Source organism: Chelonia mydas, chromosome 1 (assembly GCF_015237465.2).
Source record: "Chelonia mydas isolate rCheMyd1 chromosome 1, rCheMyd1.pri.v2, whole genome shotgun sequence".
Lineage (NCBI taxonomy): Eukaryota > Metazoa > Chordata > Testudines > Cheloniidae > Chelonia > Chelonia mydas.
This window is the reverse complement of record NC_057849.1, coordinates 116,972,921-117,261,278: the sequence shown is the minus strand read 5'-3', so window position 1 is coordinate 117,261,278 and position 288,358 is coordinate 116,972,921. Positions and strand designations below refer to the sequence as shown.

Sequence of the window (288,358 nt, the reverse complement as noted above, 5' to 3'; positions counted from 1 at the left end):
TGGTGAATCCATGCTGACTGTTCCTGATCACTTTCCTCTCCTCTAAGTGCTTCAGAATTGATTCCTTGAGGACATGCTCCATGATTTTTCCAGGGACTGAGGTGAGGCTGACTGGCCTGTAGTTCCCAGGATCTTCCTTCTTCCCTTTTTTAAAGATGGGCACTACATTAGCCTTTTTCCAGTCATCTGGGACCTCCCCCGATCACCATGAGTTTTCAAAGATAATGGCCAATGGCTCTGCAATCACATCCGCCAACTCCTTTAGCACTCTCGGATGCAGCGCATCCGGCCCCATGGACTTGTGTTCGTCCAGCTTTTCTAAATAGTCCCAAACCACTTCTTTCTCCACAGAGGGCTGGTCACTTCCTCCCCATGCTGTGCTGCCTAGTGCAGTAGTCTGGGAGCTGACCTTGTTTGTGAAGACAGAGGCAAAAAAAGCATTGAGTACATTAGCTTTTTCCACATCCTCTGTCACTAGGTTGCCTCCCTCATTCAGTAAGGGGCCCACACTTTCCTTGACTTTCTTCTTGTTGCTAACATACCTGAAGAAACCCTTCTTGTTACTCTTAACATCTCTTGCTAGCTGCAACTCCAGGTGTGATTTGGCCTTCCTGATTTCACTCCTGCATCCCTGAGCAATATTTTTATACTCTTCCCTGGTCATCTGTCCAATCTTCCACTTCTTGTAAGCTTCTTTTTTGTGTTTAAGATCAGCAAGGATTTCACTGTTAAGCCAAGCTGGTCACCTGCCATATTTACTATGCTTTCTACACATCGGGATGGTTTGTCCCTGTAACCTCAATAAAGATTCTTTAAAATACAGCCAGCTTTCCTGGACTCCTTTCCCCCTCATGTTATTCTCCCAGGAGATCCTGCCCATCAGTTCCCTGAGGGAATCAAAGTCTGTTTTTCTGAAGTCCAGGGTCCGTATTCTGCTGCTCTCCTTTCTTCCCTGTGTCAGGATCCTGAACTCGACCATCTCATGGTCATTGCCTCCCAGGTTCCCATCCATTTTAGCTTCCCCTACTAATTCTTTCCGGTTTGTGAGCAGCAGGTCAAGAAGAGCTCCACCCCTAGTTGGTTCCTCCAGCACTTGCACCAGGAAATTATCCCCTACCCTTTCCAAAAACTTCTTGAATTGTCTGTGCACCGCTGTATTGCTCTCCCAGCAGATATCAGGGTGATTGAAGTCTCCCATGAGAACCAGGGCCTGCGATCTAGTAACTTCCGTGAGTTGCCGGAAGAAAGCCTCGTCCACTTCATCCCCCTGGTCCGGTGGTCTATAGCAGACTCCCACCACGACATCACCCTTGTTGCTCACGCTTCTAAACTTAATCTAGAGACACTCAGCTTTTTCTGCAGTTTCATACTTGAGCTCTGAGCAGCCATACTGCTCCCTTACATACAGTGCAACTCCCCCACCTTTTCTGCCCTGCCTGTCCTTCCTGAACAGTTTATATCCATCCATGACAGTACTCCAGTCATGTGAGTTATCCCACCAAGTCTCTCTTATTCCAATCACATCATAATTCCTTGACTGTGCCAGGACTTTCAGTTCTCCCTGCTTCTTTCCCAGGCTTCTTGCATTTGTGTATAGCACTTGAGATAACACCCTGATTGTCCCTCTTTCTCAGTATGAGGCAAGAGCCCTGCCCTCTCGCGTGCTCCTGCTTCCTCCCGGTATCCCACTTCCCCACTTACCTCAGGGCTTTGGTCTCCTTCCCCCGGTGAACCTAGTTTAAAGCCCTCCTCACTAGGTTAGCCAGCCTGCTTGCGAAGATGCTCTTCCCTCTCTTTGTTAAGTGGAGCCTGTCTCTGCCTAGCACTCCTCCTTCTTGGAACACCATCCCATGGTCAAAGAATCCAAAGCCTTCTCTCCGACACCACCTGCGTAGCCATTCATTGACTTCCATGATTCGACGGTCTCTACCCAGGCCTTTTCCTTCCATGGGGAGGATGGATGAGAACACCACTTGCGCGTCAAACTCCTTTATCCTTCTTCCCAGAGCCACGTAGTCCGCAGTGATCCGCTCAAGGTCATTCTTGGCAGTATCATTGGTGCCCACGTGGAGAAGCAGGAAGAGTGTCCACACAGGGTTGTCCCACCATTTAACTAAATCAACTAAAAATACACTGTTAGTTAAAATGATGCAATTTTTAATATAGGCAAGATATAAGGTGGGTATTCCACATACCTCAGTTGTGAGTTCCGACTTGCTGTACATCTGTACCCCTGTGTTTGTAAGAAAACAAGTGAATCCATATTTCCAACATCATAACATTAATATCAGTTAAGAATCAGATTTCTTTACTAGGTTTTAATTTGTGTTAAATGAGTCACTCCTCTTATTCTATTTTTTTCCTAATATTTTATCTTTTTCTAATATTTTTTCTAATTTTTTGCATAGGATTGTTACAACAATTAAGCTGAAGAAAAGCATCCTAACTGACCCAATTCTTTGAGCTTCAAGAGACTTCCTTGCATGTTTGTATGATTTGCATTGTAATTGCACAATGGGCTTCTGCTTCAGTAAATCCAATACTCCAGTATTCGTCTTACAGAATGAACCAAAAGTGGGGAATGCTGCAGAGGATTATTTGCGACAAATCACTGAAGAAATCCAGTTAGGAGACAGGACTCACTTATTTCAAAATACAGAAAAAATTAAGTTTGAAGACACAGAAAATAGTATTAGAAATAGTGCAGAAACTCACACGGATTCCTATTCTGATAATGCATTACACTGTGTGACTTATGTTAAAGAAACTGATGGTTTAGAAATGACAGATGTGGAATGAGATTTGATGATATAATTCAGGACTTGATCCAGCCTGAACAAATGAATATGGCATAAAAATATTCTAATTAGTCTACCAAATAACAAATAAAAACAAAATAATGTTCAATAGCTGAGTCAAATAACCATAATCGAATACACTTTCGATTTCAAGATCTATTATTTGGCAATCTTTGGAGTAATTTTTATCATTGTTAAAAGTTCTCTCTTCCCATCCACAACAAATCAAGTGTCTTAAAGCATGTTCTTATTTTGGGGAGTATGATGGGATGCACAATCCCCACATTAGGCCTGAAGGTGTTCAACGACAATACTGGGCCCAAATAGCTCTGCCCTTCCAGCCTTCAGAGCATGCTCCAACTGAAGAGGAAACTTAAAAGGGAGCAACTCAGTTCAGAAGAGGGAGGCTAGGGAGGAAGACGAGGCTCCTGGACAAGTGTACCAAAGAAGCCTCCCTGTGAAGACTAAGGCCTTGTCTATACAACATAGTTTTGTCAGCAAAAGGCGGCTTTTGCTGACAAAACACTGCAAGTTTACATGCTACAAAGCTACATTTGGCAGCAAAATGTTGCTGTTTCGCTGACAAAGTAAAATCACCTTGAGGAGACGCAAAAAGCTTTTTGCGGAAAAGTTAAAGTGACAAAGCATCAGTGTTCATTATGTCAAGATAACTGGCCCCCCAGTATCCCATAATGCCTGCCGTGACCGCTCTGCTCACTGTTTTGAACTCGGCTGCCCTGCAGGCAGTGTTCCCTTTAATTTTTCCCACCCATGTGTGGAAATGGATATCACACATCACCTCAATATGGAGGTGATGTGTGATACATCACCTTCATATTGGTGCACATAACAATATTCATGTGGTGGGGGTGGGGCCAAGGGGTTCGGAGTCTTGGAGGTGGCTCAGGGCAGGGGCAGAGGGTTGGGGTGCAGAGGTTTGAGGGCTCTGGCTGGGGGTGCAGACTCTGGGATGGGGCCGGAGATGAGGGGCTCAGGACTGGGGCAGAGAGTTGGTGCAGGGGGTGAGGGCTCCGGCTGGGGGTACGGGCTCTGGGGTGGGGCCAGGGATGAGGGGTTTGGGTTGTAGGAGGGTGCTCCAGGGCTATGGCGGGGAGAGAGGACTACCCTCCAGTTCTCTCTCACCACAGCAGCACCTGGGCTGGGGGGGGGGAGAGGCGCCTCTCCCCACTGTGGCAGCTCCAGGACTGGGACCGCAGGATAGGTGCCCCTCCCCTGGCAGGTCCGGGCCGGGGCTGGGTTCGCGCCGGGGGATGGGCACTGCACGTCTGTCTGCCTTGAACAAGTGGCGGAGGGAAGTCTAGTCTCTGGCTTAGGCTGGACTCCCCTGGCTACTGGGTTCACTAGCAGCCTCTCCTCTTGGGCCACCTTCAACTTTTTAAGCTCCCCTTCTCCAAGCAGGGCATGCTCTGCACGTGTGCCTAATTTGCACTGCCTGAGTGCAGGGATGCTCATAAGGCTAACTGTCAGTGGGATGGGGGCATGTCCCATCGCATTCTACCCTCCCTCTGCCCCTCCACCTCCAGTCCCTCTCAAGACCAGAAAAGTTTCTTGTTCAAGCATCAACCCAGTCCCAATGTTTCAGGGGAAAAAAAAAATCTGCATTTGCATGCTCCTTCCTGTCTCAGTGCTGCATCTGGAAGCTAGCTATAAAGCTGGAGTGCTAGATACCAGCACATAATCCTGGGGCTAGAGTCCTTTAAAGAGTGTAGCCACTGTAAGGGCACTGTCTGTAACTAGGGAGTAAGGACTACCAAGCAGCTAATACATGGGGGTGTCCACAGTCCACTTTATTGCCAGAGCTTCTTTCTCAATAACAGAATATGCTTTCTCCCTGGGGAACAACTGAAGGCAAAGAGCAGAAAAAGTCCTGGAAGAGCACTGCTGTCAGGCCAGTGTCAGATATGTCCGTATTCATCACATTGTCTCAACAGGCTTTTTGGTGTCTTTGCCCTGTAGCAAATCAGTCCGGGGTGCTGTGATGGATGCAAAGCTGGGGATGAACCAATGATAATATCCCACCAACCTCAGGAGGTAGCATATGTGTCTTCTGGTCCAGGATGGAGGGCAGGAGGTAAACACATGGACTTTCTCTATCATTGATTTCACAAGACTTCCTTCTTCCTGATACACTAAATAAGTCACTTCTTACACTTGGCAGGTGAGGAGGTAGAGCTTGAGGGAAGTACGCCTGTGAACCCTCTCTTTGCCATACAACCCTCTGTGTAGTTGCACTCCATCAATGAGCACTCTTTCCTCATGTGCCTGTGTTGCCCACAGGCAGGGGTGTGCGCAGGAATAAAAATGTGACTGCTTTTGGAGAGACACGTTCTGTGCCCCTGCCACGGTCCCAGACCCAGAGGAGCTGTCAGCTGTTGCCCCAGGGCCAGAGGAACTCCGTGCTCCTGCCAATTATTGGGGGGACATGTGCCCCTGCTTGCCCCCCCCCTTGTGCATGCCCCTGCCCACAGGAATAGCAGGTTACCAAGCTTATGTCTGCAGGCTCCTTTTTGACAGGGGACTTATTTAGACTATGAGGGAGACCTTTGTCTGAGCTCAAGGACTCCAGCCCAGTTGTTTGTGTCACTGGGCAGTTATCTGGGTAATACTTCATCTGAGCTCAGCCATGTGTCTTGCCACGGTCTCTCTCTCTCCATGCGGGTAGGTCTTCTGGGGTGCCATGTCTGCTGGGGGAATCTGCTGTTGGTAGACCTAGTTGGCAAGTGGACGGAGGCTACGTGTTTCCCATCTCCAGGGACCTTTTGACTACGAGAAAATTATCTATCAGTTGCTTTGTGTCTGACAACAACTCAGGGCAATGCCAGAGAACCCACTCCCAGCCCCTCTCTGAAAGTATGGGCATGAGATGCTCTATGAGGACCAACTCTGCAACTTGAGTCCTGGAACGCTCCTCGAGGTGAAGCCATTGCCAGCAATGCTCTTTTAAACCTTGCACCTCCAAGCATGCCCCCTTGTGGTAGGTCTCTATCCTAAAGTTCTACCAATGCGTCTCTTTGGTAATATCCAGATACTCCAAAATAGCAATTTTCACCCAATTGCAGTCTCTAGCCTGTTCCGAGCCCAGGTTACAGCAGGCCAACTGTGCCTGTCTCATTAGGTAGGGAGCTAAAACTAACACCTGATGCTCCAGAGGTCACTGAGATGCCAATGCTGCCCTCCCAAAGGCGATGAAGAATGCGTCCAAAGCGCTGTTGGGGCCCATCTTAGTTAACTTCTGGCACAAGTGAGAGTTCCTCCTGGTGTATTGGGCCCTACCAGGCCTCCCTGTGCAGAGGCTGGGGTTTTTAACTGTGGCAAAAAGTCTCTCTGGAGTTCTTGCTGGTAGGTCACAATCTCTTTCAGCAACTGCTGCTGTGCTGACTGGGCCTGCTGCTGGGCCATCCAAGGCTGCAATATCTGCTGCTGGCATTGCTGTTGTTGGATGGCCTGCTGCTGTTGCCATTCCTCCATCTAGTGCTCAGGATCCATCTCAACCGATGCCCCCTCTCCAAGGACTAGCACAAAACCTGTCTCTCTCTCTCAAGGCAGTGTACTGTATCAGGCACAGAGCATCATGCCTGGATCCTTCACCACCCGTAGTCAGCTGGCTCTCAGCCCGGGCTCAGCTGTCACCTCTTTACATCTCATAGAATATCAGAGTTGGAAGGGACCTCACGAGGTCATCTCGTCCAACCCCCTGCTCAAAGCAGGACCAATCCCCAATTTTGCCCCATATCCCTAAATGGCCCCCTCAAGGTTTGAACTCACAACCCTAGGTTTAGCAGGCCAAAGCTCAAACCACTGAGCTATCCCTCCTCCCTCCTCGGAGCCCTCAGTCCTGGGCAAGCTCACTGTCCCCTGCGGCAGTTGAACTCACTCCTGGGTTCCTTTCTGAGTCTAATTACTCCAGTCCCTGGCACTGTTGCTTAGGTCCAGGCAGCCACAGGGCACAGATGGAGAGCAGATGGCCAGAGCCCCTCTCAGGGCTGCATGTCCCCCTACCCTAAACAAGGGGAAGGAAAGGCTCGTCACTGCCTTGGGGTGTGTTCCTGATGTCAGGTATGACACAACCGCTTTGTGAGAAGCATTCACCCACGGTGGATACGGTGTTTCTGTCTTTTTTTCAGACAAACCACAAAGGCTTGTCTCTGACCCCAGCAGACGTCGGTGCCGCAGAACAGACGCTATCAGCCCAACCCTGCCTCGCTCACAGAAGGACACACACAGAGCAAAATCCCTTCCTGGCCCTGCCGTGCGCAGCCTGGTCTGGCTCAGCCCCCGGCCCCAGCGCGACAGAGCTCCCCTCACGCTGCGCCAGTGGAACCAAGCGCAGCGCAGTTCAGCCTTGCCTTCTCCCGCCAAAGCCCCCGCCCGCTCACGTGACCTACCAGGTCGCCTGGCAAGCCCCGCCCCCCGTGCGTGGGAGGGACGCGGTGTCTCCTCTTCTCCCTTCCCCCGCGCCACCGAGCGACTCGCTGGGGGAACGTCAGGTCCCAGCTGCGGCGCGGGGCCGGAAGGCTTTGGGATGCGCACCGAGGACAGGCCGTCGCTATAACGGGCCGCGTGGGAACTGGAGGCGGCTGGAGTCTTCCGCCGTGAGTAGTGACCTGACCCCTCTACAGGCACCGGCGCTCGGGCTTTCTTGCTCTCCTGGCACAGCCGGGCCCGGCCCCACCCTGCCGCCCGCCCCTGGTCTGCGTCCCAGCGCTCTGCGGTCGGAGGGTGCGTAACAGGAGGGCACGTTCCCCCCCCACCCCGGCGCTGCCGAGCTTCCCTGCCCCGCCCCCCTCCAGCCGGTGGAACGTCACACTCAGCGCGTTCCGTCACCGCGGAGCTAAAATAGCCTCGGGCGGGGCCCCTCTGTCGCGCCCCCGCCCTGCCCGCGGCTCCTGGTAACTCTGGTGCCAAGGAGCGACTGGGCACGGAACTGACCTATGCCCGCTCCTCTCTAGTGCGGTCCCTGAAGCGGGGCGGGGGGAAGAGTGATCTTGACAAGACGACGCGTTTTAGTGTCCAGGGCCGTTTAAATCCTGCACGTATTAGCTGGACCACTTTACTGACTCCTTAAAAAGTTAACCTGCATATTTGTGGCAGACTAGATTGTTAAATACTTCTACTGCTCCTGAGGGAATTCCGTGCCAACAAAATAAAAATGTTGCACACGTTTTGAAATGTTGCACCATTCTGCAAATTTTATTTGTCAATACATAAATGTGGAGGCTTGGGCATGGGAGTGGGGAGCACAGGCCATTGGCTACACAGCAGTGGAGATCACCCTGTAGCTGCCCCTCAGATACAGAGGTGAGGCTGCACCTGACAGTGCCAGTGGTTGGCCTTGCCCCTCTATGCCAGGCACACCAGATGTGGGCAGGCAGGCTCCTAGTGTGGGAGCAGATCGAAGTGCTGGGTGAGAGGGTTCTGTGTGGGGCAATCTGGCTGCTAGCAGCTTGGATACAGCTGGGGGGGGGGGATCTTGATGAACAGGGGCTGGTTGGAAGGTTCTGGGTGCAGGAGCAATGGCACTCTGCAGTAGCGTCCAGGGGAAGGTGGTTGTGGCTCAGCGGGAGGTCCAGGTGCTGGGGAGTGGGGCTTGGTGGGGTGGGGGTCTGGGTATAGCTGGTTGGGGCTCAGTGTGGTGGGGCATGTGACCACTCTTGTGGCTTCCCTTTGCTTCCCCAGCAGTAAGTCACTTTTCTGCAGAGAAGCAAAGAAATCTGGAGAGGAGGGGACCATGAATTCTGCGCATGTGCAGTGGCACAGAATTCCCCCAGGATCAATGTTAATGACAGTATTGTAAAATTACATTGTAGGGGGGAAAACAAATACAATCAGATACTATGCTTTCCTCCCCTTCCTCACTTCTAGTAATATGCAGCAAGAGGAAACAGCCTTTTATAGCCCCATCTTAGATATTGACCATGCACCGGTGGTGGAATACCATCATCATATCTGGAAGAAGGAAATCTACCTTGAAAACACATTCATTGTGGTAGCATCACTGTTTGGTATCCTGGGAAGAAAGTGAGTACAGCATGATTGCCTTTAGCAATGTGTTTGTACTGGAGGAGTGCGGATTATGAACATCTTATACTGAACTTTGACAGACCTGCCTCTCCTTTCACAAGTTATCTGATAATTTTATTAAAACCATGGTAATCCCATCGTCCCTGAAGAACTGTTTTCAGTTATTTTATGTCCTCAAGATTTCAGCAGCTGGCTTCAAGCGTACAGCAAACAGAGGACTCATTCTACAGTCTGTTTCTAGTGATGTTTACCAGAATTTGGCTGTGGAAGATTGGATTCATGACAACATGAATTTAGAGAACAGACAGGTTCTTTTCCTTTGGAGAAATTCTCCCACTGTGGTGATTGGGAGACACCAGAATCCCTGGCAGGAATGTAACCTCAAGATAATGAGGGAGAAGAACATAAAACTAGCTCGAAGGAGAAGTGGGGGAGGGACGGTTTACCATGATCTGGGCAATATCAATTTTACTTTCTTCACATCCAAGAAAAAATATGAGAGAATGGAAAACTTAAAATTGGTTGTTAGGGCTCTAAAAGGATTGCAACCCCAGTTAGATGTGTGTGCCACTGACAGATTTGATCTCTTGCTAGATGGGAATTTTAAAATCTCAGGTACTGCTGCAAAGCTAGGAAAGACGGTTGCTTATCATCACTGCACTTTGCTATGCAATGCAGATAGGCTTCTTTTATCTCCTGTACTGAAGAGTCCTTACAAGGGGATAAAAAGCAATGCCACTCCTAGCATGCCTGCTTTAGTGAAAAATCTCTTTGAAGAGGATCCTACGTTAACATGTGAGATGGTCATGGATGCTGTTGCTGCAGAATATGCAAGATGCCATCAAATTGACCATCATATTACTCTAATAAACCCAGCCGATGAGACAGTGTTTCCTGGAATTAATAATAAAACCAAAGAACTACAAACCTGGGAATGGATATATGGCAAGACACCAAAATTTAGTATTAGCAGTTGCTTTAACATAGTGTATGAACATATTCTCCTTGAAGTTAAAGTGGATATTCATGTAAAGCATGGGAGAATTGAAGTTTGTAACATAGATTTGCCAGAGCAGTGGCTGCCACCAGCAATGTGCAATGAACTAGAGAAAAACCTAATTGGCAGTAAGTTTTGCCCCAGTGAAACCACAGCATTAGCAAGTGCTCTGCTGAGAATATGTCCACAAAACTATGAATTGCACAGGAAGTGGAGTCTCTTATGTGAGAATGTGATGACACTAATGTGATTTTCATAGTGAAAGTGTAAGTCAAATCTCTGATACTGACTAGTGCATGATTTACTAAAAACGTAAAATAAAATGTTTATTTTCAGTATGTTGTGCAAGTTGATTTTATAGGAGTAAGTTACCACTGAAATAAATTTCTCTTGATTTATCCACTAAAGTTCTTGGAGTTTAGTGCTTTAGTTCATGACTGATTGTGTAACTACTAATTAGACTGATTATAAAACTAAATTTCATGTCACCACTGTCAACATGAAACTATTTCTCAATTACTGAAGACTGAACATGTACTTAGTCACCCAAATACATGAAGATACTTCAGACTAGATCTATATGCTAAGAGTTCACATCTCAGAGGCAGTGACTTGCTGGAAAGCTATATTGGATTTGGACAGAATGATAGTTCGTTTTAAAAAGACTGAAGCCACTAGACTAATATGAGGTGGTATTTTGATACGTTTGTTAACTTCTAAGAGTTTAAAGTTAAATGTATACATGGAGTATCCACATGATCTACATTTTAGGCTCTAAATTAAATTTTATTCTAGACTTCCATCTTATGATCTACATTAAAAATGGTAAAGTTTCCACGTTAACATCATGAAAAAAATCAGTATCAGTAAATAATGGGCCATGCACCTGCGACCAGCTCAGACATCATGCAGGAGAACTGCATTTTGATTCTTGTGTCTTGCTCTCTGGGATGGTTCTAGTCCTCAACTGGAAGGATAATGGCGACAAAGCAGGACCACACATTTAGACAGTCTGATCAAGTATGACACGTTGTGTTCAGTTATCTTCCATTTATCGGTATGTGGGCCCCTCAGTACATGCACTACCATTAGTATTCAAATAAGTTAATCACTGAAATGGAGACTTTTGAAGGGTGTTAAATTGTGGTGTGATTGCCAACTGGTATTTCACAGAGGACTCTGCACAAATATTCACTGATTTTACAGCTCTCCACCTTGTTTTAGAAGGAAACAATTGGCCTTAATTATCTAGTTAACTAAGCTACAGTTTAACATGGTTTCAGAGTAACAGCCATGTTAGTCTGTATTCACAAAAAGAAAAGGAGTACTTGTGGCACCTTAGAGACTAACCAATTTATTTGAGCATAAGCTTTCGTGAGCTACAGCTCACTTCATCGGATGCATACTGTGGAAAGTACAGAAGATCTTTTTATACACACAAACCATGAAAAAATGGGTGTTTACCACTACAAAAGGTTTTCTCTCCCCCCACCCCACTCTCCTGCTGGTAATAGCTTATCTAAAGTGATCACTCTCCTTACAATGTGTATGATAATCAAGGTGGGCCATTTCCAGCACAAATCCAGGGTTTAACAAGAACGTCTGAGGAAGGGGGGGGGGGAGAACAAGGGGAAATAGGTTACCTTGCATAATGACTTAGCCACTCCCAGTCTCTATTCAAGCCTAAGTTAATTGTTTCCAATTTGTAAATGAATTCCAATTCAACAGTCTCTCGCTGGAGTCTGGTTTTGAAGTTTTTCTGTTGTAATATCGCAACTTTCAGGTCTTTAATCGCGTGACCAGAGATTGAAGTGTTCTCCGACTGGTTTATGAATGTTATAATTCTTGACATCTGATTTGTGTCCATTTATTCTTTTACGTAGAGACTGTCCAGTTTGACTAATGTACATGGTGTTTTCCTTCAATCCTATTGGTTTTTTCTTTAAAGTATAATACTAAAGACAGTTTCCTAACTTCTATATATTTGGATTTTCTGTGTTGGATCAAAAACATCTAAGTTTGTGAAGTATGTATAATTTACAGAAACGTAACTAGTTTCCTAAGCACTTGTGAACTTTTAGCACTGCTAATTCATCATATTTGATACAGTAGAACCTCAGAGTTTACGAACACCTTGGGAATGGAGGTTGTTTGTAACTCCGAAATGTTTGTAATTCTGGACAACATATTATGGTTTTTCTTTCAAAAGTTTAGAACTGTACCTTGGCTTAATATAGCTTTGAAACTTTACTATGCAGAAGAAAAATGCTGCTTTTAACTATTTTAATTTAAATGAAACTAGCACAGAAACAGTGTCCTTACCTTGCAATTTTTTTAACTTTCCCTTTTAATTTTTTTAGTAGTTTACATTTAACACAGTACTGTACTGTATTTGCTTTTTTGTTTTGTCTCTGCTGCTGCTCGATTGTGTACTTCTGGTTCCAAATGAGGTGTGTGGTTGACCAGTCAGTTTGGAACTCTGGTGTTCATAACTCTGAGGTTCTGCTGTACCTTGCTTTAAAGTGTTACCCCATTTAATTTAGAAATTCTATTAATTCACACTGCAAGTAATCAAAAATATAAAAAAATATAGTTTATTCCATAAAAAATGTACACTACATGTAATTGAGAGACATTAAAAGCAGGCATTTAAAGGTTGTAAGAGCAGTAATTAAATAACAGAAATATTTGGTCATGTTTTCTTTGTATGTTTAGTATGAAAGACATCCACTGTTGTTTCATGACATGGTCTCAAATCAAAGTCACAGTATCCAAGGCAAAAACGACCCTGCAAAAAGGAACACAATTTTAGAATAAGCCACGTTGTAATTCAAATTCATTCAAAAGAAAATACACACCTACCTGTGGTTTCTTAAAATAATCAAGCCCTCTTCCAATCTTAATCATCCATCCATTGTTGAATCTATTTAAAAAATTCCCAATATTATTCCATCTTCACAAGTTTACAAACTGTAGGTACATTTAACATAATTAGGAAAAAAACCGTAATCATATCTACAAGTTATGCAAATTCCTCCCACCATTTCAATCAAAATTTTTAGCTAGAGTAGATGTCAACTGTATAATACAGCAATGTCTTGTTTTAAAAACTAGATCGCAGCGGTCCCAAAGTTGAACACAGTACAAAACTATGAAGAACCTACTTTACTGGATAAAGTAACTGCCTTCTGCTTTGAATGACATTTGTAACCATGGTTATAGATAATTTATCAAGATTAAATAATTTGGAATTTATTGGTTTTCTGCATCACCAACCTTATTTCTCGATCATGAATTGAAGATGAAAATGAGACATTCAGTGTTACTCCATAGTTCTTTAGTGATTGCTTTATTTCTTCTAGGCTACTTGTCTGTTGACTCTTTCCACTACCCTGTTAAGAGTAAAAGTTGTTTTTTCATCTTGCATGTTCCAATTGTGTCCATTTATCTTCAATTCACTAACACCACTTTGTTCTTACACTTATCTAAGTCTCAAAATGCTTTATGAAGGCAGATAAATTATACTCATTTTTGCAGATGGGATGACTGAGGTACAGTGACTGCTGTGGCCAAAATCACATAGCAAGCCAATGACTGATTATGCACAAGGACTCAATTCTCCCTCAGGGTCCCATGCGCTAACCATTAGATATGCTGCCTCCCCAGTACACTGGATTATCTGTTCAGATTAAGATTTGGGCTATAATGAGTATAATGACAATGAGAGGGTTTATACTTGTCATAACCCCAAAATATCAAAATGTATCCAGGCCTTCCTTATTATAACGAGTCTCCCAGCAGAATTTATTTAATGGTGTTTCTTACAATAGACAGTCAACTAGGACAATATAAACATCTTTCTTCCAGGGTCACTTCCACTTAGGATGCCACATAAGTAGAATTTATTAGTTAGCAAAATATTTGGAATTACACTATTCAGTGTTTGTTAAATCCTCTTGACCTGATTGCATCTCCTGTTGAAGGAGAGAGGGCCTCAGTCTACCAAATATTGGTAAATATGAATAATAGATATTATACATGAAGTCTAGATACTTACTTCATCATAGGAAGTTAGGAGGTGGATAGTTTTCACTCTGCAGGGCCCCTTAACAAGCATCTCACAGAATCTTAAGAAGTTGTAGAACTGTAAGAGTTAGTTTGATTATTTAATAACTGAAAAAAATTGTTCTAGTTTTATAGATAAACTACATTCAAGATCCACTTGCCTGGTGAACATGTCTGATGTATGGGTCCTCTACCCAAACTTCTGTAACGGTCTCATTAAGGTAGTCTTGGAAAACCTTCTCATAGCTGAAACCAGTTGAATTTTCTTCAATTTTAATTTGCTGGTGGTATTTACCATCTAAAAAAGAAGTATCCTTCACTAAACAAGACAGTGCAATCATACACTTGTATTCTATAAATCCTAGGTAACTGTATTGTAACTTCAGATGTACAAGTGCATCATTTCATGAACATTTAAAAAAATTTACAGTACAACTTCATACCTTCTTTTTCTTTTTCAGTATGTTTTTTAATAGCTTCAGCTCTCTTCATGTATTCAAGTATTTTTTGTCTGTAATGAGCTTTTTTTGTTTCATCTTTTGTAGCTGTGAATCAAAAATATTCAGATTATCTCAAAAAAGGAGGACAACTATGTCTGGTAATTATTCCCCAGGATATAAAGTCCTCTAATTTTTTTTTCATTCAACAGTCTATAGGAGAGGAGAGATCCTCTACTGGACCTACATCCATGCCCAAAAGCCAGTCCCTTTACTATTTGATTCTCAATATTTTTCATTGTGTGTACCTAGGCTTGGCAGAATTTGATATTTTTTAAAAATAATTTTGACTGGTAATATCAATGTTTATTTTAATCACTTTTAAAATTTTCACAGTTCCAGAAAATTATGGGTGGGTGGTGAGACAACAATTATTTAATGAAAGTAGGTGTTGAGATTCAACAAGTTAAAGCTTTTTAATGGTTAAAACACAAATGATCAACATCACATGTCAAAATATACAAATTAAATATCCTTAAATGAAACTCTAATATGTTCTCAAGCAGTTCTTCTTTCCATTCATTCTGTAAATTTTGTTTATTATTCATGGAAATACTTTGTTAGTACACATATTTTGTGTATTTATCAATACAAATCTAAACCTTCCAAGCCTGCATATGCCCCAGGATAAGTTTCTTGAACGTGTGTGTGTGTGTGGAACCACTGTGTGTGTGTGGGGGGCTTAGCTACACTTGCGTGTTACAGCACAATAAAGGACCCTGGGTGTACCAGCTCACTGGCAAGACACAGAGTGCTCTAACTCCACGGCTTCAGCGCTGCTGGTACTCCACCTCTGCGAGTGGAATAACATTTGCTGTGGTGCCAGTGTGAACGAGGTGTTGTTTTACTGCGCTCTGATCAGCCTCCGGAAATGTCCCATAATCCCCTTAAGTAAAGTGGCCGCTCTTATTGTTTGGAATTGGCTGTAGGAATGCGGAAATGCCCCTTAAAAGCTCCGTTTCTGACAGCGGCTGCTGGCTGCTTATCTCCTTCCAGACAAAGCAACCATTACTGTGGAATGCTGTGTGAGTGAGAGAGAGAGAGGGGGCAGGGGAGGGTCTGTTGCTGTCTGAACTTACAAGACAACATGCTGACATGCTCTCAGCCCCCCAAAAACCCACTCTCTCCCCACCACATACACACAACACACTCTGTCACACTCCACCCCCCCCCTCATTTGAAAAGCATAGTTGCAGCCACTTTGCATGCTGGGATAGCTGCCCATAATGCACAGCTCCCAATGCCATTGCAAGTGCTGCAAACGTGGCCATGCCAGTGTGCTTGAAGCTGTCAGTGTGGACAGACTGCAGCGCTTTCCCTACTGCGCTCTGTGAAGGCGGGTTTAACTCAAAGCACTCTACGTCTGCAAGTGTAGCCAGTAATGTTCTTAGCACTTGTCTACATTTAAAATGCTACAGTGGTGCTGCTGTAGCACTTCAGTGAGGATGCTGTCTACACTGACAGGACAGGTTCTCCCCAGTGTAGGTAATCTCTGATGGACCTTGTTCTATCTACAGCCAGGGTTAGGTTGGTTTAGCTGCATTGTCCAGGGGTGTGGATTTTTTACACCCCCTGAGAGATTTAGTTACTGATCTAATTTCCTAGTGTAGACCAGGCCTTAGTCATTTATGAAGAGAGGCCCAACACAGGCACATATAACCGTAACATGCACATCACCACCTCTCTAAGCATGTAGCACGTACATTAATGTTATTAGGGCTCATCTACACTTAAAACACTTCAGTAGCACAGCCGTGTGGCTTCAGCCTAGACACTTCCTAAGCCAAGGGGAGGGGTTTCTCCACCTCCCCAAGAGGCAGTAGCTAGGTTGTGAGAAGAATTCTTCTGGCACCATCTACACAGGGATTTGGGTCGGTTTAACTACACCACCTAGGGGTGTGGATTTTTCACACCTCTGACCAACATAGTTAAGACAACGTAATTTTCTAGTATAGACCAGGCCTTAAAGAGGCAGCACCTGCAGGTCAGCCAGAGCTGGGCTCCCTCCCGCCCCGCGCTCTCTGCAACCCCGGAGAAAATGACAGCCCCCAGCCCCAAACGTTTGCAAGCTCAGGAAGGAGCAGCGTTAACTCTGCCGGGGGGTTGCATTGGCGCTGCGGCTCCCGACCTTTCCCGGCGAAGCGGGGCGGGCAGGAAGCCAGCCCCGGCTCTGGGCGGGATGAGCTACAGCGCTGGAGGGGAGGTAGGGGCCACGCCGCAGAGCCCGGGTGTGGGGATCCAGCCCGTCGGTACCTTTCAGCACCTGCAGCAGCAGGTCAATCCCCTCCTGGTAACACACCAGCGACTCCTGGAAGCGGGACGCCGAGTCCAGCTCCACCGCCCGCTTCAGCGTCGCCACCGCCGGGGGCTCCAGCGCGGCCACCGCGCCCGGACCGGCCTGGGACATGGGGGCGGGCGGTAAGCGGCACCCGGCGGGCATCGAACCCCCAAGCTGGACTAAGCCTGCGCGCGCCACCAGCCACCACTTCCGTGGGGGAGGCGGTCACGTGATTTTCAGGACCCAGAAAAACTCGAAGCGGCCGTCGGTGTCGCGCTTTATTCCCTCCCCGCCCTCGCGCCGGAAGTAGTCGGAACCAAAGTGCAGCGGCTTCTAGGTGCCGATCTTAGTGGCTGCCGGAATCCGGAAATCACATTCGGGGCCAAGATGGCGGCGGCAGCGCTGGGCTGCGTCGCTAAGAGACCCCCGGCCGCCTGGAGAGTGAGTGGGGCGCAGAGCTGGGGGGTTTCCCTGTGCTGGTCGCCGTGGGAGTGGGGGGCAGTTCCTCCAAGGGGAGGAAGGGCGGCGTGAGAGTGGGACCGGGCCTGCAGCCCCTGGCCTCCCATTGCGCCGGCTGCTGCGCTCCGTGCTCCGCTTCCCTGGCCCCTTGAGCCCCTGGTGAAAGGGTCGCAGGACTGGGGCTCTTGCCCCTCCGAGCTATCCTGGGCCACACTAGGGCGGGCTGCAGCCTGATTCCCCTGGGACCGTCCCTCCAGACCGGGTCAGCCCCAGTGAGTTGCGCTGCCTGATCGCGCTCAGAGTGCGCGTCCCGGCTCACCGAGGTTTTCCTCGTTTGCAGGGCCAGAAGCACGCCTGCCGTTCTGCAGCCTCCGTTCTAGTGAAACCAGGGGTTGTGTCCTCATTTCACTAGACACCAGGAGCAGAAACACAGGCTTTAAAAGGTTTCAAAAGTATTTGATTTCATTAAGCAAGACTATGCTAAACGTCTCGGTGTCAGAGCACACGCTGATATAATAAGGGCACAGTATTGTATCGGTTATTCTGGTTGCACAATGGGACCCTGATCCTAATTTAGTCATTTCACGGTTTTATGTACAATACAAATGTTAATAATTTTCGCCTTGAATAAATTTAACAAATCATGCCTTAACTTTTTTAGACTCTGGCAAAAAGCAGCATGGAATCACTGACTTGGACAGGATGGATTCGCCATAAATTTACGAAGTCAAGAATTCCAGCTTCAGTAAGCACAATATTTAAAGATTTGAAAGCATGTTTTGGGTTTGTTTATACCTTTAATTTTTTTAGTAAGACTAATTTGTAACAGTACTGAGCAATACCATTGTTAAACCAGAGAGATATGCACTCAGATTCTTGTATGAAAAACCAGTGTCTGATTGTAGTTGATTTTATTTCTGAAACAGGGCATTCTTGAGTAATAAGCCTGTCACAATCATCTTACAAATTTGGGTCCCAGTCCTACAACTAGACCTCTGCTCTTATGTGTTCATATATATATATGGTTGAAGAATCATGCCCCCAAAGACTAGGCTATATATGAATGGAGGATCATGACCCCAAACTTATTGTATCTTTACGCAAACTGTCATGAGGAAACACTTGAAATAATTGTAGGTTATTTGGAGATTAGCTTTTTTAATACTATGGTCATATGTTGCTGCTTTGCCTTTCTGGAAGGGAAGATTATTAGAAATTTAGGGGGGGTTGCCACATTTTCTTTCTAGTGAAAGACTAAAATATATTTTAGGGGAATATTTTTACAGCAAGATATTGTTGGATTCAGTAACTGTTGAAAGGTTTAAAAATAAAAAAACAAAAACATGCCTTTTGTGAACTACTTATTTGTAGGTATTTCAGCCACGGCCTTCAGATCATGAAAAATACGGAGGTGATCCTCAGCAGCCTCACAAACTGCATCTTGTCACTAGAATCAAAAGTGGAATAGGTCGTCCATACTGGGAAAAGAAGATAATACATGATCTTGGACTGGATAAAGTATACTTTCTAATTTACTTTATTTCATGTTTATCATGCACATCTGTAAAGTAATTAGCCTAAAAATTTAGGGCAAAATTCTTTTCTCAGATCTTCAAATCCTATTGAAATCAAAAGGATTACTCACAATAATAAAGTTGAGCAAATAGGTAGGTATTTGCATGATTGGAGCCTAGATGTATGGATCTCCCATGGATATTAATAGGAAATAAGCATTTGTATTAATGAAGATGTTAGTGAATCCCAAAAGTTTAATGAATTTTAGCACACTTATTTTCAAGAAGTGTGAATTTCCCAAAGTAGTTTAATTTTGTGTACTATGTTCTTCTTTTATTGATATGTGAATTCTTCAGTTGAATACATCAGTTCCTAGAGACATAAATTGCTTTTTCGAAGTGAGTTTGTAACATTCTGCATTGTTTATAGGCAAATCAGCCCAGAGTGCACAAAAATATCCCATCTGTGAATGAAAAACTGAAAGTCATAAAGCATCTAATAAGGTTTGTTAACTTTTCCTTTAACCAGCAACAATTAAAATAACTTGTTACCATAGTCCATGTTTTAAACAAATTCTCTTGTCTGTAGAATTCAGCCCCTGAAACTGCCTCATGGAATTCCCACAGAAGAGGAAATGTCAGATACCTTACTTAAGAGCACAGGAGAATTAGTAATTCGGCGGCATCTGAAACACGTGGAACAAAAAGCAATTAAATCGTAGTATGCACTGACTATTCTCACTTCTATAAAATAAATTATTTAACCAATAAATTGGGAGTGGTGTCTACAGTAACTCCTCACTTAAAGTTTCGTTGTTACATTGCTGATCAATTGGAGAACATGCTCATTTAAAGTTGTGCAATGCTCCCTTGTAACGTTGTTTGGCAGCCGCCTGCTTTGTCCACTGCTTGCAGGAAGAGCAGCCAGTTGGAGCTAGCTGGTGGGGGCTTGGAATCAGGGTGGACCGACAGCCCCTCATCAGCTCGCCGCACCGCTAAGTTCCCTGTGCGGCAGCCGCCCAGCAGGCCATCAGTTGCTGGTAGCTCAGTTGTCATGTTCTGCTTCTGCCCTGGAGCTGCTCCCAGGAGCCTCCTGCTTGCTGTGCGCAGGGATGGGGAGGGAGAGGAGGAGAGAGGGGGGCTAATGTCAGGGTGTTCCCCTCTCCTGTGTCTCTGTCTGCCATGCTGTCTCCCCTCCCTCCATTCGTGCTGCCTTGTAGAGTGTGAGGCTACATTAACAACAATGGGTTAACCCTTGAGGGCTCAGCCAAAAGCTAGTTCATCATTTAGCAGTAAGCCATTCCCTGGGAAATATCCCACCCTCTTCCACCCTCTAGCTTCACTACCTCAACCAAGCTTCACAATCATCATCACTGTGTACAGTATTAAATTGTTTGTTTAAAATTTATACTGTGTGTGTGTGTGTGTGTGTGTGTGTGTGTGTGTGTGTGTGTGTATAATATATAGTTTTTTTTTGTCTGGTGAAAAAATTTTCCCTGGAACCCAAACCCCTCCCCCCTCCCCCCCCCCCCATTAATTCTTATGGGGAAATTGGATTCTCTTAACATCGTTATGCTTAAAGTCGCATTTTTCAGGAACATAACTACAATGTTAAGCGAGGAGTTACTGTATTAAATTATTAAAATGGAACCCAGCCTGTCCATGAGTAGCACAGTTTACTGTCTCACTATAAAAGTTTTGAGTTAAGACCTTGAAACAACTACTTCCTCCAACACATTGTGAACATTGCCCAAAAGGCATTTTGCCAGAAGGCAGCAAATGGCACACTGGGTTGCCTACCCACCATGTATAGCACTTTGTATCAAAACAAGAAGTCCTGGAAAATACGTGCAGCGCAGACACAAGCAGCCAAATATGCAAGCGCATGAGTGATATACAAACTTCAGCAGCTGAATGCTAACATAACTTGTGTAGACATGGCCTGAGTGTGGGATACAGGGAGGCATCTATCTGTGCTTGCAATCTACAGCTGGGAATGCCTTTCCTGGAGTCAGGCACCTTTGATGCCTAAGCTGTTGCTTGAGAGAACAGAAGTTAGGCACCTGCCTGACTCCCACAACAATGTGTGTGTGTGTGTGTGTGTGTGTGGAGGGTGTTAGAGGAGGAGATGGCAGGTGCCGTCCTTTGTCCCAGTGTCAGAGCGCTCACCTAGAATGTGGGAAACTGGTTCAGTTCCCTCTCCGCCTGACAAGCAGAAGGGATTTGAACAGGATTCCAACCGCAGGTGAGTGTTCTAACCATTGGACGATAGTCTCATTCTCTCTCTGGGCCCATTAATATTTAATACAACATAGAATGACTACAACAAGAGACCCACATCTGAATATGCCCTGGGGGTTAGGGTGCTCATTTGAAAGGTGGGAAACTCCTGTTCAAATCCCCTCTGCCTAATGAAGAAAAGGGAAAATCAAATGGGCTTCCCTCAGCCCACCTGAGCACCCTAACCACGGGATCAAGGCTATAAGGGAGTTGTCCTCCTCTGTTTTGTGTGGAGTAAGTCATGCTTAGAAAATGCCTATCTGATCAGGCCATGATGGTGTTCCCCCATCTATCGTCTGATTTGAGGATTGCACTGGGGCTTAGGTATGAGTTAGGCATCAGTATGCAGGCCCAGAGGCAAAAATGAGGTTCCTAGGGAACTTTTCAAGTGAAAATTTATTCCATGAGTGAGTTTAGGCACCTACAGGGTTAGTTAGCAGCTCAGTGGGGGTTTTCTGGATTGCAGTGGTACCCACATTTGGGATTTAGGCACCTAAATTCCTTTGGAGCTGAGCCACCATCCTTTCTCAAGATGAATTACTGGGCTGAAGTCATTTCACCATGTGTGTCCATTGTGGATTTTTTGGGGTGCAGCTGGTAGCCACACCCTACCATAAAAGCTGAGTTAAAGAGCAATAAGCCAATTTAGATAAAGCCCTGTTTAAACAAAAATTGGGTTTATCAAGGTACCTGAAAAATGACTGACTATATAAGGGAACACAAACTTTTATTTACCTTTAAGAAGAAATGAAAGTCCTGAAAGTTCCATTTCTGTGCTCCTGTTTGGGTACACTTACTACTCCCAGATTGTCTGGAAGTTAGATCCCAAGGTGTTCGCAGCCTTTGATAAAGTTCTATTAAACTATGTGGATTCTTTAACTTAACACAGAACAGGTAAAGAATAATAATGTTGACTACACAAGAGGTGCTTTAGTGCAAAGCTCTCAGAGAGGTATTCTGAACATTTTTCAACCTGAACCCCCAAACCATACACTATTGCCTTTGACTCCACCCCCAAGCCACCAACTTTTCTCTACAATGACTCCACTACATAACCCAAAGTCTCTTGGGCTGTTTCAGCCAAAACATCCCAAAAAGCATACATAATCTGGTAATTGGTTTTTTTTTTAAAGTTTATTGTGCCTGCTTTAAACCAAGGGGACACTTATATTCAATGTTTATAAATTTGATGTCATTTAAAAAATACTATACTATCTATATGTTCTTACTAAAAATGATGTATTGATCATTCTATGAGTGTGTGTGTATATGTGTATGTGTATGTATGTCCGTAAACACTTACTGCACCAGTTTTGCATTTGGTTATTAGAGTTAAGACTTCCAATTTTAATAACCTAATGTAATCTAACCTAATCTAGTATAATTAATATATGTAATTTTTCATTTTTAGAAATTATTTCTAACCTAAACGCCTCTTGGAGCTCCTAACTTATTTTTCTATTTCCAAGATTTATATCGGAAAAGTAGTATTTTTTAAATCACTCTGACTACACTACTTTTAGAAATTGTTCTCTATACGAGTGCTAGTTTCCAAATCCATTTCTCTCCAAAAACTGGACTCTTGCAGTAACATCATTGCCGTAGTCATTATTTGTTGTGCCAGTATCCATTCTGTCATAGCTCTGGACATTTTTAGGTCCTGCATTATATGCAGAAATTGCACCTGAAAGGAAAAAAATAGATATACTTACGAGAAACTTGTTTCTTTTTTAAGCAATAAAACTAAACACAAATGCACCTCAGAAGCTTGTTCCTTCAGTGTGCAGTTCCCTTTTGTTCTATAAACACCTTTGGCAAAATGTGACCCTAACGCACTCCAAGTGAGATGGCAAAGGGCTCCCAGCTATGCAACAGTAAATATTAACTGGCCTGACAAGCTCAGCACACTTCACACTGTTGTCATGATATTCATTTAAAAGGTGTCTTGTAATATATCACTTGTAAACTAATAACGTGCTGGTCATTAATATAGCTGTGAAATGTATGTAACAAAGCTGAATGACAGTATGGATAATCTCTGATACTATCTTTTGGAGTCTGTAAACAGACAAAGGAGGCAAAACAGGTTTATTTTTGTCAGTCTGTCTAAAAAGGTATCATGTGAAGCGTAGGCACCGACTCCATGGGTTGGCTAGAACACCCATGGAAAAAAATAGTGGGGGCTCAGCACCCACCAGCCACAGCTGTTTGGCCAGTCCTGCTGATCAGCTGTTTGGCAGAAGGTGGGGGAAGGTGGGGTTGACTGGGGGGGAGGGGGCAGAGCGGGGGTGAGAAGAGACAGAGTGTGGGCAGTGCCTTAGGGGAAGGGCGGGGACAGGAAGAGGTGGAGTGAGGGTGGGGCCTTGGGGAAGAGTGGAGGTGGAGCACCCACCCAGAAAAATGAAAGTCAGCCCCTGTGATGTGAAGTATCATATGCAAACTGGTAAGATGCTGGTCCTGAAACTCATTGCGTGGTGTACTACTGGGTGTGTACAAATAGTTATAAATGTGTGCTGGAAATATGTTCTTAAAATGTGTTTAGCAGGCAATGCATAAAGCCCAGCCTCCCCTAGACAAAATAATGTGTATTTAGATGTCTGACCGGCTTGATCACCAAGAACAATGAAAAGTATATTTACATAAGGGTAAACAAAGCTAGCAAGTGGGGGTGAATGATCTTGATGGGGAATGGAGTCCGCGCCCCCAGGAAGCCTTCCTGGCTCTTGAAACAGACAAAAAACATTGGGGAAATACAAAGGGGGTAAAGAGACATTTGATTCACCCATCATCTGGGAAAACAAAGAAGCTGTCGCTTTATAGTGATGAAAGACGGGTCTTCCTGCAAAACTAGTTGGAGAATGTTGACAACTTGGTGTAAGTAAGAAACCATGCTAGGCAAGCTGTATCTTGCTAGAATTAAGTTTTAGACATTAGAATGCAGGTTAGTTTTGTTTTTAACCCTTTTGTATCTCTCTCGCTTGAAATCACTTAAATCTATTTTCTTTGTTAACCTTATTCTTAGTTTTACTACAAACCCTCTCAGTTCTGTGTATGAAGGTGGGAGGGTATAACCCCAGCTGAGCTAACAAGCTGTTATGTGTACTGGCTCTGTTGCCGGCACCCAGTGCCGAGAGGCTAAACAACAGCTGGAGTTGGTTCGCTACCCGGTGTGCTACACCCAATAATCACAACGGGGTGGAGAAGCAGAAAAGTTTATTTGCAGCTGCAAAAAGGTACAGGGAGAATAGAATCTCAAATCCTGCACCCAGAGCAGGAAGTTACACAGGCTTTTATACATCCTTTTTCCCGGCATACTTATCCAATAGCAAGCTGCCCTAAGTATCCATATAGCCAGCCAATCCAGTTCCCAGCTAGTGCCCTTGTTCTCTGTATCATTTGTTAAACCATACATAAAGCTGCTTTATTCAGCATTGTTCTTCCATATCTGCCCTGTTTGGCATTGCTTAGTTTCAGGCAGTCTGGCTCTGCAACATATTGTTGCAGATCCTCAGCATAACTGCTGTGAGTGCCTCCAGGCAGGGGGGGGAGGGGGGGAGCCAAGGACACTTGGGCCTAGTACGCAGAGCTGCTGCGAGTGCCTCCAGGCGGGAGGGGGGGCCAAGGACACTTGGGCCTAGTGCGAGGGGGCTTCATCGACACTCGTGGTCTTCCATCCCCTCGAGTTACCTAGTGGCCATGCCCCAGTGTCCCCAACAGCTCTCTGAAGACAGCAAATGTGGGGTTACCTCTGTGAGTGTCCAGGAAGAGGGACTGGACACTTGCAGGAGAGATTTGACATTGGAAGGTTTGTTGCGGTGACCTCACAACATGTGACTGGGGTGAAGGAAGGTCAGAATGAGACCTTTGTGCTGTCAGCATGCTGCTGGGGCCAGGGCTCTGAGCCAATGCTGCACAGCCTAAAGACACTCAGGGTTCCAGGGCTGGTGGTGGAATCTAAACCACTATGTTTCTGGGGATACCCCCAACTGATCAAGCATGATGGCTTTCACTGCATCATAATCTCTAGTTTTTTCCTCATCTAGAGCATGGCAGGCCACCTGGACTTCCTTGGAAAGAAAAGGGCCCAAGCGGGTGGCCCAGGTTTCTCTACTCCAGACTGTGGTTGTGGCCACATGCTCAAATGTAACCAGGAAGGCCTCCGGTTTGTCATGGGGCCCCATCTTGGCCAGAGGTATCCCTGGACTGGGGTTCAACAAATTTTGGAGGGGCTAAGCTAGTTAGCCACTATAACTGTGACTCCTGGAACTGCTGTTCCTGTTTCTGCTGCTAGAGCAGCTGAAGCACCTCTAGGAGCACAGCTGGATATTGCTGGGCAGCCTGCTGGGCCTCTTGTTGACTTTCAGCTCTTCGCCGCTGATTTTCAGCAGAGCTGTCCTGCTGCTGGGATAGAAGTCTCATCAATTCTTCAATTTTTAAAGTTTTCCCCTGCCCTTGTTTCAGTGGCCAACCCTCAAAAATCCACTTTGAGTACTAAGTTGTAATGGGGCCCTCACCTCTGGAGAGCCTCTGAGCAGTGGGGTGCCTTATCAGTCCTTTTCTCACCCTAGGTGCCCCCTGCAGGCTGCTGGCTGACCTTGCTGGGTCTTTGGTGGCTCTCTGGCCCTCCAGTCCAGTCATAAAGTCCAACTGGACCCCCGCCAGGGTATTAAAGAGGCCAATAAATAAATGGTCTATCCGCCTTCACTAGGGTCTTCAGCCCAAGCCCTGAGCCCTTTAAATTCAGCCCTTTGTTCAGGCTGCTAAAGAAGTTCAATTCTCTTCTTGGGATTTATGCCACCTTACCTGTGGCCAAGAGGAGCACCCAGGGCTGCCCACTATAAACAGCAGCCACATATTTCTCAATTTGGTTAGTTGCTGCTTCTTCCTGGACTTCTTCCTACCTGGCCCTTTCAGCTTCACCCTTATCTCAGGGTTAAAGTTCTTAGGTCCTCTCTCTCCCTGCAAACCCAGCTATGCAAAATGCAGCCAGAAAACAAACTCTGTCTATCTCTCCAGTTCCTTTTGCCAGAGAGGAGCACCCTTCTGTTTATAGTACAACAGTCTTTCCATTGACTCAATGGACATTGGTTCAGGCTCTTAAAGGTCCTAAATGAATTGACAAGCTTTTCAAAAATGCTCCTTTATCCTGTAGCTCCCATCTACATTGGGAACAAATGGATTCTGAACGCACTCCAGAAAAAGTGCTCAACTGCTGATCTCAAAGTCAAAAGAGTGTAAGACCTGCTGTTCTGGATAGGACTAATGTTTTCTCAAGTAGGTTATCACTCCTTTTCATTTAATGAGGTGGTAAGGCCTTTGGAAGCAGCAAAAAACCCCATAATCTCGGGTAGCACAAATTTCTTTCATTCGATTCCCTTTTAAGTTTGTTTATCTGCTTTAAATGTATTGTTGTCCTTATCAAACATTGGTTAATACAACTGAAAAGATGAGCACTGGAGCCTTGCTTCATTTGCTAAATAACAATTTTAATTCAATTTTCATTTGCTTATTTCTGTTCAATTAAAAGCATCCATCCCAGGCTCTAGGCATTTCCATGCCAAAGTAAAAGATGTGTCAATAAAATCCCCACATACAATAAGTTTACAGATCTCTGTCCAGCTGCAATGAAAAATAACTTGTCAGACTAAATCATAAAAAGATTGAAAATCCATGTTTCCTTCCCCAAAGAGATTACTTTTCCCTTTTTATTTCTTAAGACAACAGCAGATATTGAAATATGATTAAAAATGGGAAGGTAGAAGACTAACAGGAGATAGAGCAGCTTTAATAACTCAGAGAAATAATCAGAATAGGATGGGATATTATCAATACTCTGGTTAATGTTTCCTTTGGTTAGATAGAGGCCAACTGTTTTGAAGTTACCATATAACCAATGTTTTACTGATTGCAGAATTTAAAAATCTGGTGCCTGAGACCCCACCCCCCCTACTGAAGCAATTCTTCCCACTGCACTCAGGGGGCCTATATGCATCAATACGGATTTTCAGGATACAGCTTTTAATCTTCCTCCAAACATACGTAATGAACGTCAGACTGATAATCAGATGCACCACAATGTATCTGAAAGAAGAGAACTCCCAGATTCAGTATCCATTTCTCTTATAAAACTTGGCTCGTGCAACGACATCATTGGCATAATCATCGCCAGGCGTGCCAATATCCATATTTACATAACTTCGGACATTTCCCAGTCCTCCGTTGTAGGCAGAAATCCCACCTGCAATGAAACACCAAAGTAGCTAACACAGTCAATATAAACTAGATTTGGGGGGGGGGGTAATAAATATTCCCCATGAAGTGTTAGAAATCTATCACACAACACTGTGCTAAAGAATGGGACACCACTCAAACTCAGGAAGTAGACAAACAGCATCAGTGGTGAAAAATTATGCGAGATTCTTTTAAATGCTTATTATTCTAGAGTGTCAGTAACACAAACTTTCAAACATGATTTTTGCCAGAGATTTTCCCTTAATTCCTATACAAATCTACACTGTACCTTTCATCTGTTGTTCCTTTGTCCATCTGGGGAATTTTTTCTGGATTCCCTTAATCATACCAACAAGGATACGTGTAGCATCAAGGAGATGATCTTCACCATTCCACCGTCCAACAATACTATGGCTGTTTTTATCAACCTAGAGGAGCCAGGGGGGAAAAGAGGATGTGTTTATGCAGTTTATTTCCCTCTCAATATACTCTACGTGATTTTAATTGTCAAATTTTGTTTGATAAATCAGTTTTTGGTCATTAATGTCCATGGATCTTCAGTGCACTTCCTGTTGTGCCCTGAGGACAGACACCGAGGGATAGTACATTGGACTGTGCTAATGAAAAAAGACTTATCTTAAAATGCTGCTTCTTTTCCATTTCAAGTTGTAGTTATGTATTTGGCTACCACTGCTGCAGTGTCTGGTGCTGCAGTATGGGGGCCACACTTCCTGACCCACAGAGGAAAGTAAGGGCTTTATCCAGAAAATCTTTACTTCTCATCCTTAAAGATTTCCCTTCTGAGTAGTCTCACTGACTTCATTACAAACATATAATGCCACAGATGACAAGGGCCTGGCTAAATTCAAAGAAATGCAAAAGTTCAAAGTGAACCATAAGATTACACTCTGTTCTTTTGTTGTTGGATTATCACTGACAGTCTTATTTTATGGTGTTAGCCAGGTGCATATTTTAAACTCTGTTGTTATCATGAAGGACTCAGTGGCATGAGATTGTGGCTAAAGCCTGCCCTGTCATTCTGAGCCTGCCAGTTTTCACTTCGTCTTTTTGTCTGATGCTTTCCCCCTAACTTGCTGCTGCCACTAAGTCCTTCACTTTTCTTGTGTAGAAGGGTAAAATGTGCAGCCTCTTCAGGGACTTCCATTAACCCACAGAATGAACTCCTGTTCAAACTGAAGCACAAGAATTCGCCTCTATCACCCCAGGTCTGACCTATGCCAGTGCAATGCGCTGCTGCCCCAGCAATAGTTCATTTTCCAGCAGTGTGCCAAGTATCAAGCTCAGACAGAGCTGCGCTAGTGAGAAACGAAGCAGGCTCTCTCTGTTGAAACACTTGGATATACTCTAGTATTTTATTCCTAGTTTATTGATCATTACTGACCTGCATTAAACCAAATGCATTGCCGTTATCGCCCCAGCCACCCTTTAGGAGAGTTCCAGCATGCGACTCCCGAGAGATGATACCAGCGATCACAGCTGGATCCATACATCTTTTTTTGCCAGCGCTCTTAATGATGGTTTTATATTTGTTCATATTATTTAAGTCCCTCTCAGCAATCTTTTCTGATGCAGGAACTCCTGTAGTAAATGTAAAAGTAAAAGGTGTTTTCTTTAAGATTATTAAGTCAATGTGACATTTCAAAAGCCAAAAGCTCTGGTTTGCCATATGAGAGCCTTTGTGAGAGTTTCAGAGTAGCAGCCGTGTTAGTCTGTATCCGCAAAAAGAACAGGAGTACTTGTGGCACCTTAGGTGAGAGTTATGTGTGTTGTGAAAGCAAGGCAAAAACGAATTGTGCCCTGTGTAATTAATGTGTAAAAGCTGGTTTAATTTCTATATCTTTAGGTCCCAAGATGGAATGGGCTTGGGAGGAGTTGGAGAGAGAGCGTGTTCAGCCTCTGAAGAGAAACTGACAGCAACCTGTCGGTGTCTGGATGATGCAGGAGTGATGTTGAGAGGAGTCACATCTACCCCTGTCTGGCCAGAAGGACAGGACTGTACTATGGGGTTTTAAAGCTGAGAGGGGGATTCAGAATGGTGGGATTCTTAGGGACAGACGCAGAAGACTTATGTAGAGGGGGACAACTGCAATTTGAGACAGTAGTTCCCAATAGTTGCACTTTTGCCTCAGTTTCTTTTGGAGTCTCAGGACCATTTCATGCTACATTAGAAGGGAATCTCAATCCTACCCACAACAGGAGGGTTTGGCATTAAGTCCAATTTTATTTGTAGAGCAAAAGAATAGGGAGCTCCTTTGATTTTCCCAACAATACCGGATAAACTATTGATCTGATGTGCAAGTAGCTGGTGTAACATAATGAGGACTAACCAAGCAAATGGGATCAGGAATTCCTCAGTACCAATCCCAGCTTTGCCACTGATTTGCTGAACAGCCTTAGGAAAATCATTTGTATCAAATTTTAAAAAGTGACTGTTAATTTTGGATGCTTTAATCAGAGATACCTTGGGCCTGATTTTCAGAGATTCTGAACATTCACAGCTCCTGGTAAGTTTAATTAGAGGTGCTTGTGTGAGCACTTCTAATAATTAGGCCGTAAATGTCTGAAGTTGGATACCTAAAGAATCAGAAGCCACCTGTGTAAACACTGACTTTTTAATTTCTGGACCATAATCATCCCAAGGTTTTATTAAGTCTTCCTCTCTGTCTTAGTTTCCTCATCTGTGAAATGAGGAGAATAATACTAGCCAATCAGAATGTTTTTGTGAGGTTTAATCAATTGATGCTTGTAAAAGTCCTTTGAAGGTGTAACGTACTATGGATCATTGTGATGACACTATGTGCCGAAGTACAGCAACAAAACAGCAGAATTATACTCACCACAGTAATTTAAACCTTCTTGTCTTGCAGTTTTACAGGAAGCCCCAGTGGTATCAACGTTGTTTATGTTACCAAAGCATCCAGTCTGACTCTCAGAAGTACCTGAAAAATTAAATGCAGATATTTTACATTAAGCATCTATTGTGAACGTAAGTAAAGCTAAGAGAATTCAAAGTCATAAACTAGACTCTGGTCCACTCTGAGATGGGGTACATTCCATTGTGGGTTGTTTTGGAAAAAGATCTCGTGGAGAGGAGGACTTCCTAGCCAGAAGACACTGCCTCAGTTGAGGGGGGAAGGCCTGTGCAAAGAGATGTTTCTTTCACTGGTCTCTAAAAAAGGCCAGACATGAAAGTGTCCTGACCTCTATACCCCAGTGCTCCTCACTGGGAACACCTCATTCTCACTCCTTGCTAGAGTCATCCTTGATACTGAAAGCTGCATTGTCAAATATTGTTTGTCTATTCCATTTGCTGTTGCACCAAACTCATTCTTCCATGTCCATAATTAGGTTTTGTAGGAGTGGTCAGAAAAATGCCTTAATCTCTTATCTCCCCATCCCTACAATCATCTCTTTACACTGTTGCTTTGGCACTGAGCTTAATGAAGTAGACATGGACCTCAAACTCACCAAAAAGGGCAGCAAGGCCCAGAATCATCAGCGTTAGTAGCATGGGGACAGTTCTTCTCAGGCACCCAAGAGAGTCGGAAAATAAATCCAAGTCTGCAGAGAAACCAAAATATCAAAATGTACAGTACCGCTGTGAAGAAATACAAAGAAATGATTGGGTGCTTTCTTCACTGAATGTGCAAATACTGAGATACAAGGGAATTTTGTGTATTAGTGTATAAATACTGGGACTGAGGGCGCAATAATAACTCTGCCTCCCTTTGACACAGCACACAAATGAGGTCATTTCAGTGTAGAAAAGATCTGAGAGAATAAACACAGCAAGTTGTAATTATTTAATTTTGATCATATTCATAATGTGCCTTTGTAGCATCTTAATAGCTTACTTCAAAATACAAACCCCAGTAATATTTGATCTGGAATTAGTAACATTCATAGTGTCCAAGGTGACCTGCTGCTGCTGCTACAAATGCACCTTTATTCTATGCCAGGGTCCCCTACACCCACTGTGCAGTTGATTGCTAATTGTTGTTGTCATTTCTGTGAGCAGGGCACAGGAGATTATCACCTCTACCCTTTTTAGCAGTGCCAGGACTCTAGTTTTCTCTAAAGTAATCTGAATAATCAACAGATGCCTCATCGCTTCTATTCACTGTACAGCAGGGACACAGTAATAACCACTAAGGGTATGTCTGCACTATGAGCTAGGGGTATGATTCCCAGCTTGCATAGACATACTCTTGCTAGCTCTCATCAAGTAAATGCTCTAAAAATAGAGATGAAGCTACAGGAGCACAGTCAGCGGCGAGTGGCGGCATGGGTTAGCCGTGCTGAGTACATACCCATGGAGTTCAGGCAGGTTTTTACTCGGCACAGCTAGCCCGTGTGGCTGCTTGCCACTGCCCATGTTCCCACAACTGATTTTAGCACCCTAGAGCTAAAAGAGTGAGTGATTATATCTATGTGAGCTGAGAATCACACTCCTAGCTCATAGTGTAGACTTGACTCCAGGATTTGTCCTTTAGGCATTTACTCAAGTAGAACTTATTTCATCTTTCATTACTACCCAGAGGATTTTCTAATGAACAGAATTCAGAATAGCTCCCATTCTGAATTAGCTTAATATTTTACTCACCTGTCTTCAGCTTCTCTTCTCCTAGAACATGGATGTTTTGAAGAGCTTTATATATGCTAGACAGTACTTCCCTGTTTACTCAGCATGTTCTTCTGGTATCAGATGTGATAAAATTTACTGTCAAGTTTCATAATCAGAACAAACTCCAGTGTGTGCCCTTGTGGGAGCTGGCATGAGGGCATATGTAATCTTCCACTATTTGGCATGATTCAAATTTCAAAACAAACAAAAAACTCCTCTTCCCAGCAGTTCTCCCCTCTTCCCCTTCATTTTTCTCTGATTTCACAACCTCCTCCCTAAATGGTCTGTAACAAAGTCCAAAGCAAAGTCAAGGCATTCACCCTCTCTGGGAATGTTTTTCCCCAGTCTGGTTCTGGTATCACAAACCCTTTTCAGGAGATTCTGTGGGAACAAACTAAAAACATTTTTCCTCCCTGGCAGGAACAACTAGTTCCGAGAGGGTGGGACCTCATTGCACACATCACTGGCTCCTTCCATTCCTCCATTCCCCCCGAACCCTTACAAGTTATCCAGTGGGATGTCCACTTTCTTGGCTAACACACTGGAGGTTGAACTGGGGACCTCTAGAGCTAAAAGCATCAGCTGCTACAGATTGAGCTAAAGCTTTGTATTTGGTGACTGTTGCAACTCATCTCCTCTGTTTACTGGGCACAGAGGGGGACCTGGAACATTCTCATCAGAGGGTTACATTTGCACCCTCACACCCCCCTCTATTGCAGAGACACAGTGCAGCCCTCCCCCCTAACAATCAGGGACTGCGTATAGTCCCCTGTTCTCCCCTTCCCTTCCACGCCAGAAGTTCTGAGTCCCTCATTTCCCCCCAGCCTCCAGTGTAGGAAGCTTCCTTCCTTCAATGCTCCTCGGATTGGGCACTCTTGCGCTCTCCCCCTCTATGGAGCAGGCTTTGGAGAGGCAGTATGCCAGGCGTGAGGAAGGGAAGAAGCTTCCTCCTCTCTCTTCTGCCTCTGGCTTCTCCCATTGGCTGAGCACCCACCCCACAGGCGGTAGGCAATTCTCAGAAGAGAGAGCAAGGAGCCACTTTTTAAGTGCAAATGGCTTTTCTGCTTTTCCCAAAAATCAGTAGGGCTCTGTCCACTGATGACTAGCATGTTCCCTGAGATACTGGAGGTGATCAGATGTGATGTTCAAAAGTTATCATGTTATATCCTGACAGAGCAATAACATTGAGTTGAGTGCAGGGTCAATTATTGATGAATATCTTGCTTAAGGCAACAAAACAAATGTAAGCAGAGTCAGGATGAGCTCCATCCTGACATCTGGTGGTGAGGTGTGGCAAAGAACTTCAGGGGCTGATCTCATTTGCATAGGCACACCCACCCCGCCTAGCATGAGCCCATAGCTGCCCAAATGGTCACTTTGGCTGCTGTGGGATCCCCAGTGTCTCTGTTGTTGGGGCAGGAAGAATAAATTGTTATTACCCTGACTATGGGAACTGTGCTTGGAACTGTACTGGGCCTTTTGTTATGATGGAGGGACTCGCCATCAACTAAGCAGCACTCACTAGGCGAGGGACATGGGTTCCAAAACTCTGTGAATTGAGAAAGGTTGGGGGACAGGTATTAATACTTGGTGGCATGGGCCTCTTGGGGAGGGCCTTACATGCTAATTGCACTTTCTCCTCTCTCCACTGTGGAATATCAGAACTGATTTTGATTCCATTAGGAGTCTAGTTACAGGCTGCTGAGCTCACTTTGGGCTAATGGTGTACCAGCACTGAGGCTCCCCTAATACAAGCTAAATTCACCTAAGAGCTGAAATCACTGAGTGTTGTGTTAAGTAGTGGGGGAGCCTGAAGATATATTGTGGAGCAGTTTGTGGGACGGCTGGAGTGCCTTGTGGACAGGCTGGTGGAGCAGTTCATAGGACGGCGGGAGCTGCTTGTGGGACGTGGAGCAGAGCAGTTCGTGGACCGGCTGGTGGAGCAGTTTGTGGGACGGCGGGAACTGCTTGTGGGCTGCAGAGCCGAGCTGAGCGAAGCAGTTCGTGGGGCGGCAGGGGGAGCGGAGCGAAGGCCTATGGAGCTGTGGGGTGGTCAGCTTCATATCATGTAAGGTGCCCCTTACCTCTCTCTCTCTCTCTCTCCCCCCTCCCCATCTCCACCCAGGTTGGGAGGTAAAGCTCTGCAGATAAACTTTTGAACTCTGGGGCTGCCCTGACCAGGGACAGAGACTTTTGGGACTTTGGGTGATTTGGGGTTGCTGGACTCAAGAACCAAAGGGAAAGGGCATGCCCCAATTTGCTTGGGGTGGGTTTTTTTGCTCATGGGTTGTGTTATGAATCCTGTTGGTGGTGTTTCCCCAACATAATGCCACATTGTTTCTTTCTGTTATTAAAAGACTTTTTGCTACACTCAGACTATGTGCTTGTGAGAGGGGAAGTATTGCCTCTTGGAAGCGACCAGCGGGGGTGGTATATATTTGTCCCAGGTCACTGGGTGGGGGCTCGAGCCAGTTTGCATTGTGTTATTGGAATGGATCCCCTAGATATTGAACCCGGCCCTTGTTGCTGCCAACTCTGACGGGCAGAAGGGTTACACAAATATTTAAAGTTCAGCTGAAATAGTGGACTGAGGAGTTATTTTTGCTCTACTCTTTTATTACCTAACTCGTGTGAGGGAGTGAAAACCACAGTTGACTCCAGCTGATGCAATCTGTTCTGTTGACATTGGCTTTGCAATACTCATTCACTTTTGGCCACTGTTAGGTTTTTGGTGGTGGTGTTTTTTAAACCCTGAAGATGGGAAATAGTAATTTCTGCCATGCAACAAGACTACATTCCATTCTGGAATAAAGCAGAAAGGTTTATTTCAGCACATCTCTCGGGAGCAATGGGGAGAAAATTGCAGGCCCGTATCTTTGAGTGTACAATGCAGGCACCTTAGGCATTTTCATGATGTCATGGATTTTAGTGATTTTTTTAAATGTTGGGGCATTGTTCTTTACTGACTTTGCAAACACTGAGATACACAGTAGAAGACAGCCAAGAGAATACATTCAGAATCAAGCTGTAATAATGCAGTTTTGTTGACATTCATATATTGTCTTTCATGGAACATCTTAATAGTTTATTTCCAAATACAAATCCTGGTAATATTTGATCTGGACTTCATATTATTAATAGTGTTTAGTATGACCTACTGCTGCTATATATGTACTTTTATTCTATGCCAAGGTACCCTACACACTCTGTGCAGATGTTTACTAAATTCATTATTTCTTTGAGCAGGGCACAGGGGATTATAACTCCAAACACCCTTGTAGCTGCTCTATGACTCTAGTTTTCTAAAAAGTAATCTGAATAATAAGCAGATGCCTCTTATCTTGACGTCACTGTACAGCAGAGACATAATCACTAAAGGACAAATTCTGGAGTCTTTTCTCAAGCAGAGCTTTCATTGAATTCAATGAGTAAGGAATTGCCCTTCCATTACCACCCATAGGAGTTTACTCATGAGCAGAGTTGAGACTAGGTCCCACTCTGAATGATCTTGGTATTTCACTCACCTGTCTTCAGTTTCTCTTCTCCTAGAAGGTGGTTGTTTTGAAGAGCTTTATATACACTAGGAGGTTCCTTCACTCTTTATTCAAAACAACCATATCAGATGAGATTCACGTTTCAAGATTATAATTAAAACAAACCAGCATCTGTCATCATGAGAGTTTGTCTTTGGAAAGGCATAACCTCAGTTCCGCTATGTGGCAAGATTCAGATTTCAAAAGAAATAAATTCCCCTTCCCACGTGTTCTACTTTTCATTAGCTTTCTCTCCCTCCAGTCTGTGACAAAATCCAAAGCAAAGATGAGGCATTCATCCTCTCTCCAGGAATGTATTGCCCAGTTTTGTTGTGGTGTCACAGACCCCCTCAGGCGAGACTGTGGCAACAAACAAACAAAAAGCATTTCCCCTTCCAGGCAGGAGAAACTAATCACTAGAGGATGGCGCCTTTCATTGCTGCTGTTGTCCAAGCTCATTGCACATACCAGAGGCTCCTTGCATTCCTCTGTTTGCCCCACAAGCTGGGTGTGAGATGGCTGCCTTCTTGGCTGACACACTAGGGGCTGAACTGGGAACTTGAAGAGCTAAAAGCATAAGCTACCAAAGCTTGAACTAAAGAACCAACACTGGACCTGGTGACTGTTACAACACATATCCTCTACTTATTGGGCACAGAGGTGGTCCTGTAATACACACTCACTACATCACTACATATGCACCCTCCCATCTCTCTCTATTTTAGGGACTCCTTGCAAACTCCCCCTTCATGCCAGGGGCTGTATTTGCCCCCCACATTCTCCTCTTCCCTTCATGCCGTGGCTCTGTGTCCCCCATTTTCACTACCCTCAGCCTTCAGTGAAGGAGACTTAATTCCTTCAATGCCCCTGGATGGAAAGGGACAGGTGTATGGCTGGTAGCTTCTCTACTTCTCTTTCTCCCTTTAACCATAAAGCAGGTTTGGTGAGGCAACATGCTTGGAAGGAATGAAGAAGTCTCCTTTTCTCTCCTCTACCTCTGACTCCCTCGGCTGGCTCAGCGTCCACCCCAGAACTGTTAGGTAAGTCTCAGCATTGAGAGTAAGGAGCAATGTTAAGGGCAAATGGCTTGGAACTTGTGGGAAAAACTTTTCTTTCCCTGAGGCCCAGTACGGAGAAATCGGAAATTTGAGGGAAAATTGAAAAGAAACGGTTCTATGAAATATTTTCTCTCAGAACGAACAGTGAAAAAGTTTTAGAGGGATGTTTAAAATAAACTGCTGCCCATCAGCCCTTCAAAATGCTTTGTAATAATAACTAATAATTATGCAAAATGAATAAAACATGAGTTTTGTCTATATCAGCATGACAATGTCAGGTCAGGTCTATTCACATACTAATTCTGAGCCCAAAGGATATAACCTTCCTTTTAGTTTATAACAATAGTGGTGCTTTCTATTTTCAACATTTTATATTTGTTTCCTATGTGCCAAGAGGTTACAAAGAAGCACTTAAATACCTTAATGTGAAACTGCAGCTCCAGCGCTAATACTAGCTATATTCGTCCTTGGTATTCGGATTAACACTAAAGAATCTGTACATATCTATCTCATTAGTATTCCAAACAGTACTTTCTTTATGTGCTAGCTAAATTATACAGAATACATTTCTGATTATTAAAGGAGTAAATAAAGTTTAGCTTTGATAAGCAAGTATCTACTACAGATATTTCAATTTTTTCCAGAATTTCCATTTTCATAGGGGAAAAGGGTATTTTTTTCCCCGCCTTCAAAATTTCTGGAAATGTTACATCCCTAGCTCTGCCTATTGATGCCTAGAACATTCCCTGGAATTTTGGAGGTGATCAGATGTGGTGCTCAAAAGTTATCTCATTACATCCAGAGACATGCCATCAAGATGAATGTAGGGCATAGTGCATTTGCTTTCATCACCTTTACGTGGTGAAAGCCCCATCAAATAGGCCACAGCTGTCAGCCATATTGCAAACACTGTGTAGCATGGCTGTACTGCAGGGTACAGTACCACCTGCTGTGGACGGGGGACTCTTGTTTCAGCCCCTGGAAGCTGCAGTGATTCTTGCTGCCACCAATATGGCAGAAGTCACAGGGTTTAGTGCAGTGAGGTGGGAATCGGCTGGTGAATGAGAGTGTGGGTTAAACACCCCCCTGTCTTCCTGAAACCATTTCCTCTCTAGCTAGCTGTGTTTGATGATTCAGGGTTTGTGCACTAGGTACAAATCTGGCACAGGATAGCGCTGGCCCCAGAGGCTTCCCTTACCAGGCCTAAAAGGCTGGTATGCCATGTTACACACTATGTGGTGTTTGCCTTGTGTATGAGGAGCCTGTGACCTTCATTTATGGTGGTATTGACCTCTCTTATGGCCCTGTCTGTTCACTGATCACTGGCTCGGATATAAGCAGTTAATGGGTATTTTTTTTCCACCTTTCATGAGGATATGCAGGATTGAGTGTCCCCAGTCACTGACAACACTTTCATTATACATACTAATTTGCCATGCTAGTAACTATTGGATGACTGACACATCTGCATATGAAGTGATGTTCTACACTTCTGGGTTCTTCTGAAATTTGGTTTGTCTATTGTTCAAACAATAATCATACACCCAGACTCTTGATCACACTGTGTGGGATGCAATCACACACTCAAGGATGAAATATTTCTGTTTGTGGAGCGTTGCCAGGAATCATCAGGCCAGGGAATTTCTGGTTTGTACTTTCAAGAATAAACAATTATTCATTATTCTGCGAGCATTAGGCTTCGTCTTTAATTTCACAACCTCCCTGCCAGGAGGTTAGTGGCTTTGCATAAAACTTGGACTCCAGGTTACTCCTACACAATAAACTTCACTAACAAAATGATGGTTGTGCAAATGTACTTTCCTCACAAGAATACAAACTGGCAGGCTTCCCAGAAAAGGAGATGAGAGGCCTTGGAAAGACCAGGGTCAGATTTCCAAAGTCTGTCTCTTTAAAACTTGCAGAAATAGGCCTCTTAGCTCTCGTTTTATTACAGTGCCTCCCGCAAGTTGCCTCTTTCCTACTAAAGTCAGTATCTGCCGCCGTTGGGCTTTGTTTTCAGTTCCAGTTAACTCAAGTGTTGCTTCAAATGTCTCGACCTGCCCACACACAAAAACCACTCTTTCAGGTTTGGTGATTCTTTTAACTCAAGCTGGCTTACCTAAGAGTGGCGTAGGCTAAAGCTCAGACAGGTTGGGCTTACTCGAGCAAGTCTGTAGGGTTGATGCAGGCTACCATAACGAGTGCCACAAGTCTTACAATGCCTTCCCATAATCCTCTTCCCCACACCGCGCTGTTCCGTGTTTGAAACCCACATTCACATGTGGCTTTCAGTACAAGCAACAGCACGTCTCCAACGCTGGTACAGAACTCTCTCTGATTGAAATGGCACCGAAGACTATGCCTAGCATGCTGCCAGCTAACCAGAGGCTGACACCCAGGTTCTGGGGGGCCACTAGTGTGAAGCCAGCAAGGAAGATGATTTTGAGACCAACACCTGGAATTCATCGTTCTGTGATGACATCTCCAAGAAGCAGGCAGAGCAAGGGCTCCATCAGATGGGATCTTTGTGCCAGGATAAGGTCAAGAATATTAAGAGTCAGTAGTGGAAGGCCAAGGACAATAATTCCAAGTCTGGGAACTCCATGAGAGTGATCAGCACTCCTCCAAACACAGAGCCCAATTCCATGATGGATGGGTTAAGGGCTCTGGGCAGGTTCCTTGGTAGACCAGGTTGCCAGTACAGGGCATGTATCCCAGCACAATCTACAACCCACTCTTGGCCAAAGTACTTTTCCTTCTCCTCACATATTGGGGTATGCTGTGCACTGCACAACATAACATGAAGGGTATTCTACACACTGCACGTCAAATGGTGTATCCAATTAGTTCATTTTATTTTCATGTATTCTTGGGTGTTGTTCTGATTAACTCATATGCCATGTCATACATAACCATTGTATGCTGAATAGATTTAAGTTGTAGGATCATAGAAGTATAAGATTGATAAGCCTTTAGGAGTGATAAATATGCATTAGGTATCTAAGTAAAGCAGGGATGAAACACAAGACTTACAGACTGAGGCCTGTAAGATTTTGGCTTTAGCCATACTAGGCCATAGGCTTAAGAAGTACTTGACGTAGGGTCATTTTTGGGTCACTTACTTATGTCACAAGATCACAAGACTACTGGAAAGATGTGCCAACAGGTAATGTTACAGAAATTTGACTGCAATGTACTATTCAAAGTGACATGATACCTTTTTGTAACATCATTTATAACACATGTCCTGACTGCAGAGCACCTATTGTGTGTAGATGCTAATGAAAATAAGAGAAACTACAGATAACCTATGAAAAACACGGCCTCCCAATATTCGTAGAGTGCAGAAATTCACATAAGGGAAAAGAGGGTTGATGCTTTCATGCACATGTAGAGTGTTAGGTGTAGTCAGATTTACAGTATAAAAAAGGGCTCCCGGATGGGGTAAAATTGGGACCTACAGGAAAACCCCAATAGGAACCATCCCTCTACTGGTAATCAATTGTTGAAGAATCCATCAGATCCTAAGAATATCTCTGAGTGAGTATGACTAGATTTGTATCTTGTGCAGGGGCGTTTGTGGGATTGATATATGCTTGGATAATCATAACCTTGTTTGTAACTGTAATAAACTTGTAAGACAGACTAGAAATTGTTCTTGTGAAAGTATGTCTCTCTCTCCTGGGTATTCATGGGTTCTTAGAGGCTCTAAATCTGAAACAAGTAACAGAGGTGACTTTCACTCTCTTGAGCTTGAAACTGTAGCAAACAGAGCCGAATCCATGGTGGTGTAAGATAGCATCACAAAATCTATTCTAAATAAAATAAAAGTCTACAGAATGGTATGTGATGCTCTAGAGAACACAGAAAAGACAATGGAGATAAAAGAAAAGGAGTACTTGTAGCACCTTTGAGACTAACAAATTTATTTGAGCTGTAGCTCATGAAAGCTTATGCTCAAATAAATTTGTTAGTCTCTAAGGTGCCACAAGTACTCCTTTTCTTTTTGCGAATACAGACTAACACGGCTGCTACTCTGAAACTTGTCAAATTGAGATAAAGACTGCTTTAGACCTTATGGGTGTAATTAATTAATGAAAAATCATTTCATGTAGGCAAAAGAGTGTGTTATGCTCACAGTAACTAGAAGAGGGAGCTTTCTTTTTTCACTTATGCTTATTATTTTGTGGTTTTGCTTATCTGTTTATGTAATGTTTGTAAGAACTGAGTTCAGGAAAAATTGAAAGGGGGAAATTATTAAAGTAGTTCCAAATAGATAATAGTACTTGTGTGTGAGGGAAAGTATGGGTAGAGACCCTATCAGGTGTGGCAGAGTGAGTCAGACAGTTAGGCACCATTAATAAGCTACCCAAAATTCTCTTAATAAGCTCCCCAAACTTTGGACTCCTCTGGACTGCACTACCGACAGAGGATCAAGGAAAAATTTGTGGGGTAACCTAGGTCACTGCCCCTCCTCTCAGTGTGCTCCAGCTGTTAACAGCTGAAGGGGAAGTAAGCACCACAAGCACTTCTCAGTAGGGAAAATCCCCATAAAATATTTTGTGGCATAGGAAGCAAGGAAGGGACGCCTTCCGAAGTGGGAACTACTAAAGGGGTTATGGTACAGAGTCAGGTGCCAATTCACGCATTTGCTCCAATGGCCCCACAGACCACTGAAGCCTTTGTACGCGATTATATTAAAACCCAGGAGGGAGGGTTAGCAAAAAAACGAAGTAATCAAATCTTCTTGGAATATCAAGATCCATGGAACTTAATGTGTTCCCTCCTTGAGGAAGAAAAGTTAAAGAAAAAACCTCAAGAGGTGAAAGAAATAGCCATGGATTGTGTATATACTGCATGTAATGCACTGGGAAGAAATTTGAAAAAAAAAAATAGAACAGTTGGATGAGGCAAGACAAGATTTATTCCAGGAGGAAGGGTAAGTGTTACATTATGGCCTGGTCTACATTACAGAGTTAGGTTGACAAAAGGCAGCTTTTGTCTACCTAACTATGTACGTGTCTACACTACAGTGATGCTCCCACTGATAGAAGTCGCCCACTGCATCGACTTAATAACTCTACTTCCACGAGAGGCGTAGTGCATAGGACAATGTAGTTAGGGTGATGCAGTGTCTGTAGAGAATGCATTACTTACATTGCCTGTTGGCTGTCAGCCCCACATGGGGCTGACAGATAGAACTCCCCCTTCTTCCCCAGCACTTACAGCCTGAGCTGTCAGCCAAGCATGGGGCTCACAGCTACCTCCCCCCTGCCCAGCTCACAGCTCAGGCTGTCAGCCCTGGGGCAAGGGGGCTCCAGCTGTCAGTGCCCCACTGAAGACTTCAGTCGGGGACATGCACTGCCGACAGAAGGAGCATAGTGGGGACGTGAACTACTGCTTTAATTACTGTAGTGGCTGTACTTCGACTTAAGTTAAGTCGACTTCATTTTGCAGTGTAGAACAGCTTAGTCAGACACGGGAAGTAAATCCCAGGCTCCTCTATCAAAGAGGTAGTCTTGCAAGAGAACAGGCTTCCTGTAAACAGCAGTTACAAAAAGATGGTTATGAAGTTATGATGTGGAAAGAGTGAGCAACAATGGATCAGATTCTGTCTGCCAGAATCTTGTTTGGAAGCAGGTACAGGTACAGGCCCCTCTTGATGTAGTTAAACACTTGGTCCTGAGTAAGTTCATCCTGTTCAATAAATGATTTTGAAAGTGTTTCTAAATTCACCAGCGGCATTCTAGTCAGCTGTCAGAGAATCTCCTTGCATCGCCAACTGCCATATTCTATGCTGATTTTTGAACCAACTCAGCTACCCTGTTCTTGCTTTAAAATGGTCTGCACCTTTGTCCGGATACATTTCTTGGTAGAGTAACTTTGCCTTTTCTGCAACCATCACACCACTTATAGGAGTGCCTTTTGAGCTCTCTTGTGCAAACCACAGGTGCATTGTCTTATCAAAATCAGCAGCAGCAGCTTTGCGTACAATACACCTGCTTTTTACTGCTCCTTTGTCTTTGGCTTCTTTTGGAAATGGGTTTATTTTTTCCTGGCTTATCTGAATACCAGTGACAGTTGATTTCCCAATACCATATTCTACTGCTATGTTGCTGAGGCTAACACCATAATCAAGGTTTTTAAATATTTCTAGCTTTGTGTCAATTGAAAGTGTAACACGTTTGCGCTTCCCAGTGCTTGTCATTTTGCTTAGTCATACAGTACAGTACTGGAAATCATTTCAGAGGCCAGTGAAAGAGCTCTCAAATATGCTTTTACTGCAAGGCCAATAACATGTCACATTAAACTTCCCAAGAAGCTTCCGTCCTTACATCTAAATACAGGACAAGAACTAAGGGTAAAAATGTCAAAGGAGTCAGATGTTCTCCCAATACTACCCCTTTGCTCTACAGTCAGTGTCTTCCAGCTGAGGCTGGGAGAGATCTTTGCAAAGGCGGCACCTGGCACTAAGGAACTTGGAGGCACTGCCTGGTTTGCAAGCAGCTCCCTGCCCTATTTCTGTTTCTTGCCTTTGGGTTGAGCAGGCGGTCCTAGGCGTCATCCTTGGTGCTACAGGCCCCTGCCCTGTGCTGCATCTCCCCAGGGCTGCACTTCCTGTCCCACAACAGAGACAACACAAGGCAGGGAGTGGCCACCAGCCCCCTGCCAGTGCCCCTCCCTCCCCCACCTCTCACACTCCCAGAGCTGCTGGCAGGACCCTGGAGTGCAGCCATGGGCAAAGCTTGGGCTGCATCAGTGTATGTGTGGTACAGGCTGTGGTCCTTTTAAACTGGGATGCTCCTCCCGAGTGCAGCATGCCGGCAGCAGCTCCAGCTCCAGCAGCTTCCTTGCAGCATCAGCAGCTCACGCTGTGGCAGCTTCTTTCCTGGGCTCAGACTGAGCTTGCAAGCTTGTCTCCCTCCTGGCCAAAGCGGGGCCGGGGGATTTGAAAGCAGCACCCACAGCTTACAGAAAAGTGGCACAGTCCCCAGCGCTGTTCCTGCTCTGCCTACTCAGGCTGTCTCGGGTTGGCAGTGGGGGCTCACAGCTGTGCCGCGAACCACAGCATCTTTGCCTCCTACCTGTAAGTGGCTGCCCCCCACGCCCCGCTTGGTGAGTGGGGGTGGGGACAGGCAGCCCAGATGTGCCGAACTTTAAGATGCAATACAGGTATTTGCTTTTTTTTTCTCCGCTGCTGCCTGATTCTTACTTCTGGTTCCACGTGGTGTCTGGTTGACTGACTAGTCTGTAACTCTTATGTTTGTATCTTTGTGGCTCTACTATACAATCAGGATAACAACATTTCATTACCCCTGCATTCAGTACTAAAGCAAATTGATCACACTGGCAAAATAGGTCTGTCTGCTGCAGGGGCGCCAGAACACGAGGGGCCAAGAGGCCATGGCCCTCCCGCTCTTGAAAGTGGATGTGCCTGGCCCATCCACTTTTTGCCACGGGCCCGGCTCTCTGCCCGTCCTCTTTGCCCCAAGGCCCTGCCCCCCTGGCCAGGTCAGAAGCTGGAGCCCAGCCCGGGTAAGAGCAGCCTAGGGAGTCCAGGGAGCTGTGGAGAGCCACGGACCCTCCACCTGCCCAGGAGCAGCCCCTGGCACATGTCCCCACCCCCAGCACCCTCTGCCATTGCAAATGGAGAGTCTGTGGCTCCCCACAGCTGCCTAGGCAGCTCTTACCAAGGCCCAGCTGTGGCTCTTCAACTCCCGAAGCCCTGCCCCCAAGCCAGGCCAGAAGCCAGATACGGGTCGAGGTAAAAGCTGCAGACTCTCCAACTACCCTGGGTGGGTGGCCCAACGGGCGAGAACACAGGCTGGGGGCTGCTCTTGGGTCCCCCATCCCATGCAGGTGGAGGGGCCCGGGCTCCCTGGCCTGGCTCCGGCTTCTAGCTTGGCTGGGGGGCAGGGCCTTGGAGGAAGGGGCACGGCGGGGCCACAGAGGGGGTAGGGCCTCGTGCCCCTTCCTCCCCTGCCCTTTAGGAAGAATCCATTGCCCCTGGTCTGTTGCTCACCTAGGCAGAGTAGCTGTGTGCAGATATGGTCTGCTCCTAAAGTCTTTTACCCCAGTGTGTCACTAGATGTCAGTGGAGAGCTCCTTCAGACCCCGCTTACACTGGCAAATGTCCATCTATTCTTATTGCCCAGAGGCTGTTTCCTTGAACTAGCCTCTTTTGTGCCCAGAGTCGATTGAGCTTCTCACTTCATGTCTGGCTAACTTAATGGGTATGGATAAGGTGGAGGGTGTCAGCCACACACCTGACTATAGTAGCAGTCCAAATAACTGCACTCCATAAGTGGGCAGTCCTTATATGAAGCATCTATATTTCCTGTGGTTTCCTAGATATAGAACTGTCCAATAATTTCTCTCTCCCTGTGTCCATGTTGTCACAGAATTCGGATTCTCTGTCATCTTGTTTACCTCAGTATGGTCCCTTGAGCTAACCCCTTGTTTGGGCGATTTGGCATCACCAAATTCCATATAGACCTGTAGTCTTGCTGCAGCCTCATTGGTAGAAATTGACTAAAAGCTCTGGACCCAGCTTTGTACTCCTATCAGTCAAGATCCTTAGAAATTATTCCAGGACTATAAGGTCCACTGCCTTATCCAATGAGTTCCTGTTGGGCTGCAACAATTGTGTTGCCAGGTATCATAGCCATGGTGCCACCAGACTAGAGTGTATTGTTCTGGGAAAAGGTTCTACCCTAACCTAGAGGCAGTGTGCTTCTGGAGTCATCCCCAGTCTATCCAGAATGGCCTCTTCTACCATTTGTATAGGAACTCACCAGCTCATCAGACAAAGGCTGGTAGGATGGCTGAGCTTTTCCTGAAAGAAAAGGGGCCACTCGAGCTGCCCAGAAGGATTCAGACCCGCTATCCTTTCGAAGGTGCACAAAAATACCTTGGCTCATTGTCTGGATCCAATTTTGACAGGTCCAGTACTGATCTGCCAGATTTCAGTTCTCTGAAACCTGCCTGAGTTCCTGGGTACACCTCTTAAGGCACAGCAGGAAATGTTTCTGTTGAGCCTGATAAGCCTATTGTTATTGTGAACATAAGAAAAGCAATACTGGATCAGACCAAAGGGCCCACTAGCCCAGTATCCTGTCTTCTAACAGGGGCCAGTACCAGATGCTTTTAAGTTTACTTATCTGCTTTTAAATCTGTCATTATCCATCCTTTGCTAACTTTGCAACTAAAAAGATGAGTATTTGAATCCTTCACTTGCTAATAATATTCTTATTCAATTTCCATTTGATTAAAAGCATCTATCCCAGTCTTTAGGCATTTCTGTGCAAAATTTATATATATATACAGATAAAATTCCCACATACTATATGTTTACAGACACGGCAATGAAAAATAAATTGTCAAACTAAATCACACAAAGATTGAAAATACAGGCTTCCTTCCCCCAAGAGATTACTTTCCTCTTTTATTTTTAAGGCAGCAGCAGATATTGAAATAGGCATATGTTGTTTGAAATTTGGAAGGCAGACGATTAACAATAGCTAGACAGAGCAGCTTTAATAACTCAGAGAAATAATCAGATGGCGTAGGATCTTATTAATACTCTCATAACTATTTATTTTTGTATGACCAATGTTTTACTGATTACAGAATTTAAAAATCTGGTACCTGAGACTGCAAATCCTTATTTAAGCCAGTGTTCCCACTGCAGACAATGGGCATATTTATATCAGTAAGGTTTCGCAGGTTCCAGTGTCTAATCTCCCCAAATGTACATTGTCTTCTGAACATCTCACTGATTATTGTAAGAGCCACAATGTATCTGAAAAGGAGAGAACTCCCAGATTCAGTATCCGTTTCTCTTATAAAACTTGGCTCGTGCAACGACATCATTGGCATAGTCATTGCCAGTTGTGCCAATATCCATTTTAGAATAGGTTCTGACGTTCCTTGTTCCTGCATTGTAGGCAGAAATCCCACCTGAAACAAAAAAAGGGAAATTTTTAAAAACAGACTTAAAAGAAAAAACAACAATTCCAGCCAGACCTGTCTTGTTTTTATCTAGTGTGTTAAAAAAATTAAATAAAGACATTTGGTAGGGCATGAATCGCTTTATTACAGAACTGAATAAAAGGAGGCTGTGTGAACAGTTTGCATAAATTCCTGAATTCACCCACAATCAGAGGGCTTTTGGGTTTTTACATAAACAAATAACTGTAGCTTGGTGAACCTTCAGTATGCATTTGGCTAACCACATTCAAATAGAAGCCCTCAATCTTTGAGCCAGGCCTGTTCTTAATAAAATATAAGAACCAATTACCATGTTACTTTTCGTTCAGTCCTGCAAAGAACTGCCTGGGAGAAAATTAAAACATGACCTCGCACTCCATTCTTCTTCTTGTTCTGAATCTCTGCTCCATGTTGTACTGCATAATTTTGCAGTCCCCTGAAGATCGGTCCAGTTCCTAAAAATGCACCTCCTGCCCATGACTATAAAGTTATACAGTGAACTTCGGGACTAGTTCAAATAAACATTCCACACTCTCATCGACTTCAAAGGCACCAGGATTTCACTCATGGTGAAGTAGTAGAGGCCCAAATGTCAGTATAAACTAGATTGGGGGAGTGGGAATTATAAATATTCCCCATGTCATGTTGGAAACCCAGCACACAACATTGTGCTAAAGAATGAGACAAAATACTGAAACTGACTAATCTAGTTTCACTTCCCAAACTGTGGGAAATCAAAAGCAGACAAACAGCACCAATGGTGAAAAATTATGATACTTAGAATATTAAGCATTCAAAACTATCAGTAACATAAGAAACTTGTAACATCATTTTTGTCCTAGAGTTTCCCTTAGCTCCTGGACTGAATGCCGTCTATACTGTACCTTTCAGCTGTTGTTCCTTTGTCCATCTGGGGAACTTTTTCTGGATTCTCTTAATCATACCAACAAGGATGTCTGTCCCCTGAAGGACATGTGTCTTGCTATTCCATTTTCCAACCAATCTATGGTAGCGTTTATCAACCTAGAAGAGCCAGAGAGAACATTACTTCTCAAAAAGATGATGTGTTTATGCTGTTCTTACCTCTCAACATGACTTTAAATCTCTTAATCTGTGGTTGAGAAATTAATCAATTTTTCATCTTCATTGCATTTCTTGCTGTAATCCCAGTGCAAACACTGTGGTATTGTACATTGGACTGTGCTAATGAAAAGGGGTTTATCTGAAAATGCATCTTCTTTTCCATTTCAAGTTGTAGTTATTAATTACATTATTTGGCCAGCACTGCTGCAATGCCTGGTGCTGCAGTATATCTGCCCCACTCTTCCTGCTCCAAGAAGCTTATGCTATAAGGGCACGATCCAGCAAAGCTCTATGTCTCATCCTTAAATATTTTAGTCCTCTACAGTACACCACTAGAATAAAAAGTAATACAAAAGTTCAAAAAGAAAACTCCCAGCACACTAAAGTGATTGTTGGATTACCACTGACAGGCTTGGCAGAAGCAGGCTGTGCTTTAAGGTGTTAGGTGAATATTTTGAATATCTATTGTTGTCACTTAGGTCTCTGTGGCATTACATTGTGGATAAGGTCCATCCTGTCATTGTGGGCCTGCTAGTTTTCACCTAGTCTCTTGGGCTACGACTTTTCCCTGAGCAGCTGCTGCTGCTAAGAAATTGAATTTCTGGAGACCAGCAGGGGGGTGGATTAAAATGGCTACCTGAAGTCTGAACTCCGCGGGGATAGCAAAGTAATCTGCCTCCATCAACCGCTAGACCTACTAAACTCTGCCCAAAATATGGAGCATAGGGTTGCAGGAGGTGGAGTCACCCTGAAAATTTAAAAGAATACCTCAGTAAGAGTGTTTCTGGCTCACAGCATGGAGAAACCTCTCAGACGCCAAATGAGCACACGGCGGCTGAATCAGGAAGAAATGCCAAGGGCTGAAGAAAATCAAATGGCCACCAAGGTGGACATTTGGGGGTTGATCTCTGAGATTAATGCCATGAGAGATGAGCTGACAACCAAGCTTCTAGCAGTAAAGAAGGAAGTTACTGCCCTGGAAGATCAAGTCACTGTCCTAGAGACTGGCCTAAGAGAAGCAAGTGAGAGAGAGCAGCTGCAGAGCCACATGGCACTGATGGAACAGAGGGAAAGATGATATAGAAAACAGAACATGAAGGAACATCAGAATTAAGAGAGTGCCTGAAAATGCTGAAGGAGGAAACCCAATCCTCTATGTAAAAACTTTAATTTTGTGGAGTTGTGAAATCTGAGCTCTCTGGAAGAGGTGAAAGTGGAAAGAGCACGTAGGGCACTGCTGCCCCCAGTTTGGGACTAATAGTAATAGACACAGAGATTTTACGGTTAAATGTTAGCATTATCAGCAGAAAGATTTAACTATGAAAAAATCCAGAGAGTGTTCAGAACTCATACTCAAAGGCCTCAAGCTGCAGTTTTTCCATGACTTCTCTGCTGGGTGGCCACCCACACGTTCCTGGAATACTGGACATTTTGGCACTTCTGGGAATAGTAAGGGCCTGCCCCACCCTGCATGGCCCCGCCCATGCCTGCATGATGCGCGTGAGGTCACATTTCGTGAGGGAACGCCATATTAAAGAGGGAACGCCCCTGCCACCATGACCTTGTATGCAGAATGCATGGTACATGTTGATGCTGCATCTGCCACTAAATACCACGGTTGATAGCCTCAGCTACTAGGATTGGACTGCTGTCTCCAGCAGAGGCTGCTGCTGCAAGGCTTGCTGGCTCCTCCAGTGAGAGGCTACTCCTCTTGCAAACCCAGAACAGGAATGGTGCAGCCTGTGTGGAGCAGCAGCAGGGCAGGGCAGGGGGTAGCTCAGTGGCAACAGCTGCTTGTTCCTTTCATTTTCCTGCAAGGTGGAAGGGGAGACACAAACGTGAGCTAAGTGTGGTCAGACCACATGCTCACGATCCCCTTCTGGCCTTGGAATTTATGACCCAAAAGAATGTGCGCCCCTCCTCTCCAGCCAGCTGCACTGCTTAGGTGGGGGCAGAGTGTCAGGCAGATGGGAACAGCCTGCTGGAGAGGTAGCTGGGCAGGAAACGGTCTCTACCTTTCTGTACTGCAACCACTACTTTGTACAGTCAGACAAGCTCTCTCCTCTCACTGACCTGGAAGGACTGGTGGGAACTGACACAATCTATACTTGTTTGGAGTTATGATTTCCTAAAAAGTTTGTGCAGTTTTCCTTTAGCTGCTGGGATTTGTTCCCCTTTTGAACAGAACTGGGAGCTAACACAAAAGGCAATTTCTGAAATAAAAGCAGTACTTTTGACACTCAGACTCCTATTATAACTCTGTTGCTTAAAGTCCTTTTAGTCCATTACTTGTATTTGTGCAAAGTAGAGGCTTTTTCCGTTCCTTCTACAGTCTTAGTAAACTGTGGGAAGGCACACCATTTTTTTTCTTTGCTTAGGGAGTCTCCTGTAACAATGTTCGAAAACCCCTGGCTTTAAAGGATTCAAGAGCAACAAATTATTCCTCCATTAAATATAATCAGCAGAAGAGACTTACACACTTTAATGAAATATGTGCTACTTTTGCTTCTTATTCTAAAAACCTCTCTGCCTCAGATACCCCAAGCTCTGAAGTTACTCAGAAATATCTGGGAGTAGCAGCCTTACCAAAGGGAAACTAAACTGACAAAGAAACTTCTGGTAAAGAAATAACAGAAGAAGAAATTTTAGAGGCAATAGAAAATATGAAAAGCAGTTAAACTCCAGGAGCTGATGGCTTTCCAGCTGAGTTTTATAAGGAATTTAAGACGGTATTAGTGGGTCCTTTGAGAGAAACCTTCACTGTTATTCTGTTAGGGAAAGAACTTACACAACCTATGAAGGAAGCTACTGCTGTTGTTCTCTCTAAAGTTGGAAAAAAACCTGACTGTATGAAGCTCTTATAGGCCTTCATCACTACCGAATAATGGCATAACTATTTTAGCAAAAACACTAGCTAGCCTTTTGCAGTCCGTGCTCTCATCTTATATAAATCCAAATCAAAGTGGATTCGTTAACACCAGACAAATGTCAGGCAATATTCGGAGAGTTCTTGGAATCATCCATAATGCAAGATCAGCAAAAGATCACTTGGAACAGAAAAAGCTTTCGACAGAATAGAATGTTGCAAGTCCTATCCTGTGTGGACATTGGTTCCCAGGTCTATTATCTCCTTTACTTTTTGCACTGGCCATGGAGCATTTTGCATAAAGGAAAAGTCTTAACGAATCTATCACAGGGATAAAACTTGCAGGAACCCACCAGAAACAAGTGCTGTATGTAGTTGATGTAATGTTATTTTTATCTAAACCAAAGATTTCCCTAAACTTAGTTTCTAAAGAAATCTATGACTTTGGGAAAACATCTGGATTTACAGTAAATTATGTCAAATCTGAAATTTACTAGCTGTAAATTTGCCAGACTCTGATAAGTTATTTCTTCAGAAAACATTTGGGTACAAATGGGCAATAAATTCTGTAAGATACCTAGGAATTCAAATGTCAAACAACCCATAAGAGCTCTATGATGTAAATGTCAAGCCACCACTTCTGCAAATGAAAAAAGATGTGAAATGCTGTGGGAAGTATGCAATTTCTTGGTTGGGAAGAACAGTCACACTCAAAATGAACATTTTGCTAAGGATATCTTTCTTTCTGTGATCATCCCAGCTAAAACCCTAGCAGAATACAGAGGATGTTGTTGCACTTTATATGGAATAAGAAAAGATCAAGAATAAGGGCAGATACTTCGTAGAGACCCACTGAACAGGGTGGACTAGCTGTTCCAAACAACTCAGAACAGTAGTGGACTGGAGGGTGCTCTAACCCCGCCAAACACTGAGTCTTTATTGGGCAAGAAAATTGTGGCAGTGTAAACATCGCTAGGTCACCATAGATTAACAAAAAAAAACCCCACACCCTCCAGAAATATACATATGCTTGAGCAAAGACTACTCTATGCCTTTGGGATGGAACTAGAAAAAAGGTAAATTATTTTCCCTCACCAAAACACTCCTTGCGAATAATCCAGATCGTAATCCAAATCACAAACCAATGAGCTTTAAAGATTGGCAGAGCCATGGGATATATATGGTTGGGCAGCTATTCAGTAAACAAACTTTTACTAACCTATTTAGAGATGAAAACTAGCATTAACAGGCGCATTCTCCCACGGTACTAGTACATTCAAGTTAGGCACTATGTTTTCAACTTTCTAAGAAAGCTGTTTTATACATCAAGATAACTCTAATAGAAGCACTGGCAACTGGTCAATTATGAAATAAAAAGTTATAACTAATCAATATCAATCTTCGTACCCAACTTTCCTAACAAAAAACCCCGTCTATATGTGACACAGTGGGAAAAGGATCTGTATAGACAAATAACCCCAGAAGAATGGGGTTAGAGAGACTGAGAGACAGAGAAGTGTTGGAGAAATAGTAGTGAAAGAGGAGATTTTTATAGATAGGGGATAAGCATTGGAGAAACTGTGGTGAAAGAGGAGATTTTATACACATATGATCATTAGATAGTATTGAGATACAATTTGTAACCAAATATCACAACTCGTTTGATATTTATTACCAAATGAGCCTTTGGGGACCCTTCTGGGCCTTCCTAGTAGAACTAGTCACATAAATGGAAATTAAAAATTAATCTCTCATCTGCTGTTAGATGCTGGGTTACTGATACCTCTTAAAAAGAAAAGGAGGACTTGTGGCACCTTAGAGACTAACAAATTTATTTGAGCATAAGCTTTCGTGAACTACAGCTCACTTCATCGGATGTAGCTCATGAAAGCTTATGCTCAAATAAATTTGTTAGTCTCTAAGGTGCCACAAGTACTCCTGTTCTTTTTGCGACTACAGACTAACATGGCTGCTACTCTGAAACCTGATACCTCTTAGTGGAGAAAAAGAACAGTGCAGCTCTCAAGGAATGGTTCAAAAAATACGGGAGGTCGTTATGCAAATATAATACATCTATTATGTACCCAGCCAAAGAAACTGAGGACAAATAGATATTTAAATGTTTAGTTACCATTTATTCAACACTCAGAGTACATTCATCTGCAACAAAAACAGCACAGCTGTCCAATTTTTTTTTGAATATTACAATTGGATAGGCATTCCTGGTCTGTTCAATACATGCAATCAGAGATTCCATTCTTCTTAATAAAAATCACTAAAAATGACATCATAGGTGTGCAAAGAGGTAATATGGTAATAAACAGAAAGATCTGATGACTGTACTGCTGTATAATGTCTCTTTAAACAAAAGCTTGCGACTTTAACAACTGTGGTTTTGTTTCTGATATTTACACAGCAGGGATTTGTAAACCTGTTAATACTTCCTAAATAAATAAATATTAAAAACAAGACATGGAATTTCTAGGTGGAAGGGTAAACAGGTCGGCCTCTTTAGAGACAGCCATTAAACCAATGGAGTTAATTGAGGTTCAAACTGCAGCATAAGAAGCAGCCTCTATACTGCCAGGTCTGACCTATGCCAGTGCAATGCGCTGCTGTCCCAGCAATAGTTCATTTTCTAGCAGTGTGCCAAGTATCAAGCTCAGACAGAGCTGCACTACAGAGAAATGCAGTTGGCTCTCTGCCAAACACTTGTATACACAATTATCCTTAGTTTATTGATAATTACTGACCTGCATCAAACCAAATCCATTTCCACGATCACCCCAGCCATGCTTTAGGGCCTTTCCAGCATGCGACTCTCGAGAGATGATACCAGCGATCACAGCTGGATCCACACATCTTTTTCTGCCAGCGCTCTTAATGATGGTTTTATATTTTTTCATAGACCGTAAGTCTCTCTTTGCAATCTTTGCTGATGCAGGAACTCCTGTAGTAAATGGAAAAGTAAATATGTTTTCTTAATAATTGTAATATCAACAAGAGATTTCCTAAGCACAGAGCTCCGTTCTGCCATCTGATAGTCCTTGTGCGAGTCATGTGCATTGTGAATTTTGCATTATGAATTTTAACAATGTGTCAAGGCAAAAAAAATATTGTGCATTGAAATAATGTGTAAAATCTGGGTTTAGTTCTTAGCCCCAGGATGAAGGTGAATGGGCTTGCTGAGGAGACGGAGGGGGAGAGTGCTCAGATTCTGAAGAGAAATCAGCTTCAACCTGTCGCTCTCTGGATGATGCAGAAGTGATGTTGACAGAAGCTAAGAGGAGTCACATCTACCCCTCTATGGCCAGAAGGACAGAACTGTAGTATTTGAAGTTGAGAGGGGGATTCAAAATGGTGGGATTCTTAGGGACAGATGCGGAAGACTTATGGGAATGGGAAGCTGTCATTTGAGATAGTTCCCAATAGTTGCACTTTCCTCTCAGTTTCTTTTAGTCTCAGCACCATTTCATGCTAGGAGGAAATCTCAGTCCTACTCAACATGGGAGGCATTAAGTGCAATTTTGTTTGTAGAGTAAAAGAATAAGAAACTCCTTCAGTTTTTACCAGCAATACCAGATTAACTGTTGATCTGATGTGCCTATAGCTGGCATAAAATAGCGAGTACTAAACAAGAGTCTGGGAGTCAGGAATTCCTAAATACTAATCCCAGCTTTGCCACTGACTTGCTGAGCAGCCTTGGGAGATTCAGTTGGGCCAAATTTTAATAAGTGACTGTTCATTTTGGGTGTTCCAAATAGAGACACCTGGGGCCTAATTTCTGAGGGTTCGGAGTACTCACAGATCCTGGTAACTTTAATTAGAGGTGCTTCTGTGAGCACTTCTGGAAATCAGACCCTCAGTGTTTGAACTTGAGCACCATAAAAAACAAAACAAAACAGAAGCCACTTGTGAAAAAATTGGCTGTCATCTTTCTGGGCCAAAATCATTTGTAGTGTAACTGCATTGAAGCCAGTGGAGTTACACCAAAATTTTATTAAGTCCCTCCTCTCTGTCTTAGTTTCCTCATCTGTGAAATAGTACTTAGCCAATAGGAATGTTATGAGGTTTAATCAATTAATACTTGTAAAGTACTTTAAAGATGTAAAGTACTATGGATCATTGTGATGACTCTGTGTGCTGAAATACAGCAACAAAACAGCAGAATTATACTCACCACAGTAGCGTAAGCCTTCTGCTCTTGCAGTTCTACAGGAAGCCCCAGTGGTATCAACCTTGTTTATGTCACCAAAGCATCCAGTCTGACTCTCAGAAGTACCTGACCAATTAAATGAAGAGAGTTTACATTACGAACCTTTTGTGAACATAAGTAAAGCTAAAAGAATTCAAAGTCATGAACCAGACTCTGGTCCACTCTCAGATGGGTTCCGTTTCATAGCTTGGGGGGGGGGGGGAGTTATTTCTCTTGGACAGGAGGAATTGCTAGCCAGAAGTCACTACCTCTGTGAAGGAAAGGTCCTGTGAAAACTGATCTATCTTTTAATTTGGCTTTAAAAGAGGCAACACCATGAAAGCCTCTTGCCCTCTATATGAGGTGCCTCTCACTGAGACCACCCTATCGCCACTTCTTGCAAGAGTCATCCCTGATTCTAAGAGCCAAATTAGTCTGAAATAGTTTATTTATATTCCATTTGCTCTTGAACCAAACTCGTTCTTTCACATGGAGCAGTTGCCTGAGTCTCCTGAGGAAAGGCAGGACCAACTTTTATTTTTGGAGTCCTGGGACTCATCCTCAGTTGTTTAGCCACACAAGGGATAAGAAGCCCAATCCTTCCTCCCTAGGTTTATTGGCCTTTACCCTACATGAGACTGTGGGGAACTGGTCCTTTGGTTGGCCATGAAGGTATTTTGCCTTTTTCTTTTGGACTACTTTAACCCCACGTGCCAGAAGGGAGCAGAGTCCCAAAGAGGTATAGCCAGAGGGCTGTACCCCAAGTCTGCAGCCAAGGCTACAGTCAAGCTGCTGTCCAGAGAAGGATGTCCAGGATGAGAGAGGTGCTCCCCTCATCCCCAGGGGAAGCCAAAAAGGTAAAACCTATCACACACCCCATCCCCACAAATATCTTTTTACATTCTTGCTTTGGAAGTGAACTTAGTGAAATAGAAATAGACCCCAGACTCACCAATGAGGGCAGCAAGACCCAGAATCATCAGTGTTAGTAGCATGGGGACGGTTCTTCTCAAGCACCCAAGAGAGTCAGAAAATAAATCTGCAAAGAAATGAAAGTATCTAAATGTACAATGCTACTATGAAGAAGTACTGTTGTCTGACCCTTTTAGAGGTTAATAATGATTGTAATGATGGCCAATTGATCTGACTGCGGTAAGGTTCTTTTCCCCAGAATCAGGCTACAGAACTATGGAGTTTGATATCTTGCGGGGAGCCTTGGGGTGGATGACAGGGACGCTCACACTGAGAACCAAGTAAAGGCTTTGATACCTTTATTAGAATAAGGAACAAAGCCAGAAAAGATCTCAACCACGTGAAAAGATAGAGATAATGGAGTATTGGGGCTATCTGTGGTATCATTCTTTACATAAGCCCTTAGAAGTGCATACTCACACGCTTCCTTAAGGACCTGGTGGTAAGAGACAAAAGACCAGCTCTGTCTCTAGCATGCCACAGTGTCTGATGGACCAAGTTCCTCAATGAGCTGAAGGGTCAAGTGGTAGAAAGAAGACAGTGATGGAAGAAGCCCAGAAAGAGCTCTCGACCACATGGTGGCTGCCCTGTTATAGGGCCTGAGCATCATCTGTTCATGCTCAGTCCTCCATGCCCAAATTTAGCCTTTTCACCCACATAATACCGAGGTGCAGTTATTCTGTAGGTTAACATATTGATTCATGTAACTGCCATCCTACCCGTCACCCCTTCCTGAAGTGGATTTGTGGTTATTATTTCTATGTTCCTTGCGGTAGCATTTACTGGTAAATTCTAACTCCTACCATTGAGCAAGCTCTCCTTAGTTTCCAAAATCTAAAGGTAACTGTTAGGCCGTTTATCTACGCCAAAGGTTGCAGCCTGTTACACTTAACTGTACTTATGCTAACTCGCTTCAGCTAAATATCTTACAGGATCCAGGCCTGTAGGTTTCTTGTGTTACAGTTGAATATAATGAAAGCGGAATATAATAAAAGCAAGGCAGTGAATATAATAAAGGCAAGCTAGCCCTATGGGCTACAGTACAAAAACCATTTTTTAAATGATGGGGTATCGTTCTTTACTGAATGTGCAAACGCTGAGATACACTGTAGAAGACAGCCAAGAGAATACATTCAGAATCAAGCTGTAATAATGCAGTTTTGTTGACATTCATATTTTGTCTTTCATGGAACATCTTAATAGCTTATTTCCAAATACAAATCCTGGTAATATCTGATCTGGACTTCATATTATTAATAGTGTTTAGTATGACCTGCTGCTGCTATATATGTACTTTTATTCTATGCCAAGGTACCCTACACACTCTGTGCAGATGTTTACTAAATTCATTATTTCTTTGAGCAGGGCACAGGGGATTATAACCCCAAGCCCCCTTGTAGCTGCTCTATGACTCTAGTTTTCTAAAAAGTAATCTGAATAATAAGCAGATGCCTCTTATCTTGAAGTCACTGTACAGCAGAGACACAGTAACAACCACTAAAGGGCAAATTTTTGAGTGTTTTCTCAAGCAGAGCTTTCATTGAATTCAATGAGTAAGGAATTGCCCTTCCATTACCACCCATAGGAGTTTACTCACGAGCAGAATTGAGACTAGGTCCCACTCTGAATGATCTTGGTATTTCACTCACCTGTCTTCAGTTTCTCTTCTCCTAGAAGTTGGTTGTTTTGAAGAGCTTTATATACACTAGGAGGTTCCTTCACTCTTTATTCGAAACAACCATATCAGATGAGATTCACGTTTCGAGATTATAATTAAAACAAACCAGCATCTGTCATCATGAGAGTTTGTCTTTGGAAAGGCATAACCTCAGTTCCGCTATGTGGCAAGATTCAGATTTCAAAAGAAACAAATTTCCCTTCCCATGTGTTCTACTTTTCATTAGCTTTCTCTCCCTCCAGTCTGTGACAAAATCCAAAGCAAAGATGAGGCATTCATCCTCTCTCCAGGAATGTATTGCCCAGTTTTGTTGTGGTGTCACAGACCCCCTCAGGCGAGACTGTGGCAACAAACAAACAAAAAGCATTTCCCCTTCCAGGCAGGGGAAATTAATCACTAGAGGATGGCGCACTTCATTGCTGCTGTTGTCCAAGCTCATTGCACATACCAGAGGCTCCTTGCATTCCTCTGTTTGCCCCACAAGCTGGGTGTGAGGTGGCTGCCTTCTTGGCTGACACACCAGGGGCTGAACTGGGAACTTGAAGAGCTAAAAGCATAAGCTACCAAAGCTTGAACTAAAGAACCAACACTGGACCTGGTGACTGTTACAACACATATCCTCTACTTATTGGGCACAGAGGTGGTCCTGTAGTACACACTCACTACATATGCACCCTCCCATCTCTCTCTATTTTAGGGACTCCTTGCAAACTCCCCCTTCATGCCAGGGGCTGTATTTGCCCCCCACATTCTCTTCTTCCCTTCATGCCATGGCTCTGTGTCCCCCATTTTCACTACCCTCAGCCTTCAGTGAAGGAGACTTAATTCCATCAATGCCCCTGGATGGAAAGGGACAGGTGTATGGCTGGTAGCTTCTCTACTTCTCTTTCTCCCCCTAACCATAAAGCAGGTTTGGTGAGGCAACATGCTTGGAAGGAATGAAGAAGTCTCCTTTTCTCTCCTCTACCTCTGACTCCCTCGGCTGGCTCAGCGTCCACCCCAGAACTGTTAGGTAAGTCTCAGCTTTGAGAGTAAGGGGCAACGTTAAGGGCAAATGGCTTTTCCAGTTTTCTGATTTTTACCAAAATCAATAGGGCTCTGAAGATGTGAGGATCCAGAAGAAAAATTGGAACTTGTGGGAAAAACTTTTTTTTTCCTGAGGCCCAGTACGGAGAAATCGGAAATTTGAGGGAAAATTGAAAAGAAACGGTTCTATGAAATATTTTCTCTCAGAACGAACAGTGAAAAAGTTTTAGAGGGATGTTTAAAATAATATTGTTACTGCTGCGCATCAGCCCTTCAAAATGCTTTGTAATAATAACTAATAATTATGCAAAATGAATAAAACATGAGTTTTGTCTATATCAGCATGACAATGTCAGGTCAGGTCTATTCACATACTAATTCTGAGCCCAAAGGATAAAACCTTCCTTTTAGTTTATAACAATAGTGGTGCTTTCTATTTTCAACATTTTATATTTGTTTCCTATGCGCCAAGAGGTTACAAAGAAGCACTTAAATACCTTAATGTGAAACTGCAGCTCCAGCCCTAATACTCGCTATATTCGTCCTTGGTATTCGGATTAACACTAAAGAATCTGTACATATCTATCTCATTAGTATTCCAAACAGTACTTTCTTTATGTGCTAGCTAAATTATACAGAATACATTTCTGATTATTAAAGGAGTAAATAAAGTTTAGCTTTGATAAGCAAGTACCTACTACAGATATTTCAATTTTTTTCCAGAATTTCCATTTTCATAGGGGAAAAGGGTATTTTTTCCCCTGCCTTCAAAATTTCTGGAAATGTTACATCCCTAGCTCTGCCTATTGATGCCTAGAACATTCCCTGGAATTTTGGAGGTGATCAGATGTGGTGCTCAAAAGTTATCTCATTACATCCAGAGACATGCCATCAAGATGAATGTAGGGCAGGGGTCAGCAACCTGTGGCACGTGTGCCAAAGGCGGCACGCGAGCTGATTTTTGGCGGCACTCGGCTTCCAGCCGAGGTTCCGGCCGCCGGCCCCGCTCAGCCCACTGACGGCCTGGATGAACGGAACCTGGGCCAGCAGCAGGCTGAGCGAGCTGGCGCCCGGGACCCTGGCTGGCAGGGGCTGGTGAATGGAACCCCAGACCGGCAGCAGGCTGAGCGAAAGCCCCATCAAATAGGCCACAGCTGTCAGCCATACTCCAAACACTGTGTAGCGTGGCTGTACTGCAGGGTACAGTACCACCTGCTGTGGACGGGGGACTCTTGTTTCAGCCCCTGGAAGCTGCAGTGATTCTTGCTGCCACCAATATGGCAGGAGTCTCTCGAGCGCATAGACGGCAGCTAGGAATGGGAGGAGGCACAGAGCAGCGCACACAAGCTTCTGTGGTGCTAGTTCAGAGCAGCCATATAGAGGCAGAGTACAGGGCTCCTTGCTCCCATGGTCTTTCCATGCTGCCTCTGCTCCTGCTTCTCCAGGCCCAGTGAGGAGGAAGTGGGGTGGAGGGACTTTTGAGCTTTTTGAGGGAATTTTTTCTGAACCTGGTGATAGTAGATGTCAGGTAAGAAGAGATGTTTTTTCTGAGCCTGGTACATTTGGGGTATGTGCGTGTTGATCCTGAGACTGGGAGTGTGGTGTTGGAAAGGCATCAGGCCCAACCGGGATGGGTCCAAGCTGTGGAGAGGTCCAGTAAGACGAGAGGGAGGATTCTCAGGCTGGGATGTGAGGGTGTTTGAGCAGGTTGGGGCAGCTTAGAGCTTGCTGAGCTGGGGAAGGCATGGGATGGATTGGATTCGCAGGGTTTAGTGCAGTGAGGTGGGAATTGGCTGGTGTATGAGAGTGTGGGTTAAACACCCCACTATCTTCCTGAAACCATTTCCTCTCTAGCTAGCTGTGTTTGATGATCCAGAGTTTATGCACTAAGTACAAATCTGGCACAGGATAGCGCTGGCCCCAGAGGCTTCCCTTACCAGGCCTAAAAGGCTGGTATGCCATGTTACATACTATGTGGTGTTTGCCTTGTGTACGAGGGGCCTATGACCTTCATTTATGGTGGTATTGACCTCTCTTGTGGCCCTGTCTGTTCACTGATCACTGGCTCGGATATAACCAGTTAATGGGTATTTTTTTCCACCTTTCATGAGGATATGCAGGATTGAGTGTCCCCCGTCACTGACAACACTTTTATTATACATACTAATTTACCATGCTAGTAACTATTGGATGACTGACACATCTGCATATGAAGTGATGTTCTACACTTCTGGGTTCTTCTGAAATTTGGTTTGTCTATTGTTCAAACAATAATCATACATCCAGACTCTTGATCACACTGTGTGGGATGCAATCACACACTTAAGGATGAAATATTTCTGTTTGTGGAGCGTTGCCAGGAATCATCAGGCCAGGGAATTTCTGGTTTGTACTTGCAAGAATAAATAATTATTCATTATTCTGCGAGCATTAGGCTTTGTCTTTAATTTCACAACCTCCCTGCCAGGAGGTTAGTGGCTTTGCATAAAACTTGGACTCCAGGTTACTCCTACACAATAAACTTCATTAACAAAATGATGGTTGTGCAAATGTACTTTCCTCACAAGAATACAAACTGGCAGGCTTCCCAGAAAAGGAGATGAGAGGCCTTGGAAAGACCAGGGTCAGATTTCCAAAGTCTGTCTCTTTAAAACTTGCAGAAATAGGCCTCTTAGCTCTCGTTTTATTACAGTGCCTCCCGCAAGTTGCCTCTTTCCTACTAAAGTCAGTATCTGCCGCCATTGGGCTTTGTTTTCACTTCCAGTTAACTCAAGTGTTGCTTCAAATGTCTTGACCTGCCCACACACAAAAACCACTCTCTCAGGTTTGGTGATTCTTTTAACTCAAGCTGGCTTACCTAAGAGTGGCGTAGGCTAAAGCTCGAGTAAGCCCAACCTGTCTGAGCAAGTCTGTAGGGTTGATGCAGGCTACCATAACGAGTGCCACAAGTCTTACAATGCCTTCCCATAATCCTCTTCCCCACACCGCGCTGTTCATCTAGGCAGGTTCCGTGTTTGAAACCCACATTCACATGTGGCTTTCAGTATAAACAACAGCATGTCTCCAACTCTGGTACATAACTCTCTCTGATTGAAATGGCATCCAAGAAGACCTCTTCCTAGCATGCTGCCAGCTAACCAGAGGCTGACACCCAGGTTCTGGGGGCCCTCTGGTGTGAGGCCAGCAAGAAGATGATTTTGAGACCAAGACCTGGAATTCATCGTTCTGTGACGACATCTCCAAGAAGCAGGCAGAGCAAGGGCACCATCAGATGGGATCTTTGTGCCAGGATAAGGTCAAGAATATTAAGAGTCAGTAGTGGAAGGCCAAGGACAATAACTCCAAGTCTGGTAACTCCATGAGAGTGATCAGCACTCCTCCAAACACAGAGCCCAATTCCATGATGGATGGGTTAAGGGCTCTAGGCAGGTTCCTTTGTAGACCAGGCTGCCAGTACAGGGCAGGTATCCCAGCACAGTCTACAACCCACTCTTGGCCAAAGTACTTTTCCTTCTCCTCACATATTGGGGTATGCTGTGCACTGCACAACATAACATGAAGGGTATTCTACACACTGCACCCCAAATGGTGTAGCCAATTAGTTCATTTTATTTTCATGTATTCTTGGGTGATGTTCTGATTAACTGATATGTCAAGTCATACATAACCGTTGTATGCTGAATAGATTTACGTTGTAGGATCATAGAAGTATAAGATTGATAAGCCTTTAGGAGTGATAAATATGCATTAGGTATCTAAGTAAAGCAGGGTTGATACACAAGACTTACAGACTGAGGCCTATAAGATTTCGGCTTTAGGCATACTAGGCCATGGCTTAAGAAATACTTGACGTAGGGTCATTTTTGGGTCACTTATGTCACAAGATCACAAGACTACTGGAAAGATGTGCCATCAGGTAATGTTGCAGAAATTGACCGCAATGTACTACAAACAACCTATGAAAAACAGGGCCTCCCAATATTCTTGGAGTGCAGAAATACAGGTAAGGGAAAAGAGGGTTGACGCTTTCATGCACATGTGTAGAGTGTTAGGTATAGTCAAAATTACAATATAAAAGAGGGCTTCCGGATGGGATAAAATTGGGACCTACAGGAAAACCCCAGCAGGAACCATTCCTCTGCTGATGATCAATTGTTGAAGAATCCATCAGACCATAAGGGCTGGTCTACGTCGACTTACAGCTGTAGTGTAAGTTACGCTACTGAAGTCGACCTAACTTAGATTCACTTACAGCGATGTCTACACCGTGCTGTGTCAACATGAGATGCTCTCCCGCTGACTTACCTTACATATTCTGGGGAGGTGGAGTACAGAAGTCAACAGCAGAGTGCTCTGCCGATCTAGACATAAGTATAGACATGGCCTAAGAATATTTTTGAGGCTGTGAGTATGACTATATTTGTAACTTGTGTAGGAGAGCTTGTGGGATTGATATATGCTTGGATAATCATAACCTTGTTTGTAACTGTAATAAACTTGTAAGACAGACTAGAATTTGTATTTGTGAATGAATGTGTCTCTATCCCTGGTCTTCATGGGTTCTTAGAGGCTCTAAATCTGAAACAAGTAACAGAGGTGACTTTCACTCTGTTGAGCTTGAAAATGTAGAGAATTAAGCCAAATCCATGGTGGTGTAAGATAGCATCCTTAAATCTATGCTAAATAAAATAAAAGGCTACAGAATGGTGTTTGACGCTCTAGAGAACACAGAAAAGACAAGGGAGATAAAGACTGCTTTAAACATTATGGGTGTAATTAATTGATGAAAAATCATTTCATATAGGCAAAAGAGTGTGTTATGCTCACAGTAACTAGAAGAGGGAGCTTTCTTTTTTCGCTTATGCTTGTTATTGCATTATTGTGTGGTTTTGCTTGTCCGTTTATGTAATGTTGTAAGAACTGAGTTCAGGAAAAATTGAAAGGGGAAATTATTAAAGTAGTTCCAAATAGATAATAGCACTTGTGTGTGAGGAAACTGTATGGGTAGAGACCCTATCAGGTGTGGCAGAGTGAGTCAGACGGTTAACCGTCGTTAATAAGCTCCCCACACTTTGGACTCCTCTGGACTGCACTACCAATGGAGGATTAAGGAAAAATGTGTGGGGTAACCTAGGTCACCGCCCCTCCTCTCAGTGTGCTCCAGCTGTTAACAGCTGAAGGGGAAGTAAGCACCACAAGCACTTCTCAGTAGGGAAAATCCCCATATGATATTTTGTGGCATAGGGAGCAAGGACGGGACTACTTTCGAAGCGTGAACTACTAAAGGTGTTATGGAACAGAGTCAGGTGCCAATTCAGGCATTTGCCCCAATAGCCCCACGGACACCCCTTGAAGCCTTTGTATGCGATTATATTAAAACCCAGAGAGGAGGGTTAGCAAAAGGTCAGTGGATCCAAGGAACATTAAGAGCCATGGAACTTAATGTGTTCTGTCTTTGAGGAAGAAAAGTTAAAGAAAAAAAACACAATATGAAAAGATGGGAGTTGCCTATGCTGTGTATTTATACCTCCCTACTGTATGTTCCACTCCATGCATCTTATGAAGTGGGTTTTAGCCCATGAAAGCTTATGCCCAAATAAATTTGTTATTCTCTAAGGTGCCACAAGGACTCCTTGTTGTTTTTACTATCATCAAGGTTTTTAAATATTTCTAGCTTTGTGTCAATTGAAAGTGTGACACATTTACGCTTCCCGCTGCTTGTCATTTTGCTTAGTCATACAGTACAGTACTGGAAATCATTTCAGAGGCCAGTGAAAGAGCTCTCAAATATGCTTTTACTGCAAGGCCAATAACATGTCACATTAAACTTCCCAAGAAGCTTCCTTCCTTACATCTAAATACAGGACAAGAACTAAGGGTAAAAATGTCAAAGGAGTCAGATGTTCTCCCAATACTACCCCTTTGCTCTACAGTCAGTGTCTTCCAGCTGAGGCTGGGAGAGATCTTTCCAAAGGCAGCACCTGGCACTAAGGAACCTGGAGGCACTGTCTGGTTTGCAAGCAGCTCTCTGCCCTATTCCTGTTTCTTGCCTCTGAGCTGAGCAGGCGGTCCTGCCCCTCATCCTTGGTGCTACAGGCCCAAGCCCTCTGCTGCCTCTCCCCAGGGCTTGTCCTGCTCTGTGCACTGCCTGACATACTCCAGAAGCAGCACATGTCAGGGAGTGGCCACCAGCCGCCTGCCAGCGCCCTTCCCTCCCCCACCTCTCACACTCCCAGAGGTGCTGGCAGGACCCAGGAGCGCATCCAGGGGCAAAGCTTGGCCCACATTAGTGGGTGCATGGTGCAGGCTGTGGCCCTTTAAAACTGAGATGCTCCTCCAGAGCGCAGCATGCCGGCAGCAGCTCCAGCTCCAGCAGTTCACTCTCCAGGCCAGGCTCCTGTCTCTCTCCAGCACCAACAGCTTCCTTGCAACATCAGCAGCTCAGGCTGTGGCAGCTTCTTTTCCGGGCTCAGACTAAGCTTGCAAGCTTGTCCCCATCCTGGCTGAAGAAGGACGGGGGGAGGGTATTGAAAACAGCACCCACGGCTTACAGGAAAGCGGCTCAGATCCCAGCACTGATCCTGCTCTGCCTGCTCAGGCTGACTTGGGCTGGCAGCAGGGGCTCACAGCTGTGCCGTGAACCTCAGCATCTTTGCCTCTTACCTGTAAGTGGCTGCCCCCTGCATGGTGAGGCACAACACAGTATTTACTACTTCTTTTTCTCCACTGCTGCCCAATTGCTTAATTCCAGTTCCACATGGTTTCTAGTTGACTGGTCAGTCCGTAACTCTGGTGTTCGTATCTTTGAGGTTCTGCTGTCATCTGTATCTAAAAGGTGTCATGTGAGATATCATTGGAGAACTAATACCTCACTGATCAATAATATTCTGGTGTGATATATGTACAGTTAACCCACAAAGGATTATACAGATGTGCTGGAATTATGACTAAAATGTGTTTAAAACAGGCATGCTAGGGGGAGTTAGGCTTTTTTTTTCTGACAAGGAATGCAGTTCCACCTGCTTGAACAAAGACTGTAGCTTGTTAAGTTAGGTCCTAGCCATTAGAAAGCATATTTTTATTTTTGTTTGTTTATAACCCTTTCTGTCTTTATCCCTGATACTTGAACTTACCTAAAATTACTCTCTTTTTGACTAAATAAACTTGTTTTACTTTTGATCTAAACCAACCCAGTGCTTTGGGTGAACTGAAGCGATTGTTAACTCCAGTCAAGATAACAAGCTGCTGTTTCTGTCTCTTTAAAGGAGCAGTGACCATACAACTTCTGTGAGTGTGCCGGGAGAGGGCTGGACACTGCAGGAAATGGTTTTGGGCAAATGTGGGACTGGATGGGGGTGTTGGGGTTACTCTGCAAACAGTAACTGGGTAGTGGAAACCAGGGTGTGACCTGCATGCTTGCAGGCGGGCTGTTGGTGTCAGGGCGGTGAGCTAGAGCAACGTACCATTTAAAGTACCCAGAGTTGTAGGGCAGGTGGTGACACAACCCCTTACTGGTCTGGGTTGAACCTCAAAACTTTACCAGCTGCCACTCCCTGCTCTTCCTAGTGGGAGCTCAGCATTTTGGGTCTGGCTTCCTTCTCCTGTCGGCTTCTCCCTGTTCTGAGGGTGAAGGCATTATATTTATTGCTCTCCTACAGAGAGCTCCTCCCAGTTGGCGCAGGGAGAGAGATGCCCTGCCCTACGCTACACTACTAGACTCCTGGTCCCGGGCACTTAAAGGGATGGTGTCCTGAGTTTTTTCCCATCCTACTATTAATTCCCTGGAACCTCTTCCTGTATTTGGGCTTCAGCTATTTCCTGAGCCTTTGTTTGTGTACCAATGTTCCTGGAGCAAGGTCTTCTGGCCCCTTCTATGCTTAAAGGGCCAGTATACCTTGTTACTGCCTTACTTGCGTGAGTGCAGCACCAGGATGGATACAGTAATGTGAGTATTTTGCGTTGTGGCTGCTCTCACTTTAGTTCAGCCAATGTGAGAGGAGTAACTTAAGTACAGATAACTCTGTCTTGGTACTAGCGCCTACAGTGCATTGTGGAATGCTACGGTGTTGGCAAAATCAGAAGGAGGTGGTAGCTACTGCTCTCAGGCAAAGAAGCAGGTGTAGCGGATCCCTGGGGAAAGGAGAGGGCTGACAGATAGGCCTCTCACTGAATACACAGAAGAAAACTTTGTATTATTCCCTCAGACTTTTGCTGGGGGACAGAGGCCTCCTGAGAGATTTCCCATTACTCCCATTGGCCAATCCAACTCTGCACACAAACGCTAAAAACAAGGAAATCATGTTAAAGTGACATTTTGCACCTAACCAAGTTCCAATTTCCAAGCATTAGCCCATTACAATCCCAATACTCAACCCCACTAACACTTCCAAGTCCCTCGCACTGATTTTCAGTCCAACGTTACTACCTCCCCCCAATGGACACATCAAAGACCTGAACTATCACAATGCAACACACAACCGGTTCTCCAGTCTTCCAATGCTACATTGTACTGGAGATTATAACTTGTTACTAAGCAATCAAAATAATACCCATAATCCTTAGCTCCCATGTAGCGCTTTCATGCATAGATCATAGTGAGCTGTCTGGCAAGTCCTTATTTGTCAGTGCTATGGTCTGTGCTTTAAAGAGTCCACCCCCCATGGCAAGGTCAACAAATTAATTTCTTAATTGGTCGCTTTGTCACCTGCCAAACCCAGGACTATAAACCTGCTGGTCCTAGTTAAACAAAAAAAAAATCATTTTTTGCTGTCCTCCATTGCTCATGAAACTGAAAAGATGACCTCTTGGGAGTCTTGTTTCATTTGCCAAAAACAATTTAATATGTCATTTCCCTTTATTCATGTGGTCAGTAAATTTACATATCCAAATCTAGCCACAATGAAAAATAGACTTTCAAACAGAATAATCATCAGCTATTAATTTGCCAATTAAAAATAAGGGCTACTAGAGTTTTTCTTTGGTTTTGCTTTCATGATAGTGAGGCAGATATTGAATCATCCACATGTTTCAAAGCTGGAAGGCACCAATCGAACTGCACCAATGTTAAGTCCAAAAAGATGTTAGCCTTGTACTACTAATCAGTGTCACTGTGATATAGTTCACAGGAAACTCACTAAATGGGGGGCCCTTGCTTTTGGGCTGGTGTGACCCAGAGAGGCTCTGCATGACTCCTGGGCTACCCAGAGAGATTCCCCTTTGGATATGGCCACGTAAGGCTCATTTTGACCTTACGTAGCTAACTAAACCTGTCACTGGAAGGAGTCTTATGATTTATCTGAAAAGAGGCTGAAGCCAGTATTACACTAAAACTCGGAATCCATTATTCTGCAGATATTTGGCTCGAATAATAACATTATTAACATAATCATTGCTCGAATTGCAGCTGTCCATTCCATCATAGACCTGGATGTTCCTAACTTTGTCATGATAGGCACAAATCCCACCTGCAATGAGACACAAAGTAGTTAATACAGAATTAAAAACAAATAAATCTCAGCCAGAAGCTGCGGCTTCAGCGAAAATCCATCTAATTGAACCTATAAAGTCTTTTGGGAAATGATAAATTGTGCTGTTGCATAGCTGCATTTACTGAGTACTTGATTCTTAATAGGGAATTTGCAAACAACTTATTATTTGTTTATTTATTATTTATATTGCAATAGCATCCAAAACATGCTAGATGCTCTCTGAATGCAGATGGGTACACGGTCTTTGTCTTAAAAACATGTATAATCTAAAAAGGCAAGGACAGGTGAAGGATGAAGTAAAAAGATACAACATACACCTGGAGTAACCAGAGTGATGACGTACCTGTTCATTACAAGCTCCCCCACTCCCAGTCTTGTGTTCACAATTTAACTACATCTCCTACCTCCCTACCTCCTTTCCTTTTTATTGACATTTAGATATCACAAGAACATTTCTGTTCATATTTAATCATGTAAAACCCTTGCCTTAAAATGATTTATTATTTGTATTACACTCCCTCCTGGAGGTCTCGATCAAGAAAGGGGCCCCACTGTGCCAGGCACAGCACAAAAACAGCCCCAACAAGCCTACAATCTAAAAAGACAAGACAGAAAAAGGATCTGAGCCCCTGTTTCAGTTCCAGGGCCCTTAATCCCCAACATATGACCCCTCCCACCCATTTAACAACCAAAAAGTTCACTTTCAAGACAGACAGATGAGGAGAGACTTAAATACTGATTCAGCTCCTCTGAACTCAATGGTGAGGTTTTTCCACTGTCTTGTATCAGATCCAGTGGGTATGTCTACACAGCAAAAAAAGACCCGCAGCAGCAAGCCTCAGAGCCTGGGTCAACTGACTTGAGCTCATGGGGCTCACGCTACAGAGCAAAAAATAGCAGTGTAGACACTTGGGCTCAGGCTGGAGCCTGGTCTCTGAAGTCCAGTGAGGTGTGGAGGGTGGGAACATCTGCTGGTTTTAGACCCACACCCCGAGCTTTGCAAGCCCAAGTCAATTGACCTGGGCTCTGAGACTCAGTGATGTGACTTTTTCTTTGAAGTGCAGCCATACCCTAGTCAGCTAAGGCCTGATCCCACAGAAGTCAGTGGATTATTGTCATTGAGTTCAGTGGAAGCTGGATGAAGCCCCTAGCTGGTACTCTTCATCCAGCCCTGAAATGGGTTAGTCTTGCATAACATTCTCTGTCCTCCTCCCCAAGCCAACGTGCCATGCCACGGCAGAATGCCAGAATCCCAGGATCAGCTATTCAGCCCCCAAAGTGTTCTAGTTTCCCACTCAGCTGTGCTACAGGAAAGCTGTCAAGTATTTGAGGATCCAAATGTAGGTTATGGATTTCGGTGGAGGCTCTGTGCTCCACGGGCGAGGGCACTGCAATGAGAGTCAAGTGCTATTGCTGGCTTTGTCACTGGCCTGCTCTGAGACACTGGGCAAGTTATTTCACTGTTCTGTGCCTCTCTTTTCCCTCCTTCCCTTCTTCTGGCTTGTCTTTTTAGATTGTAGGCTCGTTGGGGCTGTTTTTGTGCTGTGCCCGGAACAGTGGGGCCTCTTTCTTGACTGAGGCCTCCATGTGGGACTGTAATACATATAATAAATCATATTTTTAAGGAGAGGGTGTTATGATTAAATATGAATAGAAATGTTCTTGAGATTTAAATGGCAGTAAAAAGGAAATGTTTGTTTCCATGTAAACAATCTACTACAGTCTTGGGAGCCCCAGCGCAATAGCATTGTACAGTGCATGAGAACCAGAAAATATAGCCAGAAACAAAACTGTCAACAAAAAGCATGGTGAAAAGTAAATCAGACTTACATTAACTTCGTCTTTAAAAATCTCAGCTATTCAAATCTTAATAAAGTAGTTAAAGCAACTTTTTAATATGTAATGTTTTATCTTGATAGTGTCCCTTTAACTTTACAGCACATACCTCTGAGATATTGTTGCCATGACCAGGTAGGGTACTTTGTCTGTAATGCCTTAATTTCAGTAATTAGAATAGTTGCACCTTGAGTTATATGTTCTTCACTATCCCAGGCTCCAGGAATTGTATTGTAGTGTGTATGAACCTAGAAGATTCAGACAAAAAATTCAGTCTCCTTAGAAACAAAAACACCACTTTTGTGTTCTGTTCTTTACATTTTTAGCCCCCAATGTAAGGATGTATCCTTATTCAGGACGACATTCAAGCGCATGCGCTGGTGTTTTCCTGAACAGGAAGAGACTTAAGTATGTACATAAGTGCTGTCCCGAATGTAAAAAGTACTTACTAAATAAAGTAATGTATAAAGTAATTTGCTAAAGTAAAGCCTTAGTGCATAATATTTCTATTTCAGTACTTGGGATTTTTATTTTTCCTGGTCTTCCTTCCATACCTGCATCAAGCCATATCGGTTTCTTTCACGGTTCCAGCCATCGACTAGAATAGCTCCAGCACGACTCTCCACAGAGATGATTGCAGCAATGAGTGCTGGATCTATGCACAGATTTCTGGCAACTCTCTTAATAGGGACTTCGTATCTCCTTAGACGTACTATGTCTATTTGAGCCATCTTTTCTGCAGCATGGACCCCTATAGCAAATGCAAAGGTGAATGTGGTTTCTGCATGTAATTTAAAAAAACATCACTTTACAGATAAATTGGCATTCCAAAGCCATCATTTGCTGTTTAGAAAAATGCAGCCATTTAATGTGGCTCAACATATTTGAAAAGCCAGTGCAATCCTATTGATTTCTGAATATGGTTGATAGTTTTTGAAATCCAGAAGGCAATAACTATATATCTTTATATATCTCTGAATCCGTAACAAAAGGGTTGGGGGCAGCCCCTGCAATTCTTAGGAAGCCTTTGACATCTCTTTCCTCCTTAACATTTTCCTGATCCAGTCTTTCTCATGCTTCCCTTTCAGTAAAAATTTGACAACCCTGATTTTCAGAGATGCTAAGCACCTACAGGTCACAGGTACTAGAGTACTTTTGAAAAACTATCCATAAATTTATAAGAAAGAGAAACACCATGAAGATAAATATGTTAAATGATTTGTATTTTAAAAAAGCAACCCAGCAAGCTACATTAACTGTTAAATCCCCCAGCAAGTAAGTTTTAAAACAGTTGATTACATATGTATTTAACATAACTTGCACTATGTAGCAGTTTTCAGCCCCAAAAGTTTTATGAACTTACACTACACTACACATAGGAATCACTTCACACATCAGTAAAATACAGCCACTTCTACTCAGAAGTGAAGTGATTGTTTAAGAGCATAAGGCAACAACACAGGACAGAAAGTGGAGAATACTGTATCCAGCCAAAATGGCAAAGGAGAATTTAGCAACACAAAATGGAATTATCCAATTTGGAGTTTGATCAAGACAATGGGTTTAGCAGCCCTCTTCTTACAAAAGTTCTCGGGGATCTTTCATGACTAAAGGTGGAAGGGAACTCTGTTTTACATCTCATCCCCAAAAAGTTACCTCCAGCCTCTTAATAAACTCTGGATCACTGGATTATTACTGACTCTGAGGGAAGAGTGCTACCTACTGAATCATTTTCCTGCCATGATGTTCCTGCCTCCTTTCCAAGTACCTACCCAGCCTGATGGTAGTAGAGTTAGATCACGAATGGGAAATGGAATGAAAGCAAAGAGTGGGAACCTCCCCATTGAAACCTGACTAGCTTTAAACAGGGCCCATCACCCAATGCACTTCAGTCTTAATCTTCCAAGTTTACCTTCAGATCTTCAAGATATTACATAAGGAGAAATACTGGCTCCGTTGAAGTCAATGGGACTTTTGCCATTGACTCTCAGTGGGGCTAGGATTTCACTCCTAGCGAAATAGCGGATGTTTTCTACATGTTGCAATAAAATGCTGATATTTCCTTTTCCTTCTCTAAGACATCTTTTTTTCCAAACAGGCGTGCAAGTGTGAAAAGGTTTCTCACCCACAAAACTTAATCTCCTCAAAAAAATGTACAGGAAATTGGGAGGGAATTCCTAAAATGGGGCACTCAAAGGAGGGGTAGGATCACCACAGCTCCAGGGTCATCCTCCTTTGATTTGTCCCATAAAATATTTATTTGGCATGTCACAACTGGCCAGTTTGTTCAGCATGTCAAGACTCAAGTTTGATTCCAGGTGTCTTGTTTCCCAGTCCAGGAGGGGTCTGGGAGTGCTGAGGAAAGTGCGTGCTCAGTACCTGTGTGGAGATAATGCCACTGAAATCCTAGCTGATTAAGGAGCAATGTTGACTGGAAAGGGATGATTCTGCTTCTCTTTGTTCAGAGGCTGATTGCTGTAAATGTGAGACCTTAAAAGGGGGGTTCCTCAGAGACAAATACAGAAGACATAGCTAAGAAAGGCTGTCATTTGAAAACAGTAGGCCTTAACACTTGGCACTTCTCCTCATCTAGTTTTATAGACTCAGTATCACTGTCTACCCTCCAGTTAGCCCTGTATTTCTGAGCACAAACAGAAGTGTGTGCATTGAAATACTGCCAATCAAGCAGTGAATGATACCTACCACAAGTTGGGGTTTGGACAGCTCCACAGGAAATCACAGGGGTTTCCATAGTACGTAAATCACCATAACATCCATAACTTACAGAAGGAGCTAAAAAGTTAAAGGGAGATATTTAAAATAAAATAAGATCTTAAGACTGTATTGCTCAGACTGTTGCAAGCATGAATTAAACTTATGCAGAAAGGACACCTCCACGCTGACATTTCTGTTGTATTATACTCATTTATATTAACAGCACTATTAGCAGCATCAGCATCAATGGCACCATCAACAAAATCTAATATCCATTAATTGCCTTTTTCTAATATTACATATTGAAGTCAGTGGAGCCAGGACAATTTTTACCAGCTGAGGATCATAGAATCATAGGACTGGAAGGGACCTCGAGAGGTCATCTAGTCCAGTCCCCTGCACTCATGGCAGGACTAAGTACTATCTAGACCATTCCTGAGAGATGTTTGTGTAACCTGCTCTTAAAAATCTCCAATGATGGAGATTCCACAACTTCCCTAGGCAATTTATTCCAGTGCTTAACTACCCATACAGTTAGGAAGTTTTTCCTAATGTCCAACCTAAACCTCCCTTGCTGCAATTTTAGCCCGTTGCTTCTTGTACTATCCTCAGAGGTTAAGAAGAATAATTCTTCTCCTTCCTCCTTATAACAACCTTTTACATACTTGAAAACTGTTATCGTGTCCCACCTCAGTCTTCTCTTTTCCACACTAAACAAACCCAGTTTTTTCAATCTTCCCTCATAGGTCACGTTTTCTAGACCTTTAATCATTTTTGTTGCTCTTTTCTCTGCACTTTCTCCAATTTGTCTACATCTTCCCTGAAATGTGGCTCCTAGAACTGGACACAATACTTCAGTTGAGGCCTAATCAGCACGGAGTAGAGCAGAATTACTACTTCTCATGTCTTGCTTACAACACTCCTGCTAATACATCCCAGAATGATGTTCACTTTTTTGCAACAGTGTTACACTGTTGACTCATATTTAGCTTGTGGTCCATTATGACCCCCGGATCCCTTTCCGCAGTACTCCTTCCTAGGCAGTCACTTCCCATTTTGTATGTGTGCAACTGATTGTTCCTTCCTAAATGGACTGCTTTGCATTTGTCCTTTGAATTTCATCCTATTTACTTCAGACCATTTCTCCAGTTTGTCCAGATCATTTTGAATTTTAATCCTATCCTCCAAAGCACTTGCAACCCCTCCCAGCTTGGTATCGTCCACAAACTTTATAAGTGTACTCTCTATGCCATTATCTAAATCAGTGGTTCCCAAACTTGTTCCACCGCTTGTGCAGGGAAAGCCCCAGGTGGGCCGGGCCGGTTTGTTTACCTGCCGGGTCCACAGGTTCGGCCGATCATGGCTGCCAGTGGCCGCAGTTCTCCAGGCCAATGGGAGCTGCTGGAAGCAGCGGCCAGTATGTCCCTCGGCCCGCACTGCTAGCCCTGGCCTTGCCAAATTGTTCTACTTTCTAGAAAGTGAGAAATTAACTGAACCCATCAGCCAACCAAGGGCATTTATGACCTTAGTTAAGAATTAACATAAGTTGTTTTTGTGATCCAATTCTGCTGTCTGACCTATACATTAGCATTTATAGTTTAATAGGCTTACGTGGAGGGCAAGAGACCTCATACCCAAAAGAAGAGTTACCCATATGGTAGATTTTACAACTCTATATAATAGGAGAACTCAGATCTGATTGCATTCCCCCAGCCCTACAATAATCTCTTGCCAGTGTTGCTTTTGACTCGTGAAATAGAAATAACCCCGAAACTCACCAACAAGGGCAGCAAGGCCCAGAAACATCAGTGTTAGCAGCATGGGGATGGTTCTTCTTAGGCACCCAAGACCGTCTGAAAATTAATCAAACTCTGCAAACATGAAGAATTCAAGAAAGTTTCCAATGTTACTAAGAAAAAGTTCACCCACACAAACGGCAAATTTTACTCAAACCACATCCAAAAACAGGCTCATTGACTTTTTACCCAGTCTAGCACACACTTACTACTTAGGTCGGGGCTTACTGTCACATGGACTTCAGCATAATAAGCCCTGTATTTGTTAGTATTTGAAGGATCAGACCTTTATAGTCTGTCCCTATACGCATTAAATCAGTAGCAAACATTTTCATAGATCAGGCCAATAGTGAGCATATTTTTTTTGGTACATATTGTTTTTTCCATGAACAGGAACTAGTCATATAGTCACATTTTAAACATATCTTATTTTTTTCCTCAAAGATTTATTTTATATAAAACATTTAAAAAGTCCATCGATTTGCTTCATTATCCATAAACAAACACACATTGGCAGTCACTAGATTACTACAAATAGAATGTTTCTATGAGTAAAATTGAGGATTCCTCCCGTTCCGAGTGAGTACAATATGAATGAGTTCAGACTCACCTGTCTTCAGTCTGCCTTGTCCTGCAAGACCGATCACTTAAAGAGCTTTATATATACTAAGGTTCCCCACCCTCTGGCTTTGGGAATGTTGAGTTCTACTTAGTGTGATGTCATTTCCTGTAAAGTTTAAATACTATAACAGTAGTAATACTTTGAACTCATATAATGCCCTTCATTATTTTTAAGCCTCAGAATAACCCAGAGAAGTAAATAAGTATTATATCCTCTTTACGCAGCTGATGCACAATAAGTGACTTGCACAAAGTATAGCAGTGAGTCAGAAGGAAAGGCCACAATTGAATCAGAATGCTATTCTTTTCCTGCTGTACATCCCTAGACCACACAGCTGAGGAGGTCTCTGGCCCACTGATGTTACTTTTCAATAAATCTTGGAACACGGGGGAAATTCCAGAAGACTGGAAGAGTGCTAATGTTGTGTCAAAATTCAAAAAGGGCAAGTGCGATTACCTGGCTAACTACATATCAGTTAGCCTGACGTCAATCCCAGGAAAAAATAATGGAAAAGCTGATACAGGATCCAATCAACAAGGAATTAAAGACTAGAAATATAATTAATACCAATAATTATGGAACATAGCTCTTGTCAAACAAACTTGATTTCATTATGTAAGGATATTGCAAGTTTGGTTGATAAAGGTAACTGCGTAGATGTAATAAACGTAGACTTTTGGAAGACGTTTGACTTAGTACTGCATGACATTGTGATTAAAAAGCTAGCACTATTCAAAATCAACAAAGTATATCTTACATTGATTAAAAACTGGCTAACTAATAGATCTAAAAAAGTAGCTGTCAATGGGGAATCATCATCAAATAGAGGTGTGTCTATGGGGTTCCGCAGAGATCAGTTCTGGGCCCAGTACGATTCGATATCTCTCACCAGAGATCTGAAAGTAAATATAGAATCACTGCTAATAAAATTTGCAAATCTAATATTTATTAGTGTATGTCAGGTCCTAGACTAAAGTAAGGCACAACCCAGTGATAGCAATAAAGGAAGCAGGAGGTTTTCTTGCGGTGCTGGCTGCTTGTGACCATGCCTTCCCTTGGAATAGGTGTGCGGAGAGCAGTCTGGTATCTAGAGATGGGGACATCCTCAAAAACAATGAGGGGGTGGGGTTGAAAGCAACTAGGCCTCTTTAAAGAGAGCACAATGTAAGGGGAGCCCCCAGGTGTGATCTTCCTTTCAAGGAACTGCCATTTGTGGTTGTTTTAAGCCTGGGGGCATCTAATTTTGGTAAACAGTCTAGTGAGAGGTTTCAGAGTAGCAGCCGTGTTAGTCTGTATTCGCAAAAAGAACAGGAGTACTTGTGGCACCTTAGAGACTAACAAATTTATTTACGCATAAGCTTTCATGAGCTACAGCTCACGTCATCGGATGCATCTGATGAAGTGAGCTGTAGCTCACGAAAGCTTATGCGCAAATAAATTTGTTAGTCTCTAAGGTGCCACAAGTACTCCTAGTCTAGTGAGAGTAGACTGGTCATGCCACCAGGTGAGCATAAACATTCTATCAGCTCATGTGATAGAAAGAATATCATGCTGTCTACAATCTGGAGTGACTAGAGAGGTTTTTAAGATCAAGTGTCAACCAGGGCCTAGCTCTTTCACAGCTCCAAGAGACAAGTGAGAATCTGAGTATCTACCGACCTGGTTAAGCAACCCGTGCTGCTTACTCAGATTCATAGATTTGAAGGCCACTGGGCACACAATATCTTTGTTTTCACATATACCGAGTGTTCTGTTTCTAATGAAAGAAAACACTGAATTATGTATTATAATGTTATGTATTCATGTGAAAAAAATCAATATAAGCAATAAAATAGGCCAGAAAATGCTTTGCTTCACTTACTAGTTTCTATATTTAAAAACAGTCAAGAAAATTGTTTTTTTTTGTGGCACATTGCTCAGATTGTGTTCTTGAGTTTACGATTTCTGCAGTTATGTGGCCAAAGAGGAAACACCCATTTACAAATCATCAGTTTACTAAGTAATATGCCCTGAATTATATTATAGAGCATGTGCTGCAGCTGTAGCAAGTAATAGTTTGCCATTGGCAAACATGTAATTACCAAATGACCTTATATTGTGGTTTAAATGACAGAACTGCAGCATATGTCACTGCAAGGTTACAGTATTAATTAATGGTATGTTTAAGAACTTTGTCATGCTTAGATGAAGGATACAAACCATTATTATAAAAGATGCACTTAAAAGATTGTCCACACTTTGGAAACCACATAAAGGAAATAATCTCAATTTTTTTCTAGGGCAGCACACTATATAATTAACATGTAATTAATAAGGAGGGAAGACTGGGAGGGAGTTTATTTCGCTTGCGTGTTTTGCAAGAATCTGATTTTCATACACATGTTGTTCTCAGGAAAGCACCTATTTATTGCAAGCCATGGGGCTCATTAAATAGGTGAGTTAAAACATTCTCAAAAAACACCTGAGAAAAGTCAGTTAGCAATCATAATTCAGGGTAGAAAGTCTCAGGAGTAGAGTCATGCAACCATACTACCACCTAGACGAGTGGTAGTTTGCGGTTTGCTGCTCCAGGCCAATGGGAGCTGCTGGAAGTGGCAGCCAGTACATTCCTCGGCCCACGCCGCTTCCAGCAGCTCCCATTGGCCAGGAGCAGCGAACCGCGGCCACTGGGAGCCGCGATCGGCCGAACCTGCGGACGCGGCAGGTAAACAAATCGGCCCGGCCCGCCAGGGGCTTTCCCCGCACAAGCGGCGGAACAAGTTTGGGAACCACTGACCTAGAGGATGCTCTGTGTGGACTCTTTCAAAGCAATAGCTTTACTGGCTGTCTCACCTTCACCAGCCTAGTCTTGCGCATTTGTAAATGTAGACATGCTTGCAATAAAATCCACCCAATCTAAGTAGAGTGCTTCTTTGAAGGTCTATTCTGGCCAGCTCTATTTAGGTTATATTTGTTACTTTAACCTTTTGTTATCAGCTCCAGAGCTGAGATAAGTTAATGAAAGTGTATCTGCAGATAATTCCAAAGACTGCTGCAGAAATTGGAGTTCATTAGACCATAACAGTATACTGGGATAGGCTCTCAGCTAAATGGACATTTGATTCAGCCACCCACATCCAACAAAAAAATGAAAAAGCCTCTTAAAGAACAAGGTAGGACCTGGTATGGTATCAGAATGCTGCTCTGGAGAGAAATTTGGATGTTCAGATATTCCTTCAGGCTAAGGCATATGAAATCCTCATTTCCCTAATCTCATTTTTTCTGCTGGGCAGGTGAAGAGGTTCATAGATGCAAAAAGCAGTTAGTTGGGACATGCATGTAAAGAAGCAGCAGCAGCCACATTTGGCTGAGCTATGCCAGCCTCCTCATCTTTTTTAGTTAGTTTATCTTTTAAGAATGAGTGCCCTGGATACCATTTCCGCTGGGGCAGGTGGAGAAACCTTCAGAAGTGGGAAAAGAGCTGAAGCATCCTAAAAATTAGCTCTAATCCCTAGAGACGCTTTCTTTAAACTACAGGGCTCATAGCCCTGATAGTGCAGCACCATCTTACCTCAAAGCAAGCACAACAGACCCTGGAAAGGAGACAGGCCTGCCAGATTTGTCTGATGAAAGAGCAGAATAAGCAGACATATTTGAGTTCAGACCGAGGTTCACCTTAAAAAAAATTCTCACACCTATGTAGTCACTTTTAGACACTATGTGAATATGCAATAATACAGAATTGTAGTTCCTCCCAGTTCCTTGGAGGAGCCAGGGCTTAGTGCAGGCTATATTGCTCTGAAGACTGTTTTTCTCCATCAACTTTCATGTATCAGACTACCTTACTTACAGGTGTAGAGGAAAATTGAAAGTGTCAGTAATTACTTTTTCTCCTCCATCGTCCAACCCCAACCTTCATTCCTACCTGTAGGGAAAATTGTGAGAAGGAACTTTTCCAAGGGAGGGATAGAGAAAGTTTCCTTGTGTATTTCCAATACCATTTGAGACAAAGTGGGTTATTTTTGGTTCCTTGCTAATTTTGTATTCTCTCAAGATATTTTAAAGATACAAAATTGTTTAAATCTTTTTAAAATGTATTTGTCCAATTCATTTGGGGTTTTTACATTTATCAATCATCCCCTGTAAGAGTATATTTTCATTTGAGCTTTCTATGATGTAGGCACTTCCCCTGCTGACTCAGATACATGGCATCGGATAAGTGAGTGGCAGCCTGTAAGTGCCCCGCCCCAACAGTCTGCGCAGCTGCTTGGAGGGGGTATGGCAAACTCTCGTGATGGTAGTTGCGGGTTCTGGCAAGCTGGGGTAATGGATTTTTTGATCAAATGGATAAGGAATAATCAGGACCCATACCAAGTGCAGGGGTCCACCTGGGATGAGATTGAGAAGGAGATGGGGGAGGTTTTGGGAGACCCCAAGGGACAGGAGTGTAGGAAAAAGGGAATGGTATTACAAGGTTTGTGCACTGGGATGGCATACTGGGTAAAAAGGGAAGGCAATCTCCTCCAACACATTAAGGATTTTGAGGGGATTGTGGATCAGCAACGGATTTTAACAGAAAAATCTGTGTTAGCAGTAGAGGTAGCGGATTTGAAGGCACGGGATGCTGCACAGACAGAGGAGTCTTGTGAGGCAATCCCGTGAGAGAGGGATGAACTGCTCGGGAGAGTAGGAGATTTAGAGGAGGAATTATATCAATGTAAACATGGGGACAATGAACTTGGGGACCCCAAACCATCCGCCTCACTAGTGGAACTGAAGGAGACACCTCCACCACCCTACCCTGAAAAAACAGTGTAGCCACCACTGCCAGTGGACATTGTAAGCCGGCAATCCACAGTTACAGCCCCTGCCAGAGAAGCTATCCGGGAGCAACTGCAGAAGGCAGGAATAGTGGCCCCAGTTGTGGGGTGGGGGAACCATGCCCCACAAGTAGTAGAACAGGCAGAAATCCACCCCTTGTCCCTGAAGGACCAGGAGGCAGTACTGGGCCATTTGGGAAAGGTACCCTGGGATGATTGGGACCAGTTTGTGCTGTGGCTAGTGGAGGTGGGCAGGGAGATGAAGGGTCTAACTCGTGAGGACCAGGTGATCATATGACATAGTCTTTTGGGACTGAGCACCTTGGAAATCGATGTGGCAGGACTGGCACACCCATTTCTAATCCCCGGACAGGTGGCAAAACACTTGTTTGGGGTGTACTCTCATACTGCGGGGATGAATAAGAGGAAGGGAATCCCTGGGGAAACAGGGCTGGATACACTTAATCGCATACAGGCATGGGCCCGGTGCTGGGTGCATCCCTTGGATGGTCCATGGGTGATACCCCAGACAGGGGCATCAGGACCTGGTGGGGGTGTAGAGCGGGGTAGGGATGTAGAATTGCTGGAGAAATGGTTGGAGCTGAGTGATGTGCAGTTCATGGGGCATTTAAGGTTGCAGCACCCTGAACTTGCTCCCAATCAGCTACCCCAGTTTCTTGAACAGGCAAATGTGTGGAGGCAGATGCATTGTGGGGAGAGTCAGTCCATGCTATTACTGCGGAAGATCAGTATATGGTGGAAAGGGGTGGGTCAGCCCAGAGGGGAGATTGTAGAGGGAGACAACTATCAGGGGGTAGCCATGTTAGTCTGTATCCACAAATACAACAAGGAGTCCAGTGGCACCTTAAAGACTAACAAATTTATTTGTGGGTAAAAACCCCACTTCTTCAGTTGCATCTGAAGAAGTGGGGTTTTTACCCACGAAAGCTTATCCCAAATAAATCTGTTAGTCTTTAAGGTGCCACCGGCCTCCTTGTTTTTTTGAGGGAGAGGTTCTGGCTTTGGGCGGGTAGTCAGGGATGAGGGGGCAGCTATAGAGCAACAGATCCAGAGACTGCAGGCTAAACTGACTTCCCAGGATCTTACCAGATCAGGGGGAAAGTGGCCCCAGAGATCAGGGGACTGAGCTTGCCTGAAATGCCAGGCACACAATTTTGCCTGGGGAGAGGCATGTGTTCAGTGCCTGGATCCCCTGTGAACCAGTGGCAATACCTGATTTACCATGGCATGGGGCCCACAGTCCAAAGGGGCCCCGGCCTGCGCTTCTCTGCCCTGCCACCCCCGTGCGGGCAGAAGCTTCATGTGGCCAGGTCCTCCTGCAGCAGGGCAGGCTCTGCCAGCAGCCAAGCTCCTCCCCGGCCTCTTTCCCCAGCATGCTAGATTCCCTCCCCTCCCCTCCCTCTCCAGCTCTTGGCCACGAAGAGCGGAGCCTCAGAGCGCTCCTGGATCCAGGGAGGAGGAGGAGGAGGAGGAGAAGAGACGGAGGCAGGGCCTTGGGGAAGGGGCTGAAATCGGGGCATACCCCCTCCAACCCCTGCTGTGAGCACCCCCAGGACCCCAGTCCTCTGCCCTGACTCCTGCAACCCCCTCAGCCGCCTGCCCACCCGGACCCCTGCACCCCCTCACACATCCCCAGCCCCCTGCTCACCCGGACCCCTGCCCACCCCCACACTTCCCCAGCCCCCTGCCCTGACCCCTGCACCCCCCATACACCTCCCCAGCCCCCTGCCCTGACCCCTGCACCCCCCATACACCTCCCCAGCCCACTGCCCTGATTCCTGCACCCCCATACACCTCCCCAGCCCCCTGCACCCCCTCACACTTCCCCAGCCCCCTGCCCTGACCCCTGCACCCCCATACACCTCCCCAGCCCTCTGCCCTGATTCCTGCACCCCCACACATACCCAGACCCCCCCCCATGCCCTGACTCCTGAACCTCCCCACATCCCCACCCCCATCCTGAGCACCAAATGGGAGCTCCTGCACCCCCACCACATTCCCACCTGAACCCCTCGCACCAAACAGGAGCTGCCCCAGGTAAGTGCTCCACACCCCAACCTCCTGCCCCAACCCTGAGTCCCCTCCCTCACCCTAACTCCTAGCCAGACCCTGCACCCCAACTTTTTTTTACAATATTTGGAAAGATCATTAAGTGGTCTGTCGAGGCCCTCCACGGTTTTCAAGTCGTCTGTGGAAAAATAAGTTGGACTACAACAATCAAGGTATATCACTTTATTTTTATTTACTTGCTATTACTTATAGGAGGAGGATGAAGAAAAAAGAATGAAAAATGGGGTTGGGGGGAGATAAGAGAGAATGTTTTAGATTCATAGATATTTAGGTCAGAAGGGACCATTATGATCATCTAGTCTGACCTCCTGCACAACGCAGGCCACAGAATTTCACCCACCACTCCTACAAAAAAACCTCACACCTATATCTGTGCTATTGAAGTCCTCAAATTGTAGTTTAAAGACCTCAAGGAGCAGAGAATCCTCCAGCAAGTGACCCGTGCCCCATGCTACAGAGGAAGGCGAAAAACCTCCAGGGCCTCTTCCAATCTGTCCTGGAGGAAAATTCCTTCCCGACCCCAAATATGGCGATCAGCTAAACCCTGAGCATATGGGCAAGATTCATCAGCCAGATACTACAGAAAATTCTTTCCCAGGTAACTTGGATCTTACCCCATCTAAAACCCATCACAGGCCATTGGGCCTATTTACCATGAATATTTAATTACCAAAACCATGTTATCCCATCATACCATCTCCTCCATAAACTTATCGAGTTTAATCTTAAAGCAAGATAGATCTTTTGCCCCCACTACTTCCCTCGGAAGGCTATTCCAAAACTTCACTCCTCTGATGGTTAGAAACCTTCGTCTAATTTCTAATCTAAATTTCCTAGTGGCCAGTTTATATCCATTTGTTCTTGTGTCCACATTGGTACTGAGTTTAAATAATTCCTCTCCCTCTCTGGTATTTATCCCTCTGATATATTTATAGAGAGCAATCATATCTCCCCTCAGCCTTCTTTTAGTTAGGCTAAACAAGCCAAGCTCCCTGAGTCTCCTTTCATAAGACAAGTTTTCCATTCCTCGGATCATCCTAGTAGCCCTTCTCTGTACCTGTTCCAGTTTGAATTCATCCTTCTTAAACATGGGAGACCAGAACTGCACACAGTACTCCAGGTGAGGTCTCACCAGTGCCTTATATAACGGTACTAAAACCTCCTTATCCCTACTGGAAATACCTCTCCTGATGCATCCCAAGATGACATTAGCTTTTTTCACAGCCATATCACATTGGCAGCTCATAGTCATCCTATGATCAACCAATACTCCAAGGTCCTTTTCCTCCTCCGTTACTTCTAGTTGATGCGTCCCTAGCTTATAACTAAAATTCTTGTTATTAATCCCTAAATGCATGACCTTACACTTCTCACTATTAAATTTCATCCTATTCCTATTACTCCAGTTTACAAGGTCATCCAGATCCTCCTGTAGGGTATCCCTGTCCTTCTCTAAATTAGCAATACCTCCCAGCTTTGTATCATCTGCAAACTTTATTAGCACACTCCCACTTTTTGTGCCCAGGTCAGTAATAAAAAGATTAAATAAGATTGGTCCCAAAACCGATCCCTGAGGAACTCCACTGGTAACCTCCCTCCAACTTGACAGTTCACCTTTCAGTAGGACCCGTTGTAGTCTCCCCTTTAACCAATTCCCTATCCACCTTTCAATATTCCTATTGATGCCCATCTTATCCAATTTAACTAATAATTCCCCATGTGGCACCGTATCAAACGCCTTACTAAAATCTAAGTAAATTAGATCCACTGCGTTTCCTTTATCTAAAAAATCTGTTACTTTCTCAAAGAAGGAGATCAGGTTGGTTTGGCACGATCTACCTTTTGTAAAACCATGTTGTATTTTGTCCCATTTACCATTGACTTCAATGTCCTTAACTACCTTCTCCTTCAAAATTTTTTCCAAGACCTTGCATACTACAGATGTCAAACTAACAGGCCTATAATTACTTGGATCACTTTTTTTCCCTTTCTTAAAAATAGGAACTATGTTAGCAATCCTCCAATCATACGGTACAACCCCTGAGTTTACAGATTCATTAAAAATTCTTGCTAATGGGCTTGCAATTTCTTGTGCCAATTCTTTTAATATTCTTGGATGAAGATTATCTGGGCCCCCCGATTTAGTCCCATTAAGCTGTTTGAGTTTCGCTTCTACCTCAGATATGGTGATGTCTACCTCCATATCCTCATTCCCATTTATCATGCTACCATTATCCCTAAGATCCTCTTTAGTCTTATTAAAGACTGAGGCAAAGTATTTGTTTAGATATTGGGCCATGCCTAGATTATCCTTGACCTCCACTCCATCCTCAGTTTTTAGCGGTCCCACTTCTTCTTTCTTTGTTTTCTTCCTATTTATATGACTATAGAACCTTTTACTATTGGTTTTAATTCCCTTTGCAAGGTCCAACTCTACTTGACTTTTAGCCTGTCTCACTTTATCCCTACATATTCTGACCTCAATAAGGTAGCTTGCCTTACTGATCCCTCCCTTCTTCCACTCCCTATATGCTTTCTGCTTTTTCTTAATTACCTCTCTAAGATGCTTGCTCATCCAGCTTGGTCTACAACTCCTGCCTATGAATTTTTTCCCCTTTCTTGGGATGCAGGCTTCCGATAGCTTCTGCAGCTTTAATTTAAAATAATCCCAGGCCTCCTCTACCTTTAAACCCATAAATTCTTCAGTCCAATCCACTTCCCTAACTAATTTCCTTAATTTTTGAAAGTCAGCCCTTTTGAAATCAAAAACCCTAGTTGCAGATTTATTTTTGTTAATCCTTCCATTCAGTTTGAACTGAATTAGCTCATGATCACTTGAGCCAAGATTATCCCCTACAACCATTTCCTCTATGAGGTCCTCATTACTCACCAAGACCAAATCTAAAATGGCATCCCCTCTAGTCGGTTCAGCAACTACTTGCTGAAGGAATCCATCAGCTATCGCATCTAGGAAAATCTGAGCCTTATTATTATTACTAGCACTCGTCCTCCAGTCTATATCTGGGAAGTTAAAGTCTCCCATGATCACACAGTTTCCATTAGTATTTACTTTATTAAAAACATTAAAAAGGGCTCTATCCATATCCAGATTAGATCCCGGCGGTCTATAGCACACCCCAAGCACTATCCCAGGGGAGGCTCTAATAGTTTTCTTCCCCAATTTAATTTTTGCCCAGACAGACTCAGTCATATCCATTTCATCGCTTCTTATTTCTTTACATTCTATCTCATCATTGATATACAGTGCTACTCCACCACCTTTACCTTTATTTCGGTCTTTCCTAAACAGCACATACCCTTCAATACCTGTAGCCCAGTCATGACTACTATTCCACCAGGTCTCTGTTATACCTATAATATCTGGTTTCACTTCCTGCACCAGTAACTCTAGTTCCTCCATTTTGTTACCTAGGCTCCTTGCATTAGTGTACAAACATCTTAATTTTTGCTGTTTAGCCTCACTCACATTCTGTACCCTATTAGGCACGGTTATTTTACTACCAGTATAACCTATTAGACTTGTATCTACACTGCCCTTCCTCCTACCTACAGCTGTATCCACTCTTACTTCATTTTCTTTCCACTCTATGCTTAATTCTGGCGTGGAGATTACCTGGACATCTCCCAACCATCTCCCCCAAATTCCTAGTTTAAAGCTCTCTTAATCAGTTGTGCCAGCCTCCATCCTAGAAGTCTATTTCCTTCCCTACTCAGATGAAGTCCATCCCGAGAGAACTGTCCTCTATCCATGAATGCCTCCCAATGGCCATACATCCCAAAGCCCTCCTTATAGCACCACTGCCTAAGCCATCTATTGATAGTCATAATCTTGTCACACCTTTGTTGCCCTTCTCTAGGAACAGGCAGAATCCCACTAAAGATCACCTGAGCCTCAATTTCCTTAAGCGTCCTCCCCAGCCTAGCATAGTCTCCCTTAATACTTTCCAGCGAGAATCTAGCCGTATCATTTGTTCCCACATGAAGGATAATTAGGGGATTCTTTCCCGCTCCCTTTAGAATCCTTTTCAACCTCAGGTCTACATCCCATATCTTAGCACCCGGAAGACAGCACACCCTCCTATTTTCTGGATCAGCTCTGGTTACAGGCCTATCTATTCTTCTCAGTAAAGAGTCCCCAATCACATAGACCTGCCTTTTCCTAGTGACTGTGCTATTCTCCAGTCTATCCCCTGTTCCCTCTGGCTGCAAGTTCTTTCCATTCCCATTCTCCCTTGTAATCCTTTTTAACCCATCCTGTATCCTCCTGGGGCTCATATTTGGTGTAATCTCCATTAACTCTTCCCCTTTTCCTATAGGACTAACCTCTCTTCTCTTCTTCCTTGCCCTGTCACCTTCAGTGACTACCTGCTGAGCCCCTTCTTCATTTTCCAACTCTGCAAACCTATTCTTAAGCTCTATTTCTCCTTCACTAGCCCGTCTTTTCCTCTGCCTAGTTCTTTTAGTCACATGCTTCCACTGACCACTTTCCTCACCCAGTCTCCCCTCAGAATTCCCTAGTCCTGCTTCCATCTGCAAGTCTGAGCTTTTCCCTTCAGATACCTCATGTCTTTGCTCCATAATCTGCTCAAACCCCTTCCTAAACTCTACCAGACTTTCCACCTGCATCTCCAAACCTCGGATCTTTTCCTCCATCAGCTCTATCAGACGGCACTTCATGCAGACAAAACTCTTACCAGGTGCCCCCTCCAGGATCATGTACATACCACAGCTTCCACATCCAGTCATCTTCATTGTGTCTTCTGCTACATGGGTCACTCCCATGTTCTTTTTCTTGGCTGGGTCCCAAGGGGAGGCCCCAAAAATGAAGCTGAGCACAGAGCCGGGGGGCCCCACTAACTCTCAATCCACCACTGGCTGTCACATCACCTGGGCTGGGGATACTGTGTCAGCTGATCCCCACAGTCTCCAACCTACCTGGGTAGCAGTACAGAAGACATGGCCCTGCCCATTAGCTCCTCTCCACTCCCTAGCCTCCCCACCCCTTGCTTCCCACTGCTTAAAGCTTAGCCCTCTCACTTTTAAAAATGATTGCTTGCCCCTCCTCCCCAGCTCAGGCTTTTCTGGCACCCCTGTTTCCAGGTATCCAGTTTTAGACTGGAAACTCCAGTAGAAAATGGGACCTGGGTGTCCAGTTAGCAGTGCTGACTGGAAACTAAAAGTCCGATTATAGGAGTAACCACATTAGCCTCCGCTCCTCCCACTCCCAACACCCACCCCAGAGGGCTGGAAGAGAACCTGTCCTGCTGCTGCTGGATGTCACTGAGTGTGGGGGAGTCAGGGTCCTGCACCCCCCACTTCCTGCGATTCACTGTGACTCTCAGCCAGCGAGTAAAACAGAAGGTTTATTAGACGACAGGAACACAGTCAAAGCAGAGCTTATCGGTATGGAAAACAGGACCCCTCAGTCGGGTACGTCTTGTGGGGTAGGGAGCCCAGACACCAGTGCTGGACCTCCCTCCGTTTCCGCAGCCAGCTCCAAACTGCAACCCCCTCCAGCCCCTCCTCTGTCCTTTGTCTCTTTCCCAGGGCAGGAGGCCACCTGATCTCTCTTTTCCAACACCTTCAGTTGGCACCTTGCAGGGGAGAGGCCCAGACCATCAGTTGCCAGGAGACTGGGTGGCAGCCATACACTGTGCAGAAAGCATCACACCTTCCCAGGGCTCTGCAACAATCACACACCTTTATCCCACCACCTAGATACTTAAGAAATTCATAAGGGAAACTGAGGCACCCACACAGTATTCAGAGAAAACATTAAGAACATTCCCACTTTGTCACACTGGAGGAAAGGCAGCTCAGTGCAGAGAGAGATGAAGAGAATGGGTTAGAACCAGGGAGAAGGTAGGTACCTGCTCTATGTGGGCAGGGTACCCCTGGCCCCTCCCATGCTCCAGGGACCATCCCTAGCTCCCGCCCCACTGTGCTTTTGCCCCCAGCCCCTTTTATAATCATTCCCCAGGGGAGCCCACAAATATGTTTGGAGCTGGGCCCACAAAAAGTTAATCTGGCCCTGACCATTGGAAGCGACAGAGGTGGGTGCTGCGATATAGGGGTGCCCTGGGAGGCATCCTGTCCATGTTCTCAGTTTAGGACAGGACGCATCTGGTCGCCCCATGTCCAGGGGGCAATTGAAGGGAGTTCCATGAGGAATTTTTTGATAGACACTGGAGCAGCCATCAGTTTAACCACATGGGGGTAGGGGAGGCCCTCAGAAGGAACTGTGACAATTGTAGGGGCAATGGGAGGGGAGACACGGTTAACCCTGAGGCGGGGACAGATCAAAGGAATCTGGGGGGAAGGGGAGATTATGTGGGGTTGTAATGATGTGCTTAATCTGTTGGGGGCAGGAGATTTACACAAACTGGGATTTGTACTGGATTTAGCCAGTTGGGTGTGTTTACTGGGGCAGACGCAGGACGGTCAGGACTATACCATTCCTGTGGGGATAGCCACTATGACCATTAAAGCGGCACATGCCCTCCCACCATCCCCGGCTGGGTGGGAACACAGTCCTGTGCGGGCTAAAGATAACCTGGATTGTGGTAGGGGCAGCATGGAGGTACTGCTGGAGGGAAGGGACCCTCCCCCACAGAAACAATATCCTATTCCTCGGGAGGCATTGGCAGAGGTGGGGGCAACTATTGGGGAATTGGAACAGAGGAGACTGATGAGAGCCATTGCGTCCCCTTGTAATGCTGCTGAGTGGCCCGTGAGAAAGCCAAATGGTGCCTGGCGCCTCACTGTGGATTACAGGGCACTAAATGCTCTGGCCAATTCCCCAGCCTCAGTAGTGGCAGCGTACCCTGAAATGCTAGCCCGTATTGGACCCCAATTCCGAATTTTCACTGTTTTGGACATAGCTAATGAGTTTTGGTCTCTGCCACTAGCTATCTCAAAAAGAACAGGAGGACTTGTGGCACCTTAGAGCTAACCAATTTATTTGAGCATAAGCTTTTGTGAGCTACAGCATGCATCCGATGAAGTGAAATTGGTTAGTCTCTAAGGTGCCACAAGTCCTCCTTTTCTTTTTGCGAATACAGACTAACACAGCTGCTACTCTGAAACCTAGCTATCTCATGTCAGTATAAAACTGCATTCACATGGGAGGGCAGACAATTCTGCTGGACAGTCCTACCCCAGGGATATCGGGACTCCCCTGCAATTTTTCACAGATACATGAGACAGGCTCTGGAGGGGGGTGGATTTAGCAAGGTGCATACAATATGTAGACGACCTGTTGCTAATGTCAGAGACAGAGGAGGAAGACAGGAAACTAACCGAGCAGGTCCGGCAAGCTTTGGCAAGAGCAGGGCTGAAGGTCAATGGGAAAAAGGCTCAGATGGGACAGACAAGCGTGACCTACTTAGGAGTGAAAGTGTCCCAGATGGGAAGGGAAATCGATAAGGGACGGGTTCAATTGATCCAGTCCCTGCCACTGCCTACAGATGTTAAAAGCTTGCAAAGTTTTCTGGGTCTAACTGGATTTTGCAGGGATTTTGTGGCCAATTATGCAGAAATAGTCCAGCCTCTATTTGACTTAACCCGAGCCTCAACTTGGGAGTGGTCAGAAAAGAGTGGACTGAGGCCGTGAGAGTGCTAAAGGAAAACCTTGCCAGTGCTCCAGTGCTGGCCTCCCTGGATGGGGAGAAACTCTTTTATCTGTACCCTTTGGTATTGGACACTACCATTGGTTGTACGTTAACACAGGAGTATGGAGCAAAGGACCGACCTGAGGCCTTTGCCTCTCGACTTTTGAGTGCTGTGGAACTGAAGTGTGGAAGGTGTGAAAAGGTGCTACTGTGGGGGGGGAGATAGGGAAATTCAAATACCTGGGGGATAACGAAATTAAAATACCTCATGGGAATGCAGAAAGTAATAGTTCGATCTCATGACCCCCTGCGGCTGTTAAACATGCACACAATCTTACAGGGACAAGTAAGTGGGCAGTGTATTGCCAAATGGTTGCTGGCTCTACAAGCAGAAAACATTCAAGCAGAAGTGTTAAAGGAACCTATAGTCTGGGTCGCTGGATTACATCTGGCTGGCACCCCACACCAATGTGAAGCCAGCCCACGTAAAATGCAACATCAGGTGTTTCGGTAAAGGTGGACATCAGGTAAAGGTGGGGACACAGATATGGTTTTTGGATGGAAGTTGTAGGTATCGGGGGGACGGAAAAGTGCAGGCTTAGCTGTTGTGGGAATCGGAGGAAATGAGACAGTCAGCACCACTGGCTTCTTACTAGAAGCAAAGTCAGCTCAGGAGGCAGAACTGGCTGCCTTGTTAACAGCGTTAAACGAAGTGGATATCAAATTTGAGCCAGAATGTTGGGTGGTGGTAGATTCAGATTATGTATTTCGTAGGGTCACATTAATGCTGTGATGGTGGGCGAATAATCATTTCAGGGCAACAGATGGCTCCACAATCAAGCATGCTACCTGGTGGAAGCGAGTGGAGGAGCTCAGTCACTATTTTACACGGATCAATGTGGTAAAGGAAAAGGCACACAAGAAAACAGGACCCCTAAGCAAAGGAAATAATCTGGCCAATGTAGAGGCCAAGCGGGCTGCAACAGAGGCACCCCCATGGCCCTGGGAGCCAGAAGAGAGAGTGCCTGTAGCAGCGTTAACAAGAAGCGGGGTGGATACAGATAGGGGAGGGCGAATTCGAGAGTTGCAAGAATCTGACCCAGGACTGGAAGGCATCATGAATCTTGGGGACAGGAATGTGTCAAAGGTGGAACTAATGGAAGGGATTTGGTGTGTCTTAACAGCTGAGGGACCAGTAAGGCTGTGCCCTCAGGGAAGCTGGATGGCTTTCTTAAGCATGGGAGCTTGTGAGGGGGACACCCCAGGTTTGAGGAGGCACTGGGAACTTTAAAAAAGTTGTGCTGTTGGCCAGGAATGGCAGCTAATTTAAAATCACATCTGGAACATTGTTTGGACTGTCACAGTTACTGCCCTTTGTCTTAATGAGAATAAGGGCCCGAGTATCAAAGGGCACGGAATTTTCTCCATATGAGGCTCTCATGGGAAGGCCCAGGGAACGGTGGGAAAATCTACTTACCCCAGTACCTGGGGAAGTCACTACACACAGCTTAACACAAGAATGGATTTTAACTCTAATTGACCATGTAAAACAAGTACAGCAGGCAGTGACCTGGCAAGACGAGCAAGGAGCAGCAAGGAGCAGCAAGCCTGGTATGACCTGCCCGGGGAGCATGATCTACCCACAGTGGGAGATCTAGTGATGTACAAGATTCCAGGTCAACACCATCCATTCCTAGCTCCTAAATGGAAGGGCCTCTATTTTGTCCTTGAAAAGGGCCCAGTCTGCTATTATTGGGTACAGAGAATGGAGGACAGGAGTGGGTTCACTGCATGCAAATAAAAAGGTACAAACAGGGTATTGGGAAAGGATGTGTAAATTTTGTTATGTGTGTATTACAGGTTAATTCAAAAAGGAGAAAAGAATGAAAATTCCCTGGCACTGGATGGAACAATTACTAGTGCTAATCACAATTGTCACATTTACAAATTCTGTTCAGCTCCCACAATGTGAAGTGTCAAAAGGAGGAAACACATGATGGCTACACATGCAACCTTTGGTAATAAAGCTAATGAAGACTATGGGTATGTCTACACTACCCACCGGATCGGCATGCAGCGATCGATCCCCGCGCACTCTCCCATCAACTGCTGTATTCCACCGCCACGAGAGACAAAGGTGGGGTCAACAGGGGAGCGTCAGCAATCCACTCACCGCGGTGAAGTTATTCACGTAGCTGAAGTTGCATAACTTAGATTGATTCCCTCCCCCACCCCAGTGTAGACCAGGGCTAGGATAATCTCCCCACAGAAAGATGTTCCACTAATACACCAACAGGAATTTGGCAGTGTCGGTATATGGTTTATGGATTAGATGGGGGAATCCCAACACAGTGGAGAATATCAAATTTATCAGGAAATATCGCATGGTACTCCCTGGGTGCTGCCATGGTTAATGATAGTGGAAAACACAGTTACCCAGCTATGTGGTTTGTTACAGAGGGTCCAAAGAATATAACCCTCTGGTCTCCTGGAGCAAATGAACCCTCTTGGGAAAATAGGGCCCCACATTTAGGGTGTGATGTTACCATATGTAACCACAATGGTACTTCCATGGAAAATAATCCCCGAAGGTGTGATTGTTATGTACATATTACATTGGGTGTAAAATCCCCTTTGGGACGCTGGCGGTATGATGAGTTAACCATTTTACAGAATGTAAGTCTACAGGTGATATGGATGCCAAGTTAGAAGAATCCAAATTTAAAGTGGCCACAGCCTAGAGCCGAGAATATTCCCCGATGAGAAAATATATGGGAGCCATTGTGGGAGCAGGTGCAGCCAGCACTTTTTAACGTGTCCTTTCACTCTATTCCAGGGGTTGGATTCCCCAAGGAATGGTGGGTGGACCAAATCCATCCTAATTGTAGTATGTACCTAAAAGGATTGAAACAACAATTCAATTGGTGGGTGAGGGGACACACCTGGAATCGTTGCTGGAAAGGGGATCGTGGGCAGCGGGGAACACTATGCTGGGTACATGGAATCTGGGGGACGAGTGGGTAACCAAACAATTAGTAAGCCAAAATGCGAGATTTTAACAACAAATTAATGAATTAATGTCACAGCAACTGTCGGCAATTGCCACAGGGTGGAAGACAGCAGGAAAGGTAAACTTGCAATTAACTCATTGGGCAGGGGACCTGGTGACATGGGTGAGGGATGGCTTCAGGAGATTAACGTGGGGAGAAGCGTGTGTAGGTATTCATAATGCTCAGTTAATAGTGGATATTATAAGAGATGCTTGGTCAGAACAATGGCCTTCAGTATTAAATTGGGAGCCTAGCCCATATTTATCCACAATTGCAAAGACATACCCATCTACCTGGAAAATGACATCCCCAACTTGTGGGGACAGTTCTTGTGTAATTGTTACTATGATACCATGGGAAGGAAATGCAAATAAGGTGGTCCCCTTGAACCCTATGGGAGTAACTAGGGAAGGGGGAGCAAGTTGGGAGCCACTAGAAAATGGGGGGTGGGGGGTGGAATGGGGTAAATTGGACTGTCATCACATTAAGCAGTTGTATATCTAGAGGAGGAATATGGATGTGCCCCTCTCCTATGATTATGGAGGAGCAGGATCAAAGGCCTATTGCAAAAGGGGGGCATTTAAAGATAATGAATATGAAGTACGGTGTATTCTGTTGGGAATGTATGCAGTCCTGCAATATAACACTAGGTGGCAAAATCCTTCCAGTATATGACCAAATTATGAACTTCTATACACTGCCACCTGGACTATGGTGCACCAAAGGATCAGTGGACTTAAACAATTGAACCAGCACCTACTACCCCATGCCATACCAAGTAGTTGAATTGGTTTGGACAATACCAGATTTCACTGTGGATATTCAATGGACCCACAACATGGACAAGAGTACACAAAGATTACAAGAGCAACTTGCTGCAAGTGCCAACAGTTGGACACACTTACAATACACACTACAGGATGGTGCTGACAAAATTTTAACCCTATCAAAGCAGGCGAAGCAGTGTTTTTGGTGGTGGCCAAGCTGTTGGACCATACTGCAGTCGTCAGGACTCTTGGTGGTGTTGTAGATTATCATAGCAGCTGGTGTTTTGTTAACTGTATTTGTGTTATGTTGCATATGGAAATGATCAAGGGAGGCACAACCCCCTAGAGAACAGCCACTAATTATAACCTTTAAGTAATGTAGTAAGCCCTCCCCAGCAGTGTACTAGACAACCCAGACCCAACCTTCTCGGGCCCTCTGTAATGGGAAGTCTGGAACACTAATTGGAATAGGTGTGGTATGCCCTTTTGAGAGAAGGTGCAGGGCACAGTACTACACAAGGGGCAGTGGGACAGATGGAATATCAACACCTTCCACATTGATGCCTGGCCCTATCAGGAAGTGTGTCGCCGTATGTCCTATGCTTTTCCAGGGATACCTGGGGAGGAATGTTAGGATATAGACATTCAGGTCTGTCTGTAAAGGCCTATACTTTAAGATTTAGGTATATGTTTATCATTTAGCTAGTTATAGAGGTATAAAAGAAAGAATCAAAATCACTGTCTGCCTGTGTAAGGGCCTTCTCTCACTGTGATGGTCTGAGGCCCTGTTCTTAAGCTAAGGTCTTTGGCTAAGCAGTGGGAGCAACCATAAGCTGGAAAGCACACGGTCACGACCTCACACATTTCAAACCAGTCATATTGAAATAAGGCAATCTAGGGCTGTTAGAAAGGTGATCCAATCGATCACCTCCAGCTAAAGGGAAGAGCTTAGAAGATGTAAAAGGAAATTTAGTTTGATTGTTTTCTGTTTGGTAAGAACTCACTTATCAATAGATATAGTTGGGAAATCCTTATGTCTTTATAGATGTACACGTCTACCCCGACATAACACGACCAATATAACGCGAGTTCGCATACGTTGCGGTAAAGCTCCGACACGCTGTTCTGAGCAGCGTGTTAAGGGTGCCGGGCCGGGCTGGGGCTGAGGAGTTGGATAAGGGGCAGAGGGTGTTGGGGGCGGTCAGGGGCTCCCCCTTCCCCAAGTCTGGGAGGCAGGAGCTGTCGGGGGGCACTTTTGGGGGCCCCACAGTCCCAGAGTGGCCCGGGGGATTAGCAGGGGGCCGGGAGCAGCCCGCTCCACTTCCCTTGCCCCGGCCATGTCTCTCGGGGGAGGGGACTTGGGAGAAGGGATCCCCCCACACTCAGCGGCAGAAGTGGAGCAGCCCAGCCCCAGCCTGCTCCACTCCGCCAGCTCCCAGCCGTGGCGCTCCACTTCCCGCCGCAGGTGAGTGCGGGACCTTTCCCCAACCCCCCCGCCTCCTCCCAGCGACACAGCTGGGGCCGGGGCAAGGAAAACAGTGTGGGCTGGGGTCATGTTACTCTGCTTTCTGCCGCCGGTGAGTGCGGAGGGCGTCCTTTCCCCAACCTCCCCGCACTCACCTCCGGCAGGAAGCGGAGCACTGCAGCTGAGAGCTGGTGGAGTGGAGCGGGCTAGGGCTGTATTGCTCCGCTTACCACCGCTGCCGGTGAGTGCCTAGTGTGGATAGGGGTTGGAGCAGTCAGGGGACAGGGAGCAGGGGGGTTGGGCAGGGTCCTGGGGGTGATTAGGGTCAGGGAAGAAGGAACCGGGGGGGGGTCCAAAGCAAGTTTGCTATAATGCAGTCTCACCTATAACGCGGTGAGATTTGTCTCCCGCGGACCACATTATATTGGGGTAGAGGTGTACTTGTAAAATCCTCAAATCTCTACTGTTTTGTCATTATAGTTCCCACTTTGCTATTGTTTATTTGCATGGTCTCTGTCTGGTTCTGATGGTTTCTGTCTCCTGTATAATTAATTTTGCTGGGTGTAAACTAATTAAGGTCGTGGGATATAATTGGTTAGCTAATCATGTTACAATATGTTAGGATTGGTTAGGTAAATTTCAGCAAAATGATTGGTTAAGTTATAGTTGAGAATATTACTATATAAATTAAGGGCAAACAGGAACTACGTTGGGATTCGAAAATAAGGGTAAAGGAACTTGGATTTAAGCTTGCTGGAAGTTCACCCCAATAAACATCAAATTGTTTGCATCTTTGGACTTTGTGTATTGTTGCTCTCTGTTCACGTGAGAACCAGGAAAGTGGGAGGGTAAAGGAATAAGCCCTCTAGCACCATTGTTTGAAACAGACCTTAAATTCCATGTTTACTCAGAGTACTTCTTTAAGGGGATGAAATCACATGCATCTTACAAAATGGGCTAGCCTACTTTTGGTTTTGTTTACCAGTTTTAGTCTGTATTTTAAGAAGGAACATACAGGAAGCACAGTCCTGAAGGTGTACACCTAAAATACATAATTGCATATCAGATTCAAACTAATGTGCATATTGTAACGAGACTATGATAGTCTGAAAGTGAGACAAACTGAATAAATAACCATAAATGCCAAGATTTCAACAATGGCAATAGTTTTACTTTTCCTAAGGCCTGTACAGAGGATATAGTGTTTGGGGTGATGGCTAATAGTTACATGTTTTCCCAGTCTGCTCAAAGCAAGCAGAACTCAGCATACAGATGTTTGATTATTGTTGTGGCATATGAAACGACTAGTGAACTATTACATTCATTCATCTATTTCAGCAAAACTGGATGTAAGAACAGGATGATTACTGCAACTATACTTTGAGATCACACCACAAAACACTGTGTACTGATATGAGATTTTAATGCATGGAAAAACCTGTTTTGGCACTTCTCTCCCCCCAACAGAGACATGAATATCTAGTACTTGCATTAGTCTGAAGTGGGTTTATTGTTATTGCAACAAGATAACTGTTCCCCTGCTGTTAAGCTAAAATTTTAACTAGCATCTGCTCTCTTAAAAAGTCAAGAAACTTAAAATGTGTGTCTTGCTGACAGCTCCATGTGTAAAAAGCATTACAGTCACGCTAAACTACTTTTAGAAGGAACAACCACCATCAGCATCCGAATTCAAGTAACTTTATTTCAATGTACATGAATTGAAACAAAATATAATTGAGATTTACAGACTTGAGAGAAATATATTGCTGGGCTGGCCCATTGGCAAGTCTTCTTCACTACTAAGCTGTGAGACTTATTAGATTTCCAGTCTTCACCTTGCTTGTTAGGCCAAAAAGGAGCTGAAAGTGCCATACGCTTATTCCCCAAGAGGACTGCATTGCTCTGCAATTAAAAACTAGTGTTTATAAAAACTGAAGAAGAAACCCATCCACTCTTCAGCTAGATAAACTGAACTCCATGCTAGCCTCAGAGCTTCAATGAGAGAGCGACCTCTTCTGAAAAAATACATCTATTACTAAAATCCTACTTCACTTGCGCTATTGTGGAAACTGCAGCTTTCGAGTATTAGGCTTCCACTGCAATTTTGTTTTAAATTAGCTTACTTTGCACAGTCCACAATTTTGCAAACATTTGAGGTTTGCAACACATACTTTTCCCCCCATTAATACATTAAATGATCTTCAGTTCTACAGTGTTTTCCAGAGTTAGCAGAGACAGCAAAGCAATCACTATTGATCTTGCCTAATTCTGTGGATGCTGAGTGTATAGTATCTCGGTATGGACAAGTCTTCACAAAGCAGACAAGGCATGAAGGAGACCACTGTAGCAGGGCGTTCTGCTCTAACACTCAATGCCTGTAATATGTAAATGGCTAAAGTGATGACTTGATTTCTGCAGTTGTGTTAAGACTTTTAGTCTTCTGAATTTTATATTGTACTGGTTACCTTTTTTTTTTTTTTAAATGAATCTAATATAGGTGCAAAATTTGCAGGCATATATAATAATTGAGTGTTTATATTGTTCCAGCAAATAGGTCTACTCTAGCTTTTCCAAATTACCGCTATTAAAAAAGGTCCATTACTACTTTTCTGCAATTTTCCATGTCTTGTCTGTAACTCGGCCGCAATTATTTGAAGATCATCTCGCGATTCAGATAAGGCCTTATCTATTACTGAAGAGCAACAGTGCAATAAAATATAATGTACTGCCTCAAATTTAAAAACAAACATTGTCCCTTCTGATGTTCTTATCCTGCCTAATCTCTTGTACAAGCATCTGCTCTAAAATTCACAACCACAGAATTTATATTACATAACCCTGCAAGCAAGGTGTTTTCAGTACACTTGTTGTTGTGTGCTATTACATGCTGGCTCAGCTGCAACATGCGGTGTACCTACTTGGTAAATGGGAATTTCTTTTGACAGTCGACTTGAAAATTTACAAACGCTAAGACTGTTTTACAATTTATAGTCCAATGTAGTTAAGTTAGTCAATGCTACACTAGGGCACTATAAGATAAAGCAATGCTTTAAGACGCACTATTCTGGTAACAGTTATTTGCAATTCTTGCCTCTTTAAGTTTCCTTTATTGAAAATATGATAAATGGTATAAAATACGGAGATGTAGATTATGGAAATGATTTGAAATAACAGATTAAATTTATGGTCAGTTCCCAGATGATACCTGGTTCAAAGGGGCTCAGATTTTCAACCTACTTCCAAAGACAAACAAATAGCTGGAATTTCTTCGAATGTGAATCAGTTTATAAAATTGTACAGAAAAATGGAGTACTATGTGCAAACATACTGAAATCAATAGACTTTATAAAAACATTCCTAGAAATGTACCAAGCTTAAACAAAAAATGATATACAAAGATTTATAGCTGAGCTTTTAGTCATCATCAGAATCTGAATCATATTTTTTTCCTCTGATGGTTTTCTTGTCCAGCTTTGTGACACTGGTTCCAAATTTCTTTTGGCTCTGAAAAGGTGGGTCCATCAAGTTTCCACTAGAAAGAAATAAAATTTTGCTGTTTAAAGTGAAAAGGTAAAAAAAAATATTGACAGCAGCACAGACCCGGAGAAGCTGCTAGTTCGACAAATCTGTTTAAAGAAAAAGGGGTTGGGATCAATAGTGGGTAGGAGGAGCATGTTCTTTCTATACCCTTAATCTCCCCCTCCACACTAAACCCAGAGATTGACAGAGAAAGTAACACTAAGACAGCAAGGTTGTACTATCTTGCTTATGCAGCTGCCTCCCCTAAAGCAAGGTTCTTGAGGAGAGCTAGTCGGGAGCCCAGAGAGCAGGACATAGGAGACTAGGATTCCAGAGTAGTGCAGACATACAGAGCCTCCACACTAGGGATGGGCAAACTTTTTGGCCCGAGGGCCAAATCAGGGTTGCAAAACTGTATGGAGGGCCGGGTAGAAAAGGCTGTACTGCCCCGAACAGCCTGGCCCTGCCACCTATCCGACCCCTCCCACTTCCCGCCCCCTGACTGCCCGCCTCAGAATCCCCGACCCATCCAACCCACCCTGCTCCTTGTCCCCTGAACGCCCCCTCCCGAGATCCCCCACCCCTAACTGCTCCCCCAGAACCCCGCCCCCTATCCAACCCCCGCCCCCCGACTGCCCTGACCCCTATCCACACCCCCACCCCCTGACAGCCACCCCAGGACTCCCACGCCTATCCAACCCCCTCTGCTCCCCATCCCCTGACCACACCCACCCCCCCAGAACCTTCGCCCCCTCTTCCCTGACTGCCCTCCGGGACCCCCTACCCCTTAACCAACCCCCGCCCCCCTTACCATGCTGCTCAGAGCAGTATGTCTGGCAGCCGCGCCGCTTGTCCGGAGCCAGACACACTGCCTTGCAGGAGCGCGCAGCCCCACTGCCCAGAGTGCTGCCCGCGTGGCAGCGTAGCTGTGGGGGAGGAGGGACAGTGGGGGAGCAGCCAGGGGCTAGCCTCCCCGGCTGGGAGCTCAAGGGCTGGGCAGGACGGTCCCCGGGGCCGGATGTGGCTCATGGGCCGTAGTTTGCCCACCTCTGCTCCATGCAGATGGCTGTAGCCTACAGTGTACCCCTAGTTATCTGCAGGGTTTGTGGCTCATTTTACAGAGGGAGGGCTAATAGACCTAGATGGGAGAAACTCTGTAAGGAGAACTTAATACAGGTTTCCTCCCACCTCATCCCCTCCTCCAAGTTTTACCCCATGAGGAATGGGCCAGCCCATCAATATTTACTAGATTCAAGACCCTATACCATTCACAAAATAGGTTTTCCCATATAAGTTACAATCCAGCAAGTCCACTTGTTCCTCATTTGTTGGATCCTACTAGTATATTCTCTTTGGCCACCCCCTCTCTGCTTGCTTGCTACTGGTGTGGAAGAAAGGGAAAAGGAAAGAGGAAGCGGATGTTCCCCCAGACACTCTTACAGAATAACGAAGTGCCCAAATGAAAACAGAGTTCTATAAAGGCACTGAAAAATGCAATACTTAGACTAGGAGTGTGTTAACTATCGCTTAGCTCCCATGAGACTACAATATACTGTTCTCATTCTACTTTAAGAAAGAAGCACCCCGTTTGGAATGAGAATACGTTCTACAATTTGGAGATTTAACATTCAAATAAAAGCAGATGAGTTTAATGGAAAACCTTCCCTATTTTTAATAACTTGGCTTTAAAAAAAGTCAAGAATATTAAAAGCAAAAGAAGGTACATTATCAAGGTTTACCTTTTAACCACATAAATCAGTAAATTCAGATTGCAGATTCTACAATATCCAAACTCTACCCCTGGTTTTTACTATCCATGTTTTTCCATTAATGATCACAAAAGACACAAGGCTATGTGACAGTTCTTTGCAAATGCAACATAATAGAAATCATTTGCACTTTTTTCAGTAAGAGACTTTTTAAAGTCAAATTGTATTTAAACTACATTTTGCTATCACCTTGGACAGGCACATGCCCCATACCCAGATGAACAGTGCAAATGTGAAGATATCCTGTAAAGACTGAATTAGTTCGGGAGGAAAGGCTGGGCCTTCAGCTGACTCATGAAGAAGCAGCTGTAAAGAGAGTGGGTGGGAACTGATTATCCTAAAGCCCAAAGAGCAGAGCTTTGTTTTCACTACTCTTGAGGAAAAAAAAAAAAAAAGTTTTCCCAATACTTTCTCAAGAGGCACTTCCCTTGGTTTTCCTTGCCAAAAGTTTATTGCTGTAACAGCTGGATTATTAGCTCACTTTGGTCTTGGGCACATTAAACGTCAACAAGATCAATAGAACCTTTATGCAAAGAATGAATCTGTAAATATAACCCTCACACATTAACTTTAAAAACCAAATATATTAATTACCTGTAATTAATTATGTCTGAACAGCCTAATCTCCATTCTAAGGTTTCTGTGGTGAAGTCATCCGTATTACCAAGATCAGTAAAGCCAACAATAAAATCTTGCGTTTTTCCATCTTTTACTAGTGCTAGAGTGGGAATTACTTTGATGCCTAATCTCTCACACAGGAATGGAGATTTTTCAGCATTTAATTTTAGGAATTTTGTTTCAATGTGTTTTTTTGAAAGTGCTGCCAAATGCTTGTCTAATATCATGCATCTGTGAAAAAAAATTCAAATACTTATGAGTTAGGTATCACAAAGGCCATAAATCATTTAAGTCTACTTCAGTGCTGAATTCTTGATTATTAAGGTCATAGTTGAAGAATCAACATTACAGACATAACTTGTTACTTTTGGTTTTACATTTAGGGAAAAATAAAATATTCAAGAACTTCAACTTACATTATCTGGATTTCAAGGTTATCAAAATAAGTTACTTTGACATTGTGGTTGTGGAACTTTGGATAACACATTCCTTCCTTGAAGCCTCTGGCTGCTAGCAGTTCATAGAGAACACTCTCATCTTTCATTAGGGTGTGTTCTTGCTCACACTGAAGTATTTGGGAATTTTGCTATTGAACTTCAGCAGGAACAAGATCAGGCCCACGTTTTTAAGAAGCAATTTAGTGAGATTTGTTCAGTGATTAACAATCAACACCAAATTTTTTCCTCTGCTACCAAGTTTTCCAATGACCCTTTTCTAGGAATAAACCCATTATTTCAAAATGAATTTTATAGAAATAAAATAGAAACGTTCCCTTACTCTAGTCCGTTTCCTAGCATAGCTGCTCAGCTCAATATTAATGAACTGCCTGCCTCAAAGCTAAGCAACTACGATGATGTGAAGCAAAATGCTCTCCTAGAAATCCTGTCCACAGACTGTAGAGAATATTTTCAGGTATCAGTTTACCAAGCTGGTCAACATAATCAGATGGTGTTCTAAAACAAGTCCTATGTTAAGAGTTTAGGATGCTTATTTAGTCTTAGTAGAAACATGACTGATTGCAGGCCCCCAGCTCAGTGAGATTTGACAGACCTGTTGATTTTAAAACCTTTACATTCAGTTCCACTTGCTGCTTTTGGAATAGTTTATTTACTTTTACACATTCTTAGCATCACAAGAGTCTCTTTAAAATAAGGTATTTACTGTACCTGAAGGTTGTATCTTTATAGAAATGGCAAACCACATTTTTACTCTCTTTGACTTCTCGGAAAAAGTCTCTCTCACTTGGGATTTCTCTATATTCTCCATGTCCTTTTGAGAGCCATTCCTATGATCAGAAAATAAAAAGTTAGTACAGTGTTTCTTAATTGTATTTAATCTATTCTGAGAACAATATTAGTTTTAGAGAAATCCCTAACATGACATGTTATAAAAATGTTTTTATTAAATAAAAAAGACTGCCATCTGAAAGCTTAAATAAAAGATGAGAATCCTTAAAAAAAGAGGGGAAGGGCCAGGAGGGTTTTACTGGGAAACAGTTGGAAGTCAAACTATAGCAGCTAGACAGGAAAAGAAACTACCTTTCCCTCTTCTCCCCCTGCACAATGGATGAAAAACCACTGGTCTGGACATGGCTGCTGGGTTAACCTGCCCAAATATTTTTTTGTGGGGTAGAAGAGGAGAAGTTGTCACTGCTTTGGTGAGAGCTGCAGTCCTTGTACAGAATACGATACACTTCCATAGTATAACCTCCTACAAATAGATTAAAGCACCAGTATTCAAGAGAGGATATAAACCCCGAAGTTCTTTCAACAATTTTGGGAGCCTCAAAATTGCAATACTGACTGCCCTCTTCCTAAAGTAATTGTATACTGAAAAAAAAAAAAACAATCAAAGCATGGCACCTATAATCATTAAACAAAAAATATCACTGAAAGCATGACACAGCACACTTTAAAACTGATTTACTTTCAGTTGTCCCTATATAGAAAATGCAGATCAATACATTTGTAAAACTTCTGAAATATGCATTAGCATCTCAACATTATAAAGGTCACCAGAGGTGGCTTTACAACAGATACATTAAGAATTTAGATAATCTTTAAAATGCCAATTGTATACAAACAAAAAGTTCTTCAACATCTAGGTTCAGTCCAAATACCCCAACATAAGCCAGTTTTCCAGAACAACATGCACGCAATTATACACACAAAAATGCATGCTTGTTTACACTTACTGAATACAGAGTTACAATCTCATAAGGGAAAAGTTATAATTGGATGTGCAGTTGCAGTAATTGCATGATTAGGTGTGCAGATGTGTGCCTGCAATTTTGAAAGTGTAGCCCTTTATTGTAAAAATTACTTTGCACTGAATGGAGAAGGATGGAGTAAGCTAGATGTTTACAAGCAGTACTTGCTTTTCCAAAGCTAAATCTCAAGTTGCTTATTTTTTAAAGTTAAAACAAAGCAATTTTAACAAGATGCCAGTGCAAAAAAAGCATGTTACCCTAGGAAGGAGTGAACTGAATTAAAAAGATGTCATGAATATCCTGAATGTTGTCCATGCTCATGGTGCCTAGTATAGACTAATTATTTTGATTTTATTTAATCAATACAAAGAAGAAGACATAGAGTCAACAACAAACTAAACTGTTCAAGGAAAATCAGCAACAGAGGGAGAGAGAGGTTACGTTATCAAAAAATATGTTCAGGTCTACCTTGAGTCAGAACTATTAAGATTCCATATCCCTCAGCATTCCAGTCTAACAATGACAGATATCCAGCTGTATCTACATCTCAAAACCTGGTATTGGCCACTACCGTTCCCTTCACAACTGCAATGCCCTCTTTCCACCTCATATCACTGCCCAGTTTCGTAATTTTTGAGGCTTGACTGTACTAGGTAGGGAAACCCAAAGGACTTCCCTATTTGCAGCTCAAGTTCCACACCAGTTGTTAAGGAAACCCAAACTATTTTGTAAAGGATTTTTGGGAAACATCAAGATCAGTAGCTTAATGAGATGATTGCAACAGCAAGGTAGGATCATTTTCTGCCCATGCAAAAAGTCATGAGGAAATAAGTTTTCTTCATATACATTCCAAAGTCTTACTGGATTGTGAGAAGCCCCTTTGCAGAAGCAGGATAGGTGACCAGCCCTCTAAAGAGCTGGGAGAGGACATGCACCATTCCTTTTGTAAAATGCCTCAAAAAACAGAGAGGGAGGGACTTACATACTACCACGAGAAGACTTCAGATGTTTAGAAGTTTGGAGGAAGGGGATCCCTAAGGTCTGTTGGCATGTGTGCATTACTGGTGTTTTCAGTCAATAATAGCTGAGGTCTCAATCACCTGAATATTAACAATCAAATCCAAATATCAGTTTTTTGCTTACCCTTCTCTTAATCCAGAATTTTTTTTAAAAATACACGTATTTATAATTCTGATATAACCAAACTGTTCTAAATCAAGGCCTAAAAATTTAAGTGTGTTAGACCTGTTGTATTCTATGCCAAATTTCAGCCCACACAGCAAGTGTACTGCTATTCAACACCCACCCACCCCTCAGATTTTCTATCAAACACCAACAGAATCAACTATGGCGGTCTTTGCTATAGTGCATAAAGCATTCTTTGACGTTCAGAATCTAAAACGCTGCCAGAAAATTACTTGTTTCTGCTGCTGGGATTTCTTTAGTGCTTCAAGCCTCCTTTCTTTAAGGCGTTCCAATTCATCTTCATCCATCTGGTCCAATTTCTGAATCTCAGCATCCAGCTGTTCTTCTACTACTTTAGTAGTCTGAAGCATTTGATTTTCCAGAACTTTTGAAAACATTTCAACAGAAGTATCAGCAGCCATTCTTCTGGACATTCAATACACTCCTTATAGCTGCAAAATATAATACATGAAAGTAGAGATGAATACCATAAAACAATACTTATTTTAGGCCTTTAGTTCATATCCTGATTGGACCAGTCTCTTATCCATAGCGTGCTGTGTAGCAAAACTGGGGGTGGAGAAAAGAGAGACAGTGCCTATCCCATTAGGAACTAATATGCAGACAGCTGTTTTCTTCATGGGGATTTACAACTCTGTAGACAATACTTACACCGTACACACACGAGAACAAAGATTCTAGTCATATCCTATTCTCTGACTCCCTAGGCCAGGTGCTAAAATAGCACATTCAGCTTGGAGAGGGAAGCTCAGGTTCACAAAGGGCACTTCAGTGTCAGTTTTAGGCATCACTGTGATCCACAACACCAACACCTCACTTCCGCCTAACTCTGCAGGTACCTAAACTCACTCAGTGACTAAGTTTTCAGGGTGGAAGTTCCCTACATATGTTTCTGCCTGTGGCCATGTACACTGTTGCCTCCCTGTAGGTGTCTGGCTACCTACCTATCTCATGCCTAAGGCCTAGCTGGATCCACAAACCAGGGGAGATAGGCAGAGGAGAATCTCTCTCACCCATAGGTCCTGAACTGGTAAGTGTGTGAAGAGGCTGCCTAATGCCACAAAACAGCCCGGGGAAGAGTGGGAGGTGGATCTCCCTCATAATCTTTGGCAGAGTGGTTAGGATACTCACCCAGGATGTGAGAGAGCCCTTGTTCAAGTCTCCCCTCTGCCCTATGAGAAGGGATCTGAACAGGCATCTGCCACCTGTCATGTGAGTGAGAAACTGACTGCTCTGGGCAGAAGCATAGGCTCAATCTTTCTCTGAGAAGATCCTCCTTGTGTTGAATTTCGGACATACATCATATCAGGAATAAGGAGGAAAAAGAGCTGCAGGAACTCACTAAGTTTCCCACATAATGCTCCATATTTACTTTACTTCTAGTTATGTAGTGCTGTGTGGTGGTTTTGTAACAGGCTTACACAGCAGGGCGAGAACGAGACCATTCAGCTCAGGACCTGAACAGCCTGCAAGCCAGTAGCCACCTATTTGTGCTACAAAATAAGCTGGCTGCCTTACGCCCCATACAGCTTGATTCCACCTAGCAAAATGAAGTGAAACTGCTTTTCCGAAACACTCTGCCCATGGGGGCCGAGAGCAGGTTCCAAAACGAGCATCAGCAGCTCCACTTCCCACCAGAGGAGGTGACAAGGTGGGTGCCTGACGGGTGGCAATTTTGCAACAGAAAAGCTTTAGAAACAGACTCCAATGAGAAACTGCTGAGCTTGAATTAATACGCAAACAAGATACCAATAACTGGGGTTTGAACAGAGACTGGGAGCGGCTGGGTCATTACACACATCGAATCGAATAAATTTGTTAGCCTCTAAGGTGCCACAAGTCCGCCTGTTCTTTAAACGTGTGACAGGCACGCCCCCTCCAGCTGCTACCCCTCGCAACTCCGGCCTATTGCGGCGCGGGGCGGGGCACCAGCACAGAGTGGCTGTAGGGCGACAGGGCCCCGAGCCAGGCAGAGGCACGGCTGAGTCTGCCCCCGCCCGGCCAGGTGCCACACCCGGGGTCAAGGGATGCAGCAGCTAAACACGACGTATTACGCATGCGCGGCTCGCGCCGGCTGCAACAGCTACATTCACCGGCTCCAACCCTCCCCGCCCCAGGCAAACGGCCGGTGTCAATCCCAGGCCCCCCCGCCAGGAGCCCGCAGCCGGGTCCCTGGGCCGACAAGGGAAACGCTGCCGGACAGGACGGGCCGCTCGCCGTCCCCGCGCCGCAAGACTGGCGGCGGCGGCGCCCGCTCCCCTTGTCCGCGCGCCTCGCTACCCCAGCTCGTGCCTGGCGGCTCCGACGGTCGTTGACCCGCCTCACACCAGGGAGGATGGTGGTGAGGGGAGAGGCCACAGTGCGCACGCGCCTTCACGCCGGCACCCAGCGCGACGGCAGCCTACGGAGAGGGCGCGAGACAAGGGCGCAGGAGGGACCCGCCAGCGCTGAGCCAGACGCTCGCTGCTGCCGCCGGCGCCCCCTCTGGCTGGAGGGTGAACAGCGACAACAGGCGACACACTCTCACTGCCAGGCTAGCCCCAGACTCCTCCTTTTATTGCCCCCTGCTGCCCAGCTCCAGGCTGCCCCGCCTTACTGCCCAGCCCTAGGCTCGCCCCCTCACTGCACCCTGCAGCCAGGGCCAGAGGTGGAAATTTCCCACCCATTCCCTCCTCGGGCACGGGGGTGGGCGCTGTACACAGCAGAAAACAAGGCATGCTCTGATTCACTGGTGTGGCCCAGTGGTTAGAGCACAGAACAGGGAGTCAGACTATGGGATTCACAGTCCTGCCACTGAACTGCTACCTGCCCTGGGCAAATCGTTTCCCCTCACTGCCCCTCACCTCCCCCCTCTGTAAAACAGGCACAACAGCGGCATCTTACGTCCCAGGGGTATTGAGAGAATACATGTTTATAAAGCACTTTGAGATTACTGGGCAGCCAAGGAGAATTTCTCGCCTCCACCCTCACGAGACACACGCAGGTGCAGAGCAGAACAGTGCGCCATGCGATGCCTGTCGCAGACCGCCGGCTTGCTGTCTGTGGGAGCTGTGGGGTTCTGCTCTATTCCTTCAGGGTGGGGCTGGGGCTGGGGACCCTCCCTGAGGAACAGGGCAGGAGCTCCCATCTGGTCGGGGGATGGGTGTGCAGCACTGGGTGTGCAGGGACTGCAGCTAGAGCGGGGTTCCCCATAGCTGGGTGATGCATCTGCCCATGGCCTCTTTCTGTGGGAGGGTGGGAGTGCGGCTCTGTGGCCTTGGGCTTCTGGTGTCAGGAGGAGCCGTTCCTGGCTCTCCAGGCTGTTCATTAGGCCTGTGTTGTAATGAGGGCGTCTCTTGTCGTCAGACATAGGGCCAAGTCTTTCCTCAGGCATCATGTATGACACCTAGGCAAAAACCTTTGAGACAACAAGGGTCACACTAGGCTGTTTCTAAAATCCTGGGGGGAATTGGGGTAGCATGGTAAGTGATGCTTTCAGGTGAGCAGAGTAGTCACAATAGATCATCGCTTCTACCACATGACTTCAGTACGTCACTGACTATTCTAAAATCAAGATGGGATGTTTTTCTAAATGTGAAGGAGCAAGTTATATAAAAGGCATATATAGTAATTTCTCTATTTTGTCATCTAGATTTTTTTTATCCTGTTTTGGAAATGTTAAACATGTAGCATTCAGGCATTTTTTACAACTTCCTGTTGTGTGATCCTTCCAATAGACCATAATTTTACTGCTATATCGCACTTATCTATAGACAGACATTGTCCCATTATGGTGGCCAGGAGGAGGCTGATTGGGAATTGTGAACCTTATCACTATAACCTACCCATTCGTTAATGTCTGTCTGTTGTATTTTTGTGACTCCAAATGTTACATTCTGAAACAATCCTTTCATTCTTTTCTTTAACCACAGTGGTAATATTTTTGACACAGGGTAATGATAGTAATGGCTAGGGCAACCAGCAGGAGTGGTGTCTGTAATCCTTAAATACTGACACTATATAATAAGATTCCAGGAGTGTCACACTGTGGGAGTCACTCTGAAGCTTATTATGTCTGTACAGTCAGTGTTAAGTGACAGAAGCAGCTACAAGCATGTTGAGCTCTCTCTTTGTTCAGAATACCACCAGAATGAATCATCACTGGGTTTCACAGTTTGTCACTATCCAGTTTTTAAGTTCTCAGCCATTTTGACTTAATGAATTATACCTGTGTGGTGTACAGCTACAGTCAATTAGTCATGTATATGTCATGCCAAGAGTCCTAGGCTGTTCCAATGTCAGAGGTAACTCAACCGATGACCACCCTTATTCTATAGCTAATTTGCAGGCAACAATTTTATAGATTATGTAAGGGATAAGGTACAATGATGGATTACTTGGCCCAACTGTCACACCCAGGTGCCCAACTGCCACACTGCAGCACGCACCCCTCATTCACTACCTGCACAAATCCATGCTACTCTCCTAGCATAACCACACAGACACAAATCAGCACAGCCACTCACACAACACAGCCACTGTATATAATAACCCCAAACACACACAGCCCTTCACAGCAGCACACACCCCTCATTTACCACCTTCACAATTCAATGCAGAATCCCCCAACACAAACCCCACAGACGTAAGTGAACACAACCAGAACACATCATAACCCCAGACATCACTCTGAAGCCTAGAATATCTGTTGTGTGTGAAGAGTGAAGCAATGGAAAGAACTACAAGCATGGTTGAGAACTTTTTTTGTTCAGCATATCAGCAGGTTCAATCATCACTGGGATTTGTGGTGTCTTACCATCCAACTTTTAAATTCTCAGCCATTTTACCTTATTTACACACTTGACAAATTACACCTGTGTGCCAGCAGAGGCTTTCAGCTACTAGTTACTGTTTAAAAGTGGGTGCTACTAATAAGAGCATCAGAGTTTGATTTAAATTCTGGTATCATCTAGGATTTACATTCTTTTACATTTCTGTGTAATGAAGAAAAGGCTTGATCAATCCTACTAGCGTGTTTGTCATTCGATTGGTGTTACTGGGTACGCAAGTATATGCTGCCAGAACCACAGGCCTTTTTCCTATACTTTTGCCAAGAAATTTTCTTGATAACCTTTGTCTTTTCCTTCTTTAAACCCTCCCTAATTCCTTGAATGAAGCTAACATAGAGTGGAACTTACGAACGTTTTCCAAGAGCTGAGCAATATTCCAGCAGTTCCACAGTGCGCTTGTACTGCCTACACTGATCAAACTTCCTGATTTACTATGGTATTGTAAGCAGTTTTAGTATCATAGGCCAGCTGGCAGGCAAACCTACCTTTTTTCCCCATTGGTGGGTGCAGCCGTTTCTGTTTATCTCTTCAAAGCTGAGCTGTGGGTCAGCTGCCTTTGTGTTGATCCCTAGCACAGTTTCTTCCCTATGAATTATGCCTTATCTGACATGCAATGTAGTCTGGGGCCAAATTACACAATATTGGAATTTGGGCTCTGTTATATACAACTTAACTGCAAGGTAACCTTGTATATTCAGAAATTCCATTGCAAAGGAAAGGACAGAGATGCAGTACAAGGGGAAAGAAGAATTGAGGGTATGGAGGATGAGGTGAAGATCCAGCAAATGTGTCCAGTAACAAATGCCTAAATCAGATTGTTCAGATAGCACCCACCTTCTCCTGTACCTTCCTAAGGGCGTCTCCCCTGAAAGCACTTTCATGTGCCAAACCCTCCCATTGACAAGTGCTTCCAACCTAAACTCCCCACATTTCCCAAGCTTCCATAACCACCCTGCACAATCCAGGATAAAGCCTCTGTACATGGTTCCTCAATCCCAGGTATTAAAATGCCCCTCCACTGTCTTTCCTTTTGGTAACAATGTGCTTTCTTTTATTCTTGAAACATCTTCTCTTTTGTTTTACACTATGTGATATTTCTTTATATTCTGCTTTAAAGGATCACCGGCAACTTAAAAATAGTATTTTTTTTTTAAATCTAAGATGACTATAAATAAAAGATTGTTGGGGGGAAATTTTTCAGTTTACTCTGTGCATTTATCGCCACCTTGCATAGAGCGAGTTTCAGTCTTTACTCTGCATGTACAGAACCGTCTGTTAAACTGTGATACTGCAATGAGCTCTGTGGGATTGACCCTTGCACTGCTGCAAAGCCCTACTGGAATCATCAGAGCCCTGTGTGGACATGGGGTTGCTTGCATAGAGTACATTGTAAAATAGGGGCTTTAGTTATTCAGTTTCTGCTAGTGTTTGAGTTGTTCACAGAGCAGAAAGGGAGATTTTTTTTTTTGTAATTTTAGAAAACATGATTGTAACACCACAAAAATTGATAGGAAATCTTGGGGACAGGCATAGCACCTGAAACTATTTGTAATACTTATTTTTTCATTGTCTGATCATCCGGTTGACTATCCTTTTAAAACGTGCTTCTCTCCAAAAACTTTTCAGTGATGATTCAAAAACACCCCCAAAACCTCTCTCAAATGTATGATAAACGTCTGCTCTGTGTGTTCTGTGTCTGGATTTAGAGAAGCTTTATGGGCTGTGTCTTCTTCATTGTTTATATTGGCCCTGCACACACTGTAGGTACCTAAGAAGAAGATTTGGCACTTGCTGTTGGCTGTCCAGTAATCTCAAAGTGCTTTACAAATATGAATTCTTTCAATATCCCTGGGATGTAGGATGCTGCTGTTGTGCTTGTTTTACAGAGGGGGAGGTGAGGTGCAGTGAGGGAAAACAATTTACCCAAGTCAGGTGGCAGGTCTGTGAATCCCATAGTCTGACCTTGTTCTGTTCACTGGGCCACACCAGTGAATTAGAACGAGGAGTACTTGTGGCACCTTAGAGACTAACAAATTTATTTGAGCATAAGCTTTCGTGGGCTAAAACCCACTTCATCGGATGCATGCAGTGGAAAATACAGTAGGAAGATATATATATATACACACAGAGAACATGAAAAAATGGGTGTTGCCATACACACTATAATGAGAGTGATCAATTAAGGTGAGCTATTATCAGCAGGAGAAAAAAACCTTTTGTAGTGATAATCAGGATGGCCCATTTCCAACAGTTGACAAGAAGGTAAGAGTAACAGTGGGGAGGGGGTGGAAATAAGCATGGGGAAATAGTTTTACTTTGTGTAATGACCCATCCACTCCCAATCTTTATTCAAGCCTAATTTAATGGTGTCCAGTTTGCAAATTAATTCCAATTCAGCAGTCTCTCGTTGGAGTCTGGTTTTGAAGTTTTGTTGTTGTAATATTGTGACTTTTAGGTCTGTAATCGAGTGACCAGGGAGATTGAAGTGTTCTCCGATTGGTTTTTGAATGTTATAATTCTTGACGTCTGATTTGTGTCCATTTATTCTTTTACATAGAGACTGTCCTGTTTGGCTAATGTACATGGCAGAAGGGCATTGCTGGCACATGATGGCATATATCAGACTCCAACGAGAGACTGCTGAATCGGAATTAATTTGCAAACTGGACACCATTAAATTAGGCTTGAATAAAGACTGGGAGTGGATGGGTCATTACATAAAGTAAAACTATTTCTCCATGCTTATTTGATTACTCTCATTATAGTGTGTATGGCAACATCCATTTTTTCATGTTCTCTGTGTGTATATAATATATATATATATACATCTTCCTACTGTATTTTCCACTGCATGCATCCGATGAAGTGGGTTTTAGCCCACGAAAGCTTATGCTCAGATAAATTTGTTAGTCTCTAAGGTGCCACAAGTACTCCTCATTCTTTTTGCTGATACAGACTAACATGACTATCACTCTGAAACCAGTGAATTAGAGCATTCCTTGTTTTCTGTTGTGTACAGCGCCCATCCCCATGCCCGAGGAGAGAGTGGGTGGGAAATTTCCTCCCCTGGCACTTGACAGCTGGGTGCAGTAAGGGGGCGAGCCTAGGGCTGGGCAGCAGTGGGCAGTAAAGGGGGCGAGTCTGGGGCTGGCCTGGCAGTGAGAGGAGAGGGTGTCGCCTGTTGCCGCTGTTCGCCCTCCAGCCAGAGGGGGCGCCAGCGGCAGCAGTGAGCGCCTGGCTCAGCGCCGGCGGGTCCCTCCTGCGCCCTTGTCTCGCGCCCTCTCCGCAGGCAGCCCTCACGCTGGGTCCCGAGGTGAAAGCGCGTGCGCACTGCGGCCTCTCACCATATGCACCCCGGTGCGTGTGGATGTGGCCGGCCGGACCCTGCTGAGGCGGACGCGGACGGAGGCGAGCGGTGACCAGGCGGCCCCGTCAGCGCCGCCATGGGCAAGAAGCAGAAGAACAAGAGCGAGGACAGGTAGCGGGCCAAGTCCTCCCCGGAGCGGGCTCGGGGCCGGGGAGTGACAGCGCGGGGCCCTCCCACCCTCAGGGTCCGGCTGCGGGGCCGGGGATACCCCCCCCCTTCCCGGCCCGCTGTTCGGGGGACCCCGGCTGCCGCGGGCAGCGAGCGCAGGCGGGGGCGAGTCGCGGCAGCTCCGCGCCCCTCGGACACCAGCCCTCTCCCACCGCGCACAGACCCGCGGACGCGGTGTCTTGGTCTCCGTAGCTGGGGGGAGTAGCGGGGGCGACCGTCCCAGGACTGTGTAGCTGGCGCTGCCTTCCAGGTGCTGCCGCCCCCTGCTAGTTCCTTCCCGGGGCAGCTGGGCGTTGTGAGTAACCAATGCTGGCGTGTCAGCCCAAACGCGTGTGGGTGTTGTCTTTTCCCCCCTGGTTTTATTCTGGGAGGGACGTCTGCCTCCCAAATCCATGAGCCTTGTCTGTAAGCGGAGCAGAGCACTGGAGCCAAATTGGAAATGAAAATCTGTGGAGAGATCAACACTCGCATGCTGCATCCCCAAAGCTTCACTGGTCATCTGGATATATTGGGATAAATATGTTCCAATATATGCTGTATCAGATCCCACAAACGCTTGGGATGTTTAGCTGAAACGTTACCTGCCTTGGAGTTTGTAGCACGGAGTGGGAAGAAATGTCTATAGGTGAAAGGCTGTTTGAGTTTATCAAAACTATTGAGGTGTTGAATATACTCCAGTAAAGTAGAAGTTAGACTGTAGTTATAAAGGTGGGAAAGGAGGATTTTTGTCACTTCAAAGTGCTTAAGTGGTTGGTGAAGAGATAATCATGTTAATTTTTTAATGATCTTTTCTCAACCGTAGTCCTATTTCTAAACATCTGTATTTTACGCTGTTAGCTAGAATGAATGGCTGGATGACATTGTGCAAGCACAGACTTCAGCTGTGTTGAAAGTCACTTTTTGCTTCAATTTTAAACCTTAAAGATGTTCTAAATTATATTGCTGGCTCCATACAGAACACTTCCACACGTGACAGATGATTCCATGGTCACAAAATATTAGGGTCCTGAGGATCCTCTGACTGTCTGCCTTGTTCATGCCTTCTTGAATGCTGCATGCCAGTCAACATCTTTTTGGTGAAGGAATAGACTCCCATGAAAGCTGTTAAATTTACCAGAAAGATCACTGTTGTGTGCAGCACGCTTTATACCTTTCATCAAGAATAGGTATATTTCTTATACTCCTTAGCAAAACCAAGACCTAATTTTACTTTAATTGATCATAGGCCCTGCGTAATTAGTGCTGACAGGAGATAAACAAGTATTTTCTTTCATAGTACAAACCAAAAGGAAATAAAAATACATGAGCACGCATGTGTTTTTTTCATTTTGCTGTAGCTGATTCTTCAACATGCTCTCCTTTACTTGACCTCAAAATAGACGTTGAGATACAGCCGTGTTATGTATCTCATTCCTAGGTTCAGATGCCTTTGATGTATGATCTGTTTTTGAATGAAATCAGCTGTAAATTGCTAGTCATTTTAAAAAAAACTCTGAATTTTACTGGATTTCTTCCTCTACTTTTAAGCATTTATTAGTAAAAACGTATGCTGTAACATAAATGCTGTGAAGAATGTTAGTGATTTAAGGCTTTCTATCCTTGTCTCTAAAACAGTTTATAATCTGCCTTCTCCTTCTGGGTAGGGAGTTGGCTTTTAATGAAAATATATTTAGTGTAGCTGTTGCTCACCATGGAAGAGTGGGAAGCACCGTATATGCTGCTTTGTAGTATCTCTTGTCAGCAACCTGACTCACCAGCTGTGCTCAGCAAAAACATACTGGGGAGGCAGGCTGGGTAGGGGTATTGGGGGAATGGGAGTAAGATGGGGCTTTGAGATGGAATAGAGGTTGGTTGGGACTGTGGAGGCAGGGAAAGAAGTGGGGCTTGGTGCTACTGCTGTGACTTCTTAGTGCAGCAGACAGCAATACGTGTGTGTTAGGGGAGCATGCTGGTTACTGCATCTCAGGAGCCGAATTCAGTGGGAGGAACAAGGCTAAGTCAGTAGGGAGGGAAGCTTGAGGAAGGCTCTGTGCAGGGTTGTTGCAGAAGAGGACAGCTATGTGAAGAATGGGAGCATTGGAACTCTGCAAGAAGACCTAGAAAGGATAGTAATATCAAAATTAAGTTATTCATGTGGATAACAATAATAGAATCATAGAAATGTAGGGCTGGAAGGGATCTTGAGATGTCTTCAAGACCAGTCCACTGCACTGAGGCAGTACCAAGTAAATCTAGACCATCCCTGCCAGGTGTTTTGTCGAGGCAGCTCTTGAGAACCTTCAGTCATGGGCATTCCACAATCTTCCTTGGAAGGCTATTCCAGTGTTTATCCTTTATCGTTAGCAAGTTTTTCCTAATATCTAACCTAAATCTCCTTTGCTGTAGATTAAGCCCATTACTACTTGTCCTACCTTCAGAGAACAATTGATCATCATCGTCTTTAGAACAGCTCTTAACATATTTGAAGAGGTCATCAGGTCCCCCATCAGTCCTCTTTTTCTCAAGACTAAACATGTCCAGTTTTTTTAAACTTTCCATCTTGTATTGCTCTTCTCTGGATTCTCTCCAATTTGCCCACATCTCTCGTAAACATTCTTTTCAACACTGATTTTCTATATAGATTTACTTCTACCATATAACCAGTGAATACATCAAATTTCTCTGCATCACACTTATGCATAAATCTTAATTCTGAGCACCGTACTTCCAGATACAAATAGCTGATTATAGGTATTTTTTTCTGTGAATATGTCTATAGAGAATATATTTATCCAGTTTGGTTGGAGTTAAGATTGACGTAAAAGAACTTTGTATGCACTGTGATCAGTGGAGTTTTTCGGGTGAAGAGTGAGTGCGTTCAGATATGATATTTGGGTGTTAAGGCATGTGGAGGCTGCCTTAACTAGTGACTTCCTGAAGTTTTAGTGGTTGTGTTGTACTGATACTCTTTCAATAAGAGAACTCAATTTCTTTAAAAATGTAAAAAATTTTCAGTCTCCTGCATGAGAGTGCAACAGAAATGCCTCGATGCAGAATTTAGTTCCAGCTGGTTGTAGGATACAGAGGGCCTTGGCTATGGGATAGAACTCTAGCAGCACAGGTGTGAACCTATTGTGCAGGATTTTCTTGCATGGAAAGTTTGAGTGGGGAGAGAGGTGGTTGTGGGAAAATATAGGGCTCTTGCCATTTTGCTTTGAATTCACACCACACGCTGTTGCTGCAGACTTCCATATAGGCACGTGGTATTATGTTACAAACCCGTTTCCCATCTTGGTTCTCATTCTCTCCCTCAGGTGTTCTGGGCCTTCCATATTTTCTATCTTTTTCTCCTTGTAAGTCTCTTTCTTATGTTCCTTCCTTCCTTACCAGTTCTTTTTACTTCCAAGTATTTAATCTTTGGCTGTATTTATTCTCACTCATATTTTGGTACCCTTTGGCATTGCAGTCTGTTGCATAGGCATACTCCTGTGATCATTCATGCATATTGCTTTAGAAGTCATAAGTGCCAAACGGATGATTCTGCAGCCAAGAATGAACACTAGATAAATTAAGATAGTTCTGTGTATTGCTTGGTTTTCTGCAAGTTAAATTGCTAGTGTCATGTACTAACTAGTTTTTCCTCTTGTGCTTCTTTTTTTGGTGTCAGTCTTTCTGATGCAGCAGAAAAAACACTGAGAAGTTTATAATAATTTGAAGCATACTATCACCTTTAGATTCTGCTGCAAGTCTTTCCTTTTAGTTAGTAAACTCTCTGTTACCAATATGATATTTCCAACAACTGACCCATCCATCTTTTCCCCGCAAAATAATACCCCATACCCCAAGCAGAGCTTCTTATAACTGAAGCAGGGAGAAGAGCTGAAGGCTCCCTAAAGTCTGCTGAACACTTTGCTTTTGGAAATCTAATGTGGGAGGCGCTTTGATATTAGTGGTTCCTGCCAGTACAGAACTCTAAAGTAGAGATTAATTGTGCTATTAATAGGCTTTGTTCATAAGGGTTATTGACACAGTCTGAGGTGAACAGGGCTACCTTTGCTGTAAATGAATCATTTTTCTTTCCTAGTGACATAAAAATTACCTTTGTGGGTGGTTTGGTGGATCCCTTTAAAGAAATAACAGTGCCATCTGTGGATTGGAAAGACTAGTGTCTGTGCCTGGCTACTATGATTGGTCTTCAGATATTTGTACTAATAGCTGGATTGCTTTTATTTATAGAATAACTTAAGTAGTGGGGTTTCTCTTTCAGTTTAAATCTTATCTGTTCCTGTGTGTTACCTGGGGTGTACCGATGTGTAGAAAGAATAGTAAATATGGCAGGCGACCAGCTTGGCTTAACAGTGAAATCCTTGCTGATCTTGAACATAAAAAAGAAGCTTCCAAGAAGTGGAAGGGGAAAGCGGTGGACGTGTTGTGCCTTGACTTTAGCAAAGCTTTTGACACGGACTCCCACAGTATTCTTGCCAGCAAATTAAAGAAGTATGGGCTGGATGAATGGACTATAAGGTGGATAGAAAGCTGGCTAGATTGTCGGGCTCAATGGGTAGTGATCAATGGCTCCATGTCTAGCTGGCAGCCGGTATCAAGTGGAGTGCCCCAAGGGTCGGTCTTGGGGCCGGTTTTGTTCAATATCTTCATAAATGATCTGGAGGATGGTGTGGATTGCACCCTCAGCAAGTTTGCAGGCTACACTAAACTGGGAGGAGAGGTAGATACGTTAGAGGGTAGGGTTAGGATACAGAGGGCCCTAGACAAATTAAAGGGTTGGGCCAAAAGAAATGTGATGAGGTTCAACAAGGACAAGTGCAGAGTCCTGCACTTAGGACGGAAGAATCCCATGCACCGCTACAGACTAGGGACCGAATGGCTAGGCAGCAGTTCTGCAGAAAAGGACCTAGGGGTTACAGTGGACGAGAAGCTGGATATGAGTCAACAGTGTGCCCTTGTTGCCAAGAAGGCCAATGGCATTTTGGGATGTATAAGTAGGGGCATTGCCAGCACATCGAGGGACGTGATCTTTCCCCTCTGCTTGACATTGGTGAGGCCTCATCTGGAGTACTGTGTCCAATTTTGGGCCCCACACTACAAGAAGGATGTGGAAAAACTGGAGAGAGTCCAGCGGAGGGCAACAAAAATGATTAGGGGACTGGAACACATGAGTTATGAGGAGAGGCTGAGGGAACTGGCATTGTTTAGTCTGCAGAAGAGAAGAATGGGGGGGGGGGGATTTGATAGCTGCTTTCAACTACCTGAAAAAGGGGGTTCCAAAGAGGATGGATCTAGACTGATCTCTGTGGTACCAGATGACAGAACGAGGAGTAGTGGTCTTAAGTTGCTGTGGGGGAGGTTTAGGTTGGATATTAGGAAAAACTTTTTCCCTAGGAGGGTGGTGAAGCATTGGAATAGGTTACCTGGGGAGGTGGTGGAATCTTTCCTTCCTTAGAAGTTTTCAAGGTCAGGCTTGACAAATCCCTGGCTGGGATGATTTAATTGAGGATTGGCCTTGCTTTGAGCCGGGGGTTGGACTAGATGACCTCCTGAGGTCCCTTCCAACCCTGATATTCTATGATAGGTAGGCTTTATAAACAGTTTAATTACTCATTGTCACAGTTGTGGAAACGGTACATGGCATGGCAGCAGAGAATGGAAACACTATTCCTCTAGTCTTCAGAACATTCCTGAAAATTGTGAACCAAAATGAATAGGCTTGCAGTCTGGGTGGAGTGACTTAAATCTTCAGTATTAATCAACTTTTCCCTTTTATACTTCAGTTATTTTCTAAAGACAAGTGCATTCTTATTGGTTGATATAATAAATATTAAAACATCTTGATTTACAACTAAATAGATTGTAAATTTAGGTTTTAGATATTTTTGCTACCTAGGTGGGTACGCTATGACTATATACATTTTAAGCAATTATATCACTTAATATTTTCAGATTCTTATTAAATAATTGTACACTTTAAGTGTGTTAGAAAATGGTGACTGTTGCTTATTTACTAATAATTTAACGTGTTTGGTCATGATTTGTACCCAGCTGCATTGAGATGGTAACTGGAATTTAATTAAACATACCAACCACCATTTAAAATGCATTTTTGTTAAACAAAACAAGCCCTTAATATGTCATGTGACCTATTATGCTACATTTCTAAATCTTAACCTGAAAAGTTAGATGTTTCCCCCCGATTCTTTATATAGAAAAGCTGCCTTTAACTCAGTTTTTGATAGGGACTCATGGATTCAGCATATTTATTTAAATATTTTAAGATATTATTTGAAATAAACTCCATTTAAAAAAAATAAACATTGGTTTATGTTCACCCTGCTTGCAACAAATGAAGCCTTATTGTTAACATTCCTAACATGCAGTCAGATGCTTTCGCAGCTCTATCCTCTGTCCACTGTAACTGTTAAAAGGAGAGTTTGCATTGTTGTAGCTTGGTATCTAGTTTTTCTGTCAGTGGTTTCATTTTTAACTTTGTCTGGCTAGAACTTTTGCACCATCATACTTTTAAATGTGATATGTGAAAGTGTTGGGGAGAGGGGGAGGCTTGTGCATCTTTGTCGTAGGATGTGTCACAGAAAGAGTTCCTGCTTTTAAAAAAAACCAAGAAAACCCACAATGCTCGAATACAAGTTCTTAACTCATTTTTTTCATCAGTTTTGCTTATATGATCCACAGACGATTAGGCACTCTCTGAGCCTTAAACTGAAGGGATAGAAGTATTGGTGTGGTAGCTAGACCTATTCTTCCAGCTGTTAAATGTTTGTCAAATGAGTCTGGGCACAAATGAAATACCTTTTTAAAGAGCTTGAACAAAATGTTCATCCTTTCTCAATCAGGTTTTACTTCCTAGTTAGTTGGTTGACAGGTTTTACTACTTCTGTCAACCACGGTTTTCCAGGATAAACTGAATGAAAAAGACCTGGATTTCTAATATGAGAAATAAGAAGGAAAAGACCACCTAGGCGATGTTTACATTCTGTGTGTGGGTATATAACAGCCAAATTTTTTCAGATTACATTTAATGTTGCAGGAAGGGGCTGCATTAGTGTTGAAAATAGCTTTCTTACTCTGGAAGCAAAGTATTGCTTCCTTAGTGTTTCTAGCCCTTGTCTATCTGAGTAGAAAGAGACTTGGACCAAGGACAACATCTGAATGTCTTGAATGGCATTCCAGAGCTAGCTAGTAAGTCCCATTTAGTCACATAACACAGGCATTTTTCCCCTTAAAGCCCCACTTAAAGATGGTATGAAACAAGAAATTGGTGTGCAATCTGCACACTCTAAAAAGTTTGATTAATTTCAAACTTCTTATGGGCAAAAGCTTTCATATGCTGTGCATCAGTAAATTAGTTATTCTATGGTTACTTCCTTGAGGAGATACCATCAACTTGAAATCTCGTCAGTTTTAAAGAGCTAAAATTAGTCTCAGGTAATACATGCACTCCTGTCAATTTCAGTAGTCTTTCAATCAGTTTACAGTTTTTAAATGCTTTTCTCTTCCCTGTTTTGGGTGTAAAGACCCCCACAAACAAATGAGGGACACTTACTATTCAGGAAAATGGTGAAGTCAAATGCATGAAGTACATTGTTTTTCCTCTTTCTGAGTATTCCTGGAAAACTTTCATTTGTAGTCATTGGGATATTAACGGTAAAATGGCAGGTCCAAAAAAATAGAAGTGACCTAAGTTGCTGGTGTCCCTTTAATTCACTTGGAGCAGTGCTGGTGTAACTAATTTTGCTGAAGCAACTCTCATGATATTATGTCAGTTTCAATCTCATAAACACTTCCTTTTAGAAACATGAGCGGTGAGTGTATTATGTTGTAGTGATGCAAGTTTCTTGTTCTGTTGGTTTATTGTACTCTTCTAGTTTTAAAAACTGGAAGGCTTTGTAAAGTTCCTGTCATTTTACATGGTGAGCTTTTTTTTTTTTTTTTTTTTTTTTTTAACTGGAAAGTCCTTTGAGCAAGAACTGTTCATTTTGGCTGTAGTCAAATGTATAGCTTGTTACCTGGAGCACCTTTAAAGCAAAAGGCACACCTCAGTGGTCATGTTTGTATTTCCCAGACTCTTGGTGAATGGCTGGTTGATGCAGAAAACACTTGTCATCTTGAACCTATGCGTCTTTGTTACCTTGTAAGCCTTTGCTTCAGTTTCAGTGGATGATAGATCATGTTTCCTGTTGACTCTGCTTATCGATGTAGAAATTGGAATTGTATCCCTGTCTTGGGATGCTGGATTTGAAAAAGTACGTTACTGTGGTATATTTCCATTAATTAACTTTAATGGAGCTGAACTGATTTAACTGAGGAGAACTTGGCCCTTCTTCCATATGCTACTTATAAATCCCACCGCTCCAGTTGCTCAGTTCATGCATGGCTGAATAGCTTTTTCTTTTTTCTGTTTAATACTTGCTGACTAAGGGAACAAATCTGTCCAACATGTCTGTTACATAATCTGAGCTTCAGTCTTCAGGTTTAGGAATCATAATTAATTGCACTGTTAAACAATAATAAAATACCATTTATTTAAATATTTTTAGATGTTTTCTACATTTTCAAATATATTGATTTTAATTGCAACACAGAACACAGTGTACTGTGCTCACTTTATATTTTATTACAAATGTGCTATAAAAAACAAGATGAAGTGAGCTGTAGCTCACGAAAGCTTATGATCAAATAAATTTTAGTCTCTGAGGTGCTACAAGTCCTCCTTTTCTTTAAGAGAATATTTTATAATTCACCTCATACAAGTACTGTAATACAATCTCCTTATGAAAGTTGAACTTACAAATATAGAATTATGTACAAAAAAAACTGCATTCAGAAACAAAACAATGTACAACTTTAGAGCCTACAAAACAGAGAAGGGTACATACAATTCTCTCCCAAGAAGTTCAGTCACAAATTTAATGTATTTTTTTTTTAATGAGAAGTCATCAGCGTGGAAGCATGTCCTCTGGAATGGTGGTTGGAGCAGGAAGGGACATATGAGTCTTTAACGCATCTGGCACATAAATATCTGGCGACGCTGGCTACAACAGTGCCATGAGAACATCTGTTCTCACTATCAGGTGACATTGTAAACAAGAAGCGGGCAGCGTTATCTCCTGGAAAAAGTAAACAAGTGTTTGTTATAGCGATTGGCTGAACAAGAAGTAGGACTGAGTGGACGTGTAGGCTCTGAAGTTTTACATTGTTTTGTTTTTGAGTGCAGTTACATTAAAAACCCCTATATTTGTTAGTTGCACTTTCATGATAAAGAGATTGCATTTCGGTATTGTATGAGATGAATTGAAAAATAGTTTTTTATCATTTTTACAGTGCAAATATTTGTAATAAAAATAATATAAAATGAACACTCTACACTTTGTATTCTGTGTTGCAATTGAAATAAATATATTTGAAAATGTACAATAACATCCAAAAATATTTAATTTCAATTGGCTTAAAAAGAGAGAGAGAGAGATGAGTGTGAAATTATTTCACAACATTTTGGGCTAGGAAAACATGTTTTGCTTTTTACCTTGTCACTTTTGACTTATAAGTGTACATCTTGTTTTAACAAAGGCTTAAACTTTGCTTTTCCTAGTGGAATTCTATACCTACCAACCTCTGCAGAATCCTAGACTTCTAGTTAAAACACAAAACAACCTCCTTCCCCCAAACTTTCTAGCTTTTACAAAGATACGGCCTTCCAAACATCAACAAAGTGCTGCAGTGCTGTCATTTTGTGTCTGCAGCCAAAATATTATATAGAATCTTATTGAAAAAAGATTGAGATAAATATGCTTGAACATCATTTATGGATTTCATGAATCTGAATTGTGATGAACTGTGGTTTCTTAATGACTTTAACATGGAACTTCAAGATTCCAGTTGTTGCAAGACGTTGCATCAGAAAAGGAATTTTCTCATGAAGTATGCTTTTTTTTTTTGTTGTTTTGTGGAACTAAGTTCATACTAATACTTAATTTTTAAACCAATTTATCTCCTGCCCTCCCTAACAAGACAAGCCGCTGGGATAGGTTTCCTCAGGTCACATGCTTATCACTAGGGATTTTCCTCTTTTCTGACTCAATAGCTTGCAACTGCTTGGAGTCTTATAAGTAGAAGAAATTTTGGATAGCTCTTCTATAGCTGGTTGAGCAGAGATAGGTGCTGTATCTTTACTTACTTTTCAACTTGAAATACTTTCCAGACTGGTGAGTAATGCTTTGATTCCTGTATGCAAGGTTTTGGGGAAATTAATAAACACGTGACACTTCAGTAAATGGCTATAACAACATACATAACTTTGGAACATTTTGTGTTGCAGTTTCTATTTTAATACATTATACTAAGTGGGAGTTTTGAGCAGGAAGCCTTTGAAAATTATATCACTTAGCTTTTTGAAGCTAACTGGACTAACAATTTGCTATTTTTATTTCAGAGTATACTAACAACAAACAAAAATGATTTTCTAACTAAGATATAACATTAAATCTTTGCAAGCTGATTGTGAGGTAATAGTAGCTGCTTCATAGTTTACTTTGTGTAACTGAGTTTTTTCTTTGTGTCTGAGTTTTGCCCTGGCAAAAAAAAATCCATTTGCCTGAATCCAGTAAATACTTTGAAAAGTGGTAGGCTAAGTGTCCAGACGAAAAGTTAACACTTTAAATAACATCAGGATTGGGGAATGAGAGAACTCTGGTTCATTCTCAGCACCAAAACCAGAGCTGGGAATTAGAAGAAGCCAGCGGGGAAAGGGGTTCCATTGCTAAGTTTCCTGTGCAGAGCCTGGGTGGGGGAGAAGTAAATGTTCCCTGTTTTTTTGTGTCCCACCAAAACTCCTCTTTTTGTCCTCACATCTGTGCTTCTGCACCTGTGCGCTCTCCAAGTCAGGTAGGAAGTGAGGCCTAGTTGGGGAATGTTTGTGTGTGATGGCTCTGAGGCTTTACTCTCCTTTATTTTCTTTGAACTTCCTGAGATCTGGAGGAACGGTAAGTCCTCTGTGAGCCTCTTAAAGCTTACTGTTTTCTGGGCAGCCCATCATGTAAACTGTAGTTTGAATGGGGGCCCACCACCTACTATGAGTTTTAAGAGGCTCGCTGGAGGGTGATCCTATGAGCCTTAGGTTTCAGAGTAACAGCCGTGTTAGTCTGTATTCGCAAAAAGAAAGACTACTTGTGCCACCTTAGAGACTAACCAACTTATTTATTTATTTATGCTCAAATAAATTTGTTAGTTTCTAAGGTGCCACAAGTACTCCTTTTCTTTCTATGAGCCTTAGGAGGTTTTAGAAACAAACAAGCTTACTGTCGTATATAAGACTGCAGAGTCCTCTAAGCTGTGTAGGAATTTGGGTGATGGAGAGGAAGGAGGGGCCATAATATGTATTCAGAGGCTATAGGGTTTGAGGGGAGGGTCCAAGAGGCTCCCAAAATGTCTCCCAAGGCTTGTTGTGGTGGCTGGAATTGATGGGCTTTGACGCTCCTAGGGCTTATAAAGGGAGGTCCACAGGGGGGTTGGAGACCCATGAGACTGGCAGGGGGTGCAGTCTGGGGGCTGTCTAATAAAGTTCAGTAGGAACTGATGTGCTTGCCCATGTGCACCTCCCTGAGGTCAGCAGTAGATAGATTCTCCTCCAGTGAACCTTAGGAGATGTATGGGATCGTCGGAAGCTGCCAGGAGAAAGGAGACTGTACCCCCCTCAATCTTCTTCTTTCCCTGGTCCAGTGTTAAATTTTTACTAAATCCTAAAGAAATTACCAAACATTTCAAACTTGTGTATGGTTAAGGGTCGAAATTTTAACTACTATGTTTTTGTAATCAATAAACTCCAAACAGACAACCCTTTCAAAAGCCTGGAAGTTCAGATTTAATTAAAATTGTAAGTAATTCAAACACTTTAAAATATGGAAGTACATAAAGTATCCCATCTGCAGTAATGCTGGGCTTTATAGTTTCCCACTTCCCTTGGGTTTTTTATGTAATGTCTTTGTATTGTGTTTTGGTTTTTTTGGCTCAGACTGTAAGGAGTTCAAGAAGATTCCAGTCGTGGATAGCTTAAATTTTGAGCATTTGTGATACTTAGCGTATCAAAGAGTACATCATAGAGCATTGGTTTATAACTGAATTGATGTCTCCACTCTAGACATCCTAGCTTTGCATCTGATGATGATCACAAGTTAGCACAGAGAAGTATATGGCCTAATAATGTAAAGACCTGAGGATCCTGTGTGGGGAACTGAGCATTCTCTGTTCCTTTCAGGATTAGGCCCTTAATGAAGAGTGGGGAATTACCTCATTCGCTGAACAGTTTGCCTAAAGAAAGCGCATGCGTGTGTGTGTGTGTGTGAGAGAGAGAGAGAATAAAGGTTGTGTTTTAATTTTAACATACTGTAACTTGATTGAATTTAAGAGCAATGCTGATTTAAAATATGCATAATAGCGTTTATGCTAAAGGAGCAAAAGTATTATTGCAGGAGTCTTCAGCATACTTTCTCAATTCCTTTTCAGTCTGAAAGCTACTGAATTTCCTAGAAGCTCACAACAATTTTGGGAAGGAAGGGAATCTTGAATAGTTAAGAGGTTAATTTTTTCCAAAACTGAATTTGTTTCTTAAGTTTGAGGTCTTTAATTTCCCTATGTATAGCCCAGCTCAACCTGAGCCTGAGAAGGAGCCAGAATTTACCAATGTACATTGCCAAAGAGCCACAGTAATAGGTCAGCAGCCCCCACACCCCCGCTACCAGCGCCTCCCACCCACCGGAAGCACCGTTGATCAGCACCTCCCCTTCCCTCCCCACATCTCCCGATCAGCTGTTTTGTTGCATGCAGGAGGCTCTGGGGGAGAGAGGAGACAGGAAGAGCGAGGGCACAGCAGGCTCAGGGGAGGGAGTAGGAAGGGGTGGAGTGGGGCCAGGACCTGTGGCAGAGCCGGGGATTGAGCAGTGAGCACCTCCCGGCACATTGGAAAGTTGGTGCCTGTAGCTCCAGCGCCAGAGTCAGTACCTAAACAAAGAGCCGCATGTTAACTTCTGAAGAGCTGCATGTGGCTCCGGAGCCACAGGTTGGCCATCGCTGGTGTAGCCAAACCGTGAAGGCATAGTAAAGATAAATTCATGGACTAGCACAGAAGTTCTAAATTTACAGATTGCAGTTCCCAAGAAGGTTGCGAGCAAATGTCTGGAGGGCCAGGCTCACTTCCCCTGTCAAAAATACCAAGTGAGAAACAATAGTCATTTCTTATTACGCCTCTTTAGACAACTGTCTCAAAGAATTCTGGGATGCGTCAACTGGTTGAGTGTGGGCTCATATGAAAGGAAAGATTGGGAGCCCTTTCTGTATTTTCTGTGCTCCCGTCTTTTACTCTCTGTCAGAAAGGTTCTCTGTCAGACCTATTTCAATCAGCCAGCACTACTTCTGTTTCTCTGTATAAATTTAATACCACTGTGCCACTCTGTACCTCAGGTAGCACCCTGGGATCCCCATGTTCACCACTGTCATATAATTATGATAGTTTTGTACAAAGTATGCATTGTGAGGTATCATTTTGAAAGTCTTGATCTGTTCAACATTAATATCCAGTTGGATTGTATGTGCTATCACTGTATGTGAAGGTATGAAGTTTTGCAGTGTTTGTTATTGAAATATGTAGTGAGGTTGGGAGACGCCCACAGTCAACCTTTCTGTCCAGCAAAGGACCAGCCAGATGTGCTGATGGCCCATTACAGGGAATCCACTCTCTCAACGGCCATCCCAGAAACTTCACAGTGAGAGCACGTATATGGAGACTTGAGCAATGGGGACTGCCTGATCCAGGAGTGTTAGAAGCTCCCTAAAAGTGTGTGTGGGAGGTCCAGCAGGTGCCTGAACTGTAGCTCCGCCCTCACGCCACCCCTCCTCCCTGAGTTCCTGCCCCTCATTACTTGTCCTTATGGCCAGCAAAAAGTGGGAGGGCCTTGGCCCCCCTGTTCCAACGCTACTTGCCTCATCCCCATGTCACAGCAAAAGATCTTTCCAGCAAGCTGGAAGAAAATATAAGACGGGAAGTGACATCATCACTTGGTCTCTCTTCTCCCCCTCCCCCTCAACTCAACACCTGGAGAAACATCTGGAAGACAAAGACTTTGAACGGGGGAAGGGGGTCCCAGGCTGGAAAAAGGGTCCTACCATGTGTATTGAGGAACTATACTGTCTGTCAGGGTGAGACACTGCTTGATTCAAATCCTGTTTCGTTTGTAGAACTCGGGCTGCACATTTTATTTTCTTAAGTAACCAACGTTGATCTCTACGCCTGCTACTTATAATCACTTAAAATCTATCTTTATATAGTTAGTTTTTTTCATTGTCTTAATGTCCTCATGATTTCTTAGAAAAGCCTGAAAACTTGGCTGAAAAACCCAGTGGCAAACAAAAAGGACTCATACTGTATTTTTAAAATCTCATAATTTGATGGGTTTTACTGTTTTTGTTTTTTTAAATGATTTAGCTTAGCAATAGTAATACTTGGCAATTATTAATTCAGACATTTGCTGCTGTCTTGGAAAATCTGAATTTCAAAGAAGTGCATATTCTTTTGTGATATTTCTTTAGATATAGAGAGTCAGACACTTTGTGGATTAGATTTCAGCTGTATTCATGAATCCATCAAATAGCAGGGAGACATTTCAGAATGTAATTGTGAGATGGTTGCATTTGGAACCGATATGTGAGGGAGATGTATGTGGTACTGATGGCAAATTCTGCCTCTTCAGGTAAAGATTCTGACGGCTAGAAGAGGCATGAGTAGCAGATTAGACATGAACTTGCAAAGTAATACACTGCCAAAAAGAGAGAATGGTAAGCTAAGGGAGTCTTGAGTTGAATACCCAAATGCTTCAGGTCATGGATCAGGAAATTAAGGTAATAGTATTTCCTCTCTCTGAGGCTCTGGAGTAACTGCACATACAACATTCATTTCTGGACGTGATACTTTTTAGAAAGGTCTCCCTCAAACTTGTCAATAGAAGAAATGAACAAAAATAATTATTGCGGCTGGAGGGGTGGAGTTGAAAGACCAGAAGAGCTAAATTTGTATGGTTACGGAAAGGTACACAGAATTTAGAGGAACTATTTAGAGTGGCACAAGAGGTAATGGGATTGAATTAGGAGGCAAGTTTAAGACATGTATCAAGAAAAAAATTCATGACTGTATGAATTGTTAGTGGGAATAATTCTCGAAGTGTTGGAAACCTCTGTGATTGGGACTCCCAAAATTAGACTGAGCAAAACACTGTAGAATATGGTATAGGGAACTGTGTGGCACTGGCAGAAAGATGGGCTATATGATTTAAAGGGCCTTTTCTTCCTGTGACTTCTGATTTTGAGTAAGGATGAACCTATGGACATATGTTGAAGGAAAGCATACTATGTCAGAAATTCTCAAACTGGGGGGCATCCAAGGGTTCACGGAATGTATTCTGGAGGGCATGAGACGCTTTAGGAGGTTTTAAAAAATTTTTTAAAGAACTTGCTGGGGGGCTGAAGAACAGCAGCAGCGGCTGCTGGCTGGATGCCTAGCTCTGTGTCTGAAGGCAGTGCTGCCGCTGGCAGAAGTGGAGAAGTAAGGGTGGCATGGTATAGTGTTGTCGCCCTTACTACTTCACTGGTAGTAGCACTGCCTTCAGAGCTGGGGGACACAGAAGGGGGGCATGATCAAATAAGTTCGAGAACCACTGACTTATGTTATGCTTTGGTGATGTAAATGCTAAAGGAGAAACTTTATCACTTGTATCTGCATCCTACAAACAATTTTTTTTTCCTTCATGGTAACTAGTGTCTATAGCTTTGGGTAGGCTTTCTTTTGAATTTGTTAGAAATTAGTTTTGGAATTTTGTTATTATATATAATTTTTACAGAGTTTCTGTTTCTTTAAAAAACTACGGTCATGTGAACATGCATGATACAGATCCCCCCCCACCCCCCACTCTTCTGTGATATTTTGTGTGTGTGTGTACACATATATCCTCAGGAGGGGAGAAGAGAATTGAAGTTACTATGGTTTGGGATTGCTAAACTCAATCTTCACATTTTGACAGTGCACAATGATACTGGTTGGGATGCAGTGACTTTGCATTGTAGCACAGGCCTGATATGTACATTTAGGGAAATTTTAATTGACTTGTGGAATTGCATTACAAAACTGTTCCCATATCATTTAATTTTAAGATGGATGGGAGCCTAAATGTCGTCTTTGAAATTTACTGTGAGATGAAAAATATATAAAATTTAAGTTTCATTCTGAAGTGTCTGTGGAAATTGTTAAATGTACTCATCTTGGTAACTTAAACTCCTTTAGGTGACTTCCTTTTTAATTTGAGCTTTTAGTAAAGCTATTTTATCTTTCTGTTTAGTGCCAAAGATGATATTGACCTTGATGCTCTTGCTGCTGAAATAGAGGGAGCAGGTGCTGCCAAGGAGCAGGAACCACAAAAATCTAAAGGCAAAAAGAAAAAAGAAAAGAAGAAACAAGAATTTGAGTAAATAATTTTGTCCCTTTCATTATTGTATTCAGTTACAAATAAACAAATACTTACGTGATTTTAACTTTTTCTTTAGTGAAGATGATATCCTAAAGGAGCTGGAAGAACTGTCTGTAGAGGTACAAGGAGGGAAGGTTGACAGAGAACCTGCTTCAGCAAAGGTGAAAGTTGAGGGGTTATTGACAAATAGCATTTTGAAAAGGGCAGTTTTTGGGTACTCAAATCTTTTACTCGCAGATTACATAAGTTTTGGTGCTGCTGTATAGTAGGAAGACCTAAATGAAAATTGACTAATATTTAAAAGTAACGATTGCTTTTAACTACTCTTCTGCGTTAGAGGCAAACAATGATAACTTTTAGCTTAAACCACTTTTGCACCCAGATAAGCATTAGAAAAACATGATGGAATAAGTAGAGCGTTCTTTATTGTGGGCTGTCTTTAGTTACTTCAGGTATCCCTTTACTACTACTCAAACTCTATCCTCAATAAGACGAGTCGTATATAATCACCGAATTTTGCATTTGAAAACATTTATTTTTCCATGAAAAAATGAAACATGTTTGTTTGATTTACCAGACAGAGAATGATGACCAAGAAATCAGCTTGTCAAAACAAGACAAAAAAAAGAGAGGGAAGAGTAAAAAAATCAGTTTTGACGATGATGACAGTGAAGAAATGGAGGGTAAGGATACAAAATCTAAAAAGACTCAGAAACCAAAAACTGAAACTCACTCTGGCAGCGATGACGATGATTGTGAGATATTGCTTAAAAAAGGCAAAGGAAGAACTGAAAAATCAAATAAAAAGCTGGACCTTTCAGAAGAGGATGAAGCTAACATTAAGAAAAGTAAAGAGAGTACACGAGCAGTGTCCTCGGGTGAGAGTGCTGATGAATCGGACGATTTCTCCCAATCTAAAAAGGGTCAAAAGAAAAATCAAAAGGGAAAGCCAGCTCCTAATGCTGAAAGTGGGGATGAGGAAGAGGAGCCTTCATTCAAAATAAAAACAGTGGCTCAGAAGAAGGCAGAAAAAAAAGAGCGTGAGAGAAAAAAACGTGAGGAGGAAAAAGCCAAACTGAAAAAACAGAAGGAAAAAGAAGAGTTGGAAGCTGGTAAAGAACAGGTAAAGCAGAAGGAGATTCCAAAGAGAGCTGAAGAGGCAGCTTCTCCTGAAGCTATTCCAGCTGCTGCAGCAGGGGAAAAGGGAGAGGCTCCCACAGCAGCAGAAGGTTGGTAATTTTAGGAGAGTAATATTCAATGCAATCAGACTTTTTTCTCTTTAATAATTAGTGAGATAAACCAGTGATTGTGATTGCAGCTTTTTCCAAAGTCAATAATATTAAAGATACTTAATAGCTATATATATATTTTATTTCATTGTATGTGGTTCACCCATGGGCATTTTTCCTGGTCTGTACGTTGTCCAGGTATATGGAAGGCAAGTGCCACATGGTGAATTCTCACTGCGCTATATATTTATAGCTCTGTAGTGCAAACATAATTTTTCACTGCTTGATTCTTAGACATCTCTTACATGAACACTTTAGAGTCTTATCGCTATGATTTAAGAGTCAATTTTTTTTTCAGTATGAAATCAGAATCAGCAATGTTTCTCAGATCTGGAATTAAGCAAAACATAGTATTTAAAATACTACTTAACTATCTGGAGTCTTTTTAAATTGAATTTCTGACACCCCTGAATATCTGTCTTTTTCTTATGTAGCTGATGATGAGGGGGACAAAAAGAAAAAAGACAAGAAGAAAAAAAAGGTTGAGAAAGAAGACAAAGAGAAGAAAAAAGGTCCCAGTAAAGCTACAGTTAAAGCTATGCAAGAAGCCTTGGCTAAGATGAAAGAGGAGGAAGAAAGGGCAAAGAGAGAGGAGGAAGAACGCTTAAAACGACTTGAGGAGCTAGAAGCTAAGCGTAAAGAGGAGGTACTGCATGTGTTCAGATGGGTGAGGGTTAGGGAAGTGGTGCACCCCCACTCAGTCTGTTGCACGATTAGGCCCTTACTATGTATACAGTGAAAACTCACTGAAAGTAGTGGAAGGTCCCCCTTCTTGTCAGCTATAAATTGTAATAAATCCTTGTAGTTTGATAACTAATTCCATAAATCACAAAAATGCATAGTGATATTTTTCTGTATCACTGTTTACTTTCATAGGAACGATTGGAACAAGAAAGAAAAGAAAGGAAGAAACAAAAAGAGAAAGAGAGAAAAGAGCGTTTGAAAAAGGAGGGAAAGCTTTTAACTAAATCCCAGCGAGAAGCTAGAGCCAGAGCAGAGGCTACTCTTAAACTACTCCAAGCTCAAGGTAAGTAGTTTTGTAAAATCTAAGCTCTTTTTGTGCACTTACTGCTCAAGGAAAACTTTGCAGATTCTTTCTTCTGTTATCTAGGTCCCATGTTGCTTCAAGCAGAATATACCCAAAAATGTCATATGAAAATTAGTGTGTTTCTGTGGCCAAGGAAAGCAATATTTTTATTTCAGATTTATTAATAATAGTTAAAATTAAGATTCTGTCATGGGTATTTTTAGTAAAACTCAGTGACAGGTTGTGGAATTCACGGAAGCCCACAATCTTTCCCTGACTTACCAAAAATACCCTGGGGTGGGGGTACCACAAACAGAGCACTGCCGGGGCTTGCAGCTTCTCCAGCTCCTCCACTGCTCCTGCAGCAGAGACCGACTACTGCTGCTTCAGCCCCGGGGTGGGGGCTGACCCAACCCTGGCTGCTGCTCCAGCTGGCCCGGGGCTGGCCGTGGGCCAGTTGTTTGGGCGGCCTCCCATCTCCACTGGCTGCGGCTCCCTGGGGCTGGCTGCAGCAGGCAGTGTTCCTGGAAGAAGTCATGGAGGTCACGGAAAGTCATGGAATCTGTGATCTCTGTGAGAGAATCGTATCCTTAACAATAGTTATCAGAGTAGCTCTGTGCTTTTAGAGTTAATAAATATAACCATAAAACCTGAAGGGAAAATTGGCTAATACATTATATTTGCCACCTTAATCTATGTATCAGTTACCACCAAAAATAAATGCCTATGAAGAATTACTTCTTGGACATCCCAATCTCATAAGGCCAGAAAAATTAGATGAGTCTTGCAGTATGTATTGAAAGTAAGTAATTTTGGTTCCTGGCAGACTAAAGTAGGAAGCAAATTCCAGAGGCGAGGTCTTGGGTCTCTTGCCTTTTAAATCTGGAAGAAACTAGCTTGAGTGCCTCCACTGAGCATAACTACGTGCTATCTTGGTGAAAGAGAGGTGCTCTCAGATAGTCAGGATCCAAACCGTTTAGGCACTCTGACAAAAGTTGTTGGAATTTTTTTAAATAAAAAAACCTCATTAAGGCCCATGGTTTCTGTACATTTACTGCTGTAGTTTATAACTAGCTTTCTCTGGAATCCTGCTGATTCATTGCAAAATTATACACCACATCTCAAACTTTGCAGGTTTTGGTCTTGGTGGTAATTGAGTGGAAGGTATTTAAGAGGAACCTAGGGTGTTGGAGCAAATACTCTTGGTACTTCAGTGGCAATCCTTCCCTCTTGCACTAGGTCAACTTTCTACTCTCATGCTAGAAAGTTATTTTAAAGCAAATGAGGGAAGAGTGCCACTGGAGGTCCCATCTTTCTGATGAGGTAGAAAATGAAGGCACTGATCTTCATTTTTTTACTTGGCACACAATTATGTAACTTCAGAAGCACAATACTTTTACCAGCAGGCAAAATACTACCTATTTAGCCTTCTTTAAAAGCTTAAGAAAAGAGAGATGGCAGGTAAGAAGCCTAAAGACCCTAAAACAAGGTTTACTGTCAGGCCACTTAAAAGTGAATTCCGTAATAGAGGATCCTTTACTGATGATGCCTTATCACTGCTAAATTTTAAATATATATGTTTGTGGGACCAAATGTAAACCTCAGTCAAAAGTTTCAAACCTGGGTACCTAATGTTCGATGCCTAAGCATAAGTGGCCTGACCCCTTTTTTCCAGAGGTTGAGCCCCCACAAATGCCACATGAAGATGCATGTCGTTGGCATTTTCTTGCAAATCAGGCCACTTAGGTGTCTGAATATGCACTTAGTCTAAGTTTGTGCAGTTATGGAAAACTTTGGTCTTTAATGTAAACCACATCTTATCTTTATTTTAGTTTGCCAACTTGGTCACTAATCTACAGGTTAGTTCTGTTCATTGTCTTCCTTGAACGGTTCTAATTCTCATTTTGCAGGTGTTGAAGTGCCATCAAAAGATTCTGTGCCAAAGAAGAGGCCAATTTATGAAGACAAGAAGAAAAAGAAGCAACAGCAACAACAGGAAAACAAAGAAGGTGAGTGTATTTTACTTCAGCAAAAAATTCTTCATATAATACAATAAACTGATTTTGACTTCCTTTTCATAGTTTCTTTTTTGCTATTATTCTTGATCATTCACCTTAATACAGCTTCATTTTCTTGTTCACTAACAATATTGGTAACAAAAAGGTGTATTGCAAAGCAACAAAAGGCTCATGTCCCCCATATACATCATGAAGGCTCAGTAGACGGCGGCATGATGTTATGGCTTGAGGTTTTTTAACTTTTTTTAAACATCAGGGATTATAGTGTTCTAAACTTACTGATATTTCTGAAGTGAAAAAGCAGTAAAGCTTTATCCTAAAAAAATAAGACTATTTGATTTATTTTTGTGCCCTTTATCAATGAACCTGTAAAGCAGGGATCTCAAACTCAAATCACCACAAGGGCCACATGAGGACTAGTATGGCCCAAGGGCCGCATCACTAAAACCTTTTCATACAACAATACAAAAGTATAGTCAAAAATGAAAGAGTAATATAGTATGCTATTAAAAGTCAATGTATTCACTTTTTAAAACTGTAATGTGAAGAGGGGTTTTAATATAATATGAACACTCTCAGTAATGCACCTCACTCAAACGACACAACACGCATTTACTTTTAGAATTACTTCGGTTAAAGCCCCTGCCCCCACTCCACCCCTTATTGAAGGTGAAAGGAGGTTGATGCCCTCTGTGAGCTTTTTCAAAGACAGTGCTGTATCGATTGTACATTTGATTCCCCCCCCCCAACCCCACTCCGACAGACAGACACACACACACACAGTCTTTCCAACTAATTGCCAGAAACTTTCGTCTGCCATAAAATAAACATAATGAGGGTGGGTGCTCACATTCTGAAACATTGGAGTCTGTCAGAGCAGTTGGATATAGATATCTAATGGATTGCATGTAGCTAAGTGTTTGACATTCCTGCTTTACAGTTCTCCTGTGGTTACGATTGTTACAGCTTTTTCAGCATAATATCAATTATATGCCAAAAAGAGTTTTAAGTGAAATATGGATACACCTTTAACATCTATAACATTCTTTTGGTTTTTTTGGTCTTTTCTTTTAATCCTGCTGAACTGTAAGTAGCAATTTTTCCTTTGTGAGAAGGATCGTGCTTTGATAATTGTGAAAGTAACCACCAATTTAAATTACTGTTTAGTAATGATTTATTTTCCCCTTTTTCGGTTGGGTAATGGAGAGAGATCTGAAAACTTATTTGTATTATCACATCTTTCTGCCAATGCAGGTAACTCTGAGATGAATCTTTATTTTTTTTGAATGGGTGGTAATCCTGTTTAGCCAATAATTGACCCAACATCTGTCCACTTTCAGGCCTGTTTATGTTGTTTGAGAAAGCATAGCTTTGGGAGCTGTTTGTTTAACCTTTTAGATCAACAGGTTCATGCATTTTGGTTTGATCTTCCTAAAATATAGTAATGATTTGTTTTCTTGGTATTAGTTTGACTTTAAAATGGAATCCAGTGGTAAAATGTATCTAACCAAGTAGATAGTATCTCTCTAGGCATTATTCTCAGACAATATAGCAGTGATTTTGTTGATTTCCTTGCAATCTCAGAAACCATGGAGGTGTCTTCCCCAACTGAAGAAGTTGTCGAACCAGTTACACCAGTACAAGAAGAAATTCCTCTTTCAGAACCAGGTCGGTAGTAATATTAAACAATTAATAAAGCATCTGTTGCCTGGCATAGTCATTTTAAAATATTCTCAATTAGAAACTTCAGAAACCTCTCACCTGCACTACTGGGAGAGTTGGAGTCAGAGGTTTTTTTGGTCCTCTCATTGTCAGGAGGACTAAATTCCAAAGGGTTTGTTTTCACAAATGCTGAGCAGTTTGTATGGATTGGCTTGGGAAACTAAACAGCTGTAGGGCAGGAATGTACTCCACTGATGTGCAGAAAACAAAGCTTTTAAGATGTGGCCTTTGTAATGGGAAGTATTAAACTCGTGATTGTCCTTTACTAAGTAATCCACCTTAACGTTTGTGATGAGTAATAGAGTGAGGACAATAAACAAAGAGCTATGCTTCAAGCAGCTTGCTACATTTTTTAAAACTTGCTGCTGCAGTACATCCTTGCTATGGAGGACCAGGAATTCTATAACCACTCCACATCTCCCTTTTTTTATAATAAAAAAATTTAAAACTGAATTATAAACCAATGTAAATACACACAATTCACAATAAATTTCAAATTCCTTAAAACTATTTATATTACTGTGTCCACCTATGAATTGCATTTCAGTAGTCGTGGAGTATTCTAAAGATCAAGTGTTTGAAAGAGTCCGATCAGTCTTCCAGACCATGTTCTCTCATCTTTTGAGTTTGTGCATGGAGTCCCCCTATGGAGGAGACACACATCATAGAATATCAGGGTTGGAAGGGACCTCAGGAGGTCATCTAGTCCAACCCCCTGCTCAAAGCAAAGCATCCTGACAGAGTAACTGCAGGTCCCAGATCCTTTGTCGTGTTGGGCAATATTGAACATGAATCCGATACCTCTGGAGAAGTCTTTTTGGAATCTCCACCCTTTGGGATCTGAGAGTTTCTGACAAGTTCTGAACAATTCCAAATATCAGGGAGTTTTTGAGCCAAACTTTGTTCCCTGGTCTCAGTTCAGGTAGTTCATTCTTTTTGTGCCAAACATAAAAGTTCAGCAGTAACAAAACTTCAATTTCAGCATCCTATTTTCAAAATTCCTTCAGGTTGGGTCACTTAAGTTTAAGCTGCATTGGTGCCACAGGTAAAGGTGTCCTTAGTCCTTTGCCCATCAGAAGTTCTGTAGGGGAAAGTCCAGATGCAAGTTTTGTTGACTCGCCAGGAGTGCTTTATATGGGTCCACTGACTTTTGCAGAAGTTGATTTAACTGCTTTCTCCATCCCCTGTTACTCTGGGGGCTAATGTGGACTACTTGTATGTTGATCAAAATCCAAGTTCTAATGCTATGAAGGCTTCAGAGGTAAACTGAGGCCCATTATCAGACATGAGGACTTCAGGTATTCCCTGTCTTACAGATACTGATTTTAGTTTTTGGATGATCTGTGCTGATGAGGTCTGTATAAGTATAGCCAACTCAGTCTATCTGGAGAAGGAATTGACTACAAACACATGTATGTCTTTTTCCTGAAAAACAAATCTGTGGTTACCTGCTGCCAAGGTCTGTCATAGGTCTTAGTAGAGAGTAATGGTTCTGGCATGGTGTTTTTTGTTTCCTTTTTCCCCTTTTTACGCATCTTGCAGCCATCTACAAAGGTCTGAATTTCCCTATTCAGACCAGGTCTCTATACAGATGGTTTTGCTTGTGTCCTGCACTTGTTTATACCTTGCTCTCCCCCATGGATTTTTGGAGAGCATCCCTTTCTGAAGTACCATAGTGCTAAGAATACTCTATCCTTTCAGAAGCAGGCGATTAGCCATGTGTGAAGTTCCTTTACATCCTGCCAATGTGGCGTTAGGTCTGTTGGAAGTTGACTCCTTGAAACAACACCCCTCCCCCCCTTTTTTTATGGCAAGTCTCATCCTTTAACGTTTCATCTCTGTTTGCTAAAGTTGGCTGGCAGGTGCTGGAATTGCTGCGAGAACAAGGTCAATGTAGACTTTGACATCTTTCTCTGAAGCTGTTGTTTCTTCTTCTTGGTGGCTGCTGTAGCCTAGAAGATGGTTCAAATTAAGAAATAAGAAGTTAGGTGATTTTAGGCCCCAAACATAATTGTTAGAGGAGTGTCAGAAATTGAAGTTGTTAGTGTGAGAAGTTAAAGATAAGTTGGAGACAGTGTGTTGTTGGAAAGTAAGAGTTAGCAAGGACATGACCCAGGGTTATGTTACTGTTCTGTTTTGGTTATAGCTGGCTTAATGTGTAAAGAGCCAGTAAGAAGGTGGTAGAAATACAATTATGGTAAAAGGCAGTTTAATGTTAATTAGTAGTATAATGGAATATAAAGGAGCAGTGTTGCTAAATTGCAGGAAAGCTCCAATTTATATTTTTTTAAAAAGGCCCATTAGTTTCCAGGATTATAAGGCTATACTTCACTCTGTTATCAATAGATTGATCACCCCATTGATACACTTCATCTTTAATCGTAAGTATAATTGTAGTATTATGTAAGTAATAACTGCATGCCTATTTGCTTAACTAATCATTTTTTTCTTTTAATAAAGTTTGATTGTATCATTCAAAGTGACACCTAGTAGTCCTTTACTGAATAAATTTTCTGTAACTGACCTAGAACCTTGAACCTCAAAACTAAATTGAGTTTTATTGCACCATTATCTTTATGCTAAAATGTTCCCAATATTAAGCTGTTAAAGGTTACAAAAAGTTACACTGCTCAGTTTGGGCTCTAGACAGAGTATATGCTGCAGTGCTTTCCCTGGTATGCAGTCAGTGTTGGGGAGACAAATCACATCAGCTGTAGTAGAAATCTTTGAATCAAAGAGGGAAGGTCATCCTGTTGATTTTGAACCCAATAATGTGGGCTGTTTCTATGTTAAAATTCAAGCCAAACAGATATGGACTGAGCTGTTCACAGGCCCAAGTGGCTGCTAGAGCTTCCTTTTCCATCGGAGTAAGACTATGAACTGCAGTAATAAATCTCAGCTGTTTTCCCCCTTCTTCCTGGCACCTCCTATTAAATTTGGCCCTTTCATGTATTCTGTTGTCTGCGCATGAAGACACTTTGAAGTATTTCTTTTCCTCATCAGTGGGGGGTAGAACACATAGGATACCATCAGCAGCACTACCCAAGGCAAATATCAGGGTGTTTACTTGGTATTCTTATGCTTTCTCTGTTAAGCTAAAAGCCATCTGGAATTGTTTCAGTTTCCTGATCTAACAAGGCTAGCGCCTGAGTTGCCAAAACCAAACTTCTTTAACAGAGTCATTTGTGCTATGGACTCCATTGTTGTGCTGAGACAGGGCTTTGCTTCCTTCCTGCTGTAGCTTTCATAGGTCTCTTCCCTGATTTTCCACTTTCTCCGTTCACTCATCATTCTGACAGGTTGAGGGTCTTTTCTTTCTTTTACTCCTCCTGGAGAGAGAGTCACCTCGTTCTGACACCATGTGCTGTGAAGACACAAACACAGAGGCCCATGCTTGCAGTAGCTAGAGAACTTCCTCAGTGGGAAGTTCCTACGTTTATTAAGCTCCCCACTGCAATACATCCTGGTCCTCTTTGCTAACTGTGGAGGACCAGGAGCTCTATAACCACTCCACAGTAGATACATGTGCTCTTGAAATTCTTCCATAATGTCAGTATTCTCCCCAGTAGATCCACCTAAGTGTGCTGGGGTATTGAAACTCTACTACTTCATTGCTTATGATTGTACGGAAACCTGAGCAGCTGTACTCTTCTGGGAAAAATATTTGTTTCCTATTAAGCCCTTGGCTCTTGAAAAGGAGGTTCGGGTTCAAACAATACATTTGTTTGAAACAGGGCTGGCACTGATAAAAACTTTCAGCTTTGTGAGAGCTTGACTTAAATTTTGTGTGCATTATACATCTGGAATAGAGTAAGTTTCAGATCGATTTTTTTTTTTTTTTTTCTTCACTGCCCCCTCTCCAATTGTAGACTGAGCTGTATCCCACTCACCACAAAAGAAAAGGGGTGGCTGTGAGGGCTCCAAGACTCTGAAATGTGCTTCTCCTCTTGCTCTGAAATAGTCCAAATTCGATGTGTTCAGTGGTGTTACAGCTGTATTAGTTCCAGGAAATAACATCCTGGGACTGACACAGCTACAACACCACATCAAAAAAACAAAAAACCCCAAGCCCCCCACCATGTCCTTCTAATAGCCCAAATTTGGTGACCTTACAACACTCTACAAAAAAAACATCTATTTAATAATGTTTTTGGAAAGGGCTTAAAGTAAGCTTACCATAACAATAAAAGGTGGGAAGGAATCGCTATAGGTGTCTGTCTGGCTGATTTCCTGTTGGAATGATTATTTTAATATTACTGGGGTTTTGTTATGTTGTATAACTAATGTCTTAAGATGTACAGAACTTTGAATAAGCATCTCTTCTTTTACCATTTTAAATCTAAATAGGCATACTCCCACCCCCCACCCCAAAAAAAGAAGAAAAATCAAACCCAAAACTCACCATGGGACCAAAACCTTCTTTTTCTTTTCTTTGGTACCTCTCTTTACTCCTGAGGGCATTCTGCACCAAAAAATTAAAAATTCTGTGCACAATATTTTAAAATTCTGCAAGTTTTATTTGTTAATAAATAAATAAATGCTGAGGCTCCAGCATGGCATTGGGGAGACAGGCCACTTGCTGCAGAAAGGTGGGAGATCACCCTGTAGCTCCCACCCCTGGGACACTGACTCAGTGGTGTGGCTGCACCCAACCCTGATACAGCACAAGGTGTAGGGCAGGCAGGCTCAACCAGACAGGATCTAAGTGTGGAGGGGCTCAGTGTGGGGGGGATCCAGTGTGGGGTGAGAGGACTCTGTATGCAGCCAGCTCAGTGGGAGTCTAGGTGTGGGGAGATCTGGATGCACAGAGGCTCATTGTGGGTGGGGGGGTGTTTCCAGGTGCAGGGGCAATGGGACTCTGCAGGGGCTTCCAGGTGAAGGTGGTTGGGGCTCAGCAGGGGGTCTGGTTGCTGGGGAAGTGAGGCTTGGTGGGGTGGGGTTAGTGACATGGGGGTCTGGATGTGGGGGATCAGGGTGGGGGTTTGAGTGCAGGGAGCTCAATGGAAGGTCATCTGGGTGCAGGGGTGGGGGTCTGGAGGTAGGGGTTGAGGTTCAGTGGGGTGGGGTTCAGGTATGGAGGGCTAGGGGGGTTCTGGATGTACCAGGTGAGGCTTGGCAAGGGTGTCTGGATATGGGAGGTTGGGTGGATGGGGGAGCAGCTCCCTGTACAGTGATTCCTCCCTCCACAGCTGAGGAGCGATGCGGAGAGGATGCTCAGCTTCCTGCAGTTGGAGGTGGTTTCTGGGCATGGGTCTGACACAGCCCCAGCAACTTCTTGCAGGGGCAGAGGAAGTTCCATCCTCTCCTGCCTCCAGCTGGGACAAGCAGCTGATCCCAGCTCAGGGTAGGAGATACTGGCTGTGGTGTCCCTAGCCCTGTGGTGATTTACCTCTCTGCTAGCTGCTCTGGGTGCCTGAAATGATGTACCTGTGCTGCTAGGGAGTGATGCATGACTGCTTTTGCAGTTTCCCTTTGCTTCCCTGACAGTCAGCCATTTTTCTGCGGGGAAGCAAATAAATCTGCAGGGGACATGAATTCTGCACCTGCGCAGTGGCATAGAATTCCCCCAGGAATGTCTTATATGTGGATAATTATTGATTGGGGACTAGTCTATTAAGGACATGCAGTTCTTGACACAGGTGCATGTGATACAGCAGCCAAATACTAAACTAACAAATCTTGTCCAAAGAGCAGAGGCCTTTAGAGATGAGTCCTCTGAGATATAAGTAAGCTTTGTTGAATAGATAAGGACTATCACAAACTCATTAGTAGGATGGATCTATTACCCAAAATGTTGGATTGTATGATCTCACAAAAGGAGAGTGGATTTATTTCTTGGGGGCATAATATGTTACTGAGGACTTCTACATAGACCAGCATGTCTTATTGTCCGTATTTTTTCCCCTTTAACCCATAATGAATTCTCTGGGGAGCTCAGTGACACTAGACTATTCTAGAGCTACGCTGCAATGCTAGTTATGTAATGCTATCTTTTTGTGAGCTTAAAAGATTCAGTTGCCATTTTGCCATAAGAAAAAGAAGACCCTCAAATATTTCACTTTGGTCATCTGATATTTCTTGCACTTCTATATAACATGGATATTGTAAACCTAGTGAAGATTTATTCATATATGGAATTCTTTCAGTTTCAGAAGAAAAGGAGGAAGAAGAAATGGCAGATGCAGGTTTGGATGACTGGGAAGCAATGGTCAGTGATGAAGAGAGAGAAAAAGGTGGGTGTGTGAGAGTAAATAGAGGTTTGGTAGTATTTTTATATCCAGGACAAGTTTAACATGGTTAGTTAACAGTATGTGCTGGTTATTATGACCACATCAGATCCATCTACTGATCTCTAGTCGGAGAATTGTCTCTGTGATGGATTGGATCACAGAAACTCCTTTGGAACTGCCACCTGATGTGCCTAGACTACATCTGAGCCTGTTTTCCCTGCCAGCTTGGGACTTCAGTACCTTGCCTTGTTTGAGCCAGACATGCTTGCCTGCTGCGCAGACAGATCCAGGTCTGAACCACATCCCCAGCAAGCTGCAGGCTTAACTGAAAACAGCTTAAGAAGTGCTCCTGGCTCCAGCACTCAGATACCCAGTGCCCAATGGGGTCCAGACCCCAATTAAATCTGTCTTACCTTGTATAAACTTTACCTTTATATAAACTCATAAACTGATTGCCCTCTGTAACATTGATAAAGAGAGATGCACAGTTGTCCCCATCTCCCCCCCCCGGTATTAATACATACTCTGGGTTGGTTAATAAGTAAAAAGTGATTTTTATTAAATACAAAAGTAGTATTTAAATGGTTCCAAGTAATAACAGACAGAACAAGGTAAATTACCAAACAAGGTAAATTACCAAACACACAAGTCTAAGCATAATAAGAAAAAACTAAATGCAGGTAAATCTCACCCTCAGATGTTCAAATAAGGCTCTTTTACAGACTAGACTTCCTCCTAGTCTGGGTCCAGCAATCACTCACAACCCTGTAGTTACTGTCCTTTGTTCCAGTTTCTTTCAGGCATCTCCTTGGGGTGGAGAGGCTATCTTTTGAGCCAGCTGAAGACAAAATGGAGGGGTTTCCCCAGGGACTTATATAGTTTCTCTCTTGTGGGTGGAAACCCCTTCCTCTCTCCTATGCAGAATCCAGCTCCAAGATGGAGTTTTTGGAGTCACCTGGGCAAGTCACATGTCCATGCATGACTCAGTTCCTTACAGGATGACACATTCCCAAGAAAGCTCAGATGTGGATTGATGTCTCCCAGAGTTCATTGTTAGCTTAAGTGTTTCTTGATTGGGTACTTACTGAGAATAGTCTTTTCTCAAGAAGCTGACCAACTGCTGCTTCACCAAAGCTACTTGAAATCGAACAAGTACATAGCCAATATTCATAACTTTGAATACAAAAATGATGCATGCGTACAAATAGGATGAATATATCCAGTAGATCATAACCTTTGCAGAGATATGTTACATGACATATCTAGCATAAAACATATGTTCCAGTTATGTCCTATTTACAATCATAAGCATATTTCCATAAAGCATAATGGGGTACAACCTTAGTCTCTTCCTCCTCTCCTTCCCTCCCCCCGCCAGGAGAAAAGGAGGTGAAAGATAAAGCAACTGTGGATAGGGTGTGAGTTTAAGATTTTTATCATGATTGACAACTTTTAGAAATTATTCAAAATCCTGTCCAGTTAATGTCTTCATAGACATTGGTGTGTGTGTGGTGGTGGTGAGGGGATTTAGGTCTAGATTCACAAAGCAACTTAAATGTGGGGACACTGATTGTCTTTGCCTGGAAAATAACTGCGATTCACAAACCCTAAGTGAGTTTGGTGCCTAGGCTCCCTATACAATGAATGGGGAGGGACAGGTACCTCAGTGGGATTCACAAAAACTTGGTGGCTCCTTGTCTGAGGTACCCAGTGGGATGTGCCAAGCTTAGGGATGTGTACTAAACCCTGCCCCCTCTCGGAGATAGGGTCCTAAGTCCAGGCTTCAGGGAGGTGCCTCCCTTTGCTTGAGATTCTCAGTTGCAGACCCTCTCTTGGTGTTAGGCGCTTACACTGTTTTTGCAAGAAGGCCAGGAATGGGAGAGGAGGAGGGAGGATGACCTCCTTCAGAATTTTTAGCCTAGTGGTTAGTGTGCTCACCTGGGGCATGAGACACCCCCAGTTCAAGTTCCCCTTCTGCCTGAGCAGGAGAAGGGATTTGAACCGGTATCTAACACCTCTCAGGTGAGTGAGTGCCCTTACCCCTGAGCTATGGGATTCTGATGTGAATCTCCCTCACTCTCCTATTGAAGCTGTTCCACTGTGGATAAATAATGAAAGAATCATGTCTGTCTTGCTCTACCCTGTAGCACTGCTCTCTTGTTTCCCATCTAGAAGGAGGGATTCTGCCAAATACAGAATTCTCCCCGTCTGGCTACCTTTTCACCAGTGTAGAGTACATATTCCTGGGAACCTACATTGGGGCTCTGTGCTTCAGTGGAAGTAGCTATCTTGAGCTCCCACTGAGAATCCCTATGAAGTAGCTGGCTTGGTGCATTGAACTGGCATATTTGTGGGCAGTCAGCAGGATAGCAACGAGCTGTTCGCATGTTACCTGAGCAGCTGGAGAAGTGATATATGCAGCAATTACTGAGTTGCCTTCAGCTGCCCAGTCCTGGGGACATTGGCAGAGGCTTAATACTTGAGAACAATTCCCAGCGTCCAAAGCAGTCCCAGTCAAACCACGACTATTAATTCTTATTTTCTTTTGGGGGATGTGGCACCCCTTGGCAACAAGTTGTGGGACCCTCTTCAAAGCCGCATCTGTTGCGGGTGAGGTAGGCTGGGGTGTTTAAGTGCCCGCTTATGATGATGATATTTACCATCTGAGGGCACAAAGGGAGCATAGCTCCAACCATCTCAGTTCTTTCACTGGAGAGAGCTGAGAGGCAGAGGCTCCCCTTCTGCTGTGATACCTAAATCCTTCGGTTAGCCCCTAAAGATGTGGTCTTAGCAGTAAGAGTCGTACCCCATCAAAGGCAGGCATCCTTGTGGTACTGGACTGTTTGTTCTACCTCCAGTCCCAAGGTCTTGTTAGTCTCTCTGAAAGTCCACTTTACTGTTTTCTTAGCCAGTCGCCAGCCAGTGGAGGGAAAAATAGTATATTCCCATCCTACAGTAGCCAGATTTTTAAAGGATTTACTAATAACTTCCCCAGCAAGAGAAACATTCACATTCCTTGGATTTCAATTTAGTGCTCACCAAGTTGCGGGGGGGGGGAGCGTCTCCCTTTGAATCTCTCAGGGATGTTCCCTTAGGAAACAGCATTCCTTAGAGCAACCACATCAGTGAGAAGAGTTGAGCTTTAGTGATTACTCCTCCCTGTGCAGTAATGCCCAAAGAAAGTAGTGCTTAGACCTCATGATAGCGTCCTATCTTAAGTGATATCTGGCTTCCACCTTAGCCAGTATGTTTTCCTCTTGTGTTCTTAGACCAATGATACTCAGACCTCAGAGGTTCAGGAGCCAAATTAGCAATCAGCATTACCCAAAAGAGCCACAGCAGTGTGAATTCATTGTTTCATTGACTCTAGTACTATATATTCATATTTAAACAGTATGACAGGGAAAATATTTACGTTTGCAAAATGACTGACCGAGTATGGCTATTTTATCAATTACAGTTGGTTAATAACATAGTAAAAGCATCCTGATTGGTTAATAACATAGACTGGTTAATAGTTAAATCACAATGGTTTAATATCATGTGTTACCAAGAGTCACATTAAAGAGCGATTTGTGGCTCATGAACCGACCCTGTGCCCGCCAAGGGGAAATAAATTGTCATACTTTATATGAAAAAAGAGCCCTTTGTTTTTTCCTTCAAGTAAACAAAACCCATTAGACAGGCATGTGGGTAAAACTGTCAGGGAGAGCCTGTTTCTACACAGATTATCTGAGTTATATGGAACTCAGAGGACCAGTATCTTACAGGGTTGAGGACTTATTTGACTAGAGACACTGCAGCTTGTGTGGAATATGTTAAGCACAATTCCCTAGTGGAGTTACATAGAGCAATGTGAAGTTTGGTGCGTCCCACCTCCAGGCACTGCTCTTTATACTTCATGATCCAGTGGTCTGTTTGGGAGAATGGTTCCACAGTGCATAGCTTGGGATAAACTCCTCACCCAGATTCCTCCTGGTCAGTACAATTTGCTTTTCTCTCATGAATAGGAAAGCTCAGAGGACCCTGAAGAAAGAGGTTGCTTGCTAGTAACAGTTGCTTTAAGTCTCCTCTGTGTAGCCACACTTCCTGCCTACCACCTCCTCTGTCTGAGATTTCTTTATGTACTTAGGACTCTGGTTTAAGCGAAGGAACTAAGAGGTTTGGGGGTGTACTCCCTTATACAGCCTCAGACTTCAAATGTCAGTGTCACAAGAGTACACTTACACACCCCTCCAGCAGACACAGCTTTTGAAGAGAGCTCTGTAGTTCATCTCCAAGGGGGAGTTCCATATTCTACAAGTATTAATACACATAGGTGTCTTTCGAAGAAATTGTAACTGGTAAGAAACCTCCCTTTACTGGGGCATTCTACTGGAAAATATATGTTTCTTTAAACTATCTTTAAAATGTTTTACAGTGTTGACGATATTTATAAAGATGTAGTCCCTTCTACACTAATTACAAATTCCTTGAGTTATAGAAACTTTCAAAAGCATCTTTCTAATGAAAAATTGATTGACTCCAAATGGAACTTGTTAGATTTGGAGTGTTAGTTCTTTACTCCTGAGGACATTGTGCGCCAAAAAATTAAAAATTCTGCACAAAGTATTTTAAAATTTTGGGAAATTTGTCAGATGTGGAGACTCCAGCATGGCATTGGGCAGCACAGGCTGCACAGAGGTGGGAGATCACTGTGCAGTTCCAAGCTTCACACAGCGCAAGAACCGGTCCTGCTCCAGAAACACCCCAGGGCCCTGCCTCTCTGAGCCAAGTGTGGACAGGAAGGCTCAGCAAGGGAGGATCCAAGTGTGGAGGGGCTTTGTGTGGGGGGGATCCAGGTGTGAATTGAGAGGGTTCTGTGTGGGGCAGTCTGGGTGCGGGCGGCTCAGTGGGGGATCCGGGTACAGGAGGGATCTGGGTGCATGGGGGCTTGTTGGGGGATTCTGGGTGTAACATAATGGCACTCTGTAGGGGGATCCAGTTGAAGGTGGTTGGGGCTCAGTAGGGAGGTCCAGATGCTGGGGAAGAGGGGCTCAATGGGGTGTGGATCCAAGTGCAGCTGTTTGGGGCTCGATGGGGTGGGGATCTGGGTACGGGAGGATTGATGGGGTGGCCCAGGTGTAGGGGGAATGGGGCTGATCCAGGGGGAGGTTCTGAATGCGAGGGGGTGAGTCTCGGCAGGAGGATCTGGGTATGAGGGGGGTCTAGATGCACAGGGGTTGGGTGGATGGGGGAGCAGCTCTCTGTACAGGTATCCCTCCTCCTGCAGTAGAGGAACAATGGGTGCAGAAAGCAGGGGAGGGGGAAGTTTGCGGAGCTTCCTGCAGCTGGGGGAGAAATCCGGGGGTGAGTCTGACCCAGACTCAGATGCTGTGCAGGAAAAGAGGAAGTCGCATTCTGCCCCGCCAGAACTAGCAGCTGAGCCCGACTCAGGGTAGGAGCCACTGGTTTTCCCCAGTCCCACCCCCACCCCTCAGTGACTGACTTACCTCTCTGCCAGCTGCCCCGGGCACCCAAAACATACTGCTGGGGAGGGTCGTGTGACCGCTCTTGTGGCTTCCCTTTGCTTCTCAGTCAGTCATTTTTCTGCAGGGAAGCAAAGAAATCTGGGGGGGACATAAATTCTACGCATGCACAGTGGTGCGGAATTGCCCCAGGAGTAGTTCTTGTCTGCATTGACTGTATGTGTATTTATAAGTGAAGTGCGTGGTATGTAATTGAATTGAGCTATCTTATTCCTCCAGATATTTGGGAAAGGGCTCCTTAGGTCAGCAGGGATCATTCTTGGTGGGTGCACTGACTGTATTGCAGTGCTTTGTTTTGATTTTTCACATATGCTGCTTTGACTGGCTCTAAATTTAGAAGTTTATTCCCACACTTAGTTCAGCTGACTTATTCCTTCACATGGATTAAACCAAAATTAGTCCATGTTCTGTTTATACAATGAAACCTGATCTCAGTTACTACTTCTCTTTATGGTGGTTTTTGGGGATGTGATCTTGACAGAGTATTTTACTTCAGTTTTATCTCTCCTCTTGCCAGAGGGAACACCTGTCCACATTGAAGTCAAGGAACACAATGAAGTGGAAGAGGAAGATGAGGAAGAGGATGAGGAGGAGGAGGAGGAAGAAGAGAGTGAAGAGTCTGAAGAGGGAGAAAGTGAGGGAAGTGAAGATGAAGATGAAAAGACTTCAGATGAGAGAGAAACAGAGTCTCAAGCTGTTGGAAAACAATTGGTAGAGAAAAAGTCAAGCAAAGAAATAAGCTCCGATTCGGAATGTGATTCTGATGATGATCGTACAAAAGAAGAGCTTGTTTATGACAAAGCTAAGCGGAGAATTGAGGTATCTAGACACAGCTTTGTCTTGAAGCTTATCTGTGTGGCATGAAACATCTTGGATTTTAGTGGACGTTCAACGATACTTGACTAAATTAGCTTGGCAGTTATGACATAGTATTTTTAATCTGAGTGGGTAAAGTAATATCTTTTATAGGACCACTTCTATTGGTGAAAGACAAGCTTTTGAGCTTACAGAGCTCTTTTTCAGGTCTGCGTAAGCTCGAAAGCTTGTCTCTTTCACCAACAGAAGTTGGTCCTATAAAGGATATTACCTCACTCACCTTGTCTCTAATATCCTGAGACAGACATGGCTATAACAACACTGCAAACAATATATTCGTGCAAGTGTCCATAGTGGTCTGCAATGAACTTATTGTCAGTGCTCTACAGACTTACAAATAATTTTTATGCAAAAAGTAACCATACTTAATACAGCTTCTTTTTTATGAATGCATTTAGCAGACTTAGATCTATCTTGACTTAAAACCACAGTACAGGGGTTGTATGAGCTGACAAGCTATACTCCTTGCGTTCTATAAGGCTAAAAAGTATCCTTTTTTCAGAGGAAAGCTTCCTTAAAAGGTGGAAGTATGTAGCATCATCACTGTCCGCTCCATCCTTTGTAAATGCTATTAGAATTTTAATGAAGCATTTCTATGCTATTAGTTTGTGGTATGTGGTTTTTTGTTTTTTTTTCTTTCAATTACTGACATTTCGCACTGGCTCTTTTTCCCCTTCTTCGGCATATTGCACATTTAGAAACTCTAACTTTCATTAATGCATGCCTAGGAATTGGTTTCAACAGGTAAGGAAGTTTTGAAATGTATGCATAGTAAAACAACCTACAAGCCTTATTACCTGTCCCAAAGCACACCTTTTGCTATACATCCCCAACAAACCCATATGTTAGCAGATGAAGTAAGTTATCATACTAGTTATTTTTACTTGAAACTGTTGCTTTTTAAATTGCGAACTGAGAATGTTTACCAATCTGATGAAAGCCATCTGAGACAGCTGAGTCAATTTAATTAGACGTGGATTCCCAAGATGCTAACCTTTAATTCTGATCTTTAAACTGCACCAAAAAGCTGGGCAAAAGGACGAGCTAACCTTATTGCAAATCTCAGGACCTCAAATGTTCTGCTTGGAGATAAACAACCTAGCCCAACATGTATTGAATCCAGATGCACACCATGAAATTTGTACTTGGACTAGAAAAACTTCTGTCCATATAATCTGCATACCCCCCAACCCTCCCTGGAAATTGAATTGTGATGGAAGTGTTGTATTTAGTAAACCTTGGAGGGGGAGTGCAAAACCCCAGCCAGCTTTTCCCTTAAGCTGCTGCTGGCAACATTAGGTAATTCTCCACTTGCTTTTTGTAATACTTTAAATGTTAATCTCTACTTTTGAACGTGTCTTATTCTCCTATTAGAAACGGCGTATTGAAAATAACAAAAATGTAAACACTGAAAAGCTAAGAGCACCGGTTATCTGTGTACTTGGGCACGTAGACACAGGAAAGACCAAAATTCTAGATAAGGTAAGATGCAGTGTGATGGATCTTCATTATCAAGTTTCTGTAATAGCTGATTTGTCATAGTATAATGTAACTGCTACTGCTCGAAATAACTTGTAGTAATCCTATAATGCTTATAAAAATACAATGCAAGGTAACTTTCCTAATCAAAAAAGTCCATTTATGACACGCTGAGAAAGGGACCTGGATAGACAGATTACCCCAGAGGAATGGGGTTTGCTCTGGAAGAGTACCAGCAACCTCAATATAGAGTGCAATAAAGGGCAAACTTAGTTAAGATAATGTTTCAGTGGTATTTTATACCAGTCAGGTTAAAAAATAGAGAGAATGAATAGAGATAAATGTTGGAAAAATTGTGGTGAAGAGGAGATTTTATGCTTTTATGGTCAGTCATTAGAGTACTGGGATGCTGCAATTCCTAACCAAATATTACAAATTATTTGATATTTATTGTCAGATGATCCTTTCGGAATTCTGCTGGGGCTTCCTAGCAGAAATGATCACACAAAACGAAATGAAGAATTAATCTGTCTGCTAGTTAGCAGCTAGACTTCTGATAGCCTTCTGCTGGAGAAATAAAAGTAGCCCAACTCGGGAGGGAGGTTGGTGGTTATGGAAAAATTAATGTACCCAGTAAAACTTTCACCTGCAAAAAAAATCCACCACACCTGTCGAATTTTTTTTAATATTCGCATTTGATAGACATGCCTGGTTTGTTAAATGTGTAATCAGAGATTCCACTCAGTTCAATAAAATCACAAGAAATGATTATTGTAAATATACTCATTCTATAATATGGCAACGCCCTATTAAATAGAGGGCCCAGGATTATATTACTGTATAATGTTCCTCTAAACAAAAGCTTACTGTTGTAAATTTCAGAGACTATACAATAATCATTACATGGTTAGGCTCTGATCCAAGAGTGTATATATCTGAACCACTCAGTAATAGTGATCATAATGTAATTACTTTGACATCCTTGCAGGGGGGAAAGGTCAAAGAAACCCACCACAGTAGCATTTAACTTCAAAAAGGGGCACTTCACAAAAACAAGGAAGCTAGTTAAATGGAAATGAACAGTCACAAGAGTGAAATGCATGCAAGCTGTACAGAAAACAATTTTTAAAAACACCACAATCAAGGCTCAAACTAAATGTATACCCCAAATAAAATAATAAAAAAACAGTGTGAGAACCCAAAAAATGCCACTATGGCTAAATAACAGCAGCAAAAAGGCATCCTTTAAAAATTTAAAGTCGAATCCTAGTGTAGAAAATAAAGGAGCATAAACTTTGGCAAGTAAAGTGTGAAAATTATAATTAGGCAGGGCAAGAAAATTTGAAGAGCAACTAGCAAAAGACACAAAGACTAGCAGCAATTTATGAAGTAGATCAGAAGTAGGAACCCTGCTGAACACCAGTAGGGCCACTAGATGATCAAGGTGCTAAAGGTGCATTCAGAGAAGACAAAGCTGTTGCAGAGAAGTTAAATCAATTCTGTGCATTGGGCTTCACTGCAGAGGATGTGAGGGAGATTCCCACATGTGAGCCATTCTTTTTGTCACAAATCTGAGGCATTGTCCCAGATTGAGGTGTCCAATAGGTTTTAGAATAACAAATTGATAAACAGTATTAAGTCACCAGAATCCAGATGGTATTCACCCAAAAGTTCTGAAGGATCTCACATAGGAAACTGCAGAACTGTGATATATAACCTATTGCTTTAATCAGCCTCTGTACCAGATTTCTTGGATAGTAGCTAATGTAAAGTTGGTTGTTTTTGTTTCTTTAAAGGCTCCAGAGGTGATCCTGGCAATTGCAGGCCAGTAAGCCTAACTTCAGTACCAGGCAAATTGGTTGAAACTATAGTGAAGAACAGAATTATCAGAGACACAGATGAACACAATATGTTGGGGAAGAGTCAACACAGCTTTTGTAAAGGGGAATCATGCCTCACCAATCTTATTAGAAATCTGTAAGGGGGTCAACAAGCATGTGGACAAGGGTGATCCAGTGGATATAGTGTACTTGGACTTTCAGAGAGCCTTTGAAAAGGTCCCTCACCAAAGGCTCTTAAGCAAAGTAAGCAGTCCTGGGCTAAGAGGGAAGATCCTGTCATGGATCAGTAACTTGTTAAAAGACAGGAAACAAGAGTAGAAATAAGTGATCATTTTTCACAACGGAGAGATGTAAATTGCAGGTCCTCCAAGGATCTGTACTGCGACCTGTGCTGTTCAGTGTGTTCATAAATGATCTGGAAAAGGGGGTAAATAGTGAGGTGACAAAATTTGCAGATGAGATGCAAAATTACTCAAGATAGTTAACTCCAAAGCAGATTTTGAAGAATTACAAAGGGATCTCACAAAACTGGGTGATTGGAAAGGAAAATGGCAAATGAAATTCAGTGCTGATAAGTGTAACGCAATGCACATTGGAAAATAATCCCAACTATTCATGCTAAATGTGTTCTAAATTAGCTGTTACCACTCAAGAAAGAGATTTTTGGGGTAATCATGAATAGTTTTCTGAAAACATCTGCTCAATGTGCAGTGGCATTAAAAAAAAGCAAACAATGTTAGGAACCATTAGGAAAGGGATAGGTAATAAAACAGAATATAATCATGCCCCTATATAAATCCATGGTACCACCACACCTTCAGTACTGTGTGCGGTTGTGGTAGCCCCATTTCAAAAAAGATATATTAGAATTGGAAAAGGTACAGAGAAGGGCAACAACAAGGATTAAGGGTATGGAACAGCTTCCACATGAGGAGAGATTAAAAAGACTGGGACTGCTCAGTTTAGAAAAGAGAGAGTCTATAAAAACACGAATGGTGTGGAAAAAGTGAATAAGGAGTTATTTGCCTCTTCATATCACATAAGAACCAGGGGTCATCAGATTAAATTAATAGGCATCAGGTTTAAAACAAACGTACAAAAGTACTTCACAGTCAGTACGTGGAACTTGTTTGTGAAGGCCAAAAGTATAACTAGGTTCAAAAAAGAACGAGAAGTTCATGGAGGATAGGTCTATCAATGGCTATTAGTCAAGATGGTCAGAGATGCAGCCCCATGGTCTGGGTCTTCCTAAACCTCTGACTGCCAGAAGCTGGGAGTGGATGACTGGATGGATCACTTGATGATTTCCTGTTTTGTTAATTTCCTCTGAAGCATCTGGCACTGGCCACTGTCGGAAGTCAAGATACTGGACTAGATGGACCATTTGTCTGACTCAGTGTGGCCATCCTTATGTTCTTACACATGTTACAACTTCCTAAATAGACATAGTTTAAACACATTCTCTCTCTCTCTCTAAAATAGGAAATAATTAATGACACTTCCAGGATACGATTTTAAATTCCCTTCTGTAAGCAGGTTCCCATTTCTATGGTTTTCCCTGTGCATTCAGTACTCCCTTTATTGCTTTGGTTTTATAGCTCCGTCATACTCATGTACAAGATGGTGAAGCAGGTGGTATCACTCAGCAGATTGGAGCAACTAATGTTCCTCTAGAAGCAATTAATGAACAAGCTAAGATGGTGAAAAATGTAAGTAACAGCACTTTAAAGACCTTAGATTGAGGTCCAAAAGTTCATAAAGCGATCTGCTTACTTACTAGATGTTGTGGTGGGATATTTTCTAAGAATTTTTCTGCTTTTGTGAATGTAAAAACCTAGTTGACATATTGGTTATTTGGGTTGAATTTATTCTTCTCACTGTTTTTTAAAGAGATACTCTAATTTCTGAATTAGAGTAACAGCATTGCCAGACAATTTATAATTACCATCTTTTAAAAAAAAAACAAAAAAAAAACCCAACTCCTCCTCCTGTCTCTACTCCATTCTAGAAAGTGCATTTATGCATTATATGTTGACTATATTGACAAAAATCTGATATTTGGGTAGAAATTGGGAATACTCTTGGAAGTTAAAATATACCCATATTTTTATTACATTTCTTCAATGAGCTTTAAAATGGTTTCTATTTAATTTCAGTGCATGTACTCACAAGCTAAGTTTAACAACGGGCAACAAGCTTTACTTTTAAATCCACAATATTAGAAAACTGGTGTTGCCATTGAAGGTCACTTTCCAAGGGACATTAGTTTTCCCCGTAAATGAAATATTGCAGTTTGATTTTTATCTAGAAAACCACTCAACTGCCTGTTTTTTAATATTTAAAATGCACTCCTAGTACATTTTGTCCAGTATGAAGAACAATCATAAATTGCAGGAGAGCTGTTCTTGAAATCTCCAACAGCAAATTAAATCACTTTTAGAAAAGTTGTTTTATACAAAACTATTCCTGAAAGCATTTAAACAATCTACTGGAACTTTGTTTCTCTGACGTAGGAAGTACAAGATGGTTGAGATGGCAAAAGCTGTCAGTTTGTTCCCTTTAGCTGGGTTTAATGCAGTAGAAATCCTAACTTCATATATCTTGTCAAAGCAAAATCCTGGTTTCTAAAAAGCTGGAAGATTTGCTACATCAAATATAGTTTCTGAAAGTTTAGTTTTCCTTCAAGTTGTGTCCTTATGGGTGTTCCACTTCAAGATTGGAGTTTTCGTCAGCAGAGTCCTTGCTGTGCCCGAGACAGCCTCGTTCTCTGATATGAGCATATGTGGGGGGGAAGGGCAGACTTACCACAATTTCAGTTCCTTCTCAGCCACCTGTGGCTCTAGATCAGTGGTTCTTAACCTTTACTACAGCCTGTGCCCCTTTGGTTCTCAAAGTATGTTCTCGCACCCCTTCTCAAAAATGGTTGAAGTAGGTCAGTTCTTTAAACCTAGATATATTTTGTTTGTATATTACAGTAATAGTTAAATGTATAATGTTAATAAATACATAGGTTTGATGAAACAAAGTAGTTGTACTTACGTGCCTGTGCTTAATTTGTGTATTCGATGATTTACCTTCTAAAAAAATCTGGCATGTCTCATAGACGTGTGCACCCCAGGTTAAGAACCACTGCTCTAGATGGAACATCAGCGTCCCTTAGCTAGCTGCGTGGTTTGCCACCTTTTGCTTATTTTTTCTTATTATTTTAGATAGATCTTGTATATCTTTTTCTGTTATTTAGCACATTTTGTGCTTTTTGGGGAGTGGGGGTTACCCTTTCTCTTTGTTTTTTTGTTTTTTTGTTGTTCTGCTCTGGGCCTTTAAAACTCAGACCTTAAACCAAAGCTTCAAGTAAGGGATTATGCCCAAAATCCTTGGCTTCCAACCCTGTCAGACCTGTCACAGGTCTTTTTCCCCAACAGTGATGGACACTTGAGCTCTCCCTTCACCCCCGCCCCCATATAAAATCCACTTAAAATTACATCTGAAACACTGAGGGACAAAGTAAAACTCCTGTTAATGGAGTGTTCCCTGAGACCTAGGGGGTTGAAGTCACCTCCCTGTAAATTGGATTCAGTTGCTCATAAACCCCTGCAGCTCTGAATCACTGCTGCTGTGGTAAGCAAAGACCCAAGGGATCCATAAGAAGCAAGCAGACAGTTAAAAGAGACCCTGTTCTGAGGAATAGGATAAGAGAAGGGGAAAGTTACCCTTTCGGTCTGGATCTTGGGAGACCTTGTGTCCTGACAAGGGTACCGCTGGCCCCTGATTTTTCATCAACGAGAAAACCATGCCATATACTGAGAAGCTGTCTGTTAAACTGCAGTGGCACTGAAGTCAGCATTGCGCCCAGTGCTTCTGAAGCACAGTGACTCTAAGGTTAAGCTAAAAATGTCATTGGTACCACCTTCCCTAGCCAGCAGAGAAGAGCACACAGATTGGGTGATACTGGAGATCGTACTGAAGTACAATGTACTAATGCTTGAGGTCCTTATCTGAGTACCCAGTACTGTCCAGACTCCTTTTCCACAAGGATCTTTGGATCCTGGAAGAACCTGAGTCACTGTTGTTCAAGGGTATCGAGAGACCTTCTCTTGTACGGATTTGACCTACCATCTGGGATCAATGCAGTCTGATTCCACACAAACCCCTTGTGGTTACTGAGAGGCATTTCTGATTGACACATTCTCTGGTACCATCTCACTACCAAGCAGATTCAACCTCTAGTTCCTGTGTGGTTATTAGATCCCCTCTGGTCTCCCATACCCACTCGACCGCCGGTATCAGCACCACTTGCCCCTCCAGTGGACTTGGTAGATGACAACTCATCTGATTATGAGGTGTCTATACAAGCCCTTCTGTTTTCCCATTTCAGCCTTCCTCATTGCAGTGCAGCCTGATGAAGATACTCCCTGCTGGACATATACCCAGCAAACCTGGCAAGAACAAGCCTGGGATCCTGTCCCCTTCCCTTATGTCCCTCTTCAATGTGCTTATTGGTCCTTTATAGCGACCAGCTCTACAGGGTCCCATCATGTAAGAGGACACGTCAAAAGCAACAACTGCTGTCCTAGGATCCTGTTCTGTAGGAGGAACCAGATGAACAGGATACATCAGGAGAAGAAGCAGCATCACCGTTCTCCCTCCTGGACAAGACTATTATGCTTCTGTCAGATTCTGGGGTTGTCACCACCTGCTCTGTAACCTTATGTGCCTCGTAATGCTTTGCTGCTGTAACTCCCAACTTGGGCTCCTCACCAACAGCCAAACAGCATGCTAGTAACAAGGTGAATGTCTGTGTTTAGCTGCCAGCACGCTCTAGTCAACACTCTGGCTTCCACTAGCTTTGCTTGCCACTTGCAGGGTGACCGCAACACACTCCCAGTCCCACATTTTCCCCCCCCCAAAATGTGTGTTCTGCACTGTCCAGCACTCCACTGGACAGTTGAGATTCTAGAGGTCAGTTGCCCCTGTAAGGGGTCAGTGTATATAGAACAGTTTACTCCTTTAATTGGCGTTACCAAACAATTCAGTTTAAACACAACACTGGATTAAATACAACAGAGCCCACAAACCACAGCAAGGGCTTTCCTCCAACTCCTGAGCCATATGGCAGTCTGTACGTTTGTGGCACTCTTAGCAGGACTACACTCCTGGTGTCTTTGAACCTGATTGAGAATGGTCTACACCAGAGGTGGGCAAACTACGGCCCGCGGGCCACATCCAGTCTGCGGGACCCTCCTCCCCGGCCCCTGAGCTCCTGGCCCAGGAGGCTATCTCCTGGCGCCTCCCTCCCCCCTTCCCCGCAGCCTCAGCATGCCGTGCTGCCGGCGCAATGCTCTGGGCAGCCAGGCAGCACAGTTGCAGAGCTGCAGCCTGACCTGTTGCTCTGGGTGGCGTGGCTGTAGTGCCGCCAGCCATCAGCACTCCAGGCAGTGTGGTAAGGGAGCAGGGGGGGGTTGGATAGAAGACAGGGGAGTTCAAAGGTGGGGTCGGGGAGGTCAGAGAACGGGGAACAGGGGGTTGGATGGGGCAGGGGTCCCGGGGAGGACAGTCAGGAATGGTGGGGGGGATTGGATGGGGCAGGAGTCCCAGGGGATCCATCGGGGGCAAGAAGCGGGAGGGTCAGATAGGAGGCGGGGGCTGGGTCACGCCTGGCTGTTGGGGGACACAGCCTCCCTAACCGGCCCTCCCCATACAATTTAGGAAACCTGATGTGGCCCTCAGGCCAAAAAGTTTGCCTGTCCCTGGTCTACACCATGCACAGTCTGTCCAAATGGGCGTCTGTACCTCAAAGGGTCCTCAATTCTCTAAATTGGTGGAAGGATCCACAAAAGGTGTGTATGGGACTCTATGTTCTTGCATCGTCATCCCATGAGAATCATCACTACAGATGCCTCCCAGTGATGTGCATCTTCAGAACTTCACAGCTCAGGACAAATGAACTCTGAAGGAAGTGATCCTTCATCTTATCAAGCTCAGAGTGGTCTGTTATGCTTGCCAGCACTTCCTGACCCACATCAGGGGCTGCCCCATCAGAATATAATTGCTGTATATCAACCACAAATAGATATCAGCAGTTTATCTACCAGGACTGCAGAATGCAGTGGCGGACTCCCTCTGCTGGCACTTCCATCTCCGTCCTGCATGGGAGCTGAACAGCAACATATTCTGAAGGATATGTTTTACCTGGGCTGATCTGGAGATGGCTATCTCTGCGACACCATCCAGTGCAAAGTGTAGATGATTCTGTTCAAGAGGAGGGCACAGCCACAAATCAACAGGAGATGCTCTAGTCATCCCTTGGCCTCGAATGTTGCTATACACTTATCCCTCAAGGCCATTACTGCTCAAGGTCCTAAACAAATTGAAACAGGAGAAATTAGTAGCCGTCCTCATAGCACTGCTGTGGCAGAGAGAGGTGTGGTTACCAGAGCATGTGTGCATGTCTTGACAGCTGCTTCTCCCCCTTCTGGTGGCAGCAGATCTTCTCACTGAGGAGTCAAGATCCATCACCCTCTCCAACCTCTGCACTTCACCTCAAGAACAGCCTGCTAAATGGCTCTCTGGTATAGAACAAGACTGCTCCTCAGTGATAACAAACAGTACTGCTTAATAGCTTAAAACCCTCAACAAGGAAAACTTGCAAAAGTGGAAACACTTCCTAGCTTCGTACAGCCACTTTCTATACCTACTTTCGTGTCCTGCCTGGCACGCATTCTTGATTGCCTGTTAAATTTAAAAACCACAGGAATTGTTGCTGAGTTTAATTGAGGTTCACCAAGCTGCCATCGCTGATTTTCATTGCCCCTCATCGAGGGGTTTTCAGTCTTCACTCACCCTTCCACCACCAGGTTTATTATAGGCATGTTCAATCTTCTCCCTCCTGTCAAGGAGCCAGCTTCACCGTAGGACCTCAACTTAGCCTCCATTTGAACACATGGGGCACTGTTCCCTCCTCCATTTGTCCCTCGAGACCTTGTTCCTCGTATTCATTTCAGCCAGAAGGGTAGGAACCCTGATGGCTGACCCACTGTACATGATGTTCTGTCATGATAAAGTGACACTATGTTAACATTGTCACTTCTTGTCTAATGTTCTTTCAGAATTCCACATTTAATCAGGAGATTCTACCAGTGTTTTAGCCCAAGCGTCGCTCTTCAAGAGATGAAGCGAGCCTCCATAGACTGGATGTAAGAAGGGCTGTCACCTTTTACCTTGACAGAACTAAGTCCTTTAGGACTTCTCCTAGGCTTTTCATATCTGTTGTGGAATGAATGAAAGGGCACCCAATCTCTACCCAAAGACTGTCCAAAAAGGGTTTCAAGATGCATCTTAACCTGTTATAAAACTGCAAGGACTTGCCCCTCTTCTAGGTTGATTGCCCATTCCACCAGGGCTCAGTCTACCTCTGTGACCCTACTGAAAATATACCTGTCTCAGACATCGGCAGAGCAGCCACCTGGTCTTTGCTGCACAAATTTTCCCAGCACTGCGCTTTTATGCTTGCTTCCAGTGCTAATACACCTTTTGGTGGTGCTGTTTTATCGTCTGTACTGGATATGCCTCCTTGGTACCCTCCTCTGTAATTGAGGTACTGTTCGGGAATCTCCTGAAGTGGAGCATCCATAGGGACGCTACTTGAAGAAGGGAAGGTTACTTACCTTGTAGAGTGACTGGAGCTCTTTGAGATGTGTGTCCCTATGGGCACTCCATTAGCCACCCTCCTTCCCCTCTGCCATAGTCTTCTTGCTGGGCTTTTGTGGTTCAGAAGGAACTTTAGTGGCAGCAGATCTGCCCCCCTCTGCCCACCATATACCCTTGTACCAGAGCATGAGGCTATCTAGGGCACAGGCATGGACCTGCCAACACTGCTGACAAAATCTGATAAGAGTGCACTGTGCACACGCATCCTGAAGTAGGCACACAGAGTAGGACACATCTCAAAGACCTCTAGTTACTGTACAAGGCAAGTAACATCTCCTTATATGATGTCGTCATTTTGAGCATCCCTTACCTAACTGGCTTTGCTTTTATTGTGACATGATGGCATTCTTAAGAGCTGTTGTTAGGGTAAGGGTGTTGGTCCTTCCTAAAATACTTAGTTGAATATTTGAAATTTATGACTACTGCTGAGGCTCTAAATTAAGTTTATTTTCTTACATAATTTTCTCAAGATGGCTAATATTTGAAAATGTTAGTTTGACAGAGAGAACATAAAAATTCCAGGAATGCTGATAATTGATACTCCAGGACATGAGTCTTTCAGGTAACTTTTTTTATTGTTGTGATGTGAATGGTCTTGTTAATAACTGATAGTAAGACTTAACTGTTAATATAGGCATAGGTACTTAACTGAGTTATAGAATTTAGGATGAATCTATTTACTATATATCTTTACACTTCTAAAAAAAAATTCATTTTTGTGTCTGACAAGGGATATGCTTGATTTACATTTGTATTGTGGGTATGCTTGATTTACATTTGCATTTTGTATCTAGCTAATCACTTGTGGATGAAAGGTGTATATAGTTTTCCCATCTGTGGTCAAACTGTTATATCTAGAAGAGCATGTAAAGGAAATCTTTCACTTTGAATAGTGAATATAAAAACTTAACTGGGAGAAAACAGTGCTTATCTGTGAAATGTAACTAAGTGCTTAGGGAAAAGACTTTTTCCCATCTTAGTCTCCAGATAAGTAGTCAGTGACCTAAATTTTGGCTTGTTATAGAGCCTAAATGAGTCTGGGCATTGGAGATTATGAAAGCTAACTTTCTTAAAAGGTCTCCTATACATTTTACTTATTAATTCAGGATCCTAACAAATCCCTAATGAAAACTTAACATAAAAGGAATTACGGTTGGTTAAATGTGACATTCTCCAACAACACCCTTACAGGCAATGAAATGCCAGGTTATAAGACACCTTTTAGCTGTACTCTAATACAGACGCAGCCCATTCCTGGAGATGATGACAAACTCGGCATCTTCATAACAAACTTCCTTCTGCCAGATAACGCAGTGTATAACATAACCTCAGTTATAAACTCAGGAACATGAGTAAACAGTTAGCGTCGACATGTGGATAAGTTAATTGTGCAGTGTGTTAACTTTCTGAGGGAAGTAGGAGGCGCTGACCTCTTGGTTAACATGGTTAGAGACTGAAGATATAATAAATCTGCATGGATTACCCGAACTTTATTTATTGCTAGGGCATTAAGGAGTACGATCAGTGCAGTCTCTGTCCATATTTAGATTCAAAACTGAATTACAGTGATCTGGTTTAGGACCTTTAGAGCAATTTTTATCACCTTCTTAATAATCTTTCTCAGAAAGGGCAAGTTAGAAACCGTGTGATAGCTAATGTTTGCTGGTTGAGTATTACACCTCCTAAGAGGTTTGCCTACAAAGTCTTTCACAAATGTGTTCTTTTGTTAATGGACTTGGACTTATAGAAACACTCTAATACATTTTGGAAGTTATCTTCTATTAATAGTATATAGCTGGCATGTCATTTAATCAGTCTTCCTGTCTCTTGGGAAGAGTGAGTAACGTGGCAGTATCTTAATGCAAATCACAAGATTTTCACTTTTTGTTGGGCAAACATCAGTTGACCCTGATGTAAAAAAACAAAAAAATCATTTCTAATAAAAAACATTATGGAATATTCAGATTACTGTATGAATGACATTCTTTCTTTCCCAATGCCACAGCAACCTAAGAAATCGAGGAAGCTCACTTTGTGATATTGCTATTCTAGTAGTTGATATTATGCATGGTTTGGAGCCCCAGACAATTGAATCGATAAACCTGCTGAAATCCAAGAAATGTCCCTTTATTGTAGCGCTCAACAAGGTAAGATGGCCTTTCAAAGATGTATTTAGAAAATTCAGTATCAAATATATACTGTACTATTTTGTCTGTTAATTGAATTGTGTTTATGAACAGTGCCATCAACCCATTGTAAGAGCTGAAGCTGTGGTTCTTAGTTGTCTTTTTCTGTTGACTTGCATCTTTTTCTGTAAATGAAACTGAGATTAAGTATAAGATTTTCATAGACTTTGCACAGCAGTTTAAGGAGTCTCCTTAAAGAAATTTTTATTATTCAGTTCATCTCATAGCTTTTCTGTGTGGTTCACATTACTGGAAGTTGTTCTTCAATCATTCTGTAATATACTTAGATGAATTTGTTGGGTGATACCTTTTCTTCTTTTTTACCTTGTAAAATTCAAAGGTGTAGTACGATTCTGCTCCCCTTTTAACTATTTATTTAGCGTGTGCATAGTAGTTTAGCCAAGCGATGGCATCTTCTGAGGTGGGTCTTCTAAACCACTGGTCTCCAAACTGAGGTGCGTGCACCCCTTGTGCGAGATGATCCCAGGGAGTGCGCGGCAGCAGGAACACTCTGCCTTTTTTTTCTTCGGCGGTAGCTCTGCGTGTCCACGGCTGGTGTTCCCCTCAGGTGGACCCCCTGCGACGGGTCTTTCGGTCCTGTTCCGTCGGCCGTGCGCCTGCGGCAGGTCTTCTGGTCTTCACCCTGGGGTGTGCGAGCCAAAAAGTTTGGAGACCACTGTTCTGTTCTAACAACAGATGTTAGTTGTTTGAGACAGGTTTCAGTGTCCTAGCAGAGCACTGAGCAATTTAAATACATTGTAAGGACTGGTTTCAGGTACTACAGCATTAGGTGACAAAGTGTAGAGGAAAAATGTGTAATTAGTTTAGTCTTTTTTAAAATTGAGTAATTGGCCAGCATTTTCAGGTGTGCTGATAGGCATTTTGATTTCTTACAAAATAAAGATTAAAAACATTTTACTGTATAAGTTTCAATGAAATATTTTTATAGAAAGGAAAAACTAAGACACTACAGAAATCCTGATGTTACAGCGATCATGTACATTTTAAAGTGGGTTATATAGATGGTGCTAAGAAAACTAAGTTGTGTTCAGATAGCTTTGCCATATGTTATGTGACACACCGGCAGTCTTATTTTTCTTTTTAATGGGTGTTAATGCATATTGCAAAAGAACTGCATTACGCTTTCAAAGTATTTAGTAAATATTAAGAATTAAGGGTGGCAGGGAGTTGAGAAACCTTTGTGCAATTACTTAAAGGACTCTTGTCTACTGGTGGGGGGAGGGAGGGGCAGTTTGACCTTGAAAGTGTCTTAAACCTTAATTACAGAGGCCCTCAAATCTTATTGTTTTACTTTTTAAACACCTCCATGTTGTGTCAGTTCTGTAAAGTGCCTTGGGACATGGTCCTTGTCTCAGTGAGCTCCATAGTCTAACTTTTAGATGTGATGCAATGTGCGAGGGTTAAAAAAGGTAAGGAGTGATGAAGAAGACAGTCACAGCAATAAAATCATGTTAATCAGTGTAGGTATGTGTACTACTTTATGGCCCAGTTAAAATGGTCTTAATTTATGTACCTTTTATGAGCATTGTGGAAGAAGCAAGCCTTAAGTAGGGATTTGAATGAAATGTTCATAATGCCTTGCACTAAACGTGACCTACTTTAAAACGTACTTTGGGAATGACCCTACATTCTGTCATGTCTTTTTATTGTTTTTGACGCCCATTCTGAACACACCACCTTCTTTAGAAAAACAAATTGCTGTTGATATTGACTTAATTTCTGTTGTGCTGTTGCAGGAAAGGAATTCCAACCTCACCAATAAGCTTTATAAACAGTTAAATATCCTTTCGGCAAGGGCTTTGTATATCCTTTCTTTACTGTATATAAACACCAAGAACATTATTTTATTTAAAAAAAAAAAGTCATGACTTAAGAGAGTCATGTTCTCGGGAAGTAGGAAGACTAAAATCTTTTCCCACTTGTTTTAACGTCTTAAACTTGATGCAATACATGTAATTAAACTACCTCTTCAGTATAAAAAACACTTCGTACATGTATCAAAAGACACAATTCAACAGTCTGAGGTTTTAAAAAAAAGTAATTATGGCACTCAGGAAATATTCTCCAGTACTGTTTGTTTTTTCCATTACAATACAGGATATATGTATGTAGGAAATCTTTTTATATTTGAAACATACACATGGTCGCTAGGATAAATTGGCATCTAGATACTATGGTGATTAATACTTATGAATAACTTAAATATTTCTTATAAGTTATTCATATGTGAGGCAGGTCATAAATGACAGTTGATTTCTGTAGGCATAACCCAGGAATGCACTTCTGAACATAGCAAAGCATGGCATAACGGTATTAAAATTGTATTTTCAAGATTGATAGGTTATATGACTGGAAAAAAAGCCCTGATACAGATGTAGCTACCACGTTAAAGAAACAGAAGAAAAACACAAAAGATGAATTTGAAGAACGTGCAAAAGCTATCATTGTGGAATTTGCACAACAGGTAGGTTGGATTATTAACTTTTTTCTGTTAACAGAAGTGAAAATAGGTGGACAACTTTTGAAAGCCAAAGAGAGATTTCTTATGGTATGAATATCACACTGTATTTTCTGACCCTTTATCAGTGTGTTAATCATTTTACATAAATTGAAACTAAAGTAGAAAATCTATGCTTTATTTTGGTGAGAGACAGCTTTCTCTACCCCCATTCCAGTCCTGGGTCACTTTGTTGAGAATGCAGCATCAGTAGCGCCAGCAAAAACAGACTGGGTTTTTTACACGCACTCCCCTCATTTGAATCACCTGAGCGAAACTATCTCCTCCCTTTTTTCTTCAAACTAGTGTGATTGTGTTCCAGCAATACTTAGTTTTCACAGCCTCTCTCTGGTCACACAGAAACTGCGTATAAGCTAAAATATAGTAACTAGATTTATAGGGTTTACTCATATTTTGAGCTGTTGTCTGTTGCCCTCTTTTTTGTGCTTTAAAGAGTGAAATTTGAGGTCGCATTATTAAGATGTTAGTGAAATGGAGCTAGGACTTGAATTCAGGATTTAAAAATGTGATGTTACATGCTGTTAGTGTTGATGTGGTAATTTTCCATGCAACTGTACTGTTCCTGGTTCTAGGGCTTGAATGCTGCTTTGTTTTATGAGAATAAGGATCCCCGCACTTTTGTTTCTCTGGTACCTACCTCTGCTCACACTGGGGATGGCATGGGGAGTCTGATAGCTCTTCTTGTTGATTTGACGCAAACCATGCTGAATAAGAGACTGGCCCAATGTGAGGAACTGAGAGCTCAGGTTATGGAGGTAAGTCAGTGTCCATGCTTTTTAGAATATTTGTCTAGCAAACTTTTTTTTCCTTTTTGTGGCTGATAAACTGAGTTGAAATACAAGTGTTTAACTTTTTTTTTCTCTTTCTCATATCTCTTAGGTCAAAGCACTTCCAGGCATGGGAACTACCATAGATGTAATTTTGATTAATGGACGTCTGAAGGAGGGTGATACCATTATTGTCCCTGGAGTAGAAGGTCCTATAGTAACTCAGATTCGAGGTCTTCTGCTACCTCCCCCTATGAAGGAACTACGAGTTAAGGTATGGGAACAGCATGTGGAGGTGGCATTTTAGGGAAGTCTTAAGAATTAGAACAAAAGATTAGAATAAGGGGGAAACCCAGAGAAGTATTCAATACACTTTACATCATAGAAGCAAGTGTCCAAAGATGATCAAATTAAAGTGAGGAGGGGGAATAAATGGAAGAAGTTGCAAGTTACAACGCATCCATACTCCCACAGATGTGTCTAATTGTGGAAGTGGTTCAGGACAAGGATCAAAGAATAACCACACCAATGTATATTAACAAGCATCAAGGTATATTTATTCTGGTTATCCAGGTTTATGTATAATGCATAGACATGGAAGGGAGAGATCTTGTAAAATGAATACAAAACCCATAGAAACACTTCTTTAAAAAAACAACAACATTCAAATATAAAGTGAAATTACTGAACCAATGAATCAGTACTTTATGGTGTTTGGTGCCAGGTGTCCTGAGACAAGGTGAATGAAACCCTTGCACAGTGCTGCAGCCTGCTTGAGGAGGGATAGGAGACTGGGCCAGCCTGATCTCACTAGGGTTGTGTAGCTAGGAAGTAGACAGGGAGGTTAGAATATTGACTTCTGGATCATTCTGAAAGGAGGAGGAGAGCCACAGAAGTGAAAAGTTAATTTATGAGAAGAGGAGCTAGAACCTGATGAGGAGCAGAAGAGCTTTTCTCTGTTACTGCCTTCATTTCAAGTAGAGTAAGGTCTGGAGCATTTCCTAGATCTAAGGCCAGAGGAACCATTATGACTCACTAGTCTGCCCTTTTGCATAACACAGATCATAAACATTTCTCAGATTAAAATTCAGATCTCAAGTCCCAGCCCAAAAGCTTAACAATAGGACCATCTTTTCTTTTGTTGGGGAAGTATGTCCTTGCAGGGCTCTATGATCCTTGGGGCTTCACAGAATTGGACACTGTAATAGGGCAAGATGGTAAATTGATTTTAGCAACCACCTTGGCATTCCATTTTTGGTCTTGCATGATGATGCCCTACTGTGGTGACCACACAATCCTGGCTGAATTGAAAATGGTGCTGCAGAAGAAGGAAGAGGGCCTAGTGGAATCTGACAACACTAATAGGGCCTTTTGGGTCTAGTTCTAGTAAGGAGGTCAGGCATCTTGTCCAGGTTCACCTGGACACCCATGCGGATTGAGTGGCAATGCAGATGGCGACAACTCCTCCTCGTGGGGGCCTTATGAAGTGCTAGGTTAGCTTTCCTGTCCTTGGTGTCCAGTGGTACTGCTGTTGGCCTGTAAGGGCTAGAGACTGGATACTAAGGCTTCTCTTTGTCATTCTCAGGGCAAGGTCCTGTTTGATTCATCTGCAGTTGCTGGGTACCTGCTTACAGTGGGAGTGTGAACTGAAGGCACATCTGTGCACATGCTCCCTTACGTTTAAAATCAAGGGTAAAATTTTGCCTCTGTCCCATTTTCAGAGTGCGCTTAAGAGCTTGAATCTTACTGAGAGTCTGGGCTCCTTAGTTCTTGTCACTTCCTGAGGGGCCCAATGGGAAATGAGCTCCTTTAGCAGGTTAGGGTCACCTAAAGAAACTTCATCAGCCTTGAGACAGGAGATGAATTTGGGTGCCTCCAGAGAGCTTGAAAGAGTGGAGTGTTTGAGGGGTTAGGGAATCTCCAGGGAATATACTGGAGTATACTGGAATCTCCAGGGAAGGTAGAGACCATCCAGAGGAAATGGATCCAGACACTGACTTGACAGTATCTTCAAGCTGAGACTGTGAAATGTCTTTCTGTAGGGAGAGTCTGGGTAGGAGAGGGATCTGCAAGATTCCCCTAGGCTGTGGAGGAACAGTGCTGGAGCTTCAGGGAGATGAGAGGGGGGGAGATACCGGTGTATTGCTATCAGGAAAGAGGCCATTAGGAAGGGCTGCCTACTCTCCTCCTCCAAGACCACCTACTCTCCAGTCATGCTGAGTGTGTGGGGGTGGGGGGCAGAGGCAGTCCGGCCTCAGAGCCCTTGTAGACTCTTTGTAGAGTGCTGTCTGCTGTACCTCCCTCCTCTCTCCCCCGCCCCCAGAAACAAAAACAAACTAAATCTATGCCAGAAGCAGGGGACTTGCTTGACAGACTCTCTGCTGCTGTTTTCTGTCTGCTTTTTTCTGGGATTCCTTTTCCTTCTCTCTTGAGCCTTTTCTTTAGTTCTGGGTGTAAGAGAGACGCAAGAGGAAGAATTAAGGAGAGAGCAGCTGGGCATGCAGACTGAGGCGCACGCTCCCAGTTTTTTTTTGCCTTCAATTCCCTGAAGCAGGAAGAAGTGGGAACAGACCTGAGCTGCCTTTGTGCTACAGGGCTTGATTGTCAGAGTCTGTGGCTCCTTGTTTGCTTGTGCAGCCATAAAATTAGGCATCTTTGACTGTCTTTTTATTGGTAGCATGGGGGAAGAGGGACATATGACCAGGTGATCTGCTGAGTAGCTAAACCCCTGCTGTGTGCTGCTAAGGAACATCCATGTGAACTCTTAAATGAACATTTTTCTTTCTTCTTCAGAACCAGTATGAAAAACACAAAGAAGTTATGGCAGCCCAGGGCGTAAAGATTCTTGGGAAAGACTTGGAGAAAACATTGGCTGGTTTGCCCCTGCTTGTGGCTCATAAAGAGGATGAGATCCCAGTTCTTAAGGTGAGGCATTGCTGAACATATACAATTCCAGTAGGCTCTATAATGGAATGCCAAGTAACATGAAATCCACTGAATGATAAAAAGATTTTCATTCTTTTACTTTTAAACTGGAATTTTTAATCTGTTAAAATGTTGAAACTTCAGCATGCAGGAAACATAGCCATTTTTGTTGTATCTAAAACAATTCCGTAATGTGTGATAGTTTTCTGTTAACACTATAACCTGTAACTCTAGTATAGTGGAATTTGTTAGTGTTTCCATGACGCATTTATTACCAGGTAGCAAATTAGCTTACTGGAGCTTGAGAGATTGTTATTAAAAACCAAACTACCCAGTATTCCAGTTTGTATGTATAATTATTGTTTTGGGACCTGTAGTAATCTGGACCTATTTTATTAAAATTGGTGATTAGCCCAAAATATAAATTTGTTTAAATTAGTGAGATCAGAATACTTGAATTTACAGAACTGGCTTCAGCATTTGTTAGGAAGTACTACACAAGAGAAACTTAGTGAGGACTTTTTCCTATGCATGTTTAATTGTTCCATATCCTTGTACTAATATAGATGTACTGCAGTTCTGGATGAGCTTTTAATTGTCTGAATCAAAAATTCACTTCATCCCATCAAATGGTATAAATGGACTGCCTCAGTGATTTAGTCACGCAATTGCCAGAACTGTCCACTTAATATTAGTTTAAAAACAAATGTTAAATTCATATTCCATAAAGTCATAAAATTCTGATTGGCATGTATGGATATAGAAGAACTTCCATACAGTGACCATCTGAGCACTTACCAAAATTAAGGGAATAGAAAGTTTGTGTTTGTCAAGGAACTGGACTGCATCTTTAATATTGTGGGAAGCCTTGGCAGGAGTGAGTATTTTGCTGTGAATGTAATGAGGTCTGTATGCTGGTCTCTTCCAGTCCGTTTTATGTAATATGTAATTTGTTTGCTCAGTACACTGTACCGCAAAGGGCATTTAAAAAATATCTACTGTTCAAGATTTTAGGGGTGTCTGCTTTTGTGGCTGATCAGAAAGGAGCAGCTTTGTTTTTTTAGGCTAGTGAAGACACTGTATGTATCTGACAGTCACGTTCTGCCTATATTGACTGACCAGAGCTTCATCAATCTCAACAGTAGAGACTATTACTGTATTAGGAAGGAGAGAGCAATGGATTGAAGAAAAGTTACTTGTCCGTATCGTAACTGTTGCTCTTCGAGATGTGAGGGCAGACATGTATTCCGCTCAGGGATGCGCATGCCAGTGCACCAAAACTGGACAGTTTTGCCTAGTAGTACCTGTATGGGCAGTGCTCGCTCTCCCCCCTCTCATGGCTATATAAAGGCACCACCCCAACTCCTCTAAGTTACTTTGAACCAAAATCCCCAGCTGGAGACTGCGATGCAGAGGGGTGGAGCATGGGTTGTGGAATACATGTCTGCATCCACATCTCGAAGAGTAGAAGTTACAATACAGGTAAGTAACTGTCTCCTCTTCTTTGAATGGTTGCAGGCATGTATTCCACTCAGGTGATTCACAAGCAGTTCCAGCAGGAGATGGGCTTGGAGTCTATTTAAATAGTGAGTGCAGAACTGCATTCCCAAAGTTGGCATCAGATCTCGATGCCATGGTGATAACAGCATGTCTAGCAAAAGTATGTACAGAAGACCACATCGTAGCCCTGCTGGTATCTACTACTGAGACATTGCTAAGAAGAAATGCAGCCCTGTCACCTGAGCTCCTGTTGAATGAGCCCACAATGACTGTGGAGGCATCATCTGAGCAACTTCATAAGCTGTGGTAATGCAAACAGTTATTCACTTGGAACAGCCCAAAGGGGAGAACCATGCCCTGGTAGTGATGGCCAGTGACCAGGAATCTGAGGAATTTCCTGTGGCCTGGGAAGATTCATTTGCAAATAAGTGTCCTGAAGATCAAGAGCAGCAAACCAGTCATGTGAGGGCTGAGAAGAGGGGTGAGGTTTGAGAAGCTTGGGGGGGGTTGGGGGAGAAATGTGTTTGAGAACAGCTGCCCCAGAGTACACAGGATTTGTACCTGCTGTAACAGCAGTGATTTGTGAGAGAGGTCCCTGGAGGATGGGGTAGGGGGAGGGGAGGGGAGAATGGCTGGCTGGCAACTAAATGGCATAACCCAGTTTCACAGTGCTTAGAACTCATCTGTCCATAGTTGTAATCTCCCAAGCACTGTAGAAGTGAGACAGCCTATCCTCAGATATCTGGGGCATAGGTATGACATTGAGAACTGAGGTGCTGCTCTCAAAACAGTGGTCAAACAGACTGTCTGGCTGAAGAAGGAAGAGGACAGGCCATTTGACTAAAAGTAGACCAAAAAGGTTTCCTCCTCAGTGACTTATGCCCCTTTTAGGGGAAAGCTTGCTGTCTTGCAGGGTAGGAAGGCTGATAGAAATATTGCTCAGAATGATATTGCTGTTGGTTCCCAAAATGCCACCTGTGTGACCTGGGTATAAATTCCCAAAGAGCATAGGGTTCCCCAAGAGTCTTTGAAAGAATGTAATGTCTCCTCCGTTTTCTCTGAGGGTAGGAGATTACCATCAAATGGCAAGTCCACTATATGCTTTGCCGGATCTTAGGCACTATGCCAGAGTTTTGTAACCATGAGATTCTTCTCATAGTTTCATCCAGGGTCATGGCCTTGGCTGTATCATCTGCTATATCCAGGACTGATTGTAAAGAAGTTTTGGCCACTAAATGACCTTCCATAAGAAAGGCCTTGAACTTCTCCCTGGAGGATTCTGGTAACTCTTCTACAAATTTGGACATGGTGTCTTGGTTCACAAAATCATATTTTGATAATTAGTCTGCTGGTTTGCAATACGCATGTGCAAGGGGGAAGTCAAATAGCTCTCTCCCCATCAAATCTAGCCTTTTGGACTCTTGAGGCATAGATGTATTTCTTCACAGTCTCACTCATTTGCTGCTGCCACAACCAGGGAATTGTGACCTGGATGGGTGAAATAGGATTTGAAGTTCTGCATTGGGACATAGTATCTCTTGTCAGTGCACTTTGCTGTGGGCATTAACAAAGCCAGGGTATTCTGTAAGATTTAGCAGGCTCTAATATTGCTTCATTATCGGGAGGGCAACTCTTCCAGAAACCAGTGACTGGAGGATATCTACCAATGTATGGGTATTTTCCTGCACAAACTTGAACTGAATACCTCAGGCCGTTGCCATGCATCTAAGCAGATGCTGATGCCATCTGCAATCCTCTGGTACTGGAGATGAGGACTAAGGTACCACTGTGTCATTGGTGCTGAAGAGGACGAGGTAGCTGGAGCAAATGGAATCCTTTGTGGAATGACTTCTGACTATCCCAAAGGTTCAGGGTGCCCTCATGCAGAGGGTGCTCCCTCTGCTGGTGGCTGCAGGACAGGTGGTTTCAGTGGGGAGCCTACTGGAGGTACAGGTGTTGTCATTCTAGAGCAGGAGTGGGCAAACTACGGGCCGTGTCCGGCCCATCAGATGTTTAAATCTGGCCCTTGAGCTTCCGCTGGGGAGCACGGTCTGGAGCTTGCCCTGCTCCGGCGCTCTAGCCAGGGAGCAGGGTCAGGGGCTTGACCCACTCTGCATGTGCTGTGACTCCATGTGGCTGCCGGAAGCAGAGGCATGTCCCCCTTCTGGCTCCTATGCATAGGGGCAGCCAGGGGGCTCCACACACTGCCCCTGCCCCAATGCAGCCAATGGGAGCTGCAAGGGTGGCACCTGCGGACGGGGCAGCGTGCAGAGCTGCCTGGCTGTGCCTCTACACAGGAGGCGGGATATGCTGCTGCTTCCAGAAGCTACAGGGGTGGCACCTGCGGACAGGGCAGCGCACAGAGCTGCCTGGCCGCGCCTCTATTTAGGAGGCAGAGGGGGGACATGCTTCTGGGAGCTGCTTGAGGTAAGCACCACCTGGAGCCTACACCCCTGACCTTCTCCCATTCCCCAACTCCCTGCCCCAGCCTTGATCCCCCTCCTGCCCTCTGAACTCCTCAGTCCCAGCCTGGAGTACCTTCCTGCACCCCGAACCCGTCATCTCCAGCCCCACCCCAGAGCCCGCACCCCCACCCGGAGCCCTCCACCTTACCCCAATTTCATGAACGTTCATGGCCCACCATACAATTTCCATACCCAGATGTGGCCCTTGGGCCAAAAAGTTTGCCCAGCCCTGTTCTAGGGTGAGCAGACTGGGACTTCACCAAGCAAGGGACTTTCTAGGGAATCCACTGTGGATAAGGATATTCAGCATTGGGGGAAAGTTAGAAATAGGCCAGGGTCCCTTGTCTCTTCTGTGGCAACAGTACCAATCCTGACTAGGACTCCTGCAATGACTGAACAACCTTCGAGAACCAGATGGGGAAGGCGCCTCTGTGCTCACTTGTGAGGCTCCCTCTAAATAGCTTGGTAGTGGCGGTGAGGCCACTCCTGACTGAGCTACCAAGCATCCTGCACCATCCATGGCCCAACCCCACAGTGGCATTTGTATGAAAGGAACAGTTGATGGATTTTTGAATACTGGGATCAGCTCTGAAGTCATACTGGTCCCCAAAAGAGGCATAGGTGTCAAAAATGAAGCTGTTCCCAGGCCAGCAGATGCAGGCCGCGTCATAGTCTGTATCGGTACCAAGGATTCTATCCATGTCAACGATACGCTCAGTTTCAGCGGGAAACTGCCACCAAACCCAGGAGAGCTGAGGACTCGGCAAATGATGTCACTGTAGCTGGATGATCCTGAATAAGCAGTGGAACAGGGACAGACAGGCACAGCAAATCTGATAGGCTGTCAGAGTGGAAACTGACAGTGCTGTCATCTCTGCCAAGGGTACCAGACTCAGAGGGCGCCCCCGAGGTGGAACTGGAGTCAACGGTACAGATTCATCCTGATCCCACCTCAGAACCAGAGATTGGGTCCTACTCAGTACTACTTTTAGGTGGAGGAGATGATCTCGCTGACCTCTGAAACAACCACAATCTGTTTTGTGGGTTCTTTTTCTCAGGGGCCCCGATGAAGGGGAGCAGTCCCTTTATTTTTCTGGGCGAGTACTCCAAGCTTGGTCAAGAAGCACCGGTCCATACTGGCTGCAGCACTCTTTGAGGGGTCTGATTCTCCACAGCAGACCCGCATTGAGGCAGGTCTCGTTGCTTGCTTGAGAAGGTGCTGTTTTAATCCTAAGTCTATAGCTACCTGTGTCCTCTTTTTAAAGGACTTACATATAGAGTACCTTTCTTTAAAGTGCCTTTCCCCAAGACACAATACACTTCTGGTGTGGGGATCAGTATTGGAGATAGCTGCCCCATGCAGAGGGCAATATTTAAACCCTGATGAGGGCATCCCACTGGGGGAGACTACCTAACTGCTTCCTATTACTGACTAATTAAGGGTACTAACTATAACTATATACAAAGAAGATGCACAACGCTGTGAAGACAAGTGTGAAGGAAAGAACACTAAGTGTTCAGACGCTAGCTGCGGGTGGTGAAAAGGAACTGAGGGGGGGTTAGGGTGGTGGTGCCATCATATAGTCATGGGAGGGCTTATGAGGGGAGGGACGCAAGCACTGCCCCTAAAGATACGGCTAGGCAAAATTCTCCAGCTTTGGTGCGCTGGGCGTGCACACATGTCTGCAACCACTGGAAGAGGATAAGCTCTGTCAATAATAATGCAAAACCTATCTTTTTGCAGAATCTTCAAGTGATTTGGTACGACTTCATGGTCCAGAGATTCTTCTAGCTATATTGGAGGGGGAGAAGAAACTTCTCCCTATACTGACAGTTACTTTAGCCATGGAGTGGTGGAACAGAAGGCCAATTATATAAGTTGGCACATGGTGTACAGATACCATATTGATTGGTTCATTAGAAGACTGTGGATGGATAGAGGAGTTTAGAAGCTTAGCAGGCTATTGTAGTTTGGTAAGATTGCTAAAACTGGCTTTTCTTTTTAAAGGATGAGTTAATACATGAATTGAAGCAAACGCTGAATGCTATCAAGTTAGAAGAGAAAGGTGTTTATGTCCAGGCCTCTACGTTAGGCTCTTTGGAGGCACTACTTGAATTTCTTAAGACATCAGAAGTGCCAGTAAGTACTTGATAAAACAAAATTAGAGTGTTTCATATCATAACTGTGTTCATCTAACTGAAGAACGGGTAGCCATTGATTGCTTTTTCCCAACAGTATGCTGGAATTAACATAGGTCCTGTCCATAAAAAGGATGTTATGAAGGCATCAGTTATGCTGGAACATGATCCTCAGTAAGTAACTTTTTCTTATGCTGCTGTGCTCATTAGGATGTACGGTAAAGTTTCCAACTGTTACTTGTTCTGTAGGCTACTTCACAGCTGACTCTTTTCTTTTAAACTTGCAGATATGCAGTAATTCTGGCATTTGATGTGAGGATTGAACGAGATGCCCAGGAAATGGCCGATAGTTTAGGAGTCCGAATTTTTAGTGCAGAAATAATTTATCACCTATTTGACGCCTTTACAAAATACAGGCAAGACTACAAAAAACAGAAACAGGAAGAGTTCAAGTAAGTGAGAGTTGTCCTTATTTGGAGGCTTTCAAACTTGTGTAATCCCTAATGAAATGAAAAGCATACGACTGAATGCATATTTCTGTTAATCATGGAGTTCTTCTCATGACGTTCTAGTGGGGTTTTCAGTTTATTTTTTTATTGAAACCTCAAGAATTCTACAGTCCCAGCACAGAGCAGTGAAACTTCTTTTTCACTCAGGAGCAGATTTACTGGGACTCTTCCAGTTACAAAACCACCATCATAAAATCTAGTCTGAAGTGACCATATAAAATGGAGCTTCCTCTTCGAGTAGCGTCCCCATGGGTGATCCACTGTAGAGGTGCTTGCATCTCTGAGCTGCTGATAGGCGAACTTCGGTAGCAGTGTCCGTTAGGCCTGCATGTGTGCTCTCTCTCCTTGGTCTGCGCCACGGGGCTAGTTAGTGCACGTGGGCTAATCCCATCTGCCTCCCCCAGTCTTTCTCAGCTGCCCATGGCTAGAGATGGTGCCATTAGCAGTCCGTTAAGGCTATTGTTCTCTTGTTCTACGTACTTCTAGTTAGTTTTTTCTTTCTCCTCCTTTCTTATTCTCTCCTCTTCCTCCCCCGCCCCTCCCCCCCGGACTATTTTTCTTCCTGCCTTTTTTTCCCCTCCTGGAGACCCTTCCCCTCAATGGGGTATGCTCAGTTCACTAGGCTTCAAGAAGTGACACACCTGTAAAGAGGCGATCCCAGTTGTGGATAAGTGCACTTAGTGCATTCGCTGTCTCAGGGAAGGCCACATACAGCAGAAATGTAGTCTTTGCCAACAACTCCATCCAGGATCCCGCAAAGACAAGATCTCCTCCAGAAGATCATCTTCATGGAGGCAGCTCTGTGATAGCAGTCACCTGGTAGACATGAGTGTTCCCCACAACCTCACACATCTAAGTGATGTGGGTTGAAGAAACAGGCTGTGGACCCCACTTGCAAGTCATCCAAGAAGAGAGTTGGAAGTCCCCTTAGTGAGCCCCGAGATAGCCATAAGTGATCACCATCTCGTCCAGCATCTTCAGCACCACTGGCACTGAGACCATCTCAGTGCAGCAGCCATGCCTCACGAAAACTGGTGGCTACTGGTACCGCTGCCAGGCCCATGGACTGGATGGACATGGTACTGAAGGACAAGAGTAAATGTTCTAAAAAGACTCTTCCGGTACATGAGTCCAGCCAGCGACAGCTCACATGGCACCTGAAAGACAGGTGCAAACAAGGTCTCTGCCCCCCATCCTGGCACCACCACCGATGCCAGAATGATTGGTACCAGCAGAATCCCGTCATTCCAGAGACCTCTGCATGTCAGATGCACTCAAGTCTCCATCTTGGTACCAAGACCTCTGCACCAAACTTCTACCAAACACAGGAAATATTCCTACTGCCATGCCATGCCAGGCCATGCCGCTTCGCTCTCTAGCAAGGATTCAGACAGTGAGCCAGGGGAGGTAGTGTCACAGTACTCCTCCAAGTTCCATATGGTGCTCACTAGCAACATGGCCCAAGGATGCACTCCTCCCCACCCCCACCATCTTGGTACAGCCACCCATGGGTGCCACCACTGGGCTCTATGCCACAGTAATGGCCATATTGGGACCCTTGGGCAGTGCACCAACAGCATGCCTCTCAAACTTCGAGCCTCACTCAAGAACCCTCCAGGCACACCCCCTCCGCTGCAACATCCAGGGTTTTGGAACCACCTCAAGAGAGAGAGGAGCAGGAAGCCAGTACTGAGAAGGAAATGACACCAAGGACCATATCCTCCTCCTTCTCCAGATGAAGCCATCCTGCCTCCCCTACCACCTCTGGCAGATGACTTTTGTCTTTTCCAGGAGCTGGCAAAAAGGGTGGTAGACACCCTCCAGGTACCATTGGAGGAAGTCAGGCACACCCACCATCAGCTCCTTGATGTCGTCCTCAAAGATCACCCTCCCAATTAATGAGGCCATTTTAGACCTGGCAAAGACTATGTGGCAAGCCCTGGCATTACTATGTGGCAAGCCCACCAACCTGAAAGCGAGCAGACAAAAAACTGTCCCTGCCAGGGAACTTGAATTCCCTTTTTCCCACCCAGCTCCATCATGGTGGATGGTGTCAACTTCTGTGGCCGACAACACTAGTCAAGGGCTACTCCTTATGATAGAACAAGGCACTTGCAATTCCTTTTTGGCAGAAAAGCATACGCCTTGGCCACTCTACAGTTCTATATTGCCAAATACCAAGCCCTCACAGTGAAATACGACTACATAAATTAGTCTAAATTGAATTACTTTATTGAAAAGATGCCAGAGGGACATCATGACTCCTTTTAAGGCAGTTATCCAAGTGGGCCAATTAATGGCAAAGACATTGCTGCAATCTGCCCTCGATGCGGCCGACACAGCGGCTAGGTCCATCACCATGTCTGTAGTGATGCGACAAGCATCATGGCTTCATTTGAGATTCCCAAAAGAGGTGCAGTCCATGGTTGAGGACCTTCCCTTTTGAGAGCACAAAGCTCTTCACTAAGAAGACTGACTCCTCCGTTCACACCTTGAGGGACTCCAGGGCTACTCTTGAGACCACAGGCATCTCAGTATCAACCTCAGCACCACTACAAGCTCCAAAGAAAGAAAGGGAAGTTCCCTAAATGCAAACCATCTGGCCCACAATCTTCATCCCAGCTCTCTGTCTAACCACCACTTTTGATGGGCAGGTCAAGGCGCCATTAGACTACTTCCCCGACTGACACAGCCAACCATTGTTCCACACCCATTTGGCCACCGATTGGCAGCTTTCCCCAATGCCTGGGAACACATAACATTGGACCAATGGGTCCTAGAGATTGTCCAAACCAGGTCCTCCATTTTACCTCCCTGCCCCCTCCACAATACCCTTTCCTGTCCCTTTTCAGGGACCCTTCTCACAAACGTTTATTAAATGAGAGATTTGCCTCCTCCAGCTAGGAGCCATAGAACCAGTACACCAACATCTATGAGACAAGGGGTTCTACTCCGCCTTTTCTAATACCCAAAAGGAAAGGAGGTTGGAGACCCATACTAGACCTCAGAGCTCTCAAGTTTGTCAAGGCTCAAAAATTCAAGATGGTCACACTTTCAATGATCATCCCAGCATTGGAACAGGGAGACTGGCTTTCAGCTCTCGACCTCCTGGGCGCCTATTTTCACATCTCGATCCTACCGGTTCACAGATTATTTCTCAGATTCAGTTCCAAGGTTCTCTCAGTGATGGCCACTCATTTACGCTGTCAAGGGATAATGATTTACCCATACCAAGATGATTGTCTCTCTTCAGAGCCCCAGTCTCTCATGTATCGTAATCTCAGTGACTTGCTGAGCCTACATTTGTTCACAGAACTGGGTTTACAGATCAACACCCAGAAGTCAACTCTTACTTCAATGCAACACCTAACATTCATAGGAGCTGACCTCGATGTGTTGTAGGCCAAAACCTGCTTACTTCAACACAGGTTCCTATCCTTAGTCACACTCGTAGACACTGTTCAAAGCAGTCCACAAATGCTGGCCAATCTTTGCCTCCCACTTTGGGACATAGAGCAGTGGGCATGGTGGTGATACCTTATGCCAGGCTTCATATGCAATGCATCCAAATGTGGTTTGGCTTGGTTTACAGACCAAACAAGGACACATTGGACAAACCCCTGTCACTACCCACCAGGATAAAAAAAAAACTCGTTAGACTGGTGGAAGGACCCAGCCAACGTTTGCAAAGGGATTCCCTTCTCTCAAACATCAGCCATTGCTCCTCACCACCGACGCATCACTCATGGGATGGGGCATTTTATCCAAACGGCCTCATGACACAAGGCAAATGGTCACCCATGGAGATGTCCCTTCACATCAATCTCCTGAAGCCAAGAGCTGTCAAGAACTCCTGCGCCCATTTCTTCCCGCTGATCGCAGGATCACACACACATCCTAACAGACAACATAGCCTGTATGTACTATATCAATCAGCAGAGGAGAGCCAAGAGGCCGTCCCTATGTGTAGAGGCGATGAAGTTATGGAATTGGTCCATTTTCCACAATGTTACGCTTTCTGTGGCTTACCTCTCGGGCACACAAAACTTGATAGCAAAGTCTTAGTTGCAAATTCCCACACGACCATGGTGGGGAGATACACCCAACAGTACTTCACGACATATCCAGATGATGGGGAAAACCGTTCACAGATCTGTTCGCCACTTACCTGAACAGGAAAGGTCCACACTACTGCTCCATTCCCTGGGCGATGCTCTCATCCCATGGGACGCTTTCCCTCTGTTTCCCCTGCTGTAGAAGGCCTTGTTGAAAATAAAAAGGGGCAGAGCCCTCATGATTTTGATTGCTCCTACTTGGCTAAAAGATTTCTCAAGGGTATAAATAATAAACCTCTTCTCTCAACTTTGACTTTCTATCCCCATGTGGGTCCTAAACCTGGTACTGGAAGGTCTGACTAGGCCTGCCTTTCAACCCCTGGCCATCTGTTTGCTAACGTAATTATCTCTAAAAACGGCCTTCCTGGAAGTGATTACCTTGGCCAGGAGAATAGGAGAGAGAAGCAGCTCTGATGGTGCATCCTCCCTACATGGTATTTTTTCCAGACAAGGTTACGCTCAGGCCACTTCGAAAATTCATTCCTAAGGTAATCTCTCCTTTTCACATGAATCAACTGATTCACCTTCCAGTCTCCTACCCCAAGCCTCACCAAGACAACAGGGAGGCTACAAAACATACCATAGATGTCATGGTATAAGGCCAGGGGTCTCCTGACAGGACAAGTGTTTTTAGGAAGTCCCCATGACTTCCTATTCATTGCGGAAAGATCCAAGGGCGTAGCAATATCAGCCCCAAAGTTCTCTTAAGTGGGTCTTGAATTGCATCAGACAGTGTTACCAAATTCGCAACATGATCCTTCCAGGCCCTGTTCGTGTACACACCACAAAGTTGATCTCCTCATCTGTTGCCTTCTTCAAGGGTGTCCCTATTTCAGAGCCCTGTAGAGCGGTGACATGGGCGTCAGTCCACACTTTGGCAGAATACTATGCAGTCACTGAGGACAACACATCCGATGCCATCTTTGACTCCACAATTCTGTCGTCTGTAACTGCCCCAACTCCGAAGTCCCGGCCCTCCAGAAGGGGTACAGCTCGGGAATCACCGACAGTGAAGCACTCGGAGTGACAGTACCCATCCAACGCTGACTAGCCTTGTGGTGCAGCACGAGAAGAGACAGTGCATGGGTGGCCCCAACAGACACTGCTTCCAAAGTACTTCAGTCAGCAGCGCAGGGAGGCAAGCACGCCTGCAGTGGAGCACCCATAGGGACACATCTCGAAGAACTGTCGTTACTGCACAAAGAGTAACGTCATCGTCTTACTCAGATCTGCGATGGGTTTACTCCTGGGAGAATTTTGCACCACTGCATGTGCAGAATCTTGTCCCACACAGATTTCTCTGCTTCCCTGAAGAAAAATGACCTTGATGGGGAAGCCACAAGAGTGGTCATGCTGTCCTCCCCAGCAGTGTGGGCATGTCATTTCGGGTGCCCAGAGCAGCTGATGGAGGGTTAAATCACTGCGGGAAGGGGGGCTGAGGATGCCCCCACGGGTGCCAGGTCAGACCCACCCAGATCCAACCCCCATCTGTACAACCCCCATGCATCTGGACCACCCAGACCATACTGCTGAGCCTCGCCCCCTGCACCTGAGCTCCTGCCCTGCCGAGCTCCGTCCCTGCATCCGGAACCTCCCGGCCCTCCCCAGCCCCACCGCTCATGGTGGCTCATAATCTGCACTGGACTCAGCTGCTAGTCCCAGCTGGGCTGGGGAAGGAGTGCATGTCCCCTGCGTGGAGTGGCTGGGGTCAGGGCCCAGGTCTGGGTCAGAACCACTTCCAGAAACCTCCCCTGGCTCTGCAACCTCCCCCCTCACTTCCTGCCCCCATCACTCCTCAGACACAGGGGGAGGGGTCATTGTATGGGGAGCTGCTCCCCATCTGTCCAATCCCCCCCCACCCCCGCGTCCAGCCCACCTAACACCCCTTCATCCATTCCCCCAACCCTGCCTTGAGACCACCCCCGGCCACTGAGCCCCAAACCCCAGCACTCCGACCCGCTCGCTGAGCCATCGAGACTCCCCTGCTGATCCCCATAACACCCACACCCAGACCCTCCTTGCTGAGCCCCAGCCACCTTCACCTGGACTCCCCCTTGCAGAAACCCTTGCCTCTGCAGCTGGAACCGCCCGGCGAGTCCCCGTGCATCCAGACCCCTCACTGAGCCCCCCGCACCCAGAGTGCCCTCCACAGAACCCTCTCAACCCACACCTGGGTCCCCCACGCTAAGCCCCTCCGCACTTGGATCCTGTTGGGCTGAGCCTGCCTGCCCCACACCTGGTGTGCCTGTCGCAGGGCTGCTAACCCTGGTGAGTTGCTTCAGCAGCTACTCCTGAGGGAATTCTGCCCAGAAAATTAAAAATTCTGTGCACAATATTTTAAAATTCTGCAAGATTCTGCCAATTTTATTTGTCAAATGTGGAGGCTCCAACATGGCAGTGGAGAGTACAGGCCAATGGCTGTATGGAGTTGGGAGATCACACTGCAACATGGGCACAAAGGTGCGGACTCTGGGGCAGGCCCAGCCCTTGCACTGTGTCAGGGTGTAGCCTCACCGCTGAGTCCGTCCCAGAATGAGGGGAGGGGGCTGCAGGGTGATCTATCAGGAGTATGGGGTTTTGAAATCCTTTCTGCTTGCTTAAGTGACAAAAACAATTTAACTATTCTTTCTGGTTAGTCTTGCAGATTCAGGGAAGCAATGGCTGAGTTGAACTGGATTTTGTTTTATTCTTGCACATTTTATGCACTTGTTAACCAAGTTCCAGTTTTTAGGACTGTTTCTGACCTTGGTTAAACAAATATGGCCCCATCCAAAGCTTGTAGAGGTGACCTGAGGGCAGCATTTGACCTGCAGAATCCATATTGCTGGTGTTGTGCAAACAAGCAGGAACCCAGCTTGCCTCTCAGATCTCAAATCAAGTTTCCAGGGCTCGCAGTTAAAAAGATGGGTTTTTTTTAATTTGTATAATGAGTAAATTTGATCTGGGGGTCATGACAAACGTGAGACCCTTGCAATGTTACTTCTACTTTTTTTTAAGAGAACTGCATTTTAATTGGTATTCTTGTAATTACTTTCATTTGTTCTTAGATGGTGGTTCAAGCTAGTCACAATAAAGCTCGCCTAAGCTACTTTCCTATATGATCTGCTTCAACTAGAATTGTTCAGAATTTGTTCGCATTCAGTGAATATTCTCCTCTAAAATAATTATAAATGTGTCTAAAGTGTGTGTGTGTGAGAGAATGTCCAAAACTAACTGCATTATATGCATTATTTCAAAATGCCTCTTCCCTGTCATTTCTTAGGCATATAGCAGTATTTCCTTGCAAGATGAAAATACTCCCTCAGTTTATTTTCAACTCCCGTGACCCAATAGTGATGGGTGTAGTGGTGGAAGCAGGCCAAGTAAAGCAGGGGACTCTCATGTGTGTACCTAGCAAAAATGTAAGTAAGCGTTCTCATCTTTCTACTATGAGCATAATAAGAGTTTTGGCCCGATGAAGTTGGCAGGACAACATTCAGTTCCTGCTAAAGCTGCTATATATGCATCCCAAAAGGACAGGATCTCTGTAGGAGCTGCTCTCTCCCCTAAAATCATCCTCTTTTCTAATGATAGGCCAGTGTTGGAGCATGGCCTGGAGTGAACATATGTGCCTGTGCTGGATGATGTACCCTTGGGTTGTAGCAGAGAAAACAGCATGAGGCTAAGCAGCAGGTTGAGAGGCTGCATTACTGGAGTGCTCCCCCAGCGCCGTTCCTGTGGTGCAGCACTACATTATAGTCACCAAAATTGAGTTCTTGGCAGCTAGCAGGGGGAGGAAGTAAACTCCCCTTACTTCTTTTTTTAAGAAACTAAGTTACGTCTTCCAAATCCGTTTTAAAATCTGGTCTTTGATACTTCAGGTGTTCTAAAGATGAATGTAAATACGTATGTGTTGCTCTCTCATTGTAGTAAAACTCTGAAAGAGCTACTGGAGGGACATATTACAGTAGCAGTCTTGAAAGTACCTTTTCTGTATTCAGTGCATCTGTGAGAAGCCCCAGAGTGGAGGTGGGATTTGGGGAAAGCCGTGCGGACAGAAGTTCCTTTGGGATCTGTAACAGCTTCTATGTTGTGTTACAGTTTGTTGAAATTGGAATAGTTACAAGTATTGAAGTGAACCACAAACAAGTGGATGTTGCAAAAAAAGGCCAAGAAGTCTGTGTGAAGATAGAACCTATTCCTGGTGAATCGCCTAAAATGTATGGACGACATTTCGAAGCAACAGATATCCTAGTCAGTAAGGTAAAATTTTCCTAGCAGAGATTTGCCCCCCTCTTTTTTTTTAAAGGCTGGTGGCATGTTGGTAACTTGACTTGAAGTGGAGGTTGGATGGGAAAGCCTGAGGAATTCTAGAATTCTCAGCACCGTACCCCCGTGCTAGTGGGGCGCACACATTGATTGATTTGGCACGTCTAGTACAGCTCCGCTTCTTGCGGAAATCTGCATTTCCTGACCGATGTTAGTGGCACTGACATTGACCCTTGCAGTCGTGCTATTAAGAATGCAAACTTTCATCACCAAAGGGATGAAACACTGGAACTCAGTACATCTTGCATCACCCTTCCTTCTGAGACTGAGGAAATAAGTTAGCCAAGGGCAAAGGACTGTAGGGGAGTCTGTTCAGTGTGGTGAATGAATGTATACAGCGTTCTGTAGTGCGTCCCTTTCTGTGTACAACTTTGCCCAGTTAGCACTCTGGACAGAACTGCCATGCCTCAAGACTTTACAGGATGTTAAATACTAGCCGCTGCAGTTTGTCTGTTACTGGGGGGGGGCAAGGTATAAACACTGATTCATTTACTCTAATCTCAGATTTTTAAAACGACTTTATTTGTATTACAGTAAGTACAAAGCCCCATTGGTTTAGGCACTATGCAAACGTAGTGAGACAGTCTTTGCCCCAAAGAGTTTACAATCTAGATAAGATAGGCAAAGTGGATTGCCCAGGTAGATAGCAGGGCAGGGCAAAGTTGGTATTAGAACCCTGATTTCCTCACACTAAACCACACTACCTTCAATATTTTGGGGAATAATTTCATTAAAACACTTGTTTCTAATATTCATATGTTGTGTATTTGCAGATTAGTCGTCAGTCCATTGATGCCCTGAAGAACTGGTTCAGAGATGAAATGCAGAAGTCTGACTGGCAGCTTATTGTAGAACTGAAGAAAGTGTTTGAAATAATTTAGGTTTTTGTTTTTTTGTTTTTTTTAAAAAAAGCAATGGGCAGGCTGGAATATTACTCACTATTCCTGTTCTAAAAATCGCCAACAAAGTCAGAGTATTGAAGAGACTGTTGGACTTACGTTTGGGAGGAAAATATGTGGATAAAATGTTTTCCATGAGAAACCAAGAAACTTACACTGGTTTGACAGTGGTCAATTTACATGTCCCCACGGTTCCACTGTGCCTGTTCACCTCTCCCACGGCCCTTCCCTTTTAGTGGCTGCTGTTTTAAAGTTTGCCCTTCCCCACCCCCCTAATCAACAAATAAATAAAAATTGAATTTTTATTACAGAACTAAAACTTTCACTTTTATATTGATATCAGTACTGCAGTATTTGATTAACCAAGCTTTTGCAGACTTTGGTTCTCGGACATGTTTGATGTAAGAAATACTTCTTTATTTATGCATACCTCTCTCCCCCCTTGATTTCTTCCCCTCCACCCCCATTCTTCTGCTTTGTGCCTATAGGAATTTTTTAAAATAGAAAATTAGGTAATCAGATATTTCTGTATTTGCTTTGTGTGAAACAATGATGTAAAACATAGTTGGCCACCTTTAATTGCTTGTACAGTTCATGAAAGTCAACTTAATCTGTAATCATTACAAAGCAGAGCCACAAATAAAGGAAATGGACACATTAGCCCTTTTGTTATAACTCGTTTCAATAAATAAAGCATCTGTTGATAGGCTGTTCTGTAAAAGTGAAGTTTACATCTGTAGTGCCAGCAGATAAGGTAACAGAATTTTACAGGTCCATCGTTTTAAAGAGGGAAACCACCAAACCCCTCTCTCCTGCTGTGCTGCCAACCCCTACCAGCAAAGAAGAAAAAATTGTGGTCCAATAACACGTTCATGGTTTAGGTTTGGGACTCTGATATTAAAAACACCATACAGTGTGCCGTAATGCAGAGGAGCTCTGGTAGAAATAAGTTTGGATAGAAATTCTCTCGTCTTGCCATTATTCAGAATGGTGCTAAGTAGGCATAACAACATGTTCTGATAGGCAGACAAAGCAAACGTGCTTTATCTCCAGCGGCTGAGCCAAACTTTTAGGTGTTGCAGCAAAGTTATTGAAATTCTGGTGGCAGTAAAGTAGTTCAAAGCCATCTTTTGCTTTTTAACTGCAATTTTGGATCGAAGTATTATAAGCCACTCTTGTATTATTTTTGCTAGTGTAGCTGTCTTATGAAGATAGCGAGCTCTGGCTGGATTGCCCTCTTCCCCTCCCCCCCCCCCCCTTTTTTTTTTTTTTTTTTAAGGGTTGGAGGAACTCCCATTACAGGGCATCTTAGTCTAACTACTGTTCCCTGACGGATTATTTTGGACTATGGTGGCTTGAACAAAAATGCATTCTTGATGAGTGGACCCAGAAGCAAGCACCTTTTAATAATTAAAAGTACACCACCACCAACAAAAAAGACTTTCAGGACTTTCAAGCTCACTTCTGGAAAGGGATACGTTTCATTATGGTCTGAGCTTGGTAAAATTAAAGATCTATCCACCCCTCAGTCCAGGCGTTCTCAATTGATGACGTCGGGTGTCTTTTCATAAAGATGAGAATAGAGTGACCTGTACATGGGGGAGGAAGGGGAGCCTGTTACTAATCTGTTCTGTAACCATGGTTCTTTGAGATGGGTTGCTGCCTGTCCATTCCACTCTTGGGGTGTGCGCATGCCTAGTGCACTAGCATAGGAGATTTTTCCCTCAGTGGTACCTGTAAGGGCAGTGAATGCACCTGGTACTGCTCTGCAATGCTGTAAAGGAGTGGATCCCTCTGTTTCTTCTTACCAGACAGCCTTAGATATGCATAAGAAGGAGAGTGGGTCATTGAATGGACATGTGCAACAGCCCAAAACACAGTTACAGGTTAGTAACCATTTTTATTTTGAGTGGTTACGTATAGGGAGGAGGGGTAGCTCAGTGGTTTGAGCATTGGCCTGCTAAACCCAAGGTTGAGAGTTCAATCCTTGAGGGGGCCATTTAGGGGGTTCTGGGGCAAAATTGGGGATTGGTCCTGCTTTGAGCAGGGGGTTGGACTAGATAGCCTCCTGAGGTCCTTTCCAACTCTGATATTCTATTCTATGTCCATTCCACTTCTGGATTGACCTGCATGTGAGCCCCCTTGGGTGGGGTTGACCTCTATCTGAATAAAGACGGAAAGAACACACATGCAGATCTGGCTTCCCTTCTAGATTGCTGGGAGATGGCATAATGAGAAGCAAAAGTAGGTCCTGAAGATCAAGTTGTAGCTATAAAGGTGCTTGAGTTAGAAAGGCTGCAGAAGCTGTGATCTTTTTAAATGAGCTAGCACCTTGGTCAGCACAGTTAAATTGGCTAGGGAGTAGTAGCGCACACACCTATATGAGAGGAAATCCACAATGAAATTCATGAAAATCAACTTCATCCATCACAAACAGTTGTGAGGATAATGTAAATGGTTTAGTCCTATCCAAATAAAATGCTGACACTCTCCTAACGTTGCCTTAGAGCCTGAGGCCTAGGGAAGAAAGTTGGTAAGTAAATTGCCTGACTAATGTGGAAGAGAGAAAGCACTCTGAGAAATGTTGGATGAGGGCATAGTCGTACCTTGTCCTTATATGAAATTATATATGATGGGTCAGATACCAGGGCTCTTAATTCTAATACTTTGCTTGCAGAGGTAACTGCTACCACAAAATTGTTTACATTCATTGAAAGGTGAAGCAACAACCATGTAGCTATGGGTTCAAAGGGTGGATGCACTAGCTGTGCAATCTGTCCATAGGCATCATAATTCCTGTGGCTGGAGCGCAGCTGGGCCTGCCCAGCCTCCTCTCCCCAAATGCCGATGAGGTCCAGCAGCTCGGCATTGCTCCAAAGATGCACTGAGACCACTGCCCGCATCACCGAGCAAACAGGAAGGGCCCTTTCAAATTTCCAAAGGAATTTACGTGGTGGAGATGATGGTTGGTCACCTGAGGGCAGAGCAGTAGAGTTCAAACCGATGACCAGAGAGGTGAGAACAGGCATTGTGGGACACCTCCTGGAGGCCGATCGCAGGGCTGTAATCGACCAGAAAGCCCCTACGCCTCTTGTTGGTGTTTGTTTTTGTTTTTTTTTAAGCGCTGCAACTGTGCAGTTTCTGCGCACTAAGTGGCTTGGCAGTGTGCATGCCTCAGGAGTGACAGCGCTCAAAGCTGCTTTACGGCCCAGAAACTTGCCAGCGTAGACGAGGCCTAAGACTCCTGTGGGCACTCGCACCAGCGTATCCAGTGCATGATGAATCAGGATGTAGGCTGAGCTCAGCCATTGGTGAGATGCAGCCGAACATGACTAACCATGTTAAGTACAAGCGCCATGTGCCCCTGAGGCAAGCTGTGCTGTTGTGCTAGGATGGGCCTGCATGGCTAATGAAACAGCCAGCAATGCCTGGACCTGTTTTGTTGAAGGATAGCCCTGGCTGGCATAAAGTCCGAGACCGCTCCTATAAACTCTAGTCTGAGAGGTGTGACTTGGCTTCACTGATCAGCAAATCCCAGTGCACCAAAGGCTGATTGGCTCTTGGCCACACTGGACAGCACCTGGCTCTTGGATTGGCCTCTCACGAACCAGCTGTCGAGGTATGTAGACACCTGAATGCCTCATTTCCTCAGCAGTGCAGCCCCAGCACCATGAGCTTTGTCAGAACATAGGAGCACGCCTCAGCCAAATGGCAGGACTCTAAACTGATAGTAGGAGGGAATCAACCGTAAATATGAGGACTTGCCTGTGGCTTTGGTGTATTACCACAGACAAATACTTGTCCTTTAAGTCAAGGGCAGCATACCAGGTGGCAGGCTCTAGGGGCTAATGGTAGCCAGTGCCACTTGATTTTCTTTATGTACGTGACTGCCTTTTGCTTTTAGTGAGAATAAAACCCCTTTCTTCTGTGTCAAGGAGCAAATTTCTCTGTGACTCCCCTATAGAAGGTGATATTGTACCTTCTAAAGGAGCAAGAACTTGTGAGAATAGTCCCTAAAAATGGAGGCGAAAGGAAGGGGAGTGACAAATAAACTTAAGCATGTATCCCAATTCCACCATGCTTGGCAGTAGTGCTGTGGGTCCAAGCACTTGGGAAGTAGGAAAAAACGGCCAAGAGATGGTGACAAACTGGTACTATGGCCTCGAGGAGAGCATCAAACTGACTGCTTGGTGTTCCCAGGGCATCTGTATAAGCTCACAGTGGCTGAAGAGTGAATCAGATGTGATGCCTTCCTGTAGTTTTTCCTTTTCCTTCTAGATTAGTCATGGTGTTGAGGTGTAAAAGGCGGCTAATGGGGGTACTTCTGTGTTCAGACCTGCTGCTTCTTTGGGAGAGGACTGTAAATACCCAAAGACTTGAGTGTAGCCCTAGGCTTTCTAAGACTGTGAAGCTTATCAGACTTCTGCAAAAAGTCAATCCTTCAAAAGGAAGCTCCTGAATGGTCTGTTGGACCTCTTGAGGAAGACCTAGTAACTGGAGTCATAATCACCTATGCAGTGCAATGGCTGATGCCATGGCTCATGCAGCAGAATCTGCCATGTCCAGTACAACCTGAGGCAAGGGCCTGGCTACCAACCTTCCCTCATAGACTACAGCATGGCCTCTTGCAGCTTGTCTGCAAACTTTAAAAGATGGTCACAGAGGACGAACTAACGTCTCCCCAATGCCTGCTGATGAGAAATCCAGAGCTGTAGTTCAGCTGTTGAATAAACTTTCCTGCCAACACGATTGTGCTTTGCATCTTTTGATTTAGGCGTTGATACCCGCTGACCCGGGCACCTACAAGAACCCCAAGATGGTAAAAAAAACCCTAGATGGAGATATACCTCCACTCAATCCATTTAGTTGTAGGAGGCACGGAAGCTGGCATTTGCTACAATACTTTTTTTGGCTTGAGTCTAGCCTCAGTTACGAGGAGTGCACTGGAGAAGGCCCCCACAGAGCGGAAGCTATCAACCAATCTGTATAAACTTGCCTGAACTAGCTCCACCTAGCTAATAAGCTGCCCTCTTTAAGATGTCTTCATAGGCCCTGTAGTCATCTGGGGGAGATGAGGGAACACCAACCCCCTACTGCAGGGGTGGGCAAACTATGGCCCGTAGGCCACATCTGGCCCTCAGCTCCTGCGAGCTGGGACAGCACGTGGAGCCACACTGGTCACAGAGTGCGGGACATGCTTCCAGGAGCTGCTTGTGGTAAGCGCTGCCCAGAGCATGCAGCCCTGAGCCCCACCCCCCATGCCCTGCTCCCCCTCCCACCCAGCCCAGAGACCCCTCTTGTACTCCAGGCCCCTCATCCCCAGAGCACCCCCGCCCCCCAGCCAGAGTCCTCACCCCCCAAAACAGCCTGCCTGATCCCCCTCCTATCCTCTGAACCCATTGATCCCAGCCCGGAGCAGCCTCCTGCACCCCAACCCCCTCATCTCCAGCCCAACCTGGAGCCCCCTCCCACACCCTGAACTCCTTATTTCTGGCCGCACCCCCAGCCAGAGCCCTCCCTCCCTCCCACACCCCAACCCCCAATTCTGTGAGCATTCATGGCCCACCACACAATTTTCATGGCCTGCAGGCCATAATGTTTGCCCACGCTTGTCCTATCGCCTTGTCAGGCACTGAGGCGGTGGAACTAAGGATGGCTGAGCTGGAGTTTCCCCCAGTTTGCTCAATAGGGGATTCACTGAGGTAGATAACCCATGTGCAGCACTGGGCTTCCTGCAAGTCTTGCCCTGCAGTTGGTGATGTCTACTAGAGGATGTAGTGGGGCGGGTGCAGAGGCAATCTGGAGATGGGAAGAAACCCCCACAGGTTCCAATACAGCTATAGATATGGCACTGGAGCCCAATTTCTTCCCCCTCTCAGCTCCCTCCTGGCAGACCAACAGGTGAAGACCATCTGAGGTACCATGTGCTGAATGCTAGCAGCTGGCAAATCTGTGCTAGAGCGTGTCTGTGCATACTGGGCGAGATATTGCTTGGCCTGCTGGCAAAGCCGGCACTCAGCTCACATGCCAGGTATCGACTGCAGCAAGAGATGTACATCAAGAGCTGCTCTTGCTGAGCCAAAGATGACAGCATTGTAGAGGTCAGTTTCAACAGCAATATGAGCAATGGGGTTGACACGCCCTCCTCCCCTCCCCCAGGCAGTATCGGCACAGGGGAGAGCCTCAGCACTCCAGCCTCCTTCCCAGCTTGACTGGTGGATTTCAGGGGCAGGGACCTTGATCTCTTAGGCAACGCATCTCTGTATGCAGTACTGCTGCTTCAGTACCAGAGCAGATCAACACAGAATGACAGAGGCAGCCTGCCTCACCAAAATAGCAGGGGATGGGGCCTGCCTCGAATAGGAAGGCTCCCAGGGTGGGTGCAGAGCCGTCTTCATACAAAGGAGCTTCAGTCTGACCTTCCTGATTTTAGTTCTGGGGTTAAAGTCCCTGCAGATTTGGCACCTCTCTGATGTGAGCTTCTAGGCCGTTTGAGGCAAGTCACTGACCAGCTTCAGTTTCTTGCTGCATTGGCAGGAGTGAAACAGAGGCATCCCTGACCCCAGGTGTTGATACCCAAAACTGGCAGGAACTGAAGTGTGCACAGATACAAAAGGAATCCTACTAGTAGAAAAATACACGAAGCCTCATAGAGCTATTAACGAGTGCCAACTCTATACAATAAAATACAAAGAGAAATGGTTGCCAACACCCATCAGAGCAGCTAAGGAGGAGTTTGGGGGAGAGGAAAGGGGCTGTGACAAAGTGGGGTTTTATTCATCCTTTGTTGCATGTGAGTCATACTGTCCTATACTAATATCATGTGTATGTCAGTTTCCCAGTGTACTGCACTAATACTTCGGTGGTGGGAATTGGGTGTGTGATTTTTGCTGAGGCCCTCAGGGCAGGTGAGGCTGCTCTGTTTGCACCCATGTAACCTGAAAGCCAGGAGGAGGAATGTGACCATGGAAGCAAGACAAAGAGATGGATGAGGAGCAACAGGGGTGTGTCGGAGGTCGGATGGCTGGAAGCTGGCAGTCTGCGTGGGGGGACTGGAAGGGGGGAGTCCAGGGCATCTGGCCCAGGACTCCCAAAAAGGACTTGGTAGAAAGTCACCAATTTCTGTGCTAACAAGTTCTGTCCTACGCTGTGTTCCCATCGACGAATAAACCTTCTGTTTTTACCGGCTGGCTGAGTCACGTGTGACTGCGGCGTTGGGGTGCAGGACCCTCTGGCTTCCCTAGGAGCCCCGCCCAGGCGGACTCCCTGAGGAAAGCGCACGGTGTGGAAGGCTGAATGCTCCGAGGTCAGACCCAGGAGGGTCGAAGCTGTATAAGCTTCTTGCCCTAGAGACAGTCTGCTCAGGAGGCATGCTCCCCCCGAGTCCTGCCTGGCTTCATACGGAGTAGTTTCAGAGCACTCCATGACAGGGAGTGGGGAGGGCTGTGCTGCCCTTGACATTATTGTACAGCAGTGGGCACATGCAACACCTTGACAGATACCACTGAGGGAAAAATCTCCTGTGCTAGCGTATCTTTTAGAAAGTTATATATACACTATCTCCAACAAAAGTTATGGGCCGGATGCAAAGATCTCCCAGAAGATACGCTCTAGGAACTATTTTGGGGAAGTTCTAGGACCTGTGTAATCCAGGAGGTCAGACTACATTATCACAATGGTCCCTTCTGGCTTTAGGATTACTGAGTGAGGTTCTTTGGCCTGTGTTTCTGCAGGTCAGACTAGATGATCATAACGGTCCCTTCATAATCTATGAAACTATGCTGCAGCAACTGAGCAACGACAATAGTAATTATTTACTAAGCAAAATGCATCATGTGATTGCAATTCAGGGCTGAAAACTAATGCTGACATTCTTTCCATTTAAATTGTTATTTGGGTCAGCTTCTATATAAAACATGTTTCAGAGTAGCAGCCGTGTTAGTCTGTATCCACAAAAAGAAAAGGAGGACTGATGCATCCGATGAAGTGAGCTGTAGCTCACGAAAGCTTATGCTCAAATAAATTTGTTCGTCTCTAAGGTGCCACAAGTCCTCCTGTTCTTTTTATATAAAACATGTTGTTTTAATTGCTGCAGTCAACTACCATTTTGTGCTCACTGCATGCCTTTCACTCCCCAAACAATGGAAACATGCCACAGCTGTTTTAATGTAACATACTCCATAATACTGTAAATTTACTGAAACCCCACAGTGGGCATGTCCCACCTAATGAAAAACCCGAGAAGTGATCAGGGTGGGAGCGGAGCTTGACAGGAGCTCTCTCTGTGCTCTTCCAGTTTTTTTCTGAGCCACCCATGCATGCCTCACTCTGATCCTTCCCCATCACGGGAAAAGAAGTGCGCAGCAAGGTCCCCAGTAAGCGAACCCTGCATTCTGCAAAATAAGTAACAATGTGAAATGTTAAAGGAAAAACATACATGCAAGTAATTTAAAACTTTGTGACCACCCATCACTACTGTAACAGAGATTTTCTGAATGGGGCCACAGAAATCACAACAGTTTTATGTGCAATGTAGTTAAGAGTGTGCTACAGAGTGTATGGGACTTATGCTTTCATACTTTGTGGATCTACAAATGTACAGAACACAATTTATGCATTAGTTCAGTGGGTACTGGCTTTATAATCCCAAAGGCAAGGAAGATAAATTATTCAACCCGAAGCACTGCCTGTGGTTTTAAACTGTCACACTCAAATGTATTCTAGACTACTGTGTACAAACAGGTACAATGATTCAAGCATTTTTCTCACAGAAATTTTTTTGAGAGAGCTAAATAAGCGCTTACCACTGCAGAGATTAGTAAAATGACTCAAAGCTACAGCTTTAATAAAGGGTTAGCTATATTCAAACTGAAGCATTGACAAAATGGAATCAGTACAAAAATATACATACAGTTCTTTATTAAACAACTGTAAACACTTCACTGTAAAAATCCATAAAACTTTATAAACAAACATTTTGCAAATAGATTCTATACTACAATAAAAGAATTTTAACACAATTATTTACATGCAATACTGACAAATTTGGCACTTTTTGAAAAGAAATGTACAAAACACTTTTTTGTTTAAAAAGAAATTGAAAATTATAAAAACTCAGAGCCTTACTATCATGCACTTTGCAAATACCTCACAAGCACTTATGGCACAGCTAGCAGAGAGCTCCAGGCTCCCACCAAGCTCTTTATTACAAGTTAAGTTCAGATAACTTTTAATGTGCTTCCATAAGTTTGTTGTAAAACCACCTGAACATTGTCAAGAATGAAGTCAAATGCCATATTCCAAACGGATTCCACAGACTGCTGCATTAACCTGGGGGGGGGGGCGAAAAAAAGGAAGACATGCTTAGAACAACAGAACAGTCATCCTTCCCAGGTCGATGTGTATTACAGTACAGGATGCTTTGGGAAGAATTTGTTTCCAATATCCAAAGTGAAAAAAATCCCACTAGAAATGAATCACAGCAGCGCAATATAAACAGTGTTTGGATTAGTTTTTAGTAAAACAACACACAAAAAATTATGTTAAAAGATTATTAAGAATTAATAATTATGCCAGAATTATGCCTCTACAACCTTAATTTGGCCCCTTTATGCATATGCATTACAATATATTCTTTAATTATATGATTGCTGAATTAAAGTTGCACAAACAACCTTAATTCTGGCATTTCCTAACTTTGGAGTTTACTACCTTAATAATGTTCTCCTGATGTAGTTTTTGTGTGTGTAATTTGCTATGTTTTAAAAAAAGCAAAACCAACCAAGCCAACCCCCCCCACCAAATTCCATGATGTGGCATCATACTGACATACCCCTGGGGCTCATCAACAGCACTGAAACTTTTAGATCCAATATAGACCTCTGCCACTGAGCTAACTGGATACCTGATGAGAGTGGCAGGTTGCTATCCTTTATGAGGGCCAGCAAGGAGAATGAGAGACCCTGCTAATGGGTTTCACAAATATTTGCTGAGACAGAGGAATGGTGACACTGATTCAGGGATCTTGTGTTCCATTCCAAACTCTAGTGTACACTCTAATGGACATAGACTCTTCTGCCCATTTACCCCACACTTGACACCTTATGCACCATCCCTTCCAATCTGCCTCTATCCCATCACTGATTCCTCGTCCCATTCCATTCTCCTCACCTAGTTAGTCCCAATCTCCACTCCAAGTTTCTGACCCAGTCTCCTTGCCCAGTAAGTCCCAGTCCCTCCCACCTCCCCGCTCAGCCAATTCCAGTTCCCTCCCCCACCTCCTGATCTCTCCCGCACTGAGCCTCCAGACTCCTGCCCCCCTCCCCATTATGCATCCTAGTCTCCATCCCCAGCATTCTCATTCAATCTCACTATCCTCACCTCCCTCTGCTCCTTGGCCCAGTGTTATTTGCTCAGTCAGTCTCAGTTCTCTCACTGTGCCCCAGCTCCTCGTCAGATTTGTCTTCCTCCCGTCCACCTCCTTCAACCTGCCCCACCGGTTTCCAGCTCCAGCTTCCTCATTCAAGCTTCTTTGCTGCCATCCAGTCTTCTCACCCATTCCCCTCCTCAGCCCGAACTTCCTTGCCCAGCCAGTCGCAGCGCCACATGCTCGCTTCCAGTCCCAGTCTCCACTCCCCATCTGTCTCAATTTATTCCCCAAACCCTCCCCTGCAATGCCAGACGTCAGTCTCTTATCCCCTCTGCATCTGAATCAGATGGCTTCCTCCTCCCTTCTGCCAACAGGGGGTCACTGAATGCCCAGAAGAGAGAGTCTCACTGCTCTCAGTTCCAGTGCCCACTCTGGCCCAAAGCAGCCATTATGGAGAAAGTCCAGTTTTGGAGAGTCCCTAGTCTGGAGAGGGCTTACTCAGTTGCTCTGTGGGGCGACTCATGCACATTCTGATCACACATAGGAGCTGTAAGAGGCTCAAGCATGCTCAGTGAGGACGGAAGCCCCAGAGAACTTAGTTAAGCTCTAGCAAGTCTCTACTGAGCACCTGTGAACTCTGCTTTTTCAAAGGCTTATAAACTTGTCCTTATTTGGGCAGATTTTCACTAGAGCTTAAAAAAAAGTTGCCAGAATATTTTCAACACCGAAGAAAAACTTATTTCCCCCTAGCCTTGTTCTTGGAAACAGATGAACTGTTTTGGCTGAAATTTTCCAAAAAAATTCAGCCGGGGGCAGAATGGAAAATTTCAGCCTGAATGGTAAGTCTGTCAAAGTTATAAGCAACTGAAAACAGAGGTGCCACTAGTCCAGTCTATAATCAGTACAATCTTAGGTAATGCTCAGGCTGTTCTGAAGTTCAGAGGACTATATTTCTCCAAATATAAAGAACTTCCCAGCAACTTTTACAAATTTCAGTATTTTTACCATTAGGATTACAACATACAGATAAACAGGTTAACTGGTGACTCTCTCACAACCTTACCCCCAATAATGAAGGAATTTAAATGATAAATTTTTGGATTCTGACACTTCCCTCACACCAAGACATTTGGGCTGCATCTGTCTTCCTACAAGAATGAAATTCAGACATTTACACAGAGCTCTGGCATGTTGCATTGGGTGCTTGGCTGGAGGCTGAAACATCAGTGCAAGGGCAGAAGAGGCATGACCAAACCTAGAGATCCATGGACTTGTACCAGCTGCCTCTCTAGTATTTAAAATCCAGGAAGAAAGGTGTAAACAAAGGTTAGGACCCAGAAAACTGTCCAAAAATCAAACAGTGAGATTCTGTGCTGCATCTGTAAGAGGCGCTGCAAAGAACTCAGAGCCTGGAGGAGGGAGCAGCCCCTACGTGACTAAAACTTTCTGATTCTGGGCTGCTACAGGGGTCAGAGTGACTTTCAGTGTAAACTTGGACAAGCCCTGGAAGGCTGCCTAAATTACAGGTTGTATGTGGGCAAGCTGCTACTCTATCCCATGCTTTCCCCACTCCCTGTCTTGCTCTGGTATACTCCCTATGCCAGGATTTGCGAAGAAGTCCTTTAGGACATCCTGACGCTGTCTTCCCCAGCTCCTCTGCAGATGAAATTCCCCCAGGTCAGAATCAGGGCTTTCAGGGCTCTTTATGTTGTTGTCTCCTTTACCTGGTGTACAGGGGCGAGAATGGGGGTGATAATGTAACTAGCTGTTTTTCCTTAAAAACTTAATGGGATTTTATGCCAGTTTAGTTAAGAATCTTACATAAAATACCCATCTGCTCTGTTAATTTCACAGTATGACTAATTATTTCTTATTAGTTTACAAAGACCCAATGACATACAATAATGCATAGGCATAACTGAATAATATTTTGCATTTCTTTGTGCCTATCTGATGATATCAACCCTGTGAAGTAGGTATTATTTCAATTTACAGGTGGAAAAGCTGAGGCACTATTAAGTGACTTGCTCAAATCACAGAGTTAATCAGTTGGAAATCCACTTCAGGTGACTCACAAGCAGTTCAATCCAGAGGTGGTTTAGAGTTTACCTGAAAAAAGATTCAAGGATATCAAATCTGAATCTGGCATTATCTCTAGAATGTTGAGATATGGCATAATGAGGTGCAAAGGCATGTACTGATGACCAAACTTGCAACTCTGTGTAGGCACTTGAGCTAGAAAAAGCTGCAGAAGCCACCTGCAGTCTGGTCGACTGTGATACCACTCGGCTTAGTGGAGACACATTGGCAATGTCGTGGCATAATCATATGCAGCAGGAAATGCATGGCGAGATTTTGAAGATTCTTCATCCTGTCCGTAACGGTCATGAAAAGTTTTGAGGATGACTTGAATGGTTTAGTCCTGTCCAAGTAAAAATAGAAGACTCTCTGCACATACAACGTATGGCATCTCACTTCATCCTTACGAGCACAGGGCTTGGGAAAGAAAGTTTGTAAGTATATTGCCTGATTGATGTGGAAAATGAGACACTTTAGTCAGAAATTTTGGATGTGATTGTAAGTATACTTTGTACTTATAAAAGACTTGTACAAGGTGGGACAGCTACCAGGTCTCGCAATTCTCCCACTCTCCTCACAGAGATAATCACCACTAAAAAGGTTACTTTCATCAAAAGATGAAGCAATGAACAGGTAACCAGCAGTTCAAAGTGGGGACTCACAAACCTTGTTAACATCAGATTTAATCCTCAAGGGGGACAGGTTCCTTTACTTAGGGATATAACCTGTCCAGATCTTTCAAGAACCTGAGCGACATCAGATCGGAGAAAACTGAGTGATGAGCAACTAGAGGGTGGAAAGCAGAAACAGCCGCTAGCTGAACCCTAATGGAACTAATGGAAAATCCTTGCTGTTTCAGGTGGAATAAATAATTCAGAACTTGTTGCATAGACGCCTGGATCAGTGAAACACCTTTGTGCTGAGACCATAAGGAGAACCATTTCCACTTCAACAGGAATGGGTACCTAGCAGAAGGTTTTCTGCTATTCATGAGGATGTTTTGTAAATCCTTTGACCAGACCTCCTCCTCAGATATTAACCATGGAGCATCCAGGCAGTAAGATGAAGAGCATCCAGGCTGGGATGAAGGAGATGTCCATGGTCCTGTGATTATGTATGGGTATGTATTTCCCGTATCCCTCAGAAACAGTGCAAAGGCTTGGGGGCGGGGGTCAGTGGTAAAGAAGGAGCTGAGGAATAGGGAAAATTGCTGGGGAGGAGCCTGGGTCTGAACTTGGAGGGCTGTTGGGTGTGGGTGGGAGAAGTATGGAACAGGGTTTTTGGGGGGGAAGGTGGGGCGGGAGGGGGAATTGTTAGGGAGCCTCTCCCATGCAGACCCTGGCTGATCACTAGCCTCTCCTCAGTCAGGCACATTTGCCCCTGTCCCCATGTATCCCTATACCCTCCTCTGTCCCCATGTGGCCCTGTACCCCCACTCAGCCACCCCTCTCCCACCATGCGTCTCTGCACCCTCCTGCTCCTGTGTTCCTGCACCCCCACTGCCATTCAACCCCCGCCTCAGTCTGTCCCCTCCACTAGCCCTTCTGAAACGTCTGTGATCCCCACAGAAACCCATTTACCCCAGGCTGTCCATCCCCCCATATCCTGTGCATCCTGACCTAGCCCAACAGGCAGGGCACTGTGAGGAACGCAGTCTCTTCACTTCCCTATCAGCAGCTGGGGCTGCTCCCACCTGGAAGCAGATGCTCTCTGTTCTGGTGCCACAGCAGCCCCTGGTGGGTGAAGGGCAAAAAGAGTAACTGCAGCACGGCTCCAGCAGAATGTATTTTCTGCAGAGAAAAAAAAATTCTGTACAGGACATGAATTCTGTACATGTGCAGCGGCACAGAATTCCCCCAGGAGTAAGCACTGTCCATAAGGACTCGTAAATTCTTTCCCCAATGTCGGTGAGGAAAGCCTGACAAGCTAGATGCATGGATCTCAACTCTCTCACATTTTTGTGGAGAGCTAAATCTTGGACAGACCAGAAAGCTTGAGTCATGGATTTCCCAGGTGAACCTAGAGAAGCATCTGTAACCAGAGCCAATGTGGGTTGTGGGGGGACAAAGGGAACTCCCTCACATATGTTGGCTGGGTCCATTCGCCAGGCCAAAATGGCTAGGACTCCTGTGGGCTCTTGAACTAGCATGTCCAGTGGGTGACAAATCAGAGGGTACATCAAGCTCACCCAGACCTAAAACTTCCTGAGATGAAGTCTGGCATGCCAAACCACACATGTACATGAAGCCTGAGACAGATCCTTACAGTCATAGTGGGATGGACTTTTAAGTCTAAGAAAATGGCTAACAGTCTGAAATCTGGTTTGTGGGAAGAAAACCCTGACTACTGTAGAGTCCAGGACCACTAATATCTTCTGATCGGGGGAAGTGCTGACTTGTCCTTGTTGATTGGCTGCCCCAGAACTCTAAAGGACTAGATCATGACAACACTGAATTTTACTTGGCTCTTGGATTGACCTCCCACCAACCAATTGTCCAGGTATGGAAATATTTGTACTTCTGTTTTCCTTAGGAATGCAGCCACAACCACATGCATTTTGTAAATACTTGCAGGGTCATGGACAGACTGAAAAGTAGGACTGTAAACGGATAACGGGAGTCACTGACCATAAATCTTAGGAATTTTTCTGTGGCTTTGAGGATAGAAACACGAGTTCCTCAAGTCGAGGGCAATGTACCACCTGCCAGGATCCAGGGAACAGATTAGAAAGGCTCCGGTGATCATGCGAAATTTTATTTTCTTTACATATTTGTTCACCTCTCACAGGTCTAGTAAGGGCCTAAGACCTCATTTTGCCTTTGGAATCAGAGAGTAGCATGAATAAAACCCTTTCCCTCTGTATAAAGTAGGAATCTCTTCTACAGCTCCCAACGTGAGACTCGACCTCCAGAAGGAGGACCACTTTGTGAGAGCGGTCCCTGAAGACGGACTAGGAAGGGAGGGGAGGAAGGGTAGAAACACAACCTTCAGTTTATCCCAGTTCCACAGTGCTTAGGACCCACTACTCTATGGTAATATGGGTCCAAGCACATAGGAAGTAGAATAGCCTGTCAGAAAAAAACAGGGATAGGAGAAGCTGGCATAAGGCAAACTGGTAAGCTATCCTCAACAGGGCAGTCAAACAGACTGCTTGGTATATCCAGGCTGTCTCTAGATGAGCTCACTGTAGATAAAAAGTTATGAGGGGGTGGTCTCCTCATATGACTCTTCCCTTTCCTCCTGGACTGGTCAAGTAGCCTAAATATAAAGGGCTGGTAACAGTGAAATGACTCAGGGCAGAATTGCTTTTTTCGTGTGGAGTGGAGTATAAAACCTCAAAAGACTTCAATGTAGCTCTGGAGTTCTTCAGACTGTGGAACTTATCAACATTCTTGGGAAAAGAGGGTCGGTATCTCAAAAGGGAGATCCTACATATTCTGCTGGACCTCCTGTGGAAGACCTGATGATTGAAGCCACAAACATCTCTGCTCAGTCCTTTTGGCTGTTGGTGGCAGAGAAGATGGTTTTTGCCAACAAACCCTTCTGAGCTCTAGAATGGCCTCATTTATAGGCACAGCAACTCAGGAGGGCCTGGCTGAACACCAAAATTCCTCCAATCATAGAATATCAGGGTTGGAAGGGACCTCAGGAGGTCATCTAGTCCAACCCCCTGCTCAAAGCAAGACCAATCCCCAACTAAATCATCCCAGCCAGGGCTTTGACAAGCATGACCTTAAAAACCTTAAAGGAAGGAGATTCCACCACCTCTGTAGGTAACACATTCCATTGCTTCACCACTCTCCTAGTGAAAAAGTTTTTCCTAATATCCAACCTAAACCTCCCCCACTGCAACTTGAGACTATTACTCCTTGTTCTGTCATCTGGTACCACTGAGAACAGTCTAGATCCATCCTCTTTGGAACCCCCTTTCAGGTAGTTGAAAGTAGCTATCAAATCCCCCCACAGTCTTCTCTTCTGCAGACTAAATAATCCCAGTTCCCTCAGCCTCTCCTCATAAGTCATGTGTTCCAGCCAGCTAATTATTTTTGGTTGCCCTCCGCTGGACCCTTTCCAATTTTTCCACATCCTTCTTGTAGTGTAGGGACCAAAACTGGACACAGTACTCCAGATGAGGCCTCACCAATGTCAAATAGAGGGGAATGATCACGTCCCTTGATCTGCTGGCAATGCCCCTACTTATACAGCCCAAAATGCCATTGGCCTTCCTGGCAACAAGGGCACACTGTTGACTCATATCCAGCTTCTCATCCACTGTAACCCCTAGGTCCTTTTCTGCAGAACTGCTGCCGAGCCATTCGGTCCCTAGTCTGTAGCGGTGCATAGGATTCTTCCGTCCTAAGTGCAGGACTCTGCACTTGTCCTTGTTGAACCTCATCACATTTCTTTTGGCCCAACCCTTTAATTTGTCTAGGTCCCTCTGTATCCTATCCCTACCCTCCAGCGTATCTACCATTCCTCCCAGTTTAGCGTCATCTGCAAACTTGCTGAAGGTGAAATCCACGCCATCCTCCAGATCATTAATGAAGATATTGAACAAAACTGGCCCAAGGACCAACCCTTGGGCTCTCCGCTTGATACGAGCTGCCAACTAGACATGGAGCCATTGATCACTACCCCTTGAGCCCGACGATCTAGCCAGCTTTCTATCCACCTTATAGTTCATTCATCCAGCCCATACTTCTTTAATTTGCTGGCAATCTATGTGAGCTCTCCTGAACTACCTCCACTGTGTGTCCAGGGAAGAAGACACCCTCTTCAACAGGTCTTGATAGGACCTTATACAACCTGATGAAGTGAGGACACACCAGATATCACCACATCATCAGGGGATGATGAGGAGGAATACAAAGCAAGCTGCAGTGAAGCTTTCTGGAACTCCTCCAACGGAGATCTTGCTGGAGCAGTTTACTCTTGCTCGGCACCCAACTTGGCACCCAGGGTAACTTCATGAGCCTCCTCACGTGAACTACCCTGGAATCTACTTGGAGATCTGGAGGAAGAAGGGTTTGCAGGGAGGATCCGGGTGTGGAAGGAAATCTCCACAGATTCCAATATGGCCACTGATAGGGCACTGGACCAGGGATCCATGTCCCTTGACGAACATGGAACCTCTGCTAGAAAACACTTTGATGACGGAGAGTGATGCCTCCTATCTCGAGATAGATACACATTAGCCAACTTCCAATTCTGAAAATGAGCCTGAGTCACCCACCAGGTGCAGAAGAGCACTGGCAAGATTCCAGAGATGACAGTACTGAGATAAGCATACTGGGCTCACCTCAAAATAGCACTGGACAACAGTGTGCAGAAGGATCTGAAGCAGTCAACAGTATTGAAAGCTGACCTATACCTACAAGTAAGTACAATGCAGTCTAAGGGGTTATTGGTACTGGACAAGATGTCTCCTATACTACTGGAGAGGCCAGTACCAAGAGACACAGGAGATCTCGTGCTGCCGTATATGCCTCCAATGTCATCAACATGGAGAGGTTCTCCTTATGCTGCTGCTGTTGCATTGAAGAGGTTGGTATCACAGCATCAGTCAATCTCAATGACACAGACACCAGTGCTGATGATCCCAATTTAGATGCTACTGGCACAGGTGAGTGCCTCCTCTCCAGCACTCTACTCTACTTCCCAGCTTGTTTACTGGTTGACTGTGACGGGGACCTTGATCTCTTGGAGGATGAGTCCTTTGCAGCACTATGCCAATGTTTTTTTCTCAGTACCAGGGAAGGAGAGCTGTGCCAAGACTCTGCAACGTCCAGAAGGGCATTTCTGACAGAAGTAGATATGCTTGGTAAGGCTCTAATGATAGACGCAGGGCAGCCTTTACTAGAAGGCGACAGAGCTTCACTGCCCTAAACTTTTTGGGGCTTAAGTCTCTGAAGATCTCGCACCTGTCCCAGACATGACCCTTGTCAAGGGACTTTAAACTCGGAGAAGGATGGTCACTCACCAGCATGGATTTCCTGCAGTCAGTGCAAGGCTTAAAGCTCGGAGACAGAGGCATTTCCTGGTACCAGGCATCAGCATCCAGAAGAATCAGGAAGCAACAGTTCACCAAAGTACAAAACAACTAAGAAATGTAACATACACTAACCTAACTATGAACGAGTACCAAACTATATATAAGAGTACCAAACTATATACATTGAAAAGGACAATACTTGTAGAAGCAAGCTCATACAATGACTACCAACCAAGGGTGATAAGAAGGAACTGAGGAGGACTGGGGATGGCTCCGCCCTTTATACTAACAAGCAACAGCATGAGGCAGCAGATGGCACATGTGGCACCCGACAGATACCACTAAGGGAAAAGTCTTGGACTCTGGTGCACTGGGCACGCACACCTCTGAAGTGGAACGGACATGTGCAATCACTCAGAAAGAAGTCCATCCTTTGTTAGAAAAGCATTCCGCTTTTTAGCTAATGCTACTGTCATAAATATAAAGGGAAGGGTAAACCCCTTTAAAATCCCTCCTGGCCAGAGGAAAAATCCTCTCACCTGTAAAGGGTTAAGAAGCTAAAGGTAACCTCGCTGGTACCTGACCAAAATGACCAATGAGGAGACAAGATACTTTCAAAAAGCTGGGAGGAGGGAGAGAAACAAAGGGTCTGTGTCTGTTTATATGCTGCTTTTGCTGGGGATAGAACAGGAATGGAGTCTTAGAACTTTTAGTAAGTAATCTAGCTAGGTATGTGTTAGATTATGATTTCTTTAAATGGCTGAGAAAGGAACTGTGCTGAATAGAATGACTATTTCTGTCTGTGTGTCTTTTTTTGTAACTTAAGGTTTTGCCTAGAGGGATTCTCTATGTTTGAATCTAATTACCCTGTAAGGTATCTACCATCCTGATTTTACAGAAGTGATTCCTTTACTTCTATTTACTTTTATTTCTATTAAAAGTCTTCTTGTAAGAAAACTGAATGATTTTTCATTGTTCTCAGATCCAAGGGTTTGGGTCTGTGGTCACCTATGCAAATTGGTGAGGATTTTTACCAAACCTTTCCCAGGAAGTGGGGTGCAAGGGTTGGGAGGATTTTGGGGGGGAAAGACGTGTCCAAACTACGTTTCCCAGTAAACCCAGTTAGAGTTTGGTGGTGGCAGTGGATATTCCAAGGACAAAGGATAACATTAATTTGTACCTTGGGGAAGTTTTAACCTAAGCTGGTAAAAATAAGCTTAGGAGGTTTTCATGCAGGTCCCCACATCTGTACCCTAGAGTTCAGAGTGGGGGAGGAACCTTGAAAGCTACTATTAAGGTTGCAAAACTGCTGCAGCTATTTTCACTTGCTCAACTTTCCAAAAATTAGGAACCTTCTTTTATATAGTCTGACTTTATTTTTCTTTTAAAATCATATTCATAAATGCCATGAATGTTAAGTTTATGCCCTTGTATTGGCATATCTAATACATCAACTTTAGCACAAAATATTAAAGTTATATATATATATGTATATATGAGAATGAAATTAAGCTACCTTTTCATGTACTTGATAACCAGATCTAACTTTTCCAAATCCTTTTCTTCTATCAGATCAGTACAATACTTCACAACCTGTAGAATGTCTTCCTCCATGGGATCTGTAAGGAAAATATAGATACAGTAGGGAACTTTTCTTCAAGTATACTTGGAATCAAAGAAATTCTGCAGTGACTAATATTTCAGAGTCTGATCTTGCAGCCCTTGCATTTCCACATCTCCCACTGAAGTCATCTGAAGTTTTGCATATGCAAGGACTGCATGATCTTGAGAAATCTGGACAGCAGACTTGTTTTTTTCCTGCAAGAACAAGTGACAGCAAAGCTATTAAAGAAAGGGAACAGACATATGCATTTATAATGGAATAGCTGTTTCAAAACTTTGATAATGAAGGCAGTGATGTCCTGCAACATCAGAGAGACCAAAAAAACTGCAGTTCCAATTTTTCAGGATATCAAGGAGGCAATAATTGTCTCAAATTATGTTAAAGTACAATGCTATCTTCAGGTTTTAACTATTGTTTTATACTTTTGTTCTTCTGTAATTTCATAAAAGAATTTTAATATATATATTAAAAAACCTTTCAGTTCACCTTTCTGATAAAAATGCTTTCTATAGAAGATGGTTTCACTTCTGTTACTTTTAACTTTGGTACCTGCAACATGTTGAACAGAAAGAAGAATAGCTATAGTAATTTAGCTCGTACTAAGGCATGAACAAGATATAGGACAGAAAAGGGTAGCTTTTAGAAATGTTATACAAAGAGATGCAATAAAGTTTGGCAAAAGCATAGATGTGAGAAAGAATGAAAGTATCATAGAATCATATAACCGGAAGGGACCTCGAGAGGTCATCTAGTCCAGTTCCCTGAACTTGTGGCAAGACTAAGTATTATGACTATTCCTGAGAGGTGTTTGTCTAACTTGCTCTTAAAAATCTCCAATGATAGAGATTCCACAACCTCCCTAGGCAATTTATTCCAGTGCTTAACCACCCTGACAGCCCGGAAGTTTTTCCTAATGTCCAACCTAAACCTCCCTTGCTGCAATTTAAGCCCATTGCTTCTTGTCCTACCCTCATAGGTTAAGAAAAACCATTTTTCTTCCTCCTCCTTGTAACAATCTTTTACATACTTGAAAACTTATCACGTCCCATCTCAATCTTCTCTTTTCCAGGATAAACAAACCCAATTTTCCCTCATAGGCCATGTTTTCCAGACCTTTAATAATTTTTGTTGCTCTTCTCTGGACTCTCTCCAATTTGTCCACATTCTTCCTGAAATGTGGCACCCAGAACTGTACTCCAGTTGAGGCCTAATCAGCGAGGAATAGAGCGGAAGAATTACTTCTCATGTCCTGCTTACAACACTCCTGTTACTACATCCCAGAACGATGTTCGCCTTTTTTACAATAGTGTTACACTTCTGACCCATATTTAGCTTGTGGTCCACTATGACCCCCAGATCCCTTTCCACAGTACTCCTTCCTAGGCAGTCACTTCTTATTTTGTGTGTGCGCAACTAATTGTTCCTTCCTAAATGGAGTACTTTGCATTTGTCCTTACTGAATTCATCCTATTTACTTCGGACCATTTCTCCAGTTTGTCCAGATCATTTTGAATTTTAATCCTATCCTCCAAACCACTTGCAGCCCCTCCCAGCTTGGTATTGTCCGCAAACTTTATAAGTATATTCTGTATGCCATTATCTAAGTACTCCAATTATCCCAAGGTTGTGAGGAAGAGAGAGATCAGGACGATTGGAAAAGAAACCAGCAAGAGAAGCAGAAGTACACAGAAGATATGGTATAGAAATTCAGTTTTTCCCATTTGGTTTTCCTTGTGATGTATGCAGAATCACCACGGGTATAATATTTGAAAATCAAATTATCTGAATTACAATTTACCTGAAATAGTTGTAATCCATTCTTTGAGCAAGGTCTTTACATCACTGAATTCAACAGCTCCAGCTAGATTTGGTACCCGTGATGTAATTGAGCCAGACTGTGCTGTCTGCACAGCTGATGGGCCTGAAGTATTTGAGGTTGATGGAACTGGTTCCACCTATTCAGAAAAAAAATAATTGATATTGTTCATATGCTTCAATGTTTGTCAGACTGATTTTCAAATTTGTAACACCTATGTTTTCTGAGAAAAATACTGAAAAACAAGTCTTAATACTTTGAAAAACAAATACAAGAGGCAAGAAAAGCAGCGCAAGTCCTATTTAGTACATTAAGCAGCTACAATAACAACTGTGATTAAAGACTGATTCTAAGGAACAGTCATTAAAATAAAAAGATAATTTACTGAAAACTTTTAGTTTTGTTAAAATTACCTGAGATTTACCAGTGGCTGTACCTTCCTGATTTAAGAAACCATCTATTAGCTTCTGTGGGCTTCTGGAAGAAGCCACCATGTTTTTTGCAGGGCTATCCAAGAGTTTGTTTTTCAAAGGACTTTGAATCTTTTTCACTGGACTGATTTGATTTTTTTTCCTGTTTTTTTTCTTAGTTTTCACGGTTGCTTGCTTCAACTGTAATAAAGGATTCTTTGATACTGAAAAAGCAGGAATAATTAGTGGCCATTAACTTTCTAGTATTTTTTTCACTGAAAGCAAGAATCATAACACTTATGTGAAATCTAAGACCAATCATCCAATTTATCATAGACAAGATCTATTGTTTTTGGTTTTTACCAAAAAAATCCCCAGGTTTTACGAAAGTTATTATTTGGTTTTTCCTGATTTTCACCCTAACACTGAATGACTCAAGTACATGAAAATAGTAATATTAAGACATCCTCTACATTATATGTAGTAGAGGTGGTAGTGGTTTTGAGTTCAATTTAATTCACATTAAATTTTGTTTGTTACAGTATCTTGGGGCTCCGATAGTGCCACTAGGCAGTACTGAACCTATGTATTAAGCAGCTAAACACAGTTCATTAAATGAACCACAGCATTAAATTGCTTTTACCTTCACTATTCTTACTTTTCCCTATTTGTTTCTTTTTTCTGTCCTCCCATTTCCCCAATATTAACCCCGATATTTACCCAGAAAACTGTGAATTTAATTTTTTGCACTGATTTTCACCCATTTTAAAATTTTTATAATGAATACAGATTAATTCCGGGAAATTATAAACAAAATAAAACACAAAAATGAAGAGCTTTATTCATAGACAAGATAACTTATTTGTATCTGTCATTCCAGTCACTGACAATGTTTCAGCAAAACTTTTTAAAGGATATTTTTATTAAGTTAGTGCATGGGGATGATACCCAGCTTAATATTCTTTTTAACATCAAACATTCTAGTTCCCGAATGAGAATAACCTGTTGAACCTAAATCCAGTCAACACTATAGCAGCTTTAGTCAGGCACACTGCTTCACTATTCTCAAAGCCGCATGCAACCTAGAGAACTCGTGGACACTTATAATGCCCACCAGCTAGAAACAGCAGCAAAAAACTTCTTCCACCTTTGACTAGCCAACAAACTATACCTCATCCCATTAGATTCAAACCTATCTACAATGACCCATGAATTGTGAACTCCAAGTTTGATTATTATAATGTACTGTGTAATTTGGAATGAAACCAAAGACACACACAAAATTCCAACTGGAGCAAAATGCAGCAGACCAACCAATGGTCACCAACAGGGCGACAGAAGAACATCGCTCTGATGCTTTGGTCGCTTTACTTGATCCCCACAGAATATTGGATCAATTTTAAGGTGATGGGGGGTGTAATCCAGACCCTACTGAAAGTCAATGGCAAAACTGCTATTGACTTTAATGGGGATAGAATTTCACCCCAGTCCAGATGATTTTACATAAGATTTGAGCAAAGCATACCACAAGAAAAGGGAAGGGGACAAAAGAAGGGAAGGTGTCCAATCTCTAAATGAAAAGCTGGGAAAGGCATTTTTCAAAATTGAACTTCTAGATCCTTGTCTTTACTCTCAAATTCTAATTGGAAATGTATACACATGCATGTCTCATGGAAGAAATTGTATAAAACCCAAAACATTTGGTGGCATATGCCACAGAAGCAATGGAAATACTACTAAGCTCTTTTATAGCAGTTTTCATCAGCAGATCTCAAAATGCCTTTTAAACCCATTATCCTCGTTTTAGAGAAGGGGGAAATGTGGGACAGAGAGCTGAAGTGACATGTCCAAAATCATCCAGCAGGCCAGAGGCAGAGTCAGGGACAGAAGCTAGGTCTCCTGAGTCCAAGTCAGTGCTCTATCCACTAATAGGCACTGAACTGAACATTCAACTTAAACTAAACAGTGAGTTCTATCTTCAAGTCATGGGAAATGCAAATTTGACTCTTAAATTAGGGCCTCATTCTGCAAACACATTTGCAACTAGTCCCATGAAGTCAACTGACTAGCAAAATTATGTGCATAAGTATTTGCAAAATGGTATATTAAATTTGGCAAAAACTGACAGCCTGTCAAAAGCAAAGGCAGTGATTCAACTGAAGATACAGTGGAACAGTGACAGTGTGAAAGTCACTTCTAACGATACAAACGACTGTCTTGACTACTCTGCTTTGTCCTCCAATTTGCTTCTTTGGGCACACTTTTTGGAGAAAGCTGGCTTATTCTACCTAGTCACTTTGAGATCAGATAGAATAGTCCCTAACAAAATAGTTGGAATGTAGAACAGAAGTGACAGTCCTGTAGCAGCTCTTGGTTATCTCAGATTTTAGGCACACATACGCATTCAATCTATACCTATACCCACCCACTATTTTCCCTTTGTATTGTCAGAAGGCTAGATCAACCAATATAACCGAGCCATGCTCCTTGGAAGAACAGGGGAAGAGAGGATCTTTAAGTCACTTTTATGCTGCCTTGATCCTGGGACCATACAAAAACCAATCGAGTCCCTGGCATAATTTAGAGCATACTTATGCTTAAACCTATGCCAGAACAACAAACCTGGATTGGACAACAGGACTGGGGCCAAAATGTGTAACAATGTTCTTAGACTGTGGTATTTTTAGATGCATTAGTTGTATTTTGCAATTTTCTTTAGGACTGCAGAAAGTCCCTTCAAATCTTATAATACTCCAGATACAAGACTGATGTACATTAAAAAAATTTTTTTATGACTCACCAAAGGTGCTGATCGGTTGCTGATAAATGATGTTCTCTGACTGCTTTTGCCTTTGATCATATGCATCTTTAAGTTCCTCTTGCAGCTCAGTAGGTAGAGCAGCAAAAACCTCTGGGTCCACCTGAGCAATGAGAAATAGTTCATTAGAGGTTTTTCTACTGGTGACAACAGTGTTTGATGTTTACTTTTTATTGTTTACCCACATGAGAAAGTGATCTGCGTTATGTGTCAATCGTATTTAGATAAATTTAAAATATTGTAAGATATCTTCTGTTTGCATTTATATATTTATATGCACACATATACACATACACATATCTGTCAACAAGTGAAAAGCTTAAATTATTTTCCTTTCAATATTTACATTTTAAATACAATTTATTTTACAACTAATTTGCTTAACAATTTATAATAAATCAACTCGATTTAAATAACATGCTCAGAGGTGCCAAATCAACAATTGCTTTGATTATTTTCATAATATATTTAATACACACTTGCTGAATGTTGTGAGCGAAGTTGTGCCTTTAAGACACACATACCCCTGTAATGGGAGCATGTGCAAAACAACTCCTTCCCAGGGAGAGGCACCCAGAAGCATTCCCTCTCCACCCTTATCCTCAAAGACAAGTAGGATTGACATCTGGCTCCTTCTAGTTCTTGCACCCAGCAATTTTTTTAGGCTGGTGCTTCCCGAATGGAGCACCTTGGAAGCAGCCTTGCACCTCCTTGAGTGCAGGGGTTACAAATCTAGTTAGATGAGTTATGCTGGATTTGGAGGGGAGTGGGGTGGATAGGAGCCTTCCTTCTTCCCTATGCTAGTACCCTTTGATTGTACAGATTTTCACTTTTGGATGAATAATCTTCTGTCACTCATCATCATCTTGACTGGGCCAGAGCTTGAGTACAGATATACAGTATATACACCTGATTATCCGAATAGAAAGGAGGACTTGGATTTTATTTGGCTAATTGGGAGTTTGAATAACTGAGAGGGCAGAAGCAGCAGTGCAGCAAGACCTCTGCAACTCTGATGTCATGTCCCCATTCACTTACTCCCATGACAGCAGGACTGCAGAAGGTTCCTTGCACTGCCACTCCTGCCCTCTTGATTACAGCAGGCGGGGAGAGGTGTGTGTGTGTGGGGGTGTGTGTGTGTGTGTGGAGGGGGTTGTACTCCTAGCGGGGCAGAAAGGATACTGCTTGGCCAGGATACTACTTTACTCTGCCAGGACCCTGCCTTCCCTGCACGTTGGGCTAGCAGGGATAGGGTGTCACTGGTTCCGCATCAGTACAAGGAGCCCTCTGCGGTCATAGGAGTGAGTGAGCAGGGCTATGGTGGGGGAGCTGCAGCGGGCTCCCTGTGTTGCCGCAGGAGCCATTCAGTAGCAGCGTGGCCTCACCACTGCTGGGGGTCTCTGGTGTATTATCTGAACCTCTGCATCTGTCCTCTATGGGAGACAAGGAAGGGATTCAGAAAACGCAGAGATTCAGATAACAGGATTTCAGAAAATCAGGATTATACTGTAGTGTATTCTAGATTTTTCTGGAACATTCAGATGAAGTTTCATGAGCCAGTAGAAATACTGTATGTGATATTATTCTCTAGTTTTGAGTTGCTCAATGTTTTAAAAGTTTCAAATATTTGCCTTCTGAAGTTTTCAGTGCAAAAAAGTGAGTGAACTATTTACGCTAAGGGTGAAACGTATACTTTCCTCCATTATAAAAAAATTCTTGTGAACTTTCTGACATGCTCTAAAAGCTAAAATGGGTGAGTGCAGAAAGTAAATTTGGCAGGGATGGACTTTACTAAGAATTGGTTTTGAGTTTTCCAATGAAAATGGTTAGATTTTGGCAAAGTTATGAGGCGTTCAAAACCAACCTGTACATGACGATTACATGTTATTTATAGGCTTAGAGGGTTAGATTTTTATTGATAAATGTTGGTAAACCAGTGATTTCTCTGTACACACACACACACAAACTGACGAAATTATACTTCCATAGATAATAACAGAAACGTACAGATAGGAAAAGTAAGAAAAATGGTGCTTGAGAACTTATCAAAGTTTGATTTAAGCATATTAAGTGTGTATATTTTGACATGTGATGTTGACAATTTATTTTTTAACAACTATCAAGCTTTAAATTTTTGAATCTCAATGTCTACTGTCATTAACTAATTATTGTCTGACGTCCCTCCATAATTTCCCACAATTGTGAAAATTTATAAATCAATAAAAATCGAAAAATGCTTAAAAATAAACACTGATAGCATTATCCATCAGATTATAAAAAAATAAAAACAGAATTCTGCCAAGCCTAGTAGTTGTTTTAACAACAATGGCATTTTTTTCTTCAACTGAGATCTACAAATATTTGTATGGAAGACAGGCTGCACAGTTCACACATACCAACTTACCTCTCTAATGAATACTCACTTCATATAAATTGTGCATCTGCTTACAAAGGTAAATCTTGATGCACCTGGCACAGATTTTTTCAGTTTTGAAAACTCTTCATGCCAAGCACAAAGTTTTCAACACATAAGACGTGCAGTAAATAAGGTAAGCCTTGGACGGAATCCTGGCCTTACTCAATGCACACCTTGTATTTGATAGCACATTACAGTGGAATCCGACAGAATATTTCCAGAACTTGGAATTATTTTTAAAAACATAGGTATTTCTATTAAAAATATATTTTTTAAAAAAGTTAAAGCTGAATGGTTAAGCACCTAAGAATCAGGAAATTTGCACATGCAGTATGAACTCGGTCCCTTTGTGTACATGCATTGCAACAGTCTAATTATATTCTCTCATAACTGTTTCTCAAATAAAATCATATACAGAATATTTTATTTTTACCTGTGCATGAGCACACCCACCCTCAATTGCTTAAAAGGTGCACTTTGTAAGTTGCACTAAGAGATAGTGATCCAAACTAAAGGTTGAATGTACAAAATTAACTAATTTCCTGACTCTTAAATAATTATCTGTGCAACCATAATGTCTTACATGTAGCTTTAAAAAAAAAACTGAACAAAAAGTGAACCTTGCATATTTTACATAAATAGTTCTCAAACTTTCTGATGGTATTTATGCCTGTAATAAATTATTAATAAGGTGATTACAATATACGGCGCTTTCAGGCAAAACAAATCTATTGTGAAATTAAGAACTCATAAGTGACCTTTCCTTATTAACTCATCATACAAAACATCAGTTTTTTTATGTGCTATTTACATTCTCAAAGTGATTTACCATTTGAAATCACAAAGTAGGAGGTGCAAATTTGCTAATGATAAAAAAAACTGTTAACCTTTGTGTAACTGGTTTCAGAGTGGTAGCCTGTATCAGCAAAAAAAAACAAGGAGTACTTGTGGCACCTTAGAGACTAACAAATTAATTTGGGCATAAGCTTTCATGGGCTAAAACCCACTTCATCAGATGCATGCAGTGGAAAATACAGTAGGAAGATATATATACACAGAGAACATGAAAAAATGGGTGTTGCCATACTAATCATGACAAGACGAATTAATTAAAGGTGGGCTATTATCAGCAGGAGAAAACATTTGTAGTGATAATCAGGATGGCCCATTTCAAATAAACAGTTGACAAAAAGATGTGAGTAACAGTAGGGGGAAAAAATTAGCATGGGGAAATAGCTTTTACTTTGTGTAATAACCCATCCACTCCCAGTCTTTATTCAAGCCTAATGTAATGGTGTCCAGTTTGCAAATTAATTCCAATTCTGCAGTTTCTCGTTGGAGTCTGTTTTTGAAGGTTTTTTGTTGTTGGAGAATTGCGACTTTTAGGTCTGAAATTGAGTGACCAGGGAGGTTGAAGTGTTTTCCAACTGGTTTTTGAACGTTATAATTCTTGATGTCTGATTTGCATCCATTTATTCTTTTGCGTAGAGACTGTCCGGTTTGGCCAATGTACATGGCAGGGGGATTGCTGGTACATGATGGCATATATCACATTGGTAGATGTGCAGGTGAACGAGCCCCTTATGGTGTGGCTGATGTGATTAGGTCCTACGATGGTGTCCCTTGAATAGATATGTGGACACAGTTGGCAACGGGCTTTGTTGCAAGGATAGGTTCCTGGGTTAGTATTTTTGTTGTGTGGTTGCTGGTGAGTATTTGCTTCAGGTTGGTGGGCTGTCTGTAAGCGAGGACTGGCCTGTCTCCCAAGATCTGTGAGAGTGAGGGATTGTCCTTCAGGATAGGCTGTAGATCCTTGATGATGCGCTGGAATTGGTCTTGTTACAGTTGGTATGGCAACACACATTTTTTCCATGTTCTCTGTGTGTATCTCTCTCTCTCTATTATATCTATCTATCTATCTATCTTCCTACTGTATTTTCCACTGCATGCATCCGATGAAGTGGGTTTTAGCCCATGAAAGCTTATGCCCCAATAAATTTGTTAGTCTCTAAGGTGCCACAAGTACTCCTCGTTTTCTTTGTGTAACTGTTGTTTTTCAAGATGTGTTGCTCACGTCCATTCCACGTTAGGTGTGTATGCGTCACGTGCACAGTTGCTTGAGATTTTTCTCTCAGTGGTAACCACTGGGCTAGCTCTAGTGCTCTCTGGTGCCATGCGCTCCTGTGCCAGTGTAAGGCGCCCAGCCGGCTCCACACCCTCTCAGTTCCTTCTTCCCAGCTAACTCTGGCAGAAGGGCAGGAGGGTGGGTCATGGAATGGACATGAGCAAGACATCTTGAAGAACAGTTATGGAAAGGTTAGTAATAGCTTTTTCTTCTTTGAGTGCTTGCTCATGTCCATTCCACATTAGGTGCCTCCCAAGGTGGGCTCGGAGTTCAGAGACATACGGATTATAACACTGCTCTACCAAACTTGGCATCATCTCTAGCTTGCTGGGTGATGGCATAATGGGAGGAGAAGGTATGTATCGATGACCATGTCGCTGCTCTGCAGATGTCTTGGATCGGGACCTGGGCCAGAAACAGCACTGATGAAGCCTGAGCTCTCGTTGAATGGACAGTCAAGATGGCAGGAAGCGGGACACCCACCTGCTCATAGCACATACAAAACCAGGAAGGGATCCAGGATGAAATTCTCCAGGCCGAAACTAGTAGGCCTTTCATCCTGGCTGCTACTGCCACAAAGAGCTGTGTGGATTTACGAAACAGCTTGGTCCTCTCAAGGTAGAAAGCCAGGGCATGTCTAATATCCAGCGTGTGGAAACGCTGCTCCTCCGATTGTGTGTGTGGTTTTGGGGAGAAAACCTGATTACTATGAAGCTGCGAGACCACCTTTGGGAGGAATGGTGGATGGGGGCACAGTTTAACCTTGTCCGTAAAAAACATTGTATACAGGAGTTCTGACGTAAGAGCCCTCATTTCTGATACCCCCTCCTGGCTGAGATAATCACCATCAGGAAGGCAATATTCCAGGAGAGACACAACAGAGAGTATGATGCCAGTGGCTCAAAGGGAGGGCCCGTGATTCTGGACAGCGATGAGAGTTGACTTGCCCATTTATCAATACGCCCAGGGCTCAGAAGGTAGCTTGGACCAGACTGATGCTGGCTCTCACGTGGGCCTCCGACCAGCTCTTGATCAGCCAGTTGTCGAGGTAAGGGCAGATTGATATACCTTGCCTTCACATCATGCAGCTCTGAGTATTGGTACCGGCTCAGTACTGGAATCCAGGTGGCACAACGGAGCGGCCCTTCTCTCTGACACCACTGTGTATGAATGGCTGGAAGGCACTCCCGGTACCAGGAGAAAATCCCATGGATTCCTACATAAGCCACTGCCCACCAGGCCAGGTGCCTGGAGGGGCCCCCACACCGGGATCTGATGAAACATAGGTTGGGTACTGGTATTGGCCCCTGGATTGGGTGCTGACTTCACCTCTGACCTTGAGGACAAGTCAGTTTGGAGGGATTGTAGGGGGCTGGAACCCCTTGCCTCTGTCAGCCAGTGCCAAGGGTTCAGGGAACGGTGCTGGAGCAACAAATTCTTTGCTGACATCAGCAGGGTCAGTTTCCCTCTGGTTGGTACCAGTGGACTCAGTGCCGGATAGGAGCTCAAGACAACATGCTCCCTTCTGCTCGATGACCTCGTCGGTGCCAGAACTTGCTCTGCCAGAGTTGGCAGTACTAGGAGAGCCATTTGGTCCCTGGCCACTGCAAATGTCTCCAGGGTGGACAGCACTGAGATCCTGCTGGTGCCATGATGACCTCCCGGTGTCGGTGGATGGTCCTGTACCAGACTCAGCGGCACCTGTGAGCAGGATGGAGTCGATGGTGTCACAAGCAGAGTGGGGGTAAAGGAGTGGCCAGACACAGGTTGCACACTGCTGCACTCTCCGTGTTTGTCCTTCCTCGATTCTCGGGAAGGTCCCACCTTGGATCGTTGTTTCTTGTGTTTTTTCCTCAGCACTGGTGAAGGGGAATGGAGCCAGGAGACCAGTGCCACTGGAGGAGCACTCCACACCAATGTCTGACCAGCTTGGCTTTGATACTGGTCTGAGCCTGGCTTCCATCAGGATAGAACTTAGCCTAACATTCCTGTCCTTTTTCATATGAGGCTTGAACTGGCAGTAGATCTGGCAACGCTCTCGAATGTGATCCTCCCCGAGACACTTCAGACAGCTGGAGTGCTGGTCGCCCACCGGCATGGGCTTGCCGCAGGAGGCACAGGATTTGAAGTCCGGAGACTGGGGCAGTCCTGGCCCCGGGGGCGGAGGATGCCCTTCTAAGCTAAATGTGGAAGGTTTAACTATATACACTATGACTAAAAGAAATATCTGTAAATACCTGTATTCTTTACTACTTAAATGCTCTGCTTTAAGCTTCAAATCTTGCTAACTTTTATAGCTTTTTCTCTATTCCAAATGATTACTACAGAGGCTAATTGAAATGAATTAAACCTATTTGGATTCTTACAATACGAACCTTAGAATTAACAAGTGAAACTTACCACAAATTTCCCAATGAACAAATCAGTCACCTTATTAACCAGGCACCCAACTCATATAAAAGCAATTCAGACAAAAGTGATGGAGAGTTGAAAAAAATTAACCTAATTAAGCAATAAGAAACTGCAGGGCGTAAATTGTGTAATAATTTACATCTGCTGAGTTGTTATAACTAAAATCCTCCACACTTGCAGCAGAATGACAGTAATATTTCAATTTATGGAGCGTACTACTGTACTAATTCATTAGTAGTTTCAAATATAAATAGCTTTTTTTTTTTTAAACACATATGGACAAACTGGAAAGGGTCCAGAGGAGAGCAATAAAAATGATAAAAGCTTTAGAAAATCTGATTTATGAGGAAAGGTTAAAAAAATTGGGCATGTTTAGTCCTAAGAAAAGAAGACTGAGGAGGGACCTGATAACTGTCCAATATGTTAAGGGCTGTTAAAGAGGACGATGATCAATTTTCTCCAAGTCCACTGAAGGTAGGACAAGAAGTAATGCACTTAATCTGCAGCAAGAGAGATTTCGGTTAGATATTAGAAAAAACTTTCTAATGGTAAGGGTATTTAAACTCTGGAAGAGGCTTCCAAGGGAGGTTGTGGAGTCCCTGTTACTGGAAGCTTTTAAAAACAAGTTGGACAAACACGGTCAAGGATGGTCTAGGTTTACTTATTCGTGCAATGGCAAAGGGGATTGGACTTGATGGCTTCTTGGGGTCCCTTCCAGCCCTACATTTCGTCTATGATATATTCTCCCATAATGATGTAGTTTATGACATGAAGACATTCTTAGGAAAAGACCATATATTGTTTTAAATTAAGCTACCACTTCAATAGTAATGGCTTTAAGATCTGTTGAACTCATGTTACTTTTAGTTTGAGAACTTAGACTTGGATCTACAAAGGGACTTTGCCACAATGCCTAACTTTTAGATGCACAGAAAAATCACTGGAATCCACAAAGCCTGAGTTAGGCACCTAAGAACGGGATACACAAAAGCCAGGCCTCTAGGCGGGGCCACCTAAGCTAGCCAATGGGAAATAGTGATGAGAGAAGTATGTCCTAAGCCCTGTTCCTCTCACAGATTTCAGGACCTAAATCCAGGCTATATGGAGGCACCTACTTCTGTTTGCAATCCACAACTGGAAACCCATCTCCCCTTTCTTGGAGTTAGACAGCTTAGGTGGCTAAGCTGTTTTTGCAATTTCACACAAAACAGCTGGGGGGATAAGCCTCTATTACAACCTTTAACCCAGTGGTTAGGGTACTCAGCCAGTGTGTGGGAGATCCCAGTTCAATTTCCCTCTCTGCCTAATAGGATGTTTAGTCGAGTATAGTGTCCTGAGAACAGTGAATGGAGAATTAGCTCCCTGTTGCTGCGAATGAATTTTAAATGAAGTCTATAACAATATCTTTCAGCATCCATCTCCAACATATCTGATCCGCTGAGACTGAAGAAAGGATGAACAGCCTTGGATGAATAGCATCCATCCACCACTTCAAGCCATCATGCTATAAACCAGAGGTGGACAAACTATGGCCTGCGGGCCAAATCCGGCCTGTGGGTCCGTCCTGCCTGGCTCCTGAGCTCCCAGCCAGGGAGGCTAGCCCCCGGCCCCTCCCCAGCTGTCCCCCCTACCCTGCAACTTCAGCTTGCTGCACGGGCAGCATGGCTAGCGCACGCCCACTTCCTAGGCTTTCCAATAAGACTGTCCTGCCACTCTGAGCAGCATGGTAAGGGAGCGGCGGGGGTGGATAAGGGGCAGGAGGTCCTGTGGGCAGTCACGGGACAGGGGACGGTTGGATGGGGCGGAGGGTGGGGGTGGTCAGGAGACAGGGAGCAGGGAGGCTTGGATGGGAGTAGAGTCCAGGGGGTCCTGGGAACAGGAGGGGTTGGATAGGGGGTGGGGTCGGATAGGGGGTGGGGTCCTGGGGGCACAGTTAGGGTTGGGGGTCCCGAGTGGGAGGCCTGTCGTGGGGCAGGGTGTGGACAGGGGGTGAGGTCCTGGGGGGCAGTTAGGGGCGGGGGGTCCTGGGAGGAGGCGGTCAGGGGACAAGGAGCAGGGGGGGTTGGATGAGACAGGAGTTCTGAGGGGGGCAGTCGGGGACACGAAGTAGGAAGGGTCGGATGGGGGAGGGAGCCAGGCTGTTCGGGGAGGCACAGCCTTGCCTTCCCTGCCCTGCCCTCCATACCGTTTCGCAACCCCGATGTGGCCCTCGAGCCAAAAAGTTTGCCCACCCCTGCTATAAACCACTTCTGCACTCCCCGAATCCCGGTCCTGCTGTGCACCAGTTCAGTAGCCTCAAGCAACTAATATGGCATCTGGGAATTGCTGGGACCCATGGGAGCTCCTGTCATGCCTCCTTTTCCCCCGACAAACACACACTAAACTGGTAGGCACATGTGTGGCATGGGAGCTACTATGCTAGCTTTATGCCTTAAAAAGATTCATCTCTAATGGGATGATTCTCCAGTGGCTAGCTAAGTTGATTTTAGGACTGCCTTGCACTGGTAGTGCAATGTAACAGAGCTGCAGTGCAAGGAAAAAACTATTCATACATTTCATTTTATTACAAAATGAGGGATAAATGCAGAGCCTTTTCATCATCAACAACAAAAAATGACTTTTCAAGACACGGATGTAGAAATACTGGCAACTATAAATCTTTAACATGTATTATACTTTTGCTGAGTCCAGGATAAAAATTCTAAAGGTGCAGAGGCCAGTACTTAGTGGCCCATGGGTCGGATCTGACTGACTCACAAATTCTAATAATTTTGCCTGGACAAATGAAGTTGTTAACTATTTATTTCTACAGATTCAAAGCTCATATTTGTTGATACCATGTTAAAACCCACTTATTTTAGAGTAAACTCTACCTGCGAGAATGCTGGCAGGGCTATTACATTAATTCCTGCATCACTGTTTGGTTCTTGGAGGTCTGGTATTTGTAAGAGAACTGTTCCAACTGGCTGTGGCAGAAACTCATTGTTACACCCATTCATGGGCTCTTTTTTGCTATCACCATAAGTCTCTCCCTGTTGAATTGCGTACATTTGCTCTACTTGTTCTCTGAGATCAGATGGCAGTGCTTCCAAGACAGATTGATCTAACTGCAAATAAAATAAAATAAAAAGGTCATTAGATGTTTGGAGAACCAAGAACATAAGAACAGAAAAACAGTTAAAAAAAGAGTCACAGTACTTATTTTACAAACTGAAATTAGAAGAAATTAAAACACAACAATGGACATCCTAATCTGTATACACAAGCTGACTTGGGAATCTGACAGTACTGAATGTTGTAGCACAGTAGTTCTCAAACCTTTATATTGGTGACTCCTTTCACATAGCAAGCCTCTGAGTGCGACCCCCCTTATAAATTAAAAACACTTTTTAATATATTTAATACCATTATAAATGCTGGATGAAAAGCAGGGTTTGGGGTGGAGGCTGACAGCTCGCGATCCCCCCACGTAATAATCTTGCGACCCCCCGAGGGGTCCTGACCCCCAGTTTGAGAACCCCTGTTGTAGCAGCTGTATTATGTAAAAGGCAAAATTAAGTTAGTACACATAAATGCTTAGTCTTGTATTTTTACAAATAATATTTAACATAGTAAATATAAATCCTATATAAACTTTCCTTCACATTCATCTAACCTTCATTATAATCCTACATAACTAATATGAATAAAATATTGGCAACATATATATTGATTTGAACATAAGTCTTCTATCTGGTCTAAAGCAGTTGACTGATCATTCAGCAATACAGCAACTGAGCGATCATTCAGTTTAGTGCCAGGATATTTATATATATGCTCCAATTTACTTTGGTGTTACTAATCTGGTGTATTTACCGCAAGATCAGACTTCTCACTGACATATTTGTAACATGGGTTTTGTTAGTACAGTCAGTAAATTTAAGATATGCTTTTCCCCCAAAACCATAAACACCATTCAATAATCAAGTCAGTTCTCAACAGTTGGTCCCAGGGGTAGATTTCCATAAAACATAAAATTACTAACATCAAACAAATGAAATGGTGCATCAGATTCCAAAAGCTGAAATATTTAATTGCAGCTCCCTGAGTGACAGAGAGTATGACTGATAATCACAATAGGAACATCTTAAATGTAGATTTGAATCCATGTTGCTCAAGATTATTATTACTGTAGCACCTAGGAGACCCAGACATGGACAAGGACTACACTGTTGTATTTGTAGGCCAGTGGTGGGCAACCTGTGGCCCATCAGGGTAATCTGCTGGCGGGCCAGGAGACAGTGTTTACATTGACCGTCGGCAGGCATGGCCGCCTGCAGCTCCCAGTGGCCACATTTCGCTGTTCCCAGCCAATGGGAGCTAGGGGAAGTGGTGCAGGCCATAGGGCCACTGGGAGCTGCGGACCGTCAATGTAAACACTGTCTCACGGCCCACCAGCAGATTACCCTGACGGGCCCTATGCGGCCCGCAGGTTGCCCACCACTGTTGTAGGCTCTGTGCAAATACAGAACAAAAAGAAAGTCTCTAAAATGAAAGGAAAATAGCAATCTGTACAGAATGAAATACTGTATTTGCTGGTAAGTGTTGCAAATACAGGTTTCAGGGGAGTATTCCAGATGCTTTCTTCTACTGATTATCCTTAAGAGAAATTTTAAAATCTCATACCCAGGGCACAGCACAGGGGTATATAATTGCAGGATTTTATCAACAAAAGGAAATATAACATTAAATATAGGAGCTTATTTTATTAGGTCACTGTCTATTTTCTTCACCATAAATGAGGTTGGAAAGAATAAAAGGAGAGCAACATCTGCTTCTACGCTTTGGTTCATTGGGACAATTTTGAATTTCTGAATAATCTAACCATTTCTAAGCATACTGAATTATACTACAAGAAAAGGGGGCTTTTCAAATTCTATTACTTTTTTATTTTGTTTAATACAGTAAACAAAATTAACATGGCAAAATCTGAATTACATCATTTGAACCTTTTGAATTAGGTGTGTTACTAATTAATTAGTAAGGTAAAGTGTAACCTTGTGCGGAGCAGAATTCTTATTTAGCTCTAGTCAGGTATTAGGATGAGCAAGTGTGAATATCAGGACTATAATAAAAGGATACTAACAGTGCTTAAGAGCGCTACCTTCATGAAAAACATAAATGGTACATTGTAAAAGTCCCCTTTAATAGTTCATTAGCAATTAGCCTATACGGAAAATAGTCCCTATTAATAACATCATAATTAAAGCTCAGCACATACTATAGAATTAAAAAAATACATATTTAAATTCCTAACAGAGTATTGCTATTTTTATTATATACGAGCATTAACACAAAAAATGTGTCGTAACTCTGAGTTAAGTTTTCAGAACGTCATGATTTTTAAAACCAAGGTTTGTATTTCTTTAAAGAGCTTTAGAGTTGCTGGGTGAAGGGTAATCTATTCAATACTCTGATCTCAGAGTATCTTCTCCTTTTTAGTCCCAGTTCCATTCTCTGACACTGTAAAAAGGAAGAAAAATCCTGGAAGAATGACAGTTTTTCCTGTTGGGTATTTACCAACAAAAATAGGAACTGCATTCCTGTACAGTAATTACAAACAAATATGTATCAGAAGTTCCGTACCCCTCACATTTACCTGGGAAGGTGAAGGAACCTCAATACTTAAATTAAGTCTTGATTTTACGCTGATAGGAGTGTGTAAACCATTCCATTTGACTGCAGACTCAGCCTTGCTGGTAATGGGATTGAGACCAGATGTCAGATGGGTAGTGAGAGATGGCAGAAAAGTGCATGTTCTTGATGCAGACGATATTTCGAGATCCATAGCAGCCACAAATACTATAAATGTAGAAAACAATATACAGATAAATTCTCTTAACAGTTCAAAAACAACTTACTTTTCACATGGTAGGAAATTTTAGTTACCCTATGCTTCTACTGAAAAACATTTGGTAGTTTGTGCAATAATGGGAATGGTTAGTGAGAACCTTTTTCTACTTTAAATATCTACCTTAATTATCCATCTATCTTTTCAAGATTTTGTAGAAGTTCCGATTCTAAACTAATTCATACATCCCTCTTTTTCAGGTGGGATGGAGCAGCAAAACATGCACACAAAGTCTTATTGCTTACATAACTTGAAATGAATTTTTGTTGAAAAATGTTCAGACGCAAAATCAAATTAAAATGAGTTGTGTCTTAAAGGAAGCCAATACGATCACAAACCCAAAATACAACTGACCATGGCAGTTTAAAGCATGCAGTGTTGTTGTCGCCGTGTCAATCCAGGACATTAGAGAGACAAGGTGGGTGAGGTAATATCTTTTCTTCGACCAACTTCTGTTGGTGAGAGAGACAAACTTTCCAGTTTATACAGAGGTCTTCTTCAGGTCTGGGAAATATACTCAGAGCATCACAGCTAAATACAAGTTGAAACAGATTGTTTAGCAAAAGTAGTTACTGACCTTCTTTATGTTCTTCTTCTGAAGATTTCTTAGTTTTTTGAACATGTAGAAGATCGATAACTGAATGTGATCCCCCAGGTAAATGTCCAGATGGTACTGATGAGCGAGAGGAAACAGCTGAAGTGGTTTTATTGATGGGAACTAACTGATGCACCTGAATTCCAACCTCAAAACAAAAAACACATTTTGTATCCTTATTTCTAATCACAAAGCCAAGAACAGTAACAAATAAGGGCAACTTAAACTAACAAATTTTATGGAGTTTTGTTTGTTTGGTTTTTTTTTGTTTTTTTTTAAATATATAAACTCTCCCAACCCGCCTGACCAAAACCATCCACCTACTACTAGAGGAAAAATATTTTGCAGGCACTAAAAATAAAATCAGCCCCCGCAAGTCAACTGCTAAGAAATTACAAGAGTGCCACCCTTCTTCATTTCTCTGGGGTAAAGTAAAGAAAAAGTGTGTGTCAACAGGACCATATGAACAATTTATATAACTTATATTGGTTTTACTAAATTATACAAACTCCCCAAACTCAAACAAGTATATATGTTGCAACCAGGAGTAGAAATTTATACTAACTCAGAGAAGTACCCATGACAGCTGAAAGATGTATCGAGTGACGGATACTATTTTTTTCTCCCAATTCACTGATCTAATCTATACTACACTTACCACTTCAGTATCTGAATATCAGACGAACAGTGAAGGTCCATGCCAAGTGCACAAGGGCAGGGTTTCCCCCAAAGTGCAATAGAAACAAACATACTTTCATTTTCTACCAGATACATTTCCTGCCCAGAAAAGCTTTCCTCACCTTTAATTTAGTCCAAAATCATATCCAAAACAAAACAGCAGAAGTATTTTTAAAAATTATTTTGCCCAATTCAATGGTGCACCTGGGTACCATTTGCAGGCTTACCTCCAACTTTCCTAAAACCTTGGACGGGAAATCCTGAGATAGCGTACGACAGGCCACACTGAGCATGAAATAAGTGGTGGGTGGATGGCTGCTAGGACTTTTTCTATGTTTATATAGCTAGGAAATTATTCACTGCCAATTAGTTTAGCTGAAATTGTGATATTAAACTGTGAAACCTCTCTCTATAAAAATGGCCTGTTTGGGCTTCCACATTTCTATTCTAAAAAGATTACTAAATTAAGTGTACTCAGTTTACAAATAGTCAAGTTGTACTTTATCATATGTAAAAGTGGCAAAGAGTTCTGTGGCACCTTATAGACTAACGGACGTATTGGACCATAAGCTTTCGTGGGCGACACACGAAAGCTTATCCTCCAGTACGTCTGTTAGTCTATAAGGTGCCACAGGTCTCTTTGCTGCTTTTACAGATCCAGTCTAACATGGCTACCCGTCTGATACTTTATCATAAGTGAAACTATTACCCTGTTAATGTCAATCCAAATCTGTGCAGCCTAATAAAGTTAATATTTCCATGTAGAGCAGGAAACGTAAAAAACAGAAACTTTAACTCTTTGTTTTATTAACTCACCCCTCGCATATCTGATATATTCAGTTTCATTGTGTGAAACATGTTTAGTGTTTCTTTCCCGATTACTTTTGCACTATCTGTTGCATGGTCAAGAGTTACAGTTCTGCAAAGAATAAAATACAATTAAAGAAAAGATGCATTACAAAATTGCAAAGACTTTACATTATTAATTCCAGACATCATCTCAAAGAAAGATATACTACTTGATTCCATGGAGGAAAGTAATTTCTAAGTCTACAAAATTGGAATAATAATTTTTAGGAAAACTAGGACAAATACAATATAGAAACATTGATTAAAATCAATACTTATGAGAGATGATTACCAGTCTAAGACAATTTTAAAAAATTCTGGATTATTAAGTTTATAGGGAGGAAGGGAGAAACATTTTTGTCCTCAATAATTAACTAACATTAATGATCTGATAGGTGAGAAACCAAGGTTTTACTGAAACCATCCGAATACGTATATAGCAGCCAGAGGTGTAGAGGAGTCTGTAACTACACTATTTCAGTTTCAGTCTTCTTTCCTTCATACCCTGAAGGATGCACTGGTGGCATCAAGCTCATTCTTTCCCACTCCTGCTTCATCTAACACCTACTATCTTCTCCCAATATTGTCTCACTGTTTCTGTTGCTTGGTCTGTATCTAGCTGTTGTCTTGTCTTATACTTAGATTGTAAGTTCTTTGGTGCAGTGACTATATTTTTATTTTCTATTTGTACAGCACCTAATACAATTGATTGCTAGTCCAAGACTAAAGCTCGTAAGTGCTATAATAAAACATATAATAAACAAAATGCCTCACAACTTTCTAACCTCTGAAGTATATTCTGTTCACCTTTCCTCTCCTTTTCTGTAAGTGCAGCTGTCGTTTATTGTTTTTAATATTCCTTGTCCTTTCTTTCTAATTTGGACACATTTGTCTCCCCTTCCTTTCTCCTCCCATATTCTCCATTTTTATCCTGGATGAGTTCAGTTTTCAGACTGATGATTGATTCTGCTGCTTCTCACTTCTACTTTACTTCCTCCTCTAACTCTAGATCTACTGCTCAATACACCTATGAAAGGGATCAGTACTAATACTTTTCTTATGGGACAAATCTAAGCAGTAATAAGTGATTTGTGTAAAGCATTTGTACAGCATGCTATTTTACTTTACTAAACAGACTTAACAGAGACTATTAGCTTTGGAAAAACCCTATTGCATTCTATCTATATCAACAGTATTACATCAGATAGTTTTACTACATAAACAGGGTGCCAGAGCTTCTCTTAGATCTAATCTTATTTTCAGCATGATACAAAAAGGTGGATGTTCTCAAGGTCACCTTTTATAAAAAAATTAGTATTTATTCTGTGTATACTTCTCCGAAATCAGTTTGAGAGTGTACTATCGTAGACTTTTTTTTTTTTTTTTTTGTTAAACATCAATCATTTTTGGATTTGCTAAATTCAAGGAACCGTACACTTTAATAGATATGTGGCAGGCAATTAGTGCCACATACTGGAGTAGTGTGTCAGTAAGTATTACCAATTATTATTTTCTTGTTTCAAACAAGAAAAAAGCATAAAGCCTCACCAAAGCTATTTTTTTTTATGGTTTGTAATTAGCCTTCTGGAATCCCTGAAAAGATTTATTGGAAGCTGAACATCACAAAGATTAGACTGGGGTGCTCTGATTGGTGCAGCTGACTGTACCACAGTGCTGAAGAAAATTAACGCACAATTGTTAGAATTGTGTCAAGGTCGGTATTTGCAGCCAGCTGCTCTTCCAAAAGTGATTTTGACTGACAAAGCCTTTTCAGGAAGGCTTTGCAGACCAAACCACCCCTGCTTATTTCAAGACCATCACAATGAAGTTCCTTTTCTACTTCTAAAGGAGACTGGAAGGAGAGATATGAGTCTCTAAATTCCTCTAAGATTGTAAGAGGGACATGTATTTAAGACATTTTTTCCATGAAAATCCTATAGTCATGTTTCTATAGGAAAACAAGAACACCTAGGACTATACTAAGCAAAATGTATAGGAAGTTTGAGAACACTACTGCAACTATTATATAGTTATAGATACTATATAAAGTCCAATTCTGCAAGGCAAAAAGCATCTTTAATGCCCTTTATGTTTTACTGCGAGTTCACGGGGCTCAGCACGCTGCAGAAGTGGGTCCATACCTACATATTGATAAGTTTTTAATTCTATGCAAGGTTACCTGGCAATGTTGTCACAGATTCCATGGCCTCCAAATTTTGCAGGTTCTACAGGGGCCCCAGCCTTTCTGACCATTATTTTAAGAGTTAATCGTTTACCCTTCATCCCAGCAGCTTCAAGTCTATGTTGGATCTCTTCTGAAAGACTCAGAAGGAAAGCTTCTGCTTCCTTAGGCTAAAAGGAAGAGAAAAAAAAGTTCTTTATCACTCTCTGTCATGTATCTGATGTAGAGAGCTAAAATGTCTTTAAAAATTAAAAAAGTACTTTAGTTAATTTATTTCATGTAGTTTTGGCACTAAAGGGTACACTATAAAGATTTTAAAAATAAAGAAGAGCACAGCCAACTGACTACAACAAGAAAACTCATAGGTAAAAGTGCCTCTTTTTTAACTTGCTCTGTTTTGCCTCTGAATAGAAGGAGACTTTTCATTGCATGCATACTGCTATACTAATGTATGACAAACCTGAGGATACAAATTTCATATAATTTTGTCATTTGTAGTCAGAGGAGCATGTTTTGGCAACATCTGAGGTAAATCACACACTTTTGAGATGTGGAACATTGAAAAATTAGTTTTATTTTTCTACAAAAAAGTGCAACTTCTTTGTAGAGTCATTTTAAGAACAGCCTGATGCACAAACTTCAAGTTGTTTTATTCAAGAGATTTTGATGACAACTAGTACGAACTCTGAAAAGAGGAAGTTACTCACCTGGTGCAGTAACGATAGTTTTTCTAGATGTGTTTCCCTATGGGTGCTCCACTGTAAGCTTATCTGCACCTCTAATCAGAGATTTTAGGTAGTGGTGTCAGTTCAGCCTGCACATGGGCTCTCCCTCCCATGCTGCTTCAAGGCTATCCACATTGTCAGGGTGAACCCCCCTCAGTTCCTTCTCTACACAGAGTCCCTTATAAGGAACACCGAAATAGAGGGGAGGAGGGCAGGTTATGGAGCACCCACAGGGACATACATCTCAAAGAACCATTGCACAAGGTGAGTAACTCCCTCTTCGAGTAGTCCCACTGTAGGTGACTTCATAGCAATATCCTCCTTGGAAGGCTGAGGCTTTGGAGTGGAGGTGGTTACTATAGAGAGTACTATGGAGCCAAAGATGGCAGCGGAGGCTGAATCTCCAGTCATTGCATAATGATCTGTGAAAGTGTGGACAGAGGCCCAAGTTGCTGCTCTGCAGATTTACAAGATAGGGACATCTTTGAGGAATGCGACCAATGTAGAAATTGACCTCGTGAAGTGTGTACGATTCCAGACAGAAGCAACAGGTTGAGCCCTTGATAAAAGTGATTACTGCAACTTGAGACCCATTTGGATAGAATCATAGAACTGGAAGGGACCTCAAGAGGTCATCTAGTCCAGTCCCTTGCACTCAAGGCAGGACTAAGTATTATCTAGACCATCCCTGACAGGTGTTTGTCCAACCTGCTCTTAAAAAATCCCCAGTGATGGAGATTTCACATCCTCCCTAGGCAATTTATTCCAGTGCTTAACCACTTGGATAGTCAAGAATTTTTTCCTAATGTCCAACCTAAACCACCTTGTGCAATTTAAGCCCATTGCTTCTTGTCCTATCTTCAGAGGTTAAGAAGAACATTTTTTCTCTCTCCTCCTGTCACAACCTTTTATGTACTTGAAAACTGTTATGTCCCCTCTGTCTTCTCTTCTCCAGACTAAACAAACCCAATTTTTTCAATCTTCCCTCACAGACCTTTAATCATTTTTGTTGCTCTTCTCTGGACTTTCTGCAATTTGTCCACATCTTTCCTGAAATGTGGCGCCCAGAACTGGACACAATACTCCAGCTGAGGCCCAATCAGCGCAGAGTAGAGCAAAATAATTACTTCTCGTGTCTTGCTTACAATACTCCTGCTAATACATTCCAGAATGATGTTTGCTTTTTTTGCAACAGCGTTACACTGTTGACTTATATTTAGCTTGTGATCCACCATGATCCCCAGATACCTTTCCGCAGTACTCCTTCCTAGGCAGTCATTTCCGATTTGTACGTATCCCATTTTTGGATAGTCTTTGAGCTGATATGGTGGAGCCTTAGATTTTTCCATGAATGAAAGGAAGAGTTTAGGTGACTTCCTGAAGTCCTTAGTCCTCTGCAAGTAGAATCCTAGTGCTCTTCTAATATTTAGCATATGCAGAATCACCTCCCTGTTGTCACAGTGTGGTTTTGGGAAAAAACCAGGAGGATGGATCTGTTGATTCATATGGAAAGTGGAGGCAATTTTAGGGAGAAACTTGGGATGCAGCCTTTAAAAAGCCTTTGCCTTTAAAAAACGACAGCATATGCTGGGTGTGCCATGAAGGTCACTATTTCTCCTACGCTCCTAGCTGAGGTAATGGCAGTTAGAAATGCTGTCTTCATGGACAGGTGTAAGAGAGAGCAAGTTGCCATGGGATCAAAGGGAGGTCTAGTCAAAGCTCTGAGGTTAAGATCCTAGGTTGGAGAGGGTGGTCTCACATGTGGAAAGAGATTCCCAATGCCTTTAAGAAATCTATGAGTCAGTGGGTGAGCAAACACTGTGTAACCGTCTACCAGATGGCGGAAAGCCGTTATGGCTGCAAGATGTACCTTAAGGGAGCTCAGAGTTTTGACCTCTTGAGATCTAAAATGAGAGGGAGAGAAGACAAGGTTGGGTATTAGAGTAGCAGCCGTGTTAGTCTGTACCCACAAAAAGAAAAGGAATATACACAGAGAACATTAAATCTCCCCATGGTATTTTCCACTGAATGCATCCGATGAAGTGAGCTGTAGCTCACGAAAGCTTATCCTCAAATAAAGTTGTTAGTCTCTAAGGTGCCACAAGTACTCCTTTTCTTTTTGAGGTTGGGTATGTGTACTCAGAATGACACCAAACTTGGAATCATTTCCATTTTCGTAGGTAAGTATGTCGAGTGGTTGACTTTTGGCTGTGAAGCAACATGTCTTTCACCTAGTCAGAGCATTCTACCTCTAAGTCTTGGAACCAAGAAGGAGCCAAGACAGGAGGTGGAGGACCCACAGGTTGGGATGAAGAATCAGCCCGTTGCTTTGAGAGAGCAGGTGGGGAATGGGCTGAAGAGGAACCTGAAGGAAGTATTGCCATCTGTGTCAGGTAAGGGAACCAGAATTGTCTTGGCCAGGAAGGGGCACTCAGAATAACTCTCACTTTGACTCTTTCAACAGAACCTTGGACAGAAGAGGAAATGGGGGAAAGGAATACAAGAGGTCCTTGTCCCATGGGAGGATGAGGGCATCTCCCAGTGAATGTTTCCCCAGGCCAGCCCTGGATCAGTAACAAGGACATTTCTTGTTCCGGTAAGTAGCAAAAAGATCTGTAGTTGGGGTGCCCCAAAGGGCAAATATGTCTTGAAGCACCTCTGAATTCGGTTCCCATGTATGGTTGTGAGAAAAGTTCCGACACACTGTAAGCTGTCACGTCCTGTATCACTGGTAGATTGACAGCTGAGATGAGCACGTTGTGGTGGATGCACCAATTCCAAAATTTGAGTGCTTCCGTGCAGAGGGAGGGAGATCTGGCACTCCCCTCTGGCGATTTATGTAACACATATAGGTCATATTGTCCATCATGACCTTTGAGTAGGTGTTCTTGATGAAAGCAGAAAGTATGCACAGGGCCCTTAGCTCTAAAAGACTGATATAGAAGGTTGCTTCTGTGGAAGACCATTTGCCTTGAACCTTATGGTCGTGTAAGTGAGCTCCCCAGCCTATTAGGGAGGCATCTGTCATTAGAGTCAGCGTTGGTGGCGGCTGCACGAAGGGAATGCTTGCTCGGATATTGGATGGATCTCTCCACCAGTCAAGGGAGTGCTTTACTGCGGAGGGCAGTGATATCAGTTTGGTTAGTCTGTCCCTGTTTGGGGAATATACAGAAGTGAGCCACATCTCAAGACATGTCATCAACATCCAGCGTTTGGGGTGACAAAGGTGCATGCTGCCATATGACCCAGCAGCTGCAGGCAGTTTCTGGCTGATGTCTGAGGGCTGGCTTGGACTGTTGCATGAGACTAGTCCGAGTGGTGAGTCTGTGTAGCGGAAGGAAGGCTCTCGCTTGTACTGCATTGAGGTCGGCGCTGATAAACTCCAGTTGTACCAGGGTCAGTGTCAATTTCTGTAAGTTGAGCTGTAGACCCAGCAGCATGAAAGTGCGCATGTCGTCTGGATGGCAAGTACAGCGTCTTGAAACAAGGGAGCCCTGAGGAGGCAGTTGTCTAGGTACAGTAACTCCTCACCTAAAGTCGTCCCGGTTAACGTTGTTTCATTGCTGATCAATTAGAGAACATGCTCGTTTAAAGTTGTGCAATGCTCCCTTATATCATCGTTTGGCAGCCACGTGCTTTGTTCACTGCTTGCAGGAAGAGCAGTCCATTGGAGCCAGCTGGTGGGGGCTTGGAACCAGGGTGGACTGGCAGCCCCCCCATCAGCTCCCCGTTCCCCTAAGTTCTCTGTGCAGCAGCTGCCCAGAAGGCTATCAATTGCCGGCAGTTCAGCAGTCCTTCCCCCCACTGCTGTGTGCTGCTCTTGCCCTCTGCCTTGGAGCTGCTCCCCGGAGCCTCCTGCTTGCTGTGAAGGGCAGGGGGTGGGGGGAAAGAGGGGCTAATGTCAGGGTGTCCCCCTCCCCCATGCTCCCCGCTTAGGCTATTTCCATAGAGCATGGCAGGGCTCAGGATGGAGGGAGCTTCCTGGCAGCAGCTTCTGTCTCAACTTGCTGATCTACTTAAAAAAAGGCAGCGTACTTAGAGTGGCATCAGTGTACTTAAAGGGGCAATGTGCATCTCTCTCTCTTACGCAAACGGTGTGTGTCTCTGTCTGCCATGCTATTCCCCTGCCACCCCCCATTCATGCTGTCTTGTAGAGCGTGAGGCTACATTAACAACAATGGGTTAACCCTTGAGCTAGCAATCAGCTGAGCCCTCATCATTTAGCAGTAAGGCATTCCCTGGGAAATATCCCACCCTCTGACTTCACCAGGTCAACCAAGATTCATAATCATCATCCCTGTGTACCAGTATTAAATTGTTTGTTTAAAACTTAGAGTGTGTGTGTGTGTTATACATATATATAATTAGTCTTTTGTCTGGTGAAAAAAATTTCCCTGGAACCTAACCCCCCTTATTTATATTAATTCTTATGGGGAAATTGAATTCGCTTAACATCGTTTCGCTTAAAGTCGCATTTTTCAGGAATATAACTACAACATTAAGCAAGGAGTTACTGTACGGGTAAATCACATTGCCCAGCGTTCACAGGTGGGCCCCTACAACGGAGAGAACCTTGGAGAATACTCTGGGTACAGATGAGAGGCAGAACTGGAGCACCCTGTACTGATAATGGTCCTGCTGGAAGTAAACCATAGGAATCTCCCGTGAGATGGTTGTATCAAGATGTGGAAGTAAGCATCTTGTAGGTCGAGGGCCAAAAACCAATTTCCTTGCTCTAGAGCTGGAATAACATCTGCTAACATAACCATCTTGAACTTCTCAGCCTTCATGTATTTGTTTAATGCTTTTAGATCTAGAATGGGCCTTCAAACTCCCTTGACCATGGAGATCAGGAAATAAAGGGAGTAAAACCCTTTGCCCTTGAGTTGTGCTGGGACTGGTACTATGGCCCCTAAGTGTAACGGATGATCTATTTCCTGGCAAAGCAGGTTCTCATGAGAATGGTCCCTGAAGAGGGACAAGGAAGGAGGGTGGGAATTGGGGAGGGAAGTGAACTGAATGGCATAACCCTCTGAAATAATCTCCAAGACCCATCTGTTGCAGAGGATCCTCACCCAACTGCTGGGAAAGAGGGCCAGGCAACTTCCAAAGGGGCATGACAGGTGTGTAGGTGGCATCTGACATTGCACGATAGTTGTTCGGGCCTTCGACCAACCCATCAAAAGTGCTTAGAAGAGGCAGTCTGAGAGGTCACAGACTGCGGTGCTGACTGTTTCTGAGCCCTGAACCTCTTATGTTGTGGCTTGTAATAGTGCTGAGTGTGGTTACTGACGAGGTCATGCCCTATGCTATGTCTGAGAACTATATCTTCTCTGTCCCGCAGAGTAGATTCCCAGGGAGCATAATGTGGCCTAGGAATCCTTCAAGGTGCGGAGAGAAGAGTATCTTCTCCGCAAAGAGCTTGGGCCCTTCAAATGGGAGATCTTCCACTGTAGTCTGCAGCTCTTTGGGCAACCCAGAAAAGTGTAGCCAATAAGACTGTCTCATTACCAGTGCCATAGAGACAGAACAGGCCATTGTATCGGCTGCATCCAGTGCAGTCTGTAACACTGTTCTGGCTACTAACTGACCCTCTCTGACAATCGCCTGAAACTGTTCCTTTTGTGTCTCCAGTAAATGTTCCAGAAATGCATTGAGTTTCCCACAATCAATAAAATTATATTTGGCCATGGAAGCTTGGTAGTTTGAGACTCTAAACTGCAATGTCGCTGACAAATATGACCTCCTCTCATAGAAAGGTAGCTTTTTCCAATCACAATCATATGGGTCGACTTGGTGTGATGCTGCTTGCCTCGTGCATTAACCACATCAACTACTCACGGAGCTGGGTTGTGGATGTTGAAACAGAAAGTTTGCCTGTTTGGGAGGGATGCAGAATTTTTTGTCGGCTCCCTTGCCAGTTGGTGTATTCCAGATGACTTTGGCAGGAACTAAAATAGACTCATTAATTGGGAGGGCAATTCTGGGCGAGTAGGAGTTGTGCAGAATATCCACCAGTTTGTGATGTGCATCTACTACCTCCTGTAGGGGAATCTGCAGCTGGTCCACCACCCTCTTAGTAAGGCCTTGCAAGTTCTTGAAATCATCAGCTAGTGATGGGGAAAGGGCATTAAAGCCTCACCTGGTGAAGATAGGGAGAAGTTTGCTGGAGCGAAACTTCCCCTTCAAGACTTTCCTCCTCCTCTGGTTCAGGGGCTCTGGACAGTGACGCTCTAGGAGACCATCAGGCAGACTCTTTCTGAGAGACACTAAATGCCCGTGTATTATGGGATTTGTATGTTGCCTAAGGATCCCAATACGGCCCTGGGGAAGGGGGATGAGTGGTGGGAGTGCCCAAGGGGGCCCATACCACGATCAAGGTTAGTTCGATGGACTTGAGGAAGACCCGTGATGGTGGGCCACGATGAGAGGCCAGGGAAATGACCTCCTCCTGGTCACTGTCAGACTTGTTACCAACTAAGGGTGGCACTGGCTGGGTCATTCGTGGTACACAGCCCGGTGCTGAGGGCGAGTCTTGGTGCCAGGATGTGCTCGGTAGCAGGGTCCTGGTACCAAATAATGGGGATTGTGGTTCTTCCCCAACTGTCAGATCTCTGGGATACTGGAACTCTTGTGGTACAATTGGCTCACTCGGTACCGTGGAGGAGTGTCCCTGGTACGTTGTCCGTACTGACAGTTGTGAAGGTGCAAAGCGTTCCCTAGATGGGAGCTTTGTCTCACCCAACTGAAGGTTTTCTCAGTGCTGCTCCTTTAGAGGTGGTAGAGTGTTGGTCTTTGTCCTTAGAGGGAAGTACCACAACCTGACAGCTTGAGCTCCAGGTGCATGTAGATGGTGTGGCAGAGCTCATAGCAGAAGCATCCTGATGTTTCTGGGTACCGTGGTTCGGAGTAGCCAGTACCAAGGTGGCCACACTGGGGAACCCCTCTGACTGGCCAATGACTCAGTTTGGGGCCTTTGAGCCCTTTCTCTCGAAACTTTTCAGGAGGAATCTGCTGGTCTTTTCGTGACTCTAACCCCTTTGAAGTTGAAGGCTCCGGGGATGATCCAGGGTCAGCACCGGAGTCCCCTGGATGGCTGAAGTGTCTTCTCCATAAGGAGAAGTTTTAACTTCAGCTCCCTGTTCTTGCAAGACCTCGGCTTTAGCTAGAGGCAGAGGGAGCACTTCTAAGGGATATGGGACTCTCCCAGGCACTCAGAGGCAACTCTAGAAGCTGGGGATTCCCCTGGGGAGGGAGGTATCACCTTCTAGCAGTGAGGAATGCAGAAGAAAGTTCTTCTTTCTTCTCTTCTTTTATTCCCGCCCTTCTTTTTTAACTGAAAGAACGTAGAGAGTTTTCTAAAGGTCCCTGGGGCAGGAAATATAAGCTAAAGTTCTTTTCTTTTTTAATCCCAAGGGGATAAAATGAAAACACTTACTACTAAGGAGAACAAAAGAAACAAAAACAACTACTACTTATACTAAGGACACAGATAAGGAAGGGACAACTGCTGGCTCCTTCAAGGCCAAAGCAGTCAAGAAGGAACTGAGGGGGTTTCACCTGTGCAGTGCTAGACAGCCTCGAAGCAGACCACCAGGGAGGGAGAGTGCATGGGCAGGCTGAATGGACACTGCTACCTCAAATCTCCAATTAGAGGCACAGTGGAGCAGATACACCTACAGCGGAGCACCCATAGGGGCACTACTTGAAGAAATTCAGAAGATAAGATTTTCCTTGACACACATGGGGGCCTAAGCTGTCAATTTCTAAGCAATTTGAGCGTTCATTTCTCTCTCTTATGATTGCGGCTCTAAACTTCCAAGTGAACTTCTGAAGCAGCTGCAGTACTTTTGCTGAGGATCATCGCCCAAGTTGTCTATACTCCTCTTGGCAAGCTGGACCTAAATTCAGTGGCTTTACTTAAGGATTCCTCAGTGAACACTGCTTCACAGTTTGGATCAAATAACCCCACACTGCATTTAGCAGCATTTCATCCCTTTTTCTTCATTCATAATATTATGAAATTAAATGAAAAACTCCCAACATTGATGCAAGAAAGTCTGAGAAATCAAGCACTCAAAAATCAGGAAATTACAAAAGGAAAAGTTTTCTATTGCACTCTCAGACCTTGGCCATGAGGCCACTACCCATTTCATTTTCTGATTTCCAAGTGAAAAGTAATACATTAAGGTTTACTTAATATTAAATTTAATCTGTACTATAAATTATGAATGGTATGCAATGTGATCAAATTAGAATTTTGGTAGAAACATGGGTTCAAAGTTTCAAACTCTAGGTTCTGAAGTTAGGTTCCTAGGGATTGCCTAAACAAACATTTAGGTGTAAGTCTGTCACACACAAGTCTGCCATGCAGTAAGTGCCCATGCAGGCTCTGTCATGCACTAGAAGTTCCCCAGTGTGCTTTAATGCAGTGGCTCTCAACCTTTCCAGACTACTGTACACCTTGCAGGAATCTGATTTGTCTTGCGTACCCCCAAGTTTCACATCACTTAAAAACTACTTGCTTACAAATTCAGACAAACATAAAAAAAAAGTGTCACAGCACATTATACTGAAAAATTGCTTACTTTCTCATTTTTACCATAGAATTATAAATAAATCAACTGGAATATAAATATTGTCCTTACATTTCAGTGTATAGTATATAGAGCAGTATAAACAAGTCATTGTCTGTATGAAATTTTAGTTTGTACTGACTTCACTAGTGCTTTTTATGTAGTCTGTTGTAAAACTAGACAAGTATCTCGATGTACCCCTAAAAGACCTCTACATACACCCAGGGGTACATGTATCCCTGGTTGAGAACCACTGCTTTAATATACCCTGCTTTAAAATGGGAGTAGATTAAGAGCTTGTGTAGACAAACCCCTAGATTGTTGTTTTGATTCTAAAGTCAATGAAAAAGGCAGAGGCTCCCTCCCTCTCCAATATGGCATTTTGTTTAAGAACCTTAAACAATATACCTTGTTTAAGATACAGAGTCTAACTTTAGGCACCCAGGTATGTTGGCCTTAATTTTTATAGTTTTCATATAGTATTTAATTTCTCACTCTTACCATTGCACTAACTTCCTTTATGAAGGTAATAATTTTAACATAGTTATAATTAATAAAAGATTTTAAAAATGCAGTATTTTAAAAGACAGAAATTGGTTAAAAATTTGCACTAGTCTAGATATGGTACTATGCATTGCCACATGAGTAACCTGCATTTGAATTTCAGTCTGGTGAATCATTCCCGGGAATAGAATGTTATGTTGAGAATGATGGATTATCAATAAGACTGCTGTTATTGTGGCTGTAACAGAGCGATGTCTTAAAAAAAAGATTAAATGAGGGCATTCAGAATATCCATGGGAAACAAGGAGGATCTTCTGCTGTGGGAGGAAATATATATATTTAATCCTCCAAAACGAAAGACAGTTTTAGTTTACCTGAGTAAACCTTATACCATAGTTGATCTCAGCTGAAACAGATTTTCTTTCCTTTTCTGTTCGAACAGGTCTATCATCCAAGCCACGACAGAATCTGTAGAGCATCTGTCCTGTTTTTGGACCAAATTCCTTCTGGAGTTTTGACATAGTAAGATATTGTAAGTCTCCACAAGTTTTAATTCCCAAAGATGCCAACTTGGATTCCATTGACCTACCAACTCCTAACAAGAGAATAAGTAATTTTGTTCTGTTAAGTCTACACAATCCAGACAAAGTTCATTATTTTTAAAGCACGACCATTCTCTTTCAATCTTAAAATGCCTGGTATCCAGTTCAAATTTTAAGGTGGGATTGGGGGAAAAGGCACATTGGCTGCATTACGATTGACCAGAAACTTTTGTATCATGTACAGTATTTGTTTAGTCTGTACCGAATTTTAGTTAAGGGCCTAATTTTGCAGTTACTGATGTTTGTATGCTTGTTCCAATGTCAAGACTTGCTAACCTGTGCTTGCAAGACATTGCTTTTAACTTGTAACCCCATGGATAACAACAGTGTCTTCTACGCTTTGTACAACAACTGAGCACAAGGTCAGTATTAAGACAGTAGTCTGATTAATACATTTTATCAATCCAAAAAAGCTCTGAAGCCTTACATAATCAGAAACAAAATAAGTGAGATATATTTGCAACTGTACACAAGTGTTTGCACCTAAAAGGAAACCTGTAAAAATTCTAGCTATTTTCAATTGCTACTTGGTTGGAAACATGTTATTTCAGAGAGGAAAGATGGCTCAAATTATGAGTTACGAACCACCTGAAAATTGTAAGTATCCAAGTATGTTAATTGTATCTCTTTTTAGTGAAAATACTGATTTATAAAAATGTAATGATTTACAAATTAATCATAACTTATGCATTTACACTACTGTAGATGCTAAAGTTAGAATATTCTGAATCAGATTCCATCTTTTAGGATCTCCATTTTACAATTTAAATGGATGTACTGACACTGAAAACATTAAATGCAAGTGACATCAGAAAACTTTAAAGGACTTTTAAGTTAAAGCATACTATGTTATACTATAGAAAATTAAATTTAATTAGACAAAAATGGACAGATAGTACAGGTTAGATGAAGAGGCCAAACCAAAAAAAGTTATGTATCAAGAAAAAAATCAAGCTTCTAAAACCTAATTGCCTTGGCAATCTACAGTGAGCTACAGTCAGAAGTGAAATAGACAAATTAAGTATTATTCTAGATTTAGCATTATACATTGAGGAACATATGGATAATGATGCTATTTTCAAATATTTTATATGTCTACTACAATATCCTTCTGTTTTGTTTCCTTATATGAAAGAAATCTTTTTGGAACACATATTCCTAAAACAGCTGTGCATACAGTTTGAGCAAGATTAAGTACCCATTTATGCTCTGTATTTCAGTTATTCATTAATTTCAGGGTCTTCCCTCTCAAACTGTGTCAGGTGCATACACTATAAAGACAACATGCTATCCTGTTACATACAAGAAAGCACTTTGGCTTACAATTGCACAAATACAGTTGCCAAAATTGAGCAAATTTCTACTATTCTTCCATGACACAATCCACACAGATTCCTGTACCTCAAGTTTAGTGGTACAATAAATTAGAGATCTTTATATACAGTAATTCAATGAAAACAAATATTGTCAGTCCTACTTCTATGTCCATTATGGCAAGATAATGTACACAGAAGTGTTAAGGTGTTGTAGTCCTACTGGTTTCCTTTTCCATTGTATTCTCCACTCACTATTCCATCCTTGCGTTGGCTAATTTCAAGGAATACTTCCTTCTTTCAACCCAAGAATGCCCAGTTTTCCTGTATCTCCTCCTCTACATTCCACTCACTGACTTTTACTTCTCCACCTTCCTCATTTTTCTCCAACCCTTCTCTCACTGGGCATTACCTAATATCAACAAGTTTTAAGAAAACCATCCATCTTTTTACCCCCTTTCCTCTCCCATTTTTCAGTCATGACTCTTCATCCTTAGTAACTCCCTTTTTCTGGTGCCTTCCCAAACTTCAAAATTCTGTCAGTGCACACGCCTTTCTAAAAAAATATTCCCTTGATCCTGACACCACCTACAATATGATTTTCAACCATTCATAACAGAGCCAACTAACCAATCAGGCAAGCACATTATACTAAGAGAAAAGGAGTACTTGTGGCACCTTAGAGACTAACAAATTTATTTGAGCATAAGCTTTCGTGAGCTACCTAGCTTATGCTCAAATAAATCTGTTTGTCTCTAAGGTGCCACAAGTACTCCTTTTCTTTTTGCGGATACAGACTAATACGGCTGCTACTCTGAAACCTATACTAAGAGACTTTTTCATTACATTCCTAACAGTAACTACCCAAGTATAGTGACTCAGCATGAATTCTGCTGGAGGTGTAACACCCACAAATTAGCAATGCAAAAGTATTCAGGCTGCCTGAAATACTAAACTGAGTCCATCCCTTGCCAACTCACCATACTGTATGGCTTTGTAAGGTCTTTAATAAGGAATTTATTTTTAAAGAAGATACAAAGAAAATAATGTAAAATAACAAGAGAAATGAGAAGGAGCATTCCAGTATTCAGCAGATAATCCTAAACATGAAATATCTTCATTTTCCAGATTAGATAACCTTAAATAATGGCGAACCTCTTATGTGAAATTTGGGAAAAATAATTTGACCCTTGATTGATAATGGACACCAATTTGCAACATATAGCAAATTCTAATGTCAGCCTGAAAAATCCCTGTAAAAGAAGAACATCAATAATTCAATTTAAAAATGTACCTGGAAGATTGCTAACTAGCTGACCTCTAATAAAATCATCCACTTCCTCCGGTTTTAAGTGATACTGTCCATCTGGTTTTGCTTTGCGGGTTGCCATTCTGGCCAGCAGAATATTGGAACCTGTAAAAGTGAACAAATAATTAAAAGATGCCTATGCTGATTTCTGCCATCACAAACAGCATTTTCCTACTCAGAGGATGAGGAGAAAGGTGTAGAGAGGTATAGCCACATTTTAATCCCTCTCCAAATACTGCTTTGGATTTTTTATTTAGTATTTATTTGTTTCTGCAGTCCATGCTTCCACTCCACAATTGGTAGGGTTTGAGGGAAAAAGGGTATTTTTGCAACACTAACTTGTACTTGCTAAATTACAATAAAAAACACTCATTACAAAATTCTTTAATGTATTAGTCTCCAGTGAATGTTCTACACATGTAGAAATAGACATAGTAGCTATCAAAATTGCTAAAAAGTAAAATTTCAGCATCTTTATACTGTAGATCAGAGATACTCAGACTGAGGCTCATGAGCCACCAGTGACTCTTTAATGTGTCTCCTGCAGCTCTTTGCAGCACATTATTAAAACAGTGTGATTTAATTATTTATCAATCTAAGTTACTAACCAATCAGGATACTTTTAATATGTAATTAACCAATTGTAGCTGATAAAAAAATATGTGGTCATTGTGAGAATTATATAGTATATGAAACAATGAATTCTCACTACTGTGGCTCTTTTGGGTAATGGTGATCGCTAATTTGGCTCCTGAACCCCTGAGGTCTGAGTATCACTGCTGAAGATCATTCTGAAAAAAGATGTTGCGCTCAACGTAAGTATAATAAACTGTCAATTACACTAATCATACTAATAGTGAATTATATGATAGAAATGGGTATTTCTCAGCCCCTTTACCTACTAAAAAAGAATAAAATTCCATTAGTTTTACTATTAGAATGCCACATAAAAATCAGAGTGAGGGGACATTTGGCACACTTTCAGAATTTTTTTTCTGCTTATAGGTTTCTTCATGTCCAGCCAGCTACCACTCCAATATGGTGTGCTAGCATGTCTCATTCTGTGATATCATTGCTACCAAAAAAACCTTGCTGTAGCATAGGGAAAACTACAAAAGGTTAGGTAAATGCCACCATTTACAATGTCTTGTTCCCTGTCTCTCCTGTCCTGCAAGGGTTACATTATTTAATGTCTTTTTGGTAAATAATGATGGTAATGCAGACATCATGGGCATCATGCTAGCAATTATATTTATGACACACTCGATAAAGAAAAGGAGTACTTGTGGCACCTTAGAGACTAACAAATTTATTTGAGCATAAGCTTTTGTGAGGATTCCATGTCTAATTTTCCTTTGGTGTCCCATCCTCTGCCTGTAATATGTCACTTCAGATTTCCACCAGTCTACCTATCTTAGGTATATGGCTCCCATTACTGTAGTATCAAAGTGACTCACAATTTTTACTGTATATATCCTCACAGCATTATGTGAAGTCGGAAATACTACTATACTCATTTTACAAGATGGGGAACTGAGGCACAGAAAAAGTAAGGCCTTGTCTACACACATTCACAGGTTTTAATTTAATTGGCTTAGATAAAATGGCTTAGTTAAGCCAGTGAAATCTCTGTCTGTGTGGATGCTCTTATTTCCATCTAACTTAAATCTGTTCCCAACTGACTTAAGCTAAACCAAAATAATAAATTATAAATAATAAAAATAATAATAATAAAAGACAGTTATCTCAGAGATAAGAGCATTCAAACACACCTATATCAGAAATAAGAGTGTCCAACACAGGAGTTTTCACTGGTTGAGCTATATAATCAGTGAGAGTCACATCTTCGGTTATATTGCTGCAACCTTCCCAAGGAGATAAATTACTTGCTCAAGGTCTCACAAAGTATGTGGCAGGCTAAAGAACTGAATCCAGGTCTCTCTCAAGTCACAGGCTTGTGTCTTAGCCACTGGGCCACATGTCCTTTGTTCCAAATCATTTTATCCTGGCCTAAGGTTGATGTCCTTGTACTATTCTCATCATATGAAGTTTTAAAAAACCACTGGATACACAGTAATTGCAGACTGCTCTCTTTTTAAAAGTATTTGATATATACTTATTACTGGAACAAACATTTGACTGAAGCAATTGGTTCTTTCAACCAATAATATGAAATTGAAATCAGAATATAAAAGGTATGCTCAGAAACTGTATTTTTTAAAACAAAGCATAAGCACATTAAGTAAGGCTATAAAAGGTTCCAAATATGTCTCAAGGCAAGGCATGACACAAACAGGAATCTGGTGAATTATATTTAAAGTTAATAACAATAATGAATAAGAGATAATGGGAGAAGTCTACTTCCAACGAGCTACAATAATGGATTTCAACTTAAATCAGAAGTGAATTTTAATTGTCTCAAAATATTTATTCCCAGATTCTCATTTCTATAATATGATTATGAACAGAGAGAAAGGGGGAGAGAGAGAGGGACAAGGAAAAAGAAAAAGCAAGCATGGAAAATTTTCAAAGATGTGAATTCATATACTGTACCTCCTACAAAACTGACTACCTCTACTTTTAGTGAACATGTTTCATGACCTATACCAAATCATGCCACCCTATAGCCCTTTATTACTTTCCCGTTTTATACTGGATGGTGACTGAATAGGTTTTATCCTGCTTTCATTTGTAAAGTGTACTGGAAAAGATATCTTAATATTTATTTTTAAATGAACACAAAGTGTCCCAGAAGTGAAATTATATCACACTGTCAGTACTATAAAGGGAGCTGGTAGCAACCCCTAAAGTTAGGTTGCTTAACATTTTCCATCAAGGAATTTTTTTTAATAAATTTATTTTAATGGCAATGTTTTGTGTATTTCATGAAAACTCACTGTTTTAGCAGTCCCTTATATTATTTTGATATACCCAAGGACGGCAAGTGACACTTGTAAGTAAATATGAAATAAAGTACTAACCCATCCCAACAGAGGCAGCACATTTAGTCTGGTCTTTGATTTCGGTGCGGATAGCACTCGCAAATTCATCAGGAGTCAGTCTGGTCTCTGCAAGGATTTCAGTGATATCTACTAGTGCTTCATCACAACTGACTGCTTCGATGTTATGAGTATAGCTAACAACACAAAGTAAAGGAGGTGAAACAGCAGCAACAGCTCACCATCTGTTAAAACAAATACGTAGCAAGTAAAGTCTTCCTTTTGTGGTGGTATTTCCCTAATTTTTATTCTCATTATCCCACACAACTTAGTTAAGCATTTAAAAGTATTACTAAAGCAAACTACGGCCTAGGATTAATTTCAGTATGCATCATGCTTTTAAAAGATTAGTTGGAGAAGGAAAGTTAAATATTTTATTCTTCACCTAAAAATAACTGATCCCTTTCCCCTCCCCCCAGTCAACTGAAATAAAGAAGTAAACTTTTCTTTACATTTATTCCAAAAAAATTCAGTTCTTGAAAATGTGTGTAAAGAAATGTTGGTGTCTTGGAAGGGCAGCAGCACGTACAACACTTGCCAATTGAAAGCCACAGTCTTCTCCCACTGAAGTCAGTGGAAGTTTTGACTCTGACTTTTACAGGAGTCAGACGTTGATCATTTTGCAGGATTTGACCTAAAGATACAGAGCAACATAGGAGACAATCTCACTCTAAACTGACTACCCTCCATTACCCAGTCAAGATAAAAAGTTACTACAAAAGGAAGAACTGAGGTGGGAATGGTTTGAAAGGGGGAAAAAAATGGGGATAACAGACCCATGAAGATGAAAATCCTAGATCACATAATGGCATTTGGGAATGTAGCAAGTGAAAACATGCTTGATTGCTGCAAAAGATTATACAAATACACAATGCACTTTACCTGGCCAGTGTCTCATACACTGTCTGTGTAACTTCTTTGTATGCATGGAAGTCATATGGAACTGCTTGAAGACTTGGACATAGCTGTTTTGCTTGGCCAAAAAACATTCCATTCTTTACCCCAACTTGTCTAAAATCAAATAAAATCAAGTAAGTTATATAGATCTTCCCTTTTTCAAAAATCACATTTCAGATATTTACAAGGTAAAAAGTGTTTGTACAGCACCACCTAGCACAATGGATTTTCAGCCCATACCTAGGACTCCTAGATGCCACAGTAATACAAATAAATAATAATATTCATACTTTCCCACACCACTATTCCAGGCAAAGAACAGATATATAGGAGTTTTCTCCACTCATGTAAATGGTCTAATTGATGCAAAAAGTGACTTGCACTATAGTAATGAAATCCAAAAATTGTAGGATTTTGTGCTATGTGTCTCAAACAATGAACAGAAGTGGGGCTATTGGGGCTATTGGGAATATACACCGTAACTTATTTTAAAATTAAATAATATGTATTTTAGACAGAGCTTGCCATCTCCTGCTCCAAGCTATGAAAAAACATGAACTATGCAAAACAGTACAACTCTGGGATCAATGTGGTTTATTTTATTATAATGGCACAACTGTGTAAAGTTACGTATTGAACTATAAAATAAATAAAATCTTTGCAAAACCAAGCCAAAAACAAAACAAAACAAAACACCAGCTCATCTGCCCTATAATACTCTAACCATGGTTCCATGGTGATAATAAATGCAAGGGTGTTATTTGCCATACGAACCAATTAGGCTGTTGATTAATCGCAGTTAACTCATGCGATTAACTCAAAAAATTAATCGTGATTAATCACACTGTTAAATAATAGAATACCAATTGAAATTTATTAAATATTTTTGGATGTTTTCTACATTTTCAAATATAGTGATTTCAATTACAATACAGAATACGAAGTGTACAGTGCTCACTTTATATTATTTTTGATTTAAAATATTTGCACTGTAAAAATTCACCTCATACAAGCACCATAGTGCAATCTCTTTACCATGAAAGTGCAACTTACAAATACAGATTTTGTTGTTGTTACATAACTGTACTCAAAAACAAAACAATGTAAAACTTAAGAGCCTACAAGTCCACTCAGTCCTACTTCTTGTTCAGCCAACCGCTAAGACAAATAAGTTTATTTACATCTCTGGGAGATAATGCTGTCCATTTCTTATTTACAACGTCACCTGAAATGAGACCAGGCATTCACATGGCACTTTTGTAGCCAGCATTGCAAGGTATTTATATGCCAAATATGCTAAACATTTGTATGCCCTTTCATGCTTTGGCCACCATTCCCGAAGACATGCTTCCATGCTGATGATGCTCGTTTAAAAAAAGCATTAATTAAATTTGTGACTGAACTCCTTGGGGGAGAATTGTATGTCCCCTGCTCTGTTTTATCTGCATTCTGCCATATATTTCATGTTATAGCAGTCTTGGATGATGACCCTGCACATGTTGTTCGTTTTAAGAACACTTTCACTGCAGATTTGACAAAACACAAAGAAGGTACCAATGTGAGATTTCTGAAGGTAGCTACAGCATTCGACCCAAGGTTTAAGAATCTGAAGTGCCTTCCAATCGTTGGATCATTATCAAGCAGAACCAGTCCTCGCCATGAACGCATGTCCTCTGGAATGGTGGTTGAAGCATGAAGGGAAATATGAATCTTTAGCACATATGGCACGTAACTATCTTGTGATGTCAGCTACAACAGTGCCATGCGAACATCTGTTCTCACTTTCAGGTGACATTGTAAACAAGAAGCAGGCAGCATTATCTCCTGAAAATTTAAACAAACTTGTTTGTCTGAGCAATTGGCTGAAAAAGAAGTAGGACAGAGTGGACATATGGGCTCTAAAGTTTTGCATTGTGTTATTTTTGAATGCCTTTTTTTAATACATAATTCTACATTTGTGAGTTCAGCTTTCAGGATAAAGAGATTGCTCTACAGTACATGTATTAGGTTAATTGAAAAATACTATTTCTTTTGTTTTTTACAGTGCAAATATTTGTAATAAAAATAATATAAAGTTAGCACTGTACACTTTGTATTCTGTGTTGTAACTGAAATCAATATACTTGAAAATGTAGAAAATATCCAAAAATATTTAAATAAATAGTACTCTATTACTATTTAACAGTGTGATTAATTGGGATTAATTTTTTTACTCACACAATTAATTGGGATTAATATTTTTAATTCCTTGACAGCCCTAAATATCAATATATTATATATCTTTGAGACTATATTTAAAACAGGTTACTGTAGGTGCTGGATGTTCCCCTCTTGACCAGGATATTTGGTGAATTCAGCACACAATTTGTGGGAAAAGTACCATTAGATTTGGTGATCACAAGCAATCAGGACTTTAATTTTATGCCTCATCTGTGCCTGACCTCCAATAGTACAACATTCCTAATGCAATGAAAAAACAGTGGTTCAGTTTCAGAGAGAAGGACGGCACCTATTAAATCAATCACTTTGTATGGAACCTCGGATTTTCTTTAGTGGCCTTGGCCCAACTGAAATATGCTTAGCTTGTGAGAACTGATTAATACCATGTTTCAAGCTATGAGCTAAAGTAAAAAGGGAGAGGAAACACATTTTCCCTTCTTGTGCTGGTGCCTAGCATAATTTATTTAAATGTAGTTTCTGAAACAAAGACTAAGTGTTCCATGTTTGGATGAATTTAAGCAATGTAAATAGATATTTCACTAGCCATCTGTGAGCACTGTATGACAGAACTTTACAATCAAGATGACAAATAATTTCTACCTACCTGGCTTCATAACTACAAGATGCAATTTCAGCCATTGACAAACCAGAGATATCCAAGTCAGCTCCATTCATCTGTGCAGAATCTGGATTCTCCCCGATTGATGAGTCCAGTTTATCAGGAACTCTATTTTCTGCTTGGAAAAGAATATTTTACATTTTGTTCTTATATTATTGTCTTAATGGTTCAAAAGACTTATTTCATTCCAAATAACCAATGGACTACAACTGAAATTTTTTCCAGCAGTTTCTGTGTTCATATTCTATGATGAGGAATTTCTTCACAATATATTGGTTCAAATCATCCAATAACCGATTAGGTCAACAAAGAACTTACCAATATATTAACACCCATCTATGGGGTTGATCTCTGGAGGACAGTAAAATATGATGCTACTGAAGAATAACTATACTTTCTTTTTTTCACATTATCTGAGACCAACTTGTAGATGGCTAGTGGCCAATAAAATTCAGACTATAATAATACTGTGAGTTGAGAGAACCGTTAATACCCTTAACATGGTTGTAAAAACAGATTTAATTGCCAAACTCCTGAGGTTTCTTTAAGCTACAACCTATAAACTAAATGCAAGACACTCAAAGCTTATCAACCATTTGTCTGAACAAAAGAATGTCATATTTACACCCCTTTAAAAAAAAAAAAAAGTTAAAAAGTACAAGAATATAGAATTTCAACTTAAAATGCAATTCCGCAGCTCAGCCTCCTTGTAACCTAGTACTGACATCTCTACTTTCTAGTAATTACTTAATCTAAACATCAAGTAACTTAATTTAGATACCTCAAATCAGAATTTTAAAAGTTAAACGAAATACCAAGAATATTTTCAGATCAGGAAATAAGCAAAAAAATGTAAGCCTTGCTGGATACTTATATGTCCTTCACAACTTTCAGCTTCATTGTTAAATTCATAGATAACGTTTCAGTCACTGGCCTCTGATGTTTCTCTTAGTGGGATTCAAAAGCACCTGATTTAGTATATCATTCCAAACGTCCACTGGACCAAAATGATGCAATGCTAAATAAATATTCCATTCTCAGACTATTAAAGAAAAGGATGAGACAGATCTTTAGCTAATTCTATAAAACCTACTTTGAATGAGCTAAGACAAAAAGACTTAAGAATCATTCAAGCCACCTGAGTACTACATACATATGCAGAAATGTATGGTAGAGAGATACAGCAAACTGGGAAAAAGTAAAGCATTCTCTATTCTATTCAGATTCTTATTCTCTGCACATCAATATGGTAGCTAAGTATCTCTACATAAGCACACTGACTCTTAATTGTAGGTCAGCCAGAAAAATAAAGTAGCTGCAAAAAACCCAAAGCTCTGAAATCAAGAACTGAACTCTAAATGGTGAAATCTCAAAGGACAAAAAGCTACTGCTTGCTTTAAAGGAAAAGTATAATATACAATTTAGAGTTGGTTTTCATCATTGCAGTCTATTTAATACAATACACCTTTGTAATATAATACAATATACAAGTTATAGCTGCGCGTGCCCAATAATACTGTATGACAACAGCTTACAGATTAACATTTTTAGTTTGAAAAGAAGTATGTTGCTATCTCCACATAAAGGTGGTTATCAGACCAAAGAAAGTGTTGTAATGGGGGGCAGAATCTGACTCATGTGACTCATCTGCCTTTCTACAGAACTTCTAATTTACTTGTCTTTTTATTTCTTAAAAATTTGTTTTAATGTTTGATGGGCTCATTAAGTTACCTAAGATGTCGGAAGTTGCAAATTTATTAAGAGCAAAATTATGGCCCAAATAAAGATAAGAATGACAAGAACAACGTATTTAGTCTGTGCCTTTCTGTGCCCTGGCCTGAGATGTTGTTGTCATCTTGTCTATCTTCATTGGGCTCGTCGACCTTTTCCACAGCGTAGCAGAGCAGATCCCCCCATGAGCTGATGGAGTCACTTCATGTGAAATTCCGGGCAATGCAGAACACATTGTCCTCACTGGAAGGCAAGGTAGAGAATCTCTCATCAAAAGTTGGGAAACTAGACAAATGCATGGTGAATGTGGAGCAACAAATGGAGAAATCAGAGGCCAGGACCCTAAGTCTGTGAAAAAGAAATCGCTGAGAATAAATCTGTGAGTAATATGATAGTTAAAACTGTTGCTCTTTAGAATGAAAACTGGAGACACAGGGGTGGAGGGAAAGAAAGACTAAAAATATCCACGTCTTGGACATCCTGGCTAGGAAAAGAGACCCCAACCTCTGAATTGTGTGTGTACACTAATCCCTTAGTTTTCGGACATGAATGTTAAAGAAGATATCAACAGACTGTAATTTCTATCACTCAGGAAACTGCTCCAAATTGACATACAGAGTGAGAAAGACAACAAATTTTAAATTTAAAAGTTATATAGTTTTGGATGAATCCAAAAAAGAAAAAAGAAGTATTTCATAAAGGATCCAAGATTCTACTGTTCCTAGATATCTGTCCAGCAACCCAGACCAAAAAGCAGGAACCAGTATCACTGAAGAAGCAATTTGCAAAAGCAGTAGTTGAAGCTGAAGGAATCTGTATCTGGTCAAACTAAGTGAGTCACAGGAATTTATGTATCTATTTTTTTCAATTTGGAACATTATTTCTAATAAGCAAGTTCTGGAGAAGGCAAGATCAGAGAACAGTTTGGACAGCATGAGGCATCAAACAAATGAAGTTTGCTCTATACAGGAGAATTGGTGTAAAAATGAATTTAAGTAAAAAGAATACTCGGGCCCATTTTCTTCTCATTTACACAAGTATATCCCCAACAGATTGTACATGTTTAATAGAGCACAATTTGGCCTTTTGGGTTTTTGATATCTATAGAAAATAGATTTAAGTTTGTTTCACATGGGCCTATATGCCTACTGGACCATATTTACATGCAGTGCACAGCATAGTTTGTTCCTGCTGTGAAGTGCTTCATGTACACTATCTAGGATGTAGCAAAGTCAGAGTTAGTTAGCAGTACCACCTTTTCAATTAATGCTAAAAAGTAATGCTCAATCACTAAATTCATTTTGTTCTCCTCAAGACGACAATCTGATACTTTTAATGAAAATCCATAATAGTCTCTCTTGATATAAGTTTGGTAAGTTGAGATAAAATTAATAAAAAGAGACTTTTTAAAAATGTAATGAACCTGTAGTTAATAAGATACATACTTTAAAAAGAGTGCCAGGGAGGGAAAAACAAAACAAAACAAAACACCTTTTGGCAAACTATAGGCTGTGCAGGAAGAAAGAAAGAGCTGCCTGCCAGCAAGGGAAGATGCTGAAGTAAAAGGTCTGAATGTGCGCACTTCCAGAAAAAGCTGCTGCAATAAAGAACAATGAGTTTGTAACATACTGAACCTGAGCTCCAGTGAAACCTTGCACACTGAATATCATAGAAGAGATACTGTGGAATTTGTGTATCACATATAGTATGTTATTCTTAGGTAATCTCCCTCAATTTTATTTAACAAGCTAGCTTTCCAAGACATTTCTAAATTGTAACAAATGACCTTCTTATCAAAATACCCTGGCCTGGAAAATGTTGTAGAGTGCCTATGTTTAGAACTATGCTACCAACTGTTCATTGACAAACTATAGTGCAACAAGGCTAAATCCCTATAAACAATAACTGCCCTTATTATAAACCACTCAGTCTTACACATGGCACTATGAATCAATTCGATTAAGTCTGAACATCCTGAAAGGCACTAAGAAAAGGTGGAGCGACAATGGGTTCTATATTTTTTATTTTCTTCCTGTTTTAAACTGTGATTATGCTATTGCAAAACGACAAAGGGCATCTATTACGGAAGATATCTGCTTTCCATTTTTCTTCCAAGATCTGCTTAATTTATTGACAAAGCCAACTTTTTACTGTTAATATTACAGAAACAACATAGTTGTGGAAAATCAAACTATTCTATTCTACCTTGCACATCAACAAAATTACTAACTGTGGTATAAATTCTAATCCAACGCTATTTGTTGATTCTGCTGCTGATGTAAGAAGTGAAAAACAATCTGATTTCCAGAAATCAAGCTGAAATTAAATGGTAGCGGTTAGAAACCTCTTTAAACTTCTAAACTGAGAAAAATTAATAAAATAACTGGGAGAATAAATATGAAAAGCTATTTATTTTTAGTGTGTCACTTTTTTCCATAGTAAACATACTTCAGATTGTATAAACACACCTAGTCTTAAATGCTGTCTTACAGTAATTTATTGTTGACACTTGTATATTGCTACTTCAGAACACAAAATATAATAAAAACAGTTTCTAAAGTACTGTGGAAGAATGAGAAATTCTTTAATAATCAACAACAGATGCCTGTCTTTTGAGGGAACAATCCTGATAGTGAGAGGACAGAATTCATTGAATTCTTCAGGGGCTTTCCAGCAACTGAAATATTCTAAAAGGAAGCTACATTAAGTCTACAGGTTAAGACATATATAGCTCAAAGACTTATACCTATATCTTAGCAGCCAATTTCTCATCGGTAACATGCTGCTGTTTGTACAGTTCTCCTATGCTTTCTAATAAGTCCTTTTAGCAACCTTAACTTTTGATATTTTGTACTGGATCCTCTGTGATATACTGTTACTCAGGTGCAAATGATCACAGATGGTCTATGTTTATCTTATTTTTCAAACAGGACATACACATTTACCAAAGCACTATACTTTATTCCCATCCCTAACCAAAAAGGAAATAAAAAATAAGTTACCCTAAAATATATGCCCATTCTCAACAAAACTAATTAGCAGAATGTAAATATGGCAAACTATTACAGAAGCAATTTATATTGTTGACAGGATAGTGGTCTCTGACAAACATTAATCTCTCTCTCTAAAGTCAACTCAGTGAAAAGTATTTATCCTTAATTTTTTATAACTTTAATGAGAGATTCTTCATCAGCACTGTGATTTTAAAATCAGACTCATTTTTGTACCTGCTTTGCCATTCAATATCTTATTCTGGTAATATTGCCATTCCATCTGTGGGTTTGCACCAGGGCGAAGTGGTGCCCTTCCAGCACCTCTGTTGCTTGTAACAGCCACTGGTTTTCCTGTGAAGAATAATTAAGTTAATTAAAGTCCATATATAATAAACATTTACAGCAACAGCACACCAAGGCAAAGTTTCTGACAATGTTTACTTTAATTTTGTTCGCTTCTTTCAACACCATTCTTTCAGCGTTATCTAATCTTCTAGCATTAAGGAAGCAGCAGTTAAGGAAGTGACATGCATTAGAAACAATAGTTTAGTTAACTGGTTACAATCTCATGTCAAAAGGAGGAGAAAAGAGAAATCCTTTGAAACAAACACTAAAAATCCAGCTATGCTAGTTTGTGTATAAGGACTTGCCTAAACAGAAGATGCACAGCTTAACTAGATATCTGATATTGTACCAATTTAGTCGAACCATTGCAACCTCTATGCATTGCCATCTTACATCAGTTTACCTTGCACCTGCCATTTAACTAAAGTAAGCTAATGTAAACGAGGTTTAAACTGGTATAAAACAGTCCACACACAAAGGTGTAACAGTTTAACTAAAATGGTGAAAGTCTTGTTAAGCCAGTCATAACTCTATGTTTAGACCAGGTCTAACCGCTGACCATTCTGGCCTAACCTTTCCCCATTTTAATCACCAATGAACTTTTCCATGCTTGTCTCTTTCAGGCTGAATTTTTTTGGAACACTTCAGCACAAACAGTGCAACCACTTCCATGAACAGGTTTAAAGAACAGATTGTATTTTTTTATGTTTGCAAATCTATTTTTAATTTTATATGTATAAATAAAATATTAGAAGCTCTAGCCCTTCTCTCCATAACAGAGATTTGATATTTGGCAGGGAGATAGCCCCGGTGTCAGAGAGGCACCTGCATCCCTATGAAAATACATCCAGATCTGGCAGACTTATAAACTTATGACATTTGCCATTTGCACAGTAGAGCTAACCGGTAAAATCTCTGAACATTCCATCTGCATTGAGCATGCTCACCAGCCTCAGTGAGTATGCTCCCTTGCCTCAATGTCCCTCTGTATGCACTTTCTCCCAGACCCCATAGCAAAAGGTCTGGACAGGTACAGCAATAGAATATCTTTTGGCCTATGGGAAAGCGTACTGAGCTAGGACCAAGGAGACAAAGAGTTATGTTCTTTCCTTTTCCACTTGACTGCCCTTATTAAGCAAAAGGCCACATACCGCTTACCTTAGAAAACAGGCAAGCATCATTCTGACTATTTACAGATGGGGTAAAGAAACAAAAAACCAACAAAAAAAATCACATTTGGTATCCACGCTGCCTTTCAGAATGCTTGTGCTAAATCTATATGATTATCTATGCTGTCTGTAACCATGTGACCACTTCCCCTTCCACAGCCAGGACTTAACCCAGGATTTCTGATCCTCAACATTCCTCTGCTCTCTAGCAAACAGTTGCATAAGACACTGGAAAAGATAACTGCATAGTATTACTACCAGTTACTCCTTTAGTTTATCAGGTAGGGATCTGTGCTGTGGATTTACAACTTCTGCAGTCATAGCCTGCTGATGACTCATGCAGGAGAGGTTCAAAATAGTTCCACATGTAATTTCTGTTCTTCAAGTTAAGCCCCCCCCCACCCCCCAAAGCCTAGGAAATTACATAGGAAAAAATGTTCAAAGACCATTAAGAGTTGCAAAATCAGGCACCCCTAAATTAGGAAATACCTGAATTCAGGTTGCCCATGCTTAATAATAATAAAAGATAAGTCATCCCAACAGGGTTCAGATATAGCCCAGCTCTCCCCCCATTTCTAGTTTTGGAGGGGTTATGTATCTCCAGTTTTCACCTTTTCACACCTTTGGCTGCTGAGAGTGGGGAAAGTATTTTCTTCTTTTCCTTGGTCCTAAGTGCTGGAAAGAAGGCAGCAAGAATTCCACTCTGTTTCTTCCACATGTATCCACTGAGTGTGGGGCACTGAGCAATACAACCTGGCAATATGAGCAGTGCTCTCATATCATCGGGCAAAGTTATTAGAAGAAATGCACTCACCAAATCAACTTTCCTTGTTGTCAGCAAGTGCATTTTCAGTACTGTATAAGTGATTTTTGACATTTAAAAATATATGAAAACTGACCTTTGAGATCAGGCCTATTTCGAATACCCACTGATACAAAGAAGCAATCCATATCCATGTGCATTATACAGCGCTGATGCTTGGATGAACTTAAGACAGAAACATTACCTGGTATAAACAAATACAAACAGAAATTTTGAAACCTAATTTACAATTTTTGCAGTATTCATGTTAGTCATCAAGGACTGATATAAGACGTTTCCAAATACACCGAAGTTATTTTTATAATATTCCCCACCCAACTATTAAACTGCCTTTAAGGAAAAAATAAATTGTATACTATTCAATGCACTAGAATAATAGAATGCAATATAACAACATTGTGGAAATGTAGCCATAAGTCTACTAAGTGAGGCACATACCCCATGATATCCTTTTTATGTTCTCAAAATTAAAATTCTTCACCTTGTTAAAACAAGTCTGTTTCCAGGAGTTTACTATATATACACTAATAACTAAGTCTTAATATTCACCATGCTAAAATTCAATCTGCAATGGAATGCTTCTTCAGTTTTTGATCAAAGATCAGAGCAGTCATTATCTCTGCACAATCTTCTCTGTTCACAAGTGTTGAATGATTTAAAAACCTTTTCTATAATGGGAATTTCAGTCATCAGTGTACCTACACAGGTGCAAAACCTAGCATAGGCAAGCAAAACAGCTATAAGCTGCAATTTACACTGATGCAGCTTACTCCTGCTTGAATCTGGGGTAAGCTCCATTAGATCAATTGTCACTTATAATAATTTCCCCATGTACACTATAGAATTTGAACTGGTGCAGTTACACTGGTGACTGGCCACCAACCACTGAAATTGGAGCAAATCCCAAGTGTGGACAATACCTAACACTCCATCATGAAAAAGTATTTCAGATCAAGAAAACTGAATTGCTTCATTTGTCAAATGGGAAACGATGAGAGGAAATAAACTGTTTTTAAGGCCCTGTTTTCAAACATTTAATCATTTTATCTCATCTATCACCTGTCTTTTTATTTTTTTTAAAGAAAAGTATTGCTCAATATTATACAATTAGGGAAAACAAAGGAATACATAATGACAGTTTGATACCTTAAAGAAATAAAAATCTCTACTAGAAGTAATGGTCTGCCTTTCATCCTTAGTTAATTAGGAAGAATAGTTCTGCATGTTCAAGGAGATATTGCTAAAGATATAAGATGAAAAATAATATTTAGGCTACTACTATACTTAAAATATTTAAGTTCTGGTCATTTTGTTCTTTACATGAATAACTTCAGTATGGCATCTGCATGCACTGCAACACACTTACAGAGCCAATTTTTGTTCTAGATCAGATGAAGAAGGGTCACAAAGATCCAAGAGCATGTAGCAGTCTTGCTAAAAAATTCTCATTTCGATTATAGATCATTTCCAACTGCTACTCAACTTAGAAATCTTCAGTATGAACTGTAAGAAGTAGCGAGTTAGATTTTCAAAGAAAAATGTAAGACCAAATACCTCCTTTGTTTGTATAGATAAAAGTGTTTATCCTCAAGAACCCAAAACAGCTTGGCAATCTCTGGAAGAATTAATTAATAATTCTACAGAAAAGAATTGTATTTACAACTGAATTTCATATTAAGTCACAATTTGCTTTTAAAATTAAAAAATGAAGAAGGCCCTTCAGACTTTCATTTATCAAAATCACGTAAGTAGCTATTTCATATAACCTCATAACCTTTTGAATACAGAAAGCTCATATGTTTAATCTTGATCAGCTGCCTATCATAAGACTGAAGAAAGAGAGAATCTTTTTAAGTAAAACCGTCAAACAAGTATCTACCTGTGTCAGCTATCGTAAGTGCAGACCTGCCCACTTTCAATTTTTTTAACTTTTCCCTTCCCGGAAAGACACCATTGTTTTTTCTCTGCAGGGTATTGACAAATTCTGTCAATTCACACTTCCATGTAGATATGTGATGCAGTCTTGAACGAGAGTAAAAGTCAGAAATAAAACTGCAGTCTAAAGGTCTGGACAATGACGAGGGAGTGGCCTTGCTATGAGTAGGTACTGAAGAAGTGCTTTTTGTGCTTAAAGGCCCCTGAACAGTGGAGTGGTGAGCACCATTTATTTTAGTATTACTGTGCAAAGATGAAGATGAGAATGAATTACTCATAGTCCTATGTGGGTTCTTTAAAAGATCTGTGTTTTTGTTGCTTTCCTGCAACTGCTGCATAGTGCAGTCTCTAAAGTCAATGATGCCTTTTTCAGTCTTCCCCTTCTCTGGCACAGAGCCTGGAGATAACCTGCTTGCAACTCTATTGCCATAGGGCACCACGCAATCCTGTGTCTGTAAGGCACTGGTAGAATTATGAGTATGTCCATTAAAAATGGCAGTGCTGTCTCTGTGATGCTGAATTCCATTTTGTTTCCTCCCAGGAAAGACCTGCTCCAGCTCCATAAAGCCTAAATCTTCACTTTCTTCTTTCTCTTCCTCATTCCAGCTACTGATGCCATTGGCTTTGATCTCATTTTCAGTCTCATACTTTTTTATTACGCAATTTCTAGAACAGACAAGAAAATGTTATTTAATAACCTTACAAAAAACAAAGATACAGTTCATCAAGAAATAATTTTAAGTGTTTACATATACAAATAACATAGATAATTTAGGGATTCTGAATGCTCACATGCAAACTCCTGCTCGGTTATTAGAGATAGATGATTATATGACTTTATTACTAAGTTTGAACTATGATCTTTCACCACAAAAAGTCAGTATTTTCGGTACACAAACTTTTGTAGATTTGCTATAATATTATTAATATAAGAGTTAAAGGTCACTCCTGCATTAATCATGCTCTCTCATTAGTAAGGCAACTTTCTCTGGATTAACAGTAAGATATATTTGCCGAAAAACCATGAGCAACACAGTAATTTGGATTTTTTTTTTCTTTTTTTGGAAACATAACCATACCTTGGACAGCACTAATAATGTAAGGCTGCTGGAAGGGAATATCTTCCATTTTATCCCAAAGATGCAATTTTTACACTCTTTGTATAATAGAAAATGTTAATTGCAAAGATCAAAAACTTATTTCTCCTTTTTGGAGGAAGATTTAGGATAGTTTGTTGAAATCCATCTGGTTTTCTCCTAGCTAAAACTTGTTCCAGATCTATAAACTCAAAATAGTCACAGCTTTTGGAGATTTGTTTTCTTTAAGAAAAACTGTTTGCATGTTATGTATGTATAAAAATAAACAGTAAGTGTTGTGCAGTATATTAGCTATTTACTTCTTCCTTGATACCGTGAAGACAAAATTTTTACCTCAAAGAGTAATACTATAATAATACCAATGAATATAAGTGTGATTAAAATTAGACTTTTCAAGAGTTAAGTGGATTCTCGGTCTATAGAAAAACCTAAATACTCCCATAGAAACCCATTTTAACAAGCATTCAAAAGGTGACTGGTAATTAGCTATTTGACATGCAAGTAAAACCAGAAAGCTAATTAGCTGTGATAACAATTCATCTAAGATTACTGCAATTATAAACTACATTAAACATATCAACAATATTTTGGAATAGCTATGTGTTTGGGAAGCTGTTGTTTCCCAGTGGCACTGACTTAACAGAGTCATAGTATACAGTAAGTTTTAAAATTCAGAATGGTTATGTTAGATACTTATGAAAGCCTGGATATTCTTTTCATCCCAAAAATTATTATGAACTTAATATTAAACTAGGGTTTAGGTTACTATAATATCACCTACAGATGAATGTAAGCAAAAAAGAAATGCTTCGCATGTACATACAGTAGGAGCTCTTTCATCTGTCACCACTTAATCCTCCTTCAGCACCGCTACGCAGGATTAGATCTACAGTCTACTAAAACAAGTATTAACTGACTTTTTTATGTGACATAGAGGAACATAAACTACCATTCTGAATCTGATCTGGGGCCCATCTAATCCTATATCCTGTCTCAGACTATAGCCAGTATCAGATGTGTCAGAGAATTCTGCGAGAGACATCAAAAATGGGCAATTATGGAATAACCTGCCCATAGGGGGAAATTTTTTCCTAACCCCACTCACTCCCAAATCAGTTAGAGACTGACTTGTATCTACAAGTGGTAGGGTTTATTCCCCTTCCAATTTTGTTCTTTATATTTTTTAAATCCTTTGTAATACATTTCATTTTCCTTATCCATATAAATGTCCACCCTTTGAGTTTTGCTAAATTCTCGACGGAAAAATGTCCACAGGCTAGTTATGCACTGCAATATTTTGAACTTATTTTTTTCAGCTATATTCATTTATACTTGCTCCAAAACCTTTACCAAAAGAATAATTATCTCAATTTATTATTCTTTTTAAACCAAAGACCTAATTTCAGTATCACTGGTCAGATTCTCTTAATGTGTGCAACACACACTGTTTCCATACAGCTGTGTGCTATACCCATTGCGTCCTACAGTAGAAACATTATGGAAAAGTGTGGTTCAGGGGTCAAGGCACTGGACTCAAAAATAGGATAACTATGGGACCCTAGACGACTTATTTCATATCTCTATGCCTCTGATTTTCCATCTGTAAAATGTGGATAATGACACAACCTCCTTTGTAAAATGCTTTGAGATAAGTGATATAATGCTATATAAGTATTATCATTTTAAACTGATTACAGCCGACTGATCAACAGCTTTGTCAGTATTAACAGACTGAAAACACTTACACCCTGTTGTTGAGCTCTTTAGCTATATTGCTAGGACCTGGCATCGGATCTTCAGGTTTGCATATGGTACTGAAGTTGAGACCTTTCTGAACACTTGACTGCTTCGTGTAAAGCTGATATGGAATGTATGAGAGGAGATGTCCGGCTTTTATGCTGAAACAGAAAAGCAGCAAAAGTTTATCACTCAAGGCTTTCAGAAAAATATGTAAACTAACATTATCTTAGTTATAATAGGCTAATACTTTGATCATTACAATCTGCTGTCTTGCTATACATGGTTTTCTCTGCAGTCCTTTAACTGTCCATATATTTCAGTTGTGTTATCTGAACCTTTAAAGAGTTGATGTATTGCACCTAAGTGGGAAAAATTGTTTTAAATTTTAAAAAAAATGTAAGAAGTGCAAGCTATGAAATGAGGATAGAATAAGTAGGATTACAATAAAATTGATAAATACTTTACACACTCTGAACTGCTAAAAAGAATTTTAATGATTGTTCAAGAAATCTAGAAAGTAAGCATATAAGATGTGAAAGTCACTTTTTTTTATTTGAAGTATAATAGACCAAAATTAAGCACGCTTACCACAATAACTGCTGTACAACTATAGCCAAAAAGGTGCAACAAATATTGATTTATCAGATTTAATAAAAAAAAAAGCAAGTAGCTTTAAAAGGGGTCAGAACATAAATTTTAGTTTATTGGTCTGATGGACATCAGTACTTCAGTTCCAAATTCTGGACTTTAAGTACTGCATATTCACAATATAATAGAAATGTTATCAATTAGTTGTCTCAGATCAATGCTGTGCTGGGAAATCCATTTAACTCTGAACACTGTAACAGACAGATGCACTCCAGAAAAAAAAAAAAATCAGAGATGAGCATTTCACTAGGATCTGATTCAACTTTAAAGAGTTCCCTCAACTTCTGCAATTCTACAGGCTCAACTGTCCCATCCTGTAAGGGAATACACCAGTAGGAAAGAGGAGAAAGCTTCCAGAGGTTTTTCTCATGAAGATTTGACATTGATCATTCCAGTTCCATGCTTCTGGTATGCCCTGTCTCTAACCCACCCGACTTGCACTGTTAGGCCTGGGAGAAGCTGGTAGCTTCCTCAGGAGCCCTTCTCCTTTAAAGTGGGATCCTGACAACAAAAACCCACCCAGAATGAGATTTTATCTTTCGTTTCTGATCTCTGTTCATGGTGGTGAAGGAGATGATGTGCTCCCTTCCTAGCCACTACCCCTCTCCCTGACCACAGGAAGAGATCTCCATACTGCACTTTGGAACAGAGGTGATGCTGATGTGCAAGTCCTTTTTACCCCAGGGAGGGGTGAGATACATATGAGAATCAAGTAATCAGACTAGATTCAGAGCTTTTAAGAGAGGACACACAGAGAGAGATGATTTATCAAAACTATTTATTAACACCTCAATACTTTTTTCTCCATGATATATTTCCTAACTAGCTGAGACTTGTACTCTATTAAGGGACTTGGCAGGGGAAAAAGTCTCTGTTGGCTGTCATGTTACAATTAGGGAAGAATGTAAAGGGAGATCATGTTACCTAATTAGAGAAACAAACTAGTTAGCATTTTTAGAGAGAACTGGGAAGGTTTCTAGGGAAAGGTGTAATCAAAGCAGCTACAATAGAGAAAGTCCCCGAAACAGATGAATTAAGTACATTTTGACACATTTATACCACTTAAATGATATTCCTTTATGAATACTGTGAATTAAATGACATTTCAAACCTTTCAAGTATAAAAAATGTGGGTGCAGCAACCAAGCATTTATACTCCTGAAGTATGAAAATTTTTTCATATCATCACATGAACTTGAATAACCCAAAGTGACAGTCATAAAATTATCCTGTCAACTTTGAATACAAACACAGTACTTAATACTGGTATTTTCTATGCTGAGATTTTAGCCATTGGTGTAGCTGCATCAGTCACACACCTACCATTGACACTGTATATACTGCATTAACCGCTAAAATCCCAGTGTAGACAAGGCCCCAATGGGTTTTTCTAGACTGGCATAAGTCTCAGAGCCCCTGTCTATAGACCTGGTCTCATACTACTGCGGTAAAAACAGCTGCATAGATGCTTGGGGTTGGGCTGAAGCCCAAAGGTCCACACAGATGTTTTTAAAGCCCTAATGCGAGTCCAAGTCTATAAACCCAGGACCTGAAACTCTCTACCACAAGCTTTAAAATGCAGTCTAGACAGACACGCCAATGACCTCCTGGAGTAATGAATTCCATAGGCTGATTATATGCTTCATAAAACAGTATTTCCTTTTATTATTTCCAAATCAAACTTACAAAATTGCCATGAAAATGTATTGGCCTAGGGACAACATCTATTATCCCACCCTTTATTATTGGGGAATAAAGTGTCTTTTTATTAACTCATGGGGGGGGAGGGGAGGGAGGGGAAGGGAACAAACCCTACCTAGCTCTGGGGAAGAGAGGACCAGAATTTTGTGAGGCTATTCAATCCTTTCATTTCCAGTTTCTCCTCCTTCTTGTATTATAGAACGAGATTTTAAAAAAACATAGGACACGTTGTCAATTTCCACTGTGTCCTTAGTAAATATGAATATTGCAATTCCTCTCTAACTTCTCACTTCCAGATGAAATCTCAACTTTTACAATCTATTTTCATATTTAAAACCACTAATCATTTTTGTATCACCATATTCAGGATCTTTATAACCTCTGCTACATCTTTCTTTTGAGATGTTCTCCAGTTTTTCAGATGATGTACCATTATTTTGTAAAACAAAATTTGTATTACAATACAACATCCATTTCAATGTGCTGAAACATCCTATTTCCTTCAACTGCTGAAATGTTTTGATAACTTCAGCTTGTGTATTGCTTTACATTTATACCCAATATATTTCATCCGCAATGATGCTCCTCAATTCCTGTGTGTGTTAAAATCTACCTAGAATGTGTCACAACCCCCTGAAGATTTTACTTATCTAAACAATTAAGTTATCAAACTTCAGTTTTCTACTTACTTTCTCTGCCAATTAAGATTCTGATCTTTCAAGGTGCTGCATTCTCAATTCACACTGGAGTCACTAGGTGCCTCAAAGGATCAAGCCGTAATATATTAACAGTCTCAACACTTAATTTCAACTTACTATTAACTGGTCTTTACTATAAAGAACTGTTCACGTTGACCTTTTTTTTTTTTAAACACACAACTTAACCAATTTTTAAGCTTGCCATAATATTTTCTTTATCCCATCATTATTTTCTAAGTGTTTCTCATGAGAAGTCTTATTAAAAGCAGTAGAAAAGCCAAGTATATTATGTCCTTCCAGTCAGTATTTTCCATTTTATTACATTTTCCAAAGAACTAATATGTTGGAGAGACATAATATCCCTTAAAGAACTTGAACTGGTTTGACTATACCAGTTTATATTTATTCTAGTATTTTACTTTATGCTTAATTACAAAATAGGAGCAGAGGTTCCCCCTGGAAATTAGGTGAATCTCACCAGACTAATTTCTGGAATCTCTTGACAACATTTTTAAAGACATGTATCATGTTGGCAAATTTCCAATCTTTAAAAAGATGTGGTTAGAATCTCTCTTCTTAGGGGTCTTCACTATTTCCTTTAGAATGATCAGATTGAATTAGGTTTAGGATTAACTCTGCTTACATCAGAACTTGGAGGCTTTGATCCAAACTGTCAGAGAACACTCACTGATACGTAGATTTGAAGACCAGAAGGGACTATTAGATTACCCAGCCTGACCTGTATATCAAAGGCCGTTAAAGTTCATCCAGTTACCCCTGTATTAAGCCTCATTACTTATTTGACTAAAGCATATTTTCCAGAAAGGCATTCTGTCTTAAAAATAGCAAGAGGTGGAAATGGTAGTTTATTCCACTGGTTAAATCACCCTCACCTGTTCCAAATTAATTACTTATTTCTAATTTGAATTTGTCTCTCTTCACCTTGCAGCCAATAGCTCTTGTTATGACTTTCTCGGCTCTCAGATTAAAGACCACTCCTGTACCCAGTATTTTCTCCTCCATGAAGGTGCCTATACATTAATCAAGTCATCTCTCAATCTTTTTGACAAGATAAACAGATTGAGCTCCTTCTCCAGCCCTTGAATAATTTTTGTGGCGCTTTTCTGCATCCTCTCCAATTTTTCAACATACTTTTAAAAATGTGGACACCATAAACAGGGGAAGAGAGGGAAGGGAAGGAACAGGTTGTTGGTCTGCTGGCCAGAAAATCTCCTGTTAATCTGTTGCCTCCCATCATCCTGTTGAGGGGGAGTCCTGAATCTATAGTCCTCCCAAGAAGTGAGAACTTCTTGCATAAAACAGGAACTACACAGGACTGAGCTCCCTTCCAGTTGGCATAACGTCCATGGGATTGGGGCTAGCCTCCTAATAGCTAAAGGAAGGCAGAAACAAAGATTGGGGAGGGGGCAAGTAGGCAGAAATAATGAAGCTGGAAGAAGGCGTAGGGCAGTAAAGCAAAATTAGAGTGTTTGGGTGTCCCTTCAACTTTCATCCACTACACTGCCTGTTCCTCCCTGACTCCCAAGCCAGGGGATAATAGGGAGTGAGGAACCCCTTCCCTAACTTGCGTGGGGTCCAAGGAAGATATATGGGACACAGCATTGGGGTTCTTCACTCCCCAGGACTACCTCCTCCATCTCTGAACCTTGACAAGCTTTAATGGGCACTTCAGTGTTCAACAAGCCTATAAGGCATGTCAGCCCAGATGAGCCTGACACACCATCGTACAGGCAGCAGTTGATTAAAAAACCTACTAAGGCTCATGGGTGGCACATCAGGGAGAGGGAACTTTTAGTCCTTATGAGTAAGGCTGCAAGTCTTTCACGGAAGTCACGGATTGCGTGACTTTCCAGGACCTCCGTGACTTCGGTAGCTGCAGTGGCTGGTGTGGCTGACCTCAGGGTCGCCCGAGCAGCTGGGGCGGCCCTAGGGCCAGCGGCACCGGCTGCTGCTCCTTCGGCCCCAGGCAATTGGTCCCAGGCGTTGCCTGTGAGCAGTGGTCCGGGACCGGCGGTAGCGGGGCCCCATGCCTCCCCCTACCTGGAGTGGTTGGGCTCGGACCAGAGTGGTGGCAGCAGGGCCACAGGCCACCCCAAATTGGGAAATATGCAAGATTTTTTTTCAAAAATTGCAATTTTTCTAGTGTGTGGTCTGATCAAATAAAAAGCAAATTGGATTGTAATAAAAATACAATACTCAATTAAAAATAAAACCATAAATCAATCCTAATACAACCTTTCAGAATGTAGTTTTTCTAGACATTTTCTTTTTTTAAAGGGAGAAGCCGCTCACACTGAAATGCACCAAATGCAAAATGAAACAAACAGTCAGATCACTATCCTTCTAATTTTACCTTTCTATGATCCATTCTGGTCGAACCACCTTTTCCCCTTTCAGTTCTTTTATTTTGGCATTTGGAAGATTTGTGGCAATGATGTGCGTTGTTTTAGCTCTGGAATAGTACACATGGTATTGGCCACCATGCAACATTATTAACCTCCTTAATTCATCAGCTGAAGGATCTGTAAAATTAACAAAAATCCAACTGTAAAAGTATTCCTGCATGAGAACACTTATAGAACCATGGAAACTCAGAAATCTAAAACCATGGTTGATTAGAATGCAGAGCAACTTTTTTCTGAAAATCCACTAATTTCTTAAGAGACTTAAGTCATTTCTTCAAAATACAAGTAAACAAAGCCACCGAAGTTTAGGTAAATTGTCGTTTCTGGAAAGACTGCTTCAAAAACAAAGATTTCATGATCAGGTTAATTTTAAAATGTTAAACAAGGCCCATTTTACACAAGCATCAACCCACAACAAAATCAGATGAATTTCGTCCACATCTTTTGAGTGGTATTTTCCCATATGCATTTAATGAAATGTTGCATATGGCCTTGATGGAAAGCAGTTTATTCCTAGGAAGTAAGGAAAATTACTTGCTTATAACTCTTTTTGATATTATCATAGGATTCCTAATTTTGAGATTTCAAGCTCAGGTGGAAAACTCTCTCAAGCTCTTCAGCTTTTGGCTCTCTGAAATAGTAGTAGTTGAGGAAAAGCCCACTCTTTTCTTACATGCACTGACCAACTGCCAATACGTCAATTCCAGTTAGAACCTGCCCAGTCAATTTCTGAATTGTATAGAAAGCAAGGGATTCCCTAAAAATTAAAAACCAATCATAAAAAACATGACATTTCAGAAATTAAAAGCAAAATTTTTCATGTGTGTAAAACAATAATTATTCTTAAGGAACAGTCAAAAATAAAAGGCTACTACCTCAAAAACATTTTAAAAACTGTTTTACAACAGGCTATATAAAAAGCACTACCGAAGTCAGTACAAACTAAAATTTCATACGACTTGTTTCTACTGCTCTATATACTATACACTGAAATGAAAGTACAATATTTATATTCCAGTTGATTTATTTTGTAATTGTATGGTAAAAATGAGAAAGTAAGCAATTTTTCAGTAATAGTGTGCTATGACACTTTTGGATTTTTATGTCTGATTTTGTGAGCAAGTAGGTTTTAATAGAGGTGTAACTTAGGAGTACGCAAGACAAATCAGACTCCTGAAAGGGATACAGTTACCTGGAAAGGTTGAGACCACCGTTTTAAAGAAAACACACACAAAACATTTCAACTAATTGGCCCCATCTACACTAAAAATTGAACCAGTGAAAGTGTACTAAGTGCCAGTGGTGCAGCATGGCCATGCCAGCCATGTTACTTTGATTTTCATTTCTGTTTCAGTTTTGCCTTGTGTACACACTAGTGCTGCTCACCACTGCAGTTGTACTGTTGAATGGGTACCTATCCCATAATCCCCTGTACAGCTCCCTGAAACAGTGGCTTCTGGAAGATTTCAAAAAGGCTTCTGGATTTCTCTGTGGAACCCAGGAGAAATGTGTGCCTAATTCCTGTATATGAATCTTACAACCCTACTCCCCACAACACATTTACTAACCTAATCACAGACCATTTTACCTTAATAGCCCCTTAAAAGCAACATCTCTCTGTTATTCCTCCTTATTCAATTCATAAGCCACACTGTCTCAGCCATGATGCACTGAAGAGCCCACCCCATCCACCAAAATGTAAATCTGATCATCATACCCCAAGTATCTGCTACCTGAAAATGTGACTGGGATACAGTTTGGAAATGCAAAGTTAGGATTATCCTGGGTGCAGAATTAAAAGCTCTTTAAACACTACATAAACATATTGGATTTCCAGATCCCTAAATTCAATTTCAATAATAATTCACATGATAGATGGAAAAACATTTACTGCCAATTATCACAGAATCATAGAAATGAAGGACTGGAAATGACCTCGAGGGTCATCTAGCCACTCCCACTCCGCTGAGGTAGGACCAAGTATACCTGGACTGTCCCTGACAGGTATTTGTTTAATCTGTTTTGAAAAACCTCCAATGACAGGAATTCTACAACCTCCCTTGTAACCTGTTCCACTCCTTAATTAGTCTTACAATTAGAAAGTGTTTCCTAATATCTAACCTTGCCACAGATTGAGCTGATTATATCTTTTCCTACCTTCAGTGGACATGGAGAACAACGGATCACAATTATCTTTATAGCAGCCTTTAACATATTTGAAGACTTATCAAATTCCCCCTCTGTCTTCTTTTCTCAAGACTAAATATGCCCTATTTTTTTAACCCTTCGTAGGCCAGGGGTGGGCAAACTATGGCCCGGGGGCCACATCCAGCCCTTCAGATGTTTTAATCCAGCCCTCGAGCTCCTGCTGAGGAACGGGGTCCGGCGTTTGCCCCACTCTATGCGTGCTGTGGCTCCGCATGGCTCCCAGAAGCAGAGGCATATCCCTGCTTCGCCTACTACACATAGGGGCAGCCTGGGGGCTCCGCATGTTGCCCGTCCTTCCCATTGGCTGGGAACCACGGCCAGTGGGAGCTGCAGGGGCAGCACCTGTGGATGGGGCAGCATGCAGAGCCCCCTGGCCGTACCTCCGCGTAGGAGCCAGAGAAGGGACATGCTGCTGCTTCCAGGAGCTGCTTGGAGGTAAGTACCGCCCGGATCCTGCACCCTTGACCCCGTCCCGCACCCCAATCCCCAGACCTGATCCCCCTCCCACCCTCTGAACCCCTCGGTTCCAGCCCAGAGCATCCTCCTGCACCCCCAACCCCTCATCCCTAGCCCCACCCCAGAGCCCGCACCCCCAGCTGGAGCCCCCACCCTCCCCACACACCACAGTGGGCTGCCCCAGCCCAGAGCCCCCTCCTGCACTCTGAACTCCTCATTTCTGGCCCCACCCCAGAACATTCACCCCCAGCTAGAGCCCTCACCCCCTCCCACATCCCAACCCCCAGTTTCGTGAGCATTCATGGCCTGCCATACAATTTCCATATCCAAATGTGGCCCTTGGGCCAAAAAGTTTGCCCATCCCTGTCATAGGCCCTGTTTCTAAACCTTTTATCATTTTTCTTGCTCTCTTCTGGACTCTCTCCAATTGGTCCACATCTTGCTTAATAACAATGTCAATACATATAATTAAATGGTGAAAAAATGCTTACATTTGGAACTGAAAAATAAAAACAGATGCCATTATGGAATGTTTCAGTAGCCATTCTGATTTGATGGCTGATGGATATCAATTTAAAGCATCTTTCTTTCTTAAGTAGAGAAAATTATTAGCCCTAAAACGACTAATCAAGTTTCAGTTTTTTAAATTAAGCTTTCTGACTTGAGTGAAAAGACGCATCCAACTTAAGATTTTATTGGGAGTGTTCTGGTAACTCAAACTGTAAGACCAAATTCTCCCGAACTTAGGAAAAAACTCCAGTCTGAGACCCACGCTTGTAAAAAAGTTTCAAGTGGAACAATATTTTTTGTCACATTATGACTAGTTGAAGAAAATGATTTTGTATAGAAAGCCACCTGAGCCTTAACCATAACGTTCCAAGGAACATTTTACAATCATAACTAAATTTTATTTATACTACTGCAGATTCTTATTCAGCTATACCTATTTAAGGCCTGATTCTCATTTACAATAAGGCTCCTTTACACCTCACCAGCAGTTAAGAGAGGCATTAGTATAAATGAGGATCACTTAATGTTTTGGAGAAAAATGAAAACCTCACCTGTAAAGCCATTGACATAGATGGCAACTCCACTAAAGATATTGGATGAAGTTCCATCCTTCTGTTGCTGTATAGCCGCATCTGACTGGAACTGATCCTCCAGTTTCTGGACCTTTGCAGACATGTATCCTCCCTAGAATTTAAATAAAAGAGAAGTTTAAACATGAACCAAAGAAATGACTATTTTCACTTTCTGATGCCTAGCTAAAAAAGTCAGTTTCAACAAAACTGACAACTCATAATCAGATATTCCCTCCTGAAAATAGTTGGTATAAATTTGGTTTTCCCTCCTGAAATACATTTTGGATGAACTGCAAAATTCATATGCGGTTTTTCCAAACCATGAGTAATACATTTAATCCAAACTCCTGATGATTAAACAGTTGCACCATGCTAGCAACATGGCAAGGCTCTTCATTTACTCACCCCGGTGGCAGGTAGAAGGTTAGAATCCCACACAGAATGATTTTAGGTCTGCAGACCTGCTGTGAAGGTGTGGCTTGTTACCTCTACTCTGGCTGTAAAGGACATGGGAGTGGCTCTCTAAGGAAGAATGATCTAATTCAGAAGAAATTCTGGAGAAACCCTAGGGAAAGTCAAACTCAGGTAGGAAGCTTAGGCTGGGGTTTATGTTTTCTTATTGTTTGAGTTAGTAATAAAGTCAAATGAAAATTAATAAAGCCACAGAGGGTGAGTCTGGATGATAATTCATGATCTATGTGCTCTAAAGATAGGGCAAAGACTCAAACGCATTAACCTTCAGAGATTCCAAAGCCAGAAGGGGCCATTGTGATCATCTAGTCTGACCTCCTGTAAATACAGGCCATAGAATTTTCCTGAAATAATTCATGAATTCTTTCTTCCTAAATGTACATGACACAGGGTGGTGTGGTATACACTTATCTAAATTTGGGTGCCTTTGTTATCACATGTCCAACTGTAAAGGATTTAGATGAAGAGGAAAACTGTAACTTCAAATCTCTCAAAAATGGACCTATCATATAATCTCCCCAATGGCAAAAAAGCTTCTATTCCTACTTTGCAGGGCTAAAAAATATCGAACGGCCCATTTTTGGTGTAAAGTCAATCTATTATTTTTTCCAAGGGGAGGGGGGAAAGAAAAGAGTGGAGAAAACATTAATTCTTTCAGTAGGTTGTTCTTTTGTTTTTAAACTGGAGACCGTTGAAAGTTGCTCAAGAGTTTGGAATGTTAAAATAAGACCCAATGAACATGGACTAGTAAATAAGTGCAATTTATTGGATGCCTTTGCTGAACACCTCTGAAAGTCAGGACGTGTTTTTTGGAATGATTTGGAATGACAGTCTCTTTCGAGTAGAGAAAATACATGTGTGTGTGTGTTGAGGCCCTTTACACATTAAAATTTTTTTTAAAAAAATCAAAAAAGCATCAAGAACATTGCATTTATTTACCCTTTCAATAAAAAACCTTTTGGTTTTAAACATACCCATATCCCCCAGCCATCGTCATTACTGGCTCGTTTCCTCCATCCACCCCGCCTCATAGTGAAGCTTCTGCTTAGGAAACAAAAAACAAAGGGTTGGTTGGTTTGTTTTTTAGCAGCATCTCCAATTCCACTTTGGTGATTGCATGCAAACAGACTGTCTTTTTCAATAACATACTCATGCACATAATCAGAAGCTAAAATAAATGTAGCAGTTGCAAATTCAATCCTAAGAAAAGTGAAATGTAAAACAACCCTTTATTTAGGAGCTGTGAGATGCTTACCAAAATTAGTCCTCAGGGTGCCTGCTACGTCCTGCACTAAATATAGTATTTTCTTCTTACTACTACAACACAGCATTACAGTGTTCAGTATCTACAATAATTTACTAGACTTTTATTGTCCAACATACACCTTATATAGCAGACCACTTCTAAGCAGTTTAAACAGGATTGCTACTATCCATGAACAATATTGCCAGTCAGTGATATATATTTTTCGTATTTGAAATCTAGTGAATCTTGGGATGCAGGTTCAATTTTCGTGGTATCAGGCACTGGTTAATTACACTAGTGGATTTACATCTAATCTCAAAGGCTGTTGATGCTTTTATGTAAAAAACAAAAAAGAACTAAAGTCACTTTTTGCTTAATGGAGTGCCTCTTGGTTAAAATGACAGTTGATTTACCCCCAGGTTTGTTCAGAAAAATCAATTTACAAACTAAGACCAAAATCTCCCTTTCTGTGAACAGCTTAATACTGGCATCTGAGCTATGCATAGCAATACCTCCAGGTATAGGAGGAGACAGAGATAGTGGTGAGGAGAGGGAATGTATTGGACTATGGCTCCTAAAAACACTCCATCCAAATAATCCACATTCACTAAAGCACTGATATTGATTCTGAAATATTGACGATTGGTGTGGTGTGATTGCCGGGTCACTACCTAGAATATCACATCTGAGATTCTCTCAACCCATAAAGTGACTTTGCCTCTTAGGGAATATGCCCATACCCCTGTAGAGGTTAAGCAGAACCAAATTTTGACTTCAAACTTGAATATGGTGCAGTCTAGCAGAAATATTTTAAGTTACGCTGGTCACCTGGTTCCTGAGAACATAAAAGGGTTTTCTATTAGATTGCGTGCCCTTTAGTGGCCTGCAGGGAGAATGCCAGACCCCTAAAAGGCCTAACGGTAACCAACACCTTCCTGAAAAAACTCCAACGCCCATGAAGTAGTAAAAAGCTGCGAGCAATCTTGTGCTCAGATACACTAGTGGTGGGTATTTTAGGTAGGTTCTTTTTGTACATAACGTTTCTATATATCAGCAAGGTGGAGACTAACCTTATTGACATGGTCTCATAAACCAGGGATTCTATTTCATGAGCTGACCCTTTAAAACAACTTTTCTGAAGTCTTGTGACACACTAGACTTTTGACTCAAGAGATGGGAAGGTAATCTCCTACCAAAGGCCAGCAGGTCAGAGTACTACTACAATCAGGGGCAATAAAAATCAGACTTATTTTGTCTACTTTTAGTTTCATCAGGACAAGTGACCAGAAAGACAGGTATACATTAGGTGAACTCAAGAGATGGGGAACATGATGTCTGTCACACAGAAGCCCTCATTTTCCTGGATTGGCATTACTGATTGCTGCAGATCTGCAAGCATTGAGACAAGCGGTCATCAGAAAACTTCAGATACATTTCCAACTTCTCTGGCAGTTGGGACTCAGCCACTTCACTTGAAGTCTGAACACAGGCTAGGCAAGTGGTATTTCAATGATTATCAGATGTGTTCTGCCCAGCTTGTTCATTTGACATCAGTGCTGTGGTCTTCAGGTTACAAGTGATTAACAATCTTCCCATTTGCAGCTCAAGGAGTTTGATGAGGAACCAAGATCTCTGGGATGAGAAAGAATCCCCATCCAGTCTTGCACTTCTGGCGATGACAGCTCGCCCAAGAATCCAGCAAAGGCACGCACCCCCTGGAGAAATTCATTGGGCTTCCTCCAGCAGTGCTGGACTGCTAGAGCTAAGGTAATCTTTCCCTGCACACAGAATCTACTGAGCCAGAAAACTAGGTGAAGGAAGGGAGGTGCATGTTTACTGGTTCAAAGGATCAGAGCTATGAAAGATGACATGATGCTCATTACATAGAAGATCAGCTTGAATGGATGTGTATTTGACTTCCTAATCTGAGCTTCTACAAGAAATGCTTTATCAAGCTTCTCCTGGAAGGGGTGGGGTGGGGGGAGAAGACTCTAGGGCTTGAAGACTGATCATGGGTGGACATATTTCAGAGAGGGGGTTAATTTCCTGAGGTTTATAATAACCCCTTCTTCCAGAAGTTCTATTGACCCCTAAATGGCTCTCTAACCCTTCACAGACCAAATGCAAAGGCGGGACAGAATGTACCACATCTTCCTTTTGTGAAATGACACCACCGCAACTACCATGAGCGTTAGAAAATGCTGCTACACAAACCACGAACAGAAACTAGGAATTATGATGCTCAGCACTCTTCTGGTCTCTCTCAAATACTTGTGTAACCCACTGGTAAAGCATATGTTGTATGTCCCTGTATGAACTGGCTCACAGAGAGGATAACACTATACTTTCCCCCAACCAGTAACTCCTACCACTCAAAGGGAAAAGGTATGTGCTGTAGATCTGAAGGTTGTGGGTTCAAACCCTCCTGATTATCCATTTGCGGGGAGAGAATTTATGCATAAGTTAGTGTGAGGACTACAACTGAGCAGGAAACAGTTTTACCATCATATAGAACTCTGAGATTTCAAAAATTTTCCCATTGTGCATCAGGATGAAACTGAGGCCATAAGTTTTTCACAAAAGGCAAGACAGAGCTGCCTCAGCCCCAGAACAGCCATCAGCCTGGTGGTTATGGCACTTACCTGAAATGTGAGAGACTGAGTTAGTTAGTTCCATGCTCAGCCTGATTTGGTGACTAGAGAGTCAATCTCTCTCCCTGGCCAAATGATTAATTAGTTATACAAGGGGGAAGAGCTCCAGCTGGAGACAGAGACTCTATACCCTGGTAGTTAGAACACACTGTCATAACTGGGACATGGGCAGTCTGACCTACTGGTTGGAACAGGAGCCAGGCTGGGTGAGATATCAAGAGATCAGACTGAGACAGGCCAGAGGGCAAAGCAGGAGTCAGCTGTCGGGAGGCAGGACCAGCAATTAGAAACAGGCAGAAGCAGCCATAAGCAGGGAAAAGCCAATTGCATAGATCATTTCCTGTTCCTGCACTTGGTTTAAATACAAGTAGGGAGCCAATCAGACCCCAGGACTGGAGTTGTGAGCGGCAGGTATAATAGGCTCTGCCTCCCCTGGTGCTACTGCAGTCGTCGGACCCCAAGTTGCAGGGTTTGGTGGTGAAGTTTTTGCTTTATTATGCCCCATGCAGGTTCCGGGGCAGCTAAGGAGGCGGTATGTGCTATTCAGCTTCCTGAGTTCAACAGTAATCTCCCTGGACTGCAGAGAGATTACTGAGGAACCCAGGAAGTTGAGTAGCAAATACTGCCTCCTCAGCCATCCCGGAACCAGCATGCGGCATATCAAAAGTATCTCCGAAGAGACGCTTTTCCCTGGGGCGACTTGGGTCTGGGGAGGAGAGGAGAGGGGAGGAGAGGAGAGGAGAGGTGTGTCTGTGGCTGGCCCGAGGCTCTTTCGGGCGGGGGGGGGGGGAACGACACGACTGGGCATCGACTGGCCCAGGACTCCTCTGTGCTCAGGACTGTAGCTGGTCCGGGGTTCTTGCGGCTGAATGTGGGGGTGGGCGGAAGGGGCAGAGCCGGGGGCTAGCCACCCCAAAGGGGGGCTCCACCCATTGCCCATGACTAGAGTGCTCTGTCAGAGTTCAGCTTCTAGTTTTGCCAACTGTTAGCAGCTCACTGGGTAGCAGGGTGAAACTGACTAGCTCCTACAAGCCCTTTGGACCAGCATTCAAGAACTATGGTCCCCGACCCATTCACCTTGGATGTGGGACACCTCAGTCCAAGTCTCTGGTCTGAATCAGGCAGAGTTGGGACTTCAGCGCAAAGTCTCCCACAGGCTGAGTACCCTAACCATCAGGCTATTGGCTATCCTTGGTTGGTTGCATGCTTGCTCTCTCTCTGGTTTTGACCAGAAATTCCATCCTGGACCTACAAAAGTTTCACTGAAACTGGTATGTTCCCAGGAACTGTTTCAGTTTCAGTGAATTGGCATTTTCCAACTAAAAAGGATTCATTAGAAAATTCATAACTAGCTCTAGTAAGGAATCTGGAGTAATTGTTGGAATGATTTTATACTCCAATACAATGTATGCAGAAGTGAACTGGGTGTTGTGTTAATATTAAGGCTGTCGATTAATCACAGTTAACTCACGCGATTAACTCAAAAAAATGAAATCACAATTCATCGCAGTTTTAATCGCACTGTTAAACAATAGAATACCAATTGAAATTTATTTTTATTTTTGGATGTTTTTCTACATTTTCAAATATATTGTTTTAAATTACAACACAGAATAGAAAGCATACACTGCTCACTTTATATTATTTTTATTACAAATATTTGCACTGTAAAAACAATAAAAAGAAATGGTATTTTTCAATTCACCTCATCCATAATGCAATCTCTTTATGGTGAAGGTGCAACTTACAAATGTACACTTTTTTTGTTACATAACTGCCCTCAGAAACAAACAATGTAAAACTTTAGAGCCTACAAGTCCACTCAGTCCTACTTCTTATTCAGCCAATCCCTAAAACAAACAAGTTTGTTTACATTTACGGGCAATAATGCTGCTGGCTTTTTATTTACAAAATCACCAGAAAGTGAGAATAGGCGTTTGCATGGCACTTTTGTAGCAGGCACTGCTAAGTATTTACATGCCAGATATGCTAAACATTCGTATGCCCCTTCATGCTTCAGCTCCCATTCCAGAGAACATGCTTCCATGCTGATGACTCTCATTTAAAAAAAAAAAGAAAAAAGAAAAAAGAGTTAATTAAATTTTGACTGAACTCCTTGGGGTAGAATAGCATGTCTCCTGCTGTTTTACCCGAATTCTGCCATGTATTTCATATTATAGCTGTCTTGAATGATAACCCAGCACATATTGTTCGTTTAAAGAACACTTTCACTGCAGATCTGACAAAACGCAAAGAAGGTACCAATGTGAGATTTCTAAAGATAGCTACAGCACTCAGCCCAAGGTTTAAGAATCTGAAGTGCTTTCCAAAATCTGAGAGCGATGAGATGTGGAGCATGCTTTCAGAAGTCTTAAAAGAGCAAAACTCTGATATGGAAACTATAGAACCCGAACCATCAAAAAAGAAAATCAATCTTCTGCTGGTGGCATCTGACTCAGATGATGAAAGTGAACATGCATCAGTCTGCACTGCTTTGGATCGTTATCGAGCAGAACCCATCATAAGCATGGACGCATGTCCTCTGGAATGGTGGTTGAAGATGAAGGGATATATGAACCTTTAGCACATCTGGCACGTAAATATCTTGCAATGCCGGCTACAACAGTGCCTTGCGAACGTCTGTTCTCACTTTCAGGTGACACTGTAAACGAGAAGCAGGCAGCATCATCTCCTGCAAATGTAAACAAACTTGTTTGTCTGAGTGACTGGCTGAACAAGTAGGACTGAGTGCACTTGTAGGCTCTAAAGTTTTACATTGTTTTGTTTCTGAATGCAGTTTTTTGTACATAATTCTACATTTGTAACTTCAATTTGCATTACAGTACTTGTATGAGGTGAATTGAAAAATATGGTTTCTTTTGTTTTTTAATGCACAAATATTTGTAAGCAAAAATATAAGGTGAGCGCTGTATACTTTGTATTGTGCTGTAACTGAAATCAATATATTTGAAAATGTAGAAAACATCCAAAACTATTTAAATAAATGGATTTCTACTGTTTAATCTCACGATCAATCACGATTAATTTTTTTAATTGCTTGACGGCCCTAGCCAATATTTGTTTTACTGTGGCATTTTTAATATTTGTGTTTTGGTTAATGAGAGCTGTTCCTTTAAGAACAGGGTGCAGCACTTTATTATATTATGCGTTAAAGACTGAGAGCAACGTGTGGGAGATTCTCCGTTTCTCCACACTGGAAGACCGTGCCTGAGTAACTCCAAAAAGGTCACAATACATTTGGTAAATTTATCATTCTAGAATGCATGCCTCCTTTCTGAGGCTGTAACATTAGCACTTGTGGGAGATTGGATGCCTCGGGACATTGCTAATGAGCTACAGAACCTTTCATCTGTAGCTGACCACTTTGAATTCAGCTCAGCAAGGATTAAAAATTGTTTTCATCTAATGGATGTTTTGTGGCCCTATATGCGTTTCATGGCTCTCAGTTCCAGCTCCCACCTCACAAACCCATCACTGGCAAGCACACTCTCTTACGATGCATTTGTACAATGCCGAGCACAATGGAGTCTCATTCTTGGTTGTGTCTTCTAGCAAGAGCTCCTGCAGCAGGGGACAAAATTGTGTTACAATACATTCTTGAGTGTTAGTAACCCTAAAACATTGAGGGATGGGGCAACTGGAGTTTAAAATCAGCCTACATGCCAACATATAATGCGGGGAGGAGGGAGGAACGGGATGACACAGACAATTAAAAAAAACTTTTCAAGATTTTTGAAGTTCTTGGATTGACTATCATTTTATAACAAAATGAACTATAAACTTGATGACCTGATACTGTTAGAGTAGTCTGAGCTGATTTTAGGAGGGAATGACCTCTAATACCATTACAGTCATTTGCAACTGCAAGCAGTTGCTGATGTCAGGGCCAGTCAGGCAATTTTAATCCAATCAATCCCTGACTACTAGTGTTTTAACCATATCTGTATAAAAATTACATGCATAGAACTGGCTGACTAAAAAACATTGGAAAAGTTTCTGGACCATAAACTGCCACTTTCTGGGGGAGGGTGTTGAAGGGGAGAGAGAGTTTGGAGTAAGAAGGCCAACAAGCCTTAATCAAAAGATAAAACTGAAGACCCTCGATGAAGAATAAAGCATGTGACACAAAACAGTAAGCTAAGGAGTATGAGAAGTCAATAGTAAAATTCACTTTCCAGAATCTATGAAAAGCTGATCCATAGTCTTGTGTCAGAAAAGTGAAATGTTGTGTAATTTGCAAAAAATCATGAGTAATAAAGCCCTTTAAAATTAATTCCCTATATGTACATGACTGCTCATGTGAAATACACGGTAGCAGGAAATGTCATTTTGTCCCAAGAAACTCCTACTACTACATTGCTCCAGAAAATGCAACTTGAGGAGATACAGAAGTTCTACACAGTGTTGCTAAATATAATTTCAATTTCTGAGATTTTGAAATTGTCTTCAGTTTGCGATCTGCAGGCCAAAATGGCCTTAATCTTGGATCAAACTAAGTTAACACCTAAGAAGTGAAAGATTTTGAGATACAAGTGTCACAGTTCATGACAACTGCACCTGTATTCTCCCCCTCCCCCCCGATGTCCAGCATGGGCACCCACTCTATGTTTCTCAGCTGTCACCTCTCTTGGGAGGAGGCCAATCTCTCTCTCCCTTCTGAACTGTGGTTGCAGTTTCCTGCCTACACTGTGTTATTCCCAGCAAACCAAACTTAGTCAGCCCAGCCTCTGTGCTTTGTAACTCTTCAAAAAGTTATGAACAACATAACTGCAAACAGTTATGAGTTACCACACATTTATTCTTAAAATGAAAGGATTACAGACCAAACATATTAACAACAATAAAAGAACCAATGCACATGCTAAAAAGCTTATCAGACATCACCCCAACTCCAAATGGTAGGTGTCAATCCCTCCAAGCCTTCCATAAGCACTTGGGGTCACCCCCTTAGACAGAACGTTCTGTCCATTTGCTGGATCAAAAAGACGACCCTGAGTCAGTTTAAACTCAATGTATTATCTAAAAGGCCTCTCTTTACCAGATGGTCTCTGGAGAATCCAGTCTGAACTAGTATACAAGAGCCTCTCCAGCTAGAAGGTGTTGCAACCTGAGTGATTTTGCCTAATCACCCCACACTGTTCTTGGCTACGGGAGGGCTGTGGCCACACTCCAACCCCTCATGGAAATACATAAAATCCCTGGCTCACAATGATACATACACTTAATACGGTAATACCTCCCAAAGATATTGTAGGAAATTGTCATATTTGTCACAGCAAGCAATTATAAAGTCTCTTACACAAGTGTCTCACACGAATACAGAAAGCTAGGTTTATTACTGTATTTGCTGATGGAGCCATACACAGGTCTGTTGTTGAACAAGTATCTGTGTGCATCAGCATTGTACATTATGACAGTACATTTGGAATCTGGGACAACTGATTGTGATACACAAAGAATAAAAGCAACTTTAGGAATTGTGGGGATGAATACATAACAGCTCAAGTCAACATGAGTCAGGCTGAAAATAGATGGCGCAGCAGTGAATACAGGCTGCTCAAATGTTGTGCAGGCCACGTTTAGACAAGATACTAATTTTATTGTTGTGCACTACATCCAACTCTTACATCCTCCGAAACACAAGCACGCCGGACTCATTCTAAGACCAACTGGCAATGTCTCACTGCCCTCTAGGAACAGTGTTTCTGATCATTGCTAGTCACAATCAGCTTCGGAGCTCATCACAACTGTAGCTGTTTAACCAGCAGCAGCTTTCTTCTGTTCCTTGGGACATCAGCTTGAGTTTCAACAGAGTTTTGTTTTTTCCTCTATTCCCCTTGTTTCCCAGTCCCACAAGTGGCTCTTCCCAGCAATTCCTTTTAATACTTTTAGTTACTTGGCTCGATTAGTCTTTGAGCTGAAGAGTCAGCAGCTCCTTCAGGTAAGGACATGGCTTGCCACTGCCACAATTCATAGGCACAGAATTCAACATACTGTGGTTGATTAGCTTCATAATTTCCCTCATGTATTCATATTATTTTGGGATTTAGCAATGTGATGGCCTCAAAGCTTTGCCAGAACTATTGCCTTCTCAGTACAGTGTGCCTCTATGCTTACTTTGAAGTGTTGCGTTCCCATCCTAACTTACTAGTTTCAGGACCTTCTCTCAGCACATGGAAATTATTTCTGTCTGATATTCTCTTCCAGATTCAACTGAAGTGATGTTCAGAGGCACCAAGTTCCTTGAGGTTATACAGTGGTCTCTGTCTTGGGGACATCACCTTATTCTCTTTGGAGAAAGCAGAGCTCCTCAGATCTCAAGGCCTCCAAATGACAGTCAAGTCTCAATCATTCTTGGCCTGGAGAGGTCTGAAGGTGTCTACCTTGAAGCAGACGCCTAAAACAGCATCCAGAGCACAGCCACATCTTTGCTTTGTGGAGATGGATGCAGGAAGGCCTCAAGTTAAAAGTAGCCTTCCCCTGGATAAAACACATGACTTGCAGCTTTCCTGCGTGCCATCTTCAAGTATAACTTTTATGTATACTATTTCTCTTCTCCCACTCCTTCAACACCCTCTTCTCAAGCCATTCATACTTTTAAACAGTTTCTGATTTGCCTTCTCTTGATGGCAGACAGGTCCAAGCAAGTAGATTCGCTCCTGCCATTTTTTGTGGGAAGAAGGGAGGAATGTTTTAAGCCAGTGTGGCTGAATCCTTTCTCCCTCCTGTATGAGAAAGAAATATAAATGAGAGAACCTTTCTAAAATGATGACAGTTGACAGCTGCTGGTCATTCAACAGATTAAAAGGAGTGTGCACTACAACTTATTTTCAAATGGGGAACACATTGCTGAAGATCCTAAATTTAGCTCATCAGATCTGGAAGCCCAAATATAAAGATGGTGCATGTTGTATTTAAAGCATGGGAGGTTATTGTGTTTCTGCTTGCTTTTTACATTAGAGATAACAATAAATGGCCCTGGTTTTGCTTGAGGACTTTTGCCCCAGTTTATTAAATGTAGGCATTTAACAAAATTTTGTGTGACCAGTTTCACTGCTCTCCTCTCTAGTTAAGTTTCTCCTTTACAAGAAATCAGAAAAACCTTTAAAATCACTTAATTTTTTAAAAGAAGTTTCATGGTGTCAGTAGAGGAGGTTTTTGAAACAAACTGATAAATCAAACAGTAATAAGTCACCAGGACCAGATGGTATTCACTCTTACATCTGAAGGAACTCTAAGATAATATTGCAAAACTACTAATTGTGGTATCCAACCTATTGTTTAAATCAGCCTCTGTACCATATAAGTGGAAGACACCTAATATAACACCTATTTTTAAAAGGCGATCCAGGCAACTACAGGCCAGTAAGCCTAAGTTCAGTATCAGACAAATTGGTTTAAAACTATAGTAAAGAACAGAATTATCACACACACAGATGAACACAATATGTTGGGGAAGAGTCAACACAGCTTTTGAAAAGGGAAATCATGCCTCACCAATCTATTACAATTATTTGCGTGGAGGAGGGTCAACAAATATGTGGACAAGGGTGATCGAATGGATATAGTGTACTTGGACTTTCAGAAAGCCTTTGACAAGGTCCCTCACCAAAGGCTCTTAAGCAAAGTAGACAGCCATGGGAGAAGAGGGAAAGTCCTCTGATGGATCAGTACCTGGTTAAAAGACAAGAAATAAAGAGTAGGAATAAATGGCCAGTTTTCACAGTGGAGAGGGGTAAATAATAGGGTCCCCCAAGGATCTGTACTGGGTCTTGTGCTGTTTAGCATATTCATACATGATCTGGAAAAAGGGGTAAACCGTGAGATGGGTAAGAGTTACAAAGGGATCTTACAAAACTATGTGACTGGGCAACAATGGCAGATGAAATTCAATATCGATAAGTGCAAAAAAATGTACATTGGAAAAATAATGCCAACTATACATACAAAATGATGTGTGTAAGTTAGCTGTCGCCACTCAAGAAAGATTTCAGAGTCATCGTGGATAGTTCTTGGAAAACATCTACTCAATGTACAACAGCAGTCAAAAAAGCCAACAGAATGCTGGGAAACATTAGGAAAGGGTAGATATGATGACAAAAAATATCACAATATCATTACATAAATCCATGGTATGCCCACACCTTGAATACTATGTGCAGTTCTAGTCACCTCATCTCAAAAAATATCTATTAAAATTGGAAAAGTACAGAGAAGGGCAACAAAAACGACATGGGGTATGGAACAGCTTCCACGTGAGAAGAGGTTAAAAAGACTGGGACTGTTCAACTTAGAAAAAGAAATGACAAAGAGGGATGGGTGGATATAATACAGGTCTATAAAATCATGAATGGTGTAGAGAAAGTGAATAAGGAATTATTTACCCTTTCACATGACACAAGAACCAGTGGTCACCCAATGAAATTAACAGACAGCAGGTTTAAAACAAATACAAAGAAGTACAGTAGACATTTGTTTGCATCAACACGTTGTAAGAGCAACTTTTCACCTGGGAACACTGTCCCTACTGTGTATTGTCCACTTGGTAACAGCAACATAGTCACCACATAACAGCAACATTTGTGACATTGTGACATCACCTCCAGGGGTGCAGACTGCGGTGGGGGGGGGCATATAGGGTACCCCCAAATTGCATACTCTATCTCCATTCCCCTCCTGACCTGGACCTTCAGCACCATGCACAAGGCCCCATCTACTTGCTCTGCCTGAGAGCATGTATAGCAAGGAGTTTGAGGAGAGGGTCTGGAAGAGATTTTCAGGGTGGGGAGAAGCTGGGGTCAGGGGAGCAGCAGAGGTGCAGCTCAAAGGTTTCCTCCTCCCTTCCTCAGCATCTGGCTTGCAAGCGGCAATAGGCTGGGTTGTGTTTGCTATTTTGCAGTGGGGAGTATCAGGACCCCCCTCCCAACACTGACCTGTCACCTCCATCTCGGTTGCCAGTGGCGGGGTGTGGCTGTGCCGTTTTGCAGTGGGTGGTCGGGGAACCTCGCTCCCCAGGGCACTTACCTGTCTCCTTCCCCACTCCCAACTCTGCTGTCCATGCTAGGAGCCACCCCCACCTTGCAGGCTGCACAGGGTGCCCTCCCCAGCCACCCTTCCCTCCCTCACCAGGGTGGAGCATGAAGCTGCCAACAAGAGTATCCTCAGCCTGGTGGCAGCCGGGCTTGCTCAGCCATTCTTCCGACTGGGGGGCTCCCCTGCCAAATCTGGGGTTCCCCTACCCCATACTCCTCAATTCCCTCCCACAACATGGCTGACCCACCCCTTCCAAAATGCTCTTAACTCTTCATAGGCCTTTGGTCAGATGACACTCCCCATAATAGCAACAGCTGCTTAGGAGCAACATAGAAAAAGGGCACCAATATGACAAGGGTTTACTGTACTACTTTGCACAACAGGAACTCGTTGTTAGGGGATCGTGCGAAGGCCAAAAGCATAACTGGGTTCAAAAAAAGAATTAGATAAGTTCAAGGATAGGTCCATCAGTGGGTATTAGACAAAATGGTCAGTAGGGATGTAAAATACTAAATGGTTAAACAGTTAACCGGTAAGCATTAGTCTTACCCATTACCCAACCCTAACCGTTAGCTCCCAGCCCCGGCCGACCAGCCGACTCTTGCCCTTCTCTTTAATTGGTTAACTGTTTAAAATATATAATTTTAATTGTTTAAATGGATAACTTTTAAAATGGATATTTACATCCCTAATGGTCAGGAATGCAACCCCATGCTCTGGGTGTCCCTAAGCCTCTGACTGCCAGAAGCTGAGACTAGATGATAAGGGAGGGATCACATAATAATTGCCTTGTTCTGTTCATTCTCTTTGAATCGTCTGGCACTGGCTACTGTAAGAAGACAGGATACTGAGCTAGATGGATCATTGGTCTGGCCCAATATTGCCATTCTTATAATATTTAAAGTCTGCTTTATTAGAAACAGTTTTTAAATTGGACAATTCCAGAAATGCAACTCAACAGCATCTCCTTAAATAGTCTGAATAAAAATGGCTTCTGCTCTCAATGTTTACTCTCAATATTTACTCATGTTTACTTCTGCTCTCAATGTTTACTAATGTTTTATCTGTCCGTCCTGTCCAGTCCAAGAAAACCACTGTGACTCAAATTTATAATGTAAAACACGAACAGATAAAACAAATCTTACACACCACTTTTTACATAATACAGCAGAAACAAACAAACATGCATCACACCCAAATGGCACAAAATGACCATCCATCTTTGCAGAGCATCTTTAAGGAGGACCTTGCAATCATCTGGAGCTATGAGGCATGCTGCCATCTGTGTATCTTATTCTTCCCAAAGTCTTCTAAGATGGAATAACAGTTTTGGTATCTCTGGGTTCAGTGCAAAGGACAGTCCACCTCTTCTGCCAACCCATCCAATAGGGTCCTAAGAGTTCAATTTTTAAGGGTTCAGGCAAATGAATTCCACAGAGTCGATGTGCAGAGATAGTACTAAGTGGCCCAGATCTGAGGAAGCCCTTTTCTTGGCAGGACTCCCAGGCTCTAGGGAAACTGACCTCATGGGCCAATCCACATGCCCAAATGCTAGCAGAGCTCTCCCTCCTGGTACAGAGCCATGAGGAAGAAGTCAGTTGCACCCTTCCCAAATCCCAGAGTCTCTGGTGCTCTTTAGAAGAGGATATATGGAATGACCTTTCTTTTGTGCAAACCCTTTCAGTCTGTAAAGCCACTGCAGCTTTGGCATTATGATTTTCTGAGCCACATTAGTACTTGGACAGTCCCCTTTAAAAGGGGACTTTCTTGAAACTGTATTTGACAGCCTCTTTCATTAAAAGAGATCATCTTTCTGTGCTCAATGGGAAAGAGAAACGCACAACTCACAGATCATAGCCAAGTGAAGTCACTGTTCATGACCACTTGAGGAAGGAAAATTGTGAGTGCAAGAAAAACATTTTTAGAGAAAGTTCATCTTCTTCTAAACTGGATCCAACACTGACAGCAACTAGAATATAATCCAAAGCTCTAAATTAACTCCCTTTCCTGTGCCCCGCAACAAAATCATTAATAATACAAGTTGCAGTAAGACCAAAAAAAAAAAAAAGTTAAAAAGGAAAGTTTTTGCTTTCGCTGAAATGCAAGAAAAGGAACTGGGGACCATTATGGAGCAGTGGTGCTGTTTATACCCTCAATCCCAGGTTGGGTAGAAGCTTGAGGGATGCGTGCATGTGCTCACAGGATCCATCAAATTCTGGGATCCAAGGCAGTCTCTCTATGTTTCTGCTAAAATGGTCATGCTTGAATATGTGCCTGATGCAGTATTTTTTCATCTGCTATTAGTTTCCACATTGCCAGGATTACTGTAATCTCCTATCCTCCATAAATCAAGAACGTAGCTGAATTCAGACAAGCCAGATAAGGAAGTACCCCTGGAGTTGTGATTTGACCAGATATCAATGGTTAGGGGACATGGTGAGCATACAAAGACCCAAAAACCCAAGTAGTGCAGTCAGCTCTCTTTTCTTATAGAGAAGCAGTCTGGTTTACAGTCTCAGGACTGTGGCATACATAAACTACCAAGTGGGAGACTCAAAACTTTAGAATAACAAGCAAGCACTGGTCTACAGTACAAACTTATTTCGATATAACTACATTGCTCAGCGCTTCTGGACAAAGTTACCACCTGATGAGGAGGTGGCGTACCTACACCCAACAGGAGAAGCTTTTCCATCAGGATAGGTAGCAATGCAGCTGTAAGTGCAGACAAGCCCTAAGTTTCACAAGTCACCATTTTTTAGCCTCCTCAGAGTCAAATTTTGCAGTGATCCACAATGTGACTGTGGATTGCCTCAGCGAGTCAATTGTATCAGAAAGAGTGAAGCTCATCCAACTGATATACCACGATCAAATAGCCACAATGTGCAACTCCAAAGCAGTGACACTCTTCAGTCAGTTTTGAGAACAGAGGCCTATAGTGGATGCGCTCCACAACCCATGGAATTTAAAGCTACCTTGTACATTCCCTGCTCCTGAAGAAGCTGGCAAGTGGAAAGACCAGTTCTCCCCCAGGCCCATACACTATTATTTTGGGTTTCTACCCCATGATTGCCAATGCACCATCCTTAAACATAGCTGGCAGCACATAACAAGAATCCTCCATTCCTGACAATATTAGTATTTTCAATTGCAATATTGTCTGCTTTCCAAAATGGAGAAGACAGGCACAACGATGTACATGAAGTGCTACATAATTTTTTTTCACTGAAAACGCTAGAGCAACTCATATAATGTATTTACATAGGGTCCCACAAAAGTCATCTTCCTTGCATGGTGCTCAGGCCATTTCTTTGCCCTCTTGCCTTCTCCATTCAAGTTGCTCTCCCTCACAGCCCTGAACAATTCCATGGCAGTTCTCATTTTTTCTGCTCCCTTTCCTCTTATTCTGCTGCTCTGCCTGGAGAGCACAGAACTACCACCCGACTGGTCCCAATAGTATTCCGTTAATGGAAAAATTTCAGTATTATGAGATTTAGTTCCCTCCCTACACATCTACTACCCAAAACTACTGCTAATAGGAGTCAGGAGCTCTCAAAAAGGAAAATATATCTGTCATTAAATTTTTTTTTTGCAAATATCTAATTCAAAGAGGGAAAAATATTCTCCTTCGTAAAATTATTACTATTCAACAAAGATTAAATTGGGAAAATGTATGGTGGGATCAAGCACATTTATCTTTCACTAATTGCCGAGGACAAGTGAATTTAGTTTTTTTTTTTTTTTTTTTTTTTGGGGGGGGGGGGGGTGTTACTGTGGTAACTAAGTTTCTCTACCTGCTGCAAATCCTATTTTTATACTTATTGGCCTAACTCTTAATATTTGTTCCTTAGAGTAGCTGAAACAGTAGCCAGATGAAAAATCTGACATGACACTTCTCTAGACCAGTACCTTCTAGGTCAAGGGAGTCAGCAGCAAGATAGCCTGAAGCCCAGTGCCCAGAGACACAGTGTTATGCCCCATAATATACCTATATTTCATTGGTCAGTGGGAAGGAAAAATTAAATAGACCATCCAGAAAGCCCTAATCACTACTATATTTGACCAATAATGCAGGGAATAGTGATCTATTGAACAACATTGAAGACAAATGTTCTATCCGCAAGAAGACAGACATTTTACTACAAGGGCTCTAAATAAACCATTTTTTGTTACCTGAATTCTTACAGCTTAAAAACATACATGTGCAAAGTAGTTAAGAATCTTTAATTATTCACAAGCCAAGAACAAGGCAGGTACTATAAGGAGTTTGTTTCCTAATGCTGCCCTACCAATGACCTCCAGTTTGACAGGGAGGAATTATTCACTAACAAGTTAAGAGATTCAGTCAAATAAGCCAGTGAAAGAAAGGGATGGAACAAAAGACCAGTGTGATGTGGGGCCACTAACAACACACTTGAGACAAGATAGCAAAGGAAGAGGTCTGCAGAGATTTTGGATTTGTATGTTAATTATCTTGACTCTTAATAGACTAGTCTCTGGAATAGTTCTATGTTAACTATGACCTCTGGCAGCTACTGGTAATTAAACCACGTCTACAGGAGCTTATTTTTCTACACATTTTGGACAGCATAACTACTATCAATAGTCTCCTGCTTTTTTGTACTATGCAACTGAATTTTCACATTAGACCTGGCTCTTAAATCGACACACAAAGTAAAAAGGAAGGAAAAAGTGCTTCAAGAACAAACATCACTATCTTATCTACAAACACACCCAAGGAATCTTTTATCTTTCATTATTTGGTAGTATTTTAGACATGCGCAGCAACACACTAAAAACGATGAAATTTTGCAGTGTCCGATTTATGTCAACAAACCTAGACGCTCAGCACTGACCACTCTTAGCTTCCACAAATCCCCCCCCCCATTTAAGAGTAACAATGCGCATTTTTTCTCATCAGCTGTTGCTTACTATCCTGGGTCGAGTCACTGCTAAGGCGGTAGCAAAACAAGGCAGCACGGTGAGCGGGGGAGAGTGGCGTCAGGAAACACACTGAGCGCGTACGGACACACTGCGAGCCTGCATTCCCACAGGCAGACCCCTTCCTTTCAGCTATGCCACACTTACACAGGCTCATCGCCGGGACGGGCAGGCTGGGAAGCCGCAGACAGGAGCACGCTGCTCTCGCTCGGGGCCCGGACGCGTGGGTGCTGCGGAACAGGGGGGGGCTAGCCCATGCCACGGGCTCTTCTCCTCCTCCCCGCACTGCCCCTGTGCTGGGATCCGGGAGCTAGCCGGGCTGCGCCACTCCGGCTCTGCCCTGGCCAGTGTTGTGTCTGAGGCAGAGGCCCCATGTGACACGGACGGGTGCAAGGTGGGGGGTCTGCGTGACCCAGACAGGCAGGTTTAACAGCGGCAGCACGCCCGACCAAGTTGCAGCTCGCGCGCCCCTCCCCCGCCGACCCCTCCCCGCGCGGGCAACTGCGGGGCGGTTACGCGGCCCCGCACCCGCCTCCTGCAGCTGCTGCGGGCGCGCGCGCGCGGGCCGCGCCGGAGTCACTGGCAGTTGGGGGCAGGCCGCGGGCCCGGCCGCCTCTCCACGCGCTGGGAGCTCATGGGGCCGGAATGCACCGCGCGGGGAAGGGGCCCGCTCGCTCAGCCGCCCCGCGGCTCACCTGTCGCCGCGTCTGCCAGACGCACATTCCCAGGCGGCGGCGCCTGCCCGGCCGGGCCGTGTAGGGGCTTCACATCGCGCTCCCCCTCCCTCCCGCCCGCTTCGCTCCGCTCCGCTCCTCTCCTCTCAGACAGCCCCAGCCCGCGCCTCTCGGTGTCCCCAGCTCCTCCCGCCCACCCCCTTCTTCCTGTGAACGCGTCACACACGGCGCGAGAGAGTCTCGCGCCACCAACCGACGCTCGGTCAACAAGCCTCGCGCCGGCCACGCAGGGCTCCCCCTAGCGGCGCGCGCCCCTGAGAAGTCGCGTGCAGCGCAGCCGCCACCGCCGAGAGGACTCCTAGGCACGTGACCGTCTGGAAAGCGGGCCAAAAAAAAAAAAAAAAAAAAGCTCGTGCCGCCCGGTCCTGCTTATCTGCCGCTCTCTCCCACGCTCGTTGGCTGCGCGGGCGGGGAAGGGGAGCCAGCGGCGCCCTCTAGGGGGGAGAGGGCGGCTCTGCAAGCATGAGGAGCGCCGCAGCCAAATGACAGGCAGGAATGGTGGGGGGGAGGCAATGACTGCGCCGAGTGACTCTAGCCAGCCAGGGCGCCGGAGCCCACGTGCGCTGCGGCTCCGCAGGTGGAGCCTGCTCCCTGCACCGAGCGCCCTGTGCACCCTGCCGGGCGGCAGCGAAGCTGGGGTGCACCCAGCGCTCCCCCGGCCTACTGGCACGGGTCCGCCCTCAGCGCCTTGGGTGATTCCCGGGCGTGTGAGGAACCTGCCTTCACCCGCTCTAAGAAAAGGCTCTGAACCGGGTGTGCATGGCTCCCCCGCGCCCCAGCTCGACCATCCCGGGTGTGTGGTTAATCGGGGGGGGATTCTGCCCCATTGCACAGCAGGGAGTGGGGAAGCTGGCGGGGAGTTAAACTTTGGCATCACTAAAGCAGGTAAACATTTTTTCATACTCTTGATGAATTTTTCTTTTACATAAACAAGTTTCAGAGTAGCAGCCGTGTTAGTCTGTATTCGCAAAAAGAAAAGGGGGACTTGTGGCACCTTAGAGACTAACCAATTTATTTGAGCATAAGCTTTCGTGAGCAACAGCTCACTTCATCGGATGCATGCAGTGGCATGAAGTGAGCTGTAGCTCACGAAAGCTTATGCTCAAATAAATTGGTTACTCTCTAAGGTGCCACAAGTCCTCCTGTTCTTTTTATAAACAACAAGGAGTCTGGTGGCACCTCAAAGACTAACAGATTTATTTGGGCATAAGGTTTCGTGGGTAAAAAACCACTTCTTCAGATGCATGGAGTGAAAATTACCCCACGTCTTCAGATAATTTTCATTCCATGCATCTGAAGGTTTTTTACCCACAAAAGCTTATATCCAAATAAATCTCTTAGTCTTTAAGGTGCCACCGGACTCCTTGTTGTTTTTGTGGATACAGACTAACACGGCTACCCCGATACTTTTCTTTTACATGTTTATTGATGAGCAGCTCTGCAGGGTGAAGATTTGGGGAGGGGCTCCTCTCAGCGAGAGATCCCCTTTGCCCTTCGTGGGTTACCGTGTAGGTGATCAAATACTAGGCTAGACTCTGAAGCCCTGCCGAACTAAGCTCAGTACTAGGGGAAAGTCAGAGATCAGAGGCAAATTACAGCTCTTCCAGGCACTGTCAGCCAGCCCCAGTGGAAGTTAAGGTGTCTGAGTGGCCAGCTTACCCTTGGCTTTTCTCTGCCTTTCCAGACTACTGCACCCCTTTCAGGAGTCTGATTTGTCTTGCACACACAAAGTTTCACCTTACTTAAAACCTACTTATTTACAAAATCAGACATAAAAATACAAAAGTGTCACAGCATACTGTTACTGATAAATTGCTTACTTTCTCTTTTTTACCCTATAATTATAAAATAAATCAACTGGAATGTAAATACATACTGTACTCACATTTCAGTGTATAGTATATAGAGCAGTATAAAGTCATCGTCTGTGTGAAATTTTAGTTTGTACTGACTTGGCTAGTGCTTTTTATGTAGTCTGTTGTAAAACTAGATAAATATCTAGATGAATTGATGTACTCGTAGGCGCCAACTCCGTGGGTGCTCCGGGGCTGGGCCAAATTCTGCTCTCTGTTACAATAAAGTGCTAATCTCATATAATTCCATGCAACACATAGTTTAACGTGGTTTAAAGGGCCGGTTGAGGATTTCCTAGCATGGGGAAGTCCTCAGAGAATATAGCACTACAATAGAGGCTCCCATGCTACTCTTCTTACCAGGCTCAATATAGGGGACTTGGCCCAGCACCCTATGCTCTCTCTAGTGATTCCTGGCTGCCAGAGTGTCTCTATGGACTGTTGTGAGCCAGCAGATATCTAGCTATTCCCCCTTCCTGTCCTCCGACTACTCTACTTTATGTTGGAGTGACATGTAAAGCCAGCCCCTTCCTTGGCAGAGCCAAGGATCTGTCCCCATATGAGTACCTATAGACCTCCCCTGATTCCCAGGGTTATTCACGTAATGAAAGACTGTCAATACATATGCAGAAAAAGTGGAATTATGGTTGCAAGGACATCTCTGCTGGCTGCCTGTTGCGTCACAGAGGAAGGAGCGTAGCTCTGACTGCTCCATTGTCCGCTTTCTTGCTGGGCTGTGGAAGCCCCAGGACAAGCAAGATTGGAGATCATTTGGGTCGACTGAAGACAAGGGGAGCACTGCCTACAGTCACCCGGGAAGCCCAAGAGTGGAGAAGATGAGAACAAACAATCAGTTACAGCTCCTTGATTCTTCACGCCAGTCCAAGTTAGAGCAGTCCAGAGGCTGTTTTAACTTACGGCAGCTGGCAGCAGTCCCTTACAGACCATAAACCAGCTGGGGATAGTCAGAACACAACATGGTCTAGTTACTCCCCGTTCCTGTCCTCATGAAACCTGCATGCTGGTGGAATCCCTAGTATTGGACCTGCATGTATTTTCCACACAGGCAGCACCCAGGAGATGGAACAGTAGAGAGAATCTGCCCCTATGTACTGATTGTGGCCCACTGGTGTTTTTGAAATAATATGCTCAGCCCTCCCATACAAAAGGTTGGACACCACAGATATAGCTTTATTCACCCACTTAGTATTTATATCTATATTTAGCCACAGTCTGCATGACACTATTTTACTGACACATTTATATACACCTCTACCCCGATATAACGCGATCCGTTATAACACAAATTTGGATATAATACAGTAAAGCAAAAATGGTTTTCTGTCTCGTCTACAACATTGGTTCTCAAACTGGGGGTCACGACCCTGGGTATGTGGGGGGTTGCGAGGCCCGACCCCAGCGCACGGCTGCAAGTTGCAAGCCCCGACCCCTGCGCTGGGCTATGAGCCCCAACCGCGATGCATGGCTGCGAGCCCCGACCCCTGTGTGGAGGTGCAGGGCTACGAGCCCCAACCCTTGCCCCAGGCTGTGAGCCCCGATCCAGACAGGGACAGGTGGCTGCAAGCCCTGACCCTGGGC

The 288,358-nt window shown here is 42.8% G+C and overlaps 9 protein-coding genes across 29 annotated transcripts; 3 read left to right on the top strand and 6 right to left on the bottom strand.

The window, feature by feature from the left end:
- Window positions 1-7,254: 7,254 nt before the first annotated feature.
- LIPT1 (lipoyltransferase 1) lies at window positions 7,255-10,244 on the top strand. Its single transcript, XM_007068978.4, has 2 exons — window positions 7,255-7,411; window positions 8,682-10,244. Exon 2 carries the CDS (start codon window positions 8,966-8,968, stop codon window positions 10,085-10,087), a length of 1,122 nt encoding a protein of 373 aa, XP_007069040.2. The 5' UTR covers window positions 7,255-7,411; window positions 8,682-8,965; the 3' UTR covers window positions 10,088-10,244.
- Window positions 10,245-12,410: 2,166 nt separating this feature from the next.
- Window positions 12,411-16,925, bottom strand: MITD1 (microtubule interacting and trafficking domain containing 1). 4 transcript variants are annotated; one of them, XM_007068977.4, is made up of 7 exons: window positions 16,653-16,925; window positions 14,346-14,447; window positions 14,064-14,200; window positions 13,895-13,981; window positions 13,114-13,229; window positions 12,700-12,760; window positions 12,411-12,625 (listed from the first exon to the last, which is right to left on the bottom strand). In XM_007068977.4, the coding sequence occupies exons 1-7, from the start codon at window positions 16,837-16,839 to the stop codon at window positions 12,530-12,532; spliced, it is 786 nt and encodes a 261-aa protein (XP_007069039.3). In that variant the 5' UTR covers window positions 16,840-16,925; the 3' UTR covers window positions 12,411-12,529. The 4 variants fall into 4 exon arrangements, with proteins under 4 accessions (XP_007069039.3, XP_037754402.1, XP_043393094.1 ...); XM_037898474.2 differs by lacking the exon at window positions 12,700-12,760; XM_043537159.1 differs by lacking the exon at window positions 13,895-13,981.
- A 30-nt stretch (window positions 16,926-16,955) lies between these two features.
- Window positions 16,956-19,422, top strand: MRPL30 (mitochondrial ribosomal protein L30). 2 transcript variants are annotated; one of them, XM_027831129.3, is made up of 5 exons: window positions 16,956-17,118; window positions 17,798-17,881; window positions 18,508-18,654; window positions 19,081-19,154; window positions 19,240-19,422. In XM_027831129.3, the coding sequence occupies exons 1-5, from the start codon at window positions 17,065-17,067 to the stop codon at window positions 19,370-19,372; spliced, it is 492 nt and encodes a 163-aa protein (XP_027686930.1). In that variant the 5' UTR covers window positions 16,956-17,064; the 3' UTR covers window positions 19,373-19,422. The 2 variants fall into 2 exon arrangements, with proteins under 2 accessions (XP_027686930.1, XP_037754423.1); XM_037898495.2 differs by lacking the exon at window positions 16,956-17,118 and adding an exon at window positions 17,510-17,579.
- Window positions 19,423-26,395: 6,973 nt separating this feature from the next.
- Window positions 26,396-31,931, bottom strand: LOC102941440 (lysozyme g). Its single transcript, XM_007068975.3, has 6 exons — window positions 31,786-31,931; window positions 30,651-30,743; window positions 30,020-30,121; window positions 28,564-28,760; window positions 27,451-27,589; window positions 26,396-27,168 (listed from the first exon to the last, which is right to left on the bottom strand). The coding sequence occupies exons 2-6, from the start codon at window positions 30,691-30,693 to the stop codon at window positions 27,035-27,037; spliced, it is 615 nt and encodes a 204-aa protein (XP_007069037.2). The 5' UTR covers window positions 30,694-30,743; window positions 31,786-31,931; the 3' UTR covers window positions 26,396-27,034.
- A 13,946-nt stretch (window positions 31,932-45,877) lies between these two features.
- On the bottom strand, window positions 45,878-57,319 carry LOC102941214 (lysozyme G). The gene is made up of 6 exons (XM_007068974.4): window positions 57,153-57,319; window positions 55,484-55,570; window positions 54,517-54,618; window positions 53,090-53,286; window positions 47,272-47,410; window positions 45,878-46,357 (listed from the first exon to the last, which is right to left on the bottom strand). Exons 2-6 carry the CDS (start codon window positions 55,524-55,526, stop codon window positions 46,224-46,226), a joined length of 615 nt encoding a protein of 204 aa, XP_007069036.2. The 5' UTR covers window positions 55,527-55,570; window positions 57,153-57,319; the 3' UTR covers window positions 45,878-46,223.
- A 10,206-nt stretch (window positions 57,320-67,525) lies between these two features.
- Window positions 67,526-70,262, bottom strand: LOC102947043 (lysozyme g). The gene is made up of 3 exons (XM_007068998.4): window positions 70,086-70,262; window positions 69,641-69,779; window positions 67,526-67,671 (listed from the first exon to the last, which is right to left on the bottom strand). The coding sequence occupies exons 1-3, from the start codon at window positions 70,260-70,262 to the stop codon at window positions 67,526-67,528; spliced, it is 462 nt and encodes a 153-aa protein (XP_007069060.2).
- A 25,887-nt stretch (window positions 70,263-96,149) lies between these two features.
- On the bottom strand, window positions 96,150-106,311 carry TXNDC9 (thioredoxin domain containing 9). Of its 3 annotated transcripts, none has more exons than XM_037898403.2 (5): window positions 106,081-106,311; window positions 104,001-104,219; window positions 101,540-101,658; window positions 100,350-100,604; window positions 96,150-97,999 (listed from the first exon to the last, which is right to left on the bottom strand). In XM_037898403.2, the coding sequence occupies exons 2-5, from the start codon at window positions 104,199-104,201 to the stop codon at window positions 97,882-97,884; spliced, it is 693 nt and encodes a 230-aa protein (XP_037754331.1). In that variant the 5' UTR covers window positions 104,202-104,219; window positions 106,081-106,311; the 3' UTR covers window positions 96,150-97,881. The 3 variants fall into 3 exon arrangements, with proteins under 3 accessions (XP_037754331.1, XP_037754341.1, XP_043393074.1); XM_037898413.2 differs by having other exon boundaries at window positions 106,069-106,187; XM_043537139.1 differs by having other exon boundaries at window positions 106,006-106,144.
- A 5,597-nt stretch (window positions 106,312-111,908) lies between these two features.
- On the top strand, window positions 111,909-183,398 carry EIF5B (eukaryotic translation initiation factor 5B). Its single transcript, XM_037898391.1, has 24 exons — window positions 111,909-112,095; window positions 128,541-128,666; window positions 128,746-128,830; window positions 129,247-129,898; window positions 130,393-130,604; window positions 130,835-130,985; window positions 132,896-132,994; window positions 134,588-134,671; window positions 140,872-140,958; window positions 147,001-147,302; window positions 148,734-148,841; window positions 152,278-152,388; window positions 158,881-158,948; window positions 160,392-160,533; window positions 162,926-163,057; window positions 163,684-163,866; window positions 163,991-164,152; window positions 166,672-166,803; window positions 172,777-172,908; window positions 173,005-173,081; window positions 173,195-173,359; window positions 180,794-180,932; window positions 181,612-181,773; window positions 182,613-183,398. Exons 1-24 carry the CDS (start codon window positions 112,061-112,063, stop codon window positions 182,718-182,720), a joined length of 3,654 nt encoding a protein of 1,217 aa, XP_037754319.1. The 5' UTR covers window positions 111,909-112,060; the 3' UTR covers window positions 182,721-183,398.
- Window positions 183,399-191,642: 8,244 nt separating this feature from the next.
- REV1 (REV1 DNA directed polymerase) lies at window positions 191,643-285,050 on the bottom strand. 15 transcript variants are annotated; one of them, XM_043537065.1, is made up of 25 exons: window positions 284,868-285,022; window positions 267,255-267,324; window positions 265,789-265,921; window positions 262,012-262,180; window positions 256,596-256,748; window positions 253,698-254,419; window positions 251,895-252,002; window positions 251,617-251,748; window positions 249,716-249,832; window positions 246,579-246,731; window positions 244,743-244,872; window positions 241,904-242,032; window positions 241,004-241,158; window positions 238,008-238,127; window positions 235,173-235,393; window positions 224,991-225,163; window positions 222,779-222,881; window positions 221,267-221,432; window positions 220,438-220,640; window positions 217,673-217,906; window positions 207,829-207,949; window positions 205,032-205,252; window positions 204,601-204,757; window positions 202,695-202,797; window positions 191,643-192,068 (listed from the first exon to the last, which is right to left on the bottom strand). In XM_043537065.1, exons 2-25 carry the CDS (start codon window positions 267,309-267,311, stop codon window positions 191,957-191,959), a joined length of 4,092 nt encoding a protein of 1,363 aa, XP_043393000.1. In that variant the 5' UTR covers window positions 267,312-267,324; window positions 284,868-285,022; the 3' UTR covers window positions 191,643-191,956. The 15 variants fall into 15 exon arrangements, with proteins under 15 accessions (XP_043393000.1, XP_037754228.1, XP_037754235.1 ...); XM_037898300.2 differs by having other exon boundaries at window positions 267,255-267,321; XM_037898307.2 differs by lacking the exon at window positions 284,868-285,022 and adding an exon at window positions 284,320-284,501 and having other exon boundaries at window positions 267,255-267,321.
- Window positions 285,051-288,358: the final 3,308 nt, after the last annotated feature.

Coding starts and splice junctions, on each gene's coding strand:
- LOC102941214 (XM_007068974.4), bottom strand. CDS start 55,526: ATGCTACTAACACTGATGATTCTGGGTCTTGCTGCCCTCATTG. Junction 53,287..54,516: donor AGAAGGCTTACGCTACTGTG/GTGAGTATAATT, acceptor CATTTACTACAG/GAGTTCCTGCATCAGCAAAG. Junction 46,358..47,271: donor AAAGGAACAACAGCTGAAAG/GTACAGTATAGA, acceptor TTTTTGTTTCAG/GTGGGATTTCTGCCTACAAT.
- EIF5B (XM_037898391.1), top strand. CDS start 112,061: ATGGGCAAGAAGCAGAAGAACAAGAGCGAGGACAG. Junction 129,899..130,392: donor GGCTCCCACAGCAGCAGAAG/GTTGGTAATTTT, acceptor TTTCTTATGTAG/CTGATGATGAGGGGGACAAA. Junction 140,959..147,000: donor TGATGAAGAGAGAGAAAAAG/GTGGGTGTGTGA, acceptor TCCTCTTGCCAG/AGGGAACACCTGTCCACATT.
- MITD1 (XM_007068977.4), bottom strand. CDS start 16,839: ATGCCCGCCGGGTGCCGCTTACCGCCCGCCCCCATGTCCCAGGCCGGT. Junction 13,982..14,063: donor ACATCAGACATGTTCACCAG/GCAAGTGGATCT, acceptor TAACTCTTACAG/TTCTACAACTTCTTAAGATT. Junction 12,626..12,699: donor ATTATTTTAAGAAACCACAG/GTAGGTGTGTAT, acceptor TCCTTTTTGCAG/GGTCGTTTTTGCCTTGGATA.
- LOC102941440 (XM_007068975.3), bottom strand. CDS start 30,693: ATGCTACTAACGCTGATGATTCTGGGCCTTGCTGCCCTTTTTG. Junction 30,122..30,650: donor GGGCCTTGCTGCCCTTTTTG/GTGAGTTTGAGG, acceptor TTAATTTTTCAG/GTACTTCTGAGAGTCAGACT. Junction 28,761..30,019: donor AGAAGGTTTAAATTACTGTG/GTGAGTATAATT, acceptor CATTTACTACAG/GAGTTCCTGCATCAGAAAAG.
- LIPT1 (XM_007068978.4), top strand. CDS start 8,966: ATGGTAATCCCATCGTCCCTGAAGAACTGTTTTCAGTTATTTTATGTC.
- TXNDC9 (XM_037898403.2), bottom strand. CDS start 104,201: ATGTCCAGAAGAATGGCTGCTGATACTTCTGTTGAAATGTTTTCAAAA. Junction 101,659..104,000: donor AATCCCAGCAGCAGAAACAA/GTAATTTTCTGG, acceptor TTCTGATCATAG/GAATGGCTCTCAAAAGGACA. Junction 100,605..101,539: donor TATAAAGATACAACCTTCAG/GTACAGTAAATA, acceptor TTTTTTTCACAG/ATGCATGATATTAGACAAGC.
- MRPL30 (XM_027831129.3), top strand. CDS start 17,065: ATGGCGGCGGCAGCGCTGGGCTGCGTCGCTAAGAGACCCCCGGCCGCC. Junction 18,655..19,080: donor ATGATCTTGGACTGGATAAA/GTATACTTTCTA, acceptor CATTGTTTATAG/GCAAATCAGCCCAGAGTGCA. Junction 19,155..19,239: donor GTCATAAAGCATCTAATAAG/GTTTGTTAACTT, acceptor TCTTGTCTGTAG/AATTCAGCCCCTGAAACTGC.
- LOC102947043 (XM_007068998.4), bottom strand. CDS start 70,262: ATGGCTCAAATAGACATAGTACGTCTAAGGAGATACGAAGTCCCTATT. Junction 69,780..70,085: donor ACCGATATGGCTTGATGCAG/GTATGGAAGGAA, acceptor TGAATCTTCTAG/GTTCATACACACTACAATAC. Junction 67,672..69,640: donor ATGGCAACAATATCTCAGAG/GTATGTGCTGTA, acceptor GTCTCATTGCAG/GTGGGATTTGTGCCTATCAT.
- REV1 (XM_043537065.1), bottom strand. CDS start 267,311: ATGAGGCGGGGTGGATGGAGGAAACGAGCCAGTAATGACGATGGCTGG. Junction 262,181..265,788: donor CTATGTCAATGGCTTTACAG/GTGAGGTTTTCA, acceptor TTAATTTTACAG/ATCCTTCAGCTGATGAATTA. Junction 217,907..220,437: donor AGGTTCCTTCACCTTCCCAG/GTAAATGTGAGG, acceptor TTTTATTTGCAG/TTAGATCAATCTGTCTTGGA.